Source organism: Ambystoma mexicanum, chromosome 1q, assembly GCF_040938575.1.
Source record: "Ambystoma mexicanum isolate Mex_15411 chromosome 1q, UKY_AmexF1_1, whole genome shotgun sequence".
NCBI classification, from domain to species: Eukaryota; Metazoa; Chordata; class Amphibia; order Caudata; family Ambystomatidae; genus Ambystoma; species Ambystoma mexicanum.
The window spans coordinates 516,334,395-516,622,752 of NC_090922.1; the positions used below are offsets into that span (position 1 = coordinate 516,334,395).

The window sequence follows — 288,358 nt, forward strand, 5'->3', positions numbered from 1 at the left end:
TCGAACTGTCCACAGTAGTAATACATTTTAAAGGAAAAATGACAAATCCAGACACCGTAAGTGTGAGTAAATGCTTTTATTCTGGACCCCGCAGCGGCGCGGCCAGGCCCCAGCACATCAACTGCAAACTGACTCGCCTGGAATTTTGCTCTCCAAGCTAGAACAACATTCCACGCGTGCCAGACTACGACACATCTTCCCCCCTTAACAACCTGAAAGCCACCATAACATAACTTTGTATGCAGTAGTAAACAAGTGAATATGAAGGAATGAAAATGACAAACAACACAAGATAAAAAACCAAAAGTTTCCAACAATGAACATTAGCACACATAGGGTCTCATTACGAGGTAGCCATGGTGCTATTGGCTACCATGGCTACCCCCTTACCGCATTCCGGGTCTGGTTTCTCGAAATAGGGAGTTACCGGGTCATTCCAACCTTGGAGAACCCGGTAAGTGCCCATTCCGAGAACCATTCCCCATTCTCATTCGAGCCCCCATAGGGCTCAATGGGAATGGGGATGGATCTAGTAGCGGGCCCGTTATTAGCTACCTGGTCCCTTAGCGGGACCCGCTAAGGGACCTCGGAATAGGGCGGTAAGGTTTTACCGGCACCGGTCTCCTTACCGGTGCCCTTTAACCCTTACCGCCCACCTCGTAATGAGGCCCATAATCTCTTAACTTGATAGGAGGACCAAACTTCCTTGCAGGGTGACTAGTGCCAGCATGTACCACATCATTAAGCACCTCACTGCTACAACTCTCTACTTCACACGAGTCAGCCGCAACCACATCACTTGACTGAACCACATTCTCCACAGGAGTAGACGATGGACCACTCTGCAACAACGGATGAAAACCAAGCGCAGCACCATCGGGACCACCATCCCGATAATTGTCAGTAAACGCGCCATCTTTGACCCCATTCAGAACCACAATATGCTTTTTACTCCACCTCGAACCATCCTCCAATTGTACATACCCCTCACCACACTTTACAACCCTTAAAGGAGGCAAGATTACACTCCTCCCCTTCGGCACAAACCTAGGATTTCTGACACACACAACATCCCCCACACACACATGCAACCTCCCCTTAATAGTTTGACTCAACCTTACCGCTTCCTAGCGCACCCGCACCTTCTGCTGTACCCTACTTAGATACATGCAACACGGGCCACCACCGCTCAACGCCATAGACCTCAACCTTGAATCCGCCTTCCTGCCTCTCATTAGCTCAAAAGGCGCCCTCCCCAGAGAAACGGACGGAGTACTCCTATATGCGGACAAATATTCAGTGACAACATCCTGCCAATTCAATGCATTGGCTAGTGCAAGTTGAATGGCATTCTTGATTACACCATTTACCCTTTCTACTACTCCATTAGCACTAGGGTTATACAAAGCGGTGACGTGATGCTCAATGCCAAACTGTTCCAAAAACTCCCTCATTTGCTTGGAAACAAATTGAACGCCATTGTCTGTAACTATGCTGGCAGGAACACCCTCCCTGTCGAAAACTTTCCTAAGAAATCCAATGACAGCCTCTGTCGTCACTCTATCAAAAGCCGCAACCTCTACCCACCGGGAGGTATAATCGACCAAAACCAGCAGAAACCTGCACTCATGCTGTGAGCAATCAAAAGGGCCCATAATGTCAAACGCCACCTTCGACCAGACTTCTCTGGGAACCTTCACAGGATAAACTGGCTGTGAATGCACAACTTTACTCTTATCACTAAGCACACAAGCACTGCAGTCCTTCACCATAACTTCAACCTCCCGGTCCATAGCTGGCCGCCAATAATCCTCCCACAACCTCCTCTTAGTTAATGATCATCCTAGATGATCTTCATGCGCCAACGCAACCAATTTATTCCTTATACTCACAGGGGGTATCAATCTCTCACCCCTAGACACGCCCCAGGGCCCAACCGCCAACTCATCCAAAACTTGGGAATAACCTTTCCCTTCTGCCCTACCTTTGACTGCATCCCAACCTTTAAGTAGACCTTCCTTAATCCAACACAGCTCTGCATCCCTGTCACTTTCTGACTCCCACTCACCCCCATCGATGGCAGGAAGGATACTCGCAACCGGAATACCCACCTCACCAAACTCCTGTTCACTATTGGGCAATGCAACAGGCAAACGAGATAAACAATCAGCAACAACATTCTTCCTCCCAGGCAAGTACTCCATTGTGAAATTGTAATCCTGAAATTCCACCACTCATTTGGTTATTTTTGGGGAAACAGACGTGGTACTGCGAGTGGAGAGCACATGCACTAACGGCTTATGGTCTGTCCTGACAGTATACGGGATACCCCATAAAAACTTTCTAAAATGCTTGGAGGCCCATGTCACCGCTAGGGCCTCCCTTTCGATCACAGAATAGCTCGCCTCAGCGTCACGCAGAGCCCTGGAAGCAAATGCAACAGGACCATATTCACCATTGCACCACTGTTCCAAAACCGCTCCAAGCCCCACCTCGCTGGCATCCACCGTGAGGTCTGTCTTACACTTGGGATCAAAGGACCTCAGACATGGAGCACAGTCCACTCAAACTTGACACTTTTCTTGAGCAAAGCTCTCATAGATGCTGTTTTTTCTACATAATTGGGGATGAACTTTACATAATACTCTGTTAACCCAAGAAACAATCTCAACTGGTCCTTGTTTGTAGGAGCAGGTGCCTCCTTCATAACTTTGACCAACTCTGGCTTGGGACTAACACCATCAGCACTAAGGGTATGACACACTGGGCACCCCGACCCGACACTTTGACAATTTCCCGGTGAGCCCCTTCTGGAGTAGCACCTTCATGACCTTGTGCACCCTCTCAGCGTGTTCCATGCGACTACTGCCCCAAACTAGGATATCAGAGGTCATTACGAGTTTGGCAGTAAGGGGTTAACGGCGCCGGTAAAGGTGCCGGAGCCGTCAACCCCTTACCACCTTATTACGAGTTTTGCTTGCGGGACCCGCTAAGGCCGCCTGGTAAAACCAGGCGTCCTTAGCGGGTCCCGCAAGCAGACCAGGGTGCTAACAACGGGCCTGTTGTTAGCAGCCGCCCCATTCCCAATGAGCCCTATGGGGGCTTGAATGGGAATGGGGATGGGTTCCTTGAATGAGGAATTACCGGGCCCTCCAAGGTCGGAATGGCCCGGTAATTCCTCTTTCAAGGAACACGGACCCGGCACCTGGTAAGGGGGTAGCCATGCTGCTAATAACGGCATGGTTACCTCCTACCTCGTAATGACCCCCATCGTCTCGGAAATAACTAACACCAGCCACGCCACTGAATAACTCCTGCATGAGATGCTGACACACCGCCGATGCTGATGCCAAGCCAAATGGCATGCGGCAAAAGTGAAAAGCACCAAAAGGGGATATAAAGGAAGTTAGTGGTCGTGACTCCACTTGTAAGTCAACCTGATGGTAGGCTGCCGATAGATGAAACGTCGAAAACCACTTTGCTCTACCCAGAGTCAAAAGCAACTCATTGATATTCGGTAAGGGATGTCTATCTACCCATATACTGGCATTCAACTCCTGGAGATGAACACACATCCTCAAACCACCGTCACTCTTCTTCACCAAGACCAAAGGAAACAACCACTCGGAGCACTCTATTCCTACAATAATGCCTTCTGCTTTCAGCTTTTCTAATTCACATTTAAATCCCTCTCTGGCTAAGACTGGGACACCCCTAACCTTATGCACTTTGGGTATTGCTCCCTTCTTGAGCACTATGCAGTGAGCAAAACCCTGAAGTTTCCCCAGCTTATTGGCAAATACATCTGGATACTGATCCCTTAAGGATTGGGCTGTCAACCACACACCAGTTCCACTGGACCCCTCCTGAACACTCACCACTGGCACCTCCTTCCCGTGGTGAATTTCAATATTGAGAGCAGCCTGCTAGTCCCAACCTAAAACACTAGCCCCTTTGTGTGCAACATAAAGCTTTCCAACAGTACAACACCCCTTGAATTCAACTCGGGCCCGCTCATAACCTAGAACCTTAATAGGAGCTTGACCATATGCACTGGGATTTATGTCGGGGGACTTAAATTTGACATATCCTTACCAAACTTCTCCTTGTGTACCTCAGGTGATATCATCGTATATGGCGAGCCTGAGTCCACCAACATCTCCAACAGTTGACCGTTAACTGACACACTCTCCCACGGTTCTCTCCGTGCAGCACCCTCCACATGTAAAATGACCCCTTGGTCAGGTTTATCGTATACCCCGGTATCTTGACACACCACACCACCATCAGACACAACCATGCTCACTGCACCCTTGGTCTGAACATCACCATTGACCTTACACATACGTGCATAGTGTCCCTTGCATTTGCACCGCCTGCACTCAATACTGATGGCGGATACTCTTTTGTGCCAGTCACATGACTGAACCAACCACATTTCTTGCAAGTTTCTCTGCCTTTAGGCAACCTCCAACCTGGGTTGTCCCCTTTCTAAGGCCTTTTTTTTATGTCCGTGCTGCTCCTCCTATACTGAGGTACCACCACTTGTACAATGTCCCTTTCGCCTTCCTTCTCCGTGACGATCTGCACACTGGCCCATGATGCATCTATAGTCCTGGCAATCTCCATGAGTTTGTCTAACGGTGGATCACTCTCAATCCAGAGCCTCTCTCTAATTTTAGGATTGCTGGTTCTCATCATAATCTGGTCCCGTATGTATTCATCCAGAATACCAGTAAATTTGCATGCAGCCATTAAGGTTCGCAATGAGGTGACATAAGAATCAATGGACTCCCCGACTCCTTGCGCTCTTGAAAAAAAATTATAGCGTTCCAGGACCACATTAATCCTCCTCTCAAATCGACCTTCTAGCTTCTTTAAGGCAGTCTCATAGGCACTGACTACCCTCTCACCTTCGCCGCCCCCTGGCATATACACATTTTCACCTGGAAGATGCTGAAAAATCCATAGGCCCTTTGTGCCAATGCAATTTAAGAGCACAGCCTCCTTCTCATCATCGCTGAGACTTGCTCCCCCAGCAGCCCTCAAGTATACCCTAAAAGCATCTATCCACTGGTCCCATGGGGATGCCGGTTCACCAGGAGACGGTAAAAAGGCGGGGGGGGGGGGGGGCTGGCACTGGAATGCAGCATGGCAGCAACAAAACGTGAAAGCTGCCAACAAACACTAACAGCCCACAACCTTGAAGCAGAACCAGTGGTCCTTTAGCAGATGCACAAGACCAGCTCGGTTGCCGAAAATGTTCATCCCAGCACCACGTTATAATGTACAACTGTCAGCTGCCTAGGCGTCTGGCGTGCGGCGCGCGGGTGCGCTAAAGACAACAAAACACAGTACCTGCATCATCACATGTAGCTCGCCGCCTGCTTGCCTGGCACACTCCCACGATGGGGCTGGGCCACCCTCTTACGTGCGGCAGGCCACGCGCTGACCCAGAGGCGTTCGCCTTTCCTGACTCCGATGCAGGTGCAGGGTTACTCCTCACCTGCCGTGGCTGCTCAATGTGCCAAGGCAGGCGGAGTCGATTTCAGACAGCTGTTGAGCCTCCACCAATCACGGCTCTCAGGTGTGTACAGCCAAACCTCCTTCCAAGCCGTCCTCCGCTCTGCTCCTGCTCGTCAAGGCACCGCCCCCTTGGACACCAGCCGGCAGGTGCCGACGGGAGTAGCAGCTAGCAGCCACTGGCAGGGGCTGAGGCTCCACTTGACGGTGGCAACTCCCTCTCAATGAGGCCACCCGCACGTGTGGGTAGGCAAGCAGGGTCCAGAAAGTAATCCTCGTCGCCAGTGACAAATCCGGACACCGTAAGTGTGAGTGAATGATTTTATTCTAGACCCCGCAGCGGCGCGACCGGGCCCCAGCACATCAACTGCAAATTGACTCACCTGGAATGTTGCTCTCCAAGCTAGAACAACATTCCACGCGTGCCAGACTACGACAAATAACCAACATATCAAACATTTTGCTTCAGACACTTTTCCAAATTTTGCCTCCTTCTAGTACCTACTGTAGTGAATCGGGATGAGCGTCAGTAAATGAGTGAATGAGGATGTCTATGGGGTACATTTTTTGCATCAAAATATAGACTACAATCTTTCCCCAGACACATGAGGAATCCATGCAAAATTTGGTTGCAGTGGGTTCAACGGTGTGGATTTGTATAGCTGTCAAACATACACACACACATACAAATTTTTTTTGCATATAAGATTTTTACATAGCCTTTCCACAAAACTAATGCATGTTAAAACATCCTTGAATAGCTGGTTGTTTTCTGTTAAGCACATCATACACATCATATGTTTTTCAAACATTGGACACAAAGTTAACAGTCCTTATTTCTTTTACTTATATTTATCTACCATTTGTTCTTAAGTTTAAAGTCATCTTAGTTTCAAGGAGCAAAAACAAACATTTCTGCAAAAGCACATGTTCACCTATTCATCATTCTGTTTCACTATTTGAACGGGGAAGACACTGTTGATACAGATGGTATCTAAATTACTGATTAGTTCGCATCTTGTTTAACTCCAAGGTTTCCTTAGTGCAGGACAAACAATCCACTTTAGCAGCTTCAGCATGCTTATCTACGTTGACACAGTACAAAGTTAATTTTGCTCTGCTGGAGCAGAAAACACAAATTCCAACATGGGACAGAAAGCAGGAGTTAATCAAAATGGTGGATAACTTAAAATGGCGGCGTAGTCAGTCTGTTTTCAGGTTCATTCAAATGCGATTTACAGTGCGATGCAAATGTGCTTAGACCAATCTTTACTGTCAGGCGGTATTCATGCGAAAAATATACTTTTACAAACCCTCCTTTTGGCCTAAGCCAAGAGCATTACTCAAACATTAGCATCATCCGAAGACCATGTATCATCATCTGAAAATCCTGACTCGCTATCCTCAAAAACATTGATCGCCATTAACTCCTTTATAGTGATATTGTGATATCCTGCATTACCAAGGCATTAGTCATCTTTCCGGGCATATGTGTCTTCTAGTTTACCAACCGCTTGTACACAACTTCCCCCTATCATAGAACAAAAGACAGGAAGACACTGTATGCAACAGCAGCAAAACAGTACAATGCCCAGGATCACCATTAAAACTGAAAAGATTTTCCAGCCCGAAGATCCTAACAAGTCTCAGAACCATGTGCCAATATCCCAGTTTCCCTCTGGAACGTGTACTTCAGTACTTAAGGTGTGCAATTTCTTAATTGCCATAAATATGGTGGGGGAGGAATCGGGTACAAAAACACAACACGCAGATCCCACCATTTTGCACACCCCACCACGCTCAGCTAGAATGATGTCTAGCACCATCCTATTTTGAAGAGCCACTAATCTAATAGCCTTTTGCTCTAGTGTCATGTTGTATAGGGTGTCAGTGGTTTCATTGATGGTTTTCTCTAAAACCCTCACCAATTTTCTAATATCTTGTGAGTTGATTATCTGTCCCCAAAATGGCACAAAGGATTTAGCAACATCACCCAGAATCTGTGAGGGAGTGTCGCCATCCTTATCCCGCCTGGGACGAGTTCTAGAAACTTCAGCAGTGCTGGCAACATATACACCTGGTACTAGTATACCTAAATAACAAGTACCCTCCCAATCTCTTGGCAACCAAGGATATGCTCATTACTGCAAACAAAGTAAATGGGATCTGCTACATCTATCTTCACTAGTTAGCACAGCAATGTTTGTACATCCCTCAAATGTACCCATTGGGAACCCTCTCCTTGTATGCAAAATGGAACAGAGTGTGGACTATGGTTAACAGTACAGGAAGGAGGCATAGCATCCATGTTACCTATTGGGAGCCATTATAAAGGTAATCATTGATTGGAAAGGTCTGGACAGTCTATCAGAACGCCTAATAGAAGCAACATTTAGCTTGCTCCTCTTTGCAAACAGAGAACATCCTAGAGGTGCTAAAACTCATTTTTCAAACTCATTGAGATTATCCCATCAAAATTCCCAGTGAGACTATCATTCCATCCGCCAAAGAATAATGCCTTAAGTGAAGCATAACAAGCGGTAGTTAGAGTGAGTGGATGTACATACCAGCCCAATCCCCTTTCCCCATGTTGTGGCAGATGTAAACATATCCAACAATTGGTCTTATTCAGAATGGCCTGGGTTGCGTTCATGATCATCAAGAGGGTGTTGTTGTGATAACCCCTCTATGTTGGAGGTCTCGAGGACGAAGAGTGTACAAATGCACATAAGTTGGAGACACAGTGGAGGCACTAGCAGTTGGCAATAAAACATCAGACCGATGTGTACTTTCCAGATACCAAAACCCGAATGTCAATGCAATTATAATACAAGCTGTTCTTGTGATCAGTATCCATTTGGTCCTTGGGGACCATGACCCTCAATGGGCGGACTCATTATCAGCAAAATTATTAATATCCTTTTTAGTACGAGTGGCCCTTAAAATATGCATAGTTTCTCAGCGTCCGTTAAGAAGCCTCACTGTTAGGCTTTTTTAGTTCATCCGTGGGTGGCACTTGACCACGTGGCCTATCTTGTTTGACGGTAACTTTGCCGGTCCCTTATTGTATGCAACAGAGGAATGACGAGGGACTGGCTCAACAGTGGTTTCTTGCGGGTTTCTTGTGGGCACAGAATCCTAGCTGTACTTTCCTATTCTATTTACATTAATGTAATGTCAGCAAACTCTAAATCTGAATCCTGTTCTGTGATCGCAGATTGTACCTTACAACTCCAGGTACTGAATGATCGGTGAACAATGCGTGGTCATTTCTTGAAGAAGATGAAGAAGCAGAAACAAGATTGATCGACGGTGAAGAAGAAAATGAAGAAACAGCAATCTCCCCAGGCCCCACGGGCACAGGAAGAACTTTTGTGACACCCTTGGTGTCGATCAAGTCAGGTTCGTTGTGAGCATCGGGATCATCAATTCCCTTCTCCTCCCCTTCCTCATAGGGCAGAGGAAAAGGAATCCTCTGCACATGTGTCACGTGGATCGAGTATTTCATTCCGGTCACTCGTACTGCTGTTTGTGTGGCCAAAAGGATCTGCTGTGGTCCTTTCCAACGATGTGCAAGGCAGGTGCCCCTCTTGAAATTCTTCACCAGGACCCACTGACCAGATCAGAGTTTATGACCTCGACCCTCGTATTTTACAGGGAGGGCTGCTCGTACCTGTTGGTGAATCAAACGCAAGTTTTGACTCAACTGATCACAATAGTCAGACAAAAACAGGTACTCAATTTCTTTCAACTGCTTGGGTCTTAGCGCATTCCATACAGTGGCTGGTCTCCCCATGACAATTTCATAGGGGGAGAGCCCTGTCTTTAATTGTGCGGTCGTCCGCATTGATAGTAAGGCTTTTGGCAAAGCATCAGGCCATTTCAGATTGCCGAGTGCACACACCTTGGCAATATTGTTCTTTAGAATTCCGTTATGGCATTCCACAAAGCCGACACTCTGAGCATGTCTGGCAGAGTGGAACCATTTATCAAGCTGTAATCCCGCACATACTTGCAGGATGACAGCAGGGATAAAATGTGGACCATTATCGGACCAAATTACTCTTGGCAAGCCAAACCTAGGAAAATATTCCTTAAGCATGGTCTTTGCCGTTGACATTGCTGTGTCATCTTTCAGTGGGAAAGCCTCAACCCATTTACTACCCCAACCTTACCAAAGTCATATTTATAGTTTCGGCAACGTTCCATCTCAATGAAATCAAAATGTATCACCTCAAAAGGCATGGAGGGGGGATAAAAACTGCCCTTCGGTGTCAGTGTTCCCTTCCCAATGTTATGTTGCAAGCATATCATGCAACTCTGGACCAGATGTTCAGCAGTTTTCTGGATGTTAGTGTTATACCACACAGGATCTAACTGATGGCAAATCTTTTTGGCACCTATGTGTGTTGGGCCATGAGCCATGGTGACCATAGCAGTGACATAGGCATTGGGTAGCATCCATCTTTGCTTTTCATTATCCACCCAACAACCCTCATCATCTAGACCCACTGGACACTGAGCCCACTGTTTGATTTCTTCTGGGGTAGCTTCAGCCTGAATTTCTTTTATACAGCTAATCCCTTCGTCCATCATACAAGTGTCAGTAACCCATCTTGTTGGATCAAGCATGTACATCTTTGTGTGCAAATCAATAGCAGTCTGTTTGGCTATTCTGTCGGAAAAAGCGTTCCCTTCTCCTACATCGTTCGTCACTTTCTGGTGTGCGGCACACTTCATTATTGCTAGTTGCATAGGAAGCGCAAGTGCTGACAGCAACCACATTATCAGAGTGCCATGTTGAATTTTTGTTCCATGTGAGGTCAAGAATCCTCTCTCAGCCCATAGTCGACCAAAATTATGAACCACCCCAAATGCGTACTGACTATCTTTATATATATTTATACTAAGCCCTTCAGAAATTTCACAAGCTCTGGCTAGCACAATAATCACAATTATGCGGAATTTGTTTAGTCTCCACAATAGTGCTTAACGTGGTGATTGCATAATCAGCGGTGGATGTACCATCCGGAAGTTTAAAACAGGAACCATCACAGAATAGCTCCCCTTGAGGATTCTTTAAGGGTGTATCAATTAAATCAATTCTGCCCTTAGTTTCTTGTTCTGTAATAAAGAGGCAATCATGTGACATTTCGTCACTGCAATCCTTCTCTTCTGGAGAAGGCAATAGTTCAGCCGGATTCAATGAACAACATTTCTTAATTTGGATATGCAGTGCAATTAGAATCAGCTCGTATCTTGTTAATCTGGCTGATGTGAGATGTTGCATCTGCGTTCTGTTTAATAGAATGTCTACAGAGTGGGGTACCATCACGGTTAAAGAATGTCCTAAAACCACAACCTTGCTTTGTTTTACGGATGCAGTAGCAGCATCTACAGCTCTCAAACATCTAAGCAAAGTGCATGCAACTGGTTCTAACGTGCAGGAAAAATAGCTGTGCGGCCTATTCTTGCCCCCATGTTCCTGTGTCAAAACAGCCAAAGCACATCCATCACGTTCATTCACATACAAAACAAATCCTTTTTCGTAATTTGGTGTGCCCAGAACTGGTGCTGAGCACAGCGCAGCCTTAAGCAAATCAAAAGCGGTCTGGCAATCCATGTTCCACGGTAAAGGCAAAGAAATGTCCTTCTTGTTAGTGCCAACATAGGTTTTATCAACAAAGAAAAACCTGGGATCCACTGTCTACAATATGAGGCCATGCCATTTAAAGCTCTGTCTTCTTTCTGTGTATTTGGAACAGACATATCAGAGATGCTTTGTATCCATTCAGGTGCCAGTCTTCTTCCCTCCTTCGACAGGAAATAGCCCAAATAAGCAACCTCCTGTCAATACTGAAACTTCTTCAACAAAGCCTTATGCGCATGCTCTGTTAAATGAATATGCAGCAACACAGTGCCTCCTTTGCAAGCAGCTTCAGAATCAGCAGCTAGAAGTAGATCATCAACATATTGCAACAATGTGCAAGTGGAAGGTTACTCAAGCGTATAAAGCTGTTCTTTCAACACTCTACTATAAATGCTTGGACTCTCAGTGTACCCTTGCGGCACACTAGTGAATGTGAACAAGTGTCCCCCTAGGGTGAACGCGAACAAATATCTGCTATCAAAATGCACAGGGATACTAAAAAAAGCATTTTTCAAATCAACTACACTAAAATGTGTAGCCGTGGCTGGAATCATAGTCAGAATTGTGGCAACATCTGGCATAATTGGAAACTGTGGAGCAACAACCTTATTGATTGCGTGCAAATCAATAATAAAACAAAAAGGAATCGCATTATCCCCTTTTTAGTAAACTGGTAAAATCAGACTATTAGACACACTTCCTGCAATTTCCTCAATTACACCTCGGTGTACAAAATCATAAATAATACTCTTGAAAGCCTGTTCACATTCAACCTAAATCTTATACTGTAGAATACGCGGCAATTTAACACCTGGTTTCAACACAATTTTAACGGGTTCAATTTGTAAAATTCCAACGTCATTATCATGAACTGCCCATAAACATGCCAGAACCTTATTCAATTCAATTGGTAAAGGCATAGACAAAAATTGTGTGACGGAAGTTTGTTGGGGCGAAATCGTTAAGTGCACTCCATCTGGAGAACAGTAAATCACAGCATTCAATTTCTTTAATAAATTCAATCCCAGCAAATCTTTTCGCCACAATTTGTCGTCAATAGAAATGGGCAAGAATCAGTGAATGGTCACAGTGAAATTGGTACCGGCCGAGAGACCGGACTTACCACTGGCGTACCAGAGAACCCTACAGAAATGTTGTTCTGCCCCGACAGTGGAATATCTGGAACCTGTGAATGATCAATAGAACACTTCTGTGCTCCTCTATCTATCAAAAAGAGATGCTCCCTATTCCCCACCTTCATTTCAACGTAGGGCCCTTTCTGATCAACAGGAATAGGTATCAGTTCAAGAGCCTGCTTCTAGCTTTTAGCTATTTGCTGCAATAATACTCTCGTTTTCAGATCTCCCTTCTTCATTTCCACCTTCTCCTTCTCTGAATTAACCCTATATTCATAGTACTGAGCCATGTCTAACACTTTAGATTGTGATTTCGCTTGCCATGCACTCTCAGAAGTCATGATCTGCGATTGGATTTCAGGCAATAATCCACGCACAAACTTATCAATGAACAGCCTCTTTCCTGGCTCTGTACTTAAGTCTTGACCACTAAAATCTGAAAATACTTTCTCAAATCTGTTAAAATACTCAGAGGGTAATTCATAGAATTCAGCGCACAAGTGGCGCACGCGGCTGGTGCACAGTGTGCACGTGCGACTTTCTGCGCCAGCCGCGTGCGCTAAAATCAATTTCTGCGTACAGCGTATTCATGGATTTTAGCCTCCAAAAGCAGCCGTGGCGCATAGTGGCGCAGCGACCCTGCAGCAGCGCCAGTTACGCCCCAACCCCTCCCCGTGCGCCATGCACAGCGCCCAAATCCCGTACATGCCGCATAGGCCCCGAACCACGAAAACACCAGTAAAACTCCCCACGCACCCCTCCGAATACATGTACACCCCGGCGTGGGGAGTATCCCACGTGATTGGCCCTGTGCGAGCGGGGTACGTGTGTTACTGGGTGCGTGGGAACTTTCACATGCGATTGGCCCTGAGCGAGTGCGGTACGTGTGTTACTGGGGTGCGCAGGAAGTTTCACACGTGATAGGCCCTGTGCGAGTGGACTACGTGTATTTCGGGGGTTCGCGGGAAGTTTCACATGCGATAGGCCTTGTGCGAGTGGGGTACGTGTATTTCGGGGGTGCGCGGGAAGTTTCACACGTGATAGGCCCTGTGCGAGTGGAGTACGTGTATTTCGGAGTTCGCGGGTAGTTTCAAATGCGATAGGCCCTGTGCGAGTGGAGTACGTGTATTTCGGGGGTGGGCGGGAAGTTTCACACGCGATAGGGCCTGTGCGAGTGGGGTACGTGTATTTCGGGGGTGCGCGGGAAGTTTCACACGTGATTGCAGCAGGGTACTTGTATTTCGGGTGTTCGCAGGAAGTTTCACACGCGATAAGCCCTGTGCGAGTGGGGTACGTGTATTTCAGCACCCCCACGCCCCAGCAGTCAGGGGCACCTGCCAGCAGGCCCCCACACAGGTCCCCCAGCACCCCCACCCCCCATCAGTCAGGGGCACCTGCCAGCAGGCCCCAACTCATGTCCCCCAGCACCCCCACCCCCCAGCAGTCAGGGGCACCTGCCAGCAGGCCCCCACACATGTTCCCCAGCACCCCCCCAGCAGTCAGGGGAACCTGCCAGCAGGCCCCCACACATGTCCCCCAGCACCACCACCCCCAAGCAGTCAGGGGCACCTGCCAGCAGGCCCCCACTCATGTCCCCCAGCACCCCCACCCCCCAGCAGTCAGGGGCACCTGCCAGCAGGCCCCCACACATGTCCCCCTGCCCCATGTCAAGACGATCCTCAATCATGGGCCTTATGGCCAGCCACATCACACCCCACACCACCCCAGCCCAAAGACCCAACCAAGTATTGCATCCACCCACATAGAAATGCCCATTACATGATACAACCCGAATGGCCAGTATGTAAATGAACACATGTCCATCACACACACACAATGGGTGCAAGTGAATGTGAAAACCCACATCATGACATGCATGAAATCAATGAGAGAATACCACACATCGAAGTATGAAACAAAAATGTATTGAACCCAAAATGAATGTAATGAAAAGAAAACACATAATAATGTGACGAAGAAATAAAACGCAGCATGTCCGGAAAATAATCAAAAAATATGAAATCAGAACCCAAAGAAATCCAAATGAAAATGTGTCCAAAGTCTCAGTCCAACAAAGAAAATCCAAGGGAAAAAAATAAGTGAAATCCATTGCTCCATGGTGAAATGAAAAAAAAAGACAAATCCACTGTTCAACTATATACAAATCACCAATCCAGGGTCCATGAGCCCAACAAATGAAATGAAACCTACAAAAAAGACTACCTAATAAAGAACTATATACAAAAACGTGGTGCATTGTCCAAGCGCCCCAAAATAAACAAAAACAGAAAGGAAACCTAACACTATCTAACTATATACAATGGCGGCGGGCAAGTCCTGCGGATCACTCTGTGCTGTCCCGGGCCAGAGCATCATCGAACTCCATGTCGATGTCCCGGAGGCGGGCCTCTGCCCTGGCCCCGAGGTCTCGCAGGGAGGCACTCATGGCCTGTTCCAACTCCCTGAGAGTTGCCTTGAGGCACTCTGCCCGCCTCAACGCCCGACGCATGGAGAACTCCGCCCTGACCATCGTGAGCCTCGCCTCTTCCGCCCCGCCGCCGCTCCGCATCTATCCGCTGGCCCAACCGCTGCCACACGGAAGACACTCCCATTCCTGGGTCCTCCTACCCTCTGGCCGATGCCTGCCCCTCCGATGTTGATGGCCCCGAGCCATCATTGCTCCCACCTACAGCCTGCTCCTGCTGCTGCTGCTGTCCATGTGCCCTGTCCGATGGTGCTTGCACATCCTCCATCAGCTGGTCTCCAGTTGTGGTGTCCACCCCTGCTGGACCGCCGATTCCCGACTGTGGCAGGGATGTGAGTTCCACCAAGCTGGCAGTGTTGATCGGACCAGGTCCACAGGGGCCCTGGTGGAATCTGGGCCGGAAGACAGCAGGGAGAACGACTGGCGCATAGTCTCCACAGAGGAGGAGAGGTCCACCAGAGTGCGCGACACATGTAGGAACCCACCGACCAGGGCCCCTCCCAAAAGTGCCACGTCGCGACGCTGCTGTTCGTGATGGCGTGTGTTCTCCGCCCAGGAAGAACGCACGTCATCACGAATGTCACGCGTGGGCAACGCAACACCAATCAGGACGGAGCCCATACGTTCATTGGACCCCTCGTCCGCAGGTAGTGGAGAGGCAGATGACATGGCACTCTCCCCTACCTGCGGACGGGCCTGGGACGGGGCATCTCTGCTGGTGCATGGTGGTGCAGTCACAGGGTCAAGGACAGGGACATGCAAAGGCCCCTCGGCGGTGACCTGTGCTGCCTCCTGACCCTGGCCCTGGACTGCACCACTTGCACCAGTGGTACTACCCCCACCAGGCCCCATGTGCGGCTCAGTAGCGGGCTCCTCCTCCTCTGTGGAGACCCCCAACCTGGATGTCTCCGTACCGTCTTCTGCCATTGCAAGCCCCTGTGGGGCTCACCCGGCCCTTCTGCCACAGCCGTAGTGGCAGACGTGGCACCAGCCCCCTCTCTCCCGGATGATGGCAAGTCCTGGGAGGGTAGCTGGGCCTTGCGTTGCCTCCCGGTGGAGGCATCCCCGCCGCTTGGCTCCACAGCGCCGTCTCTGCCCTCTTCTTCACTTGACGCTGCGTAGAGGGAGACATAGAACACAAGCATCAGGGTACAGTACAATATTTGCCTAGACAGGAAGCAACAACACATGAGTTGCAGTGTCTAACGTCACTTCCATCCTGTCCCTCCACAACACATGGGTAAATGCACGCAACACACATGCATGAACAGGCACAGCGCCTGCAATCAACATCAGCATCCATGTACAAGTGCCTCTATTAACCAAAATCTTGCCTTCAAACTCACATGCATCATGGCTCACACTGATCCCATGCACACACATCACCGGAGGGTCAAGCATCATGCCTTGCACACCACAGACACAGTGGATAGACACAGTGCATACAACGGTGACCGCACTGCATGAGTGAATGTACACATCATCGCGGACATGTATCATGAATCCATGGCGTATCAAAGTCACAGACACACTTCTCAGACACACACACATGTGCACCATACATGTACATGACAGCAGCACCCATCCATCACACCCCCACCATGTGCAAGAACAGACACTGGCATGCTTTCATGTGTGCATTTGCCATACAGCTTCCCATGTTGCATTGGAACTCACGCACCAACCATGTGGTTCGCACATTACTGGTCTCACATGCATGAACATGATGTTCCTGCACACACACATCCATACATGGCCCATGTCACACATACAGGCAAGTATCAGACTACCAGCACACTGCAATATGCCCTGTCTCACACAACAATGCTTGGCTACTTACCGCTCAACTCCAGACGGGTCTTCCTCCGAAGGATCTGGGTGTGGAGCGCTGGTCATACGTGTTCCAGGACCCTCATCTGGATGTCACTCATGCTGATCCGGCCCCCCTCCGCGAGGCGACGGGCCTTGTGGAGGGTACTGGACCTGAAGTCCTCCCAGCGCTTCTTGACGTGCTTGATATCGCGGGTTGCCACCCCCTTCGCATTGATGGAAACCACTACGTCGTCCCAGATCCTCTCCCGTCCTTCCTTGTTGGCGCGTGATGTTCCGAAGAGGGCATCATACTGCCCCAGGACATGCTCCACCAGGACACCAACTTCCTTCACACTGAAGCTGGTGGTCCTCTGCCTCTCTGGCTGGGGGTCGCCAGTGGTCTCAGATGGTGTTTGCCCCGACATGGCGACCCCCGAGGCAGGCGTGGGTGGGCAACTGGGTCCTGGGGCTGGGCTGTGGAGCGATGGTAACCCAGTCGGGAGTCTTCTGTTCCAGCAGGGGTGGACACAGCAACTGGAACCCTGGCAGATGTGCAGGCACCAAATGCCAGGGCACGTGGGCAGCAGGCAGGCAGGCAGCGGAAGATGGGAGCGTGCTCGGGGTTCTGGAGGGCAGTAACTCGGCCTTATGGGCAGGAGCGTGGTCTTCCGTGTGTTGTTGCATGGCCAGCTTGATACGAAGTGATTTGACATGCGAAAATCTTGCACGTCAGCGTGTAATTCGAGGAAAGGCCCTTCGCGCATTTCATTGGACCTAAGGCCCTTAGCGCGTAAGCACTTCTGTGACGTGACTTGCGCGGGCGTTTCCCTCGTGACTTGGGCATAGTGGTTCACGCGCGTGTGAAAAACTGCACGTCCGCGTGTGAATGCGTGTAATCTGAGGAAAGGGCCTACGCGCGTAAGTGACATGACGTGCGCGGGTGTTTCCATCAACACGGGTGCATGCTCATCATACACATCCAAAAACTGCACGTCCGAGTGTCAGCTCGTGTAATTGGAGGAAAGGGCCTTAGCGCGTACACGCGTAAGTGACGCTGTACGCGTGGGCCACTTTAAAAGGTACGTGTAGGACCCCATTCCCTTGTACGTGCTTTTCGTGGAGAGCGAGTGGGTGAATTTTGTACTTCTTGTCGGTTCACACACGATTACTTCACAGCGTTTCAAGTTCGTACTCCCTGTTACCTCTGACAGCGTTCATTTTTTTTTGTTGGGCCTGTTTCCTCAAACATCGTTCACTTCTTCTTTTGTCCTGTCTCCTCAGACAGCGTACAATTCTTCTTTTGGCGGGGGTGTTGCCAACGCGCACACGCGTGTTTTTTTCAGGTTCTTTTTTCAGGCAGATGGTGAGTCGCGCACGGATTTACCAACAGTGCTTGCCCCGTGTGTCACGTACCCCTTCAGAGGTCATTGTAGGCTGCATATAACATGCGTATGCTTGTTTTTGTGTTTCTGGGTGCCGCAGCGTAGTGCGGGTTCATTTTTCCACGCAAGTGGTCTACGAGGGGTTGCGTGCACGTTACTTTTTGTTTTTGGGGTGCCTGTGCATTGCGTGACCCGTCATCTTCCCCCAGGGGTCACAGACAGCCTTACTAGAGCACTAGGGTACGAATTTCATCTAATACCCTACCCCTTTCACCCCCAATTGCCCAGGACAATTGTTTACTGCAACTCCCATACGCACAACAACATCAGTGCCATGGTTGGGAGGCGACCAAGCGGTAAGGGAGGCAAAGGTGGCCGACCTCCAAAAGGTGGGTGTGGTGGGCGCGGTAGGGGACGTGGCCAGGATTTGCAGGGTGCCCCTAGACCCCCATGTGTGGAGGACCCATCAGGGACACCCATGCCCCCCCCATGGTTGAGGGAAACATGGCTGACACCATCCCAGCTCAGCCCTTTTTGAACCAGCCCATTGTGGCACCTGACCCGGCACAGGATGACTCCCAGGCTGACTTCCAGGTCAGCAAGGCTAAGCCACGTGTGCCGGTGCAATTTGGTGTCACCAGGCCACGTGGATCTGGGGCAGCAATGTCATCTGCTGCCCCAAGTAGGCAGGGTGGGGAGGCTGCAGGGGCAGCTACAGCTCTATCCACCCCAGCTCTGAGTTTCCCAGCCAGGACAGTGTTGGTCCTGGTCCAGCAAACTGACGTTGCCCCTGCCAACATCACACTTCAGGCAACGCCTGCACCAAGAACTATGGTCTTTGTGCATTCGCACACTCCCAGTACACAGTCCACCAGCGCTTCTGCCCCTACAGACCAGATCGGCGCAAGCCACTCAGGCTCTGCTCCACCTATGAAAAAGAGGACGAAGGGTGCTCCGGCACTACAGGCTGAGACCCGAGACACGCCTACACAGTCCGGCACGTCAAGGAAGCCTAGCTTTCATGACCCCAAACTTGATGCACTTGTGACCTATGTGTCGGCACATAGCCGCTTAATGTTGGTGACTGCAGGGTGCAAGACCACACCTGGTCAACGTAGGGCACACTGGCAGACCATCAAGGACTGCATAAGTGCCCTTGGATTTGTGAGGCGCACAGCTGATGATTGCTACAAGCGGTGGAATGACCTGAAACGCAGAGCAAAGAACAAGTTGGCCTCAAATCATGCCGCTACTCTGGTGACTGGTGGTGGGTCTCCACAAGAGGACAAGGAACTCACTGAACATGAGTCTGTTGCTGGGACCTTCGTCACAGAGGAACAGATCCAAGGTGTGGGAGATCTACCTGATTACGACGCATTGTCCGGTGAGTGCCCATGCATGTGTGTGTAATCCATGTGTATGTTGTTTGGGTGAGGGGTTCTGATTGAGTTCCAGGTGACGGTGTGTACTCCTGAGTGTTATGGGTCACCCATTTGCTTCCTCCCATACATTCACGTGCCTTGGTTTTGGGTATGACTGCATCCCTTCTGCCCACAGTTGCTAATTAGGCCACATTAGTGCACTTGAACTGTCATCTTGCAACTATGTTCAGATTTTATAAGTGTTCATTCAGGCTGATTGTTTCCACTCTCCCATTTTTACTACGCATTTTTCTGCCCTATTGCAACATATGTGATATGCTTCGGTCATTGTTTACAGCCCACACTGGGCCACTATTGTTACCTGGTTATGTTAATGATTACACCATTCAGGCCGATGGAGTATTGGGCTGCAGGCATTATTTATTAGGGCCTGTTTGCATGTGGAACATGACAGATGTTTCCTGTAATGTTAAAGTGACCAACCATTGATCAGCCCACAATGACTGTATTATTGGACACTGGATGTGTTTCAGTCTGTGGCACATGCATATTTAGCAACACTATTCAGCATTAATCTTCGCATCATGTCGATGTGACATGGATGTATGACAGTACTGATTCACTGACATGTTGCTGTAGTTTTGTAATTTACCGTGGCTATGCTACATGACATCTGCGTGGTGGCATGTGTCATGTATGTGTATTGGACATGCCAATCACAGCCTGATGTGTGATGCCAGTGCTACCCAACATGCTGCAAATGTGTTGCTTTTCCATCTTGCTCTCCCCAGTGTCTGCCTTTTTGACTCCACTTCCAACTCTTTGACAATGCATGCATGGCAGGGTTATAGTCATGTGGGACATGTGTAAATCATGTACTCGATCTCTGGCTTGTCACAGCCTATGTGTGTGCTATGGTGCTCATGCCTGTTTCCATTTGTTGTCTTTCATATTTTTGCAGGTGATGACGCACTTGATGCTGTTGAGGTTGAGGAGATGGTGCAGACCCAGGAGGAATCTCAGGCACGACCAGGCACCAGTGGGGGACGTGGTGTGGTGGTGGGTGAAAACCCAATGTTACTGCAGACCATACAGTCCAGGGGTGTCTCTGGGTGCACCTCCCCAGACCTCTATTCAGGTGCTGAATTGGATGATGAGACTTATGTGCCGTCGCAGGTAAGTGTTTCTGGCAGGGATTCTGTTCTGTCCAACCCAGCTGCACCAGGGGTAGAACCCTCTATGGGGATGTCAGTGTTGGTAGGTCCGCCTTTGGCGGTTACGGATGCAGGGTCACACTCCACAGAATCTGATCCTGTTCCTAGGCCAGAAGATCAGAGGGGGAATGCAGTCCTGCAGCCTCAGGCAGTGCCTGCACAGCAAGGTGCAGATCGCCTTGCCCCAAACAGGTGTGGTGCCTGTCGACGCGGTGGCCGTGCGCCACCAGGCAATACTGTATGGGAAAACTCCATGTACGGTATGGCAACCCAACAGGCAGCATCAGTAGAAATGATGGCTCAGGCAATGGAGAGGGTGGCCACTTCCATTATCCCCCCTGAAAGGCAGATGGAGCAACAACAGCAGGCAACAGACTCCATTTGCCAATCACACAGGGAAGGCATGTTGGCGTCCAACAGGGACCGACTGGCGGCACTGGAGACTCTGCACAAATCCATATCAATAGAGTCCCAGGGCCACAGGGAAGCCCTGAGGGTAGAACTACATAAACTCAGGCAGACTCTGGTTGAACTTGAGGCTTCCAGTAATTTAAGGACAGAAAAGCAGCTGGAGCAGCTCACACGTTCACTCTCAGCTGAGCTGCATGCAACACGTGAGGAGATCTGGGCATCACGCGAGGCCATGCGTGCAGAAATGCAGGCAACCCATGACGTGCTGCATGGGGATCTCCGCACTTTAATCCTCCAGAATCAGACCTTCCAGACCTGCATGCTTGCTGCCATGGAGGACCATACCAGGGCTTTGCGTGGGCTGCCTCCCATAGTGCCACCACCTCCTGATGCATCAGCAGAGGGTGAGCAAAGTGACAGCAGTTCTCCCACAATGGCATAGCCATGCAGGCCATGAGCCCAAGGAGGTATTTTTTTTTTCGCAACATCCACGCATGTGGGTGTTGGTGTGCACCCTGTCCTCGAACCTCCTGGGTGGCCTCCCCCACACCCCCTGGCCCCCACATGGCCATTTTTGATTTTTGATTTTTTTTTTACAGCGTGTTGCCTTGTGTGGCTTCCGTGGGCATCCACTGTATTCCGGCTGGGCACATGCAGGCTGGTCCTGAGTTTGGGTTAGATGCTTGGGTTCGTGAGACACACACCCCTTCTGCTTCCCGTTTCCATGGGCTTGCAAAGGGTGTGACCAAGTGACAGTGAATTACAACGTGACGTTGGGCTCCCATGAGCTGTGTGGGCAGTCTGTAGTCAATACTGTGTAGACATCCCTAGTGGATATTGTTGGTGTATTGTACACTGCATGGTGTATTGATAAGTTCTTGTGCTTGTCCATGTCTTCCTCCTAATTTGCAGGTTCCTTCCTCATGTCTTCACAAGGCCATCTACTTTGCCGATGCAGTTCATGTTGTATGCAATACACTGAGACATTTACGTGGCAGCAACATTCTACAGTTGGAAGGGGTCGATGTGCTGGCGTATTCAGGTTGTAAGACTACTACTACTTGAACTTAGTACTGTCATGTTTTTGCATTTTTCCATGGTGTGTTGCAGCATTGTGTTGGTGGTAAGTATTTGGTAATGTGTGCTGTTAGTTATACATTACTGGGAGCATATTGTGTGTGGGCAGTTTCCATTAGGGACAGTGTACTTTGTGACACTTGTGTCAGGTCTTGTGCTTTGCTTTGTTTGCGTTCACATTACATGACATGCCATGGAGTGTTTGTTGGTGGAGCTGAGGAGGGGTTGGGTGACATGGCGCTGTTCTCATGTTGTATTTAGCAAGGGGGTAATGAATTTAGCAGATTAGATGTATGTCTTTTGATGACACAGCATTGGTGGTGTTTGGGTAGGTAGGGATGCACACAATGTAACACTTCCAGGTGACCAATCTCAGGCTGGTATGGTTGTGACAGTTGACTGTCCTTTATGTCATCATCATTGATTGTCAGCTGGTATGTTCCAGGGCTGTGTGCACTCCACAGGGGTGTGATTTTATGTGAAGTAATCAGCCACCAGCTGCGTACGGCTGCCTCACCATGTGCACTTTCCCCTCCCATGCGCAGCGGGCGTGCATGTGGTTGGGGATGTGGGGGCACCACCATGTCCACCGGCAGGCCCCGGCGTGTTGCAACGTTGTGCAGGACACATGCTGCCACTATGAGCCTGCACACTACTGGGGGAGCGTATAACAGCTGCCCACCAGAACGGTGAAGGGAGCGAAAGCGTGACTTGAGCACTCCGAATGTGCGCTCTTTTATGCCCCGGGTTGCAATATGGGCTGTGTTGTATCTTACCTCGGGTGGCGTGGTGGGGTTCCGAATTGGCGTCATCATGTGGGTGCTCAGAGGGTAGGCACTGTCCCTTGGGGAGGTGGTGATGGGTATCATTAGTGGGGTTGTGACATTACTCAGTATCTGACATGCATGCATGTGCAGTGGCATTTTTACTCACCAAGCAGCCATGTATCGCCATGCCGCCCAGCTTCTAGGTCCCGGTTTAGGGTTGACATTCTGTAAATTAAACTGTCGTGGGTGGACCCCGGATAGTTGGCATATACTGAGGTGATGATTCCCTTGGCATCACATACTACCTGCACGTTGATGGAATGCCAGTGCTTGCAGGTAGAAATCCTGGATGGCAGCCTGCCTTTCTGTAGGTGTTCTGGGAAGGTATATATGCCTGCGGACTGATGGGCATGCAGTCATGATGGCCAACACCTGATGTAGGCAGCGTGACTGCGTGGCCTGTTACAACCCCCCACTATAGCACTTGTACGCTTAAATGATCCAGTGGCCAAGAAGTGCAGTACATTGAGGACCTTCTCCAGGGGGCTGAGTGCTTGGGAGCACAGGGTGGGTGATGTGAGGTCATCCTCCCTCTCACTCACCAGGTCGAGTATTATGTGAGGTGGAAACCTGTACCTCCCATACACCTGGTCATCAGGCATCCCAAAAAGGCTGGTTCTGGGTGTAAAAATTCTGGGCCTGACTATCCTCCTCCTCCTCCTGCGGTATCCCACGACCACTGCTGCTAGGAACGGTATATTCATCTTGGCGTCTGAGCTTGTTTGTTGTTTGCGTGCACTTTTATGCTGCGCGGGCCCACGTACACCTGCTTCCTGCTGGCGTACGTGTTTCCGGATTAGTGCATCTTTTTTGGCGCACGCATTAGCCCCGTTCGATTCCATGAATACGTGTTGCAGATGTGCGTGTGGGCGTTTTGCGCATTTGCCACCTTTACTTCCCCCGTGATGCCCACATTTTCACACGTTGTTCCCCATTCCGCGTGTTACGCCCGCTGTTCTGCCTACTTTTGTTGTGTGTGCTGCGCTATGTGCACTTTCGCGGTGCGCTTAGCACACGCTGTTTGGAGACGTGTGCGCCAGCGTGCGCCACGCATAATTTTAGCGCACATCCAGGGATTTACACACGCACGGACTTCCATGAATCGCTGTGCGCGGGTTTCACTGCGATTTTCGCACTTGCGCTGCGATTCGCACGCTTTTGACGAAAATTTCAGCGCACATTAATTCCATGAATCGGCCTGTCAGATGCGGCCTCTGACTTCAATTGCATGCAAGCCGTAATCTTATCCCAAATGATTCTTTTTTCAGGAACAAGAGTTTTCAATTTAGTCACTATTCTGTCTGGCAACATTAGTATCACATGTGGCGGTTTCTCACTGGCATTCCTTTTCCCACCCACTTGTACTAAGTCATCGCATGTATCACCCATCCCTGCCTGATCATCTACAGTTCTAATCTGCTTCCAAAAATCAGCAGGAAGGATCACGGGAAACAACAAATCTATATCACCAAGCGTGAAAACTGACGAATGCGAGACAGATTCAATTTCTTTATAAAATCCTGTTGGATTCTTCCTAATAGCTGGAATTGATTGCATGAACTTAAAATGGCGGCATAGTCAGCCTGTTTTCAGGTTAATTCAAATGCGATTTACAGTACGATGCGAATGTGCTTAGGCCAATGTTTACTATCAGGCGGTATTCATGCAAAATATACTTTTACAAGACTACGATCTTGCCCCAGCAAAAAGAGGAATCCATGCAAAAATTGGGAGATGTGGGTTCAACAGTGTGGATTTGTATAGCTGGACAAATATACACCCATACATACATTTAGCTTTATATATAAAGCTGGTTAAACATTTCTACACTGTACACAAGCTTTTAGGCACAAGGGTTTTGTCAAGTTCCTGTCTAGAAAATGGAACATGGACAAACTGTGAGAAATAATGTGCTTCGGTAGTAGTGGCAGGTGTTCCTGCTACAGCATTAGCTGGAATCTCTACTTTGGAACAAATGTCGGAGAAACCTCCCTCATCGGCAATTGTAAAGTAGGCAAATCTGAACGTCTATTAAGCAACAAGCCTAAATGAAGTGACAAAGTAGTCAAAGCAGTATCGGGCGAATATGCTCTTTTATGAATAACCATCAAATCTGTGGGACAACATTCTTTTCTCTTCATAACATAAATTCATCTTGTAGATACTCTACCATCACCTGTAACACTTTCCTTTGTATTGCCGGAGCATACTGACTAAACATGTCATGTACTTTAATAGGAGAATTTGAAACATCTGAAAAAAAGGAGGCACATAAGGAGTTGGTGCACTTGAAACAGTTCTACGTTCATTCAATAATTTATTAAGTAACTCATCTGATGTATGAAAATCCTGAGAGGGACATATCTTTTTCACATCTAGTTGAGAAGCCCTATCCATACTTCTAATGGATTCTGACTGTACCTGCTGATCATGCAACAATGCTTTCTCAGCATTCGTCATGTGTCTACATGCATGCTTTTCTCTACTTCTGAGTTGCTGCATAGCATCCTTCCTCCAATCTCTAACTGCATCAAATGCAGCAGGCCTAGACTTTTCCTCAACAATACAGATTCTAAATGCTCTAGACGGGCAATGTCAAAACTACCGTAGACTGGCCACTGAAGTTCAGAAACATGCCTGGTCTGTCTGTGCCAAATGTCATTAAATACGAGAGTTCCTAGGCCATATTTACAATACATTAAATAAGCCGGCGACCCATTGGGTTGTGCCGGCTGGCCTTGTTTCAAAGATTGTCTCTCTCTCTGCGGAATAATACCCTGAAACAGGATGACAATTTCCCAGGCATATCAAATCACTGTCTTTACCGGTCGTCGTTTGTATTTGCAAAAACAAAACTGCAACCAATATCAGGACTTTTAAGAAACGGGGCATGACTCACCTGATTTCAAATTTCAAAGGGGTCCGATCGGATTAGAATTTGGTGTGGCTGGCGTTTTCGCAAAACAGTCCTCGAGACGGGGACCCTCATCGTGATGTCCTACTAAACGCTGCTCATCATCCAGGGATCGGGAGCGTGCAGTACTGCAGAGGAATCGCATCTCACTTTGCAGTGGCCTCCGTCACTCTCCGATCCCGGTCCGGCAGCCTCGTAATTTTTGTCTAGCGATGTGACATCAATCCTGTGGGTTCCTATTTGGGCACCATCTGAAAGATTAAAAAAATATTGAGGCTTAATACCAGATAGTAGACATACGCCAGTCACGAGTACTAAGGTACAAGTACACTTTATTTAATCAGACAGCTGTCTGGCTCTCAACACCCTGCAATGCTTGCAAGCAGACACCGTGAGTTGAGAGAGTGCTGGACATTTCAAAAACATGTGTATTTATACATTTTTATCACAATCCTGGACACATCGTTCAGCCCCTCTTTGTGTAACACATTTACCTACGGTACATAGCCTTTCCACAAAACTAATACATGTCAAAACATCCTTGAATAGCTGGTTGCTTTCTGTTAAACACTTCATATGTTTTTCAAACATTGGACACAAAGGTAACAGTCCTTGTTTCATTTACTTATCTTTGGATACCATTTGTTCTTAAGTTTAAAGTCAGCTTAGTTTCAAGGAGCGTAAACAAAGATTTCTGCAAAAGCACATGTTCAGCTATTCATCATTCTGTTTTGCTGTTTGAACAGGGATGGTATCTAAATTACTGATTAGTTTGGCTCTTGTTTAACTCCAAGGCTTCCTTAGTGCAGGACAAACAATCCACTTTAGCAGCTTCAGCATGCTTATCTACGTTGACACAGTACAAAGTTCATTTTGCTCTGCTGGAGCCGAAAACACAAATTCTAACATGGGACAGAAAGCAGGAGTTAATCAAAATGGCAGATAACTTAAAATGGCGGCATAGTCAGCCTGTTTTCAGGTTCATTGAAATGCGATTTACAGTACGATGCGAATGTGCTTAGGCCAATGTTTACTATCAGGCGGTATTCATGCAAAATATACTTTTACAAGACTACGATCTTGCCCCAGCAAAAAGAGGAATCCATGCAAAAATTGGGAGATGTGGGTTCAACAGTGTGGATTTGTATAGCTGGACAAACATACACCCATACATACATTTAGCTTTATATATAAAGCTGGTTAAACATTTCTACACTGTACACAAGCTTTTAGGCACAAGGGTTTTGTCAAGTGACCAAGTACACCGAGATGGAATATCTTGTGATGATCGTAACAGAGACAACGGCAGAAGAAAACATGCTATAACTGCAACTTGTGAAAAGCAAAATACATAGTCCGAAATGAATGCTCATTCTAGTCTAAATGCTTTCTTGAAGTTTATGTCTGCATTGTGAATTTGAGGTGTTTAAGAACAGACTAAATCAGTGACTCACCCCCAGAAGCGTGCCTGAAATAAATCTTTAATGAGTCTACCAATTATTGTAATCTCTTGTATTGTTGGAAGAGAACATTCTTTTGGATGCTATCAGAGCAGCAAGAGAAGGGAGCCATTTTCCTGAAGAAGGAGCTTTCTGCTAGTTTACCCTTTAGTTCTAGTGTGAGGCATAGACGTAGGTTGTGACACAGGATGGTGGAGTTTAATTCGACTGACACCTTGCGCCTGCTCTTCTGTCTGCCTCAGCAGACTCGGTAGGGTGGGACAGATTCCCTGTAGCCTGCAAGAGTCAGCCTGACATGTGACTCCAGCTGAAGACAGCTCACTCAGTTCTGGCAGGCTATTCATGTCTGAAACTTCCACGTCCACCACCTCAGACTTGTTTTCTATTGCGGTAGGTAACCCTCAGATCACTGAACCTGCTGCTAACACAGTACTCACCTCAGTGGCCACTGGGTCCTCTCTAGCAGGAGTAGGCGCCTCAGGGCACTTCAGGCTTGGGAGTGAGCTACCCATCCCTTGCTCTCTCTCTGGTTAAGGAAGCCTCAGGGATGGATCCCTCAAGAGCTTCCTCAAGTGCTGCTCCTTCCACTCCAGTAAATGCCATAATAATTATGTGTTTTTTATATAGCGCCTTAGTCCAAAGAGATTTACAGAGCACATATTTACATATAATACCACCCAACCGAAATTGGTACTTATTTATCAACCTCGGAAGGATGAAAGGCTGAGTTGGCCTTGCTGGGAGTCGAACCTGCGACCTGTAGATCACACTCAGATCGCAGCAGCGAGCGCTCAACCCGCTGAGCTATCTTACCGGCTATGTCTGGGTCGGGGAGGTCATTAGCTAACAGACACCCTACTGGAATAGAGGCCATGACTGCAATATGGTGCGTGGAGGCGGCACCCTGCCGACTAAGCCCTACTATTTCCATGGGACAGTAACTCAGACCGTCAAATCCTCTGACCTGTGAGTTTGGTCTGGTGCTATAATGCCCTACCTTCAACACACAAGGTGGTAAACCTTTCCGTGTTTCTAGAGACATAGTCTAGAAACATCTGTGTATTGGCAAGAACTAGGGCCCCCTCAAAGGACTTAGTACCATTTCCACTCAGAGTGAGGGAACTTTCGGCCACTCCCTGGCCTAGTGGGACTTCATCTGCTAAGATGTCCACACTGACTGTGGCCTCCTCCTCGAGGGGACCATCAGTCACAAAGGCCTGCTTGGGTTTTCCAATGCAGGCAGGATTTCCTTTCCTATGTGTAAAAAAAGTCATGCTACATGCTCACTGTAACCAAGAGCAAAGTAATCTTCCTGTATCTAAGAAACTCTCTTGCAACAGCGCCTCAATGCCCATGGGCTGTTAGTGTGCTTTACAAATCCAAATAAATAAAAATAACCTCTGGTTCTTTAGTGCATGGGTACCTAAGTGCTAAAGGGGCCCGCTCTCTGCTTTCCGGTGGGAGTTGATCTGCAATGGGTTTGGGATATCGCTTTGGATTTTTGGGGACCTTTCGTGGAAGTACGGTCAGAAATCTTGTCCTTTCCCTTCATGCATTTTCCATAATGAGTTGCCATTGATTTGGGAGAATGTGCCTTAGTCTTTTTATGGACTTGGGTGTTCATGTACCTGCCTGCAGCCTTCTCAGGCTCCACAGGCTTGGTGTCACTCATGTCCCCCAAACACTGGTGTAACTCCATCTCACACTTTTCAAGGATATTCTCACAAGTGTCCAAATGAGATATGCTCTGAGTTGTGTCAACTTTGTTAACTGCGGCCCATCCACACAGAGTCTAAGGACTGATGTGTAAACGCCTCAAAGGATTTACTCCCAACCTCAGATGATTGGACATGTAATGCCTTGGCTATCTTTAGGCAGCACCACCTGATATACTTTCCTTCCCCATTGGATGTTTTCTGAGTTTCCCACGCAAATGAAATTCCCCAGCACCTAGTAATGCTGTGAGATTTCTCTGCAATTCGGTTTCACTACCCTTACCACCATGTGGGAGATCCATCCTCTTGCAGAGCTTGTGCAGACAACCTGTTTCTATGCCGTGCACTATGTTCATGGAGAACCACATTGTGTTAATTACAGAATACTTGTTACCTGCCCTGACATAGAGATCAAAGAAGAGGTATGGTTACTCAGGTTCCTGTCTTGTCATTTGCCAGGCTCAACTCTTCTGCCCGCAGTACACATCACCTTTGGGCATCTCTGTGTATCCATGTGTTTGGGGTAAAACAACATATCATGTCCTTTATAGGCACCTGAGAAATTCATTCCTGCACTGGAAGAGACATTAAGAGAAGCTGACTGGCTCCAGCCCTTTTAGAGGTATTACCCAAATTGTTCGAACACAATTGTTCGAATTACCGAATTGACCGAAAGTCGAGGGTCCGAATTGACCTTTGCACAATTGACCACACATATATATATTTGGTATTATTTGGTTTGGTTTGGTAATATATATATATATCTATATATATATATATTTATATATATAATGGGGGGTTGCGGGGGGTTTCCCCCCCGCATATATGTAACAATTGACCTTCATAATTCGGTCAATTGTGCAAAGGTCAATTGTAATTCGAACAATTGTAGTTCGAACAATTCGTATACATCCCTTTTAGAACGTGTGTGTACACGTACTTACAACCTATGCAAGAACACCATAGTATACAATGACTAACAACATTTCTTTTTTTCTCATTTTTCCAAGTTTTTAGAAAGACAGAAATAGTCTTTCCAAATCGACCTCAAATAAATGTCTTCTGCGTGCTTGCAGGTCTGCATGCCCACACAGTCACATCGCTCACTGCATACAAATGCGTGCGGGTGTTGACGGTGCGGTCATGCCAAAAGACATAAGACATGGGCATACAAGTGTGTTTGTGTGTCTGCGTGGGGGATGAGGAGGAATGTTTTATGGTTGAATTATATGGGTGAATATTCTATATATTGTTAGCTAATGGCGCACACCTGGAAAATCTCCCACGTTGTCCTCATCTCTAAAAAAGGTGATAGACTTGATCCAATCAATGACAGGCCTATCACTTTGTTAGATGCACACTCAAAACTTTTTTCTGCTCTTATTTTATGAGAGCTAGATAAGTTGGCCATCGAACAAGGCATCCTACAAGGACAGCAAACAGGATTCCAAAAGGGAGTTGGTACAAATATGAATGCCTATGTCATAGACTATATATGACAAGCCTCACCGTGTAAACTTTATTATTCCACCTATATGGAGAGTATTGATCTTAAAATGGCTTTTGAGAAAATCAAGATTTACTGCGGGTCAAATTGCATAATTGAGGTCTCTCTCACCACAATATTATAATTCTTCCTCACACTGAAACCACCTGAAAAATCAGACTAAATGTACATGGGTGTTTTACTAAGGAAATTGAGATGTTTAGAGGGCTCCAGCAGGGTGTGTATTGGCTCTGACTCTTTTTAACTCATAACTAGCAGGTATGGGTGATACTGTTGACAGAGGTTCTTTCATTTCTCCAAAGGTTAATGTCATGAAGATCTCATATGCAGACTACATAATGCTGTTCGACTGCACTCTAGTGGGACTTCAACACCTCTTCAATGCCTTTCACAGGTATTCTAATAAGAATGACCTTCTTAAAAATAAGAAAAAGACGCAAATGATGCAATTTACCCCAGCAAGAAGGATTATTAAATACAGTTTGTGGTTGGAGAACCAAAATATTGTAAGTAGAGGATGATCTTAAATATTTGAGTCTCACCATCAAGGCACACCATAATTAAACCCTCTTTTTTGCTGTTCTCAAAAAGAAATTTCTACAACTTTTGGCACAGTTGGAACACTTCAATAATAAATGTGGCTGTTTTTCTCTTCTACCGGCTATTAAATTGTATGAAAAGAAGGTTATTTCATCTTTGGAACACTTCAATAATAAATGTGGCTGTTTTTCTCTTCTACTGGCTATTAAATTGTATGAAAAGAAGGTTATTTCATCTTTGATATATGGTCTTGAATCTCATTACCAACTAAGAGACTTGGATATGTCCCCATTTGAAGGCCTTATTTGGAGAAAGGTCCTGTCCCTTCCAAAGGGAATACCAATACAACATGTTCAGATGCACACCTTATATCCTTATACAGGAGGAGAATTAGATTGAAATATTATGCTACATGTTTAACACCTAATGTAATGTATGCAATTAAATGTCCATACAGCCTATTATATGTAGGCCAAACCACAAGAAAGGCACAAGAGAGATGGGTTGAGCATACATCTAATAATAAATGAATATGTCAGTCTACAGTAGGTTGTTTAAATTGATGGTTTCACATATAGTGTACTTGGATGTTTTGTAAGAATATTGACATGGTATGACATTGATTATTGTGTTACTTACATTGTTCTACATTGCACAGCAGACACAGCTTGTCTATAAATTTAATCTCTATCATACCTTGATATTTAGTATAGTTGAACTTTACAAATATGAGTTCTACTGCAGCCGCCCCCTTATTTTAGTGGACATGAGATCATAATATAAATTAAATTAAAGTAAAATAAAGTTTAAAATGTATATTACGAATATTTTTGATATAATAATAGCTACCAAGAAATATTACAATTAAGATGTACATAATACATAAGTACATTGTAACTAAATCAACTCACAAAACCTACATATTTATTTGAAGTATATTTCTTTGAAAACAATGTTTTTTGTAAACATGTTACAATTTTTTAAGGGAATATCTTTCCTTGCTTGGAACCTTGAAATATCTTAATGTTGACATCAGATGATGCACAAACTGGAAATATTGTGACATAAAGTTGTCCATGAATTAACAATGGCTCTGGAAGGAATAATCCAACTTTTTCGAAAGTTTGACCTTGTGACTTGTTGATGGTCATTCCAAAGGCAAGTTTGATTTGAAACTGTCTCCTGCTCAAAATGAATGCTAGTTCTTTGTTGGCAGAGGCTAAATCTATTTGTGAGCTAAACACTATCTGGTTTTGAGCTGTTCCAGTGAGGACCTCCACAATTATCAGATTGGGCTTAAGATCTGTAACTAACAATCTGGTTCCATTGCACAGACCTCTTTTTGTGTTGGGATTTCTGAGCAGCATAATAACACTGCCAACTTTAAGTTGCAATTTATGGAGAGGGATTCTTTGTGGAACCAACTTGTTTAGAAATGTTATGGAATCGTTTTGAGCATCTTCATCCGTCTGATCTGTATGATCGCAACAGCTCCCTCTAGCAGTGACATCAGGTGAAGCGGGCAGTCTCTATTGCGAATGACGGCTCCAGACAAACATGCATTTGGCCTTTAATTATGTAGTATGATATGATGTTTGATACTCCATGTCAAGTTTGAAAAGTATTCTTTGAAAGAAAAATAGTCTTTCAAATTCATAGAATTGGAACATATATTCGTTTTTTGTTTGACTATGTTTTCATGTATTACATTGATATCTCTTATAATTGTCATATCTAGAACGGAAGTGGAGCACATATTAATGTTTGACTATGTTTTCATTAGATGATCATTCATTTTTAGTTTCTAACACCTGATCATATTTTGCAACCCTTGCACCTATGTGTTTAGATGCAATTTCACTACATTTACAGACTCTAGGATACTATTCTACATATAACCGTGTCTTTATTCATGGTATCATCATGACATTGCCATGTCTCTGTGTGATGATGGCATTATGGTACTTTATGCAAATCTGGCAGTCATTTTTTTTTATCTTTAATTTTCATCACGTCATTATTATGACGCACTCACATTTTGTCATGGTGCATGCTCCCAAACCCTTGAATCTGGTGAGGGCACCCTTGACACTGGAATCCTTAAGGGCGCCAGGTTCATAGTAGGTGTTGAACTCATGAAACTATATTCTCAGCTTAGTGAGGCTGAGCCTTCCGGTACAGGGTGTGGCTGTGGGACTACTTTACCTGAAGTGGCAGGATACGGTTAAGGGACTATTTGCCAGGAACTACTCGCAAGGCTATTTAAACCGCACCTTGCAAACAGAACACGCTTCGCATTATTCTGCACTCCTGCAGCGTAACGCTCACCGTGTCTGCTCAGCTCTTATTCATCCATGCCCGTCCAGAGTGTTTTATCCATCGGCACCTGTGAATGGAAAAGAGAAGAACAGGAGTTATTAAGCGACAAAGGCCTTACCTGTAATCGAACATTCTGGCCCTGTCTTCCGCTTATTCCCGGACCGCTGCATCTGCAGAGAAGAAGCAGAAAAGAAGGTACCGCACGAGCATCCATCCTCACCTGGGCCAGCATCTTCCAGGAACTTCATCGAGCGGTCCTTCCATCATCTTCCTGGAATTGCACCGCCCCTGCTGAATAGAAAAGACACAGCGGGTTAGTCACGCACAGCAAGAAAGGCTATTCGAACATTTGGCGTGCCTCGCATAGCGCTATACTCACCTGCAAGAAACCTGCTTACCATTCCAAGGAGAGTCAATCCATCATCCGGAAACCGCTCGACAATACGCCTAAAAGAAAAGAACAAACGCTAGTTAAAAAAAACTTGGGCAACAGAGACTTTAAGCATCTATTCCAAGAAGTCATTGGTATAGAGACTTACCTGCTTACTCAGGTTCTTCCAAATCAGCAGCAACACCCATCGGATCAGTGAGGTAACTTGATCTTGGGGAAAGACTGTGCATACAGCGCCCTTGCCAGAGAGTGCAGGACGGAGAGCCCACCTTTTAAAAACCCAAGGCGAGCCAGAAGAAGAGAAGGACATCGGAAAGTGGTGAAGCCAATCCGGCTCCATTCAGTTGGCTAATATCTTGTTTCGACGTTGCAGGCAAACGCCTTCCGAGGTGAGATCGAAGGGAAGGTGCGGGCAAGCACCATCTTAGAAGCAGTGCAACACCAGTGCAGACAGCAGCCTTCAGCCACGAGCATTGCACCTGTGGAGACCAGGTGAGCGTGACACATTTCTAGGTGATGACGTCTATACATCACATCACGCCGGACTATCAAGCATCTTTGCGTAATTATTTTGAATTTTACCTGGCACTCTTCTTGCCCCGCAGCCTGATGGGTACATCACTTGTGGCTCTTAATGCATGGATAATCTACATCCCTCATGGGAAATATTTCAGTTTCATTCTATTAAGGCTAGAGAGAGTCTTTATATCACACAGTGTGTTGTTACTCAGACTATTTCAACTTACATTTAAAGTGGATGGGTTTGAGGTGTGCCGCAATGCCATTAGCATTCAATCTCTGAATTGCACAGTTACTGGATGTTTTACTCGTTTCACTTTCATGTAACATGGACTCACTCCCTTTACTATTGAGCGAGAGTTTATATTAATTAGTTTCCCTTACTCCTTTGTAGGCACCCTTGCTTGTGTCCAAAGTCCATTTACAGAGATTGATATTGTTCATGCCTCTTATTCTGGCTATAAATTAGAATAACTTGTTTGTGCAACTAGAGAAAATGTTAACATAAACCTTATATGCACTGTGTTATTATAACATACATTGTTGTTAATAGCTATTTCCTTTTTTAATTGGAACCTTTGAGATTTTGTGAATATGGCTCTGTGGAACAGCATGTTTTTCTTTATTGAACTGTTTCTGATTAAATTAGTGGCATCTTGTTCTTCTGATTAAATTGCTGATTTTTAAGACTCTTGGTGAAAGGTACTTTGATTCCCGAAATGCACTGCAAATTCTCTTCTTTTAAAATAAACCAACTAAAGAAAAACCTTTCAAGTTTGCTGTCTTATATTCTTTAAAGCATTACAGAAAATATCTGAATTGTTAATTGTTCTAATTTGTACTAAATGATTGATTGGTTATTTTCCAGTGTGAAGGAGTGCAGGGAACAGGGGAATCCAAATCCTTTTGGATACCCTTTATGTGTCCTTCCTAATGGAATTCCAATGTCAATTATCTGTTTTGAATTGGGAATAGCTTCAGGAAATATGAGACTTCTATGGAAACGTTTACTAATCTGCACAATTTTCTAACTCTACGATTAAATTCTCTCTTTGAGAAATTACATTCTAACGGTATTGGCAACAGTAATATCCATATGCAGACCCTTCAGGATATTGCAACGTGAAATTTTGTAGCACAAAATTGTATTTACTGCAGCATTTTTGCAGCACATTTTTCATGGACTGGAGGGTGTTAAGGTTTACATGCTGCAAGAAACGAGCAGTCTACGAGGCTTCAAGTGAGTCAGGTTGGCTTTCCTGTTTGGCTGAATGCGCATGCCTGTTTATTATTTAAATTATGGATCATTATCAGTTATAATGGTGAAAATATTCTCCATTTATGTTTTACAATTCCACAAGCACCCACTCACCAACGTCCCTCACACCCACCAAATCCCCATTACAACTTACAATTCCAAACCTCTCACTCTGTCAGTCATGTGCATACTCACATGATCTGCCACATGGCCAAGTCACAACTCATAGTCCCCAGCCCCTGCCATACTCCCCACCATGGTCCCAACACACACCTTGCATTCTCCAGTTCCTCCTGCAGTCTACAGTCCTTCATTTCTTCTCGCTCCTTCTGCATCATGCCTCTTTTCTCCCATTCTATAGCACTCTTCCCCATCCTTGCTCCCAATTTGCAGCTTGTTGACTTTTTCTGGCCAACCTGCTTTCTGGCCCATCGATCCTGCTCTAGTCCGCCGCTTCCTCTATTGTCTGGCCCACCACTCCACCTCTAGCCCACCGCTCCCTCTCTATTCTCTTGCCCAAAAAAGGATACGCCGTTTTTAGATGCCCCATTTTTAGAAATGCACAAATCACCTGTTTATCAAATGATGCGCTGGCCAGCCATGTTGAATACATTAGTGTCAGCAGTGCTCTGCCCTCACTAATGTTCTACAGTCTCCATGCATCCAAGTAGGTGCTGGTAGAGCATTTCACTATGACATGCCTTTAAAGGCCTTGTCACTAAAATGTTATCACAAAAAAAATGTATATCCCTGTTGGAGGAATAGAAATGAAAGTGAGACAGCAGGGGTCCATACCTAGCTCCAACACTTTAAAAAAATTGCATAACATGGTCCGCAAAGTCCCTGTCATGCAATTTGCACCCCCTGCGCCTATTCCAAACAGCCACATGCGGTTACCTTACTTTTCGGCACATTAAAAAGTGCAACCCTGTTTGTGAGTTCGGGATGCACTTTTAAATGTGCAGAAAACCACCTCATTTGCACAAAAGGGTGAAAAAGGGACATCTGAATGGGAGCATAAAACTTGCAGGAACGAACTTGGGTGAGTGGGCACTGTTTGATTAATAGAAAATGTGTTCCATTACATAATTGTGTCTGCAGTCCTGTTGCCAGAAACCTCACTTGCACTGTGGGGTGAAAAATTATAAGTACTAGATTGGTCCTAGGTTGGGTAACCGAGGCGATTGGAAGTAAACCATGAGTATATAACACGTCAAATGATGTGCTCATTTCAGATATAGAATCAAAAGGCATTTTTTAAAAAAGTTAATCGCTAGGTCTTTTCTTCTTTGTGCAACACCTCCAAATCAATGATGCAAAGTCCATAAAAAGTATTTTATTTCAAAGACACATGCAGTCATTAATGGCCAATGCATTTCAGTCTGTAGACCATCTTCGGGGACCAAGTTCTAAAAACCCAAACAAATAACAATTGTATCTAATTATGATTCAAATACTATTTTTTTATGTTTGATCAAATATTATAGAAGACAGGTTAATTTACCTGCCTGTTGTGGCATCTTCCATACAAATTAAAACATTTTCTTAAATTCTCTGTAAGCCAACATTTTTAGGATGTGTCCCCAGATCGTAAAAATTAGCATTTTTGACTGTTAGCAACAAATGTATTATTTTCTTCTAATTTGAGAAAATACATTTTTGGATAGTTTTTTGAGCATGTTATGTTTAAATTATCGAAAAAGCATACCCCTTTCGTTATTATATAATCCTCTGTGGGTTCTGTTCACTCTGTCCAGAGGAGCTGAAATAGGTAACCATCCAAAAACCTTACTTATAAATGCCCAGTACTGACTAAACTACATTTCCAGTAAGAAAACTGTGTAGCTCGGGGGGGGGGAGGGGACATGGCCAAGCGGCAGAGAAGATGGCCGGGTAGTTCGAGAGCTCTTGAGCTTGAGAGAATTAATGTATTATTGAAGTAACTTCTCCCATATTCTAAATATCTTTTTTCATTAGGGCATTGTACAGTGAGGTCCCAAGGACTAGATTTCTTGAACTTTTAAGTTTTACTTTGCTGATAGTGTTCCTGTCATCAAGCCTGCTCCCATGGTGTCAAACTTCCTCATAGACTTCGGAGCGGCAGGGAAGGTGACAGAATGTCCAACCGCAAGTGAATATCAGCTTATCAGGGGTGAGATCTTCTTTGTTCCCCTTCTGGGGCTGCTTTATTTGTGACTAAAGAGGCTCTGAACAGGTGCCCGCTAGAACTCATATGCGGATGTTGTGGTGGAGCGAGGCCTGCATCCACGGCTTCACATAATGAAACCTCCCTCAGCTGACAGGCTCACACGCATAAAGACAATCCGCTATTCATAGGAAACACGTTATTTCCACAACAAAGCCAAGGAAAATCTATTGATAGTTTCAATGGATTTAAATTGCTAAAAAACTCATGGACTGCTGCACGTTATGCCTGAAACCATTGGTATTTGGAACTGTTGATTCTTTTTGCACTATATTCAAGAAAAATGAATTTTCTCTCATGAAGTAAACTGTATTTGACTTATTATTGGATTAATATTATATTTATGAATATAATGCTCATATACCACATTCCAATAATCTGCTCTTCTCGTGGTGCTTCACTAAACCCTCATACGATTTCATCTTAACAAGAAAGTACTAACACTGAAGCCATCAGAAAACCTATTAATAATTTTATATCTAACTAAGGTACTCATCAACAGTACTTTTAAGAAATACACTTTTTGCTCCTTCTTCCTAAAATATCCACATTGGTACTCAACTCACCCTTTTGAAAAGGCGGACCACACATACACATCAATCTCCTCGACCAATACACCTTTAAATGCATGTATGGAGAAAAGTCTAGAAGAATTGGGCAACATTCGTTCTTCTATCTCTTCATTGCATTCCCGCTCTCTCTCCATTCAGGAAAATATAAAAAATGTCAAATGTGAAATTAAATCTTTCTCTGGTCGGCTCAAGCAGATGGAAGAGAGAATTGGTCATGTTGAAGATAGGGTGGAAGGTTTTGAAAACATGCAAGTTTGATTGGCACAACTAGAATCTGAAGTCATTGAGTTAGAGGACAGAAATAGAAGAGAAATCTCTGTTTTTATGGAATACCAGAAAAAATTGAAGGTAAGGACCTCATCAGCTTTCTTATTAACTGGATCCCATCAACCTTAGGTATTATCTTCTCTCCTCCTCTAGAATTGCAACGTGCCCATAGAATCAAACCCCGATATTCCAACAAGAACTCTACACCTAGACCTTTCATTGTATGCTTTCTTCGGCACCAACAAGCTCGGCAAGTTCTGCTCGCCCCAAGAAAAGATGTCCTATTCTTTTCCAGAATAATAGAATCTACATATCTCCTCACTTCTCCAAATCTACGCAGACCAAAAGGAAAAACCTCCAGACATGAGACCTCTATTGAAATCTCTAAATATCAAGTACGGTCTACTAGAACCAGCCAGAATGTTAATTACTATTCCAGATGGTCCTACTAAAGAGTTTACCGACCCTAATGATCTACAGAACTTTCTTCAAGCCTTACAGGTGACGCCAATGGTTACTACTCCCATGGATCCAACTACTAGCTTGCACAATTCTGATACTTTACCTCAAGCATCACCTTTTAAGTCTCCCAAGACACAACATTCAAAATTCTTATCCAAACGCAGCAGATCAACTTCCGCTCTACCAATGGATTCCTCCTCCACACCATCTCACTTAAGGGACATGTATAGATTCCCTATTAAATTAGCAGATCCCACTCTCACCACTCTGCAAACTGATTCACATGGATTGTAGCCAATTATGCTTCATTACCACTTTCACTAAAATAAGCTTAACTAATTTTGTTACTTTTATTACGAGCCTTCTTATACGCTAAGTATTCACTTTTCTTCCTACTACTTTGGCTTTTCTTGATCTCTCTTATAGCTCATTCTCTTTCGGTCTATGCTTACTCTATCTCTGTTCTCTGGTTCTCCCTTGTTTCTGATACTTCTACTGCTCTCTTTTATAATAATTTCCACTTATAATCTTATTCCTCTCATTTTTAGTCATTATATTCTTCTTTTTTCTTTTTATTATTGTTGTCTCCCCTTCCCTTTGTGTTGTCCTTGGATGTTTAATGTTAATGATTTTGTAGATATGATGTATCTTGCAGTGGTTCTAATACTCTTAATTAACAATGTTTCAAAGTTCCTAGAAATTATATATTGTTACATATTGTATCCTACTTCAACAATCAATCACTCTTCACTTACAAATGTCAATTACATTTTTAACCTGGAATGTTAAAGGTTTGGCCCATCCTATTAAGCGAAGTAAAGTTGTATCCCTACTTAGTAAACAGAAACCTGATATCATTTGCCTTCAGGAATCCCATTTAAGTTCAGATATTGAAAATCTTAAAGTTCGTGCCTCTTGGATTGGTCACTCCATATACTCGAATGCACTTAACAAGAAAGGAGGTGTTTCTATTTTAGTTAATAAACATATACAATTCATATACATTTCACACTAATTAATGAAGATAAAGATCCTGAAGGTTGATCTATGGTAACAATGGTAACAGGCAACAATTTGCCTGATACTGTTGTTAATATATATGTCCCCAATGCACATAAGCCTCTTTTTTGGTCTAACTTTATTACTAAACTCTCTCAGCAAAAACATAGACAAACTTATATTATGTGGAGATATTAATCAGATTCATGGTTTTGCTCTAGAAAGAAAATCCACGTCCAATTTCGTTAATTCTAAATCACGTAAGAGTTTCCTCAATTTGTTAGAAAACCTAAATTTAATCGACTCCTGGCGGTTTTGTCATTCTGATACCACAGATTATACTTTCTACTACCCCCTCACCAATCTTTCTCCAGATTAGATTACATATTTGTTAACTCCTCACTAACCCCCACCATTGTGCACTCTGACATTGGCCCTATTACCATTTCAGATCATGCCCCTGTTACTACCACACTAGAATGGATAAATATTAATAAACTTTCTCTTAGATGGAAATTTAACTCCTTCCTACTTAAAGACAAAACTTTCATTGATGAAACAAACTCCTTTATTAGTGAATTATTTCTCAATAATCATCCTGATCACACTTTCTTCAATAACAATTGGGATGCGTTTAAAACACCCCTTTGTGGCTTTATAATACAATTTGTTGCAACCAGAAAACATTATTACAAATGTACCCATAATAATCTTTTGTCAACTATTAGACAATTAGAACAATCCCATCAAACTAATCCAAATCTGGACACTTTAAATGCTACTATGGCTTAATGTACAGAATTCAATGGAATTTGCACTGATAGGGCTGCCAACTTTCTTTTTAAAATCCACGACTAAATTACATTGTGGTTCCAACAAAGCGGGCAAGATGTTAGCCTCCTACTTAAAAAAGAGAAAAGAAAAGTCCCACATTACCCATATTCTTTCTTTCAATGCTATCAGATTAACTAAATCTAAAGAAATGAATGACGCCTTCCTTGAATTTTATTCCAATCTACATAATTCATTCCTTTCTTGAAACTAATAAGAAAATTAGCCCTTTCAATCCGACTAAATTTCCGTCTCTTGATGCTCCTATTTCTCTTACAGAAATCAAGCAAGCTATAATAGTTCTTAAGCCAAACAAAGCTCCTGGTCCCGATGGTTATCCCATAGAATTTTATAAAAGTTTTATAGACTCAGTTGCCCCAAAACTATTTCATCTATATACACATTTCGCTCAAATAGGTCAGAGTCCAGGTTCTTTTGGAGAGCACTATTCATTATTTTTCCAAAACCAGATAAAGATCCCTCCCTAGTTAAAAATTATAGACCTATCTCCCTCATCAATTCTGATTCGAAAAGTTTTGCTAAGATTCTTGCTAAACGTCTTGAAGTACTTCTTTCCTAAGCTTAAACACCCCGATCAAACTGGTTTCATAAAAAATCGGTACTCCTCTTCTAACACTAGACTTCTTTTTAAAATTCTTTCTCATTCTAAAAAATCTCAAGACCCTTTAGCCCTTCTTGCTCTTGATGCTGAGAAAGCATTTGATCGCGTTTCCTGGTCATTCTTATTCCAGTCCCTAAATTGGCATGGTCTCCCACCCAAATTCATAAATTTAGTCAGAACCCTTTACTCTTCCCCCACTACCTGCATCCTTATCAATAATAGTCTGACTTCTTCTTTTGTAATCGAAAGAAGAACTTGTCAAGGATGCCCTCTTTCCCCTCTTTTATTCAACCTTGCTCTTGAAACTTTACTTCAAAATATTCAAACGAATACAAACATTAAAGGCATTAGCATTAATGGTATAGAAACTAAATTATCTGCCTATGCCGATGATATTGTTCTTTATTTATCTAATCCCGCTTCTTCTATTCCTCATTTATTATCTACTTTACATAACATGTGCAGTTTCTGGGTATAAACTAAACTACGATAAAACTGAAATTATGCCTCTAACTCTTGTAATCATACTAATACTCCTTTATTCAGACCTTCCAGGATTTTGTGGCATGAAATGGTAAATTTTGCGTCATGAAATGGCAAATATTGCAGCACAAACCTTTATTTATTGCAGCATTTTTGCGGGACATTTTGTATTAACTGGAGGGTTTAAGATTGCCACATTGTAGGGAAGAGGCAGAGTGCAAGGCTACAAGAGAGCCAGGGTGTCATTATTATGTATCTTTTGTATTAATTTAATAGGAAGAGTCCCAGATGTCTCTGGCTTGGCAGAACAGTTTTTGTTTTGGCTCCATTTTTGGTTTAATGTGCATGCCTATTTAATAGTATTAACTAATTGATCATTATCGGTTGTAATGCTGCAACTATTCCCCTTCTGTGTTCTCCAATACCCCAAACACCCACACACCTCTCTCACCAACACACATCAGACATCTCATCAACGACCCATTGCAACTTGCATTCCTGAACCTCTCACTCTGTCATACAAATACTTACGTGCTATGTAACACTGTCAAGTCACAATTTGCACTCACCCCTGCCAAACTCCAAATCATACTCCCAACTCACACTCTACAATTCCTCCTGCAATATACAGTCCTTCATTCTTTTGTGCTGCTTCTACATCTTGAATTATTTCTCCCATTCTATCGTACTCTTCACTCATCCGTTTTCCCAATCTGCAGCTCACTGCCTCTTTCCGGCCAACCACTTTTCTCTGCTTTCTGGCTCCATGCTGCCCCTGACCACACGCTCCCTATACTTTCTGTACCTCTGCTCGCTCTCAGATTTCTGGCCCACCGCATCCCTGCTTCCTCTGCTCTCTTGTGCACTGCTTCCTCTCCCTCTGCTTTCTTGCCTATCACGTCACATCTCACCTATCACTCTCCCTCTCTCTCCTTTCCTTCTCATAGTGTGACCATTTAAAAAAATGTATATTTTGATCATGATCTTCAAAAAATGGGGCATTTAAAAATAGAGCCGGGGATATGCTATTTTTAGATAAACCATTTTTTGGAAATGAGCAGGTCACCTTATTCTCAAAGGTGACCTGCGCATTTCCACAGGGCTGAGCTGTAGTGCAAATGGTGCTCTGGCCAGCTGCCTTGAATAGTATTCTGGGTTGTTTGACCGAAGTGTAATTATTTGCGGCGAAATTGACCATAGTCAATTTTGCTGTGAATAGATTTGCACTTCAGCCAAACAACCCAAAATGTACCTTTCATCACCACCCCACCCCCTCCCATACTTAACTGCTTGGTCGCTGCCGCTTCCACTGCAACCCTGCAGTGTCAGATCTGTCCCTCTAACGCAGGTCGGATCTGACGCTGCAGGGTCCCTTTTTTTTTGGTTTTTTTTTTTCGGACCCCCCGCCTCCAATTTTGGGACACCCCTGCAACACCCTAGCCCAAAAATACTGAACAGGGTGAGCGGGTGACACCCTTGCCACCCGAGCTCCACATGTTCGGTATTTATAAAAATCGATTGAATGATACTTGACAATAGGTCAAATTGTACCATTCAATCGATTTTTGGTGGTCAAAATGGGGAGTACCATGAATAGAAGCACTCTCCCGACAGTGTTCTGCAAGCTCCCAGCGCCTTTTACAGTGACAGACCCTTCAGGGGCCTGCCATTGTAAAATGCAAGCCAAAAAACGCATTTCTAACCTGTTTGAGGAACAGAAATGCAAGCGACACAGCAGTGGTTCATACCTTAAATAAAATGCGTGACAGGGTCAAGAAAGACCCTGTCATGCAGTGGAACCGAGACCTCCCGTGCACGTAAGCTTGCCTACAATTTCTGCACATTTAAAAGTGCATCCTGCTTGGAAATTTAGGATGTGCTTTTAAATTGACAGACACTCCCCCCGATTTGCTCAATCAGGTGAAAAAGGCCATCTGAATGGGCGCCCATATAAAATCCACAAGGGACACCAGAATGGGCACATTTTAATAAAATGTGCCCATTCAGGTGTCCCTTGTGGATTGGGCTGCCCTTTTTGTGGGTCCAAGTGATGAGATGCGTTGGTGCATTTCAATTCTTGCATACATTTTTTTTGAGAATCTGGCACCCTGAGTATTTTTTTGAAACAGTAGTTTTTGCAATTGTTTTGCAAAAACGGCCATTTTTGCACAAAACGGCCGTTTCGTGTCATTTTGCGCAAAACTGCCATTTTCGCTGCATTTTGCGGGATTGCAAAATCGCTATAAACTGGAGGGTCTGTTTATTAGGCCTCTCTTGGCAACCTTCTCAAATCACTTATTTAGGTCTCTATATTACTAAGGACATCTTTTCTACTATTCATTTGAATACTAATCTCCTAATTGAAAAAATTACTGAAATGACTACAAAATGGTCCCCTCTTTTCTTGTCATAGTGGGGCCGCCTTGATACAATTAAAATGATGATTAGCCCCATCGTCCTTTATTCTTTATCAATGATCCCTGTTTCTATCCATGCCTCTTTTTATAAAAAATTAAACTCCTTTCTTATCAAATTCTTGTGGAATAGTAAAGTACCACATATTGCTATAAATAAATTGAGGCTCTCCACAAATTCAGGCGGTGTAAATTTTCCTAACTTTTCTATCATACCAAAAAGCCTTTGTTTTAAAACAGCTGAGAATCTTCACGCAATTTGAATCCCTCCCTGTAAATACACCTCCTTGAGTCCGTATTGAGGCCAGTATTATTGCTCCACTTTCTTTATCTCACTTTTTAATAACTTCTTCCTGGCTCAATATCACCTCTTTCCCATCATTACATTTTTCAAAACCATCTGGAGTAAACTCCCACCAAACTCTTTCACAAAAATTAACAATAACGATCTTCTTCTCCGGTTCAACAAACTAAGTCCCACCAAATATAACATCACCATTATTCATAGATGGTACTAAGTTGGTATTAAATTTCTTAAACAATTATACCAAAACTCCGAACCAATTCCCTTCTCACAATTAAGTTCACAATTCCAACTACCTTCTTCAGATCTTCCATTTTACACTTCTCTTAATAATTCTATTACTAAACTGATGTCCAATGTTGTTTTTCAGAAAGTTCCCACCCCATATCTTCGTTTTTTGATTAGCAATCCAGTTACTAATGTCTCCAAATTCTATGCTTTTCTGAGAGATCCTCCTTCTGCTAACCCCCTTAATGCTAATAACATCAGGCGATGGGAAACTGATTGGGGCCTACAACCTACTCCTGACCATTGGAACAAAATTTTGAATTTATGTCACTCAATTTCTATTGCCGCCAATGTTACCCAAACCCGCTTTTTTATCTTTCATCGTGCTTTCCTCACTCCAACCCGCATTGCCAAAGTCGTCGACAATGCAACTGATAATTGCTGGTCTTGTGCGCAACCCAATGCTGATTTCATACATTTAATTTTTCATTGTAAATATGTACATGCCTTTTGGACTTTGATTTGGTCTCAATTACAAACTATTTTTCATTTATCAGAACCCTTAACACTTGCCAACCTAATGATTGGAAGCATTGTTAATCGTGACATCAGTTGCATTGAATCTCCCGCGCTATTTAATTTGTTCATTAGTATTGCTTTTAAGAATATTTCTTTTAACTGGAAAAATACAGCCAATTTATCGTATACTGTTTGGTGGGACTCTGTTTGCTACATCCACCGGATCGAAAAATGCTATGCCTCTTCTTTTGACGTTATGCACAAGTTTAACAAAAAATTGAAATGATTTCATTAATATCTTAATTCTCAAAAATAGTATTCAATTGCACATTGATAATATATCGCTATTTTCTCTCCTTCCCTCTTGCGTCCTGTCATGTCATTTTTGTCTTTGATTTCCCCCTGTATTCATCTCCCTTTTACACAATTCTAATGATTATTGACTTAGATTTAAATAACGCTTATTAACTCTCTGTTTTACTCTGTTTTGACATGTTCTTTGAATATTTAATGTACTTTTCTTAGTTCACCGATTTGTTGTACATCATTATGTTCTTATTTAAAATGAATAAAAATTATGAAACACAAAAGAAAACTATGTAGCTTACCATTTGCTGAATGTAAAACCGTCATCCCTGCTGCCAGCGCGGTTTTAATTTTGTAAACAGCATCCGTGGGCATGAACGCAATGACGGCATTGACGTCATGACGTCATCATGTGCGCCGGGCCCCATATTTTCCCTTTGTTTACTTTTCGGAAGCAAGCTGTGCAGGAAATGGGCTGGAACAAGACGGAGGTGCACTCCGGCAATGATTTCCATCTAGTGTTCATGGCAAAATTCTAGTTGTCTCTTAAATACATGAAGTAATTAATACATTTGACACATTGCACAATCATATTTATACACATTCTTCGCTGCCATAACAATGTTGTCTGATTTAACAATCTGTCGACTTCATGATCCGAGCAATGCGAACATTACAAACAAAAGATTCTTTCATATATCTTTGTATACAATTATAGATAGTGAAAGCAGAACACATTATAGTTAACAACGATTCACAGTTTTGTCACGAGCACTAGTGGGAAATCATCCTGGATGTGAATAGATGTACATTGGTCAGATTAGGAGGCTATGTGATTGGTAATGGCCTCACGGCATGCAGGAAGATTCACTCGCTTCCGAAAAGTAAACAAAGGGAAAATATGGCACCCAGCCCACGTGATGACATCATTGCGTTCACGCCCGCCGGCACCATTTGCAAAGTTTAAACCATGCTGGTACCAGGGATCTGCTTCCGCAGCGATCCTCAGGTACCAGACGGTTTTACATATAGAAAATGGTAAACTACCCAGATTTCTTACTGGAAATGTAGTTTAGTCAGTAGTGGTGTATATATAAGTATGGTTGATTGATGATTACCTATTTCAGCACTTCTGGACAGAGTGGACAGAACCCACAGAGAATTATAGAATAAACAAAGAGGTATGCTTTTTCGATAATTTAAATATAACATGCTCTAATGCTGTAAAAATTGTTCAGAAATGTATTTTCTAAAATTAGAAGAAAATAATGCATTTGTTGTTAACAGGCAAACATTCACATTTTAGGATCTGGAGACACATGCTTAAAACATAAGCCGTTGGTTTATAGAGAATTTAAGAATACGTTTTAACCACACCAGGCAGGTAAATGAACCTATCGTTTATAATATTTGACAAAAAATGAAATAATAGTATTTGAATCATAATTGGTTACACTTGTTATTTTTTTTTTTTTTTAATTGATCGCTGAAGATGCTCTACAGACTGAAATGCATTGGACATTAACGACTGCCTGCGTCTTTGAAATAAAATACTTTTTATTGACTTTGCATCGATTTGCAAGTTTTGTACAAAGAAGAAAAGACTTAACAATGAACTTTTGTGAAAATATCTTTTAATTGTATACCAGAAATGAGTATAGAATGTGTCGTGTTATATAAACGGGGGTCCTTCCAATCTCCTCGGTTACGCAACCTAGGACCAATATATGAGACCATATAAAATGCACTCATTCAGATGTTCTTTGTGGATTGGGGTGCTCCTTTTATTGGCGCAAGTGATGAGATGCATTTGCGCATCTCATCACTTGGGCCCAAAAAAGTTTTGTGAAGCAGGACTTTTCTCTTTTATTAAAAGAAAACAGCAGTTTTTTATATAAAATGGGAGTTTTTGCAGCTGTTTTTTGCCACTCCCTGCTGCATATTACTCGATCACGAAATCGCGATAAGCCGGTGGGTTTGCATATGTCATCAAATGTAGGGACCTTTCCTTGAAGAAGTACTTGAATAATCAGAAGTCCTTCAAAAGAATCATCCGAGAAGCAGACTCGTATGAGACAAGGCAGTCCATAGAGCAATATTTGTATTTATTTATATTTATTAACTTTTATATAGCGCTTTATGCTAAAGGGCTTAAGATAAAACAACAAGAATACATTAGAAACAGAAAATTACATAACATGAATCAAATAAACAGGAACGGTATGCAGAACAATTTGCTGAGGTCAATAGGTAGAAACCGAAGAAGGGGAGAAGCAGGGAGGGGAGAACAGAAGAGCAGTCAGGAGGAAGGTTGAAGAAGGTGGGATTTTAAGGAAGAGCGGAAGGAAGGAAACGAGGAGATGGAATGGATAGGGAGAAGTAAAGAGTTCCAGTGAAATGGGGCGAGGAGCTGAAAGGAACGGAAGGGAGATGGGGCGCAAGGGGAGGGTGGGACAGAGAGAAGGAAGAGGTCAGCGGAACGGAGGGGGCGAGAGGGAGAGTACACAGAGAGGAGGGAGGAAAGATAAGGAGGGGCAAGATTATGAAGAGATTTAAAGACAAGACAGAGGAAGTTGAATTTAAGTTGAGAGTGGAAGGAAAGCCAGTCGAGTGAGGAGAGTGAAGAGCAGATGGAGTCATAGGGAGACAGGGAACAGAGAGTGCGGATTGCAGAGTGGTAGAGTGATTTGAGGGGGGCGAGAGGAGAGGCAGGGAGGCCGAAGAGGAGATCTGAACAGTAGAAGAGACGGGAAAAGATAAGGGAGGAAATTAAGAGTTTGGTTGCGTGGAAGGTGAGGGCAGAGCAGATTTTGCGAACATTATAGAGATGGTAGCGACAGTCACGGGAGGTGAGAGAGATGTGGTGCGTAAAGGAGAGGTTAGAGTCAAAGTGAAGGCTGAGATTACGGGCAGAGGCAGAAATGGGGAGATGAGTGGGGGGAAGAGGATGGAGGGAGGGAGGGGGAAGAACAGTGTTGGCAGGAAGGAATAAGACTTCAGTTTTGTCAGTATTTGGGGTGAGAAAGTTTGAGGTGAATGTTGGGAGTGAAGGAGGAGAAGGAAAGGAAGAGCTGGGTGTCAGCGTAGAAATTGTGAGAGATGCCAAAGGATGAGGTGACTGGGGCAAGAAGTGAGGTGTAGCGTGAGAAGAGGAAGGGGCAAGCACGGAGCATTGGTGAACACCAAAGTCAAGTGAGTGAGTAACGGGAAAAACGGCCGCCCCAAGAGAGCGGTTGGAAAGGTAGGAGGAAAACCAGTTGAGAGCAGAGCCTTTGAGACCAAATGAGGAAAGAGTGTGGAGGTAAGGGGTGATCAACAGTGTCAAATGCAGCAGAGAGGTCAAGGAGAATGAGAATAGAAGAGTGTTTGGAGTAGCGAGCAGTGAGGAGAGAGTTTATAACGGAGTTAAGAGCAGTTTCGGTGGAATGCTTGGGGTGAAAACCAGATTGAGTAGGGGGGAGGAGGTAGGAGACAAAAGCTGAGAGTTGGGAGTAGACTAGATGTTCAAGGAGTTTAGAGAGGAATGGTAAGAGACAGATGGGTCAAAAGTTGGAGGCCAGGAGAGGGTTAGCTGAGGGTTTTTTTAGTATGGGAATGATAGTAGCGTGCTTGAAGACTGAAGGAAAGGTAACAGTGGTGAGACATGGTGAAGAAAGAGGTGAGGTAAGGTATGAGAAGAGGGTAGATTTTGGGAATAAGAGGGGTAGGAAGAGGATCAGAGGGGGCAGCAGTAGGGTGAGTTTTAGACAAGAAGAGGGAAATATCAGCATTAGAGACAGGGGTGAAGTTAGTCATGTAGGAGGAAGGGATGGAGTGAGATGGAGAAAGAGGAGGATAAGAGGGAGAGAGTAGTATGTTTTGGCGTAAGGTGAGTATTTTAGAGGCAAAGAAGTCTGCAAAGTCAGAGGGAGAGAGAGGAGAGGCGGAAGAGTTGTCTGGGGTGGGAAGGGACAGAAGAGGAGTTAGGGTTTTGAAGATTTGTCTGGGATGAGAAGATTCAGAGTGGAGAAGGTTAGAGAAGTAGGAACATTTGGCTGAGCTAAGACAGGAGTCGTAAAGGGAGTGGTAATAGAAGTAGGAGGCTTGATTGGCTGGTGAGCGATTTTTGAGCCAGCGTCTTTTAAGGCATCTGAGAAAACGGCGCATTGACAGAAGGTGAGAAGGAAGCCAGGGTTGGGCGGGCTTGCGGGAGGGGTTTTACACAAATAAAAAGAAAAAATATAAAAAATTAAAAAAGAAGGGAGGGGTTAAGAGAGGAAGTAAATGTGCGTGTGCATGTTTTTGTGTGTGCTTGTCAGTGTGTCTGTGGAGGGGTAGCCGGGGAATGTTTTGGGCGGGAAAGGGAGGCAGCAGCTGAGCAAAGGGGGCTGTGGGGGGAACCCCCTGATTTCTAGGTAATCTCACCATTGCAAGGGAGTTGGGGGTGGGGGTGGTCAGAAGATCGCTTCCAAGGAGGTTCATGATGTGAAACCACCCTCCCCACCTCACCTCACCCCTTCTTCGAAATCGTGATAATCCCTGAATTGAAGGCTGCACCATATCGCCCACCCCTAAAAAATTTTTTGCATACAACCTTCAATATTCAGGATTATCACCTTACTCTGCTTTACATTATAAAAAGATTGTTTTCAATGACCCATTCTGTGTGTATAAGGATACAGTGCTGGAGTGGCAGTTTGGCAGTTCAGTTGTCAGGCGATGAAACAACCAACTGGCTTCCGGGAAGAGATTGAGGGAGAGTCTGCAATTCAGGTTACTCAAGAGTGCTTTGAAATTGAGGGCTTCAGTACATCCGGCGACTGGCTTTGGCAGTCGGACTTCAGAATCCGAAACAGAGAATGTAGCTCGGGGCATCACTGCAGTGCTGCTGAGTCCCTCTGTGCAACCTGGAGTGTCTGACGTGAGTAACAAGAGTCGCTGCAGCCAAAGAACAGTAGATCCTGAATGGTGATCAGGCGTTTTATAAGTTCCCACTGATGAATGTGAGTGCCCGGTGAGAACAGGTGGCGGCTGCAGAGTCCTTTGAGTTCTTTGAGTTCTTTGAGTTGCTCATAACCACCTAACCTCTGTTGTTTGAGAGGTTAGAGAGACACAGATTGACGCTGCTTGACGTTTATTGAACGATTATTCTAGATGAAACAGAACATTGTTTAAAAAAATGTTTTATTGTGGTGTGGTTCATATACTTAAACCTTTCACAATTTAAAAACTTTGATTGATGTACAAAGAGTTCAAAACCAATTAATCTATATAAAAACCAGTTACTAAAAATAATGACTAGCCATCTTTCGCTTTTCATTGTTGAAATGCAAACTCCATAGCCACAATTACCAGCAAGACCCCAGTCACAGCTCATTGTTGTGTCTGGCAGGGGCTGACTAGCAAATCAAGGTGGTCTAATGTCTAACTGTAAGCCACGGCAACGCCAGGAGGTGAGGGCTTAGAAGGGACTTGGTGTGATGGGCAATTGAAGGAGGTGAGTGTCAAGGAATTTGTAGCTGAGCAATGTAGGCAACGGAAGGAGGTGCATTTATTTATTTATTTTTATTTTTACAGCACAAACAAAGGCCTGCAGGCATAGCGGCGCTAGATAAGACAAGAAAACACAGAACAGGTAATCTAAGTTTAGATCAGTGATAGGTTTAGCATGACAAGTTCAGGGAGACAGCCAGTGAACTAAGCGAAGGGGATTACATTAACAGTAAAAGGAGCAAAAGGGGAACAGAGGTCTGAACGTTAATTGTAGGAAACCGGGGGGCATTGAGAATGTGGTGCAAGGGAAGGAGACTGGAGGATGATGGGAAAGGAAAATAGCGTAAATGACATGGGGGTACAAATCTGGAATGGTAGCTGAGCAGGTTGACTGTTGCTGAGATCTATGTCTAACCTGCATTCAACTGCACCCGATTGTGGCCCTGGCTTGACCCCCTTTGTTGTTTCTGACTGAGTGATGGGTACTTGCCTTATGAACATATGCTTTATCATGTGACTAAGTGTTTTGAAGGTACACACAATTGTACAAGATTGTAACCATAATACGTTTTCATTATAAATATAATCTTAGTCAGTTTTTCAGATGTATTTGCCTCAGGATACAGATGGTTAATAGGCTTCCCCCTGTAGATACAATGGTTCTTTAAAAAATATATTTATTGAACATTATGCTCGTTTAGCACTTGAATAACAGCTTTGCAGAAAGCCTTTTTTTGTTTATAATACTGAAGGTGAATAGGAGAAGATGAAGTCTCCCCAGCTTTCTGAATTGGAAACCGTGGAACCAGGAAGACAGAGCTCAAATCCCCACCTTCCACACTTCATACATTAACTGATCCTGAGCAGACCACTTTTCATCACTGCGCCTTATTTTCCTTATCTATCTGTAGAGAAAGCCTCAGTCATATGGGTGTATACTCTATTATGTTACTCTATAAATAATTCTAATTGAACTATTCATGTTAAGCATACTAGTGAGAAGGCAGGATGAGAAGTGAGGGTCTTGTGCTGTGGCGTGGATACACAAGGTGCCGGTATGGGTTTTGTGTTGCGGGCTGGGAAGGCAGGATGCCAGGGATGGGTCCGTTGCCATGCCAGCTCATTTTTGTCTCTGAGAGCAAATCCAGAGCCTTTGGTTTAGGAATGGCTCTGCACTACCGAAGTAGCTAAGAACTGTTAGAACCTTTTGTCGTGTCCTCCCGAGTTGTGGTTGCAAAGCCAAAGTAAACCACTATTGAATATTGTAAACCAGAAATACTTAGGAGTCAGACAGCGCCGACTTTGTTGCTTGGAACATGCATTTATTCAAAGTAATTGCCCTTAATGATGACACATGGTTCGGCTTATCTTGGAAGCCTTTTTCAAATCAGGGCCTTATTGTAATTTCTTCAGATGTCTGTATCTCCTTGCGCGTCGGCTAGCACAATGAGGTCTCATTGTGCTAGCCGACGCGCGTGGAGATACACCTTTCAAGATGAACTATGGGATTGAACCCTGTTATTTGACCAACTAACTAATATACAGCATAATGGGTACAGACATCTGAAGAAATTACAATACGGCACTAATTTGAAAAAGGCTTACAAGATAAGCCGAAACACGTGTCATCATTAAGGGCAATTACTTTGAATAAATGCATGTTCCAAGCAACAAAGTTGGCGCTGTCTGACTCCTGAGTATTTCTGGTTTGTAACACATTGACAACCAGGCGCAATACCCAGCTTTCTCATTATCCTGGTGAAATAATGTTACTGTGTTTGGTAAGTGGGAACATTTTCAGGGCTCGGGGTCTCTAAGAAAACACAAACATAACTGAGAAACATGTTGCATAAAAGGAAAGTAATGTTAATAATGTCTACAATATATTCTTGAGAATGTGTGGTAGCGAGAGATGTTGGTATTGAGCTGACTTGTTTTGGAAGTGGGGGCCACTGCGCTGTGGGATTGGCCATTGAACCAAGGGCCCGAAAAGTAAACTTGCCCCCCAGGATAAATCTTGCGAGTCCTTCCCTGGGAATTATTGACTATACAATTGATAGAAAAGTGAAGTTATCTTGGCAGATTCTCCAGACACTCCTGAACATATTACAAGTTGAGGAGTAACAAGTCACCCTCAGTCTTTCCAAAAGTTATTTTGAAGGCATATTCTAACACAAACATGAATATGAACACAAATAATGAGGGTGCGGGGGGCCCTAATGTTGGAGGCTGCCAACCGGCAACTGAACCGGTGATGAGTATAGATATAAGTGCCATTAAGGGGTTGGCTCTTGAGGGCACCAAGACTATGAAACCTGTCACTTAAATGAATGGCGAATCCTCAAGTCAAAAGTGTCTAACATCTCGTGTGGTAACATTGCTGCTCATTAATAAGATAAGGCATCAGGCAATTTAAAGCAGCATGCGCCACTTCTTGAATATGAAATCAGCGCTACAGGTAGAGCTACTACTGCGAGGCATCAAACTCATAGTAAATTGGAGTTAACTGCAAATAGGACTGTTTCCTCAGAAAAGTGTGACAGAATCCGTGAAGTGGGAGATGGAGCTCTTTTGTGGACGTGTGCGAGCTTGGAGGCGGAAATAGCTGCCTCGAAGGATGCTGAGGCCAAATTTGTAAAAGATCCTGAACGGCAACTTGAGCAGGGTATCCAAAATTAATTAATAAAGTGAGGGCTCTTTCACTTGCCCAGGGTCCATGGCGCATTGCCAAAAAGTTAATGAGAACGTGCAGCCCTCATTTAGCCAACAATCCCACTTAGACTACTCGGTAACAATTTTTCACTTCAGCTCCTGCTCCTACTTCCCTTAGAGCTTTGCATTGGGTCCTTAAATCTCTCACGAAGCTCTATGATAAACAGCAGCAGAAGTTTGCCAATCATTTAGAGCGACATGATTTGATAAGCACGCAATGCAGTACCCTTACCAAAGCTAGAGAAAGAAATGAATTTGCTTCTTTGGGGGATTAGGTTTTAGAGGATTTGTGAAATACTTTGGCATCAATCAGTGTTCATGAAGCAGTCTACAAGTCTTCTGACCTTAATGCATAGTTTGTGGCAGATTCATGGCACAAGCCTTTGGACAAATATACTTTGAGAGAAGATACTATCATTGGTAGAAGTATGGTTGTAAGCATTTCTCTGTTGTATCTCGGTAGCCAGCTCACAGGTGGAGTTAGATGTAACATCTGGAATCTCTATGCCTTGGCATGCTCCTAGTGAGGATATAGTTATCAACAGGGCCTCTACTCGTAAGAAGAAGGGACAGAAGAAAAATGCCCTTGATATAGGCACGCGTCTTCCAAAACTGGAAAAATTACTTTAATCATACATTTAATACAAATAATTTAAATTAATAAGTGGAAGCAGAGGAAATTACTTATATGAGTGCCTCAGTGGCTTCAACAAGAAGCATTGGGGTTTTTCTTTAATGCTGTTATGTACGGCACACTCACAAAACATCTGTCGCATTGTCCTGTATGGAATTGAAGTTTTATATAAGGATACTAATAGTTGGTTAGAGAAGCATGTTGTAAAATATTGGAGACCTGAGTTGGGCCTTCACCTGATCACTAATATAAGCCTTATGTGCCTAGAATTAAGATTGACTTCATTATCCTCCTTAGATAGTATCAGGAACACTCTAATGTTAAAATCATTTCTTAAATCTAATCCAGGTGATTTACTATACCTCCTGAGAATTGAACTAGAAAGGGGACAGAAACACTTTCTTAATCAATTGAGGGAAAGTGTTCATGAATTCATGGAAAATCTGGACTGGTATGTAGACATCGCTAGCATGTATAAAAATTACAAATGGAATTAAATAGGAAGGTAAAAAAGGGACTGCATTAGGAGTATTGAAAACATTACCGACAGCTTGTGTGCGAGAGAATAAATTAAATGTACTCCAGGTTTTGAACTGAAGCAATGTTATGTCCGCTTCTTCCCAGATCGATAACTAAGGAGAGTATTTATGAAATTTCGCCAGAATCGGCCGGACACAGATAGGTCGTTGGGTGTGCAAATGAAAATTCCACGAAGTAAAAGAATATGTAGATTTTGTAAAAACAAGGGGATGATAATGACCATAAACCACACTGTAACTGATTGCCTGCAATTGAAAAATCTTAGAATTTAATATTTTCTTAAATGTGTTCATAATATGAAGTCCTTGGGTACTGATCTCTTTTGGCAGCAATGCAATGTGGGCAAGTGAGTATGAGAATAGTGTTCACTCTCTACTGGCTGCAAACGAAATCTGTCGCAAGGATACAGGAACACAAATAAATTGATTCGGGGCGGTGCAATGTTGTAAACGTTTAATTGCATTTTTGGATTATGTTTTAAGATGTAAGTATAATAGCACATGAAATAGATTGTTTTAATGCTCTTTGTCCTTTTCTTTTATAATGTGTAATGTGGAAGGTTTACCAAATCACAATAAAATAAAAAAAGACATAGGGGAACAGATATTTTATTATATGTAACAGGAACTGAAGGGCTCCTGCTTCTAAACTAGTCTAGAGGAGTAGAGGGCAGTGCTGGTGTTCCTGGACAGCAGCATATAGGAGCCACCTTCCACCTGTACGGAGGAAGTCTGCTCACTAAGGCAGCATATGTGTTTGTGTTCGGAAATATGGGGCTACTTACCAGTTTCCAAACCTTATATGAAAAGCTATTTTAACAAGCTCCCTACATGAACACTGGTAATCAACCCCCCAAAAAAGATGCAAAAATCCCGAGGCCAAAAACACTGAATTTAAGAAATGGAATGAATTGTGGATGTTTGCACTTTTTATTAAACACATAGATGGGGATCGGGTAAGGGTATAGATTAAAGTAGAGGAATGTTGTGGGTGAGGGTAGGGTTGTAAGGGGGCACCCACCGCATTAAAAAAATAATGCAAAAATGACAATTCTTTCGAAATTCGAATTTTTCAAAATCGGTGTTTTGGGCCTCAGGATTTATTTTTTGTTATTTCAACGTGGAACCATGAACACGAATGGAATGGTTGGTCGTTGTAGCAGTGCCATTTCCAGCACCGCTTCACCTCCCTTGTCCACACTGCGGAGTTGGTGCTGTGTGCCCCTCGCAGTGCTGCAGTGTGGTGGAAGCAGGTACGTCAGTGGCCACATCCAGCTGCAGGGAGCATTGCCTGTCACCATGCCTGTCAGCGTGTGTACAGTCTATAGGGCCTGGTGCAGCAGAGCAGCAATTCCAGATCAGGAGAACACATCCCGACCCCCCACTTACAAGGTCCTCTGTCTACATATATCCTCATAGCAATCCAGAAACACCTCGCTACTTGCTAAATCATTCCCTCAGGGTATTTCTCTGGCACCCTTGCATCTGGACTTCTGCTTGAGTACATTGTCATCCGAAGAAGACCTTACCAGTGCGTTCCCCTTTGTGACCTGTTTCAGACTCCCAACTGAAAGGTGTTGGCTGGCTAGTTATGAATTAACCATAACCACTGGCAATTGCTCTGGGCAACCCTCCACCATTACAGAAGGGGGAAAGACCATGTGCAAATCAGGGATGGTCCCACACAAAAAGAGCAGTCCAGGCCACATCCCTTCTGCACGAGACCGCAAGCAACCCCAGAGATGTTTCGACCTCATTGGGAATCATCTGTTAAGTGTAGCTTGGGTCTCTAGTCACAGCAGGCTCTGTTTACCCAGAGCATTGTCGCAGGTTAGGATTATTACAAAACCTTCAATCCATCATCTCTTTAGTGTTGCGGTTGCAGAATCGCTTCAACTCTTTCGATTGCACTTGATGTGCAGCAGCATGCTATCACTTGATGCGCATCAGCACGCGATGCACAGGAGAAGTGGCAACTGAAATGCAGCTCTATGATTTGAGCACATCTCCCAATTAAATCACTACTCTGCTAGGACACATTGGGCCTCATTACAACCCTGGCGGTATGGGGTTAACGGCGCCGTAAAAGGTGCCGGCGCCGTTAACCCCGTACCGCCTCATTACGAGGGCCCCTAGCGGGACACAGTAAGCACGCCTGGGAAAACCAGGCGTGCTTACCGGGTCCCACGAGGGGAAGAGGGAGCAAAGAACGGGCCAACTCGTAATGGCCCGTTGTTTGCTCCCTCTCCCATTCCCATTCAGCCCTATGGGGGCTGAAATGGGAATGGGGAAAATTACCGGGCTTTCTGAACTCGGAATGGCCCGGTAATTCCTCATTCTGTGGACCCGGACGCGATTTCGGCGGCAGCCATGCCGCCAATAGCGGCATGGCTACCGCCGAGCTCGTAATGAGGACACATTGTCTAAACTGGAGATCCTCTTGCTTCAACCTGACGTTATTTCAAGTAAATGTTGATGAATCATTTCAAAATGAGCAAATTCCCTGCATTGACAGATACTTTCTATTCTCATCACTGAAGCCTGGAATTTAACACTGTTGATCAATCACTTTCACAACATAAGACTTAGCCACACCCCGAATAAACTCACAGACTACCGAACAAGCACCCACTACCTTTTTGGTACCAAAGACACAGACCGACACACCTGTCGGCACAGACATGGGCTGCAGATCATCCCTAACAATGGGGACCACGTGTGCAATTTGAGGGGAGGTGCGTTCTGTTTACAGAGCAAGCCTGCTCACAGCCATTTCCCACCTGCACGTTTCCTAGCAAGATGCCTGATTCACAGGTGCATGGCGTGCCCCCTATTGGCATACCAAGAGGTGCTCCCACCCCTATAGGTGGGACACATCCTATCCACCTACCAACTGTTTTTCGAGAAATACAGAAACTGTTGATAATAAAAGACTAGTCAGTGATTCCAGTATCTTGTCAAACAAGCATTGGCAATGCCAACGATTTGGGCTTTTGTGTAGACACGGGAAAGGCACTTGCCAGGTCCTTCTGTAGTCATATTAACGGCCATTGATGGTAGAAGGTACAAAATAGGCCAAATACATGGGCATCTAATAGCAGTGTGTAGAGGAGGTCCCAAGCACGATTTGCACTCCACCCGCCCATTTTGAAGTACCAGGAACGTTCACGCCAAAATATGTGACGTATGATGAGCAAATAAACCAGCAGAGAGCCGCAGTTGGGCTCTGTTCAGTACCTACCAGAAGAACAGCACTTATTGAAGTAACGCCACCTAAGAAAACCTGGACAGTAAGGGACCCATTGAGAAAGCCATATCGACAAATGAAACAGTATGAAGATTGTCAGAATGCTATCCCTGAAGAAGCTAAAAAGATACTGAAGGAAGACGAATGGTGACGTCACACGAACCTGCCTGACCCATATATAAAAGATATAATGACCTGAGAATAATGAAAAGAGACGAAACACCATGGATAATTGACACTATGGGCCTAAAGTGAAATAATCGATGTCAAGGATACCATAAATTATGCCACGTGCGCAATGAAGATACTCAGTTAGTTTAAACGTGTACATATGCAAGGAACTGCAAGAAGCACAGAATTTGTGAAGCTTGCTTAAGCTTAGTAGTAAGATAGATTGCGGCAAGCGCTACCTATACATATCTATCTCAAAAGGAGCACTTTATATAAGTATACTTCCACTATGTACAAGAGCATGACCGAACAAAGGTTACTAAAGGTCTCAAGAGGAGAGCTTCGCAGCAAGCAAATCAAGAATTAAAGACATAGAAAAACTCAGACGAAGGCAAATCGTGCCAAGAAGCCAAGGTCGTATCTGGATACAATTAATCAAGAGAAGAACAGAGTATCCTATTCAGAAAGGTCAAGATGAGCCACAGATGGCAGATGGCTGGCAGAATTAAATCAAATGCACAAATTGCACGAAGAATAAAATGATTTCACAGTGTCGAAATCACGTGACTGAGCAAGCAGGAGGGATGAAACTTTCACACCTATGCATGGACTTGTGCCATGCCCAGACGCCTTAACTTTTCCAGACCAAGAAGCAGTCTCGAGGCCAAAATGCAAAGAAATAATGGACACATCACCACTGAAGTGATGATTGATTGTTGCAATAATTGTAGGGATGCTGGGGGTGCAGATGAACTCCCTGCACCTGGCCGGCTATTCTGCACGCTAGTAAGCTAGTGGAAAAGTATGAGTGGGGTTGTTGCCAACCCAATCATAGTGGACCAAGTAATCAAGGGTCCTATAGTTAGTAGAACCAATGAGACATCATACTTTTAGTGATGTTTACAGTAGCCATTTTGAAGGAAGGGTTTAGATGCCCCACTTGACAGTGTTTATCCAATCCCCTCACTCCGTTACCATATACAGATATAGCACCTATATTAAAGTTACCTTTCTAGAACCAATAGAATTGCATGCCAGATTTTAAGTGTTACACATTAGTGATGACAAGTTTTTAGCATAAATGATGTGTTTTTTATTAAATTAATTGTTGAAGTGAGAAGGAAGATCGAGCGATTGCTAATATTCATGAGCCCCCCGTTTTTTGTACTTGTCATTAAACAGACTCCCTTTGCCAAACCATTGAGTCATTATTGATTTGATGCAAGAGTATTAATCTGCATCCCCATCCATCTCACGGGTGCTGCTACCTCATCTTAAAGTACTATTGGGTAACCCCCAGCTCTATGGGCCGGCTGGGGTCCTTGTGCACACTTGGTAGCATAGAGAGGATGGTTTATCGATTATCGATTAGATGAGACACCCATTGACCGTCGACATAAGTAACTCTAGGTCCTCTGCAATATCACAAGTCCTTTGCCATCCGGCTAAGTAGACCGAGAGGCTCCCCGTAGATAGTGGTTAGTCTAAAGTGTACAACCTGCAGGTTGAGGTCAGAAGGAACCTGTGCTTTCCCACACAAACCCCTTCCCACTTCTAGGAGCAGCTAATCGAGCAAACAGCAAGGAGAGGTGGTAATGAAGGCGGTGATCCCGAGCATTCCGAGAGTAAAACAATGCGAACGGTGAGTGAAAAAAGACTAAATACTCTGCCAAAAAGTTGCATGCCTTAGAACAAGTAAGGGAAGGTAACGGAGGGAGGTGGGACAAAAATAATGTCACAGTAAGAGTATAATGTATATATAAGGGGAAAGAAATATTGACTTGAGGGGGCAGAGCTAGAGAGATACTGGGAAGGATACCCAAGCAGAGAGATACCGGGAAGGATACCCGAGCAGAGGATACGCCCAGATACCTACGCTTTAATATAGCACTAGAAGAAACTTGCATTCAAAGTTCTGAAAAGATAGGGCGCAATAGGAAACCAGAATCAACGAAAGAGGTAATCTGAAAGGGATGGGCTTACATTCCATGTCAGAATAATGATAGGGGCATGAGATTCATGTAGCCGGCCGGAGTCTGTCTAGTGTGTCAAGTCTGTGTTGTGTTTTTCTTTTTCTGACGTCATGAAGTAAGATCATTTTTAGGGGAATTAACATGAAAATTGCACGATTGCATAGCCAGGATGTTGTATGATATGAATTTATGGTTGTTGTTTGAAAAATAAAAAATAAAAAATAAATGTTTGTGAAAAAATGGGATTGGCGCTTGCGACGATTGGTGCTCACTCATATTGTTGGTTTTGTTTGAGAAACGTAAAGCATAACAAAGTGTTATATGAAGAGAAGATAAACAGATTTAAGCATAAAAGACGTTATATCCTTAGTACACTTGTGCAAACAGCTGCCAAAAAGTGGCAAAAAGTTAGACAAATGCCTAGCTAGTTTAGAACTTTGGAAAATGTACCAAGAGGATAAGGAGGAAGAGCCACCATTAGATTGGATACTTAACATATGCACAGAGGGGGTGAAACGCGTTCTGCACCACCCTCCCCATCTGAAAAGAAAATAGAGGCCAGCAAAGACGAGGGATTATACCCGTTGAGGGAGCTTAAAGCAGCCACGGGATATAGCAACCTGGCATATGAGTCACCTACGCAAAGTAGTGACGAAAACCCAGACAAAGACAGAGACAGAGATATCACCTCCAAAGTCCCGAGGGACAAGGAGAGACGCGAGAAAGAAAAAGGAGACCAGGCACAAGCAAGTACATCTCTCGATACAGATAGAGAGGAAAAGAGATGGAAAGGAGATGAGGACAGAACTGATGAGATGGCATTCACACAGAAGAAATGGATGGGAGGTCAGATTCTATTGAAAACTGATGGTAAAGGCATTGAGGAAATGAGACAAAAAGGAGAGCCAGCAATTCAAAAGGAAAAGAGAAGGAAAAGGAAAAAGGATTGAGAGACGAAAGAATTAGGAAACAAGATAGACAAGATGAGAGCAGCTGTATCACGAAGAGCAAGAAAGGAAATGCGATCATAAGCCAAGAGCAGCTAACGATCAGGACAGGCAGGAACAACAAAGAATAGAGGATGAAGAACAAAAGATAGGAGAGAAGAGAATAAAAAGACAAAGGGATGAGGAAATACGAAGGGCAAATGAACGTAGAGATGCGAAGAAACGGGAAGAAGAAAGGGTCAGAGAAGAAGTGAGGAAGCACAGAGAGTTTGATAACAACATAGAACATAAGCGAAGACAGAGAGCACGGTATATTGAATATCTGGAGAGAGAGGTTAAAAACCCAATCTAGTAGTACACTAGGAAGACATAGAATAATTATTTCCTGAGTATGATTCAGTACCAGGGACGTCAAGGGCACATATGGAAGATGACTTTGACATCAGAAGCATCAGAGAAACGATTGATAGAATATAGGAGGAAATGGGGCTTGAACAGGTACCCCAAGGCAGAGGAGAGGACGAGCATCTTGAGAACACTCAGTTGTATGACACTGAGGACGCCTCTCAAAGTAGCAGAAATAGACAGCTGTCCCTGGATAGGTTGACACTAAATAGGAATGAGGAAGATGAGAGGAGTTGCACAAGTTGGGCACAGACAATATCAGACACAGAAAGAGAAGAATATGAGGAAAAGGAAGATGAGAGAAGACGCGAAAAATGCTTCTCTGGAGGAAAGGAATAAGATGGTCAGATTCTAGTGGACCTGCACCTAAGTCAGCCACACAATCAGATCGACACGAAAAAGTATCTTACGATCAGAGGGGGGTGTCTCCACCGCCCTATCTGACCAGACTAAGGACATTGGCAGGTAGATGGCGATGTGGGACTATTACCCCTGCAGTGGATAGCAAAATGATGAGAGAAGAAAAGGAGTGCCATGTTTTACAATTCCCGTTGCTCAAAAAAGGGGGAACGAGGCCACAGTATATTCCCTGGCCACACATGGATCGAGAAAATCAAAAAAATAAGCTTCCAATGTTAACATTGGGAGCCGGAAAATGGATACATGCGCTAGAAAAAATGACAGGAGGGAACACGTTAGCTATTGGGGATATTAAGGATCTTTTAACCACCATACTTGGTGATACAGCTAACGATGTGTGGACATGAGCAGGTTATCCTGGCGTGACTACAGTTAATACTGCGCATGATGGAGCGCCGTTTAACAATTGCAAAGCCGCGGTATGGAAAGCATTGCGATTGATATAACCGGACACTTCTGACATGGGAGCTATAATGACACGAAAAATGAAGGAGTCAGAGGATCCTTTGCTTTATATTCAGAATTTCCAAGACGGATGGGTGCTGGAAACGCGGGAATCTTGGGGGAAATCTATACCCATGTTTTACCATATATTATGCCAAGGACTGCCAGATCAGGCACAGAAGCAGCTCAAGAAATTGGTGGGAATTGAAGCCAAATCATGGTCTGAAATACAGTTGACCATAGCTCACTATTGCGGACTGCTGCAAGAGAAAAATTGCAAAAAAGAGGCTGCACGAAAAGGCGAAGAGGCAAAACTAGTGCAGAAAAAATTGTCAAAGTATGCCATTGAAGGGGCAATGATAACTAGCACAGACGGATTAAACATGCAGCAATAAGGTTGGTGAATCCACCTGGATTTGTGCAGCAAGGTGGAAATGGAGTTGCACAGAATCACACGGTGCAGCAGCAAGCGCCCGGAGCACAGCAAAGCTTGCAAACCCAGAATATGACACATTTTCCACAAGGACAGTCTCAACAGTCACCTATGCCACTGTCACAGATAACAAGTACAGGCCAGGTACTGAATTCTGGAATGAGAAATAACACTGGTGATGGAGTAAATCTATTCACTCAGCATGGGACAATGTTATATAAGGACTAGGACAGCTCACTGGAAAACTGGATGTGTTCTATCCTATCAGTGACACCGAACCATCAAGAGGAACCAAGGGTAGATGTCGTATAGGAGATAAAGAATATTCCTTCTTAGTTGACACAGGTGCAACACGCTCGTGTATACGTAAAGGCAAGTTTGCCTTGTCTGGCGATGCCATAAATACTCAGGGCTTCACAGGAGCAACAAGTTGAGTTCCTTTTACAAAAGAACTTCCAGTTTCCATGGGAGAATGTGACATGAATGTGCCACTGCTGTATTCAAGGCAAACCCCAGTAAATATATTGGGACAAAACCTAATGACGAAGTTAAACATGACAATCTCGTTCACTGAGAAGGGCATAGCATGTTCAATTCCAGGAATGCATTATTTGAACGTATGCAAAATGATTGGAGCGTACGCGGGACAAACAGCTATGATGGCTGTCCCATTGGAGCCAGAAATATTCACGTATGGAGTGCGTATATTAATGGCAGGGCTACTAGGCCTTGCAGGCAAAACCATAAGAACCCCAGATGAGTTTTAATTTAGGCCAAGAATACCTATGCATGAGGAAAAGGGACATGTATTTCCCTTGGCAATACACACAGCCATAGAAAATGGCATTGATCGATGGTTAGTGATGACGGAGGCAGACAATGGTGCACAGTGATTGCCATTGAGGAAGGATACAGATTGACTGACGTCACTGATGACGATCTGTTTGAAGAACAAACAGGTATAGATGAAACAACAGTTGAAGTTAATCTTATTTATTGGGTGAAAATGATCCAAAGAGAGGTGCCCCAGAGAATGATGCTGGCACAAAACCATCCTGAATGTTTTGATGATGACATGGCCCAGGTGCCTGTCTCAGTGTGGACCACAGGCCCTTATGACGTATGCTTGTTGAAAGGAGTAGGAGAAGTAAGGATTACATTGAAACCAGGAGCAATTTTACCAAAAGCACAACAGTATCCCATGTCCAGGGAAGCAGATGACGGGATTTTCAAGACAATTTCTGCCATAATGGAGCAGGGCATCTTAGTGACGTCAGAGTCGTCATGCAATACCGCTGTGTACCCTATCAAAAAATCAAAGGGAGGGTCTTGGCGTTTAATCCAGGACCTAAGGCCAATAAATGATATTGTAGAGGCCGAGTTCCATCTAGTCCCTAACACGTGCACAATCATATGTAATATACCCGTTGAGGCAAAATATTTCAGAGTGATTGACTTGAAAAATTAATTTTTCTCAATCCCATTGCACAAAGACTCACAAGATTTGACGTCATTCAAGTTCAGGCAAATGCGTCTGAAAAGCAGAAGTTTACCTCAGGGGTACTGTGAGTCGCCTTTGATTTTCAACAGAGTCCTGCAGATGGACTTAAGTAATATTGCATTAGAGAGTGTTGTTTTGCAATACGTGGACGACATCCTAATTTGCAGCACGACAGAGGAAACGTGCAGACACAATGTTATTCAGCTATTGACTATATTGGCTGAGAAGGGATATAAAGTCGACAAAGAGAAGTTACAATATTGTCAGCAAGAAGTGCTTTACATAGGCCAGCTAATCTCACATGAGGGGAAAAGGGTTACCCCTGAACGGGCTGAGGCCATATTAAACACCTCCAAGCCACACACGATAAAACAGATGCAGAGTTTTCTAGGATTATGAAATTATGTCAGGGCATGGGTCTTTGACTAGAGCTCATATACCAAGCCCTTGTTATAAGCCCTAAAGAAAGCACAGGTGACGAAAGAAAAAATGGAATGGACCGAAAGCATGGAAGAAGGGTTTGTTGAACTGAAAAAGGCCATTTGCACGGCACCAGTTTTAGTCATTCCCAATTATGCAGAGGAATTCTAGCTGTTTTCACACACGAATGGCAGTGTTATGACGGCAGTACTCATACAGAGAACCACATTGGGGTACAAGCCCATGGCGTACTACAGTGGAAATCTAGACCCGGTGATGAGAGGTCACTTCCCTTGCGAACAAAGTTTAGCTGCCGCAGCGTTTGCCATAGAGAAGGCTAAAACCATTGTCATTGGATGCTCAATGACTTTGTTCATCGAGCACACATTATTTGCCATTCTAGAGGAACCGAAAGGCACATTGATATCTCAGAGAGCTTCTGCCTATGAAGTTATCATATAAAATCCATCGATTTAGATAATTTGATGTAAGATAGTGAACCCAGCTATGTTTATAGCAGAGCCAGTCACTGACGGAGAGCCAATCCATGACTGCGCAAACTATGAAGAATTTTATGATGAGATTCCCAGAGTGAAAGAAAATGCATTAGCAGAAGGAGAAATTGTCTTCATTGACGGTTCTTCGAGAATTGATCAAAGTGATGGGCGAAGATATACAAACACCGCTGTGATGAAGCACATAGCAAATGGAGAATTTGGAGTACTCATTAGTGCACAATTACCATCTCATTATTCAGCACACACTGCAGAATTATTGGCATTGATCCTCGCTATTGAGAATCACGCAGAGCAGGAAGTAACAGTGTACAGTGACTCCGCCTATGTGATGTTGACAGTGCACGCAGGCCTAGCACGTTGGAAAAGGAGGGGCTACCTCCAAGTGGACGGCACACCAGTGCAGCGCGCAGCCTTATTGGACAGGCTCATTAAGGCACTACAGCTCCCAGTGGGCATAGCGGTCATGAAATGCACCACCCACATGAAAGGGACCGACTTTATCTCACGAGGAACTCAAGCAGCAGACACGGACGCCAAGCGTATGGCGTCCAAGGACGAAATAATAATGAATGTGGAAACAACAGATGTGCATGAGAGAATGATTGTTGCACAAAGTGAACCTTAGGGTTATAGTAACATGGGGCAAACCCAGTTAATGGAACTCCAAGGGGAGGCACCACAGGAGGAGAAAAATCTTTGGAAGCGGTGAGGGTGTTCCTTAAACCCCTCTGAGAGCTTGTGGTGACAAGACAGCACTGGTAACCCGGTGATGCCTATAGCCCTATTAAAAATAGCATTGGAGCAGTTGCATTATCCAGCGCACATGACAAAAGAGAATCTTGCAAAAACGATCGCTGAACGCTGGTTTATCCTGAACTTAGCAGAACACGTTGCATTTTTTATGGTGAACTGTATAATCTGCCAACAGTTCATGGCTGGGCACACACTAAGAGTAATTAGAGGAGTCATCCGAAGGCCCAATGGACCTTTTCAGCACTTGCATGTCGATATGATTGAAGTATGTAACGGGTACAGGTATCTAATTGCTGTGGTGTGTTCATTCTCTAGATGGATAGAAGCAGGTCCATGTACACACCCAGACTCTACTTGTGCAGTCTCATTTTTGGTGAGGGAGGTATTTCCCAGATGCGGAGTTTGTGAGTTCATGAGGTCAGATAATGGTCCTCACTTTGTTAATGCAGTATTTGAACAGATTAGCTTGCTGCTTGGTATAAATCACAAGTTTTCTTCGGCGTATCATACTCAAGGTAATGGGATATGTGAGAAGCTCAATGGCGTGTTAAAGGAAAGGATAGCCAAGTTGAAGCTTACCCTAAAGAAGGGATGGCTGCACTGCATGCAATCAGGAACCAGCCTGGTTCTGACCATCATTTTACGCCGCACGTAATGGCAACAGGCAGAAGGATGCACACTCCATTGACACCCCGAGATAGAGCTAGATGTGATGTTCAGCCGACAGGGGAAATTTTAGGATCAGAAATGCAAAATTACTTGAATTGCATGACACCTTGTCTTACTGTAATTTCAGGACAGCTGCAGCAACGACAAAAAGGGTGCGGGGCAGCACAGAAGGAGATACTACAACAGACCCGATTCAAGGTTTACGTCTACCACCAGTTTTCCCTGGGGACACGGTCCTGGTGAGAAACCACACGAGAAAAAAGTGGGACGAGCCAAGGTTCAACGGACCCTTTAGAGTGGAAGACATCACTCCCTCTGCAGTCAAGCTACAAGGAAGAAGAGCTTGGCTATTCCTGGGTGACATCAAGCCAAACAACGGAGAAGGCCCCTTGCCCACAACCCAATCCGTAGAGACTACAGACGATGGGGAAGAACCACAGCACGTGCAGACGAGATCCATGACGAGGAAGAAGGATGCATGACCATCAAAACAAAAACAAAGAACTTTTGTGCAAAGTTGTGGCTTACTTTTGGACATTTCCTCTGAGCAAAACACGGAGATAAGGACATAAAAACGGACACTCTGTGCTTCCTAGTTGCAGGTCAAGAAGAAAATTGCACACATAACCCACAACATAGTCTGTTGACTTTGAACTGAGGCATACTGAAGCCTTGATGAGAAAACGATATGCCAAATTTTGATCAAGGACACACAAACTGGAAGAAAATACAGTATCCTGACTCTTTCAAACAGGAGCTTTATTTGGACTCACTGATGGTGTCCCACAGCAGTGACAACACTAAGGACGTTTTAACATACTTCGAGTTAGTATTGAGATCGTACCCATTGTTAGTGGGAAGGTTCACTAACATCAGTGAAATTCTTCAAGACCCTGAAAACGAAAAGACAATAAGGAGGCTGCTCACCGTGATCGCCGAGCAGTTCCTCCTGCTTCCCGAATACAGAGAGGAAAAAGCAAATGTCCCAAGCAGAAGAAGAAGCGAATAGGCTTGTCAGTGTGCTATTCTTTTGCTTAATTGAAGACTGCCCAGATCTTGTTGGGAGACACACTGATGTCTTGACATTTCTTCGAGATCCAGCAAACACAGAACGTTTGTGTATAATCCTGAATGGAATCATAATTCAGGTTGTACTTCAAGCTCATCGAAATCACAGAAGCTGCTCACAGTAAGTGGCGAGCAGGTCCAGAATTCAGCAAGGACAAGACAAATGTCCCTGTCACCAGAAGACAGTAGACTAGTGAGCAATGTTTTCTTTTGTCTGATTGAGGACTTTCCAGAGCCTGTGGGGAGGCCTGCCGGTGCTGACGTCCTCACTTTCATCAGAGACCCATCAAACTCTACACAGATGAGCATGCTCCTGCATGGTATTGTAATGCAGGTTGAACTTTCTAATCATCATCAGAACTTCCGGAGAAGATTGTAAGCTTTCCGCCGAGGGACAGATCGAGAAGGTGTTGCCAAAGACTTCACTCTTGTTTATGCTGACAAAGACACAACATGTCTTCTGGAGTGAAACAGATAAGAGGCATTGACTGGGAGCTTATTTATTTTGAACACACAAACTAGAGACTTGCTGAACTTATTTCCTTATTTTGACAAATTCATATACGGCAAAGAGAACTCTGCCCAGTGACGAGAAACAATCTATTATTCAGGCAAAGAAGGACAATCGTTCCAGTACCTCCAACCGACGAGCAGAGGCGGCAGAATCCGAAGATAATATTGCCTAGAATGTATTAAAAGTTAGTTTTCTTTATTTAAATGATCAAGATGGGCAACCAAAGCAGTAATGTCATCCCTCAGGAGGAGAGGCGATCTTATTGTTCCAGAACTAAGTGTTATAGGTTACCATATAGAGGAATCATGTACCTATGCATTGTATTTATCATTGTTTTACTGTCACTGACGATTCAAACTGCATTTTTTATTGGTGCACAAAGTGTTCCAATACCAGTGCATCCACCTAATGATGTACGCACGACACCCACAAAGGCACCCAGACCTTTTATAGTAATTCCAGTCCCTAGAAGGTCTGACAAAGGAGTGAGTGAACTTGAAATGGATGTGATTAGCAATGACACACTCACACATATGGTAACAAGCAAGTTGAAAAGCCGGAGACAGGGTTGGCAGAGTAAGAATGAGAAAAGGTTACAGAAAGACACACACATGCAAACGATGAGTGCACATACACCAGGGATAGTGTCAATAACTGCAGACCCACAATCCAATGGATGGGAGAATGTTGGACAACCAACAATGAGAAGTTCTACTACAGGTGAAGTGAAAAGACAAATGGAGAAAGCTGAACTTTTAAAGAGAAGAAAGGAGTTGGAGAATGAACCAAGAGAGACAGCATTGATAAGCAACCCTGATCCAGCACTGAAAGGGGCAAGTGCAAGCCCAGCAAAAATCTCACGAGCAGAGATGATAGCAGAATCAATATGACCGTTCATAACAAAGAGGCAGGAAAAGACAAGAGGACACGGAAAGAATTGTCAGACTTTCTCCTAATCAACTGGTACAAATGAAGATGCCTGAACCATGGATGGAGATACCTGAGAATCCTCCAGCAAGAAGAAGCTATACGGATGTGTTCAAGGATGTGGTTATAACAAACTACAGGAAGGCCTTAAGAATCAGAAGAAGCATACAAGAAGATGATAATGAACTAAACGACTACCTGGACAGCACAGCACACTTGGGAAATAACATCTGGCAGAAACATATGAAAGAAATTGGAAGACGAAATTCAAAGGAGGAATGCCTTGTTTGTGCACTCCTTCTTTACAGCATGGGGAAGTCAAAGTTCTTTGTAGCTGTTGAAACAGATGTGCAGATGGCGAACTGTCTATCACACATAGCAATGTGCAAGACCAGAGGCCGGTTCATGGGATCTGGTGCTTCATTGAAATGAGCAACTGAAGCAACAGATCCAAATGAAGACGATTATGTCTAGGACATAAAGACAAGAAACAATGGAAAAACAAAGCACACTGTGATCAGATATGAGCAGCCTGGAGTTAAAGTAGCAGATATCAGAAGAGAGGCAAATAAAAACTGAACGTTCAAAGAAAAACTCCAGAAGAAGCTCGAAAGTGGAAGAACAGAGGCAACTGTAAATTTGGGGAACAGTGCTTTCACCAGACAGATGGGAGAAAGGGGCAGTGATCTGCAGAGCATGGATGGTTTTTGGTCACCACAAACCCACCTTTAACATAGTACGAGTTGGATGCAAGCCGTTATGGCCAAAACTTGCTAAACTATTGACATGGGTGAAGGACAGAGGAGGACCCTTACAGATAGTGCCATTGGAGAGCCCAAAATTCTGTTTCAGGAATAATGGCACAAGGAAAATGGGGGAGAATCAGAACTGTGGATGAGTTTTTGATGCTCCAGGAATGGTACATGGTACTGCAGTGATCATGGATCATTATTGGGCATGTGGATCCAAAGCATATATCAGTCTGCCAAAGAAATAGGGAGGTATATGCACACTGGTGAATGACCATGTTCCAGCATTGGTGATTCCAAAAAATGATCTGAATATTTACAGTTTCCCGAAAGCAGATGCTCACCTGATGAAGAAGAGATCTGTGGAACTGATGAGCCGAATGAAGAGAGAGAATATTTTTTTTCAAAATCCATAGAAGCTTTTGATGCCATCCCATATGAACATAGACTGTTCAGTCAGACTTCTTCAGTGTTCACCTTAATTTTTATGCCAAGAGTTGGAGCAAATACCAAATGGTTGCAGATAACCAGATGGGAGTTATTGCATACCATCAACATAACCATAAAAGGATTCAATGCAATCAAGGAAGAGTTAAGGGCGATCCGACTAATGACTCACCAGAACAGATACGTCCTTGGCATGATTACAGCTATGGATGGAGGTATTTGTGCAAAAATCGGAGAATTGGGTTGCACATTTATATGAGCTCATGATGACAAAAATGGAACCTTAACAGAGGCCATAGGTATGCTGACAAAACTACAGAATCAAATGATTGATGAAACCGACGAAGTGGATGATGACAGTTGTTTTGGATCACTATTTTCAAGCGTTCCACAATGGATGGCAGATGCATTCAAATTCCTAGGAGCCCTGCTAGTGATGATATTGCTTGGATTCTGTGTTATCAAGATAATAATCTCTCAGTGCCAGAAAACTGCGAAAAAAGCCATAGGGATGATCATCATGATTGATGTCGAACCAGGATGGAAACCCAAGGACCTGACTGATGAAGAAATAAGAGACTTTGTGAAAGCCAGCATGTATGCACCAGAAAGAACAAAGTTTTGATATCCAAGGAAACATAGAAATTATGTAGGAAAATGGATCTATTGTAGTCCAAGTGGACAGTGTCAACTAATGACGTGGAACAAAGATGAGCACGTGAGAACAGCAGGAAGCTTGAAGGTGGTCATAAAGATATGGACCCAAATGATATATTTCTTCAAACCTCCATGTGTGGATCCAGAGGAGGAAGTAAAAGTGGACCCAGAGGATGAAATAAAGGTGGATGCCAAGGAAGAAGTGAAAGTGGTTGATGAATCACCCAGAAGAGGGAGTGTAGAGGAGGTCACAAGCATGATTCGCACTCCATCCGCCCATTTTGAAGTACCATGAACGTTCACACCAAAATATGTGACGTATGATGAGCAAGTAAACCAGCAGAGAGCGCAGTTGGGCTCTGTCCAGTACCTACCAGAATAACAACGTCCATTGAAGTACCGCCACCTAAGAAAACCTGGACAGTAAGGTACCCATTGAGAAAGCCATATCGACAAATAAAACAGAATGAAGATTGTCAGAATGCTACCCCAGAAGAAGCTGAAAAGATACTGAAGGAAGACAAATGGTGATGTCACACGAGCCTGGGCTGACTCACATATAGAAGATATAATGACATGAGAATGATGAAAAGAGACGAAACACCATGGATAAGTGACATCATGAGCCTAAAGTGAAACAATCGATGTCAAGAATATCAGAAATGATGCCACTTGCGCAATGAAGATACTCAGTTAGTTTAAACATGTACATATGCAAGGAACCGCAAGAAGCACAGAATTTGTGAGGCTTGCTTAAGCTTAGTAGTAAGATAGATTGTGGCAAACACCACCTATACATATCTACCTCAAAAGGAACACTTTATATAAGTATACTTCCACTATGCACAAGAGCAGAACCGACCAAAGGTTACTAAAGGTCTTAAGAGTAGAGCTTCACAGCAAGCAAATCAATGAGTGGGGTTGTTGCCAACACAATCATAGTGGACCAAGTAATCAAGGGTCCTATAGTTAGTAGAACCAATGGGACGTCGTACTTTTAGTGACGTTTACAGTAGCCATTTTGAAGGAAGGGCTTAGATGCCCCGCCTCACAGTGTTTATCCAATCCCCTCACTCCATTACCATATAAAGATATAGCACCTATAATAAAGTTACCTTCCTAGAACAATAGAATTGCATGCCAGATTTTAAGCGTTATATATCAGTGTTGACAGGTTTTTAGTATAAATGATTTGTTTTTATGAAATTAATTCGAGTTGAAGCGAGAAGGAAGATTGGGCGATTGCTAATATTCATACACTCCACGTTTTTTGTACTTGTCATTAAACATGCTCCCTTTGCCAAACAATTGAGTTGTCATTATTGATTTGATGCAAGAGTATTAATCTGCATCCCCATACATCACACGGGTGCTGATGCCTCATTTTAAAGTGCTATTGGGTAATCCCCAGCTATATGGGCCGGATGGGATCCTAGTGCACAAGTGCCTGGCAACTGTCTAATACTTACAAATAAGCCAAAATGGTTGGCTTTGACAATGCTGTTTTTTTACAGTGAAGGACACACATAGGGCCTCATTACGAGTCCGGCGTTAACCGAGGCGGTAAAACCGCCTGGTTAACGCCGGACTCGTATTACCATTCCGCCTCCGTGATTCCCGGAATTACCGGGGCATCACAACCCCGGTTTTCCGGGAATCACGGAGGCGGAATGGTGTAAATCCCCATTCCCATTGAGTCCTATGGGACTCAATGGGAATCGGGATCATGGAAACACCGGCAGCATCTTGTAATGCTGCCGGTGTTTCCTCGTCCGCCTGCAGGCGGGCGGTGTTAAACCCGCCAGGTCAGACCTGGCGGGAACATCACCTCCCGCCTGCAGGGATCGGGATCAGGCGGTCCGGAAACAACGGTGGCGGCGGGCTTACCGCCACCGTTATTTCCGGACGGCCACGGTCGTAATGAGGCCCATAGTGTTTTTAAATCGAGTGGCCGAAGGCAGACATGGTTAAGATTGGTTTTGCACCAGTGGCCGGTTTACAGCTCCAATTAAGTCATTAACTGCTTTGAAAAAACACTGGCAGGCACTTGAGGCTTGAATAAAGCCAGCCCAACCAGGTCCCATTAGGAGGTGTTTTGGGAGGGGAGTGACAGGAATTGGGTGCAAATGGCAAAAGGGATTAGCATGGCCATGGACAGTCACTGGGTGGGCAAATAACTAAAGGACACCTGTAATCTGTGTCCCTCCTTGTATGCCATTTCTCCCTAATGCAACAGTTTCGGTTGGTGGAAGCACCGCCGGAAACCAGGAAACATTGGATTGTAACTCGTGTCTCTAAAGGGCCCCGGTGGCAGGGGCATGCCAGTGTGTGTTTCTTTTGTGCTGCCCTGAGCAAAGGTACCCATTGCACACCTATAGCAGCTGGGCACTCCCTCCTCAGGGGGGCCCCTGCGGTGTGTGGCATGCCCGTCCCGCTGCAGGCACTCTGAAGGAGGTTTGTCAGGCATTTATCACTTCAGTGCACAGCACTTGCACGATCCTGTGATAGGTGTGAATACCTCATCCACTCATGTTTAGCACTTTGCATGATGGTAGCTGTACGGTGGTCCTTCACGTGTAATGGAAATTCCAAACCAAGACTAGAACGAGAATCCAGGACTGGTTAACAGCTGACATCCTCGACACCTTTGCAGAATTAACCAGCTGAACTGCCGTACATACCCGCCAAGTCGTGTGCAGAGGCTGCACCCTCTGTGAGGTGGGATGATGGGGTGGGTTAGAGCACCACAAGAGCCCGTGTGGCGTGCCCAACTGTCTGTCTGGAGCAGGGCTGTGGGAAACTCCTGGGCTGGTGTCGGGGACTCATGGGCTCCCCCAGATGGTACGGGCTCTTTAAAAGGCGCTGGTCCCCGCAGGTCCACTGGCGTGGCACGGCAGAGCTTGTGTGGGCACTGCTCACTGCTTCTGGGGCTACTTTATTATGTGGTTGCGTTCCATGCTACAGTGGCAGAAATTGAATCAAGCAAATTCTGTATTGAAAGTATGTTTGGCAGGTCCTTTTAAGCAGCAGGAATTAAGTACAGTTGGACCGATAACTTTTCAGCTTGATGACAGCACTTAGTAGTCCAATAAAGGCTGAGCATGCCATGTAATCAGGCAGGAATAGGGTACCCTTTACATTATGGTACATGTAGTTCATTTTGAATCCAATATTTTAACTGGACGTGACAGAACGCAAAAGAACAACCTAACATGCGGCAGTTAGGAGCTGTGCTGTGGCAACACAAACGTGCATAGATGCCTATGGTTAATAAACACGGACCCACTGTCTACCCAGCTCTGTCCCATACTTACAGGACTTTTCAGAGTGCTGGCTCCCGATTCTGTCCTCGTTCTGAGGGATAAAAGGAGGATGTACGGAGCGACCGCACCGATATCTCTGCGGTTCAACATTGGCGCTAGGCTCCTTTGGTGGCAGAACCCTTCTCAGCCTCCTTAAGCTTCTTCCTCCCACCTCTGCCCCGGATCATGTCCCGGCCGGCAGAGGCTAGAGGAGCCTCGGCTTGCCCGGGAAAGAGAATTCTACACTGGCCTGAGGCGCTGGGCTGACACAGGTTATCGCTTTCAAAGCGCCTCCTCGTTAAGTTAAACAGCCACACACTGGAAGGCGATGTGTAAGGCAGACTCCAATGTGCCAATCATGGCTTCTACAATAGCTGCCAAGAGAATCCATGTCATGAGTGAAACATGAAGCCAGTGCTGGCATTTAGCTGGGTGCACCATTTCAAGTTGTAGGCCACTAGCCACACACAGAAGTCACTCGCCCCCATTTGTGAAAGTAGTGTAGTGGATGATGCGTCACAAGCCTATGGTCGCCAAAACATCAGCAAACGATACACATCAAAGTGATCTGAGATAATAGGCCCTGAAAGTGAAGCGTAATGATCCATAGTTCTTAACATGTACATTGTAGGTTCATGTAAAAAGCAAGCACTACAACTGAGAAGGGCAGTAATTTATGGCAAGTGCTACTCTTACAGAAGAGTGCATGGAGATCTAAATGATTCCTGCGCAAAACAGCAGAATGGCACAAAAATGCAATGCCTCAAAAGTAAGCAAAGACAACCTACGCGGGGGTGGGGGAATCATAGACGCTGATTACCAGAAATGTTCCTATGTGCTGTGCAAGAGGGATATCTATCTACTACAATATTATTAGCCTTGTTTTCAACCAGCTGGAATTCCATCCCATTGTACTTGTTAGACACTCGTATCAGCATACCGCCACCCCCCATGGGTCGCCCAGCCAGAGCCTTTTTTGCCACGATTGCATTCAAGTATAGCCATCAATTACTACTGGGCAGCTTGGCCAGCACTCTTGAATAAGAAAACAGTCATTCTCATACAGCTACTTATGGCCTCTCTTTTTACAAGTGAAGTATCGATGGCCATGCGTATTCCATGAAGTAATACTCAAAGGTCATGGCCTCTGTTGTGGTATTATGGGCAAGCAACCATTTAGCCACCCACACTCATAACCCTCCATACTGTTGCAATCGCACGTCACCAGTCGCCCTACATTTCCAGTTGTTATTTTCAGGCCGCCTCCAGTTCTAATCGGCTCCTCCATTCTACTTAACACAGGTGCAGGTTCACTGAGTGGTTTACCAGTAGAAAGACCACAATGTTTTTGTGTCTTTAGTGGCTCTGTAACTTATTGTACCAGTTCAATGTCATATCCCCTCTTTAACAATCGATGGTGATGGGTTAGCAGCACTAAGTCAACCGTAGCATTCCTAGAGCACCACACTTTGGTAGAGGGAAGTTTAAAATCCTCCTGCAATACAGCATACTCAATGTCTGATGATAAAAGCACTCATAATTTGTGGAATTAGATTGAGAACCTTCAGTACAGTTTGCCTCTTTATACGGAGAAAGACTGCTGATTAGGAAATGTCGACAGTTGCCCTCCATTACATTGTCCAAGGCGTCAGGAACTCTTGAAAAAATAGAAAAACCAGGGCATGGTGAAGACTGTGATGAGGCACAGTTGTCAGGGGACAAGACTTCACCTACTTCTATCAGCTCTCCTTCCTCTGAGCCATCTTGACTGGTCTTGCAACCTTCTTTGTTGTCCTTTTCACTCGGTGCATCCAAAAGCCAGCTAGTGTACCACATTCATTTTCTTGCTCCTTTCTGCTTCTGTTTAGCTCTCTTTCTGGCCTTTTTGTGCTGCTAAACTCATTGTCAGCCTGCTCTGGCTGATGAGCGCTCTCCTGCAAGACACCTTTTTGCCTCAATTGACAGGGGAGTTTTGGGAACCTCCCTCACTTCCTGCCTTTCCAGACACACTGGAGCAAGAGGTGGGTTTCAGTACTGAAGCCCGCCAAAGGCAAAATGAACAAAGGGCTCAAACCTGGCTTGGCGCGCAGAGATAAACCCAAGAAAGCCCTCACAAACAGAAAATGGCAACAAAAAAACAGTGCCATTTTGACAGAATGGTCACCCAGGGGTGCTATGCTGCAGCAGATAATTCAGCCTGCAGTAGAAAAGTATAATCGTAGGAAAATTAAACCACTGCCACCAGCCATTTAAAGTAGTTAGGGTAACATAAAAAATGTTACATGAGTAGGTAGGAAAAGGGGCTACTGAGTAACCCCCCAGCACTCCACATAAGATGGTGTGTGCTGGACCTACAAAGAGAAAAGTTAAGTAAAGTCAATTTCACTTTACTATTCTTGGGAACAGTAGTTCACGCAATAAAAGATATTTAACCCTTATGAGAATTCTAAAGGATTTCTCTGTGACAAGGCACTGAAGGTGCTGTGTGTCACCATGCAAAAAGTAGATGCTTATGGAGTTTGTCAGACTCCAAAAACAAAGGAAATACATAACCCAAATCAGGTCAAAACACACGAGAGAGTGAGAAAAAGGACCCACTCAATCCAAGGTTAAAATTAGAAAGTCCTAAAGGTCTCTAAGGTTGAAGGGAATTAGCACAGAAAGTAGAATTCTCCCTAACAGTGCTGTAACTCCTTTCAGGCACCGTCATTCTTTTCGTTTCATATACACACCTTCACCACTATCGTCGTGCTCACTTTGATTAACATTGCCAAATGAATCTGTGATACTCGCCTTGCCTGCTTCATCATGTATGTGCACAGAAGTTATAATATCATCATCCACCTCCGAACCAACAACAGGGATGTAAGAGTTTTCATGCATACTGTCCCCTTGCGCTTTTTCAATTCTTGTAAGCAGCGCCGTCTTCATGCAAACATCCTCATGTATCTGATTGCAAAGTTTTAACAGAATTTTAACCGTGAACTGCAGCGTTTCTAGAGAATCGTTATTACAGTGTACATGACTGCAAGCGACTGGACTCAAGTCCTCTCCAGAATGTTCACCAAAGAAGAGAGCTGGTGAAGCCGATAAACAGATTTCTTTTGGCGCAAGATCCTCTATTTCAGCCTGCTGTGCATTAGTAGCCTGCCCTGTACCAACTATCGTAGTATTCTGGTCAAAGTTATTTATTTATTTTTGTAAGGAATAACATAGTTACAAAAGGGAATTATTATTGTCTATCATGGTGGACCAGGATTGCTGCGTAACATCAATCACTTCACTTCCCCCTGGGTCCTGCATTGTATTTAGCCCAGGATTGTTTGGTTCAGCATCAAAATAATCTGTAATTACCCCCCGCCCCGTGGATATCCTACACCATGCTTTCTCTCTCCTTTGAACCAATCAATTGCTGAGTTTCAGTCTTAGTTGCGTCCGTTTTAGACTGAGGGGCTGTCACCTCACTTGCTCTCAGGCACATATTGTATTTACTAGATTTGTTCTTTCTGCAAGGGGGCATGGCAAGCAATGCACAGCCAAGCCACGAACGGTATAGAGCACTTTCACACAGATTTTTGGCAGATGAAGACAGATTAAAAACAGCCACAAAATAAAGCACTTACTTTAACATCTTCAGAAATATCAGTTCCAATCATGTTTGATGTGCAGCATATCACAGCTTCAGGCCTCTGTCCCGCCAGACTGCTTTCACACTGGACTTCTCAAATGAGCGCTGCTGGCCTTTTTATGTCAGCAGGCAGGCAAGGTGAGGAATGCAGATTATTACGACCAAAGTAGTCACAAGCAGAAAAAAACACAGAGCTCCTCAGGAACTTGTGTAGCTGCCGGACTCCTTTCACACTTCCAACACACTCAAACGCACGCCCTGTAATGCAAAGCAGGAGCTCGCCCCAGTCCAATTTTCACTTGCCATTTGCGAGTGTCGAGTCAGAATTATGCGCCCTGAGCTAACTGCCCTGTGCCTTCTGGGACATATCGTTTTTTTTAGCAAGTAACCTGTTTTTATTTTGCATTGAGTTCAAACAAGGTTTTTTGCCATACATATGCAGTATGATATGAAGAGTTATTGATGCATTTTAGATTTCAATTTAGCACAATTAATGTAATTACAAAGAGGTAGATATAGAAACATACATGAAATTGTGTACTTTAGCTATTTTAAACAATATATCATTTTATTTGGAAGATGCATTGTATCTTTCCCATTCAAAGATGGCTGCTAGTTTTGCCTTGTTTTCAGGGAGCTTCCTTAGAGACAGTCATCCAAGATGGCAGCCTCCATGGAAGAGCTCACACAAAATCAAAGAGTTCCAAGATGGGAAGGTATGGGTGGGATTAGCCATAGGGATTACATTGGTTAGGGGCATGGAATGGGAGGATTACAACTGTGTATCCCTCCTCAAATATCATCTCTATCGGAAAAGCATTACAGACCCTCATTCAAAGCCCATATTTGAAGGTCTATGTTAATGAAAATAGTTTCGGCTTTTAAGGTAGCACTGTCAGTGCCACCTAATAGCTCAAACTAAATAAGGAGCATGCCCATTCTCAAAGGGCATCTGAATGAGTGCATTAGGATGTCCTTTTCCCCGCTTTGCGCATTTGTGCATAACAAGGGGCATTTCTAGACATTTAAAAGAGCATTCCTGCATTCACAAATGGGATGCACTTTGCACCACGCAAAACATTCCATTAATTAGGCCATAAGCTCTTTGTCATCAAGTTGCTAATGTAGTCGATACACAGTAAAAAGGCAATACATTGATAAGACCTCTGCTGGATGCTGCAAGGCTCAAGCGCGGTGCGTACTGCAAAGCACACATTGAAAGTCCAGAATTAAATGATTACTATGCTTTGTGATTACACTTTCAACATTCGGGCAGCTTCTTGGGGCTGCCCTGAAGCATGAGGTCCATTTCAACTGAAAATAAAAACGTTTAAAGAACATTTGTGAAGCCTTCCTTAACTAGAGTGTACCATGAAAAGGAAATGGTGATTCTTGTGTATATGTTATTATATACATGCCTTTGAAGTGCCAGTGTTCCAGATGTGGCATAAGGTAAGTGTTTTGTTCTCTCGAGAAAACCTTCCTCTTTGCTCTTAGTTCTTCTTTCAAATCTTCCAGTGGGCAGAGGTGTACGATCCTGCCTAGTGTTATTTGGCACATACTAAGACAGCCAATGGCTTTGCTTCACTAGTAGAGATTATAGAAGGACTCAGGACCATTCACATTTCGGTTTTACACTCATGAGACTCATGAGCCAAGCAGAACAGAAGCAAATTGCCTTTTGCTGTGGGATCTGTGTCTCGGCCCACCGAGTTGTCTTTTCAAGAAAATGCCTGCCATCACGTGCTTGAAGAAATATAGCTCAATTTTACAACACTAGCCCGGAGAGATAGTGACGCATTCCTCCCGCAAGTTGGAAGACACCATCTCCAAGGCATTTTTTGACAAGAGGCAATGGGGTCGTTGCTTGTCAGGCCTTTTGTATCCCAGTTTATGAAATTACTTTGAAAGCTGCTCCACTCATTAATAGTAGTTATTTACAAACTATTATGCCTCCCTCCTTTCTGCTTGTTTTCCCTTTTTGGGCTTGCATGTGGCTCAAATGCACTTTTGTTTGGACCGCAGGACCTGTTCGAAGCAGCTCCCAGTTGGATTCAGGCAGCTCCGAGCAAGGGGCCACTTTTGGAGAAAATCTATGAATGTAAAATGTAACCAATAACTGCAAATGCCAAAACTATTGTATTTGTTAATGCTTGTTCTGGACTCCAGAACAAGCATTAGCAAATACAATACGCCTACGAGAAAGCTTATAAACTGTTCATATTAGCTCATAACAGGGTACGGCCATGATCTAATCATGATGAAAAAAAATGCAAATTTATTTTAAGAATGTATGTCTGAAACACTGGGAACATAGACGAAGATCAGATGTTCTTAGGATGAAAATGTTATTATATGTAAGGGGTAATATGCACGATAGATTGTTGACCTTCCCATTTTAAGCTAAACTAAATCATGCATACGTTCATCATTTCTTAACAGAAAAGAATGTCTGCCAAGATTTTAAGGCATGGGCACAGAGGCGTCCTTCCATGAACATCTACTTTTTAGCCTCTGGGTGTTGTTCGGTTATGTGCCCACCTATTGACTGTCCATGGCCATGCTAATCTCCATGGCTATTCCCACCCGGTTCCTGCCCCTCTCCGCCCAAAACTCATCCTCATGGGATCTCTTTAATCTCGCTTTAATCAAGCCTTACCATCAAACTTTGCACTTCAAGTGCCTGCCAGTGTTTTTTCAAAGCAGTCTTCTGAGAGTTAATGGCCTAATTCTGATTCTGGCAGTAACCCTGCCTATGCTGCTGATTCTGGCAGTAACCCTGCCTATGCTGCCGGCGGGTTGCTTCCAGACTAGTAAAGTTTTACCGCCCCCTGACTTCCCGGTGACACCGGGAGATTCCAAGTCTGGCGGCCTGGGAAGTCATGTGCCGGTAAGATGTAAGTCCCCATTCCCATAGAGTCCTACAGGATTCTATGGGAGTGGGGACACGGAAGCACTGACACAGTTGCTAACGGTGCCAGTGCTTCCATGACCGGTCTGCCTACTGTTGCTGCAGCGCCCGGCAAGGTCAGACCTGTCGTGCACAGCGGCTCCGCAGGCAGACTCATAGTTTGCTAGTCCGTAAACAAGGGTGCCAGTGAGCTTACCGGCACCCTTGTTTCCAGACGGGCAAACTTATAATGAGGCCAAATTACTTAATTGATAAACATGCTAATGGTGTAATAAAAAATATCTTAACCAGGTCTGCCTTCAGCCACTCGTTTTATAAGCACTCTGCATGGGTTTCACTGAAATCCTGCCAAAAGCATGCATCGGCAAAGCCTACATTTTTGGCTTTTGTAAGTATTAGGCATTTGCCAGTAACGGCTATTAGATGCCCAAGTACTCGCATAATTTTGCACCTTATACAATCAACGGCCAGTTAATACCTCTACAGCTGTGCCTAGCAAGTGCCTTTCCCATGCCTACACAAAAGCCCAAACTGTTGATATTGCCAAGTCTTGTTTATAATGAAATGGCAGCAAGAAAGAAGACCCAGCAAATTCAATGAATCCAAAATCCCCAAATGACCATCATCCAGGGTTGCTTAACCTTCCGCCAGTCAAAGTGCTCGCATTCTCAGAAGGATTGTGGATCTATCCAGAAAGCCCCCTTTGTTGCTGCTGCTGCTCCGAAAAGGTAAAGCTTTCATCAAGGACCTGAAAAATTCTGACCCCCACCTGCTGAATTCCTCCACCCTTCTTTTTTGGTCAGCGTGATGGCCTGGTGGATTTAGTGTGTATTCCCTGAGTCTGCGTGTTTGTGTTAGTATTTGGGGCTTCTTCTGTTAGTGTTGACATGCCTTTCAAATTTTGCAGGTGGTTGCATGGTATACATTCTCAGGTCTCCAATGGGCCTGGTAATTTAGTGTTTGGTAATTCAGTGTTTAGTGATTACTAATGTAAACCTATTGTGTGTTCTTTGGGAGCTGTATTCGCCCAGGTTTGGACTTTTATAATTTGGAGCCTCTGTGCAGAATTATTAAAATTCAAATGTTCCCAGTGTTATGACAGAAAGTTATAATTGTATTAATGGCATAGAGGCAAGCCTTATGCAGCTGCATGTTTTCTTTACCTGAATTTGTCCTTCGGTTTGTTTCATGCCAGGCCCTGCTGGTGCCAACGGTACAGTGCTCTTTGGCAACCACTCCCTTTCGGTTAGCTAGAACTGTGAGTGAAAGGCCTCCAGTGTTCCAGACATGTTTATATTTCAGATCAGGGCATGATGTTATTTCCCCAGAAACAGCCTGGTAGGATAAGGGAAGGGCAGCGTAGTCTGTTCTGGAAGGTGGGAGGGGCGGCCCACTCCGGGAAATAGTTCTGAGAAGAGGGAAAGGATAAAGATCTGAATCCAGAGGAAGCCCTCTTGCTGTTGGTGAATTGGGGGCACACTTCTCTCTCTCTCTCTCTCTCTCTCTCTCTCTCTCTCTCTCTTCTCTCTCTCTCTGGCTTTCTCAAGTCTAGCTCGGCTCTAGCCTCTGCATAAAGAAGATTCCTGCCGCAAAAGGCAAGGGCCTCGAGGGTCTCTGTCAGCCGAACGAGACAGGTGGAGCCAATATATGATGGTTATACACAATATGAAGCATTGGATAAGATATCTGCATCAGGTTTATGACAGTTCTCAAAGTTAGCTCATGAGAGAAGATAATCAGAATCATTTGGTTAGTAACCGAGGGTACTCGGAAATTGGAGTTAGGCTGTTGTTCCAGGTACTTCAGACAATGAGATCTGATAAACTTCGCGAACCTTGGACATGGTGGGCCCCGTTGGGGAAAGGTGGACCTGTGGGCCAAGGAGGTGGACACGACCACCATGGGCATTAAGAAAACGTGCTGCATTGGTGACTCCTAACAAGAACTAAGCTGGTCCAGCTCCTGGAGACAGAGCCATTTGATAGCAGTGGGTGAGTGCAGCTTGGCTAGAGGAGTGGACGGAAGGCCAGGCGAGGATATCGGCAGACGACAGTCTTAGATGGCCAAAAGGTGAGGAAGAGGCAAGTTGGTTGTTAGTTTGCAAAGGGTACCAGGGATTTCGGGCACGTTCTGATAGGGATGTGAGGAAGTGTGAAAGTGGGGTGTGGACAGAATCTATTGGAGTGGACCCTGTTATGGATATAGTGAACAAAGGCGTGAGGCCAGAGCCCATGCAAATTACCCTAAAGGGGAAACAGGGGACTGTGAGGAAAATGGGGGAAAGGAGTGCAGAATTGGGACTTGGAAAAAGTTTCAATGGCGGGGACTATGGAACAGATGTCTGCAGTAAAAGAAAAGAGGTTTCCCTACATGGTACTAACAAATCCACTGGGGGCCCACTGGAAATAGGATTTTTTTGAGACTCTTAAATTGCAGCCTATTGAGGTTTGTCTCATTGAGGGGTTGAAGAAAAAGAGAAGACATTGACTAAGAGGCTATGGGGCCACTGACTATTGAAAATTGTAAGTCCTCATTTCTGAAAATATGCTTGTGCACGTATGTATAACATTTTATAGCAGTGATAAATATCAGAAAAGTCAGTAAAATAGTAAACTAATGACAACACACAATCTAGATAAAAAAATAAATACAGAATATGGACAATATGAAAATGAACAATTTCATCAACTTTAGATTATAATTATTTGTCCGAAACATTTAGCATGAAGACACATTTAGTCAGATCCCTTAGTTCTGATCCTAAGAGCTTTTCAATTGAAGCATTCCAGTGTCCTTGCCACTGCTGTAAAAGCAGTTTTTGCTGCAGTAGGATTAATCGGAGGAGAATTCATCTAATGTATTTGATCGGATTTTGACCCAAATATATGTGGTATGTGAGTTTAGGTGAATACAAAATGCAGGGGGTTAAGAGGTGGATGGGGGCTGCACGGGGTTGAGGGGGGTCTCCCCTGCATATAAAAAAGAAGACAATTCAATTAATTCTCCATCTATGAATTCTATTTGATAAAATAACATAGAACTGCCACTACTCGGTCCAGTATATTAGGGCAACAAGTTACAATCTAATGCCACGTGACCTCAAAAGTTTCACAGCACTAATCGGTGAATATTCTGGCACAGCAGGAAATAAAGAATTTCTGTTTCTTCCCACGCTGGGCAGAGAGGGCAGGTGGATGTTGCAGCTCTTTCTTGCCACCACAAAGCCAACCATCTGCTGAAGAGAAGAGCGCCAAATCTAAGTATTGGCGGAAAGTGGAGTGAAAGTGGTCCTGTCGTGGTCCCTACACGTTTTTCCTACCTGCAAGGATTTCTTCAGTCTCTACTGGGAGGGGGAGTGTTCGAAGTGTGGTGCCGCAGCCAGAAGCCTTTTAAAACCTTTTGAGCTGTGGAACACAGAGCACGAAGGGGCTAGAGGTGGAGAGTGCTTCCACTTGAGGCCAGGTAAATTGCTGGGAAAGGTAAGGCAGTCTTGACTGTTCAAATCCTGCTTTATTTCTCAGCCGGAGTTTACTGGTGACGTTGGGCAATAACAATGTCTTGCAATTTGCGGTTTAAATTCTGCTAAAGCTGTGTGGACGGATCCATGAAGACCTCCTCAAACAAGCGGATTGCATCCAGCAAGTATATATGCAGCTGAAAGACCAAACATCATGAACTGGAGGGAAAGATAAGGCTGGGTGGGTGCCTAATCACGAGGAAATACAACTATTGATAGTGATCAGTACAAACAATTTTGACTTACCACAAAATGACCCTGTTCCAACACATGCTTCCCCTCCTCTGTCTCCTCTAAGCTATTTAACGCGAAAAGAAAGACAAAAGACAAATTCGACAGCAGCGTCAGGCCGGCACAAATGATAGGGTGATACAAGAATCAAACTCAAATGAACTCTACGATCTTGTCATGTGCCCTGGGAAAAACTAAAGCAAAGAGAGCCCGAAAGAAGGCTTTGAGGAGACAAAAGAGATGTCAACAGTCAGCAGGAGCCCTAACCAGCTGGCTGTTACAGCAAGTGTCAAACAATAAGTGACCCAGTTGGCATTAGCTCACATAGTGAAAACCAAGAATCTAGCGCTCCTCCTGGGGGACTGCTGCGCTGTAACATTCAAGCAGATGTAAAGTCGACCCAAGCTGAAGAAAAAAATACCTACTGCTGGGGGGAGTTGTACACCAGGACCCCCAACCGGCCCATAGAGCGGGGGTTTGCCCAATAGCAGCACCCATGAGATGGATGGGGTGCAGATTAATACTCCAACACCAAATCAATAATAACAACTCAACGGTTTGGCAAAGGGAGTCTGTTTAATGACAAGTACAAAAAATGTGGAGTCTCATGAATATCAGCGGATGCTTGATCTTTTGTCTCGCTTCACAACTCCAACGAACTTCATAAAAACACATAATTTATACTAAAAACTCATCATTACTGATGTTTAACGCTTAAAAGTTGGCATGCAATTCTATTGGTTCTAGAAAGGTAACTTTAATATAGGTACTATAGCTGTATATGGTTACGGAGTAAGGGGATTGGGTAAACACTGTCAAGTGGACATCTAAGCCCTACCTTCAAAATGGCTACTGTAGACATCACTAAAAGTGCGACGTCCCATTGGTTCTACTAACTATAGGACCCTAGATCACTTGGTCCACTACGATTGGGTTGGCATTAACCCCACTCATACTTTTCCACTTTCCCTAGCAGCATGCAGAATGGTCGGCCAGGTGCAGGGTACCCCCCACCTCCCCCGGCCTTCCTCCAACTATTGTTACAATCAATCATCACTTTAGTGACCATGTGTCAATTATTTCACTGTGGTTGGCCTCGAGACTGCATCTCCTGTCTGGAAAAGTTCTGATATCTTCACCTGGCCCACTGCCATGCGTAGGTGTGAAAGTATCACTTCTTCTCACTCGGCTGGTCACAAAATTCAGACACCATGAATTTGTCTCTTCTATATGTAATTCGTGTATTTGATTTTCACTTTACCCACCACCTGCCTTCGGCTTCTTATCTCAACCATTCAGAAGAGGATATTCTGTTCCTTGCTTCATTAATTGTAGCTACTGTTCATCTATTTTAGCTGATAGGACCTTGGTTTTTCTGGCATGATTTGCCTCTGCTGAGTTTCGTTCTTCCTTTTTTTCTCGATTTGTTAAATATGAAGCTTTCCTTGTGTGGCCTTTAGTAACCTTTGGTTAATTCTGCTTCTTGTGCAAAGTGGAAATATACTTATATAACGTGTTTCTCTTGAGGTAGATATGTAGAGGTGGCGCTTGCCGCACTCTATTTTTCTACTTAGCATAGCAAGCCGCACGATTTTCTTAGCTTTCTTGCGGTTCCAAGCATATGTACATGCGTAAAGTGGTTGAACATCTTCGTAATGCTTACAGTTTAGCCTCTTACATTTGACATCGTCCTTTTACTTTAGGTCCACGATGTCCCCTGTCCATGGCGTTTTGTCTCTTTTCATCATTCTCTGGTCGTTATCTCTTCTATATGTGAGTCAGTCCGGGGTTCTAGTGTGGTCACCATTCGTCTTCCATTAAGACCTTTTTGGTTTCTTCAGGGATTGTACTCAGACAATCTTCATTTCGTTTCCTTTGTTGATATGGTTTTCTCAATGGGTACCTTACTGTCCATGGTTTCTTAGGTATAGGTATTTCAATAGGTGCTGCGCTTCTGATAGGTACTAGACAGAGCCCCACTGCGGCTCTCTGCTGGTTTATTTGCTCATCATACGTCACATATTCCGGTCTGAACGTTCCTGGTACTTCAAAATGGACGGTTGGAGTGCAGGCTGTACTTGGTGCCTCCTCTACACTCCCCCCTCTGGGCGATTCATCAACCACTTTCACCTCTTTCTTTGGATTCATCTTCTTTGGTTCCTTTATATTCCCTTTTGCTTCATTGCTTGGGTCCATTATTTCCTCATGTTCTGGGTCTGTACATGATGGTCTGAAAAAATGTCTCTTTGGGATCCATATTTTTATGACTCCTTTTAAACTTCCTGCTGTTCTCACGTGTTCCTCCTTGTTCCACGTCATCAGTTGATATTGTCCATTTGGGCTGCAGTAAATCCATCTTCCCACATAATTTCTATGCTTCCTGGGATATAGAAACTTTGTTCCTTCTGGTGAATGAATGCTGGCCTTCACAAAGTCCCTTATTTCTTCATCAGTTAGGTCCTTGGTCTTCCATCATGGTTCGATATCAATTATGATCTTCATCCCTATGGACTTTTTCTCAGTTTTATGGCACTGAGAGATTATTATCTTGAGAACACAAAATCCTAGCAATACCAGCACTAGCAGGGCTCCTAGGAATTTGAATGCATCTGTCATCCATTGTGGAACCCATGAGAATAGTGATCCAAACCAGCTGTCATCATCAACTTCGTCAGCTTCATCGATCATTTGATTCTGTAGTTTTGCCAGCATACCTATGGCTTCTGTTAAAGTTCCATTTTCTTCGTCATGAGATGGTGTAAATGTGCAACATGATTCTCCAATTTTTGCACAAACACCTACATCCATAGCTGTGATCATGTCAAGGACATATCTGTTCTGCAAAGTCATAAGTCAAATCGCCCTTAACTCTTCCTTTATGTCGTTGAATCCTTTCATGGTTGTGTTGATGGTCTGCAGTAACTCCCATCTGGTTATCTGCAACCATTTAGTATTTGCTCCAACTTGAAATCTTGGCATGAAGATTGTCGTGAACACTGATGAAGTGAGGCTGAACAGCCTCTGTTCATATGAGATTGCATGAAAAGCTTCTTCTGATTTGGCAGAAAAGTAATTTTCTCTCTCTTCATTCGATTAAGCAGTTCCACAGATCTCTTCTTCCTCAGGTGAGCATCTGCTTTTGGGAAACTGTCAATGTTCAGATCACTTTTCAGGATCACCAACGCCGGAACGTGGACATTCACTAATGTGCACACACCTCCGTTTTTTGGCAGTCTGATGTATGCTTTGGATCCGCATGCCCAGTAATGATCCATAATTACTGCAGTTCCATGTACCATTCCTGGAGCATCAAAGACTCGTCCACAGTTCTGGTTTTCTCACATCTTCCTTGTGCCATTATTCCTGAAGCACAATTTTGGGCTTTCCAGTGGCACTATCTGTAAGGGTCCTCCTCTGCCCTCGACCCATGTTAGCAGTTTTGCAAGTTTTGGCCGTAATGGCTTCCATCCATTTTGCACTATGCTGATGGTGGGCTCTTAGTGACCGAAGACCATCCATGCTCTGCAGATCATTACTCTTTCTCCTATCCGTCTGGTGAAAGCACTGTTCCCAAAATTTGCATTTGGCCTCTATTCTTCCATCTCCAAGCTTCTTCTGGAGTTTTTCCTTGGACATTTAGCTTCTGGTTCGCTTCTCTTCTGATTTCTTCTCCTTTAACTCAGGGCTTCTCATATCTGATCACAATGTGTTTCGTCTTTCCATTGTTTCTTGTCATTATTTCCTGGACATAATCATCTTCATTTGGATCAGTTGCTTCAGTTGCCCATTTCAGTGAGGCATCACATCCCATGAACTGTCCTCTGGTCTTGCACATTGCTACGTGTGATAGACAGTGTGCTGTCTGGACATCAATTTCTACGGCTACAAATATCTTTGATTTCCCCATGCTGTAGGGTAGGAGTGCACAAACAAAGAATTCCCCCTCTGAACTACGTCTTCCAACTTTTTTCATGTGCTGGTACCAGATGTTGTTTCCCAAATGTGCTGTGCTGTCCAAGTAATCGTTTAGTTCACTGTCGTCTCCTTGTATGCTTCTCTTGATTCTTAAGATTTTCATGTAGTTTGCTATAACTACATCCCTGAATGCATCCGTATGGCTCCTTCTTGATGGAGGATTCTCAGGTGTCCTGATCCATGATGCTGGTACCTTCATCTGTGCAAGTCGAGTGGAGGAAAATCTGGCAATTCTTTCCTTCTCCTCTTGCATTCTTTTTCTTTTGGTTAAAAATGACTATATCCACTCCTGCCATTGGTCCAGTATATGGCTGTAGTGTAAAACTTGTACTTGTTCCCTTCATTGGATCACGTGTGACTGTCAATGTTATCTCTGTTGGTTTATTCTCCAACTCCTCTTCATGTGACTCTTAAATTCTCTACTCATGGAGCGTCTCATTGTTGGTATTCCAACCTTCCCCTCTTATTTGACCTCTGGTTCTGTAGTTATTGACACTAGGCCTGGCGTGTGTGCATTCAGTGTTTGCATGCGTGTGGTTGTTAGTACCCCTTTTACATTAATACTCTGCCGACCCTGTCTCCGGCTTTTCAATTTACGTGTTTCCATAAGTATGTGTGTATTATTGCTGATCAGATCCATCTTAAGTTCATTCATTCCGCTATTGGACTTCCTAGGGACTGGAATGACTATGTAAGGTCTGGGTGCCTTTGTAGGCTTTATGCATGCATCGTTAGGTGGGTGTACTGGAATTGGAACGCTTTGTACACCAATAAAAATTGCAGTTCAAATCGTCAGTGACAGTAAAACGAGGATAAATATAATGCATAAATACATGATGCCCCTGTAGGTTAATCTGCAGCATTTAGCTCTGGAAAAATATGAACGTCTCTCCTCCTGAGGGAAGACGAGGTTGCTGCTTTGAATCCCCATCTCGATCATCTGTGATGCTAACTTTTAATACACTCTTAAACAATATTATTTCTGGATTCTGTCAGTTCTGTTTGTGAGTTGCAGGTATTGAAACAATTGTCCCTCCTTGCCCGAACAATGGATTGTCTTATTATCTCTGGAGAAAGTTCTCTTGCTAGGCTATGGGAAGTGTTAAAATCAGGCAGTAATTCAGCAAGTCTCTTTACTGTGCATGTTCAAAATATATGAGTTCCCAATCAGTGCATCTTATTTGCTTAATTCCTGAAGACATGTTGTGTCCTTGTCAGTATAACAAAAAGTGAAGTCTCTTGCACTACTCTCTCGATCTGTCCCTGGGCGGAAAGTTTTAAATCTTCTCAGATAGTTCTGCTGATGATTAGAAAGTTTGACTTGCATCATGATACCATGCAAGAGCACGCTCATCTGAGTTAAATTAGCTGGGTCTCTGATGAATGTGAGAATATCAATGCTGGCGGGTCTCCCCACAGGTTCTGGGAAATCTTTGATTAGGCGAAAAAAGACGTTGCTTGCCAGTCTGCTATCTTCTGGTGACAGGGACATTTGTCCTGCCCTTGTTGAAGTTTGGACCTGTTTGGCCCTCACTCACTGTGAACAGTTTCTACAATTTTGGTGTGCATGGAGCGCAACTTGAATAATAATTGCATTCAGAATTGTACTTAAACGTTCTGTGTTTGCTGGATCTCAAAGAAATGTCAATACGTCTGTGGTTATTCCGATGAGATCTGGACAGTCTTCAATTAGGCGAAAGAACAGTACATTAATAAGCCTATTTGCTTCTTCCTCCGCTTGGGACATTTGGTTTTTCCTTGCTGTATTCCGCAAGTAGGAGGAATTTCTTGGCAGTTACAGTGTGCAGCCTCCTTATGGTTTTTTCGTTTTCAGGATCTTGAAGAAAGTCAGTGATACTGCTGAGCCTCCCCACCAATGACGGGTACGATCTCAGTGCTAGTTTGAAATATATTAATACGTCCTTGGCTATGTCGCTACTGTGGAACACCATAAGTGATTCAAAACAAAGTCTCTGGGCCTCATTACGAATGTGGCGAAAGACAACAACGGCGCTGGTAGTGCTACCGGTGCCGTTGTTACCTCTCTGCCACATTTCGAGTTCTGCTTGCGGTGCCGGACTGCACGCCTGGTCAGACCTGGCGTGCAGAGCGGCACCCACGAGCAGAACTCGTGATTGCACCGGCACAGTTGTTAACGGTGCTGGTGCAACCATGCTCCCGACCCCCATTCTGCCCTATGGGGCAGAATGGGGATCGGGAGGCCGGCCATACCTGCACCCGCAAATGGGCAATTACCGGCCCATTCATCTTGTAATGGACCGGTAATGGCCCATTTGCGGGTGCCAGGGCCGGTAGCGAGTTTGGCGGTAGCCGTGCCCTTAATAAGGGCACGGCTACTGCCAAACTTGTAATGAGGCCCTCTGTGTTGAAAGAACCAGGATACTGTATTTTCTTCCAATTTGTGTCTCCTCGATCAAAATTTGGCATATTCTTTTCTAATCAAGGCTTCAGTGTGCCTCAGTCTAAAGTTCAAAGTCGACAGACTATGTTGTGGCTTATAAGTGTACTTTTCTTCTTCACCCTGCAACTAGGATGCACAGAGTGTCCATTTTTATGTCCTTAACCTCCTTTTGCTCAGAGGAATGTCTCAAAGGAAGCCACAACTTTGCACAAAAGTTCTTTGTCTTTGCTTTGCTGCTGGTCATGCGTCCTTCTTCCTCGTCATGGATCGCGTCTGCACATGCTGTGGTTCTTCCCCATCGTCTGTAGTCTCTTTGCTTTGGGGTACAGGCAGGGGGCCTTCTCCGATGTATGGCTTGATGGCACCCAAAAAGATTGAGGCTCGTCTTCCTTGTAGCTTCACTGCAGACGGAGTGCAGTCTTCCACTGTAAAGGGACCATTAAACCTTGGCTCGTCCCACTTCTTTCTTGTCGGTTTATTACCAGGACGGTGTCTCCAGGGAAGATTGATGGAATACATAGGCTCTGAGCTGTGCCTGCAGTAGTATCTCCTGTGTTTCGTGCTGCCCTGCACCCTTTTTGTCGTCGCTGCAGCTGGTCTGAAATTACAGTAAGACAAGATGTCATGCAATTCAAGTAATTTTGCATTTCAGACCCTAAGATTTCTCTTGTCGGCTGGGCATCACACCTAGCTCTGTCTCGGGGTGTCGGGGGAGTGTGCATTTTTCTTCCCGTTGCTATTGCGTGCAGCGTAAGATGGTGGTCAGAACCAGGCTGGTTTCTGAGTGCATACAGTGTCAAAGGAAGGCAGTGTAACCATCCCTTTCTTAGAGTAAGCTTCAACTTGGCTATCCTTTCCTTTAACAAGCCATTGAGCTTCTCACATAGACCGTTACCTTGTGGGTGATACACCGACAAGAACTTGTGCTTTATACGAAGCAACAAGCTAATCTGTTCAAAAACTTCATTGACAAAGTGAGTTTCATTATCTGATCTCATGACTTCACATACTCCCCACCTGGGAAATACCTCTCTCACTAAAAATGTGGCCGCACAGGTAGAGTGTGGGTGTGTACACGGACCTGCTTCTATCCATCTAGAGAATGGACACAACACAACAATTGGATACCTGTACCCGTTACATACTTGAATCATATCAATATAATCGACATGCAAGTGCTGAAAAGGTCCATTGGGCCTTGCGATGACTCCTCTAATTACTTTTTGTGTGTGCCCAGCCGTGAACTGTTGGCAAATTATTCAGTTCACCATAAAAAAATGCAATGTGCTCTGCTAAATTCGGTATGAACCAGTCTTCAGCGAGTGTTGCTGCGAGATTCTCTTTTGTGATGTGCGCTGGATAGTGTAATTGTTCCAATGCTATTTTTAACAGGGCTATAGGCATTACTGGTTTACCAGTGCTGCCTTGTCGCCACAAGCTTTAGGAGGGGTTTAAAGAACACCCTTGCTGCTACCAAAGATTTTTCTCCTCCTGTGGTGCCTCCCCTTGGAGTTCCATTAACTGTGTTTGCCCCATGTTAATTTAGCTTTCAGGTTCACTCCGTACGACAATCATTTTTTCATTTACATTAGTGACTTCCACATCCATGATCATCTTTCTCTTGGATGCCATACGCTTGGCTTCTGTGTCTGCTGCTTGATTTCTACGTGAGATAAAAATCTGTCCCCTTTGTGTGGGTGATGCATTTCACAACTGCTATGCCCACTGGGAGCTGTAGTGCTTTAATCAGATTTTCCAATTGGGCTGTGTGCTGTACTGGTGTGCCGTCCGCTCGAAGGTAGCCCCTCCTTTTCCAGCACACTAAGCCTGCGTGCACTGTTGATGTCACATAGGCGGAGTCATTGTACACCATTACTTCCTGGTCTGTGTGATTCTCAAACACGAGTATCAACGCCAATAATTCTGCAGCCTGTGCTGAATAATGAGATGGTAATCGTACACTAAGAAGCACTCGAAACTCTCCATTTGCTGTGTGCTTCATTACAGCAGCACCTGTATATCTTTGTCCATCGTTTTGATCGATTTTCAAGGAACCATCAACTAAGACAATTTCTCCTTCTGCCAATGCATTTTCTTTTACTCTGGGAATTTCATCATAGAATTCCTCATAATTTGCACAGTTATGTATTGGCTCTCCTTCAGTGACTGGTTCTGCAATGAACATGGCTGGGTTCACTATCTTGAATCGGACTACCATAATAGATCGATTCGATATGATCACTTCATAAGAAGAAGCTCTCTGAGATGTCAATGTGCCGTTCAGTTTCTCTAGAATAGCAAATAGTGAGTGCTCGACGTACAACATCATTGAGCATCCCATCACAAGGGTTGTAGCCTTCTCTATGGCGAACGCTGCGGCAGCTAAACTTTGTTCACAAGGGAAATTACCTCTCATCACTTGGTCCAAATTTCCACTATAATATGCCTGGAGCTTGTACCCCAATGTGGTTCTCTGTGTGAGCTCTGTCGTCATAACGCTGCCATTCGTGTGTGAAAACAGGTAGAATTCCTCTGCATAATTGGGAATCCCTAAAACTGGTGCTGTGCAAATGGCTCTCTTGAGTTCAACAAACCCTTCCTCCATGGTTTCAGACCATTCAATCTTTTCTTTCATCACCTGTGCCTTCATTAGGGCCTGTAGCAAGGGCTTGGTATATGTAGCTGTAGTCGAAGACCCATGCCCTGACATAATTTCAAAGACCTAAAAAGCTCTGCATCTGTTTCATCCTGTGTGGCTTAGCCATGTTCAGTATTGCTTCAGCCCTTTCTGGGGTAACCCTTTTCCCCTCATATGAGATCAGCTGACCTATGTGTAGCACTTCTTGTTGACAATATTGTAACTTTTCTTTGTCAACCTTATATCCTTTTTCAGCCAATATAGTCAATAGCTGAACAGAATCATGTCTGCATCTCTCCTCTGCCGTGCTGCAAATTAAGATGTCATCCACATATTGTAAGACAACACTTTCTAATGCAATATTGCTTAGGTCCATCTGCAGGACTCTGTTAAAAATAGAAGGAGACTCACAGTACCCCTGTGGTAGCCTTGTGCTTTTCAGACGCATTTCTCTGAACATAAATGACGTCAATTGGATTGTGGAAAATGCATTTTTTAAGTCAATCACCATGAAATATTTTGCCTCAGCAGGTATATTACATAGGTTTGTAGCCGGGTTAGAGACTAAAGGGAACTCTGCCTCAACAATATCATTAAACGCCAAGACCTTCCCTTTGATTTTTTAATCGGGTAAACTGCAGTGTTGCATGATGATTCTGACGTCACTAAGATGCCCTGCTCCATCATAGCTGAAATTGTCTTAGAAATTCCTTCATCTGCCTCCCTGGACATGGGATATTGTCATGCTTTTGGAAAAATTGCTCTTGGCTTCAGTTTAATTTTCACTTCTCCGACTCCTTTCAATAAGCCTACGTCATAGGGGCCTGTGGTCCTCACTGAGACAGGCATCTGGGCCATATCGTCCTCAAAATATTCAGGACGGTTCTGTGCCAACATCATTTTCTGAGGCACTTCTCTTTTGATCATTTTCACCCAAAAAGTGAGGTTTACCTCAACTTCTGTTTCTCCCCTATCTGCTTGCTCGTCAAACAGATCGTCATCAGTGACGTCAGTCAATCCCTACCCTTCTTCAATGGTGATTAATGTGCACCATTGTTTGACTTCATCTTCACAACCATCAATGAAAGCCATTTTCCCTTGTATCGCAGCTGTGTGTATCATCAAAGGAAATACTTGTCCCTTTTCCTCGTGCATGGGGATTCTTGGCCTAAATAGAAATTCGTCTGGGGTTCTCATGGTTTTCTCAGCAAGGCCTGGCAGCCCTGCCAATAGCACGCGTACTCCATACGGAAATATTTCTGCCTCTAATGGTTCAGCCCTCATAGCTCTGTGTCCTGCGTATGCTCTAATCATTTTGCATACGTTCAAATAGTGCATTCCTGGAGTTGAACATACTATGCCGTCCTCCGTGAACGAGATTGTCATGTTTAACTTCGTCATTAGATCTCGACCCAAGATGTTTACTGGGGATTGTCGCATATATAATAGCGGTACATTCATATCACATTCTCCTATAGAGACTGGAAGTGCGTCAATAAAAGGAACATGACTTGTAGCTCTTGTGAAACTCTGAGTATTTATAGCATCGCCGGACAAGTAAAACTTGCCTTCACGTATACACGAACGTGTTGCACCCGTGTGAACTAAGAAGGAATATTCTTTATCCCCTATAACGACATCCATCCTTGGTTCCTGGTGAGGGTCTGGTGTCACTGATAGGATAGAACACATCAGGTTTCCCAGTGAGCTGTCTAGTCCATATATAATTTTGTCCCACCTTGTGCAAATGGACTTCCCCCATCGCCAGTTTTACTCTTCATTCCAGGGTTCACAGCCTGACCTGTACTTACTGTCTGTGACAGTTTCATCGGCGACTGTTGAAACTGTCATTGTCGAAAACTCATCGAATTCTGAGGTTGCAAGCTTTGTTGTGCTCCTGGCATTTGTTGTTGCACTGTGTGATTCTGTGCAACTCCATTTCCTCCCTGTTGTAAAAACACAGGTCGATTCACCATACTTGCTCTTGTTCCTTGGCCATGTTGCATCATGCCTTGACTTCTGCATGTGTGTGCTAGATGTCCTGTCAACCCACACAACCAACATATTGGCGGTGGTCTAATTATTTGCCCATTTGACATAGCTTGATTGCCATTTTGCATGTTTTGAAAGCCTCTTTGATTACTCTGAAAACCTCCCTGATTACTCTGCCATCATCTTCCTCTGAATCCTCTTACCCTGGGATAAAACCCAGTATTGCCCTGATTATTCTATTGTGGGTTATTGACTTGCTGTATGCTCGACCCGTCTGTGCTCGTTATCATTGCCCCTTCAATGGCATATTTTGACAATTTCTTCTGCACTAATTTTTCCTCTTCACCCTTTCGTGGAGCCTCTTTTTTACGATTCTTTTCTTGCAGCAGCTTGCAATAGTGTGCTATGGTCAACTGTATTTCAGACCACGGTTTGGCCTCGCTTCCTACCAATTTCTTGAGCTGTTTCTGTACCTGCTCTGGTAGCCCTTGGCATAAAATATGGTAAAACATGGGTATATATTTCCCCCAAGATTCACGAGTGTCGAGTACCCACGCGTCTTGGAAATTCTGTATGTAAAGCAAAGGGTCCTCTGACTCCTTATCTTACGTGTCATTATAGCTCCCATGTCGGAAGTATCCAGATATAGTAATCGTAATGCTTTCCATACCGCAGTTCTGCAATTATTAAATGGAGCTCCATCATATACAGTATTAACTGTGGTCACACCAGGGTAACCTGCCCGTGTCCACACATCGTCTGCTCTATCACCAAGTATGGCGATTAAGAGACCTTTGATATCCGCTATAGCTAACGTGTTCCCTCCCGTCATTTTTTCTAGCTCGTGTATCCATTTTCCGCTCCCGATGTCAACATTGGAAGCTTACTTTTCAGGTTTTCCCGATCCATGTGTGGCCATGGTATATACTGTGGTCTCACTACTCCTTTCTCCTTTCTACGGAAATTGGGAAGCATGGCCCTCTCTCTCTTCCCTCATTGTTCTTCTGTCTATTGCAGGAGTAATATTCCTGCATCGCCGCCTACCTGGAAACATCCTTAGCCGGCTCACATAGGGTGGTGAGGACACCCCCCTAACCGTAAAATACTCCTTCGTGTCCGTCTGACTGTGTGGCTGACTCTGATGCTCTCAGTGTAGACCCACTAGAATCTGACCATCTTATCCCTTTTCCTTCTTAGAGCTGTTTTTCTTGTCTTCCCTCTTCCTCCTTTTCCTCATGCTCCTCTCCTTCGGTGTCTGACATTGTCTGTGCCCAACTCGTGCAACTTCTCGCATCCTCTTTGTTCCTACTGATTTCCAACCTATCTAGGGACAGTTCTCTATTTCTACTACTACGGGAGACGTCCTCAGCATCATACAGCTGAGTGCTCTCCAGGCACTCGTCTTCCCCCTCCCCTTGGGGTACTTGTTCTAGCCCCATTTCATCATATATTCTATCGATCGTCTCTCCGATGCTTCTGGTGTCGAAGTCATCCTCGACATTCGCCCTAGACGTGCGTGGTGCTGAATCATACTCGGGACAGAATTCTTCTATGTCTTCCCAATCTACTACTGGATCGGGTTTTTTAACCTCCCTTTCCAGATATTCAAGATCATGTGCTCTCTGTCTTCGCTTACGTTCTACATAGTCATCGAATGCTCTACATTTCCTTGCTTCTTCTCTGACCTTGTTTTCTTCCTCTTTCTTTGCGTCTCTACATTCATTTGCCCTTCAGGTTTCCTGATCCCTTTGTCTCTTTATTCTTTTCTCCCATATCCTTTGTTCTTCTATCCTTCGCTGCTCCTGTCTGTCCTAATCATTGGCTGCTCTCTGTTTACATTGCGTTGCCTTTCTTGCTCTTCGCGATATAACTGTTCTCGTCTCTGCCTATCTTTTTTCCTTATTCTTTCATCGCTCAATCCTTTTTCTTTTTCCTTCTCTTTTCTCTGTAAATCATATATCTTCTCTTTTTGTTTCACATCATCTATGCTTTTACCATCGAGTTTCAATAAAATCTGCCCTCCCATCCATTCGTTCTGTGTGAATGCTATCTCATCAGTTCTATCCTCACTTCCTTCCCATCTTTTGCCTTCTCTCTCCGTGTCGAGAGATGTGCTTGCTTGTGCCTGGTCTTTTCTCTCATTCTCGCATCTCTCTGTGTCCCTCAGGACTTTGGAGGTGATATCTCTATATTTATCCTTGTCTAGGTTTTCATCACTACTTTGTGTAGGTGACTCATATGCCGGATTGCTATACCCTGTAGCTGCTTTAAGTTCTCTTAGCGGGTATAACCCTTCGTCCTTACTGCCCTCAGATTTTGTTTCAGATGGGGCGGGTGGCGCTGAAGGCGTCTAACCCTCCTCTGTGCATACGTTAAGTATCCAGTCTAATGGCGGCTCCTCCTCCTTATCCAGTTGATACATCTTCCAAAGCTCTAGACTAGCTATGCGTTCGTTTGTCTAACTTTGTACCCGTGTATGTGGCGTGCAAATATGTCGTCATGTGCTGTAGGACCGTTTTAGATAACAATCCACCCTGGGGCCACGGCATAAACATTTTAACCCATTCTGCACTGTACTTTTTCAGCTTAGGTGCATGTTTTGGCAACTGTTTGCACAGATGTACTAATGGAGTCATGTCTCCCATATTTAAATCTGTTTGCTTTCTCTTTATATAACACTTGGTAATGTCTTTCGTTTCTTCAAACAACTTCAACAATATGAGCGAGCACCAATCGTCGCAAGCTCCAATCCTGTTTTTTACACAAAATGTTATATCTTCTATTTTAATCAACAAACATCAGGTTGGATTCTACAATATTTCAAGTATCCAATCGCATAATATTTATGCTAGTTCCTTAAAGGAAAAAATGTCATCCTATGACGTTCCAACAAACACATAAGACAGACGTTAACAGACTAGATAAACTCTAGCTGGTTACACAGACCTCTGCCCCTAATGTTACACTGACATGGGGTGTAAACCCATCCCTTTCACGAGCATATTTAACCGCTGTGGTTTTGTAGTTGTTTCTATTTTTATTCAGGACTATGGATGCAGGTTTCTTCTAGTCGCTATATTAAAGCATAGGAATTTTTGGGCGTATCGTCTCTCTTCTCGGGTGTCCTCCCCGGTATCCTCTCTCTTCTTGGGTTTCCTCCCCGGTATCCTCTTTTGCTACTTAGTCACCCTTTGAGTCACTATTTCCTTCCCCATATATATGGTGTGAATTTGTGAAAGTACTTAACATCAACAATGTAAATCTCAAATTTACGGAACAACACAACCGCGCATCTATTATATTTCTGGATGTGGAAGTGAAAATTGAGGAGCAAAAAATGGAGTCCTGCCTTTACAGAAAAATCACAGGTGCAAACGTCCCACTACACTCGCACAGTGCCCATCCCAAGACTCTTCTATGGAGTATTCCGTATGGAGAATTTATCCGTATCAGACGGAATTGTAGCAAAATTCAGGACTTTGATCTAGCCAGCAGGGTAACGGCTCATAACTTCCTACAGCAACAGTACCCAAAAAAAATTATTGAAAGGGCATATCTAAAGGTCCGAGAAATGAACAGATATACAATGTTAACAACATCAAAGAAGGACCTAGCAAAAGAAGAGGAACAAAACACCACCAGACTAATTTTAACATTTGGAAGCCATGCCAGTATCATCAAGCGGATAGTTAATAAGTACTGGAATGTACTAAAAGCTGATAAAGATATAGGCGGGATGCTACAGAACTATCCTGATATCACCTATCGCAAAAGTGCCTCCATCAAAGACCGGTTGGTGAAAAGCTATATGGCTGTTGAAAGAAGTGATACAAATACCAATTGGCTCTCCTCAACAGGAGCTGGCTTCTTTAAGTGTACTAGATGCAAGATTTGCAAATATGCAAAGAATTGCAAAAGTTATGAACATCCTATATTGAAACATCCGGTTTTCATTAACAACAGAATCACATGTGAATCGGAACTGGTGGTGTACGCTTTGATGTGCCCATGTCTAAAATGGTACGTGGGAAGCACGAAATGCAAGTTGAAAGTACGTATCTTGCAACATGTGAGAGCCATTGTTAACAAGGACTGTTCTTACCCCATGGCCAAAAAATGTTCAGAAATGCATAATGCTGACCCGGTTTATCTTACGTTCTTCGGCATACATAAGGTTATTCCTGGTCCCAGAGGCGGAGACAATGAGAAAATACTCCGTCAAGAAGAGACTAAATATATTTTAGACTTTGAGAGTAAGACGCCTCTGGGCCACAACATTGATGAGGAGCTTTACACCTTCCTGGGGACATAAGCATTACATTGAATAGGATATGAGACCCCAAGTAGCCCACATATATGTGTATAATCTTATATAGTAACTTTATATGTTTGATTTGTTGGTGTGTTTCTATTTTTTCCTTTTTTACTTATCACTTTTAATCTTGTATTTTCCTTGGGGTGACTTGAAATTTGATCTAAATTCTGAACTGGTCGTGGAAAGTTATAAGCGTGGCTTTTATTTTTATGACTCATTGATTGCAGTATAGTATTAGAATGAGGGAACTTCGAAATATCTGTCAGACTATTTATTGTCTTTTGATTATGAACATAGGCTCGATTAGGAATTGTGACATTCCTTATTTAGAGTTTGCATTAGGTATCTTAGAACACCTTCTTTTCTTTAACCTACTGTGCAACATCACTATGTTGAAGACATGGTTAATACACAATTGATAACATATATAGAAATTTACCATAGTAAAGGTACTATTAGAGATAGATAACCAGTATGTGATATTGCTAGATATTTTTGTGTTTAGCGTTATATTATACAAGAGATAAACTTTTTTAACATATTGAAGTATTTTAGAAAATGTCAGAAAATATGCACTGTGCATTTTATAATATGACATTATTTCTCTTTTCACTGTGAAAGTATTTTTATCATAGGAATGCATTTTTTTGCACACAAGCCCTATGCACTTTACACTCTTGTAACAATTACTATGTAACGCGAAACCGTTATCATGTACATACATCCAAATTATGTGGGTGTCAAGTATTTATAAGAACTACCTCGCTTCAGGAATACTCTTTACAAGATTATATAAGAACATGTTATCATTGTCCTGGTACTTTTACAGAGAAGAGAAGATTGTACACTTTTCGCTGCCTTTTTTCACATACTTGCAAATTCGATAACATTACGTTTTGAAAATGTTGATATGGATGTCTAAGAATTATAATTTTCTTTCCCAATCAACTGTGTTACTATACATATCTGCGTATCCCAAAACATAATACTGCAACGCCATGATTTGTATGCATACCACTAGGGTTTTAAAGTCATGATTTATTTGAAAAACATAGCTTTGCATTGTCAGCTACACGAACCAACAGCCCAAACCAAGATGGCTAACTACTGTTAGCTTTGGCTTGGAAGTCACCTTCTTTTTGTCTTTCACTGAGGTGGGTGTGTTTTTTATAAAAATGAACTCCCTGCAGGTGATGAGTGACTGTGAACAAGCCACTAGGGAGTGGTGAAACGTGTCAGGCTGCTGTCAGGCTTGAATACTCTCACTGGGAGAATTTTCCCCTTTTTTTAAACGCTGCAAAATGAAATAAAGGTTGTTTTACATATTACAACCGAAGTCGCAGTGTTTGCTACTGGCTTTCCGTGTATTTTTATATTAATGGAACACTTGTTGTGGAGTGCTGCTCGTTTGGACAGTTTTTTGTGGAGTTTTCTGTGGATGCCGTTCACATTTCAAATACATATATATATATATATATATATATATATATATATATATATATATATATATATATATATATATATATATATGTATACATATATACATATATACACTCTACTCTACTTCTGACTATATTTTGTTTTCCCGCCTCCCTCCATTACCTTTCTCTTGCTTAGCCTAAGACATGTACTTTTTGCCAAAGCATTTAGTCTTTTTCACTCACCATTCGCATGTTTCCTCTCTGGATGCTCAGGATCACCGCCTTCCTCACCGCCTCTCCTGCCGTTTGCCCGCTCGGCTGCCCGTAGGAGTGGGAAGGGGTTACGTGGGGAAACACAGGTCCCTTCAGCCCTCTGCCTGCAGGTTCTGCTCTTTACTCTAACCAGTGTCTACAGGGAGCTTCACGGTCTACTCAGCCGGATGGCAAAGTACTCATTGCCAAGGACCTAGAGTTACTTTATGTCGACGGTCAATGGGTGTCTTATCTAATCGATAATCGATAAACCATCCTCTGCTACCAAGTGTACACCGGGACCCCCAACCGGCCCATAGAGCAGGGGTATGCCCAATAGCACTTTAAGATAAAATATCAGCACCCGTGGATGGGGCTGCAGATTAATACTCCAACACCAAATCAATAATGACAACTTAATGGTTTGTCAAAAGGAGCCCGTTTAATGACAAGTACAACTTCACAAAAAACACATCATTTATACTAAAAACTTGTCATCCCTGATGTTTAACGCTGAAAAGTTGGCATGCAATTCTATTGGTTCTAGAAAGGTAACTTTAATATAGGTACTATATCTGTATATGGTAACAGAGTAAGGGGATTGGGTAAACACTGTCAGGTGGGACATCTAAGCCCTACCTTCAAAATAGCTACTGTTAACGTCACTAAAAGTATGACATCCCATTGGTTCTACTAACTATAGGACCCTAGATTACTTGGTCCACTATGATTGGGTTGGCATCAACCCTACTTCTCCACTTTGCCTAGCAGCAAGCAGAATGGTTGGCCAGGTGCAGGGTGCCCCCCAGTTCCCCAGGCCTTCCTCCAATTATTGTTACAATTAATCATCACTTTAGTGGCCATGTGTCAATTATTTCACTCTGGTTGGCCTCGAGACTGCATCTCCTGTCTGGAAAAGTTCTGATATCTTCGCCTGGCCCACTGCCATGTGTAGGTGTGAAAGTCTCACTTCTTCTCGCTTTGCGGGTCACGTGATTCAGACACTGTGAATTTCCCTCTTCTTCATGTAATTCGTGCATTTGATTTTCACTTTACCCACCACCTGCCTTCGGCTTCTTATCGCAACCTTTCAGAACAGGATATTCTGTTCCTTGCTTCATTAATTGTAGATACTGTTCATCTATTTTAGCTGATATGACCTTGGTTTTTCTGGCATGATTTGCCTCTGCTGAGTTTCGTTCTTCCTTTTAGTCTTGATTTGTTAAATATGAAGCGTTCCCTGAGTGGCCTTTAGTAACCTTTGGTTAATTCTGCTTCTTGTGCAAAGTGGAAGTATACTTATATAACGTGTTTCTCTTCAGGTAAATATGTACAGGTGGCGCTTGCTGCACTCTATTTTTCTACTTAGCATAGCAAGCCGCATGATTTTCTTAGCTTTCTTGCGGTTCCAAGCATATGTACATGCGCAAACTGGTTGAACATCTTCGTCATGCCTACAGCTTAACTTCTTACATTTGACATCGTCCTTTCACTTTAGGTCCACGATGTCCCCTGTCCATGGCGTTTCGTCTCTTTATGTCATTCTCTGGTCGTCATCTCTTCTATATGTGAGTCAGTCCGGGTACTCATGTCATCACCATTCGTCTTCCATTAAGACCTTTTTGGTTTCTTCAGGGATTGTACTCAGACGATCTTTGTTTCATTTCCTTTGTTGATATGGTTTTCTGAATGGGTACCTTACTGTCCATGGTTTCTTAGGTATAGGTATTTCAATAGGTGCTGCTCTTCTGATAGGTACTAGACAGAGCCCCACTGCGGCTCTCTGCTGGTTTATTTGCTCATCATACGTCACATATTTCAGCATGAACGTTCCTGATACTTCAAAATGGACGGTTGGAGTGCGTGTTGTACTTGGGACCTCCTCTACAGAGTAAAGAGACCTACAGTCAACAATTGGACTCTCGTACAGTGTCAATAATTCTAAAAGCATCAAATACTCCCCAATGACCTAATATATATCGGTCTGACCTGATGAAATTGTTCACTAAAATACCATCTCTGCGTGTACAAGAGACTTTAAATGTATCCAGCCATTGGGGATCAAACATGGTTATATCACCAAAATTCATTGTCTTCTCCCAGAAATTGCCACAATGAATTGAGTGCAGAAAGAGTCCATCTCCTATCTTGGAAAAAAGCTTGACAGGACACCTATAATCATTGTACCTGGTTGTTGTACAAGTAAAATCTCCACTGCATCAGCCGTAAAAAGATGCCCTAATGAACGACTTGGAAACAACCAAGAGGTCTACGACAATATTAAGGGCTGGAAATGGCTGAAAGGTATTTTGAGAGAATTAGGGCTATTAAAATTCAATATTTTTATGCTGCAAGAAACTTGGCTATGGGCACCATATTGGCTGGCTGGGTATATAATATACCGACAAGTTGCAGAAAAGGGCCCTAAAGGTGGACCCTAGGGGGGGGGGTTGGATTATTGGAGTAAGTTCAGATCTGTGCTCCGCAGTGGTGTCCCCTAAGGTAGGCTGTAGAAATGTATTGGCAATAGAGATAATGGGGGTGGGGGGAGGCACCATCTCAGTATTGAATGTTCTTGAACATCTATGACCCCACCGGAGGTGACATAAACAGTGGGATCTTTGATTCTCTGGATGAGATCATTGCAGACTGGGGCCCCTGTTGCGAGGAGAGACACCATACTACTGGGAGGAGATCTAAACGCCCGATGTGGTGAGACCCTGATGAGTTGTCTCTATTGGAATGTGGCCCACAATAGCAAAATGGTCTCGAAAAGAGGTAAGAGGCAGGGCCTGCATTGGCGTCGCTTTCCATCTGACTGGGAACTAATGCGCCTAAATGGCAGCACATTGAGCGACCTCACGGGAAAATGTACATGGCAGATGGGAAACAAAACTGCAACTATTGATTATTTCTGTGGGAACCATGCCTTGCTGGAAAGTGCGACTGATTTTGATGCATTGGCTAACCAATCCAGTGACCACGCCCTGCTTAGTCTACGTTTAAACATGTATAAAGCAGAGACTTGGGGATTGGGGAAGCCTGTGCAAATCATTCTGGGAACTGTATTATCTGGTCAACTGCAAATATAAACAAGGCATGCTCAGCCATTGGATCTCCCCGTGCTGCAGATCCCCCATAAAATGTGTTCAAATTTACAGCTGCTGAAATTGAAATCTGACTTTTTAATATGGCACACCAAGTGGGAACGGTTCCCGGCAGCCAAATTGGGTCCTCTGATAAAGCAAGAAACCGCGTCTACGACCTTGAGATGCTGGTGGCTGAGCAAAAGCTTAGGAGGGAAATCCGGCAGATAAATAGCCATACCGGCCATATTAACAACTCAGTAACCGTGGTAAGAAAACTGAAAAACAGCTACAGAAATTGGCTGAAAAGATATAAAGCCAGGAACCGAAATTCGAATTGGCAGCAAAGGATGGCTGTGTTATACAAGAGAAACACACGCACCATCTGGAAGCTCTTGACAACGGCTAGGGGTGACCTGAGCACAAGTGTATTTAATCCAATTGCTGAGCAGGACTGGAAGCGGTTTATTGGTAATAAAATGCATTGTATGGAAGCTGTCCTGTGGGAGAGTGAACCCTAGAGCAAGGAGCAGAAACCATGGCCACTGGTCTTGGATTGGCCATGCCTCTGTGAAAGTATCACAAACCTGAAGAAGTCCAGAGCACCAGGGCCAAATGGGCTGATGGCTGCGGTATTCATTCAAGACCCGAAGAGGTGGTCAACAATGTAATTCCATCTATTTACCCAAGTGGGTAAGGAGCGTAAAGTACCTGACTTGTCGAAGCCCTCATTTCTGGTCCCTGTCTTCAAGGCAGGAGACAGGCTCTGTCCAGGGAACTATATGCTCCTGTCTATGTTAGATGTCATGGGTAAGGTGTTTGCCTCCAAGGTGCTTAATGAACTACAGCCATGGGTGAAGAGTATGATATGATGCATCCGTTCCAGACGCGCCTCCGCCAAGAGCAAGCACAAATCACAATATCCGTATGTCGGACGCCCTTATTCTCAGAGCTAGCACAAAGCAAAATCCATCACTTTACATCACTTACGTAGATTTCCAAGCGGCATTCGACTAGGTAAATCGCACAATTCTTTGGAGGAAGCTTGCTGCAATGGGCCTTCCACCTTGGTTGTTGGCCATTGTAATTGCGCTCCATGGTAATACCTCGGTTCGCATCAGTCTGGGAAATGGAGGCCTGCTCTCTGACTCTATGTTGGTAAATTGGGGAGTGAAACAGGGGCGTATCCTGGCGCCTCTCCTGTTTAATCTCTTCTTGGCACACCTAACAGCATGATTGTAACTTTGTGCAAAATATCCCCCAAGAATTGGATCCACAGTAGTATCTGCAATGCTCTATGCAGATGACTTGATCATGTTTAGCCAGACATTAGCATATATGAGGGCAATGCAAAAATGTGCTAGAAAGTTATGCCCATGACAATAAGTTGGAGATCAATTTGGGGAAAACCAAAGTAATGTTAGTTTCATCTAAGAAGGTCAGTAGACTGGTTAAGTCTACCAATCTAGAAGTAATTGAATATACAGAACAGTATGAGTATCTGGGGTTAGAAATTGCCAGAAGCAGCTTGCATGCCATGATCAAAACTGTGAAAATAAGGAAAGCTGCGCAGTTGACAGCACAGATAAGTAAATTTGCAAATCAGTATGCAGGATACTCCTTAGCTGGAATTCTGGCCCTGTATAAACAATGGTTCTATTCTGTATGGACTAGAAGCTTTAGCGATGCAGGAACTTTCTTGGCTCAAAAAACTAGAGGGGCCTTCTGGCATAGAATTCTGGGACACCCCAATCCACGCCTTTGGAATAGGTGTGCCTCGAGCAAGACCTGGCTTCCTTGACAGGTCATGTATTGAAGAAATGTGGCATTCTGCTTATTAAGTCACAATTGAAGCGAACTGTTCCTACACTCCTCAATCGTCGCTGAACATTTTGTGACATTTCTTCTCCTTGTGGGTTAGTGCAACATCAACTTCCACACCTCTGACTTTCCCTCCCTCATTCCATCTGCATTGCGTCTCCACCTGCTTTGAATTTAGCTGTGCCCAGTTACCACTGTGTTTTACCTGCCGTGGTTTATTTTTTAATTTAGCTGTTCCCAGTGACCACTGTGTTTTACCTGCCGTGTTTTTTTTAAATTTAGCTGTGCCCAGTGACCACTGTGTTTCCATCTGCTGGGGGGTTTTCAAGTCAAATTCTGTCTCGTCTGCTTGCACCCCCCCCTGTTTTCACCCTCTGTGTTGCCAACCCCCCTTCGCTCTCTACTCATTTCCCATCCACCTCCCTATCTCTCCCCCTTACTCTTCACCTATTGTGCTCTCAGTTTCTCCTATCTTCTCCAACTGTTACTCTATCGACTATCCTACCCTTCTCACTAAGTCTGGTAGGAAGAAGTTCAAAAAGGATATCCTGGTTTCCAACCCAGGCCTCCCTATTGCAGGTATCTACACCAGCGCTTCCTGCAGACAGACACTCAGTGACATCCTCTTTGTCTTTCCTTCGCCAGACCTATGGACTCTTCATTCTGTGCTCTCTCCTTACTCCTCCTCTCCCATTAATGGTGGCACCTGGCGGGAGGCCCTCCTTGCTTCCTTTCACTCCTCTAAGGTCATCATTAATTTTTACCTTAATGGTACCGTCTTGGTCCAAAGCCCTCAAGCCAACCTCCTCCTCTTTGACAGACGCTTCCCGCACCTTATCAATTTCCATTCCTCTCCCGCTGTCCCTTCTCTCCCTTCTACGGCTTCCTTGCCCCCACCCTCTGCCACATCTCCGGCATCCTCTACCTCCTCAGCTCCATTGCCCTCTCCTCCTACCTCCTCTGCCCTCCCTCGGGCTCCTTGTAAACCTCTGCAGGTGCAGGAGTACCTCTGATTTGTACCCATCGCCAGAAGTATTTCAAGGATGGCAGTCTTCACCACCCTGCTACTCTTATCTCTTGCTCTGCTGTCAAACACTACTCTGACATCTGCCGTCTCCTGGAAGAACACAACCTTGATGTCCTCGGTCTCACGAGACATGTTTCACGGCCAGCTCTGTCACAAGCTTTGACACTCTCCTTCCTGTTGGCTACAAGATCCTCTTTGCACCCAGGTCCAACCGCTCTGGTGGGGGTGTAGCCTTGATCTTCCCAGAGTGGATTCCTGCCTCTCATTCCTATGCTGGCCTACTCTTCCTTTAAATGCATGGTCTGTCAGCTTTCTCTCACTCCTAGCCACTCTCTCACAGTGGCTACTATCTACTGCCCACCTGGTCAGATCACCTCCTTCTTCTCTGAGTGGGCAGACCTCTCCTCCTCTCTCCTGCCCTCGACCACTCAGCTCTTCCTCCTTGGTGACTTCAATATCCACCTGGATGCTTCCTGTCACACCACAGGGCTCTTTGGCGACCTTTACAACTCACGCTCTCTCTCCATATTCTTCCCTATGCCCCGATTCAATATGCAGGGCACACTCTTGATGTTCTGATCTTCTCAGACCTCTGTAACCCTCTCACCACTCCTCTCTCCTGGAGTGACCACTTCCTCCTTTCCTCTCTTCTCTCTCTCTCTCTATGTAACGCTCACCTGATTCCCGCAGAGGCGCCGGTCTTGACTGGGTGAATGCCGTATCTTCAAAGGTGATGTGTAACACACGGTTGGCTCTTTGGGCTGGACCTCTGTGCACTGTATGTCTGACTCGAAGAGTAAGATGTCTGCAGATAGAAAATATGGGATTAATGAACTGGGGTTATTGGGTGCCTCTCTCCTCTTCCCTTTCTCTTCTCCTGTAGAACCCCAAAGGTTAACACCCTCACCTTAGGTAAGTGAACGCCGAGCTCTCCATCTGCCTCGGGGCAGGGTGCCGTAACCAGTTTCTTCACTGGATAAGGGTGCAGGCCTCTTGACCTCAGAGGACTGCTGTCCGTCGTTAACTGCAAGAACGGTAAGTTCTGGGCACTTCAAATGTCTTAAAAGTCTTTTGTAATGATATCTCTTGTTTTGCAGGGTTCCGGCGATGGCGGATGGTGGGCTTATGAGAGTTGAGGATCGAACCCGCGTGAGGAATAGAAGCGCCTGGAAGCACGTAAGTAAGCGCTTGTAGCCGGCTTCACGATGCGCACTAACTGTCCCTTTTATCTTGCAGGTACAAGTTCGGAGCTTTAGAGAAGCTGAAGGGTGCTGGAATACCCACTGGATTCGGCGTGGGAAGGAGTAATGGCACGTGAGTAATAAAGTTGCCCAATGTCTTTAAACGCACCTTCTTTTGTCTTTCAGATGCGGGATGCAGCGCCGAAGGCCTCCGGAGCGTGCGAAGAGCTGGTAAGCTTTTGTCTTTCAGATGCCGGAATGCAGTGCGAAGACCTCCGGAGCATGCGAAGAGTAGGTAAGCCTTTGTCTTTCAGATGCTGGAATGCAGCGCGAGGCGTTGGTGACAGCCGATGGACCAGGTAAGAGATGCGCTGCCACTGAAGACCGTAGTGCTAACCTGTTCTTTCTTTGTCTTTACAGGTGCTGCTGAAGACTGGATTCCAGGATGGTAAGCCTTTGTTCCCTTAGGCCCAGGATCAGAAGCAGAAGACACGATGAGCGTTCTGCTGCAGAGAATGCAGAATAACGCAAAGCAAGATTCATCCATCGGGTGTGGTTTAAATAGCCTCCTGTAGTGCTTAGGTGTCTCCTTCCACAGCCACGCCTAGGTAAGAAAAGAGTTCCTGCTTTCCAGAAGAGTTCCAGTGTTCTGAACCTAGGGAGTGGCTCCTGCCCCACCCAACAGGAAAAGTAGTCCCAAACAGAAGAGGATCAGGGGTTCAACTGGCAGGTAAGTAAGCAGCATGGTCTGCTGCAGGTAAGTCCACCCAAGCATTATGAGCCCGGCGCTTCCAGCGCTGGGACTGGGCATCTTTATGAGCCTGGTGCCACTGGCGCCAGGATAGGGTCCAAAAGGTCCCAATTGGGACTGGCTGGCACTCGGAACCGGGGTTATGGGTCTGCTTCCAAGGGAGTCGGGCAAGTCCTGATCTTTTGGAAGCAGAGATCATGACAGCACCCCCCCTCAAGGCCCCTCCCAAACCGGGCTTCTCCGGGGGTTTGGGCTTGTTAGGAAATGTTCGATGAAATCTTTTGATTAGACGAGGCGCGTGGACATATTCTGCAGGTTCCCAGGATCTTTCTTGGGGACCGTAGCCTTTCCAGTCAATCAGGTAAAATAGTTTAGATTTGGAGATTCTGGAATCCAGGATGCTTTTGACTTCAAACTCGAGTTCTCCATCAACTAGAATAGGTTTTGGAGATGTAGTTAGTTGGGTTTGAGGTTGCACGGGTTTTAATAGAGAGACGTGGAAGACCGGATGTATCTTCATGTGAGGGGGCAAGTCCAACTTGACTGCTACTGGATTTACTATGGTAGTGATGGAATAGGGACCAAGGTATCTTGGGTTGAATGTGCGTGGTCCTTTTAGAGGTAGATATTTGGTGGATAACCAGACTTGATCTCCTACTTGATATTGGGGGGCGTCCTTCCGATGTTGGTCTGCTCCTTTCTTGTATTGTTCTTTAGCCCTTTGAAGGTGAGAAACGGCTTCCTTAAAGGCTTGGGTGATTGTAGAATGCAGGTGGTCTACTGCTGGTGTTCCAAGATCTTGGAGTGGATCCAACTCCGAGGTTCGAGGGTGACTACCATATAAAAGAAGAAAACGGGGTCTTCCCAGTTCCCGAGTGGACAGAGTTATTGTAGGCATATTCGGCTATCCAAAGGATATCTTTCCAAGTTTTTTCAGTTTGTTGTAGCATGCAGCGCAAATACTGTTCCAGAGTTTGATTGGTCCTCTCGGTTTGTCCGTCGGTTTGAGGGTGGTGGCTGGTTGAAAGTCTCACATCAATTTGAGCCGACCGACAGCAAAATCGCCAAAAATGAGAAATAAATTGACTACCTCGATCCGAAATTAGAACTGAAGGAAAACCGTGCAGTCGGACGATGTTTTCGAGAAATTCTCGGGCCAGAGTTGCTGCTGTTGGTAAGCCTTTGAGTGGAATGAAATGCACCATCTTGGAGAATAGGTCCACGATTACTAGGATCGTATTGTATCCGGAGCATGGAGGTAGATCGGTGATGAAGTCCATAGAAAGCGTATGCCAAGGGCGAGGCGGGATGTCAATAGGGCGTAAGAGGCCGGCTGGTTTTTCCTTTTGACTCTTGTTTTGGGCGCATACTCCACAGGACATTATAAAGTCTCTGATATCTTTTTTCCAAGACGGCCACCAGAAGTAGCGCTTGATCTTTTCCGAGGTCTTGGTCATACCGGGATGTCCTTCCATTAAAGAATCGTGATAACAAGAGATTACCTTTTTCTGTAAATCTGTGCTGGGCAGGTATAACCGTTCTTGGAAATATAATAGGTTGTCCTTCACCAGAAAGTCCTTTCCCTGCAGATGCCAATTCTGTATGTCTGCTGGAGTTAGCAGTAGCCTGGCTTTATCCTTAACTTCCTCTATGGATTGTGTGGCGATTACACCTAGAATTCTTTGTTCGGGAATGATAGGTACAGGTTTAGGATTGATCAAATGTTCTTCCACTCCCATCCGAGAAAGGGCATCAGCTTTACCGTTTTTTGTACCAGGTCGATAGGTAATTATGAAGTCAAACTCGGCAAAGAATAGTGCCCAACGGAGTTGCCTAGAGGATTGAGCTTTTGCGGTTTTCAAATATTGCAGGTTTCGGTGATCTGTAATCACAGTAACGGTGTGTCGGGCCCCCCAGAAGATAATGCCGCCAAGCCTTAAAGGCGGACTTGATAGCTAGAAGTTCCTTATCAGTAATAGTGTAATTGATTTCAGGAGGCGAGAATTTGCGGGACCAAAATGCCACGGGATGCAACTGATTGGTTACTGGGTCCTTTTGTGATAGAACTGCCCCCATGGCAAGGCTCGAAGCATCAGTTTCAACGATGTAGGGGAGTTCTGGGTGAGGATGTTTTAAGATCGGTGCAGAGATAAATCTAGTCTTCAAATTCTGGAAAGCTTGTTCCGCCTCGGTAGACCATTCAAAACATTTGTTTTTCTTTAACAAGGCGGTGATGGGCTGGACTATTCGAGAGAATTCGGGGATAAACCTGCGGTAAAAGTTAGCGAAGCCTAACATGCTTTGAACACCTTTTACGGAGGATGGCGATGGCCATTTGAGAATTGCATCGACCTTCTTTGAATCCATACGCACTCCGCTAGGTGATAATATGAATCCCAAGAATTCAACTTCAGTCACGTTGAAAACACATTTTTCCAACTTAGCGAAAAGTTTGTGTTGACGCAATCTCTCGAGGACCATTTTCACGTGTTTCCGATGTTCAGTTTCCGATGAAGAATAAACGAGGATGTCGTCAATGTAAACAACAACACACACATCTATGAGCTCTCTGAGGACATCGTTCATAAAATATTGAAAGGCGGCCGGGGCATTGCAAAGTCCGAAGGGCATGACCTGATATTCAAATAGCCCATACTTGGTGCGGAAGGCCGTCTTCCATTCATTGCCCTCTTTTACTCGTACCAAGTGGTAGGCTCCTCTAAGATCCAGCTTTGTATATATGCATGCTTTTCTGACTTGGTCCAGGAGTTCAGGGATCAAAGGTAACGGATATCTATTCTTAACGGTGATCTGGTTCAGGGCGCGATAATCTATACAAGTTCTAAGGTCCCCTTCTTTTTTTGGAACGAAGAACAAAGCTGAGGAAGCATGGGACTTGGAAGGACGAATAAACCCATTCGCTAGGTATTGATCCAGGTATTGTCGGAGGTGAAGATTCTCAGGCTCGGTGAGGGCATAAATTCTACTACAAGGAGGAGTAGATCCAGGTATCAGGTCTATCTGGCAGTCATAAGACCTATGAGGAGGTAGAGAGTTAGCCTGATCCTTCCGGAAAACATCTTGGAATTCTAGGTATTCAGGAGGTAACTGAGGAGCCTCCGAGGAAATTGCTGCCAGTGCAACACCAGGTCGAGGGTGACAAGTAGAGACACATTCTGGAAACTGAACCGTTCTTGCTCGCCAATCGATCTGAGGATTGTGCTTCTCTAACCAAGGAATTCCTAGAATAATCTGGAACTGAGGGGCCTTGATCACATCGAACACGATCTTCTCATGGTGTCCATCTTGACTTACTAGCGTCACTTCTTGGGTGGTATGCGTTACTGGTCCAGAGGCTATCTCCGTACCATCCACCGTAGTAATGACGTCCTTTACAGCCTTTGGACAAAGAGTCAGATTCATCCTCAAAACCATTTCATGATCCACATAATTGCCGATGGCACCGCTGTCGACGTAAGCTTCAATCGCATGTAATCGATCCGGATGTTCAGGGCTAATGAGGACCATAGGTATCACGAAATGCGAGGTCACGGAACTGGTTTTAACGCTCGGCAAGAGGACCTCTATTCTTGTTGGGCGAGGTCGTTTCCCTGCTCAGAATGTGTGACCTTGGTAACTGCAGCTCCTACTGCCTTCTTGGCTGGTTTCACCGGACAGTCTCGAAGAAAGTGCCCCGAGTTTCCGCAATAGAGGCATAATTGCAGCTGTTTTCTCCTTTCCCGCTCCTTTTGTGTTAGTGGTCCTTTCAGGCCCCCTATTTGCATGGGTTCCCCGGAGTCTACTCCTTTGGTAGGAGTTGGTGGTTTGGAAAATACTCGAGCATCAAACTTGGAACGATCGGCCTTCCTGTTCTGCAGTCTGTGGTCAATTTGAACGACTAAGTCAATATAGTCCGAACAGTCTTGCGGGGGATTCACTACTTGGGCTAACACATCTTTGAGCTCTCCACGTAGACCTCTATAAAACAGCGTAATCCTTTTGTCCTCAGGCCATCGAGTTTCCACTATCAGTCTGTTGAAAGACGCAATATAAGCCAAAAGGTCTTGATTACCCTGTCGCAATGAAAGAAGCTCATTGTCCAAGGCCTGCCCCTGTGAATGTCTTGCAAACAGTTTTTCCATACTGAGCTGAAAAGCTTGAAAATCATGGAGAACCGGATCATCTTGATTAACTAGAGGGATCGACCAGTCTGCCGCATTGCCACTAAGGTACGAAAGCACGAAAGCTACCTTAGCTTGATCAGTTGGAAAGGCTGCTGGCCGGCATAAGAAGTGCAACCGGCACTGATTAATAAATACTGCAAACCTCTTTGGGTCACCAGAAAATCGTTCGGGCGGAGCCAGAGGTACATTCCCAGGTAGGTTGATCTGCACTGGGTTCGTAGAGGATGTTGAAGGAAGATTTGCCCCTGATGCGGGTAACGGAGTTTGTCCGGCTTGTGACTGTAGCAATTGTCTAGCGAGATCGTCTGTTCGCTCCTTGGAAATAATCAGTTCCCTTCTTAGAGCATTTGTTTCCTGACGGGCTGCATGCACTTCTGCTCTTAGTTCCCCAAGTAACTGGGCTAGCTGGTCGGTATCCGAGGTTTCCATAGCGCCTGGGTGGGAGTTTTGCGATAGGCTTTGCGTTCTGTAACGCTCACCTGATTCCCGCAGAGGCGCCGGTCTTGACTGGGTGAATGCCGTATCTTCAAAGGTGATGTGTAACACACGGTTGGCTCTTTGGGCTGGACCTCTGTGCACTGTATGTCTGACTCGAAGAGTAAGATGTCTGCAGATAGAAAATATGGGATTAATGAACTGGGGTTATTGGGTGCCTCTCTCCTCTTCCCTTTCTCTTATCCTGTAGAACCCCAAAGGTTAACACCCTCACCTTAGGTAAGTGAACGCCAAGCTCTCCATCTGCCTCGGGGCAGGGTGCCGTAACCAGTTTCTTCACTGGATAAGGGTGCAGGCCTCTTGACCTCAGAGGACTGCTGTCCGTCGTTAACTGCACGAACGGTAAGTTCTGGGCACTTCAAATGTCTTAAAAGTCTTTTGTAATGATATCTCTTGTTTTGCAGGGTTCCGGCGATGGCGGATGGCGGGCTGATGAGAGTTGAGGATCGAACCCGCGTGAGGAATAGAAGCGCCTGGAAGCACGTAAGTAAGCGCTTGTAGCCTGCTTCACGATGCGCACTAACTGTCCCTTTTATCTTGCAGGTACACGTTTGGAGCTTTAGAGAAGCTGAAGGGTGCTGGAATACCCACTGGATTCGGCGTGGGAAGGAGTAATGGCACGTGAGTAATAAAGTTGCCCAATGTCTTTAAACGCACCTTCTTTTGTCTTTCAGATGCGGGATGCAGCGCCGAAGGCCTCCGGAGCTTGCGAAGAGCTGGTAAGCTTTTGTCTTTCAGATGCCGGAATGCAGTGCGAAGACCTCCGGAGCATGCGAAGAGTAGGTAAGCCTTTGTCTTTCAGATGCCGGAATGCAGCGCGAGGCGTTGGTGACAGCCGATGGACCAGGTAAGAGATGCGCTGCCACTGAAGACCGTAGTGCTAACCTGTTCTTTCTTTGTCTTTACAGGTGCTGCTGAAGACTGGATTCCAGGATGGTAAGCCTTTGTTCCCTTAGGCCCAGGATCAGAAGCAGAAGACACGATGAGCGTTCTGCTGCAGAGAATGCAGAATAACGCAAAGCAAGATTCATCCATCGGGTGTGGTTTAAATAGCCTCCTGTAGTGCTTAGGTGTCTCCTTCCACAGCCACGCCTAGGTAAGAAAAGAGTTCCTGCTTTCCAGAAGAGTTCCAGTGTTCTGAACCTAGGGAGTGGCTCCTGCCCCACCCAACAGGAAAAGTAGTCCCAAACAGAAGAGGATCAGGGGTTCAACTGGCAGGTAAGTAAGCAGCATGGTCTGCTGCAGGTAAGTCCACCCAAGCATTATGAGCCCGGCGCTTCCAGCGCTGGGACTGGGCATCTTTATGAGCCTGGTGCCACTGGCGCCAGGACAGGGTCCAAAAGGTCCCAATTGGGACTGGCTGGCACTCGGAACCGGGGTTATGGGTCTGCTTCCAAGGGAGTCGGGCAAGTCCTGATCTTTTGGAAGCAGAGATCATGACACTCTACCCCTCAGTCCATGCCTACCCCCACACTGCCACACACCTTCTCTGTCATTCGACCCATGAAGCATGTGTCAGTTGAGGCTTTCGCTACATCTTTCTCTCCCCCACTGCACCTCTGGCTGACTCACATCCTGACACAGCCCTTTCCATGCTCCACTTGGCCATCTCGGACACTTTCGATGTACTTTCCCCTGTCATGAGGATCCGCATGAAGCCTAAAACCAAATACAACTGCTGGTACGACTCAGACCTCGTCACCCTTAAGCGCAAGTGTAGGGTGGTTGAGAGGAAATGGTTGGCATCTTGTACATCCACTGACAAACTGGCCTGCCGCCTGCTCCAAAGGCAATATCGACTCTCTGTCCTCACTAAGAAAAGAGCTCACATCCAAGCCCACGTTTCTCGGCATCTAACATTTCATCTCTGAAACTCAGGACATCCTGTCCTCTCTCTCGTGTCTCCTGCCTCTCCCCCCCACTCTCTCCTCTTCCTACGGGCCCCCTGCAGCCACCCCCCGTCCTTTCTCTGCCTTTCCTCTCTTCTCCCCTGACGAGGTTTCACGACAAGTTCGATCTATGAAAACCTCTTCTCAACAGGTTCTTCCCTGTTCCTCCAAAACCATCAAGGACCACATTGACACCCTCGCCCCAGCCCTGGCTAACTTCTGCAACCACTCTTCCGCCTCCAGGACCTTTGCCTCCCCCTGAAGCACTCTCTTGTGCACCCTTTTCTCAAGAAACCCTCAGCCGACCCCTCCCTTCCGGCTTACTATCACCTGATCTCTATTACAACCTTCCTGGGCAAAAATCTGTAAAAACTGTCCATCTCCCAGTTTAATCTCCACACCAAATCTGTTGGTTGTCTCCGTGACCATCAGTCTGGCTTCAGAGCAGCCAGAAGCACAGAAACTGCTCTCCTGAACATCCGCGAAGACCTACTCTCTAACCTTGGTACTAATCTTCCCTCTGTCCTCCTCCTACTCAATCTCTCTTCTGCTTTTGATACAGTCAACCATGCCATCCTGCTCAACTGGCTCTGTGAAAACCTGGGTATCACTAATCAGGCTCTGGCCTGTCTTCTTTCCTCTCTGACTGACCCTGTACATGTACAACTTTGGTCCTTCCTCTCCTCTATCTCTCTCTCTACCTGTGGTGTTCCCCAGGGGTCTAACCTTTCTTCCTGGTTGTTTAACCAATACCTGGCACCTCTCACCCACTGCACTGCTGCTCTCTGCTCCAATTTCCAGTGTTATGTGGATGACACCCAGCTCGCCTTCGGGCTCCCCTCTGCCACCTCTTCTCCCTCTCTCATCCCTGATTGTCTGACTGCAATCCAGGAGTGGTGCGCCACCAATGATCTCTGCCTGAATGCAAGCAAGACTGAGATCCTCCTCATTGGCACACCCGTACCCCTATTTCCTGCTACTCTCTGGATGGCCTCCCTTGGCCCTCCTCCTACTCCTACCTCTCAGGCTAAGAACCTTGGGGATATTTTGACTCCTCTCTCTCCTTCTCTCCTCATATTTCTGATGTCTCTAAGAAGTTGAACTACCAACTTCACCTCCTCAGAGGTATTCTTCCTTCTCTCTCCTTCCCCCAGAAGCTCACTGTATCTAGAGCCCTTTTTCTCTCTAGGCTTGACTACTGTAACAGCCTGCTTTTAAACGTGCCTGTCTCTACTCTCCATCCTCTGTAACTCATCCAGAACAGAACTGCGACACTTGGCCTTGCCCTCAAGCCCAGGGATGGTATCTCTCCAGCACTGAAATCTCTCCATTGGCTCCCAGTGGCTGCAAGGATCAATTGCAAGACCCTTTGCATTGTCCACAAGGCCTACTGGGGCCTGGGACCAAAATATCTCCAACTTTCAAGTATCTTCCCATTCGTGTACTTCGCTCCTTCACCTCCAACTCCTTGCAGGTCGGTCGCTGTTCAAAGCAATGAGTTGGTGGCAGATTTCTCTCTTCGGCTGCCGCCTCCCTCTGGAACAGCCTCCATGCCTTTCTGAAACTTGAGCAGAACCATCTCCGGTTCCGGAAGCAGCTCAAGACTTTCCTCTTTGCTTCTTCCTTCTCTCTTCGGCTACCCTGCTGATCTCCTGTCTTATACTGCACTGGTTACCTGGCTACCCTATGCACCACGGGCCCAGGTTCCTGCCCTCCCAGTTGCACACCTGCACTGACCACTTGCAAGCCCGCGCTTGGGGTTGTATCTGAAACCCTACAATCCCCCATACTGGCCCTTTCTATCACTTGTTTTCTGCACTTAATGGCCACACTTCTTGTTTTTCAATGTTTGATCCTATGTCTTGCACTTGCTCCTCTTCCCCTTCCCCTGGCACTTCTCCCCTCCCTTTCCCATGCACTTGCACGATCTCAATGTCACTGGGCCTAGTAAATGTGTTGTCTTGTTCCCCTCCCTTGCCTCGTTGCACCTTGAAACACTTGTGTATAGGCGCGCTATAAATCAAATATATCATATCAATTAAAACCTACGTGCCCATTATTGGCAGTGATTGGTGGTGGCCTTGGCCTAGAAACCCATGGTAATAAGCCTAAATTCCTAAAGCTGAATAATGAACTACTCTGTATGCTAGATTGGTTCCCAGATTTTACACAGGGCCACAAATTCGAAGCTGTGAGGAATGCCTTTCTTAGAAGGTTAACAAGGTGGGACTGGACCAACAATTACTCGCACTTGGAGACATTGAGTAATTATCCACCTGTTGGCACAGTGTCTCTCCTTTTCCTGAAACCTCAGCGATACCTCGTTCAATGTCCCCGTTTCTGGATGCGTAAGTTGCGCCTTTTGATGAGGATAAACCAATTACTGTAGGGTATGCAAATGCCATGGGAATATGGAATCAGGGAGATGTGTCTTTTCGGAGTGCCCCAGATTGGGGCCTCTTTATTTGACGACCAAACCCTAGGCAACTTGGTCCATAGTTATGAGACAAGACGACTTAATTCTGGAACTACTGTCTAAATACTGGCTTTGTAGCAACTCACCTGGCTTTGCTCCACATATGGCAAAGAATGGAAAAATACTTTGGGGAGTAATGATGCTGACAATTGCCCTGTAACGAGCCCTATGCACCAGTGACCATGTTGTACCGCCTTAAGCTCATTGTTTCCATTTATCTTTTCCCTCCTCTTCTTTCTTTTTACTCTTTTAAATGGATGTGTGTGTATTTTAATTTAGGAGAGTACATTGTATGAAGTGTATTTACAGTGATTGATTTGTTTAGTTTCTTACTCTTATGGACATTGTGTTTTCTTCCCTTGAATATGTTTGTGTAAAGTTTAAATGAACTAAAGCACAAATAAATAAATAAAATCTAAGTCAGGTAAGCCAGGGCCACTCAGTAGTTTCCATCACTCACAATTTAAAATCCTGTGCTTGTGCGTAGCAAGTAATAGCAGAGTGCCCACGATGTCTTTCTTGTGTAATTCAACCTCCCCCCTGGGATCCCAACGTGTTTCCTTTAAGAGTGCGCAGACCTTTTTTTATGATTGCCTTCCATAGACTCAGGTTGGAGGAAACGCGAGGTGTGCGGGACCATCGATAGGGCACGATAAACTATCTAAGCCCGGGTATCTTGGCCGAGTATTCTCTCGAACAAAGGTCCCCCAGTGTGCGCCTTGATAATGTCCCATCTGGGTTCCCCCACAGAGACAGCGTTTACTGTGGGCGCTTTCCAGACAGGTCGTTTGCCCTTTTTAGGCATTTGGACATTATTCACAAAGCACTGGTACATTTCTGGTGCTTGGCACACGTGGTATGGAGAGTTCTGGGCCAGGATAGGGCGAGAGGAGTCGTACATGGATACGTTATTGCACTGGATGGCGCCTACGAGATCTGCAAACGATGCTCACAAGGCGAGGGGACTCCAGCCCCCGTAACTGGTCCATTCTGGGAAGGGGTGGGATGGAGTCAATATGGGAAACAGCCATGGTTCTGATGGGCCTATAATTAATGTGAAGCAGACACAATTGTGAATTCAGGCATGAGTGCAACTAAGGTGGGGCTCCCACATGTTCCCTGGTGTTCCGTTGCAATCGGGAGGTTTGGGCAGGACTTGGGGACAGGTCAAGAGGAACTCCGGGTACTCGCAGTGATGTTGATGGCAAAGGTGCCTATACTACTCATGGTGGAGGAGTTAGCAGATGCCAGGAGTTTTACCCAGGTAGGCAGGGGCCACAGCTGTTAGGGGATGGATTTCAGCAAAACAAAAAGGTGATGGGTGGACGGTTTTGAATTAATCATAACCACAGGCACATCTCTGGACAACCTTCCAGACCAGTTCTTCAGCGTGCCAAGCCATTACAGAAGGGGGAAGACCTTATGCAAATCAGGCTCGGTCCCACCCCAAATGGGGCAGTCCAGCCCAAACGTCTAGATCACATCCCTTCTGCATGAGACCACACGCATGTCCAGACAGGGGATGGATTTCAGCAGGGTTCCACCTGGGCTACTAAAGTCCACAAATGCTTGTTTGCTGTGTAATCTGAGTTGATCTAAGGAAAGGCTCGAAGTGGCGAGAGTGAAGCTGTAGAAAGAAGCATGTGTAAGCCACATGGTGGCTGCTTTTGCGGATGAGCCTTTGGAAGACGACAATCTGCCACCATGCGGGCGGGGCAACGAAGGACCAAGGGGAGTGTAGGTTGATTCACAAATTGTCTTGGCTGCAGGGGACAGGAGAGCCCTGGTGGATTTTAGTCTGGTGTATGCCAGTGTAGATCACGCGGTTTCTATGGTACACAGCTGCAGTCAGGGAGCATGCATGAATCGGATTTACTATCCATTTAGAAGATTTCTGTGGTGGCTAGGGATAAAGATTTGGGCATGCTTTGCGCAGCCAGGGCTTTGCTGATGTGGTGGTTCGTGTCCCGCTCGCGGTTTTAATTTTGCAGTACACATTTGGATTGGGGGCTGTGCTAGAGGACAGGCAAGGACACAGTTCTGTACTATTGGGATTGCTTCTCATTTGTATGAAGTAGGGAGTCCTGGCAGTTATTGGATGGCTTTGTGCAGTTGTGGGGAATTAGATTTTTTCATGCAAGGTGGTAGTGGTGTGGCAGACATTTTTACGGGAATATTTTTAAGGCCTTGTCAGGAAAGTAAGGTTTAGAGGTAATTCAGTGAGAATGTTTTGTGAGATAAGGACATGATGAACCAGACGACTAGAGGCTGTAGGGATGGTAACAGGGTCACAGAAGGGTCAGAGCTGGACAGTTATTGTGGCACTGCAGTAGGGACTTGAGTGGCTGGGGTTGGAGAGAAATGAGTTCAAGACACATTCCTTCCAGTTGGTTGTGTGAGTGACAGCCTTCCACATGGTTATGCGAAAGACACAGAGACAATGTGGTAATGTTTTAACAACTTTTAGTTTGAGATTGTAAGAGGGGTAGGAGTTGGATGAACGTCTACAAGAACTGTGTGAGGTTCTAGCAATAAGGGCGTTCCTAATGAAAACAGTGTCAGGGATGGCACAACGCCAAGTGGGGCCTTTCTCAGGTGCCCAACAACTCCAGTGGCGTTTCTCCAAATCATACAAATCTTAAACCTAGTCTTAAGACTCCTTGTCGCTCCACGGAGACACTAGTTTACAAAACAATGTTTACAGATGTGTCCAACAGAAAGTTTCGCACTGCAGTCTTTAAGTGTCCAACCCTATACTAAACAACAAAACAGCCAAGTTCCCCGGGGCGGCTGTACCAGGGCGGCTCCCCTTCTGGGCCCTCTGCCAGTGTAACGCTCACCTGATTCCCACGGAGGCGCTGGTCTTGGCAGGGTGGTAACTGTATCTTGAAAAGTGAAGTGCAGGACTCGATTGGCTTCCGGGGCTGGGCCTCTTCGCACGGTGTGTCTAACTCGAAGAGTAAGATGTCTGCAGGTGAAAGAATATGGGGTTAATGACCTGGGATTGTCGGGTGTCTCTCTCTCTCCCCCTCTCACTTTTCCGTGGAGCCCCAAGGTCAACGTGCTCACCTTAGATAGGTGAATGCTGGACTCTCCATCTGCGTCTGGTGCAGGGTGCCGTTACCAGTTCCTTCACTGGGTTGAAACGTAGGCCTCTTGACTTCAGAGGATTGCTAACCGTCGTTAACTGCACGAACGGTGAGTTTCCGGGCACCTTGAATGTCCTTACAGTCTTTAGGTGCGTGGGCACGTTAGTATGGAATAGGGCTCTGTATAATGTTCTTTTCAAATGGTGCCTTTGTCTTGCAGGGCTCTTGAGGCGGAAGATGGTGGTTTGAAGAGAGCTGGAGTTCGAGCCAGCGCATAGGAATGAAGTGCTTGGGAGTGCGTAAGTAAGTGCCTGTTGCCTGCTTTCGAAATGCACTCCAACTGTCTCTTTTCTTTTGCAGGTATGAGTTCGGATGCTGAAGAGACTCTGGAAAACGCCGGGGTATTTGCAGGCGCCTAATTGTGGAGGGCGCGATGGCGCGTGAGTAAATAGCCTGCCTAATGTCTCTCCTTTTCTCTTTCAGGTGCAGGAATGCAGCGTTGAAGAAAACCGGAATTCGAAGGGTGCCGGTAAGTAAATTCCCCACAGGAATAATTATGCTTTTGTCTTCACAGGCTTTTATAATGGCGGAGGAGCAGCGCAAAGAGTTGGTAACTGCCGATGGATCAGGTGAGGAAAGCGCTGCGAGTGAGGGTTGCTGTGCTAACCTGTTGTTTCTTTGTCTTTGCAGGTGCTTCTGAAGGCTGGATACAAGAAAGGTAAGCTTTTGTTCTCACAGGTTCAGGATCGGAAGAATGAAGACTGGAACCGACACGGTGAGCGTTCTGCTGCAGATGCAGAATAACGCGAAGCACGTTGCATCAATCGGGTGTGGTTTAAATAGCCTTGGAGTGATGAGGCGTCTTCCTCCACTGCCTCGCCCAGGAAAGAAAAGAGTTCCTGTTCTAGAAGAGTTCCAGTGTTGTATCCAGGGAGTGGAGCCTGCCCCACCCAGGTAAGAAACTAGTCCCGGCTCGTAGAGGATTCCCATATGGCTGGTAAGTAAGCAGCATGGTCTGCTGCAGGTAAGTCCACCCAAGCATCTTTATACATGTTATGAGTTCGGCGCTTCCAGTGCCGGGACCAGTGATTTTGATGAACCTGGTGCCACCGGCACCAGGACAGGGTCTAAAAGGTCCCAATGGGGACCGGCTGGTGCCTAGGATGAAGGTTAGAGGCCTGCTTCCAAGGACGTTGGGCTGGTCCTAGCCCCTTGGAAGCAGTGATCATGACAGCCAGTCTTCTTGCTTTCAAAACATCTTGCAAGACCTCTCTCAGGTTGTTAACTTCTCCCTTTTCAGGCTGCATCTCAGCCTAGGAGGGTTCACGATATGTCTCTCTGAAACAACAAGGTTTCTCAGGATACAGTCCAGGTCTCTCCCAGATCTCAGGTTTTAAAACCTTCAATTTAGGCAGCTTCCAGAACTCGGGTTTATCTTGATTCAATTCAGGTCTCTTAGAGTCCTTGGGTTTCTTAAGCTTCAATTTAGGTCTTTTACAGACAATGGGTTTCTTCAGCTTCAATTCAGGTCTCTTACAGAGCTTGGGTTTTTTAAGCTTCAATTCAGGTCTTTTACAGACCTTAGGTTTGTTTGTTTATTTATTTATAACGCGCACCAGACCCAAGGGTATTAGGCTTAAGCTTCAATTCAGGTCTTTTACAGACCCTGGGTTTCTTCAGCTTCAATTCAGGCCTCTTACAGACCTTTAGTTTCTTAAGCTTCAGTTCAGGACTTTTACAGACCTTAGGTTTCTTAAGCTTACATTCAGGTCTCTTAGTTTAGTTTCTTAAGCTTCAGTTCAGGTCTTTTACAGACCTTGGGTTTCTCAAGCTTCAAGCTAGGTTGCTCATAGACCTGTGGTAGGCCTCTCTGTGTACACAGTTCAGGTCTCTCATATACCTCTGCCAGACGTCTCAGTGTTGACTTAAGTTTGAATGGGTATTTCTCGTACCTCTCTTTACAGAGCATCTTCAAGCAGACAATATTATGTCACACTCCTGCCACAGGTCTGATTCCTCGGTTTCACCATCCCAGGGGTTACTGGTGGAGCACCTCAGGCACCGGCTCTACTTTTACCACGGGAACTTGGGAAGTGCTCAACTTCTCTTCTGGGTATTAGCATCCCCTAGTCCCATCTCACAAGCCTTCCAAGCTTGCACTTCCTTCATCCATGCAGCAGTTTTCATTCAATCAGCAATCTCCCCTTATGTCCAGGGACTGGTGAAAAGCATGTCTATCTCCTCCACGTCTGTGACAAACCCTGGGAGGTCCTGCTGTCTTTTCATCCATGAGTAGAGGTTAGCTGTTTGTACAATGGCCAGTCTCCATTCTCCAATTGACTGACAGGTAAGCAGGAGCAAACGTTTTGTTAGGCCGGCCATCTTGGATTTCCGGTTAGTACCTGGAATGGATTCTTTCAGATGGCTTGCTTTTCTCCCCACCTGGATTCCTGGGAATTTAAGGATGTTTATAAGGGTTTGCTAGGGTCCCTGACCTGTCTCCTCAAATGATTTAGTTTTAGAAACTGTAGTTGTTTGAAAGTCTATCCACCTCCTGAAAACTTTAGCTGTGGGCAAGTGTAGAAAATGATTTTTCATGGAGAAGGATAGAGAGGGGCCCTCCTTGTTTCGCTCTGAGCAGGAGCCTGGAGACTTCCTTGCTGGGTTGTCTAGGAGTTGTGTGATTGGCTGCACACACGCTGGGAACGGTCCTGTGCCTGCTGCCTGCAGTTTGCACTCTCCTATATTGTGGTCTGGTTTAGGATGTTCTAAAGTCTCTTGGAGAACTCTAAGACGGTGTTTGTTAAGGTTCCTCTCAGATCCTCGTGGTCCTGAACAATTTCCTCCACCCGGCTGTTTATTTTTAATACTAACTCTGCAAATCCAGTTTGGATTTCTTTCTAGGCACATGATACATTTTGAGAATGACATGTGCCACAGGTTTGGTAGTGAGTGGGAGCTAGGGTGTGCACCTGTGTTTTTGGGAAAACCTGAAACCTATGTGAATTCCAGTCCAGTTTTTTTATTGTGAGACTGTTGCATTGTAGGATCTGTAGTGTGAACCGAAATATGGGTTTTGTGAAATGATGTGGCTAACTAATGTATACTTCGCTGGTTCGGAGTGGGGAAAGTGTAATCTGGTTCTCTTCTGGCCTCATAGGGTTGCTTAAGATTTTCCATGTTCGAACCCAGTGTGAGTGATTTAGTAGCCACTTTGGGTTTTGTGACTGATAATGTGATGCAATATGGGAGATGTGGTCTTTAACTCTCCGTCCCTATCTAGATGTTGCTATTGATTGGAAGAGGTTTGAACTGACAACTCAGGACATGCGGGGAATAGAAGGGATTATGGGAAATCCCCCCCTACCACCTCCTGGGCGCACTTTGCTATCTAGAGTTATATGAGGGATACATTCACGGCAACATAGGGTGCTATTGCTGGCTTCAGCGCTACAGAAGAAATACGAGAAGGAGAAATGGAAATGAAGGTGTTACCTTTGTAAATCACCTGTTTTCATATACATATTTATGTATTTTTTTGTTTTTTTACCTGGGATATGCCCCACTTTTTTTTACACACTCATAAACTGGCTCACCACCTGTTCTCATTTTTAAAGTATTCCATAAAATAAAATAAGAATTTCTCTGTGTTCGTAACGATGTTGTCTTATATATTTGATGAGTAGCATCTACTGAGTTGAGAGCTTGTCCTATTGCTCAAGAGTAATTAGTCTGTGATCTAATTACTGTGTTCTATCTTTCAATAACATTGCGCTACCCATTTTAGGGCGTAGCATACTCGGCATGCTGCGATTAATCTAGCGTGCCGCAATTGTTCTCAAGAACGTTATTGAAAGATAGAACACAGCAACCACTGGCTAATTGCACTTGAGCAACAGGAAAAGCTCTCAACACAATAGATGCTACTCATCAAATATATAAGACACCATTGTTGCAAACACAGAACAATCCTTAATTTATTTATGGAATACTTGTGAGATAGTCTTGATAAAGACTGATGGGTCGAAACACATGTTGACTATATCTTACAAAGGGCAGAAGAGCAGACTTTGTATAGAATGACTTCTAGAGCTCCATGATGCTCTCTAAAATGTGTGAATAAATATTTAAGACTACAACAAGGTGTTCTTATTACTGTCAATAATCACATTTAGATCAAGCGCAATCAATTCTTTTAAGGATTTATAGTTTCTTGTTTTCATATTAGGTGTGGGGCATCACCTATCTTAACTAGATTGCTGCCGATCGCTTACACTATTGACCAGGGGATACAGAGTGCCCAAGCACGCTGATATTATTCCCCAACTGTGATAATTGTTCTCATCGTTATGCTATTTTACAAGCACACTTTATGGGAAGGCCTCTCTCAACTGTTAATGTGATGTTGTAAGTCATTCCTGATCGAAATTTACATCCCTGTTTTTCAAATAAATACAAATACAAAGGTGCCCCAAGTGATATGTGCACACAAAGGGTAAGGATGGGGAGAACTAAGATTTCCGTCAGACATTAATCTCTTCCCTTCTGCCCACTCTTATTTGTTGACACGGATTCCAAAGAGAGCAAGTAAGGGCAGCTCTAAGAAATTTGGATCTTGGTCAATGGGTTGGCCAGCACGTAGTAAGACTATCTTTCGGTCGGCAACTGTGGTTGGGTGTACAAAGATGGCATGGTGCAGTGATCTGATAGAATGTTGTGGCACCAAATGAAGGCGGTCTCGATGCTGATGCAAAGCAGGGGTCATTGCCAAGCGTAGTGTTGACAATGTTTGTTCCAGATAGGGTTTGGAGAGGGGCAAGGAACAGGATGGCCATGGAGAGAACAAAGAAAAAGATTACTAACTAAATAGGGAAGTTATGTTAGCCTGGTGCGCGGGGGACGGGAGGTCTAGCCCATCAAGGCGTCAAGGGGGAGGTATTTGCAATGGTCTGACAGGCTGGGGTAAACTTACTGTATACAGGCAACACACACTATGTAGTAGCCTTAGAAGAAATGTTTTTGACAAAGTTCAGGAAGTGAAGGACAGGATGAGTTAGCTAGCAGGTAGGTTAGTGGAGAGGCTTAGCTAACACAACAAAAAGCGTACGGAATGGATCTCTAGTCTGGTGCTGCAGGTACGTTCAGCCAATGAGCGATGGTCCTCGGATTTGCACACAGGATGCAGCCCCACCTTTGCAAAGGATTCAACCTCACCTCTGCATGGGGCCCAGACCTACCCCTTCATAGAACATGGCCTCCCCTCTGCATGGAACACAGCAGGATGTCCGTATAGGACATGGCCTCTCCCGTACACTGGAGAGGGCCTTTCCTCTGCACCCGATGCCATTGACACCCAATTGTACAGAAGATGGCCGCCCACTGCACATGGCAATGCCGGTACTCTTTAAAAGAAAGGCCCTTACCTCTGCACCTGATCTGGCCTTATTTCTGCACTGAACATGTTCTTACCTCTGTTAAGAACATGGCCAAACCAGAGTGTAGAGGATGGCCGCCGGTCTGCAAAAGACATGGATATCCCTCTTTACAGGACATGGACATCCCTCTTCACCTGATCTGGCCTCACCATGTGAGGAGAATGACCCTGCTTCTGGGCGATGACAGGAAATGACCTTGCTTCTGCACAGGAAATGGCCCACCGCAGATTTGCATCTACTCACATCTGTGCAGCACGAGCTGTGCCCTTATCTCTGCAAAGAATGTTTCCTCATCGCCTGGGCATCAGCCAAGGGGCATTCACTGAGTATATGCGAAAAGTACACTTAGCAATTGAAAGTTGGTTTGCAATTGTACCTTATTTAAAACAGATATCACTTTTTAAAACAGTTGCAGTGATGGAAGTGCATTGTGAGAGAAAGTATAAAAAAGCCCAATCTGTTACAAAGAACTTTTGCGTTTTAATTTGCAATATAGAAGCACATTTTTCTAAAGGCATAGAAAGGATATTAGCATAAAAAAGCAAGAAACTGCAACTCTTTCCCAACAGTAAAGGATCCAATGGCAAGACACAATATTTCCGGGGAAAGTGTTGTGCTGTCCTGGTTTTGACCACAGACTAGTGCATCCCCCAGTGGCCCTCTGTATCCCCCAGTTGTAGACCATGTGTTGAATGGTTGGCAGCTGACACCCTGCGCAGAGTTCCATGCTCAGAGGACGCTGTTATCATTGATTGAATCTTGGCACTTGTAGATGTTCCCGTTTTGGTTGATAAGCCAGAGGAATCCAGAATCAAAGCTCACGTGCTGAATTTTGGAGCAGAAGTCAAGGGCCGTCCACTTGGTCCCCATGGGGTTGATGGCGGTGATGCCGTCCCTGAAACACAAAAGTCCAAGGTGCTATCAGAAAAAGTTGCTGATCATTACTTCTCAAATTTAAATCAACTGACTTGTGAATGGTGTCTATGCAACAATACCTAGTGTGTGGATCTTATCAGTTATCAATTGACGGATGGGGAAGTGATCAGTCTTTGAGGTTTAAGACGGCCAGCGATTAAAGATTCCCTAGGTCAGATAAACGCTCATAAACAGAGGTGACAGCAAAATAATTGGATAGCATTTCATGTACCTACTCAGCCCACCAGCTCAATTCTGCTCAGCTCTGTGGTGTGATTAATCATGCCCCAAAAGGAGCAGTCTTGACCTTCTGCTTGAGAGAACTCACAGCCCCAAAATGCGCTTGGGGTAGCGTGGTGTCTTGCGCAATGGGGTCATGTCCCAGTAGTTCAGGTGAGACTGATGCTTTTGAGGTGTGATTGGCCGGATCTGTGTAAAGTTGGTCCCTTTCTGCAAAGGCACAGACACGCTAAAGCAATTATAAAAATGGTGCGCTGCTTTTGCCAGTAGTTTCAGATTGTTAGCAGGTCCGTTGCATCCTATTTTTCCATAAGCACAAGGTGCGGGGGGATAGTGAGCTGAGAAGGACACATTGAGGAATTTGTTGTCATGGAAGCTTATGTCACAGAACAATCATATATTGCGGGACGTTTTAATCATGGAGATCACAATGAGATATCTTCAGCACTGGCAGATGACCAGTCCAATACAAATGTTATGTTATGTTGATTTATACCACACACCGCTACCACCCAGGGGCAGTATCCAGGCACTCATAGGAAGTCACCTGTAGCACGTGTCTTAAGCCTGGATAGAACTCGCACTGCCCCGCTGCACCCGAATAATATTCTGGATCCTTGTCCCTGCTTCTGGCATGATCCTGGCCTCTTGGAAGAGTTTAACAGCATATTAAACCTTGGAGATTCTCCGTGCTGGATAATCTGTGATTCTCTCCCTGGCACCCATATTTGATGTTTTATAGGTAGATGCTTAAAGTACTTTAAGAGAATGTAATTAATGATAGTTTGAACCAATTCGTTGATTATGCAGGATTGTCACAGGATCTCACAGGTGAGCAGCTTTGTCAGTCTTCCTGCACCCCACGTTTGCCCACATTTGCCTGAAAGTAGGTCACTTTCAGCCTCCTATCCTGGCTGTCCCCTACCTCCCAAGCCACAATACAACTCCAGCAAACCGTACCATTACTCGTGGCACACCTGGCCTAGTTTCTCGACTGAAAAGGAACAGGGCCAAGAAACCTGTTCTATGTTTTGGTTGCCACTCAGGACGGCCTAAAGCCATATTTTAGCAAGAAGAAAGACAAGACGGACAACAATGACCGAGCAAACTACCGACCAAGCTCCAATACACCCGTACCTGCAAAGATCCTTGAAGTGTATATACCAACAGATTCAGAAACACATGGAAAGCAACTTCTTTCATAAGTCACAACACTGATCCTGATCAACGAGGGAACATGATCTGTATTCCCCTTGATACGGGGTGCACTTAAAAAGCAATGCTGATACTAACTCAAGAAGTGGACTCATCCTACTGGACATTGCAGCCACATTCAACACAGTCAGCCACGAACCTCTGCTGAAAAGAATGGAGGGTATCAATTAATAGGAGCATCACTTTTCTCGGTCACACCCTTGCTCACTGACAGGGCAGTAACCTCTGCAACATGTACATAAGCCCCTCTTAGAGCTTGTTTTTTTACTAACACCGTAAATGGTTCAACTGCACAGGCAATTCCCAAACCATCTACAAGCTCACAGACAACTCCACATCAAGCAAACAAGATCTTAGCACACACGCCTTACACAGGGTAACACATGCATGACAAAAACAGAGTGAAACTCAAACCTGCCAAACAGAACTGATCATTTGTTGCATGGCAATCCTGAAACCTCTGCAATTACTTGGCCTGAAGAAACTGGAACCTGCACACAGCTAAACGACACCGGTCAAAACCTCTGACTTCTCATGGCCAGTAGACTCACACTGGAGCCAGAGCTTAAAGTCATTGTAAGAAGCTGCATCTTCCAATTCCAAGCGATCCATCGCAAAATGACTTATTTGACCTCCACACATGGAACCATGATCATTATTGTTCTAGCACTCCTAAGAGTAGATCACGCCAGTACCGCATGTTGAAGACAATACAAAGAGTCTGAACCAAGGCTGCCAGATGCCTTCTGAGACTTCAAAGACACAAATACATCACCCTGCATGCCCAAAAACGCTCGACTGGCTCCTGATCAACTGGAGGACTGAATGTTAATCCCTATGCTTTGCCCATCACACCTCACACGAGGGGAGACCAGAAGCCGCCAACAGGAAATTCAACTACTAAAAGCAAATCCAAACTACGGTCCAGTAACAAACCCGGCTTTAGTAACTGCCATTTGGGAACTCAACAGAGGATTGGCTTGTTCCTTTCTCCATACAAACCTCTTCAACTCTTCCCCCAGATGACTTCTCTAAGAGGAAAATGATCTGTCCATGAGACATCTCTGAAAACCTGGCTCTCCAAATGGCACACGAGCACGTCATTCCTAAAAGACCCAACCAAACCCAAAGACCACAGACCAACAACGACAAACAGACCTCTGATTCCTAGAGGCATCTTCCAAGTGGAACCTTCGGTCCATACTCTCACCAACATACTATGTGCCTGCACACAAGGCTTCAGTCAAGACGTGTGGGGGGTTGGACTCTTTAAACGGAATCAGAACAGTCAGTACTCTCCATCCAGAGACAAATAGTCTAATTGTTCTGAGCAACTTGAACAATAATTTGGAACCAAGGGACACATTTTTGCTGATCCAATCCCTCTCCTTTCCCCAACTAACCCTCTCACACTTCCATCTCTGACCGCCTTGCAACCCTCACGCAATCCGCCCTCGCACATGGCAGTGAGCTGCCTGCAAACATACCACGCTAACGGAGCAACACCACTTTTCACTTCTCTAGTCCTAGAACACACACTCCTCCACCTAAGTGGCTAAACCGGTCTCACCACGCTAATGGAGCAACACCACTGCTCACTTCTCTATTCCTAGCACACACTCCTCCACCTAAGTGGCTAAGCCGGTCTCACCACGCTAATGGAGCAATGGCACTGCTCACTTCTCTAGTCCTAGCACACACTCCTCCACCTAAGTGGCTAAGCTGGTCTCGCAATGCTGACTATCAAAGTGAGTGATCTTGACCTTTACCTTGTGGATGAAACACACTCCAAAGTGTCCCGATCACTAACCACCCAGCTTTATACCAACACTCAGAACACTGGTACCTTTGGCTGGCATGCATGAACACTTAAGTCTTCACACCCACCTTTCCTTCTATTCCGTTAACAACCGACCTCTGCAGTGCCCCGTGTTTTTTTTGCTGTGCTACACGCAAGGACACCTAAAGGGCAAAAGTGTGCTATAGAAGACCGCTTTACATTACATCACTTCAGGGCAGAAACAGCATGATGGCTGATTTTTCTGATGGGTGCTTGTATATTTAGAGTCTTTTCTTTGGGGGGTTTGTTTGGCTCTCACTACCACCGGCGGGTCGCTTGAGTATTGGAGCTGAAGAAAGGAAGAACCAATAAGAGCATGACACGTGATGTCCGTATGCAGCAAAGAACAGATCAGCCTGCTGGGCTTTTCTTAACTTCGTGTGGTCCTGTTCAAGATGGCGACATGTTGGTGAGGAAAGTTTCAAAGGGGCGAGGTGGGTTGAGAAAAAGAGCCGACCAGACGTTGGCTAGTAGGGGACAAGCACGTTATGGGAAGCCCACGAAAGACGCTTGGATGGCGTATGTGAGCGGACCACCCACCAGACCCGTCAGCTATTAAATGACAGTTTCAGCTATACCGGGTCAGTGAGATGACTCCAAGTGGCATCACCTGTCTGACAGATGAGTGTGACAGCTTGCCTTTGTCAGGTGACGGGGGATTTCTGTCTGAGGCGTGACTGCTGCGCCTATGCCTTGCGAAGAGACAGCTGAGGGGCTTCTCCTGGCTCAGAGATGACCGTTATAGCCAAGTTCTGTGTGTGAGGAGTTGCCTTTCTGGCAGGCGACTGGTGCAACGATGATCATTCTTGGGCGTGGCTGATGACGTGTCAGCAAAGCAGACTGCTCTATGTAGCAACAGTGTGTCCTATCTGTCAGGGGGCTGCCGCAGCAGTTCCCAGCCTAGGAGCTGGCTTCTGGGAGAAGGCCACTGCCCGGGACGTGACTGCTGTAGCAAAGGAATGCGCTGTGTAGGGACTCTCAGGGGGATAACTAGTGAAGAAGGGAGGCCACACAGATTACCGTGAGTGTGTTTATTCACACGGAGCTCGTCCGTCGCCCTCCTCATTCGAGCCGCTCCCCCTCACGCTCCAACTGCCGTCCTCGCTGCGGTCGCGCGGCTCTCATTAGAAACATAAACACGAGAGCACGCGCGACCGCCGCGAGAGACCATATGTTCTCTACACATCTTCCCCCTCAAACAGGGCAAATATATTTTTTAATAATGCTTATAACTGTAATGTAAAATTTAGCAACAATTAAAATTAATCAGCAAGTTTGTCTGAACCAAAATACAATGAAAAATTAACAGTAGCACATAGCTTGCGCGCGACCTGAGTACTCTCAGTATCCATCTACATCATGTATTCCTTAATCATGACGTGAGCACTACAGTGTCAAGTCTCGTAATCCCTCATCCACACCGGCTTAGACCTAGCCCTACGTGAAGAGTCTTCTTCGACCTTTGACCTCTGAATGTCATCTTCTCTGACCTTCCCACCTGTCTCTCCCATGTTCTCATCCGGCACCCTTCCTTTCACCTTCTCATTCAATCTCGTATTCTCCTCCTCCACCTTCCTCGCCTGCTTTTCACCTTCACTCCTTTCCTCATCACCCACCTTCGCCAGCCTTCCTTTCGACCACACTTCTCCACCTTCCAGAATTACCACATTACCTTTTATTGCACATATCTTCTTAGGACCCAGAAATCTACTTTACACACACTTGTTCACTAGTCTAGGGTTTTTGACATACACTTTTTCCCCAACCTTCCATTCACGTTCTTTCACCCTCATCCTGTCATCAAACAGTTCCTTATTTTTTTCCTGACTCAATGCAATAAGTTTCATAATCGGATTCCTGTCAACATTAACCACTTTGGCCATTCCTAGCCATCCTGGACAAAGCCTTGTCCCAGGCTCCCTTCCCTTCATCGAAACAAATGGAGACACTCCCGTCACAGAATGTGGCGTAGTGACATAATTCCATGTCATCATCCTCAATACTTCCCTCCATGGTTGCCTCGACTTCATGGCCAACTGCAGTCCCCCTTTTATGTATCTGTTAACTCTTTCAACTAGTCCATTGGCTTTAGGATTATACAGAGCAGTCCTTGTGTGTTTTATACTGTATCCTGTGAGAAACTTCTTCATTGCTCCTGACACAAATTGTACCCCATTATCCGACACAATTTCAACCGGCACCCCCTCCTTAAGAAATACCTTTTCTAAGAATCCAATCAATTCCCTTGCCGTGACCTCCTTTACAGCTTCCCACTCAAACCATTTGGAATGAAAATCTACTACGACAAATACAAACTTTAACCCATCTCCCAGACCCGCCACCGGACCCATTATGTCCACTGCTAACTTGCTCCACGGCTGGTCCGGTACCACATTTGGTATCATCGGAGCCTCTCTCACCACTCTGCATTTGTCACTTGTTTGGCAAATTATACAATCCTTGACGCACCTTTCTGCACACCTGTCAATTCCCGGCCACCAAAAATTCTGCCTCAATTTCCTTTTCATAGCCGCTTCTCCAGGATGCCCCTGATGAGCCAGCTCAACTAGCACCGACCTAAGGGAATGAGGAGGAACAATGCACCTCCCCCTCCTTAACCTATCCTCACATAGGTTTAACTCATTTTTTACTTCCCACCAAGTATTGAACTTACTATCCAGATTTTTTCTTTCTGGCCACCCCCTCACTGTCCAACTTTTGACTAACTTGAGATCATAATCAGAATTCTCTTCTTTCACCCATTCCTCCTTACTGACCGCACTTTTTACCTCTGCTACCACTAACTCCTCCTCTGTCTCTCTGTCCCTCATAGGTTCACCCTTAAGAGGCAGTCTGGAAAGGCAATCAGCCACAACATTCCGCTTCCCTGGTAAATAGCTCACTTCAAAGTTAAAATTTTGGAGTCCTAGACCCCACCTGCTTATTCTTGGAGAACCCATGGCCCACCTGCCACTCTCAAACATCTGAACCATGGGTTTGTGATCCGATCTGACCACAAATCCTCTTCCCCACAAGAAAAACTTAAAATGATTTACTGCCCAAAACATGGCCAACGTTTCTCTTTCAATGACTGAATATTTGCTCTCTGCCCCTCTCAGCGTCCTAGACGCAAATGCTATTACTCTCTCAGTATTATCCTTGTTGTACTGCACTAACGTCGCACCCAGTCCCAACATGCTCGCATCTACTACCAAAACCGTTTTGTCCTTAGGGTCAAACCTACCTATGGATGGTGCTTCACCCACTGCTTGCTTAATGCACTCAAAGGCCACGTCACACTCCGCCGACCATTCAAACCTTACTCCTTTTTTGAGTAACATTCTGAGGGGCACTGATACTTTAGCAAAATCCTTTACAAACCTATGATAATATTCGGCCAAACCAAGAAATGATTTCACCTGCTCTTTATCTTTTGGTACAGGTGCGCATCTCACTGCTTCTACCAAGTTCTTTTTAGGCCTCACCCCTTGCTCATCTATCTCATGTCCCAGATATTCCACACTATGTACCGCAATCTTACACTTGCTCCTCTTCACCGTCAACCCTGCCTCACTCAACCTGCTTAACCCTTGTCTCAACACTTCATCATGTTCTTCAGTAGAACTAGCATATATCAACACATCGTCCTGGAACACAATAATGTTCTTTACTCCACTCAACACCGTCTCCATGACTCTTTGGAATACGGCTGCCGCGGACGCAAGCCCAAATGGCATCCTGCAGTATTTAAATGAACCAAACACCGTGATGAATGCTGTTAGGTGTTGACAATCCTCCTTCAACGGAATCTGATGATATGCTTGTGAGAGGTCAATAACCGAAAATACTTTGGCATTGTTCAGTACTGATAGCTGGTCACCTATTAATGGTAGTGGATGCCTATCCACTAATATGTTTCTATTCAGATCCCTCAGATCCACACATAACCTAATGTCTCCATTGGCCTTAGCTGCTACTACAACCGGCGATAGCCATTCCGAGCTTTCACTCTTCTCTATTATTCCCCTTTGGAGTAACGACTCCACTTCATCCTTGAGTTTCTCATTCAATCCATGAGGTACTGGTCTCACCCTGTGCACTTTCGGATTGGCCCCTGCCTTTAATTGAATTTCATGTTCAAAACCCTTCAATACTCCTAGTTCTTCCTGAAACACCATGGGATACTCCTTTTCCCATTTATCCTTCAGTTCAGCTACATCAACTGGTCTCTCCGCATTCGCCAAATCCTCGTCGCCACTTGAAGAAGGGAGGCCACACAGATTACCGTGAAAGTGTGTTTATTCACACGGAGCTCATCCGTCGCCCTCCTCACTCGAGCCGCTCCCCCTCACGCTCCAACTGCCGTCCTCGCTGCGGTCGCGCGGCTCTCATTAGAAACATAAACACGAGAGCACGCGCGACCGCCGCGAGAGACCATATGTTCTCTACAACTAGCCTCTTAAGTGACTGCTGTGGTTATGCCTTGTCCGCGAGGAGCCCGCGAGGCGTGTGCTGGGGAGTGCTGGCCTTTCTAAAGCCCGCGTGTTCGTCTTCCAATACTCCTGAGCCAATATTTACTCCTGACTTTCCATTCCGGGCTGACACGTTTTAACATTCGGGAGTCTATCAGTTTTAGAACATATTATATTTGCCCCCCTGTTGTGTTTTAATTTGTATTTACTTAAAGGTTCAGTTCCATTGCAATAAAATATGATTTTATATGGAATCAAGTGCGGATTGATGCTGGCTTTAATCTGTAACATCATTCTAAACTGTTTTGAAATCACTCGTTACTGTGCTGCACACGGAGACAGAAACAAACACGACCTCGGTGAGACACACCTGGCGAGCCCTTACCTCTGATAGGCGACCCCCTCGGAGTCCACACCGTACACTCTGCCATCTGTGCTGGCCTCCACCATGACAAGACTGCCGGCGACATAGGTCCAGCCGCTCCCTGCGCAGGCAGCGGCGCTGGTGCCGGAGCGGTAGTAGATCGCGTTCAAGGCGTTGGCACCCCAGCAACCCAGCGAGCCACAGCTGTAGTACTTCAAGCTGCCCGCGATATTCACCCAGGCCGGCGGGGGTGGGCGTGCGAGGACGGCTGGCTGGCTCAGGCAGTAGATGCCACCCCATGAGTTGGCTCCAGATACAAACTTGTTTCCACCGGCATCAACCTGCTTCAGGGAACCTGGTGACAGAGCACAATAGAGACAGGTCAGTCACCCGCTGATAGGATGTGAGAGTGGAGTTTTTACATGCAGGGTGAGTAGCCCAGTGAGTTTAGCACTTGCCTCCGACATGTGGCAAGCCGGCAATTCAGAAGTTCAAATCTTGCCGACTCAGCCCTTCATTTTTCAGAGTTTTACAGACTGAGTGCCATTGCATTGGGCAATAATAAGAGCTATGATTACAGTGCTTAAACGCAGGAGGAATAATGCATGAAGTACATTCTTAGGGGTCTCACCTGTAGGAGCCCCCAAGTACCAATGTGGCCACCTCCTGCTCCCCGCCCAAGTGTCATCTCGAGAAGCAAAGAGTCACACTGTGCCAGCCCCAGGTCTGCCAGCGCCCTGTGCAAGATTTTTTGGTGCGAACCCCCCCCCATTTCACCCCCTTCCACCCCACCCTCCCCAACATTCTGACAGCACCAGACACCAAAACAGCATTCCTTAAAGGAACCGTGCCGGCCACAAGAATGCAGGTAATGTCAATCGCCCCCATAATATGTGTGGCTTAGGTACAATAAACAATGGAAGATGTTTCTGGAGAAGCACGCTGCAGAAACACGCTGACTCGCTAAGCTCTCTGAGGTGATCTTTCCGAGGCTAAGGGGGTCATTATGACCCAGGCGGTAACCATGGCGCAAGTAGCGCCATGGTTGCCGCCGGTATTTTACCGATTCCGTCATGGTGAATGGCGGAATTACCGCCCCATTCCAAGGTTGGCGGGGCAGTAATTCCCCATTCACCATTGGCCCTTCCCCATTCCCATTTTTGCCCCCATAGGGCTCAATGGAAATGGGGAAGGCGGTAGATACGGTACCGCAAATTGCGGTACCGTAACTTCCTCCACGGTCCCTTTGAGGGTCCAATCCTTAACGGCTGGTAAAAACCAGCCGTTAAGGTAGGGACCCGCAAAGGGACCTCTTAATTAGGCGGTAAGGGGTTAACGGCGCCGCCACCTTTTACGGCGCCGTTAACCCCTTACCGCCTGGGTCGTAATGAGGCCCTAAGTCAGAGAAGAATGTTAAATGTTAAAGGTATTTGTACCGTGCACTGTCACCAACAGAGTTGGTCCCCAAACGCTCAGGCAGATCTGCAAACAAAAAGGTGGGTTAGGGGGTGGGAGCGTTAGTAGGGTGGAGAGGGATTGGGAAAGTGAGAGAGTGGTGTCCTGTTGGCAGCTTCAGTTCATTTTCACTGTGGGCCGAGCTTGGGTGCAGATATCGGATCGATGTGAGACCTCCTGTGCTGTTGGTGTGACCTACGTGATATGATATAATGGTTTATTTATATAGCGCATATACACAATGGGCCTCATTACAAGCATGGAGGCAGCCATGGCTACTTCCATACCGGGTACCAGGTCCAGGTTCCCTGAATGGGGAAATACCGGGCCATTCCGACCTTGGAGGGCTTGGTATTTCCCCATTCAGGGAACCCGGACCCGGTACATCTCCATTCCCATTTGAGCCCCCATAGGGCTCAATGGGAATGGGGAACATGCTAACAATGGGCCCGTTAATGATGGGCCCGTTGTTAGCATGCGGGGCCGCTCGTGGGACCCGCGAAGGATGTCTGGTAAAACCAGGCATCCTTAGCGGGTCCCGCGAGTGGACCTCGTAATGAGGCGGTAGGGGGTTAACGGCACCGGCAGCTCTACCGGCGCCGTTAACCCCTTACCGCCTACCATGTAATGAGGCCCAATGTGTTTCAAAGCGCTTCAGGCAAGGGATGGAACAAGGGAAAATACAGTGGCCCTCATTACGACCCTGGCGGATTTTTTCCGCCATCGGCGGACTTTTCCGCCATGGCGTAAAGTCCGTTTACGCCATGGCGGATGGCGGACTTACCGCCCCATTCCGAGGTCGGCGGGGCGGTAAGTCCCCATTGACCCATTTACCCTTCCCCATTCCCATTTCGGCCCCATAGGGCTCAATGGGAGTGGGGAAGGCGTTAATTACGCCACCGTACATTACGGTGGCGTAATTAACACCAAGGTCCCATAGCGCCATGGATTTTTACGCCCGCAAAAAGCGGGCGGAAAAGTGACCATGGCGCTATGGGAACTCGTAGTTGGCGGTAAGGGGTCGGCGCAGCTAACGCTGGCGCAAACCCCTTACCGCCAGGGTCGTAATGAGGGCCAGTGTCATTCTTATAAGGCCATGAACAACAGGAATGTGAAATTAACTATCATACTATCATACTCGGCCTGGTGACATTTCAGATAGTGCAAGTGCTAAATACAGATAAGGAAGGGAGGGTGTGGGCAGAAAAATGGAAACAGACAGGTGACTACCGTACTAGGCCTGACAACATTTCAGATAGTGCGGGGGGAGGAGGCAGAGGAAACATGTAAAGGAAGAGGAGGAGACAGATAAACTGATGCTATCATACTAGGTCAAGAGACAATTCTGATAGATTAAGTGCATAGAAAAAAGTAAAGGAGGGAGGGGGGAGGGAGGAGAGGAGGAGAAGGGAGCGGAGGAGGGAACAGAGAATAAAACAGTGAAAGGAGCGAAGAAGCAGAGGGGAAGTGAATACAGTTGCAGAGGTCAGTAAAACACAGAAGTTGCAGAGAGCAGAGAATGTAAGCAAGGATTCAAACTGACAGTGGGCACAAATGATACAGGACCACCATGCGTACGAGTTGAGAAAGGTGAAGCAACAAGAGTCAAAGGGTCTCATTACGAGTATGGAGGTAGCCATTTGGCTGCCTCCATACCGGGTTCCAGTACCGGGTTCCTCCAATGAGGACTTACCGGGCTATCCCAACCATGGAGGACCCGGTAAGTCCGCATTGGAAAAACCCATCCCCATTTAAGCCCCTATAGGGCTCAATTGGAATGGGGAGGGAGCTAATAACGGGCCTGTTAATAACGGGCCCGTTATTAGCTCCCTGGTCCCCTCGCGGAACCCGCTTTGGACGCCTGGTTTTACCAGGCGTCCTTACGGGTCCCGCAAGGGAACCTCGTAATAGGGCGTCCCGTAATGAAGGGTGCCGGTCCCGTACCGGCACCCTTCATTACGGGAGAACCATGGCCGTAATGAGGCCCAAAGTGTCCATAAGACAAATGATAAAGGGCCACCTTGAGTACGAGTTGAGAAGGTGAAGCTCCAAGTGTCCATAAGTCAAATCCAGGCATTGGCAACAGGTCGGTGATGGTGAAACCAAGGTAAATCAAGACAACTACTGCAGTAATTAGGTGGAAAAAAAGGGGGGGGAGGGAAGGGGTTGATTGTTGCAATGTGGTGAAGTGCGTGCGGTTTGCTGTGCGAGAGAGTGGTTCATGGGTTTTGAGGTGAGATAAGTATGCAGAAGTTTGAGCTATTGGGTTAGTGGGTTATTTAAAATAATTGTTTACACTAGGGCGGAGGCAGACTGTAATGTGCACAGAGCGAGCTTGCATTACTGCCCATTAGTGGAGGGGGAAATGCAGACTACCTTTCCAAGCAGATCATTGGTGTAAAAGGCAGGCTTTAAGAGTGCATGTCGAGCCTCACACACGCACCCATCGCTTAAGGGAGGCGCCTGTGGATTGGCAATTAGAACTACGAGGGGACATTTACAAATGCGGAAGAGCAGGGGGCTCAGTTCCGTTGTTCGGCACAACAGAACTGAGCCCCCTCGTTTTCTTGTAAAGTGTGTTTAAGGGCCGCTCCTGGCGCGTCATGAGTCTTTAATAGGCGCTGGTCCAGACTTATACTTAAGTTTACATGACACTGAGCTGGAGGGAAGGCGCCCTTTATTTTCTGCACCGAGGGTTAGGGGGGGCCTTGTGCGGGCGCACCCCCTGAGCGCAACATGAGCCTGCACTGGTGTCACACAGGATTCTTGGACCTTGAGAAGTAATGATACTATACACAGGTGCGTGTCTGAGCTTGGGAAGGCTCGGGGCATTTGGCGGGTTCAGTGTAGGAACTATCCACAACGGGCATGCCCATGGCAATGGCGCAGTTGGCAACAATCTGGTATTTAACAAGATGCTCTTTCTGTTCAATGTATCCTTCTGTATTTTCTCGTGTAAAAGGACACAAAGATGGCATAAGTATGCAGTGGTGAGCCCCTTGGTGCACTCTGACTTAATGCCACACATGTCAGTGGTCTCAGGTTAGCCAAGTCCTGCGGCACACTCTGCATTCTTGTTTTTCTCCTGCACGCTTGTAACAGTGTTGGCGTGGGCCAATGCAAAGCACCGGCAGGGGTGGACTGGGAAGCAAAGTGGGCCCTGGAAAGAATTTTCAAAATGGCCCCGTATTACACATTTTCAACAAGCCCAAACTTTTCCCTATGAGAACATTTGGAAATAAGATAGGTTACCACACAAAAGAGGCCCAGGGTGCAGAGGCCTACCGGCAGATATCCATAGTTCGCTATAGGTCAGTCCACCCCAGAGCCCCCGGGCTGCACACGAGGACGTGCCGGCCTTGGGTTGTCAGTATTGCATTGGCCTTGACCATACATTTCCCGTACTCGGTGGACGGGGCAGTGCAGGAGCAAGTATTGCCCGGGAGAGATTTGGGGCATTCTAGGCGATTTTATATCATGCCTCCATGGCCCACAAGTCTCTGGAAATACTGGGGGGTGTGAAATCACCCCCGCAATCCTGGGCAGGCAGAGAGGGGGTACAGCCCATCCATGCAGGACTCTCACCAGCCCAGGCCGCCCTACGGGATACAAGCGTTTATCCCTACCCCCAGTGGGCAGACCAGGAAGGGGCATGGGAGGGATGCCCTAACCTATATGAAGTGAGCACATGGTGTTATGCTTCCTCTTCCCAGGACATTCAGTGTGAAAGCCATTATTAAGTGTGTATGAGCGCTTAGCTTCACCATGCGTGCACTGAGACAACCCCGCATAAAGGTGGGCATCTTGGTGGGGAGGGCCTGTAGAAAGGGAAGACAGAACAGCCATGAAAGGTGCTCTCTACACCCGGGTCTGTGAGTCAGTTAAGCTGGGGGGAGCTTCCCTAAGGTGATCTTGATGCTCATTGGTTGGCTACAGGGCCGGTATTAGTTTTGGCAGCGCTCGGGGCGAGTCAGCAAAATGTGGTGCCCACACCCCCTCTCCGGTAGCAACCACTCAAGTCCCTGAAAGACGTGGAGGGGAAATGTTGTTGAATCGCCCCAGGCGCTGCCAAAGCTAAATAGAGTGCAGCTGCAAAACCGCTATTTATTTAAGTGCTTAACTCCCGTCTCCCATGCAGCAGCGAGGAGTTCATCAATTCAATCCAGTGCGGCTGCCAAAACAGCATGGGGCAGACTCAATGGCTTCCCCATGTTGGTTTGACAGCAGCTCTCTATTGTGGGCAATGCTGCAGGGCCGCCCAAGGCGAGGCAGGGTAACTGATGTTACCATTCAGCAGGCCAGGAGAGGGGCAGCTCCCGCCCCCACGCCTGCTTCTCTCCCTCACAAGCTACAGAGACACGCAGTCTCTGTCACGCAATGCAGAGGAAGGGTGAGGTGTGAACAATCGCCTCACCCTTCCTCCAAGCAACAAGGTGATAAGCACCTAAGGAAAACCAACAGTCAGGCAGGGCCCAGGTTCAAAGACCTGCCCCCTCCTCAGGGGGCCAGACATGTTGGCTATCCGGCCAGGGGCTGGCGCACAGCCCCTACTGCTATACACATCAAAGATCATAAATAAGAGCAGAATGCTCTAAGAAAGCACAATCTGTTTGTGGACCCTGAACGGGGACCCAAACTAACAGGAGGTTCGCTGTTCACTCAGCGTCTTCCACACTTTGCTTCTTTACCACAAAACCCTCCCACTCTACAAATAAGGGAGAAGAACAAAGGAAAAGAAGTACAGGGCACTGTACGGTGTCCACAACAAGTCGTGGGACATGAGAAGGCGGCACGGGCCAAAGGGGTAACCTTAGGAACCGGTGCCCAAAAGTATGATATTATTATCGATATGTGATTATTGTTATCTCGATAACCATATCTGTACAATAAAATCCTACAGCCTTTTATTGCCAACACTAGACAAAATGTTATGAGACAAATAATTTCGGGTGAGGGTTTGGGGCCGGGCAATAATGATGCATGCATATGGGTTCATCAGTTATAATAAAATGCACAGTGCTCTCCTGCTGGCTTGCAGGGGACATTTCATTACAATAAGGCACCTGCCGTGCCTTCACCCACCACGCCAGCTCAGGGGAGCCCTCCAAAGACTCCCCGAGCTGGCGTGGTAGGCGGACTAATGTGGCACTCTGGTGGCACGCGCCTAAAGCCAGTCCCGGTTTGCTGTCCATTCCTTTGATTCGTTGAGACCACCTGGGAGGAGGAAGGAGGATGAAAATCCAGAGGGAATGAGAGAGAGCTAAAGAGGCCTTCACAGGGGAAGGACCTTGCTGTTTTAACTCTTCCACAAGACCTGTGAAGATGCTGAAGAGAGGTCAGCACAAGAAGAGTAGAGGGAGACTGTGCCCTCTCCAGGAGGAGTACTCAGTTTGCTTATTCTCCCCTCAGGAGGAAGGCTGCTCTCCTAAAGTATCTGCGCCACGAGATAACCGGCCACAGGGGTTTCTGGACCAGGCATCAGCTAACAGCTGCCAATTAGAGGCAGTAGGTCTCTTGCTTTTGGGAAAATATCATCCTACTGAGAGGAAGGGACTCTTTGACCCAGGAGGTCCAAGTGACAAGGACTGTTTATTTATAGGTGCTTGCCCACCCCAGTACATAATACCCACAGAGACAAAGGCCCTTATTCCGAGTATGGAGGTAGTCATGTCGCTATTTGCGCCATGACTACCTCCCATACCGGTACCGACTCCAACCTGGTTCAATGGGGACTTACCGGTGTAGTCCGACCTTTGCGGGACTGATAAGTCCCCATTGAAAAAACCATCCATTCCCCATTTGAGCCCCCATAGGGCTCAATGGGAAGGGGGAAGCAGCTAATAACGGTACCGCAATTTGCGGTACCGTTATTGGCTCTGATTTCCCTTAACGGGTCCCGTCCATAACACCTGGTAAAACCAGGCGCTAAAGGAGGGACCCGCTAAGGCAACTCATAGTAGGGCGGTAAGGGATTACCGGCACCGGTCTCCTTACCGGTACCCGGTATCCCTTACCACCCCACTCGGAATGAGGCCCAAAGACTTTGCTGGGCCTTCTGGGAATTCTAGTGACCGAGGGGCAGATTCTCAAAACCTTTTTTTGGAACATGTGATGCACTTACTCCCCCCCCACCAAAGTTGTGCCCTATTCTCAAAAAGTATCTGAATGTATGTATCTGGCCCAAAGCATTTGCCCAAATGAGGGGGCATTTCAATGTGCACCCCCAATTCACAAACAGTATACTCTTTGATATGTATATTTGGTTATTTACAGCGCGCTTAATACGGAAGAGGTTTCTAAGCATGGACCCGGGATTAGAACTTGTGTTGCTCTGCGTCACCTTGTTTCCGAGATGAGCGCGTTACCACTGAGCTATACTACCCGTGCAAAAAGGAGACACATTCCCCTGCGTCTGTTGGAACTAGGCGCAGGGGGATCTATGTGATATATGCGGGGGGAGACCCCCGCAGCCCTCCCCATATTAATACTATATTCTATACCGCCCACATATATATGTGATGTAAGGGGGGGCAGCATTTTCCACCGTCGTAATTGTTAGGGCAGCATTTTGGTACGATTCCGGCGCAGGGGAGATGTGCAAAGTGTAGCAAGATCATTTCTGACCTGTCATGCATGTTGCATTAAGTCCCGCTGCTGCTCATTTGCATTTCTTTTGCCCAAAATGAAAATGCTTTGATTATTTTTGATTACATTTCACAATCACTATGAAATGCACTGCCAAACCCCACGTTGGTGCTGGGAACCTGTCACACATTAGTGTAGGGAGCATGCTCACAATATCAAGGAATGCAAGGTGGCTGGCCAGCGCATCTTTTTCGATATACCACAGCTCCATTGTGAATAAGGTGACCGGCGCATTTCTTAAAACGGCTCAAGTAAAAAAAGTGCATCCTCTGCACGGTCGTTTACTTGCACCACTTTTTGAGAATATGCTGCTCATCTATTCCAGAGCCTGGTATTTGTGGGCCATATTCTGCCAGCGCCCTTTTTCAGCAGCTGACCTGCATGACCATCCTGTGTCAGAGCCTACATTATCTCAGCAGCGGGGTACCATCTCGTTAAGAGCCACAGATCACTGCACCTGTGTTATAATTGTAAGTGTTGACTGCTTCCCTGCACTGTTTCCACTCTGCTCACGGGCCTTATCATTTCTGCATTATGGGTCTCTGCACCTGATCGAGTAACACCTGGAAGCCTACATCCACGGCTTTAAGTGTGCCTCCGAAATCTCGTTTTGAGGCGGGGCCCTACCGGGGCCCACTAGTCTCCCCTGGCAGCCCCGGATACTACACGAAAAGGCATTTTTTCTATAGCCTGAAGCTCTCGCTCGTGTGCAAGAACTTCAGGCTTCAGTAAAAAATGACTTTCAGCCATAATGGTGGCGTCTCAACTGCGAGGCATCCCTTTAAGCAAAGATGCCCGTGGGCCAGCGCAACCATTATGGAGAAAACGTGAGGCCGCTGGAAGCAGAGGCCTTGTTTCCTAAATCCTGAAGCTCCCGCGCATTCGCAGGAGTTTCAGTCTTCATGAAAACGGCCTCCGCTTCCAGTGGCCTCACCCTTTCGGCCTTAATGGTGACGCTGCCCCTCCCCAGCTGGCGAGGGGCAGAGCTACCACAAAGGCTGAATAGGCGAGGCGCTATCCCCCGTCAGGCAAGCCAATAGAAAATAAATGCAGAGATCTGCCCCGTTAGGCCATGCCCCCTTGATGAGTCCCGGCTCATTGTGTAGTGCCACTTAAAGCACTGCCTACATCTGCTCGACCTTTTAACTCTCCATTCTTCAAAAGCGACTCCCCATTTCCTTTAATTTATGCCTCAAGAGGAACCTCAACATTTGATGTGCAAAAACAGACCTAACCGAGGGAACCGAGCATGCAGTCCTGGGAGTGGAAGTTAGGGTTCAGGTCCGACCAGCAGGCTAGAACCACTTCTTTTCTCCAATGCTCAGAGCTTTTGAAGGAGCCCTTACTGGACTGCGCAACCAACATTTTGCACATAACCAATGAGAAATGTTGACTGTGTGATTCTGGAAGGAAGTTAGCGGGAGGAGAAGTGGTAAGGACTGGGTCCGGGAGAGGAGGAAACTAGATGTGGGTTGTAGCGGGGGATGGAGCAGATGATAGGGGGATCCAGGACTGTCCCCAGATAATGATGAAGGAGAAGTAGAAGTGGGTAGGGGTGTCCCCTAGAGATAGTGGAGTCGGGACGGGGGCAGCAGGTGGACACAGTGGGAGAGAGCTCCATTTTGGAACTCATGTTGCGTGAGTAACAGCACACAATGGGAGTTTCAAAATCGATACAATTCAAAAAGGGTGCATGCAACCGTATTGACACCTGGGCTGCATGTCTATTTTTGATGTCTTTCTCTTTTGACACATTTATACATTTTGATACCTTCTCATCACAGTGCTTTGTCTGTTTGTGAAACAGTGGTTTGTTTGTCTGTGAGGTACCAGGTAAAGCTGTGCATGTTCACAGGTGTTCAGCCCTGAGATCTGCTCCATTCTCTAAAGCCCCAGTGACCAATATTGTCTCTACAGAACACGTGATGCGCATTAAACTAAAAGACGTACACCACTGGCACGGGGGGGGGGTTCCTCACCATACAACTCAGGGCCATTTACCATTCTTCTGCTAAACTCACTAGTTGGGTGTACTGTGCACCACACACCTGTACAAATAATTACAACTGAAAAGCATTTTCAGTCACATTTTCAAACAGGCGTGTGAGCTTTAGACCAAAAACAGACGCCAGGCCGGCCCATGGCTCAGTGGCATCATGATTCTGATACAATGATTTTAGTTATTTATTTAATGTATTCATTATGCATTTGTAAGGTGCTTATACATCAAGTAAATTGTGTTTCAAAGCGCCCACTGGGCAACAGGGAGGGAACATGGGAATGAAAATCAAACATAACAATGAAAGATAGAGGCGGACCTACTAGGCCTTGTGAGCAATCAGAAATTGCAAGTGCAGAGAAAGGATAAGGATGAGGGAGTACTGGGGGGGGGGGGGGTAAATGCTATGTGTACCAAGAGGGAAGTGCCAGGGAGTGAGCAACTGTGTCTAGGTGAGGGTGGTCACCTTCCAATAAATTACTGCAGGTGGCATAGGATAGTGAGTGCCAAGACAAGTGCTAGGAGCGGGCAGAGGCTGAAGGCGATTGGGTGTGGGAGTCCGGGGTCCAAGAGGACAAATAAGGTCCCTGGTCACCAATCACAGCAACTGTGGAATTTAGCATGGGAGGGAAGATGGTAAGGAAGAGGTGAAAAGGAAAGGCTTGAGGCGCTTCTGGAATTTGAGGAGATCCGGCTCAAGACAAAGAGTAAAGGGGAGGTTGTTCCATAGGAGGGAACCTGCCGAGGAAAAAGATCAGCCACCAGACCGCAGGGTCACAGGTTTCCATCCCAGGCAGTCTACTCAGCCCTTCATCCTTCTTAGGCTGCCAGAACAATTGTGTTGGGTAACAATAAACATGTATTACCTCTCTGTAGCTCCAAGGCCCCATTCCGGGGATACAAGTGTGCTCTGCAAATGCATATGTTAGGATGGATGTATAATGTCTAGGAAAACTGAACAGTGGTGAAAGGAAGGTTTTGAATCAATCATAACCTCTGGCATTGGCTTGGGTTAACCCAAGTGTCAGTCTAGCCCGAATACCTAGGTCACATCGGGACAGGAATGTCCAGATGTGGGTTCTGAGCTTGCTGTGAAAAACAATGGTTTGGGGTTTGCCCAGAACAGTGTCAGTGATGATTCGATGATTTCTTGGTGAATGAAAGGTGCACTCCAGTTCCCGACTGAGAGTACCCTGCAACTCTCTGATGTTCTTCAAATGCTTTCGAGGCTCATGCTCTATGCAGGACGGCATTTTCATGTGTTGTGATCAGTACCACTTGTAAGGGTAGCCTAACTTACAGGGGTACCCCTTAGTTATACCGGTACCTCTATTCACGCTCACACCAGAGTAAAAAACACCCCTCTAGGGAAGTAAGCCAAGAGTCTATCTTGCAAGGATAACAAATGTAATCTTTACAGAAATGACGATGGGGCAAACAACTCTGCTCTCTGAACGGCTTTTTGTCCCTCTTCCGTTCCTTGCTCCTCCAGACAGGAGCTTATACACTCGTAACTTGCTGTAGTGGCATCTCTGGATATGGGCATGGCTTTATCCCAACTTGTCCTGCTGGTCAGATTTCTGTTCAGGACATGCTACTTAACATATTGCTATCCTGCACAAGAATACACTGTAGCTAAGGGTTTTCATCACTTTGCTACATTATGAACATGTAAATATTTAAAAAAATCCCGTCATTCTCTCCATATTTCATCCATTCAACTGATATTTTTATCTGGTCTTCTAATCTCTTCAAAACCTTGTTTTCCATAATTCTGCATTGTGTACATGTGCCTTAGCCTTCCTGGGCCCTTTGACAGACAGCAAACAGCAGCTGAGTTACGTGCTGCTCTGCCAGAGCTAGCGAACACCACGGCAATGCCTGTAGTCCATTTTTAGCACAGGTCACATTCCTGCGTCTACCGTGCTTTGATAAAAACTAAATAGGATTTAACATTTACCAATTTATTCAGCTAATAGTTATTTGCACCTTATATTTAAATAACTGCTTTCTTTTAGGGGCCACCCATGCCTATGTCTGTGATTATATTTGCATGAAAGAAATGTTCTCTCAGTGCTCCTCCTCCCCGCTGGTCTTTTGCAGTGCCTAGATACAGTCAACAGATGATTTGCCTAAATTCTAAAGTGCTTGGGAATGAAGGGAGGCGCTAGCTCCTTCCCAACACACTTGCATGTGTGCCTGGAATTCTGGTCCTTGTAGTTGCAGCATTAGCTTGTTGGGATCCAGCACTCTTCTGTTACTTCTAGTAGATTGACCCCAGGAAAGAAGGGGAAGACATTTCCAGAATTGCAGCAGCATTCTTCTGTGTGGTGGACTAGCAGGGGTTTTCCCCCTTAAGTGTCTGATTCTCCAGAGAAAAAATGTTGCTTGGTGAGTGAGGGCCACACTCCAATTCCCAAATGAGTATACACTGCAACTCTGTGATGTTCTCCTATCACTTCAAAGCCTTGCAGTCTTTTTAGGAAGGCAGTTTCAGGTGTTGTGGTCTGTATCCCTTCCATGAATGCTTAGAATTCTGGTACTTGTAGTTGCAGTATTAGGTTGTTCGGAAACCAACACTGCCCAGTTGCTTCTCTTTGTTGGACCTCAGTGGGGAATGGGAATTACTCTGTAAGGTGGTGTAGCCATGGTGCTGTCCCCAGAACGTTCATAGAGAAATCTTTGGGCTTGAAAGCACTAGAAGATGAACATCACAGATTTGCTGGGTGCATATATTTAGTTGGGATCTGATATGGCCCCCTCATTCACCAAGCATGATTTAATTATTAATTCAAAACATTCAATCCATCACTCTTCGCTTTTAGCATAACATGCCCTAATTAGCAGGTATACATATGGAAGACATAGGGCCATGCCATTTGGGCTGGACTCCCCCTTTTGAGGGTGAGTCCAAGGCTGTTTTGCATTTGGGATTTCACAGACTGCAATGACAGAGCACGTTGTAGATGGGTATCTATTGAAAATGTTGCCCAATGCTTGTGTGTGAGTGTTGTATGACTCTGCTTATCTGTATGGACGTGAATGGGTGTGTATTTTCTTCGGTGCATGCATCCATGTGTATGTTTGTGCATGTGTTTACAGGGCGGCAGACCTTTGCAGCATGAAAATCTTGGCATATATTGGGCACTGGCTGTAAGATGATGAGTTAACAGGGCAATTTCGTCAAACATTAGACACTGGCAGCAGGAAACGGCATCCAGTGAAAATGTTGCCAACAAAACTGTAGAAAAACTGTAGACATTAAACAAATCACAGTAAAAATACATCTACAGTGAAAACGTCACCAAGCAAAATGTAGTTAAGAAGGCAACTGAAAAGTAGTTAAAAAAAGGCAGTGCTGTTCGGGTAATTGCTAGGACCAGGGAGGGTGTGGAGAGTCGGGGTTAGTGTTAAGAAGAGTTTAGTGGGTTTGTAATTGCCTGGCTAAGGGTAGGGATATGGGCCAGGGTAAGGCTAGGGGTTAGGGTTAGAGTACAGATTTTGATTAGGATTAGGGTAAAGGTTAGAGTCAGGATGGTTGTGGAGAGCTGGTAATGGTGGGATATCGTTGGGGGTTTGGGAGATCAAGAGTCAGGGTAATTATTAGGGTAGGAGGTATGGTACGGCTAGGACTAGCAGAGTAAGGGTTTAGTTAAGCACCAATGTAACAATGGGGAGGTTATGGAGAGCTGGTGATGGTGCAGGATAGGGGTTAGAGTAAGCGTTAGGATGAGTTCGAGTTTTGGTTAGGGGAAGGCTAATGTTAGGATTATAGCATGAGGTTCGTTTAGGGCAAGCAGTATGGAATTTCTGGACTGGCGGTGGGTTGGAGAAAGGGTCAATGTTCAATGTCTATTAATTTAGTGTTTTCTATCAGTCAGGTGCAAATAAAGCACACTGAGGGGGTAGTGTTAGGGAAGGCCTATGGGTTCAGAGTAGAATAAGGGTTGCAGTTTGAGTTGGCGTAAGAGTTGGGAAAAGAGTCATAGTGATTGTCGAGGGCTGGTGTTTTCCTGAATTTATTAGGCGTTTGGGTCATTGTTAGGTTTACAGTCTTGTACTTTTTCTGTATTTTAAAGTATCTTTTTTGGCGGTGTTAACACTGGCAACATGTTCAGACTTGGCACTGTTTGCACTGAATGACTACATTTTGAAAACGACATTTTGCTGACTACTTGTTCACATGACTACATTTTCCTGGTCACATTTTCGCATATAACTCATGCAACATGTTTATAAGGCAATGCAAGCGTATATTGGGCACAGCTTGCAAAACTAGTTGTGTATAGGGTAATCCTGACACATATTAGCCATTGGCTGCATGACAAAGCTTTTATAGGGCAATCTTAGCATATATTGGACAGTTGCTACTTGGTAATCTGTTTACAGGGAAATACTACCACCTATTGGGAAAAGCCAGCATTAAAACATTCTACAATGTCAATACTGGCATACATTGGTCAAAACCAGCATGACAAGTTTTTACAATAGCAATACTGGCATATGTTGGGAAAAGCCAACACAGAAATGTACTTTTAAAATGGAATGCTGCTGACATATTTCCTGGTACAACCAGCATAAAAATGTCTTTACAGGGCAAGGAAGGCATACATTGGGTTGTGGTTGCATCGAAATATGTTTAGAAATCGGTCGATGCATATGTTGTGACATATATGACTTACTGGCCACAAGGAAATGTGATTACAGGGACATTCTGGCATATATTGGCCACTGAAAGCATGACACTGTGTTTTACTGGAAAATGGTGGCATATATTAGATACGCAGTATTAAAAAAAATGGTGACAAAACTGGCATATATTTGGCACATCCTATTTTCATAGTGGTATGCTAGAATGTATTATCCACAGACCGAATGAAGATGTGTATTTAAAGTTGCATTCTGGCATATAGTGGGCATATCAGCATATACAATGATTTACTGCCACGATCCCGGTATGTACTGTGTACATCCAATATCAAAACTATGAAAATGTGTTTTTACAGTGGCAATCCAGGTATGTGCTGGGCACTGATTAAATGCCAATGTGTTTACAGAGCAGTTCTTTTTTTATATTGGGCATTTGCTGCATGTATATGGGTTTTCAGGGCAATCCTGGGTTGTTTGCGGCAATAGATGCATGGCAGTGTGTTCTATAGGGCACCATTGGCAAAATGTGGGCACAACTAGCATGGCAATGTGTTTAAAGTGTTAATACAAGCATATGTATTTATTGTTGATTTGTGCCACACCTCCTGCACAATAAAGTTGTTTGTGGTGCCCCAAGAAGGAGGGCGAGGGAGGGGGTCGAACACGACAAAGGGATGTTACAATTAACGGATCATTTGCAGGTTCTGTTACATTCAAGTTAGTGTAAGTGCAAACGGAGGAGGACAGGGATTGTGCTAATTTGTTGAAGCAAGTAAAATAGGTAAGTGCTAAGCATATAGAGCAAAGGCGCAGCACAGTGAACTAAACAGAAGAGCCTAATACATGTGACGTCATCTGGGATTGCCGACATTTGGTAGGCAGGGCCCAAAGCTGCATGAAAAGTCAACGTCGAGCTTGAATGGCGCTGATAGAACCTAAGGGTTCGGAGCGCATTATCAAATAAATAAACAATGGGGTTCGAATGTATTCAGGTTGGAAAACCTGTGTAATAAAGTGAGTTTACGTTTTATTCTGAATTTTGTGAGGCTTTATTCGTGTTGAAAAACGGGGGGAGGAGGTGCCAGAGGACGATGTCCCCCAAACGAATTCAACATTGGCCCAGGAGCTTCTTCTTGAAAAAGTGTGTTGATCGTTTTTTGTCCATAAAGGCTCTTAGGGTTTGTTGTGGAGGGTCGTTTGGACAAGGGAAGACAGGCACGCAGGTGCTTTGCAGTCAAGTGATATGGGGTTGATGCACAAGGTATTAAATGCAATTCCTTTTGCTGCAGAAGCCAGTGCAGTGGTTTCAGGGCAGGAGTGATGTGGTCACTAGATTTTAGATTAAGAACTAATCCAGTTGCTACGTTTTGGCACATACAGCATGAAAATGCATTGTTACAGTAGCGTGCAAGCATGAATTGGGCACAGTCAGCACAAAGGTATTTTTCAGTGGCATGACATGCATTGTACACAGCAAGCACGACCATTTGTTGAAGTGGTAGGCCTGCATACTTCGGGCACAGTCAGCATACATATGAGGTTTTACAGAGCCAATACTGACATATTTTGGGCACTGTGCACAATATATAATATCCACTTGGACAACCCTCAATGCAAAGAGACCTCTAGGTTGGTAATTTGCACAATATAAAGGCCTTTTAAATTACATCCAGAACGAAAATGTGTTGGGACACCTCTATGCTTGTAACAGGCACAATACAAATGACTTTTGCACCACACCCAGCATTTAAATGTGTTGTTTTTACAATTCCACTGTACTTCATTAATTTCTGTTTATTCAGTTATATTGGGGTATCACAGCATTAATTCATGTTTGTGCCTAGTTTCGGCTTGGCATTATTGCAAAATGTTTTTGCAATGTGGGAGCAATGGTGCAAACGGGTCTTGCGCTCTTTTCACTGCTTACTTAATTAGGTACCGACCAAATCCATTTAGCTACTCTTTTGACATTTGAAGATGTGACTGAGCTTAGAGTGACATCAATTTGCTCCATTCCTAATTGCGCAAGAAACAACAATTAGTGAAATATCATCTTCCTCCAATGTTGCTGCAGTGCAAAATCTTTGTGGAATTGGCAAAGCCTCTTTGCTCCATTCTGTGTGCCTGATTACGAATTGGGCAGTATCCCAGCTGGGATACCGCCCAAGTTTATTAGCGTTAGCGCCCACCCGTCCGTCGGTGTTACCGCTGGATCACGGGTTGGGCGCTGTTAGGCCCCATTCCCCATCAATGGGAAATTTTGGGCGCAATCACAGTGTGGTAATACCGCACTCTGTAATTGCGCTGAAAATTGGCATTTTTTGCAGCGTGTTAACACGCCAGACTTGAGATTGAGCGGACCCTTAAATGCAGTGGTAACACTGTTACTGCCATATTTAAGGGCTATCGCCCATCTCGTAATCTATCCCTGTATCATACAGGTAGTAAACACGTTGCAAAATGCACCTGCTCTGTGCAAACCTTTCCTTAAATCATTTACACTCGACCTTTCCCCAATCTCCAACCCTACGCCGCCCTTGTGCTAATGAGCGGGAAACCCACAGTGTGTTATGCCCAGTGCTCTGGTATGGACCGTGGCTGCCAGAAAAACCTAATGTTTTTATGATGTCTTTTGTACATGTCACTCAGCAATGAGCCTGAACTTCAACCGCCTCCTAAAACCAATATTTGCGCAAAAGGTTTCTGCACCACAAAAATAGAAGTTGCAGTTCAGTGTAAACACTGAGTGTGAGCAGGAAAAACACTCTAGAGTTTCTCAGTGACAGGTCTGATACACCATTAGTCAAAGGATCCTGGCTTCCTTCCAGGACGTAACTCCCCTTAGACTGCCATTACGTGCATTCTTGCTATGCATGAACCCTTGCCATGCTGCTGGCATTCTCAGAACTTCTCCCACACATCCCCTTGGTCTCTAAGAAAATGGACACCGGGAGGGACAAAGCTGATGCGCGACTAGAGGGCGCATGGCACGGGCATATTTGAGAATAAGCCCTATTTTCATTATATGCTTCCTGGCTTTAGTTAGGGGTGTGAGGTCTTTGGAGACGAGGAATTTATCTATCAGCTTTTTATTGCATGCTTCAAACTCCTGGGCGATGTATACATAAAACTGCTGACGTTTTTAACTCAATCGAAGCATCGTTTTTAGTTCCACGTGAATATATCGCCTGGAAAATGTAGTCATGTTAAAAAGTAGCCAGCAAAAAGTTGTTTTAAAAATGTAGTCATTCAATACAAGCAGTGTAGAAATGTTGCCGGTATTTAGGTCGCTAAAAAAGCTATGTTTAAGTACACAAAAGTACAAGGCTATAACCTTACAATGACCCAAACCCCTAATAAAGGCAGGAAATCACAACAGCTCCATAATCACCCGAGCTCCATTCCTAACCATTACCCTAACTCTAACTACAACCCTTATCCTACCTGGAACCCATAGGCTTTTTCTAAAATTAACCCTTCAGTCCACTAAAGCCTTTTATTTGCATGTGACTTGAGAAAACAACAAATAAATAGAAAAAGAACACTGGCCCTATCTCCAAGCCACCACCAGCTGCCTACACATTCCATGTCGCTTTGCTGAAATCCTAACATTAGCTTTCCCCTAACCAAAGCTCTACCTCATCTTAATGCTTACTCTACTCTAAGCCCTATCCTGCACCAATATCACCAGCTCTCCACAGCATCCCCATTGTTACTTTACCACTTACCCAACCCCTTACTCTATTAGCACTACCTTACCATAACTCCTACCCTAATACATACCCTCACTCTCAATCTCCCCAACCCCTAACCAAAATCCCAACATCACCATACCTCCACAACCACCCCAACCCTAGGCCTTACCCTAATCCTAACCAAACTTTGTACTCTAACCCTAACTCCTATCCTAACCCTAAACCAGGAAATCACATGCCCAAGAACTCCTCCTTAAGCCTAAACCTACCCCTTCAAACCCTTCTTAACCCTAACACTTACCCGAACAGTACTGCTTTTCTGGCTACTTTTCAGCTGCATTTTTGACAACTTTTTGATTGTTGACATTTTAACGGACTATATTTTTGTTGGCAACATTTTCACTAGATGTCGTTTCCTGTAGCCAGTGTCCAATGTATGACGACATTGCCCTGTGAACTCGGTATGCAGTGTTTTGAACGCTGAAAACAAACATCTTTAGGCTGCCACTATCCAGCACCTTCCCACTCGTATTGTAGAACTGGAGTTTGCTTATATAATTGTACCAGTCCTAAAATATATTGGAAATGATATTTAGTGGGTGAAATAAATATTGTTTACCCAACGATGTTTGTTTTCAGCGATGAAAACACATAGAACCGTTAACTCATTATCATATAGCCAGTGTCCAATATATGCCAAGATTTCCATCCTGCCAAAGTCTTTCCCCTGTACATACATGCACATTTATATGCATGGATTCATTACATCCACAAACATACACACCCATTCACACTCACACAGATACACACATTCATACAATACACGCACACACAACCATTTTGGGTTGTTTAGCACTCACCATTTTCCATCCTGTCGCTCAGCTGCACTCCTTTGTATCCTCACCTGTGCACACAGGCAGCAAGGAAGGAATTGGTCCATGATTGACAATTTCCCTCTCTCGAGCCACGCCATCATTTGGCCCATAGCAGGCCATGAGAGCATATACAATCTGACACTCTTGTGGCTTCCTTGAGCCAGTGATCCCCAGCACCACCCAGTTACTGCCGGAACACGTGTCCTTCAGGACCACTGTGGGATCCCAAACCACATGAGAACATGAAGGGCACCTGTCCAGGCAGGCAGTAGGGGATTAGGAGATGATTGTTCTCTGTCATGAAGAGCGCTACGGAAGAGGAGCTCAGAGCGCGACGAGCGCAACAGAGAATATCCATGCCAGTCTATGCATAATATGAAGTGCTGCCTCCCCGGGCCCATTATGCTCCAGCCGCTACTGTGTGACGCAGTACATGAGCCATTGTTTGAATGGTACCTGCTCCTGTTGTAACCTCACTTTAATTGTATAAATAAATACTACGGCTGGCCACTATGAAACACTTGTGTATAGGCGCGTTACAAATACCATATCATATCATATCATGTGGTTCCAGAGTTGGAGTAGACCCCTTTTATTTTGACACACAGGAAAGGGGTAGGATAAACACCCATGGGATCTCAGGGTTTAGCTGTAAGATAACAAGAATACCCTTCTTGGGTTTCTAAAGCACTACACAATGTCAGAGATAAAGAGTCCTGCCATGGATGTAGCTCATAGTCTCATTGATATAGCACCCAACCACTTCTTTGTCCGGCTCACAGTGTCAGGGTTGTAGGGCAGTGCTACAGAAACTTTGCACCGATTCAAGTGCAATTAGCATTAGGGCCCTAGTACAAAAACATAACCTTTCAATACATGTTTGTGCTGCGGCAAGTAAGTGAGACTATAGCAAACACTGCCCTGGCACATAAATGCATTACAACATATATGTTTTGCCCTTGGGGAAGTTTCGCCTGTGGATAGATTTGAAGACAAGGAGTAGAAACCTAAAGAAGGAGCTATTTTGCATTGAGAGCCATCCAGCACATTGAAGGTGGGTTGAAGTGAGGGAGGGTCTGGAATGGTTTTTGAGGGTGTGTGTGGCAAAGCTGCCAATTCTTTTGAGGGGAAGCAAGGCGCAGAGGGGAACAGCAAGCAGCAGACTCCCACAGTCGCCCAGTTTGCAGAGCACCAGGGTAGATATTGTTGTTATTGTAGGGTGGTTCACTTGCTCACATACTCTCCCCTGTAGGTTATAGTGCCATACTCACACAGAAGATATATAATATATGGTGCCAGTCACACCGAAGGCAAGGCCAGGGCCAAATTCCTGATGTCTCGCCTCTGGTTCATTCACAACTGTGAGCCTACCTGTCCCTGAACACGTGGCTCCTTTGAAGCATTAAACCTTTCTCCACTCCTCCTGGACGGTTCTTCTCCCCCAGCTGCAATACTGGCTCCTCCAATCTACTCTTAGCTTCCTTGCCACAAAAGATTCTCTTGGTCCCAACTTTGCCGCCCTGCTCCGAGCTGACACTTACTTTTATTGGTAATTCCCTCTTCCTTGGTCTTTTTCTCTTGTAGTGATGTCTGATCTGATGTGGTAAACCTTTATACGAAGCATTTGTGTTAGTTGGCCCGGGTAATGGTTACCTCTCCAGCCCTCGCAAGTTGGTCTGTGGTAATACAATGTCTGGGTGCCATTTTGACTCAAGGCAGAACGGCCACCTTTTTCATGACTCTGTGCTGGTCCCTCAATGACTGCGCTCCTGCTTCTTCAAGCCTCGCTTGAGTCCTCATCATCTTCCAGGTGCCCACACTTTCTTATATGTCTTTTCACACTGGCCTCCACTTCATAGGTAAGCTCATGGGTAAGGTGCACTCTACTTCAGGTTCAGAGGTGGGAGACCATTCTGTGCCACAGTCCCTTACCAGTGCTCCTTCCTTGGTACGACTCCAGACAAGGCTGAATGGAAGAAGTGCTGGCATGCTAGTCCCCGGAGCGTTGTTGTCTGACCTTGGCTTTTCTTTCAAAGGTTCTCGTCCCCTCTAAAGGATTAACATTCCCACTATGATTCTAATAACTGGGGGTTTAGGCCCCATTACTTCTACTCATAGCTGTACACCATTGCATTGACCAAAGTCTGTAGATATGATATTATGATTCACTCCTTCTCGAACTTGCATATAGGCATTAACATGGCGTCCTGATAATAAAGGGACAATGGGGCCTCTAGGGATGGACAAGCCATTCCTCAAGTTAGGGCATGGATCTAGAGTTTGTGGAGATCTCTGTAACATCTCCTGAGCTATCACAGTCTGCATAGAACCCTGTAGATCTAGTGACGAATGTGGTGGTCAGACATCATCACAAGACCCCTTTACTAATGTGACCCTCCAAGATGTGCATCCATTCCAATGAAGAACAGACATTCAGCCTAAACAGGACTTATGTTCTCTCTCTGGGACAGTGTCTATTTAGAATGTGTATTAAATGTGTTATAATTGATTGGATTTTTGGAAATACTGGATTTTTGAAGTACTAAACTAGCTTAGTAAAAATGTACATCAAAAAGCCTTGCATTGCTCACTTTATTCCCAAATTGTCTGCAGGAAACAGCACCCACCTTTGCCCAAAGGTCCAGGAGGTACATGTCATGAATCCTGAAGGCAAGGTCCAGAAGGGACCTCCCATAACTCCCGAAACACAAGATACAGAAGAGTGACCAGTTGGGAACATGAAACCAATGTCCAGGAGAGGGCATCTATAAACCGTGAGAAAACCAAGAGACAACCATGAATGGTTGCATCATCATAGGGATAGACTTTAGGAAAGTAGGTTTGTAAACTGTTTGCTTTGGCCAATTCTTTGAACTTTTATGTTATTTGCAAACGGTAGCTAGGAGGGTACAAAATCAGTAAGATTATGATTGCCACTTGCTGGTTATATTGTTTGGATGTTTCTTTGTAGTCTAGGGCATCCCCAGAGGGTCAACTACTTATTAGAATAAGTTTTGAACATTTATGCTTTATCAGAGGGGAAGCATCTGTAGCACAAAGGGGGCACCATTTACTTTAAGCCATCCTGACACAGTCCTTTTCAGAAGTCATTCTTTAGTTCAAGAGTTTCCCTGAGTATCATTGGGCATTTGTCAAACCCGAACACTCACCCCTCTGTATTCTGACCTAAATAAAGATATAGATAGAACTAACATTTTTGTTTACATTGTATCGTTGAGTTAATGTTATAAGAGGGATTTGAGGACCCGATTCCTTCAACCCACTGGGTAGACATGGCTCCCAATATGAGTCGACCAACCCAAGACTTCAACAGACATGTCCCAGTTCCACCTAAGGGTAGACATGAGAAATAGGGGGAAGAAAGAATGGCCCCCAACAGCAGGCCTGATTTCTTTCCTCTCTTCTGATGTGCATATGCCCTTCCATAGATCTCCTTGGAGGAATTGTCATGAGAACTACAGTGCCCATAACTATCTGATACCAGGGAGAGACAAAGGCCTGATAGAAACAGTAATACAACTGATAGAAACAGGACTGCATCTGGAATAACCCTCCAGATGCTGGGCCTGTCTCACAACTACAACTTGAGGGGACGTTTTTAGTAGTTTTGAGGTTAAAACACTTCTTTTGCCCTGCCATCCGCAAAGCAACTTGCCCATTCTTCTTCCTAAATATTTTGCCAAGCCCTCAAAGGATTCAGAAGGGAGTGGTAGTAGAACAGCTACAGCTGGAGAATGCCCAGCACAAGATTGCAGGAACTTTGAGCATGAGATCCATGAGCATGCCAGAGATGCGGGCAAACATTAAGAAAGAGGAAGACTATGACCCGGCCAGCCAGACCCCAGGTGGAGAGTTGCAACATCTCCGCCCATGAGTAGAAGGTAACTCCACCGAGATGAAGGCTGAAAGACTAAGCACTGGAGCTGTACACAGCAGAACGTCAGCTAGCAGACAGTCCTGCAGTCCTCCAAAGACCATTCTTTTCAGAGTATCCTTGAGAAGACAATGCCATTTACTGTGGATAATCCCTCAAGGCTGGAATTTCAATGTTAAATCCTCCAACGCCCCTGGCCCAAATGGGCTAGCAAATTCAGTATTGAAAAGTGACCCGGACAAGTGGGCACATATCCTTTTGACAGTCTTCTTGCGCATTTGCAGGTCTCCCGTGATCCCGTCCTCATGGAGAAGGTCTGTAATTATACCAGTAGACAAAAAGGGAGACCCCTGTTACGCTGGTAATTACTGACTTCTCGCCATGTTAGACGTCACCAGCAAAATAGTTATGACACTTGTCCTCAGGGAACTCGAAACCGGGGTCGTAACAAACAAAATTCTGAATTACGCACAGGCGGGTTTTAGACCTGGTTCTGGGACAGCCCATAACATCAGGGTCCTGGACCTATTGATTAATAACACCTTGAGTAATGAAAATGCTACTCTATACATAATTTTTTGTGAACTTTTGTAGTGCGTTCGATCAAGTCAAAAGGGAGACCCTATGGGACAAGTTAAGAGAGCTAAAATGCCCGGGCTGGATAGTACACGTATTGATGAGCCTACATAGTAACAACAGTGCCAGGGTCAGGCTTAATAACGAGGGAGAGGCTACTGATCCCATTCCTATTAATATGGGAGTTAAACAGGGCTGTGTGGGGGCACCTATGTGCTATAATTTATACATAGCTGATTTGTTACCCCGGATGGCTGCCAAGGCTAATTGCCCGCCAAGGTTGGGGGATACCCCCATTGTAGGCATGCTCTATGCTGACAATTACTATTGTTTGATCGTACGTTGTCGGGAGCAAAGAGCATGCTAGAGGAGTTATTCTTGTATTCGACAAAATTGGGGTTTACCATCAATTTGAGGAAAACAAAAATCCTGGCTATAATCAAAAGTGGCCCCTGTCGTTCAGGGGTCGAAACTAGCCTGGGCAGAATAAGCATTGAACAATCTTACCCATATCTGGGGCCAGAATTTGATACTCGACCTAATTATGACTTGATTATTCTTCAGAAGAAGAGGCGGGCTAAACTTCTTACCTTGCAGGCCTGTAAATTTGCCAAAGGTACAGCAGGGTATAGTATTATTATTAAACTTTATCAGCAGTGCTTCGCTCCAGCAATCCTGTATGGCTTGGAGGCATTAGCCATACAGGATTTGAACTGGCTCAATGTATTAGAGGGCCAGTATTGGCGCACAGTACTGGGTATGGGCCCAGCCTGTTCTGTCCAGTACTTGAAACTGGAGCTAGGCTTAACCTCTTTGAAAGGTATGGCCTTGAGAGCCCGAGGTGTGTTCTACTTGAAAACTGTTTCTACTTCTTCATGTAGATTGCTTAGCTTGGCCAGTACTAATTTCGATAATGAAAAGTCGCCCCAGGGTAACAGTTATAAGCAGCTAAATGAGTCTTTTTTTACCGAAATAGACTGGTCTTATGACAAGAAGTGCCAAACGACATTCATACATTTAAAAAAATCCTTTATACATAAAATCAAGAGATGGGATTGGACCCAGAATTATATCCATCTGTCCACCCTGAAGGGGTATGAAGCGGTAACGCATGTAATCCATAGATATAGAAAGCCCCAACAATACCTGTTATTATGCCCTGACCCGGAGGTACGGCAATTCATGCTAAGGTTAAGGACAAATCAACTCCAGGTACTAGCGGTTATGGGGCCTCGGCTGGGTATTTCATTAAAGGACAGGTATTGTCGTATCTGTATGAAGGATGAACATCTTGAAACCACCAGGCACGTTTTAACAACGTGCCCTCAATTAGGTCCATTGTATATGTGCCTGTTGGGAAAGTTGGTAAGCAACTATGACACCATCAAGGGAGAGTCCTTCTGGGATTACTGTTTAAATTCGGACTCCATTGGGACCCAGTTGGCATTATTGAGGGTCTGGGTCAGAGTTAAAAGTCTATTACCAAATCAACTGGCCATAGTGGACACTAGAGTGGTCTCCTAGGGCCTGGTTTACATGCCTGTCGCTTGATGTTTGTTCTTTTGGTCTTTAGGCCTGATGCTTGATGTCTATTCTTTTGGCCTTTTGGCCTGATGCATGATGCTGGTGTGGTGCCTAGTGCCTAGTGTCCCTTGTGATTATCCTGCCACAGGTATTACTATGTATACATGGGTTGCATGTGATGTATAACAAGTGAGACCTGTATCACTCATTCAGGCAGTCATGTATTGTATTGCATTTGGATTTATATGTTCAAATGTTATGCTCATTTAAAGTGCAATGTGTAGATTGAATGAAGGTATTAACTTATTAGATGTATTTTGTATTGATTGTTTGTGAAAAGTTCAATTTGAACTAATTCACAATAAATGTATTATTATTAATGTTGAAAGAGAGAATGGTGAAATCCGATGATGTCCATGGCCAGAGACACACACTGCTGAAGACTGCAACCAGGATCCAGAGTGAGGCATTTGGAGAAGGTTTTATTAGCCCAGTGCTCCTAACACTTGTCTCAGATACTGCCTCGCAGGCCTTCCATATAATGGGCCAATGAATAGGAAGAATGAGGATGGCAATGAGGAGTGAAAGAGTCTAATTCCTCAATTGCCATCTAATGTATTTATTTAACACATTTTACACTAGACCTCCATTAAATATGATGACATTGGGCCGCATTACGAGTATGGAGGTAGCCACGCCGTTCTTACCGGCATGGATACCGGGTACCGGGTCCCAGAAATAGGGAATTACCGGGCCTTGTCGACTTTAGCGGGCCTGGTAATTCCCATTCCCGAGACCAGGAACCGGTACATCCCCATTCCCATAGGGCTCAATGGGAATGGGGAGGATGCTAACAACGGGCCCGTTAATGACAGGCCCGTTGTTAGCATCCTTGTCTGCTCGTGGGTGGCGGTAAGCACGTCTGATCTAGACCAGATGTCCTTACCTCCACCCGCGAGCAGACCCATAATGTGGCGGCCCATAATGAATGGTGCCAGTCCCTTACTGACACTGTTCATTACGGGACCGCCCTCGTCGTAATGAGGCCCATTACCTTACATATCAGAAAATGAAACATCCTTTAATTTAAATTAAGCATCTAGGCTATTGTTCATCCATGTGAATAATTCCCCCCAAACCCCCCCGCCCATAAGCTAGCTTATGAACTGGCACTAATTTCCATGTCCCCTGGAGACATATAATATGCATCCCAGAGAAATATTCCTGCCAATCGAGGTAATTCACCTTTCAACCTAAATCCTTAATGCTTAATGTTCCATGAAAGAATATTTGCTGACTATTTCATTATTGTTCCATCTTGGGGTGATTGAATTTCACCTAGGGGTCTGGAGGGATCATAAAGGTGGAAGCCTATAAGTCTAGAATGATCAAGGGTTTCTCTGTCCTATTGCTATTAACAGCTATGTATGTATCATAATGGCCTTTATCTATTGCCCATGACCTCACTTGTATATTAGAACCTGACGGGGGAGATTAAGAAAATCAATGGCCAGCCATTCAACAGATGCACCACGCAATCTTAATAACACCCTTCTGGGAGTTCAGTTTTCAGGCAGTCGTACTATGTGAACGATATCTGATCAAATAATAGGTGAGGATCCCTACTTATGCTTCAACCAGTGAATGCATGTATTAACCAGTGAGCCTGCATGTTCTCTAGAGTTTGGGGGCAACTTTGGGACCCCTGTCATATAAATCACTCCTGGATGCCTCCAGTTACCTGCCATGTTAGCATTCTCTATTTGTTTTGGAATACCTCCTTGTTTCATGTTTTGAGCAGTTTGGGTGGTACTCTCAGCACAGGGCTGTGTGCACCTGACGCATGATTTCTTCTGACATCAACATTTGAGTCTAGCTCATGTGTTGTACAAGACATTGGGCCTCATTACGACTGTGCCGGTCCGGTAACAATGGTGCTGGTAAGCCTACCAGCACCGTCGATACCGGAATGGTACACTATGAATATGCGGGCGGGTGCCGTCCCGCCCGCCAGGGTTAGACCTGGCGGGCAGAACGGCACCCACCCACAGACATTCACGGAAGCACCCACACCGTTATTTACAGTGCTGGTGCTTCCGTCATCCCGATTCCCATTAGGACTCAATGGGAATGGGAATTAAGCATTTTGTGTCCACATTGCATCATTGCCTCGAGTTCCCCAAAGAGGCTCATTATGGCCTCACAAATGGTTATTGCAGGAGACAGTACCAGGTGCAGATGGCAAAGATAATCACAGGGCACACGGCACGTTCATGATGATCCTGCTTCCAGCAGAATCATCATAACTGCCCATTCATGCATATCCTTCTGCACTGTTCCACGTTGTCACAAAGAGCCATCAATTCATGCTGGCACACCTCAGTCAGGTGCCACTGACACCACAGAGAATATAAGGAGACAGGGGAAATATATGAAACTAGCTGTTCCCGGCATATCATATGCCATTCTAGCATATCTTAAAGGTTAATATTGGTCGGTAATTCATAGGGTCACTTCCAGGAAGGGGGCGTAGGTCCCTGTGACTTATTAATGGTCATTGAAACGGCAAAACATATAAGATGGAATGAGAGGCATGCACGGTATAAGAACAGTATCTAAGTTCCATTGATTACACAGGCCTCTGTGATGTGTCTTTTTAGATGTGTAATTGTCCAGCTTGTTCCATTGCAGAATCCCTGTGATGGCATAAGAATGCGTAATAGCATAATTACAGCACCTACTTTCAGTTTTAGATTATGAGGAGGCATTCGTCCTACAGCTTTTTGCTCTTTAGAGACTGAACTGTTGAGCCGGTAATTAACTGTTCTTTGACACTGGACCCGCAGTGCCCTGGGTGAAGAGAAGTGGGGTGGAAAGAAGTAACTTCTGAATGTTTGCAATAGTGGGAGGTGAAGGTCAAGGTGACTGCGTAGAACTGTGCTCATTCTGTTTGTTGAAATGGTAGCTGTTGTTGAAGTGGGTGCACTTTGCCATTTGGACATCAGAGGGCAACCTAACACTGATAAATTGCATCTGTATGTTGACATGATAGCTGTTGTTGAAGTGGGTGCACTTTGCCATTTGGACAGCAGAGGGCAACCTAACAGTGAAAAATTGTATCAGCTGAGTATGGAAACATACCCAAGCATTTTATATATATAGATACACATGTACACATTTTCCCCACATTTATTTATTGTATTTATATGGCGCTTATACAACAAGACAGTGGGCCTCATTCTGAGTATGGAGGTAGTCATGGTGCTATTTGCGCCATGACTACCTCCCATACCTGGTCTGGGTTCCACCTGGTTCAATGGGGACTTACTGGTCCATTCCGGCCCTGGATGGACCGGTAAGTCCGCATTAAAAAATCCATTCCCCATTCCGATTTGAGCCCCCATAGGGCTCAATGGGAATGGGGAAGTAGCTAATAACGGTACCGCAATTTGCGGTACCGTTATTAGCTCTGAAGTCCCTTAATGGGTCACGTCCATAACGCCTGGTCAGACCAGGCGTTAAGGGAGCGATCTGCTAAGGGACCTCGGAATAGGGCGCAAAGGGATTACCGGCACCGCAGTCCTTAAAAGTGCCCGGTATCCCTTTGCGCCCTACTCGGAATGAGGCCCAGTGTTTCAAAGCGCCATGAGGCACAAGGGAGGGGAACAAGGGAGCAAACAAACAAATCAATTGACAATGAATAAATAGAAAACTGAAGCAGTCCTTCTAGGCCTTGTGACATTCAGAGCGTACAAGTGCAGTGAAGGAAAAAGGAAAAAAGGAGGAGGTGAGGTGGGGGTAAGTGCTAATAGGGTCCCTTTGGGGAAGATGTGCCAGATATGCCATTGGGGTAGCAGCAGGTAACTGCATGGCGAAAGGTAAAGAGGGAGGTCTACCACCCAACGAATAAGTACGGAGCAGAGGCAAACTACCCAAGAGGCGGGTGTGGGCCCAGAGAGCAGTGCAGGGGCGGTGTTGGGGGTGACTGGGCAGAAGGCCATGGCCCTATTGGACTCTTGAGGGACCAGGCCACCAATCTCAGCAACAGAGGGGATGGTTAGCACGGGAAGGGGAGAACGAAGGAAGAGGAAACGAGAAAGGTCTTGAGTTGTTTGTGGAACTTGAGGTGGTCCGGTTCAAGACGGAGAGAGAGAGGGAGTCTGTTCCGTAGGAGGGAGCTAGATGAGGAGAGAGATCTGCCCCCAGCATTTGATCAGAAGAGTGTTAGAGCCAGAAGATCATCGGGATCAGGAAGGAGAGTATTTGGTGATCGAGAATCGCAGGTAGTGTGGTTCCAGGCCCCAGACAGCCTTGTCGATGATGCAAAGAGTTTTGAATTTGATCCTTGCAGCAACCGGGAACCAGTGGAGAGATTTTAGAGCTGGAGAGATATGGTCCCAGGGCTTGAGGCCAAGGAGAAGTCTTGCATCTCTATGCTGGATTAGTTGAAGAGGGCGGAGTGAAGAGAGAGGAAGATTGAGGAAGAGGCAGTTACAGTAGTCTAGCCTGGAGAGCACCACAGCTCTAGAGACACTGAGCTTCTGGGGAAAGGTGAGGAAAGGGAGAATGCCCCTAAGGGGTGAAGTTGAAAGTGGACATTCTTGGCAGTATCCAGTGATGTTACTGAAAAAGAGGTAACAAATGAAATGTTACCAAAATAAATACTGAACTATAAATACATAGGGGGTGGGGGTAAGGGGTTAAAAGGTGTGGCGGTTGGTCTGTGGGGGTTATAAGTGTAGGTAAACAGGGACCTTGAGGGGGGGCCCAATTTAAAAAAAGAATTATTTTTCTGTAAAATTTAATTTGGTAGCATTTGGTTTGGTAAAATCAAATGGAACCCTCTTGGCAAGGTCTAAGATGTGAGGAGTAAAGGAAAGGGAGGAGTCAAAGATGACGTCAAGGTTTCTGGCCTCAGTGGAAGGAGAGGGAGGTGAGCCCATAGAGGACAGCCAGAAAGCGATAGGGAAACAGGGAGCAGGTGTCCCAATAGGAAGAATCTCTGCATTAAGACAGAGATCATTGGAGGTGCACCAAGATTGAATATCAGACAAGAAGTCAGGGATGATAGCGGGGTAAGAGGAGGAGGAAGAGGGGAACTTGAAGAAGAGTTGTGTGTCATCTGCATAACACTGGAAATGAGGAGAGAAGGCAGAGATCAGGTGAGAAGAGGTGCAAGGTAGATGTTGAAAAGCCAAGGCGAGAGAATAGAGCCCTGGGGAACACCACATCTAGAGACAGTGGTGGAGGAGGAGAAGGAGCCCAGAAACACCTGCGAAGGGTGATCAGTGAGGAAGGAGGTCAACCAATCCAGTGCCCGGTCTGAGATACCAAGAATATCTTGGAACCTCTTTATGAGGATAAAATGGTTGATTGTGTCAAAGGCGGAAGAGAAGTCAAGGAGAACGAGAACAACAGGAGAGTTAGAGTCAAGATTTGCGAGCATTTCTTCACAAGTGTTCAGGCGAGTAGGTTCCGTGCCTCTGGATGCTTGGAGTCCAGATTGATGGTCATGTAACCAACCTTTGGAGCTCAGTGTTGGGTCAGTTGGGGGATGAACAACCTCTCCAGGAGCTTCCCAAGGAAGGGTGTGGTAGAGATAGGGCGGTAGTTGGCCAGACATGAGGGGTCACATGAAGGCTTTTTTAGGAGGGGGTGCACAAGGGAGTGCTTGAGAGAAGAAGGGAAAGAGCCACCTGCTGGGGAGTGGTTGCAGAAGTCAGCAAGAGCCGGAGCGAGGGAGGAGATGTTGTCCTTAATAGTTCTAGAAGAACAGGGAGACACCTGTTTGGATGAGACCTTCATAGAGTGGACTACTCTAGAGAGCTCATATGTTGTGATAGTTGAGGAGGAGGAGAGAGTGGGAAGGGGTGGAAGAGAGGCCAGGGGACAGGGAGAGGAATGGAGGGGGGGATGAAGAGAGAGAGGTCAGAATGTCCAGAGTTTTTTTTAGGTGAAATGGGTGGCCAGTGCAGTACTGAGGGCCTGAGAAGGAAGAGATGAGTTGGAGACTGCAGATGGATTGGCTAGTTGATTTTGAAGAGTTCAGCTCTGTTGTTAGAGGCTCCAGAGATATGAGCTTTCAAGTGGGCCCTCTTCTTGGAATGGATAGAGAGACGGTATTGCCTTTGGAGGGAATTACACCATTACCGCGGCCCATCACTGCGACCTCTCGAAATGCCAACTTTGTTTCATTTTGACCCCCTTTACACCGCATATATATGTGGGGGGGTAATGGTATATAATGCAAGTAGGGAGGGCTGCATGGGGTCTGCCCCTGCATATATATGTGGTGCAAAGGGGGTTGAAATAAAAAACAAAGTCAGCAATTTTGGGGTCCCAGTACTGGGGGTTGCAATAATCATATAGATCCCCTTTTTAGTAGACAGCAGGCCAGTTTGTGAGTGGTTGAGCCCGAGGTCTGCCAATTCCGTTCAGCAACTCTGCACTTATGTTTCCGAGTGACTATGGCAAGAATGTCAAGAGTGTTAGTGATAGCAAGATGAAGATTGGCAAGGGCAGAGTTGGTGGGAGAATCAAGTGGAGAGGAGGAGGAGGGATGAATGCAGAGGCAAACGCAGCAGCTGACACTTGTTTCATCGGACAGAGGACCGCGAAGGAGACTGGCAGCACTGGTGGTTGCTCGTTCAGGGGGCCGAGAGGTCCCAGATCAGAGGAGAGGAGGGAGTGATCAGACCAGGAGAGCGGGGTAGTGAGAGGGTTGGAGAGCAGAAGATCAGTGGACTGAAGGCATCAGGAGTGTGCTCTGCAAAGTGAGCAGGGCCGGAGGGGAAATTAGTGAGGGAGAGAGAGGTGCAAAGATCACCGAAGAGAGAAGAGCCAGAAACTGTGGCGTCAAGGTGGATGTTGAAGTCTCCAAGGAGGAGGTGTTTAGAGGTAGAGAAAAGAGAAGAGGCGATGTCAGCCCATTCTGAGAGAAAGACAGACACAGGGCCAGGGGGCTTGTAGATAGTGGCAAGGGTGAGCGAGAGGGTCAGAGAGACACCAAGCTTGCAGACAAGACTTTCAAAGGAGGAGTAGGGCTGGGTGTGTATGAGAGAAGTAGTGGCCCACTTAAGTAAGATCAGGGCTACTCCACCACCAAAACGGTTGGGCCGAGGTTTGGAGAGGATCTTGTAGCTGTCAGGGAGAAGGGAGTCAAAAGCAGTGACTGAGCTGGCATTGAACCACGTGTCGTGAGAGCAAGTACATCAGGATCAAAGTCTTCAAGGAGGAGGCAGATGTCAGAAGAATGATTGACAGCAAAACGAGCATTCAGAGTGGCTAAGTGAAGCCGGTCACCAACTTTGAAGGTTTTCCGAGGATGGGTACAGGGAGGTGGTGTACCAGGAGGAGGAGGAGAAGGATGTGCAGAGAGAGAGGAAGGAGGGAGTAGCAGGAGTAGTTTGGAAGCTGATGAGGGCTGGCAGGCACTGGTCGAAGAGAAGGAGATTGGGTTGCGTACCCTGGGCCTTGACAGTGCCATTGTGATAGACATTAATTATGCACTTAGAGGATGAGAAGTATGCCGAGAGTACTTCCCATCTAGTGCCACCATTAATGGGTGAAGAGAAAACAGGGGAGAAGGAGTAGATCAGATGTGAGGTCCATAGTTCTGTAGAGGGGACAAAGAAGAGGATATCAGTGATAGTTTGTCTGGAAGTAGCACTGACGTAGGTGTCAGCAACAGGTAGACCAGGATTACACATCCACATATGTTAAAATGAATGGCATAATGGTCTTGTTTTTCTGACCAGTAGCCACTTCTGCGAATGCTATATTCTGTCTTCTAGGTGTCACTGCTGCTAACTGTAAACTAAGGTCACCTATTCTGATTGTTGAGCCATTCATTGCCTGTTCCTTTGCTGCCAGACTCATGGAGGTTGATGCGCGAATCTGCTGTGCACAGCCGCCAGGAGCTTTAAACACTTATAACGGTATCATTTTAAAATAAATTCATGGAAGACCACCTTACCTGCTACATTTGCCCAGTTACTGTCCTGAAGCTTGTAGATTTGGAATGCCTTGTTGATGGACCACACCCCAGCAGGTCCGACAGAGACATGGATGGCCTCACCAGGAACTGTGACCCAGTTTCCCGAGGACCAGCGCCAGATAGTTCCGTTGGTGGCAGCCCCGTACACAGCACCATCACCGGCATCTATTTGTTTCAGGTTTCCAGGAACAACGGAGCAGTCCAGGGCTAGAGAGAAGGACACAACACATATAGAAATGTTTTAGGAATGTAACTAGCAAGAACAGTTAGTTTTTTAAAATTAGGTTACACGCCTCTTCAAGGCTCTACAGTGGGAAATTCATCTGAAAGCATATCCCAGTAATAGAAGTGATCAACAGTCCCTTTTTAGAAGTGTCCTTTTAGTGCACATAGGTAGCCAGTGATTTAAAAGGGTGATTGAGGGAGATGTTGCCTAGCGGTTAAGCTATTGAACTCTAATCCAGTTGTTGAGCACTTGACTAAATCTTGGGATCCTGGGAAAATCGCATTATCTTCCAATGTCTTAGTCAGAGGTCAAAGTTAGTGGGAACCAATAGGGACTGAGATCCTCTGCTTTTGTTTTTTGTGGTTTACAGTCCTACATTGTTTTACAACCATTGTCACAGTTCAGAAACTGTTCTTTCAGCAGTTAAAGCATGCAACTTATTTTTACTTGATTGACGCTTCAAAGCTAATCAATTCACTTGAGTTCCTGTTTAGCGCGCATGGTGCTGAGCGATCTGTATGATCCTGTTCATTGTTGCTTTCTAGTACCTACCTGGCTGTGGAGAAGGCTGCAGTGGGAACATGCTCTGACTTGAAGAGGCACATTTAGAGAAGTAATGTGTATAAGTACAGAGGCACACTATGCATCTGTTTTGTTCTTCTTAATGCTTGGCTGAACCTTGATGGAGTTCTTGGATTTGTGTATGTGTTTGGTATTAATGTATGGTATCTAGTCAATTCATCTAAACCCATTCCGTCTAATACCATTCCATCGAAATGTTTCCATCTAAAAAGTGTCCATCTAATGCATGTTTTCGAGGGGTAAAGTGTTAATTTTTGTTCAGGTGCATTTTAAAGGGTAAAAAAGAAGGGGTTTGGGGCAACCCCCCCCCAAAAAGAAAAAAATAAGAAAAAAATGCATTAGATGGACATTTTTAGATGGAAACATTTCGATGGAATGGCATTAGATGCGATGGTTTTAGATTAAATGACCATACACCCTTTAGGGTCATTTTCTGCATCTCCAACAGCACCCCCTAGAGCCTGTGGAACAGTGAAGTTGGGGTAGATTTAACAAGATTTTTAAATCAGGACTTTTACTCCTTGCCTTGAATTTAGCTTTCTATAAAACATAGAGGTCACTGTACCACTAGTTTTCATTAAACCTGAACTATTTTAAAACAGAAGAGTCTAATTGGTGTTCAAGACTATAAAATATATCAGTTCTGATGACAAAAAAAATCTAGGCGGCCACCAATCCCACCCCCCCCTCACACTTGTACTAGAATTTCCAGAGCGTACAGTATGACACTTTCTAAATGTCTCTTAACACTAACATCTAAATTAGGGTTCTATGTTCTTAGATCATCGCATTTTTTTCTGCTGACTTTTTAGTTAAATATTTTTGGCCGAAAAAACACTGTAACATTTCCCTACACCTCCCTACCCATTATATCCCCTTCCTCCCCACGCGCCCCATATTTTTCGATGAGTTTTTTCAGCTGAAAATGTTCGTCAAAAAACTTGGCGAAAAAAAGCCTGCCAATGTAACGTCATCTCACAGACATGGAAACGTGCCATAATTGTGCCTATTTTTAAAAAGGGCAATAGGATGGAGCCAAAGAACTACAGACCCATCGCACTGCTTGATGTAATAGGGAAAATCTTCACTACCCAATTACTGAACAAATTAACAGCTTGGATCAAGCAGGCGGTTGTGGCAGATTAGAGGCAAACAGGTTTTGTGAAAGGGGTGGGCTGTAGTTTGAACCTGTTTATTTTGAGCATCTTAAAAATGGAAGCTATTAGGATGAAGAGGACCATTTATGTTGCATTTTTTGACCTAGCCCACGCTTTCGATGGTGTCGATAGAGAGCGCCTGTGGGAGAAAATGATACACAATGGATGCTCAACAAGTTAATCAAAGCCATAAAAGCTCTCTACTCAGAGACATCTATACAAATTTGCTTAGATAAAATGGGACATTTAACTTCGCCCATAAATACAACACGCGGGGTGAAACAAGGTTGTCCTTTAGGGGCTACACTCTTCAACTTCTTCATCTCAGACATCAGCGATATAATAGATGATGTTCCTTCTTATCCACGTAAGATCAACGAGAATTCCATTAATATGATCATATATGCAGATGGCATTGCTCTTTTAGATCTGACACCCATCGGACTGCAGCATAAGATCACAGCACTGAATGAGTATATTAAAGAGAATGGCCTCGAAATCAATGTAACAAAATCTGAAATCCTAATTCTTAAAAATTTACAAGGTGCTAATAGGAAGAAATACTCCAAAGCCTTCAAATGGAGGACATGCAATGAGATCCTAAATGAGGTGAAAGAGGCGAAATATCTTGGAATAATAATGAATTCAAGTATAAATGATGATCCTATGGTGAAGAAAATCGCTTCTAAATGCAAGCAGCTAGCGCCCCCGGCAGACAAGCTACAAAAAAAATATGGAAAATTCTCGTTTGTCCCCGTTGTTCGCTTCGACAGAAATAAAATTGTTCCTTCCTTAACATACGGAGCAGATAACTTGTTTGGCTGTGACCATGATATCTGGTCAAGATGCGAACATGTCATCTGGAAGAGGATCCTGCATTTGCCTAAAGGTTTTCCAACGGTGTGCATGATATACGAGATGAGTACGTCGTCCATAAATGCCACAGTGAAATGGAATACTTTGACGTTATTTAGAAAGATACTGGGAGGTGATAACATTCCCCAATTCAGTATTCTAAGAAAGCCTGCTGAATCGATAGAAGGCAGCTTGTTCAATAAATGAAAAATTCCTGTGAACACATCTTAAAGCAGTTGAACACTGATAACAAAACTTTGCTGTGCAAACCAAATGCAGTAAAACAAAAAAAAACTATACAAACAAGATTGGATTGAAACCTATGATAACACAAGGCAATATATGAGAATGAGAAAAGCCCCTGCTGAAGCCAAAAAATGTAATGTTCTCCCTGCGTATATGGTGAAATTTCCCTGAAAAAAGATAAAATCGGCCTTTATAAAGTTCAGATTAAATACATATGAAACAAGAGATCCTTCATATAAATCTAAAGATCCTGAAGAAAGGAATTTAGCATGTAGACTGTGTAATTATCATGAGGAATCCCTGAAACACTTGGTAATGTTCTGCCCAATGGTGAGAAGAGAAAGAACGGGGTATTTGGGCAGGGTACTGAGTGAACATGTCGACCATGAATGGTGGTCAATATTGGTCAATATTGCATGATGGAACTAATAACAAACTGACTTTTGCACTGTCTTTCTTTTTAAATAATCTGCAAGAGAGACTCAAAGGGTGTATTGGAACTGTTTGATAAAAACTTCAAAGGATATTTGTTTATCTGCGCACTCTGGATGAATAATAATTAAGAAATGTTTTAAGAGGAAATGTAATAAGATGTATGTTCTGTTTTAAAAGTTTGTAATAAACTAAAAAAAACAAAAAATAAAAACGTTGTACCCTAAATTAAAATTGGCAGAAGAAAGCAAAATAAAAACAATATGGGGAGAAGCCACTTGGCACTTGGACACTTGGCAATCTACTGTACCCACCACCCACCTATTTCCACTACATTTTTGTTATAGTTCTACTTCTGATCTCGGTTCCCTTGCCTGCCAACATTGGGATACTTTAGAAAGAGGGTGCATACAAGTATTAAGTGCTATACAAAAATCCTGTTATGTACAGTTCCAGCCGCTTTGTGGGAAAAATAATGTACATCTAATCAATCATTGAGCACATATTACCTCAGGGATACAGAGGGGCATTGTCGGCAAAGGCTCAAGGTTATTTCATATGAGTCTGCTTTCCTTCTTGCCTTTATTTGCAGTGTCTCCCGGTGCTGTCAGCCTCTGGACAAAAGCTCGTTGAAATCGGGTCCTGGAGTAGCTCGGCAAGCGGCGCTCTTTCAGTGATGATAAGGACGTTTCCGCAGAGAACCCGTGGGTTGGGACTCCACAAGAATGAAGACGCAGACAAGCAGGCCAACACAGGCTGTGGGACAATTTGGGGACATCTAAATAATGCCCCATTCCTGAAAGGGGCTCCGCATATGCCCTTACGCCCCAGCTTGCTTCTTGAAGTATCACCCGATGCCCAACGAATTGGGAGATCTAGCTGCTTCCCTTAAATATCTCCACCGCTCACACTGGAGAGTCTCTTCCAACCGTGTTCCAGGAATGGACCTTGGCTGTCACTCCAGCTCTTCCTCCCTCAAATTGTTGATTTAGGTCTATGCTTGGCAGGTAGATGTTTTGACTGCAGGGGGAAAGCAATGGAGCAGGAAAGGCTCTTTATCGAAATTTTGTGTGGGAAGGGGGGGAAAAAAAGCACACTGAAATAATCCTTGCCTGCTGTTTGTGACATATTTGTTCTTGAAAAACGCCAAAGAAGGGCTGGACACAAAGTAAGACCTAAGTAATAAAAGAAAGCTATTTGGGGTGCTGGATCCTCACGGTCTCTTTCTGTGGGATCCAATAGGCATCCTACCCTCCGCTGGTCTCCAAATCCTACTCTTGACATCTTTCCAGCCAGTTCTGGATTTGCTCCTCACCAGGATACACTTGGCAATTATATACATACATGCATTCACTGTGAAACATGGAATGGATTTTTCAACTTGTACAAGTGCTGCTCCTCTTATACAGTTTAGAATGGTAAGGGCCCAAAATGGCACCCTTATCATTTCGACGGCCGAAATGTCCGACTTTTGTAAAAAAAATGTAACACCCCTTTTACACCACATATTTATGTTGGGGGTATGGGATATTATAGTAATATGGGGGTCTGTGGGGGTGTCCCCCCGCATATCTATGTGGTGTAAAGGGGGTTTAATTAAAAAATAAAACAAAATAAAAGTCGGCATTTTCGGCAGTGGGAATTATGGGGGGTATCAGTGATCACGTAGATCCTTTCTTATGAAAGAATTGAGAGAGAAAGATTCATCGAATAACATCCCCTTTTCTTCTTTTTTAACATTTCTGCACCTGCTTGACAGAGAAAATCCATTAAAGTTTTAGTTTTCTTTCATCTAGAAAGCAGCAGACATATGACCCACTTCGTATGTGGTCCAACATGTGTTTTTTAGCACGACACAGTGCATTCACATATGCTTGAAAGCCAAACTAAAGACAAGTTGCTCTTTTGAAATTTCTCCTTTAACAAAGAAACTGTGTGTTTCTCAAGTGTGACTATCAAACTGGGCAACCCACAGTAGACAAACCCAAAACGGTCCTTGTTGTTATATATACGATCCTTTCTAACTGACATTTTGTTAAGACGAAGAGGGTTTATATCCGCTTGATTTTCATGAATATTTCATAGTGATTCTTCAGTTAAGCAACTGCCTGTTCCTTATACGTTATCTGTGTTACTTTCATGGTCTTTACACTTTAGCTTGAAGCGTTTCAACTAGCCTTAAACCTTAGGTATTGGTGCTTTTCATATACTTTGTAAAGACTATTTCATTAGCTCTTAGAGGCCTGGACAGTTATGCATTCTATGGCTTTTGCCGAGGATACATTCAGTGACTTATAGAGCATGATACATTTCATAGATGTGGTAATGAATATCTTCACTGACTCTTAGAATTCGACAATTGTGTACTTTGTAAACTTCACACTGGATATATTCAATGTCTCTTATCCCTAGACACTTCAACACTTCATAGATTGTATGAGCAATGTTTTCCATCACTCTTATGCTTAGACAATGGGTCACTTCATTCTTGTCCTTCACGTTGATTTACGCTCTAGGTTTTTCTTATGTAGTACACGCTGACTTGACCTGGTCATTACCAGCTTTCACCATATTTCATGTCTTCTCTTAAGGAGGCATTGATCCCTAGGAGGTTCTGACTTGCATCAAACTTTATTTCACTCACATTGGTTTTGCGCCTTGGCCTGGCTTTGGCCAGCCTGTTGATGATTCAAGTTTTCCCTTATGATACGTTGAGTCAAAGGTCGCAACATGCATTTGTTTTCCTCTTTCGTAGAATGAATATGAGGCTTGATTTGGATTATATGAGCATGTAAATATTCAAGTCTCCCTTGACTAGAGGCAGGTCTCATTATGAATTGGCTTTTCTCTACACCACATAGTTTTTTTGACTTGGTTGGATTACCTATTTTTGTATTCATATCTCTTTTATTGGAATCTTACCATGTAGATCCTAACATGCATTTGTTTTCTTCTCAAGCATACAGATGTTTGACTTGGCCCAGATTACATCAGCATTTTATTATTCAAGTCTCTTTCACAAAACCTTGGACTGCAGGTCCCAAAATGCATTTGTTTTTCTTGTCACTCACACTGATACTTCGACTTGCTCATGAATATGAAGGTTCAAGTCTCTTTTAGCATGCTACAAGACCGCAGGTCTTAACATATCAGTTTGCTTCTTTCACGCTCTGTGGCCTACTCACATCTCTCCTGGCATTCCAGGTTACCCTGACTCTGCAGTGTCAGAGAGGATATCTCTAGATTCTGGAAGGTAGATAGAAACCTTGTGACTGTCAGATCCTGGATCACTGACAGGACCACAAGGAGGGGAAATCATGTCCTTCTCGCCAGTGCAAGGCTACCAGTAAGACCTCTGCATGTTCCATCACAGCCTTTATGAAGGCTTTACTGCACGGAGAGAATGCGGGAATGCATAAAAAGGTCTCCCGGGTGTTAGGAGGCTAAGGGCAAGAACACAATGTATGGTTCAAAGAAACAGGTGTGGGCGATAGAGGAAGATTTGGAATACGTGAAAGTGGAGAAGGCTGAAGTAATGTTATTAGCAATACAGATCTCCCCTCCAAGATGGCTGCCACTTTTGACTAGAGTTAAGCGAAGATCTAGTCTAGGTCCCTCCAAGGTCACCCTGAAGTATTTCCTTTTAAGGCTGAGGAGGTTGGAATTATTTGCCTGGTAATGCTTATGATTTGTCTGCAGCCAATCCCAGCCGTTTGATTCTCATAGTATTTCCAGAGCTTTTTATGTTGCCTTTGTGGGCTATGATTCATGGCCTGCTGTGCTTCCCTGCTTCGTCCCTTGTCCAACAGTGAGTAGCCACTCTAATTTCCCTTCCATCCACTCTCATCCCCTGGTCTCCTGACTCCACACCTTGTGTTCACAGGCTTTCTCCTCCTCTGTAAACTGCCAGTTATCCCCCATTCCTGCGCATCCTACTTGGCTACCGCGGCACCTAGTCATTCGTCATTGGAGGTTTCTGTGGTCCTGTTGAGTCTCAGCCATTGCTTTAGTCTAGTCCAATGTCCATCCCTTCCAGTCATGTTTGAACCTTTGTTGGTCTTTGCACCACAGAAGGCCTTCCTCGCCCCCCTTCCACTAAGGTCTTCATGACTGCTGAATTTGCTCTGCACCCGTTTCCTCTTCTGAGAACCCTCTGATGCATTCCACACGGCGAGTCTTTCCTGGGTCAGTAGCCCTTTTCCTATAGTTACTGTGGAACTTTTTCTCTTAATCTGTGCGCCTACCTGGCTTTTCCCCAAGAATACTATTTACATGTTCCGCTCTCCCTTGCGTAGAGGGGTTCTGTACAGCTCTGGGGCCACTTCACTCCCTTCCAGGAGGCTATCAAGATGAAGAGCCCAAAACTCCTAACATAGGAATGTGATACAGGGGTTGGTCTTTGCACCCCTTCTAATAACTTCTAATAACTATGTGTTTGTGTTTTTCAGGGCACCGGGTAGGCAGTATCACCCTTGTTTCCCCCCCTTTCCCTCCACTCATTGATTCCTTACGTGGAAGTAGTCATTTCCTGATGATAGATACTGAAGGGACTGGGTGGTCTGCCATCAGTGGGCATCATCCATCAACTCTTGTTAAGAATGGTCCCAGAGCGTGAGAGTGGACCCATTTGATGTTGAGAGCCTCTTATCTGTTGACCTAAGTGTCCCGGATGTGCAAAATGTGGGACCACCACAATCTCCACAATTGGAATACCACACTTGTGCTAATTAGTCAGAACACATTGTATGACAGACTGAGGTTCGGTGATGCGAATTTCCTACTCGAAGAACCCGTTACTCTGCTCAGTGAACCCTCGATGTACACCACAGTCAGAGACAGGAGATTCAGTTCTGCCCTCTGGGCTATCTCTTCCGCAGCCAGAGATAAGACTATTATCTTTGTGCTCATCCAGATGGTTTACATAAGCTTTGGCAAATGTGTTGTCTGTTAGCGCTGGAACCACCTCCCCTCGTATCAATAAGGAGAAAGAATCCAGTGGCCCTCATTACAACCCAGGCGTTAAGGGGTTAACAGCGCCGTAAAAGGTGGCGGCGCCGTTAAAACCTTAACGCCTGATTACGAGGTCCCTTTGCGGGTGGCACTTTAACACCTGCTTTTAGCAGGCGTTAAAAAACCAACCCGCAAAGGGACCTTGGTGCTAAGTACGGTGCCGCAATTTGCGGCACCGTACTTAGCACCTTCCCCATTCCCATTGAGCCCTATGGGGCAAAAATGGGAATGGGGAAGGGCCATGGCGGCATGGGGAATTACCGCCCCCCCAACCTCAGAATGGGGCGGTATTCCCCATTCCGACATGGCGGAGTCGGTAAGTTACCGTCATGGACCATGGTGCTATTAGCACCATGGTCCAACGCCTGGGTCGTAATGTGGGCCTGATTCTATGCCAAGACCGGAGGCTTCGTATTATGCATTTACTTCGTTGACTACCCGTCCAACAGCCAAGAAAAAAATACACTTTAAAGAATGATTAACCTATAACGTTCACAGATTTGACATGTAACCTGTAAAGGAGCCAGGGTCATGATCCCCAGAACAACCAATCAATACAGGTCCTAGCACATAAAGGTCCTTGTCATGAGTCCTTCTTTCTCTTCTTTGCTGCTCGTCAGAGCAGATAAGTACACACAATTTTCGCTCCTCATTGCTGGGTATTCGTTGTTTACTTTGGGCTATTAGGTGTTGCTTCCGACACTTATAAATCCCAAACCATTGTATTTGAGCCTTGGTTCAAGTACAGATTGGGAGGAATGGCATATGACGAGGGACACAGTGGAATGACATCTGAGGAGGGACACACAGTGTATAGGTGTTGTTTGGTTATGAGCCCGCCCATTGCCTGCCCATAGCCATGTTAATCTCTATGGCCATTCTCACCCATTCCTGCCTCTCCCTGCTCAAAACTCTTCCTCATGGGAACCTTTTGAGCTTGCAAGCTCACTTTAATGAAGGCTTTCGGTCTGTGCTATGTGCTGACGTAATAATTTAAGGTGCAGGCTAGCTGTTTTTTTGTGGGTTGGAGGAGGAAGGAGCCAGGCCTTATGGAAGAAAGCAGCTGCAGCATTGCGTTGCTTGATCAGGTCGAGTTAAATTTTCCAAGATTTTGAGAGTTCTTCTGTTTTTTTTCTTTCATGACGAGCATAAAGAATCACAAGTGGGGAAATGGCCCCGCAAGGCGAGAGAAGCTGGGCCACAAAACGCAGCAGCTTTTGAAGAGGCTGCCTCTGGCGAGGTTGAGTTCTTCAATGTACTCGAGTACTAGAATCCTAATGTATTAAAATGGAACAGGATCCTCGAGTCTTCAAAATAGTCGTCGCAATATTGAAAACATTTCTCCTCTGCCTCTATCACGAGCCGCATGTGCCACAGAGGGTGACCACATTTTCTAAACCAAAAAATCTGATGGAAACACACTGAAGAGGCTTTTTTCAGTCTCCTTTGATTTATAAGCACTATGCGTGTCCTTCAATGAAGTCAAAACAAGCACTGGAAAATCCAACAGTTTTGGCTTGAGTACAAGTATTAGGCATTTGCCAGGCACTGCTATTAGATGCCCAGGTATTCGCACCATTTGCCCCAGCTACTATCAATGGGCAGTTAATACTACTACGGCTGTGGCTGGCAAGTGACTTTGCCACGCCTACACAAAAGCCCAAACTGTTGGCATTGCCAATGCTTGTCACTTAACACACTTTAAGTAATGATCTATACAGTTGTTGCTTTGCTGGAGTGCACAGTTATTTTGCTGTCTGACGCAGCCCAGAGGGCTCCAGTGGCATGTTCCATGCTTAAAAAGCGGGTACCCGCGTCTCGACATGAACGTTTATTTAACAATAAATTAACAAACAAACGGTTATTCGCTAGCATAATTAATGAGCCTGGTCCTCCTTGTGTTTTACAGCAAGGCGGCTGCTCTAATCAACGCGATGATAGCGTTTCTTCTCTGGAGAACAAAACCCTCCATTTTGTTGAGCCGAAGATATACACGGCTGCCGGGCTGCGCATACAAGTCTGCTGCTCCATTCAACTTGCTCTCCGCGTTTTTCTTGGGCTCGTCAGAAATACTTTATGGTTCGGACCTGAGATACAAACGGCCAGTGCTCTTGCGCTGTAATGACGTCAGACATTTCACCTCCGTAGTTCTGATAAGTGACCTGCCTACAGACCAACAACCATGCAGATTGCGCAGAATGATATACTTGTTCTCATATCTTAAATGTAATCTTATGGTGTATTTTCTCTCAGTAGTTCGCCCTCCACCTGCTCGGCAAATGGATTGAATACATTGAAGAAACAGTACCATGTTTACATTTCTGGCATGGCGATACAGTCAAGGTGCAGTTATCTTTTATCACGTTCCCTCTCTGCCTGCCTGCCAGCTAGACTTTTCCTTTATAGGAGGAAGGTAAGAGATACTGGTTTGTATCGCTCTCTGCCTGCTCGGCAGTTGAGTTCCTATCCCAGCAAGGGATACGGTTCTAGGGGCTATTATTGCCCCATGTCTTCTACCAGCTTAGTAGGTAAATAGAATCCCAGTAAAGGGACAATTCTAGGTGTTCACCATAATTCCCTACACGTACTGCTGGCACACGCCGCTCAACGCATGCTTTCCCGCAAGCTTTTGACAGTGGTATCCCACCAGGGAGTTGGTTCACTCACCACCAATCCCAGGGGAGTATCCAGCATTGCAATAGTGGGGCGGTGGGGGCGAGCCACGAAAAAAGTACTGCTACCCCCCGCCCCCCCGCCCCTCCCCAAATGCAGTGCGTGCAATTCCATATGGACTCATCCCCCAATCAACTTTTTTGGTAACGTTAGTGGCAGATGGCATTTTAACACAACAAAAAAAGAAAACTGCAGAATCATGAAAGATTCAGGGTACTCGTCTATTAGAGCTCTGTCCAGCCGTCCCTGGGGCAAAATACATACAAACCTCCTAGTTTGCATATGGATTTCTCCAATACAAATTACTTCACAGCAAAGGACATTGCAAGGAGCATCTTAAGTCTTTGGTACTTGGAGGCACCATGGAAGTGACTTTAGAATACGTTGCCATAAGTAAGCCAAGTGGCAAATACATTTGTGGTGCAAAAAAACTAAATTGCACTATTGTTGTTATATATGAGCCAATTCTATAGTCAGGCTTTCTTTTAAAATAGCATGATATATGAACATAAACTCTGAAGTGAATCACTTACAGAGCTGCAGATAAGATACATTGTGATTAAATGATCTGCACAGGAACACACACTTTGGTTAAACAGTGAAATCGGTATGTGACAATTTAAGCAACTGAGCACATCTGCACAGGTTTAGTTGATATAAATATTTATTAAGGCTTCCCTTTGCATTTCATGTGCTTAAATAATACGTTATCTATAGCAATGCCTTGCAAGCAAAGCACATTACATAAGAAACTACCCTTTCATAATTGACGTTACACTATATACATCATACAAATATGTTAGGCAATAAGAGTATGGCTTTAGTTTTATTCTCCCCATCCTGCATGTAAAGTCACAATAGCATCATGCAGATTAATGTGAGCCTAACAAATCCCCCATTGGGCTTTAAAGCCATAGTAATTATTTCATAAAGCCCACAGCGTTCTGCACCCTTCTTATTGCTGATCACTCCCTCCCAGGCACATTTCTAAAGGGACAAAAGTCCCTGCTAATAGTCCCCCGTCCCTCCCACAATGCCTAATGGCTCACATTCTAATGCTCTGTTCATGCATTATTCACCATATCCTCTTTAATGCTAACCAAAACCATGCAAGGGACTTTGCTGCTCTTATGCGCAAGCCTGCCTTCCCATCACCTATTGACATTCATTATTTTCCAAACAGTCCTTGCCGCTCCAGCAGCCGCAATCCCGCCAATCCTCAAAAGACTAAAGACTAGCGTAATATACTAAGCCAAATTGGCTAATCCACACCACACACTGTTGCCCCTTCATTCCCATTCAAAATCTATGTAAATAACATGTCATTTTCCACAACCAGGAGTGTAACGAAACCTACATTTTGGTGGGGGGAGGACTAACTGGTGATAGGCGGGCCACTTCAAAAACCAGGCATGGCTAACTTAGAGGATCCACCCCCTCAGTTCTACCACAAGGGTTGTCTGGCGGTGAACCCTTACATCCCCCTTTCCGAACCCATCCCTCTCCTACCAACCACCACACCACCCACCTCCCACCCTCTACCAGCTAACATCAGCTCCTCTGTCCAGAATTACACATAAGCGCACACATATAAACATACACACACACACAAATACACATTCACTCAATCATTTAAACATCCCATTAACCATACACTTGCTCATTTACATGTGCACCCAGCCCCCCATACATCATATACTCATTCACACACACTCATTCACACATTCAATAAATACACACTCCTTGCACACATGCATACATACATAATGAGCTAACATGCAGCACCCTTTAACCTTGGTACTTGGCCACTTCACGGTTCATACATCTACCTCTTTTCTGACAACCCAGCATTATTAACAGTACCCGCGGCATAACCTTTAAAGTAATAACAAATGTCCATGGCCGGCTAATTCCTTGTGGCTTACAAGGCCACAGGTTTATTACAAGTATACACCCATCAACATCTATTCAGTTCAATTACATGATAGTCAATACTGAAAAACACAAAATGGACCTTAGATGTGAGGTTGGCAAGGCACTACCAACACAGCTTTTTTGTACAAAAAACAATTTTATTAAAAAAATACCATCATCACTCAAATGTATTAATTCATTAAAAAATATACTTTCGAAATTTCAACATGCCATAATTTATTCCACCATACATCTACATTCTCTCCATATCACATCATAATCAATGATATAATCAAATGGGTCATCAATGCCATAAAACCTTTTCAATAAACAAATAAGTCTATTAATACTAAACATCCCGTTTGTATCCTGGCGTGTTGTTGAAGACATCCTCTACTGGATTGTGTGCATGGGCGAGGCGATATTGATGCCCCACCGTTTGTCCTGAAGAAGGCAGGGTGAACGTAGGGCAACATCAGAAGCCCACTACCGGCCGAAACACGTGTAGACAGTGTTTGACAAGCTATTTCTGTGCTGTTTAATAGTTGGACACACTTGTATCTTGGAAAGGGTGTTTAGTATTAATAGCCGTATTTGTCTGTTGAAAGGGGTTTATGGCATTGATAACCCATTTGATTATATAATTGATTATGATGTGATATGGAGAGAATGTGGATGTATGGTGGAATGAATTATGGGATGGTGAAATTTAGAAAGAACATTTTATTTATGAATTCGTAAATTTGAGTGATGACAATATTTTTGTAACAAAATTGATTTTTGTACAAAGACAAACTGTGCTAGTAGTGTCTTGCCAACCTCACAGCTAAGGTCCATTTTGTGTTTTTTTCTTTTGACCCTTACCTGGAGGCCCTTTAGCTATAAAGGTACCGTTGTATTTTGAATAATGATTGCCAATACTTCAAATCACATTTCCGTTACATTATTACTCCTTGGTTCAAGACTTTATATTTGCAATAAAAACAATTACTCATTAAGCGGCAACCAGCCGACTGAATCAAAATTCCTCTTGCTTTCCCCTCAAATCAATCTTTTCCATATTTTATTAGGCCAAAACTCACCAGCCAAAAGTCTCCTCGGTCTGCCTGCCCTTGCAGGAGATACTAGACTGGAGGAACGCTGTTTCCGGCGGGGGAAGCTGAGCTTTATTCCTTTATTAAAATCAAAATGTTCGCACTTCCCCCTTGCATCAATCATCTCCATCTTTTATCAGGTCAAAGCTCCCCAACCAAAAGTCTTCTTGGTCTGCCTGCCCTTGCAGGAGATCTTGGGCTGGAGGAGTGCTGTTCCTGACGGGGGAAGCTGAGCTATATTCCTTTATTAAACCCCCTCACAGCTGGGCCTTAGAGGGAGGCTCACCACTGGAGAGGCGAAAACCCCTCCTGATTATTACCCAGCTCACTTTGTAGTCGTTTAAGTCGAACTGGCCCCTTGCATAACTCCCCTGCGAATGCAGCAGTTGCATCAACCTGACAGTGGTCACTGCCATTGTCCATAAAATCCTTTGTCAGGTGGGTGGGAGGAAAATGCTGCCCTTGCGGCTTCTCTGTGGCCCCAAATGGGTCACATTTATATACCTGGAGAGGGGCAAGCCCCCTACTGGCCGCCTTCCCCTCTTCCAACTGCAGACCCCATCCCCCTTCCATATTTCCAGGTCTTAGCTCGTTCTTCGCGGGCTACTGCCCTTTCTTTATTAACCTCCCAGGCTGCGGCCCAGGTTAATCTTATGCCTCCCATGTCGTCATCACTATAACACAGCTAGTTTCAGAAAAGGTTTCTGTTGTATCTATCAGAGCATTCAATGGCATCTGCTTTCCTTCCCAATGCTATTGTGTGCTGGCTTTCTTTTTCACTCACTGTGCACGGAACAGTGTTCCAACATTCTACTATGGAACGCCATCGCGTCCCATGCGGATGACCATTGTGACGGTAAACAGTGCTGTCATTAAAGGCAACTCACACCACATAGGTGGAACTTGTGTTTGGGGTCTTCGTATTACAAATAAATGTATATGGTGATGAAACCTTCTTGCCTGAGTATTGCCTCTATATCATCACAGCTTCCTTCGCCTTTCTGCCTAACAAAAAACAAGTGCACACATCAGCCCCTGCCCCTCGGATGTGAAATAACAGATAACGTTGTTATGAGTTCGCTTGCATCCGTGGGAAAGGGGGCTGATGTGTGCATTTGATTTCTATTAGGCAGGGAGGTGAGGGAAACCTTTGTTGAAATGAGCAGCTTTAAAGTTTTGCTACGTTTGTACAAATGAATGTTTCTGCATTCATATTTACTTAAATAATCCCCTCCCCTGCCAGCACTCCCTATCCCTCGACCCTCCCCGGACGTGTTTCCGCATCCCTTTGACCCACCTCCCACCTGCAATCCCGCCCCCCTGCCCTGATTGGGTACTGCGTTGGTGCTTGCCTGGGCCTTGTCCTCCGGCTCCCTCGCCGGCACGCCACTTCTTTGGAGCCTAGGAAGGTGAGGGGAAAGGCCGCTGGGACGTATTTGGGCCGGTTGATAGTTACTTAAATAATCTCCCCACCCGCCAGCACTCCCTGTCCCTCGACCCTCTCCGGACCCATTTTGGCATCGCCTTGACCCACCTCCCGCCTTCCATCCCGTCCCCCTCCCCTGATTGGGTAATTCCAGCATTTAACAATCCCTGCCCAGGGCAGCCCTCTGCCTGTGTGGCCCCTGCAGCTAGGGGCCCCAGCAGGCGAAGCCAGCCGTAAACCAGCAGCGACTACCAAAGTAGGGTGTGGCCAGGATGGGGAGTAGAGCAATCACTCTACCCCGAAGCCCCTGCCACATAGCAAACCAGGCTATTGATTCTAACTTGCCTCACAACTAGTGTGGCCTATGATAACTTCCCAAGTCACATTAAGATAGTACTGTGAATGTTAGCCTGCGCCGCACCCTTTTGGAATTGTTAGTGTTGCCTTTTGTCACATCTAGACACTGCCACTTTAAGATAGTACTGTGAATGTTAGCCTGTGTCGCACCCTTAGGGAATTGTTGGTGTTGCCTTTTGTCACATCTAGACACTGCCGATCTGAGATGGTGCAGTGAGTGTTGACCTGCTTTGCACCCCAGGAATTGTTGGTGTTGCCTTCTGTCACATCTAGACACTGCCACTTTGGGATGGTGCTGTGAATGCTGGCCTGCGTCGCACCCTCAGGGAATTGTTAGTGTTGCCTTTTGTCACATCTAGACACTGCCACTTTAAGATGATACTGTGAATGTTGGCCTGCGTTGCACCCTTAGGGAACTGTTAGTGTTGCCCTTTGTCACATCTAGACACTTACCTCCACAAAGGTAATCTCCCAAAAAGTTTTTGTCACGGGGGATCAATTTCTCAAAACGGGAGAACAGGAATAGACTAGCTATACAAAAGTGAGAAAACAGATTACCCCGCTCTACGTCAGTACGGATCAAGGCTTGGTGATAAATTGTACTATAACAGGCATTAGTATATATATATAATTTAGGTAGAAAAACACACTTATTTACCTGGTACTACCTCAGGAAACTAGCACCACATTTCTATATCTTATAGAACCACATATTTATTAAACACTCAGAGATTCATGAATCAATCCATAAATTTTTATTCAATATAAGAACATTTTAGAAAATGTTTAAAAAGAGAAGGATTTTTTATACATGTATACAATAAAAACCAATACATAGGGCCTCATTACACGGAAGGCGGTGAGCCATGGCGCTATTAGCGCCATGGCTCATGCCGGTAAGATACCGGCACCGCCTTGGCGGAAAGGGGATTTACCACCCCATTCCAAGGTTGGTGGGGCGGTATATCCCCCTTCCGCCATTGCCCTTCCCCATTTCTGCCCCATAGGGCTCTATGGGAATGGGGAAGGCGCTAATTACGGCACCGCAATTTTGCGGTGCCGTAATTAGCTCCGAGGTCCCTTAGCGGGTTGGTTTTTAACGCCTGCAAAAAGCAGGCGTTAAAGCACCAACCCGCTAAGGGACCTCGTAGTAAGGCGGTAGGGATTTACCGGTACCGGTATTTTGCCGGTACCGGTAAATCCCTACCGCCATCCGTGTAATGAGGCCCATAGTCTTCTCAACCCATACCTAAAAAACAGTATCATCTGTAAAAGGGTTAGTTAAATCAATGAAACACAAACTACATCCAATTTGTAGGTGTTTAGTTTAAGACTTCAATAGTTCATAGGTCTTTTGTCAGTTGTCGACATGTTTCGGCCCTACTGGAATTTTAAACACTATCTCTAGTGTCCATTCAACGGTTAATTTCTGCGACCTTCTTCAGGACAGACAATTTCTTCAGTGTAGTAATTAAACTTTCATATACCCCATAAAAGGTTTGACAATATATCCAGTGTGGACATGAGCACAATAGCGGCTCAATTGTAGCCGATCAAACTTCTAATTTCCAGAAACCCAATATTGAATGTATCACCCACGGTTCATTGGTGTCCCAAGATTCATTTGGAACATCTTACTTATGTCCAAGCTGACATTCATTCATCTAGACGATAATCTAGTTACAGGTCCTTCCCATGAGATGATGTAGTCCCTCATAACGGGGCGACCCTCTTACACGCCAAACAAATGCGTCTGAATTTGGAAACAATTTCGTGCCTTCCTCTTCAGAGCATTCGCAAAAGGAAAAACGGCAGACGAATCACGTAGCGTAGTGATCTGTTTTCTCACTTTTGTATAGCTACATCTAGACACTGACACTTTAAGATAGTACTGTAGATATTAGCCTGTGCCGTGTTAGAACAGTGTTCGCAATCTTGGCTTGCATCGTACTCTTGGGGAATTGTTAATAGTGCCTTAAGTCACATATATAGAGTGGCTGGCACTCCAAGATAGCACTGTGAATATTAGCGTGTGTCGCACGCCCTGAGAATTGTTAACATTGCATTTAATTCACACTTGTGTATTTCTCTTGTACCCAAATTACATTGTGAAACCTAGGCCTCTCTCCCACTATACAGGAGCTTGAAATCTAGGTGTGTTTTCTTTTTATTATACTCAAACTGCATTGTGAAACCTAGGCCTCTCTCCCACTATACAGGATTCTCAGACCTAGGTGTTTCTATTTTCTTGTACTCAAACTCCACTCTGAAGCCTAGGCCTCTCTCCCACTATACAGGACTCTCGGATCTAGGTGTGCTCTCTTCTCTTGTACTGCATTGAGAGGCCTAAGCCTCTCTCCCACTGCATGGGACCCTGATATCTAGGTGGGTTATTTCCCTGTATTCTAACTACATTGTGAAACCTAGGCCTTTCTGCAATTTCTAGGTGTCCCAAATCTAGGTGTTTCTACTAATGCCTGCAATCTTGTGAAGCGTAGGCCTCTCCCATTTTCTAGGTGGCTCGAATCCTAGGGTTGCGGCGGCTGCTTGCCGTTCGGTAAAAGGCAGACCTTTCTCCCATTTCTAAGTGTCCCATACCTAGGTGTTTAAATACTAGGTGCCACCCCTCTGAAGCCTAAGCCAGTCTCCTTTCATCGAGGTATCAGGAATTGAGGTGTTTAACTATTACTTTGCACTCACTGTATCCTAGATCCTTCCTCACCCTCTGATATCCCAAATCTAAGAGTACTATCTCTTTGTAAGCCACTGGGGAAACCTAGGTTCCCCACTATCCTGTTATCCCAAACCTCTAGGTATTCCATCAGCACCGACCATAACTGATTCCTAGGCCCGCACTCCCAATATCACCCAGCAGCCACTAATAGCTAGTAATTACAACCATAGTCACCACCCTAGTTAATCAGCACCCATAACCCCCTTACCAACCAGCCAGATGACCAACGCATAGTACTCCCATAACTCCCTAGACAGCTCATCCGATAGAAAGAGGAACACCCCACCGATTGACAGACAACCACCATCTGAGAGCATCCATGAATCGCAACACAAGAGGAGAAACTCAACATTCTCCTACAAGTCAGAGCAGATGGGTAACTGCCCCGTAATCTCAATACCCAAACCAACTCCTACCACCAAAGACCCAAAAATGCCCCTATGCAAAATCGGACACCGACAAAGACTGCAGGAACATGGAACAACTAATACAGACACACAAACTCATCCGCCGCAAATTGGTGCCGCCTTGAACACAGAACAAACCCCACCAAATAATAAGACCAACAGAACAAACCACATTAGTGAAAAATGCTTATACCTTACACCATACCTCGCAACAACTGCAGAAGCTCGATATCTCAATGACATAGACACCCTCAGACAAGCAAAGAACTCCCCCGTACAACTGAAAAAAGACGAGAGGACCCAAGATGATACCAAAGCATGCACTCCATACATCACTAGACCTGAAGGGCACTATCGACTTCCCCATCAAACCCTAGGAGATGATGAAGCAGTAGAAGTCAACAATCCAATCATCAATTTAAAAGACCGACTCAAAGAAGAAGCAGCCTGCAAGGAACCTCAATCAACCGACATTAACACAGAAATACCCCAAAGGTACACCCACAAATCAAAACAGGTAAAAACAATGAAACCAAACCGTACTGAAAGGATCCATTGCAATCTAATTAACGCAAGGGCAATGTCCAAACATGCCACCAAAATGTACAACCTCCTATCTGACGGAGGTATCGATATCCTATCCATAACTGAAACATGGCTAAATGACAATTACAAGATCACTCTCAATAACTGCCTGCCTGATAACTTCAAATGCATCCAAGCAAACAGGAAAACCAAAAGAGGCGGCGGTCTAGCAATAATCCACAAGGAACACATAGAAATTAAACTGGAAGACTCACTAAACATTGTAACTGTGAATCTCTAATCCTTCGCCTATCAACAAACCAAGAACAAACCTTGAATTCATACTGATCTATAGACCACCAACTTGCGATGCGATGTTCGTAGATGCCTTCATGGAAGCAATAACCAACTTGGCCATCGAGCACAATCACCTGATTATCCTCGGGGACTTTAACATTTGGTTCGATGAAAAAGCCATTAACACGCAAAAATCTCTAGCCAGCCAACTAGCAACAATGAGATTACATCAACTAGTCAAAGGAACCACCCACACGGCACGACATACAATAGATGCAATCTTAGCTAACAAAAAACTCATTACCACAGCGCCACTAATTCAGATCCTCTGGAGCGACCACCTCATCATTCCCTTCGTAATCACAGTGGCCACACCAATAATCAAACAGGACACACCAAAGATCATCATGAAAAGAAACTGCAGAACTAACAAAAATTGCAACCTAAATGACCAACAGGAAATTAGCAAACCGCACGCAACAATTATAGAAGAGGCTGAACTGGACAAAAAAACTGAATTATTTCACAACTGGATCACAACAACAATAGACGAGATCGCCAAAGAAAAACCATTCAGCTCTTCGCTCAAAAGAGCAACAGCAAAATGGTTTACCCCATTACTCAGCGCCATGAAAAGGAAAAATCTTAAACTTGACCTAGAATGGTGGATCAAATACGACTGCAGAAAGAAATTCAAACTCCAACAACATATCTGCTCATACAAAAAGGAAATACAAAAAGCAAAAAGGAAATACTACTACAACAGAATCTTCAAAGCACCAAATACCCAAAAAGAACTCTTTAAAATAAACAAAATAAAAAATCGCACCTGGCAGCAAAAATACTCCAATACCATCGGAGAAACTATGCAACAATCTCGTAGAGCATTTCAAAAACAAAATCAAGACCATCCACCAGACCATCCAAAGCAGACCATGTGATGATAATATGCAACCCACCCAGCTCTACGAGGAATGCTCCATGAACTCCTAAACTTTCCCCAAATACCAGTCGAGACACTCGTCAGACTGGCAAACAATAGCAACAAACTTCGAAGCTTACCCCAAACATCAGTGGAGACATTCGTCAAACTGGGAGACACAAGCAACAAAATGGGTTCCCCCACAGATCACTGCCCCCCCCCGGACGTATACAAATTAATCCTCTCACAAGGAACACCCATGGAATACTACATAAACACCTTCAACCAATAAATCTCAATAGGGAAAGTACCACAATTCTTCAAATCAGCATACATCAAACCGCTCCTCATGGACACAGCGGGAAGCGTGGAGGACCTCTCCAAATACAGACCTATCTCCAACATACCCTACCATGCTAAACTGCTGGAAACATACATATATAAAACTACCCAATATTTCATCGAAGAGCACCGCCTACTGGACCAGGCACAAGTAGGCTTTAGACCGATGAGAGGAACGGAAACAGCACTTCTCTCACTTTAGGATGATCTAAAGACAAACGCAGACTCCAACAAGAGTACAGCGCTAATACTTTTGGACCTTTCTGCAGCATTCGACACAGTTAATCACGACATCCTCATCATCAGACTGGAAGGAATTTTAATCACTGATCGCACCTTACTATGGATCAAATCGTTCCTAAAAAACAGAACAGAAGCCATATGGATCATAGCCTTCAAATCCAGCCCAAGAGAGTCTTCATGCAGAGTACCACAAGGATCTTCCTTCTCCCCACTATTATTCAACATCTACCTGTCCCAACTAATCAGGATCATTACAAACACAGCCTCACCTGTTACAACTATGCCGACGACACACCAATAGTTTACAAAATACAAAACACACAAGAAGAAAACACAATATTGGAGAACTGCCTCTGTGAAATATAAAACTGGATGAACTTGAACTGCCTCAAACTCAATCGAGGCAAAACAGAAATGATGGTCTTCACAAAAAACAGAGAAGACAACCACTACATCCCCTGACTGACAGAACTTGGCCCAACCCCAGATCCATCTTTGATTGTAAGAAACCTTGGAGTCTAGATTGACAACAAACTCACCCTAGAGCCAAAAGTAAACACCCTAATCAAGAAATGCTTTTCTCCTGTGAGCAGTAAAAAGGATCCTACCATTTCTATTATTCGCTAACAAAAAACGTCATCGTTCTCGTCATGTCTAGAGTAGACAACGCCAACAGCCTGTATCTGGGCATGCCAGAACAACTCCTAGAAAAACTCCAATGCATACGAAATGCGCCAGCTACACTGCTCCTCAAATTACCTCAAAGAGAACACATCACACCAGCACTGAAAATGCTACACTGGCTACGATAAAACAGTGAATCAAGTTCAAATCAATGTGTATAACGCACAGAGGGTCCATGTGTTAATATCCCTGCAAGAATATTGCGATACAAAAATATCGCCATATTTTTGCGGCGATATTGAGCCATGGACCCTGATGGGGACACCCCCGCAATCCCTGCATTATTTTTAAATGTGCGGGGGACACCCCCGCAACCCTCACTCTGACAAATTATCCCCCCCAAAAATGTCACCTATGGCAAGACAAATGTCTATATGTACGGCGATATTTTTGGTGGGTATAATATGTAGGGATACCTGCACAGAGCAATCCACGGCCAAGGCAAGGAGTTCCTAAGAGAAAAATGAAACGTACACCGCCCAATAAGACCACTTAGATCCAGCAGCAACATCCGTTTGGAACCAAAACCTTACAACAAAAGAAAATTCAGAGGATCCTCCTTTTCCCACCTCGCCCCAAAAACATGGAACGATCTACCAAAGAACATACGTAACACAAGAGATCGGCTCCTATTCATAAAATTTCTCAAATCTTGGCAAATCTTACCCCGTTATTAGGAAGAACGCCTATGGGGCACCCACACAGCTAAACAAAGCTGAGAGAAGATACCGTTCGAAACCATCTCCCTAAACTACCGCCCATCTACCCAAGGGAAGACCAATATACGGCATATCCTAGCAATTGAAAGATAGAAAGCTAGAATCATACCAAAGAACTAACTGGGAGATGACAGGATGGAAGGGGAAGGATGATATGTCAATAATATTGTGGCCTGCAAAGTAAACATAGGCAGCGATGGATCATCAACAAGAAATAAACAGGCAGGAAACTGGGGATTGTAAATAACCCACTAACCCAATAGCTATAATCTGTGCATATTTAGCTCACATAAAAACAATGATCTCATAGTCGGAGAAAGTAAACACAGGCAACTGAAAGATAGAAAGCTACAATCAAACGACTGAATCGAGCAGGAACGAAGGTGTGCAACGATGTGTCAGTGATATCTTGACCTGCATGGTAGACATGAGCATTAATGGATCACAGACAACAAATAGATGGGAAGGGAACCTAGGTTTGTAAATAACCCACTAAAACAAAAGCTCAAACTTCTGCATAATTATCAAACCCAAAATCCACACAACCATCCTCTTGCACAGCAAACTGCACACACTTCACAACATCACAACAACAAACAATCATCACATAAGCCACACCAAAGGCACACAAGGTCTCACATCGAGCCGATATTCGCATATAAGCTCAGCGCACAGTGAAAACCGAACTGAAGTTCCCAACAGGACATCACTCTCCCACTTTCCTACTCCCTCTCCACCGACTAACCAACGCCCCCCTGTTTGCAGGTCCGCCTGAGTGCCTTTGGACCAATTCCATTGGTGACGGTGCACGGTCCAAAAACCTTTAACGTTAACATTAACACAGTAACACTTGAAAGCTGCCGGTTTTAAGAAAGGCTTCTCTCCCCTCTCTGACTAACAAAAAGCCCTGTCCCTCAGCTCAAATTTCAAGGGCAGTGGGGTGCGGAGGTTGAAGCCTGGGCTGCTCAATGGCTTTGCACGTCTGTCCACAACCAATTTTACAGCACTGGCTCACTGACCAACGTTACACACATGTCCATTACATCCAATCCATTTGGTGCTCGAACCAGTACCCCCTTCTCACTGGTAGGGTATCCCCTCTGCACTACTTCACCACAGCACATCTCTTCTCCGTTCCCTGCACATGCTCTTCATTCTGTCCAACTGCACTTGTCTCCCTTCTATTCGTGTGGAGACTCCGGATTTCCTTTTCCACCTCTCCTCCATGTCAATGGTGTCAGCACGGCAATTTAAAAAGCACGCCGTCATGACTGGTTCCCTTCTGTTAACCCATCCAATGTCATTTGGAGCTTTTCCCGTCACCATGCTCTTACTCTATTCTACGACTTCTCCAACATTCGCTCCTTGTACGTCGACTTCATCCTTTTCTATGGGCACCCATTGAAGACGGAGCTTCAGGCTTCCAGCGGCTCCCTTCTCACTGTGGCAAATCCTCACCTGCCACCTCAACTCCCCCAGCACTCCTGCTCACTCCATGCTCACCCCTTGGGTCACATTCACCGTTAGCACCCTGCTAATTTCGCCACTGTGGGCACATTTTTGTTTGCCTTTGCCCACCCATGCCACCCATCCTCTGTCACATCCTGAGCTGTGTCACACTCCCTGGGTGCAATCCAAACAACGCTTAGCACCCTTTGCTTTTCCCCCGGGTGATGGGACTTTATAGTTAGGGGCAGCGGGTGCCTCCTTCTGCACCCCCCCGCAGCAGCTTACTTGATGTCTTTTCTTGCTAGGTCCAGTTACAGCAGTTCCATGTTCTTGCCATCTGACCCCTTCGTGAAGAACAACTCGTCGCCATTGTTATAAAGTAAGATCCGCAGCCACTCCAGGCAAGATACAAGTAAGATCCTTTATTCCTGTTGCTCTTAAATCCCTAAGTTACATTATAGGAACCCACTGGCTCCCACCACCCAGGCTTACATCTTCCAACTCCCTGGGTTGGAACACCAGCAAACTAGCATTCCCTCGTTCACACATCAACACTCTCGCCTTCCAGCATTCTCTCTGTACTCACGCCTTCCAGCCAAGCTTGCATGCATCCACCCAGCGAAGCACTTCACAACAGCCCCTTTCGGAACATACACAGCCTTCACAACCCACATCACAACATGAATATTGATCATTGTCAGACGAGAATGTGGAAATATGAATATTAATTGCATGCATTCACAATGTTGTTTGCTTTTTGTCTGTACTTGTATTCGTTAATGTTTGTATTTAGTAGGACACCCTCTCGAGGGAGACTACATAGTATATCTCTATACAAAATAGAGCTTTTGCCAATAATATTTCTGGGATCTCCCCAATGGAACAGCAGGGATATTTAAGGCCACTTTAGGATGCTTTGCTAAATGTGTGTATTGGTTCCAGTACGAGATTAATGGTGGCACTGCATGTCAAGACTGATGTGCATTGGCACAGCGCTATGTGGTCTGTGTGCTTCAGGATACCGAATTGGAGTCTGCACACTGGGCCCGGATTGTTGTCAACCTTGTTTGATCCCAATGTGTAATCTAAGTGGGGCTGCAGATTATGGTTGAGATGCGTAGACTGAGCTTTTGCTTGTCTGTCAATTCTGGGATAGTGGTGGGTGCTCTAGGAAAGGCTGGAGGTGCATAGGCACAGTTGTATGTTTGTTCCCAGTACCAGTGGCATAACACAAAATTTGGGCGCCCCCTGCGAGCCATGATGAGGGCCGCCACCAACTTGGCAACAAATCACGGTTTGCGCCACTCTCTTATCACGTTTGCGCAATACGCACAAACGTGCTGCTGCAGGGGTACGCCATACACCGCACTAGGAGAAAGATATACATATGTGTTTTAATGCATTATACAGCACGCTTTCTGAGTAAAATTGGCTAAAAGGTCAGAGCGTTTGCAATTGTTTTGTAGTGTAACACCAAAAATACAATACAAGTCACCAACAGTGCACAGGAACATTAATGATTTCATTAATATAATGCTTTGCTATTAAAAATGCCATGCCAAAATGAATACATGTCCAACTGGCTGCACAATGTAGACCAGTTTAGACATGTAATAACATATTACAGTAAAGCATGCCAGGCCATATTTAGACATACCTGGACTGGTTTCACCAAAATGCCATTCGAAGCAATAACACTTAACATGGTTACTTTATCACAGATGCCCAGAAAAATATACAATGCTGCAGTAAAAAACGGCTAGACTGACAGCACCCAAATGCCAATCTAGCCAGGTGATTACACTTGGCAGGACCGCTTTATCAGAGATGCCCAGTAAAAAGAAAAGTCAAGTCAAACGAAAAAAGGACTAGACTGGCTGTACCAAAATGCTCCCGTAGCCACTATTACCACATATCATGCCTGCTTAGCCTGGACATGGATAACCATTATGAATTATTGCACAATCCCCGTACCACCCCACCCCCCACAGATCCCTTCTCCCTCCAACCCCTTGTCCCAACCCACAAAATTAGCTTCTTTGCCCAGAATTACCTCCATATCCATTTTCCTTGTCTCTGTGCTTACGTATGAAGCTCCTTGCCTCATAGGTAAGTACTGGGATGAGGAAGAGTGGGGCTAAGAGTAATGAAGATTACAGGTAACTAAGTCAGGCATTACCTCCATGTCCCTCTATCTCATCCAAGTACTTGTGTATGAGTCAAAGTGCCTCATACACTAGTACAGAGACGAGGAAGAATAGGTCTATGAGTAATGAAGATCACCAATAAGTACCCATGGGATTTAACACAAGTAGTGGCGCAACACCATTGAGCTGGCTGGGCTTCAGCCCCCCATGCCACCCTCCAAAACCCCCTGACATTTTGGACTATGTTGACTCGACCTGACTGACCTTCAGAGCAGTTGCCGGACAGAACAGGACACAGATGTTAAACGGCTCCTGGGTTTTCGCCATACACTCAGGCAGCCACCTATACATTCAAATGTGCACCCTTTTCCCATACACTCACACAGGCAGCCACCTATACATTTAAGTGTGCACCCTTTCACCATACACACACAGAACGCCACCTATACATTTAAGTGTGCACCCTTTCAACATACACTTGACACAAATACCCAGCCACCCATACATTTAATTGTGCACGCTTTCACCATACACTAAAACAGGCAGCCACCTATATATTTAAGTGTGCACCCCTTCACCATACACTCACACAGGAAGACACCTATACATTTAAGTGTGCACCCTTTCATAATACACTCACACACGCACACACCATGGGGTTGAGGGGAGCCCTATTACTTCACAAAGAAATGGTTTCTTTTTGAAAGTACTCCGACTTCATAAAGAAATTATTTCCGTTAAGGACCGAACCATAATGGAAATAATTTCTTTATGAAGACAGAGTGACTTCAAAAATAAATGATTTATAAGTAATAGAGCTCCCCCACCCCATGACATGGAGGCCTTCAGCCTAGAGGCTTCCATGTCATGGGATGGGGGGAGCCCTCGGGCTTTAAAACAAAATAGTTTCTTTTTGTAGTCACTCTGCCTTCATAAAGAAATTATTTCTGTTACAGAAATAATTTCTTTATGAAGGCGATGACTAAAAAAATGTTTTTTTGAGTCCAAGGAGGCCCCTCTCCCAGGACATGTGTTGGCGAGGCCCTCCACACTGCTTGGGCCCCCGCTCCGCCAGGGCCCCGCACTGCAATAACAAGGGGCTGCAGGTCGCAATAGTGGTGCATCCCCAGAGCTTTCTGTATTTCCCAGTATTGATTGCAGCTTGTGTTGCAGTGGTCAGGATTTAGGTTCACAGGTAAAGCTGTGTTTGGACCCCAGTTATGGGATTACAGATGGTGCTAAATGTAAGGACAGAGGTGTATTTGCAGTGCTGCGCTTGCATGGAATGACAAGCCGGCTGCGGCCCGGGTAATAAATGAAGACAAAAACACCATCGTCATGGTGAAGGTGTTTCAGCATGGCACGCCCCAATTTGAAATCCCAGAGGTGGGCTAGGACTGGTGGACTCTGTGGATTTTTACCTAATTTTTCACAAAAAGTGCTGTTAAAAAACGCCATTTTAACCCATTATTTTAAACATTTTCTCTGGGGCCGAACCCCACCGAGCCGCTCTTGTTTGGTTTGGGCTCTCTTGCTGGGCTCGGTCACTCACGCATGATAGGCCCATGCATTAACACCCCTCCAGTTCAAACATTCACCAGCATAGCTCTCAACCCTTTGTGTTACAAAGGCGGGTGAAATCACTCGATTTTTGTTTTTGGCGGGTGAGACGCCCATTGGAATGAATGGGCATACAGGAGGCTTGGCGGGTGAGTCAGCCCTTTGCAAGGCTGGTGACACCCACCAAAAGCGTGTGAGTTGAGAGCTATGCACCAGCCGCCACTGATATTAATGGTTCCATACCTGCGTTGGCCCCTGCCAGGAGGATAGTCAGGAGCAGAATGGGCTGCATGGTGTCTGGACGGCCGCCGTGAGTGATGGCTCAAGGCAAAGGCCACTTTTATATGCACTGTGTTGCGTGCCTTTTCCCACCCTCCTCACACAGGACCCAGGCATTGATAGCTGGGCGCAACAGATCCCCTCCCACTTGAGCAAACACGCTTTTCAAGAGAGCTGTGTGTGTTCATTGCAGGTTAGAGGTGCAATGCCTGGGAAGGGCGGGGGTCCTGTGGTCTGGAACTGGTTATTCACCATTTTCTTGGCTCTGCCACCGAGCTGCCATACTTGTTATACTTGTTACGCTGGAGCACAGTATAGTGAAGTAAGACATTTGAAATGTGGCTACTGTGTGCTTTAAGGAACCTCAGGACAAGACATCTGTAACAGGGCAACGAGGGAAATTTGGGGAGCCAGCCAATCGCTTATTGCCTTGCACTAGCTGTCACAACGCACAATAAAACAACCCATTTAAAATAGCCTTGAAACACTCCATTTGAAATGGGTTCCAATGAACATGTTGTATAGTCTGAAATCTCATTTTATTGTACGTGTGTTCTCTACAGCGCTTTAGAGTAAAGCGTTATATAACTAACAAATAAATACACATACAAAACTACTTATCAAATTATCACATTATCTCTCTCACCCACGCAGCATATACAATAACAATACTTAAGATTTAGCCAAAAAAAAAAATAATATTTGGAATGATAGAACTGTGATCAGTGAAAACCGGTGAGCCTTTGCCTCCCCTGACACATGAGAGAGAACCATCATTTTATGCATGGGATGATTGGCTTCCCAGGATGTATCCTCAATACTCCCAGCCAGTAAAAAGACAGAAGTGGGAGGATGGGGAGGATCCCCCAGGCCAGGTCCAATAGACTTTCAGAGATGCAGATCAGGGTCAAGCGAGATATTGCTGAGATTAAAGCTGAAGCTGTTTATCTCAGATGAAAAGCAAGGGGAGGAATCTCGCTGTAAGAGGGTGCGGGGGGACGGTTTCATGTAGGATGGACGAGGCCACGGCATGGCTGACCAACGTCGAGGCTTACAAACACAAACGTGCCAAACTCTTCCCCATGCTTTCCGAACAAGAACATTTCTCTTGGAGAAGCAATATCTGTGTTTCCGGCTTTACTGAAAACGTGGGAATAGGCAATCCTATGGATTTTATACAGAGGGCTCTGAAGGAAATGCAGATGGAAATAGAAAGGGCCCGTAAGAGTTTGGGTTCTGAGCCAGCATCAGGCCAGAAACCAGGTGACTTTGTTGTAACATTGCTGCGATTCCAGAATCAAAGCCTGGGAACAGAATTTTGTTATTTGGATTTGTCTTGTGCACTTCTGCTATTTTTAGGATAAGGATAAACTCTCAAGGATTGGCTGGATAGGGTATGTTGGATAAGGGTCTGTACTTAGTTGGATTGTTGGTTTTTTCCACCCTGGCAGACACTGGTAGAACCCGGGACTGCGAGCCTGGCAGACACCCACTGTGCCAATTTGTCTTGAAAAAGTTTACAGACTAATTACTCAACTCAAGATTCTCAGTGAAAGCTCATCATCTCAAGGGTCCAAGGAGGAAACACCTATAGAAGGCATTAGCATGTATTTTTAAAGGAAATGTCGGAAAAGAAATTATCTTTTAGTTATTGTATATGCTGTGTGGGTGAGAGAGACAATGTGATAATTTGATAAGTAGTTTTGTATGTGTATTTATTTGTTAGTTATATAACGCTTTACTCTAAAGCGCTGTAGAGAACACACGTACAATAAAATGAGATTGCAGACTATACAACTTGTTCTTTAGAAGAGAACTTTAGGCAGTTTTGAAAGTTTTTGGTACGATCCCTGTTTCCGGTGATAAATTAATCAATGTTTGGAAATAGAGGTCTGGGATTTCTTTGGCGAGTAGGTTTTTGTATATGTCAGGTCGGCAAGGGTCATTGGGTGATCCATCCTTATTTCTCTCCTTTATTAGCTTGTTGAAGATGTCTTCTGAGACTGGTCTGAAGTGATTTAGTTCTGTTGGGGGGTATCTGGTTTCGTATATCTGGAAGGTTGTTGGTTGTGTTTGTGGTTATTTCGTTGATGATCTGTTGGAAATTCTTTGTTTTTCTTCTGGTATGGACCCCAATATTGTTGCATAGATTTTGGGATGGTATGGTTGTATTACTGCATGAAGTAGGATTTTTTATTTCATTGATGATTTTGTTAATTTCTTTCCCTGTATTTGTAGGATTCTTTCAACGTATTGGGATTTCTTGGCTTTCTGTAAAGCTGCTTTATAAAGACAAATCTTTTGTTGGTACTTTATTTTGTCTGGTTGGGTATAATGTTTTCTCCTGTCTTTCTCAAACGTTCAGTTGTTGTTCTTGAGTGTCCTTTTTTCTCGGATGTGCTGAAATGTTTTTTTGGACGTCAGTTTGTCTAGTGCCTTTTTTATCCAGCTATTAAGGTTTTTTTTATTTTTTTATTCTGGCATCAGTAGATTCAGCTGATGGCTGCCTGGTTTGGTGTTTTCCAAATAATTGTGTTAGGTTATGTGCTAGGGTGTTTATCTGCTAGGTTGTTCATGTTAAGTTTTTTGCATTTTGTTTTGGTTATGGTCGCTAGTTTTGAGATTGTGACTGTTATGCGTGTTGGGATGTTGATAGTAAACAAACACGTGGTGGTTGGTCCATATGACTGGTACCAGTGGTGAGGAAGCGGTAAGTCCATCCCTGCAGAAGTTCTCAACGAGTGTGTGTTCAGTTTGGTGTATGGCTCCATTGAGCATTTGTTTCAGGAGGCGGCGTGCTAGGAGAGCGCAGAGGGAGTGACGAAGTTTCATTTTCTTGTCGTTGCACTGTTAGTTTGGCTATGGTGTCTGAGTTTCACTGTGAAGTTACGGAACTAAGGGGGTGGTCTCTATACGAGTAGGAAAGGTATGTCTATTTGGTCAATGAGTTTGAAGTTGATTAGAAGTGATTCGCAGTCTTCAATGTCTGTTGATGGTAGGGATTTGGCAGTGATGTAATTTTGTAGGCCACGTCTATGCTCCTCCTCGCTTGTTTTCTCTGTTTGCTTGTAGAAGTTCAAAGTTGTTTGGGATAGTTTCATGGGCTACTACCTTGTAATCACTGATAGTCATGTTTCTGTGAGAAAAAGGGTGCCTGTGACACCTTCACTTAGAGGATTGTAAATATTGATGCTGTGTTTTGCCGTTGAACGTATGTTGATTAGTCTGTAGTGTATTGTGTTATTATTCAATGGCTTATTCTTGTTCAGCCTTGATGTTAATATGGGCTTTGGCGAGTTTTCATATAGTAGACTCAGGGTTTGAGTGTTAGTGAATGTTCCAATGTTCGTGGTGATTTCATCTGTTTCCCTGCTGAGGTGTTCTAACAGGCTGCGTCTGAGATCAGTCTCTTCAGTATGGTTGTCTGTGAGGTTTGTGGTGTGGTCTTGCCAGTCTTTTGTTATGAAAGGAGTGCGAAGTGTGTGGTGTCCGTTTGTTATTTTATTTCTTGGAGACTGGTTTTAAAGAGTGCTTTCCATTATTCGATGTCCCGGTGAAGGAGGTGTTCTTTGCAGTAGGCAGGTTCTATTTATGGTTCCGCTGAGGTTATCTGCTAGGGTCTCTTTTCTTATTGTCCCTTATGTCAGTGATCCCGTAGGTTTGTAGGTGGATAAGTATCACACTTTGTAGGATGTCTTGGGCCCGTTTTCGCAATAGGGCGTTGATGGGGTTTCTGCAGTGTTGTGAGACTAGGCCAGAAAGTTGTTTTGGTTTAGCAATGATTTTCTGTAGAATTCCTTTCTTTCTTGTGTGTTGAATCGCAGGGTATTGTCAATGCTCCCATGGGGCCAGTGAGGATAGCTTAGGGAGAACACTGAATTCACCCCCTCCATTACTGCCCCCACTGTCCTTTCACCCCACTCAGTCCCCTTTGGCCCCCCATGCCTCTATGTATTTCAGTAGAGTAGAGGACGTAATTAGTGGTACTGGGACGAGGAAGAGTGACACTCACCCAGGTAGAATACAAATCATCACTGACACAAAGAGGTACCCGAAAGAAAGAAGCCGAGACGCTGTCGAGGAGGGACGAGTCTCTCCAGGAGGTTCATGCAACAGGGACCAGTACAGTGGGAAGGGAAACCCGACCAGTGAATAAAAAGCAAGAAGGACTAGGCGCAAAGCCGAGAACGCGAGACAGAACCTAACGCTGCGGAGCTGCCAAAGACAGGACACTGAGCGCTGTAGCAACACAGAAGCCCTACTCGGCTCCCAGAACAGACTGGAGACTATGACAACATTTCCCAAAGGTAGGGAAAGGATCGAGCCAGCTACTGGGGCACGAAGAGAGCTAAATAGATTAAAAAGGCATATACCAACATCCCAAGAGGCAAAAAGGGATAACGGAAAAGTTATACAGTTTGAAACACACTTTGAGAAATATCCTATGTGGAACAGTCCCTGGCAGGAAAGTACACCAGGTCTGTTCAATTGAACCTTGAGTGAAGCGGGAGCAGAGGCCCCACAGAAACAGGATACCAGAGTCTGCGACCCATATGAAGATAGGGAAGCCCCGCCAGTACAATTCAGGTTCAGGGACCCATATGGAAGTGGGAAAAGCCATCAAAAGAAGCATGCAGGTGTCAAGGACCCACAGAAGAAGTATATAATCAATGGGCTGGGGCCCAAAGTCAGGGAGACCCCGCAAGAGTATCGAGGGGTCTGGGACCCACAGAATACAGAAACAAGTGACAGAACAAATCAGGGAGATCCCAAAACAGCCCGGAGGGATCTGGGGCCCTAACAAAAAAAGAAAAAGAGGTGAAAAAACCAGAGCAAGGGTTCGGGACCCTTTGCCCATAAGAGAGACACTTTTTGGAACTCTAAAATGTACAATCAAGTCTGGGAGGATAGAGTACCAGGCTTGATACCACGTTGGTGATCTAGGGAGATTGGGAAATTGTATTTTGTGAACAGCAGGTCCACAATCAAGCCTGAGAGGACAGTACACCAGACTACATTGGTGACCTGGAGATATTTGGCAATGTGTTTTGTGAACAGAAAGTCTACAGTCAGGTCTGGGAGGATAGTGAACAAGGCCTGATAATACGTTTATCAGCTGAAGAAAGGACAGGGGAAGAGGCTCACGCCTTGATGTTTGGAATCTGTTTTTTGTATGCATTTGGAAGAACATTTAAGATCAAGAACCTTTAAGTTAAAGAATCATTCATAAGATTTTCTTATCAAGAATCAAACATTTTAGTTTATATCCAGAACGAGAGGGACCTCCTTCTGGATCAAGAAGACACACAGTTTTCCCTTAGTTGGTCTAAAGTGTAAGGGACGGAAATAGTTTTGGACACAGGACGGTGAACATTTTACTACACTGGACATCCTGAAGGAGTCCTTAGTATTTTTGTTGAGGTAGGGCAACCCCTCATAGAAATAGGGCAAGATAGTTGTTTCCTTTTATAAATAAAAGTGTTTGTCAACAAACATGCAACCACTGTGTCAGACTCGTACTGCACCCTTACACTTGGTTTTATCTCCCTGTCCATTTGTATTTCATGTACTGTGGCATTGTTGTTTTTTTATGTAATCAGCGTGTTTGTGTTGTTTTCCAGTTGTGTCACTTTGGTTGTTGCATGTTTGTAGAGAGGCGGTGTTGTTGCAATGGAGAATTTTCAGTATGTTCTGTTTCCCAGAATTTGTTCTTGTTTTGTGAGTCGGCCCTTTATTTGCTTGGATATCTTATGATGCAGTAATTCGGCTATGTGCTATGTATGTTTAGAGATCATGGTAGTATGGTGAGCCTATGTGTTAGGTATGAATGCCTTTAAAAAGGTGTGCCTATTTGTGCGCTAGGTATGCGAGCGAGTGTGGTAGGTAGGCCAGCTATGTGATATGTGTGTACATGGAATTATAAAATAGCCTTGCTATGTGGCAGTTAAAAGGTCAGGTATCTTAAATAGCTTAGCTAGGTTGGAAAATAAATTATAATGGTATTGTCTAGCTATGTGTTTCTGTGTGCCTCTGTGTGTTCCCTTCACATGCCAATATGATAGCTAGTTCAGATATGTGCTAGTTCAGTTGATAGTTTGTAATGGCATTGCCCAACTGTGTAGGCAGACAGATTGTAATGAGAAATCCCTATTATGTGCTAGGTACGCACGCTATTCATAATGGAATAGTCCAGTCACCTGTGGGGTGTGCGGACAGAGCTGAAGAAAATGCCCAGTTATGTGCTACTTATGCGGACAGTTGTTGTGGAAAGCCACAGACAGAATGTAATGGAACAGTCCAGCCATGTGCTAGGTGTGCAATGAGATTAAAATGAGAGAGTCTAGTTATGTGCTGGTGTGCAGAGAGATTTGTGATAGAACCAGTCAGCTGTGTGGTAGGCACGCAGGCAGATTATAGTAGGGTGGCCTAACAAGGTTGCTGTAAATGGCAGCCTGTTTATGTGCAAGGTATGTACACAGTTTACAATGAAGATTAACCTTGGTATGTAGACAAATTATAATAGTCTAGCAATGTGCTAGGTGTGTAGAGAGGTAATAGTAGAAACAGGCCATCTATGAGATGGGTGAGTATGCAGGATATAATATAATAACTTTTCTATGTGCTTGGTGTGCGGAGAGGTAATGAAATAACAGGCTAACTAAGCACTGGGTGTGCAGCCTGGTTATAGTATGATAGTCTAGCTATGCCCTAGGTGTGCAGAGAAGAGTTATAAAAGAAATGGCCAGCTATGAGCTGGGTATGCAGACGGGTTATAGTATAATATGCTTGCTATGTATTAGATGTGCTGGGATGTAATAATATAACAGGCCAGCCATGAATGGGGTATGAAGATCGTTTGTAAAAATATTATATAAAAATGTCTCAGCTAGGTGTGCAGACAGCTTACAGTGTAGCCTGCCCAGCTATGAGGCAGAATATCAGTCTGGCAAGATATCACAGTGGCAAACTATTACAATAGCAGGATACTACAATGGCAGAACATCACAATGGCAGAACATCATAATGGTATAATGTCACTGAATCAATGAATTCAAACCACATGTCCCCATGGCATTACCTTGCCCCCACCAGGATACCATCAACATTAAGAATACAGCTAATGCTACATGTTCCAAAATGTCTGTTGAGACCACCGAGATAAGCAGCCTCGACATGCCGAAAAAGAAGCAAAATGATTGGGACACTGCTGGGCAAATAGGAAGGCCCACACCAAGCTGGATGGTGATGCCGGCTGGTTTTCAAGGCCCGTTCATAAGGCCTGCATACCTCTCTTCAGCACAACATGAACGCACACACCCTACTCCATTGAGTCACCCAGCCGGAAGACCAAGGTAAGCGTGCATATGGCACACTCTAAATGTCAGACAATGCCCCACTAATATGGAGGAAACTGCGATCTGCTCACTCTAAAACTCTCCACCTCCCACACTAGCTCCATTCTCCTCAACTTAATCTACAGGCCTCCCGGACCACTGGGCCCGTTCGAGGATGGCCTACACATCCTCAACTCGAACCTCAAGCCACATCCAATATCATCCTCCTAGGGCCCTAAATGACCCCCCAGATGGCAACGCCACATCACTAGCTAACGCAATGAAAGCCCTAGTCTTCACCCACTGGGTAATCTCCCTCACCCATTTTAAGGGTTGCACCCTCGACTGGGTTGAAGACCTTAACTGCAAAGTAGACATTCAGGCTATCTCCCCATGCCAACTTTGTAGTGACTTTTACCAACCTGCAGCCCCAAACCAAACTACACGTCAACACCCCCATGCCTCCTACCTGAACCAGGAGTTCCTGTAAAATCACACAAGCCAGTATCACACCTCTCCTCTCTGATCTCCAACCTGCCCACATATCCTGCATCTCTAACAACACAGCGGTACTAGCAGCATTGTATCGCAAGACTATGGCATCTGCTGTGGACACAGTTGCTCCCCCAGCCCCTCACAAGGCCAAAGCTCTCTCCTATGCCAATCCATGGTTCACACAGGATCTTATAGACCTAAGAGCCAAGAAGCACCAGACTGAAGCTGCCTGGGACAAATCCCAAACAGGTGACCACAGAATTCTGTTCAAAGCCGCTGCTAAGTCTTACAAACTAGCCATAATCCAAGCTAAAGCAGTCTCTTACAACAACGGAATCACTAACGCCAACTCCAATACAAAGGAGTGTTGTGTCCTGCAGAGAACACAGTTAACGGAGCAGTGCCTCTCCGTCATGAAGCATGTCTGCCAATAGGGATGTGCCATGCTCATGCATAAGCAGGAGAAAGCCCGCACTGCAGGCAGTTCACCAATGCCAGGAATAAAGACAGGTTGAACTTCTCTTTGCCTCCTATCGTGATTGTCAGACCATGGATTTGCATGCAAATGTGTCCTCACTGCACACCTGCCTGGTAGCAAGCAAATCTTAAAATATCCACGTAGTAGACAGGCCAAGGAGCTATTCACAATCCTCAAGGAACTGGAATCCCCAACCATGCCCCCTCCAGGGATCATCAAGGATGAATCCTGGTGTGTGAATATTCAAAAGGCCCTGCTCTTGAAAATAGCTACCCTACAAGAAAATATTATCTCCAAAAAAGCACTAATAAAGACATGTTTGCGCCAATCTGAATTTCAACCAGGACATGGAACTGAATGCGCCTTGTTGGACCTAAAAAAACAACTTGACCGATTCAGAGATGCATGCAAGCCTGCCCTCCACCTCCTATTAGACCTCATGGCTGATTTCGACTTGGTCGACCACTAAATCCTCTGCCAACATCTCACCTCCGCAGCCAACTTCACACCCGAGGCTACAGCCTGGGTAGTCTCATTCCTATTTGACAGATCTATGAAAGTGTTCTCCGAGGATGCCTCTGGCCTACCTCAACCATCACTTGTGGACTGCCGCAAGGCTCCTGTGTTTCCCTGACCCTATGCAATATCTACACTAAGCCCCTCTGCGATCTCCTGGACGCCATTGGCATCTCCTACACCAACTATGCCGATGATATGCAAAGTCTGCTACCCCTTACTGGCACCCACACAGAAGACTTTCTCGCCCTAAACAGAATCTACATAGTGCCTAAATGATAAAAAGACTGAGATCCTGCTGATTGTGCCCCCTGCAGTGCTCAAGAACCTTGGCCCCCAATATTCTCATTTCAGCATAGATGGGCTCCCCAAGACCCTTGGTGTTTATTGTGACTCCTCTCTCCCCCTGACACGCCAGGTTAACACTTCTGCCGCCTACACTACAAAACTCCGCAATGCGGTCCGACCATTCCTAGCCCCAGTCAACTGCCTCATCATTGCTAAGGCCACCATCGGAGCCATTTTTGACTATTGCAATGCCCTCTTCACAGGCACTCCTCCCACAACATCCACAAACTTCAAGTGATACAAAACAATGCCATCACAATGGCTCTTAACATCCCTAAAAGAGAGTACATCTCAGAGGCAAGAAGAAACGCACACTGGCTCCCAGTCAAGGAGAGAATCATCTTTAAAACGTTATCAATCATGCATTGCTGCCTATCTAACTCTCCCCCACTACCTAACACAAAGCTTCATAAAAACCCAATGCGACAGGCCTGTCAGAACAGCGTACACTCAAAGACTCATTGTTACCAAGTCAAAGCAAGCAAAATGTGGAGGGGCAAGCTTCCCCTCAGTGGCTGCCTCTCAATAGAACATGCTCCCCCCACAGCTAAGAGCCAAATAATCCTACTGGTTCTTTAGAAAGGCACTGAAAACCTTGCTCTTTACCTAGAGTCCCCTGATGACTGAGAATGATTGGTACCTCATCTGGCCCCCAACACCCAACCCCCTTCCCTCAAGCTAAATGTACCTGGTTGAAACAGCGCCTTGATGCCCCAGGGATTTGTGTGCATAACAAATGTAAAGAGAAATAAATAATGACAAGCTAGGGAGAAAGCAAGATCATGACATTCGAGGACCTGCGCAGAGACATGGTTTAGGGATCCTTTTAAAGTGACAAGTGCTTCTCCAGTGCCTTGCATACTCCTCTCTTCCTGCCTTACCTCACGTGCATTGAAGTATGACCCTAGGAGTTGGGCGGAGAGGAGATAGTCAGGACACCATACATCTCCCTTTCTAATGGCAATGAGAGTGGGAAGAGAAACAAGGGGCGGAAGAAGAAATAGGGAAAAGGAATTAATAAAGCTCACAGAATGCTGGGCATTTTTCTTTCTGTGTTCTGCACAGCTCTCTTACAGGTTCTTCATCAGGGGAGACTGGTGAATTCATGACAACTAAATCTGCTATGTTCTCATTGGCATGATCAAGTCAATTCTTGTTAGAGATTTCTTTCATTCAATATTTCTCTGTACTGTGTTCTTCCAGCACTTCCTCAGCCATATCTGCGTTTTCATCAGTAAGTTTTACTTCTGGTACAATATTGCTTTGTTCCTTTGCCCTTACATGAAGTACTACCCTGGTCATATTCCATGCTACCTTCTTCAAGAACTACGTAATTATTCCCTGTATTGTTGACAGAATCTTGAAAGCAAAGTTTTGACCTTGCTTGGCAATTTGTTTTATAATGTCGCCTGCAATTATAGCTGGTTCTCTGACTGCATGTGTGTGGTCATATCTTCTTTGCCTGACGGCTTGTCTTTGTTTTTTATCTCAAATGTCTTTTCCATATATCAATGGCCTCAGGTGTCATTATTGAGGGTGGAAACAGATCCGATCCGCATCTTCTCTCTCTCATTAATTCGAATGGGGTAATGCCTGTGACCATATTGGGAGTCATGCGATGCGCTGCAACAGCTTTTACAAATGTTTCTTTTTGTTCAAGTCCTTCACTGATGACCTGTTTGGACCTGTTCAGACCAGGAGGACCTAGTGCCCGACACCCTGCTGATACAGCAGGTAAGCATGCACCAACATGTGTTTACTCCCTCTGTCCCCACAGGCCATCGCCACCCCCTCTGCTCCCTCCCTGATGTTCTATTGTGCCCCCACCCTTCTCACACACAGGTGTTGACTGTTTTGCTTGATTCTTCTACCCTGCTCCGCCTGCCCCCCCTCGGCTGTACCTGTGCTGATCTTGAGAATAAATCAAGACTTGAAGACTATTTGTTGTTTATGATATTATTCAAACTATTTATGGACTTAATAGAGTTGTGCTAATCGAACTGATAGGGGTCACAGCGCTCTTCCAGCAACATATGTTTCCATTTACTGTATTACTGTAGGGAGTTTGGGGGGACCTTCCCATGTTGCTCCGGTGCTGAGTGACTTTATTTCAAATTAAGGGGGACAAGTGCATCCGTGTTATACTATACCGCACCCGTGTTGAACTTATTTCAGAATGGGCTAAGGTCTTTGAGGCCTATGCTATCATTTGTTCTTCTGCTGGTTCAGTCTGGGTTGGAGTTTCTCCTATGCTATATGCGCTGGTATCCACCATGAGGAATGCGTACATATCTGTGTTGAATGGCTAAACACATAGTGCTATCATTATGGAAATCTTGATATCATCGAATGTACTTTGCATCTCATCATTCCATACAAACTTTTGGCCTTTTTCATAAGTCTTCTCAAAGGCTCGGTCTTTGTAGAAAGGTGTGTGATGAATATTGCATAAGACTTAGTTAAGTTTAAGGTGGTCTTTGTTATTGGGTGCAAGTGCTTCCTTTATGGCGGACACCAAGAGGTGCTAGGTTCAAATCCTCTCCCTGATGTCATGTAACCTAAAAAATTGTCTTTGTCCTTCTCTTTGTGGAACGCATGCGTGTCAGCACTTCATCCAATGCTTGGTTGTGTGGTGTGGTGTATACCCATGCACAAGGACATCATCTTGGAAATGTATCCCATTTTTCATGTTGCTAAACTAGTGACGCATCATCTGTTGGAGCCAGGATGCAGCCAATGAAAGTCCGGAGGGCATCCCGGTAAATTGAAATGTCCCCGTTGGGGTTATGGGTGCTGTGCGGGGTTTGGATTCTGCGGCATGCCTCACTTGATTATACACATTGCACATATATCATTTGGTGAAGTGGTTCGCCCTTCTCAGCATCCACCCTGTGGTGATTACTTTGCTGAAGCTCCCACTGGGTGAAGCCACTCAGCTCGGCCGGTGTGAAAGTGCTTGTAGTTTGTTTGTTGCAGTGATGGCAACTGGTCTTACTGCATGTTTTACTGAAGCAGCATTTCGCTTGAGTTTTAAGTGAGAGCATCCATTGACGCGACTTATCTTTCAGCTGAACACCGTCTCGTGCCTCGTGATTATTTCTGAGCAGCCTTCAGAGTGGAGTGAGTATACTTGCTCATATCAACAGGGCTTTAGTTTTATTGTCGGTGCGCTTTTTTCATATCATCCCAATACTGGAGTGTACACCCTTCTGTGTGCTGACCGATTTTGGAACCTGAGTGTTTCGTATATCCCAGTAAATGTATTTTCACGACTCCGGCACTGCGGGATTCACGTCTGCTCCTAGGACTTTGAGTTTATCCTCCCTAAGACATTGTTTAAGCATGTGTACTGACAGTAAGGTTATTTCAAAGTACGTTTGGACCCTTTTGGACCTTCGGATCGGTGAATGGCTAATACTCCAGTCCTTATCTAGTGCTAAATCCTCACCATGTGTGGACGCTTCGACTGGTCTTATTGTCTTATATTGTTTCGACTGACACAGTTTGGGGCAATGATTTTCACTTTTGCATTTGAAACAAGTTCTTTCTTTAGAAGGACCGGACTGTCCGTTGGTCAGATGCAGAGGGGCTCTGCACCTGAAGCATTTGGATTTGTCCTTGCTGAACATGTGTCATGAACCCTCTTGGTTGGCGATGGATGCCGCTGTTACGGCTTCGCCGCCATTAACACGGCCACCACGTTCCTTTCACGTTTCTCTGTCTACGGTCTAGTGTTTTCTCCTCTGTTCCTCATCCAGCCTATTTTACTTCCTGCTTCCCATGATTCCTTGCGTTGCAACCGTCTCCTTTCGTTTTCACGGTGAGACGCTTCCAGTGCTTTTCCCTCGCTTGCTCCTGTTTCCCCTGCTGGGGAGTTCTCTCCCTTCATTTCTCCTCCTTCCCCCGTCTCCCTGGCGGTTCCTCCTCTCCACCTATTTCCCCTCTGCTTCTGCGTTCTTACGCTTACCGGCTACTTGCCAGCGTACCTTCCTCCCTGGTCATTTCCTCTCCTGAAGAACCTTCGTGTTGTTTACCCAGGGATTCCGAGGCTATAGAATTCCGCTTTCCATCCAGCGACGACTACAACTCCCATCGCAACCCAAGACTACAACTCAGGGGTTTTTTCCGCCTTTGGGCTTTTTCCCCTTACCCGCCTGCATACGGGAGTGGAGCCTAGGTGGTAACCTATACAGAGTTCCACCACGGCTTCCTTCCGTGTCAGAGCACTCACAACGAAGAGTAAAAAGGATTACCTTGCCCACAGACACGGCGTCGGAGCCCCAGACCCTGAAGACTCAGGTGAGGAGAGTGGTGTCTCGGGTGGGAAAGCGAAGCATTTGGACAATACCCCTACGGTGACTGCAAGTCATTCTCCAAACCGTGACAGTTTGCAACGCCCAAAAATACTCATGGCTACTCCAGAACAGTTGCAGGATCAAATCCAAGAACTATGGAAAGCCGTACAGTCCCTTTCTCAAGAGCTTCAGACTGTTAAGGCGGAAAATGAGGTATTAAAACAGTTGGTTCTGGGCAAAGAACCTTCCCCTCCCCCTGAATTGCCACCTATGGCCCTATCTTCGGGGAAGTTCGACGGTTCACCCAAGAAACTTAAAGAGTTCCTGGAAGCTGCCACCATATACTTCACTTTCCGCCCTCGTACGTTTTCTTCGGATCAGACTAAGGTGGGCTTCCTCATTTCGAACATGGTGGGCAATGCCCTAGCGTGGGCTACACCTCTTGTGACCGGAGAGAATCCGGTTCTACAGAACTACGGGAGTTTTAAGATTCTTATCAGGGAATCCTTCGAAAGACATGAACTCACCTACACTGCTTGTGAGGATCTCCTGGATGTCAAACAGGGAGCCTCAGACCTCCTTACTTACATAACTAGATTTAAGACACTGGCGGCAGAGGCCGGTTGGCCTGAACAGGCACAATTTGCCATTTTTCGCAGAGGTCTCAAAGAGGAGATAAAGGACGAACTGGCCAGGTCTCCCCGGCCTGCCTCTTTCTCGGACCTTTTATCCTCAGTCCTACAGATTGAACATCGTCTCCAGGAGAGACGCAATGAAAGAAGACGCTACAGAGAAAATCCCTTTACCACAGGGACATCATCCAACCCTCTTCCTCCATCTTCTAAACAGAGTGAAGAACCTATGCAGATTGGAACCACCCGAGCACCACTCACCATGGAAGAAAGAAGAAGACGAAGAGAAAGAGGGCTTTGCGCCTACTGTGGGTCTGACAAACATCTACTCAAAGACTGTTCCGAACTACCTTCACGGCGTTCGGGAAACGAATCACCCCGGTTTTAACAGGGACAGAAAACCGGTGGTTATCCAAAACTTCCAGTCCCTACGTTTCTTTGGCCGTATCCACTAAGAAGACACCGGAAGATTCCAGGCTTATGGTTATCAATATCAGTGTGATGATCCAAGACCAGTTCGTAGAGACTTTGGCACTCTTGGACTGTGGAGCAGCTGGTAACTTCGTTGATACCTTGTGGGTTGACAAGGTAGGCCTCAAAAGGCTAGCCAGGCTCGAAGACCAGAAGGTGGAAGGTGTCGATGGAACCCCCTTGTCTTCGGGACCCATAACACAGACGACTGAGGAGCTAGAAGTTCGAATTTTCCAGCATGTGGAGAAACTTCAATTTGACATCATTAGAGCTGCCCATTTTCCAGTTATTTTGGGAATCACTTGGCTCCGGAGACATAACCCACAAATCGATTGGGTATCTAATTTGCTACGTTTCGAGTCTGAGTTTTGCAAGAAGCATTGTATTCCCCAACAATCTTATCTTCAACTACAGGTCACCCCTGTCTCTAGTCAGGAATCCCCAACTATCCATAATATGGCACATCTTGGTGAGGCTTTCAGAGAGGTTTTCACAGAAGTCAAGCCAGCACCTTTACCACCCCATCGTCCTGAGGACTGCTCTATAGATCTTGAGCCCAATGCACTGGTTCCGTTCGGTCGTATGTTTTCCTTGTCCAGATCCGAGAAGGAGGTCTTGCGAACTTACCTGGATGTGAACCTGCACAATGGCCTCATTCAACCATCAAAATCTCCGGCCGGTGCTCCTTTTTTCTTCATCTCCAAGAGGGATTCCAAAGAATTACGACCGTGCATTGATTACAGAGGTCTCAACAAGGTCACTGTCAGAGACCGCTACCCTATGCCACTTATCACGGACATTCTTGAGGCAGTTCAAGGTGCACACATTTTCACTAAGCTGGATCTTCGCAATGCATACCATTTATTGCGCATTGCCAAGGGGGATGAATGGAAGACGGCTTTTCGAACACCCTTCGGATTGTTTGAATACAGAGTCATGCCCTTTGGACTAGTTAACGCCCCCGCAGTTTTCCAAAGATTTATGGACCGCTTGTTTTCAGATCTCTTATTTGTTTCAGTGATCATCTACCTGGATGATATTCTTGTATTTTCCGTCAACAAGGAAGAACACGAAGAGCATGTTCGGACAGTGCTTTCTCGTCTTAAGGAGAACCGTTTGCTAGCCAAACCGGAGAAATGTCAGTTCGGGGTCTCGAGCATTCCCTATTTGGGGTTTGTTTTGTCTGACCGGGGTATCTCCATGGACCCTCGCAAGGTGTCTGCCATTATAGAATGGTCTTCTCCCACCTCAGTCAAAGAGGTTCAGAGATTCTTGGGTTTAACCAACTTTTACAGAAGATTCATTCCCCGGTTCTCCGAAATGGTGCTACCCATAACCGCACTTCTCAAGAAATCATCTGGAACCTTTGTGTGGTCATCGACGGCAGAGTCTAGTTTCAGACATCTAAAAACTTTGTTTTGCTCAGCACCCATATTGCTCCAGGCCGATCAAACTAAACAGTTTATCGTGGAAACCGATGCCTCTTCCGCGGCCGTGGGTGCTGCCTTACTCCAGGAGTCCGAAGGTATAGAACATCCAGTCGCCTACCTCTCTCGCACTCTGACCATCAGTCAACTTCACTATACTGTCCTAGAAAAGGAGTTACTAGCTATGAAATTGGCCTGTGAAGAATGGCGACATCTGTTATTGGGGGCCAGTATTCCCTTCATCATTCGCACGGATCATAAGAATCTCAAGGTCCTGCAGTCCCTCGAGTGTGCAAATTCTCGCCAGGCACGATGGGCTTATTATTTTTCCCAATACGATTTCACCATTACCTATTTACCAGGCTCGCAGAACGTCCTAGCCGACGCCTTGTCGCGCAAGGAGTCGGTTACTGGTTCGGCCCACCACTCAATCGAACCCATGTTTCCGTCTACTCGCATAGTGGCACCTCTTCACACCTTTCTACAGGAGCTCAAAGAGGCTTCGGACGCTGAACCCTATTGTAAAGACAAAGACTTGGCGTCTCAGTTCCATACCAAGGATGGTCTCTGGTTTTACAAGAACCGACTCTACATACCTTCAGGACATCTCCGCAAGAGGATTCTCTACTGGTGCCATGACAGCCGAGTTGCAGGACATCGAGGCCAGGCAAACACCATTGACCTCGTACAACGCTCGTTTTTCTGGCCCAATCTTCGACGAGAAGTCCAGTCATACATCAAAGCATGCCCAGTCTGCGCTATGGCAAAGAATCCAACAGGCAAACCGTTAGGTCTCCTTACTCAGCCTGACATACCACAAAGGCCATGGGGGAACTTGTCTACGGACTTCATTGTGGATTTACCCTTATCAGAGTCCTGTTCTTGCATCATGGTAACCATAGATTCATTCACCAAGATGGCCCATTTCTCTCCACTAGAGGGCTTACCTACGGCCAATCACATGGCCGAGGTTTTTGCCAGAGATATATTCCGCCTTCACGGCTTGCCCGATAAGATTACTTCGGACCGGGGCAGCCAATATATATCCAAATTCTGGAAGGCCTTATGTTTCCGGTTAGGTATAGACCGTGCTCTTTCATCTGGCTATCATCCCCAGACCAATGGTCAGACAGAAAGACTCAATTCCACTCTGGAACAATATCTCAGATGCTACATAAACAAACTCCAAGATAATTGGGTACAACTCCTCCCCACTGCAGAATTCACCTATAACAACTCTAAACACTCTGCCACAGGTATCTCTCCTTTTTACTGCAACTACGGTCTTCATCCCAAGTCCATCTGGCCCATTGTTTCTCACGCCAGTAACTCTCCTGCTGCCGAAGCGGCTTTGTCGGAAATTTCTGAGGCTCACCGGACGGCCAGAGACAGTCTAGCGAGGAGCCTTAGGACCTACAAAACCCTTGCTGATCGACATCGCCAAACGGACCCCTCTTGGACTAAAGGGACGAAGGTTTGGCTTTCGACCAGATATCTACCAAGGTGGATCCGGTCCTCCAAGTTGTCACCTCGGTTCCTGGGTCCGTTTCCCATCCTAGAAAGAATCAACCCGGTGGCTTACAAGGTTCAACTACCCTCCTACCTTCGCCGGGTGCACCCGGTGTTTCATACTTCCCTTCTCAAAGAGTCACATACTGAACCACGTTTCAGGTCTACACCCTTGCAAGACATTTCACCCAGAGACTCCCAGGAGGAGTATGAAGTTTCAAAGATCCGTGACTCCCGCTACTACCGGGGACGTTTACAATATCTCATTTCCTGGAGAGGTTATCCCAGGTCTGAAGATTCTTGGGAACCCGTGCATTTTGTCAAAGCGCCCCGCCTAGTAGCTAGGTTTCATCGGTGCCATCCTGGTAAGCCGGGCGGGGTGGGCAGTAAGAGGGGGCATACTGTCATGAACCCTCTTGGTTGGCGATGGATGCCGCTGTTACGGCTTCGCCGCCATTAACACGGCCACCACGTTCCTTTCACGTTTCTCTGTCTACGGTCTAGTGTTTTCTCCTCTGTTCCTCATCCAGCCTATTTTACTTCCTGCTTCCCATGATTCCTTGCGTTGCAACCGTCTCCTTTCGTTTTCACGGTGAGACGCTTCCAGTGCTTTTCCCTCGCTTGCTCCTGTTTCCCCTGCTGGGGAGTTCTCTCCCTTCATTTCTCCTCCTTCCCCCGTCTCCCTGGCGGTTCCTCCTCTCCACCTATTTCCCCTCTGCTTCTGCGTTCTTACGCTTACCGGCTACTTGCCAGCGTACCTTCCTCCCTGGTCATTTCCTCTCCTGAAGAACCTTCGTGTTGTTTACCCAGGGATTCCGAGGCTATAGAATTCCGCTTTCCATCCAGCGACGACTACAACTCCCATCGCAACCCAAGACTACAACTCAGGGGTTTTTTCCGCCTTTGGGCTTTTTCCCCTTACCCGCCTGCATACGGGAGTGGAGCCTAGGTGGTAACCTATACAGAGTTCCACCACGGCTTCCTTCCGTGTCAGAGCACTCACAACGAAGAGTAAAAAGGATTACCTTGCCCACAGACACGGCGTCGGAGCCCCAGACCCTGAAGACTCAGGTGAGGAGAGTGGTGTCTCGGGTGGGAAAGCGAAGCATTTGGACAATACCCCTACGGTGACTGCAAGTCATTCTCCAAACCGTGACAACATGCCTCGTTCCTAATTAACTTTTTTAGGCATGTATTCTTTGCTGTTAGTAGTCATGGCGTGTATTTCGGCGGCCTGTGATTTTCTTTCTCTGGCTACCCGATTCACTGATCCTGCCTCTTCTGTATGTGTAATCATTAATGCTTCATCCAGTGCCAAGTTTTTAGCATCCATACACAAGAGAAACTGGTTCCCGTCGGAACTACAATTCAATAAATAATGTTCTCTTATTCACAATCACATTTAAATGTGTAAGCCAAGGCAATGTGGCGAGTCAGAAGAACGACACCGACTATTATGTGACATGATTCAGGATGGTTTATTAAAATAAGACTTATAAGGCCTAACTTTCCCTATGAATATGAGTGGTCCCGACCTATCTTACCTCTAAGATGCTCATCAGTCAGTCATGGAAGTCCAAATAATGAAGTCTATTTATTTATTTATTCATTCATTCATTGAAATTTGTAGAGTGCACAGCAGCCCGAAGGCTTTGTGGCGCTTGTTACAGTGCATGATCAGAGCTTAGTTACATATAACAACAGACAGGCATACATACTGTACTATTTGTATAGAACAGTTTGTACAGAAAATTATAGGGTGGAAGCTGAGAAGTGGAGGGAAAGTGGAGAGTGGTTAGTTAAAGAGAACAGTTTTGAGGTTTTTATGAAAGGCAGGTAGAGAAGTTTCTGCTCTAAGGGCAGTGGGGAGTGCATTCCAGAGCTTTGGGGCTAGATATGGGAAGCCTATCCCTCCAGCTTTGGCCCTGTTGATGCATGATATGGTAAGTTGGTTAGTGTAGCATGTTCTGGTAGGCCTAGTTGAGGTGGATCTTGATAGTGTGTCTGAAAGGTAGGACGGTGCTGTAAGGTTGATGCATTTGTGTGTGGTCGTAAGAATTTTGAATGTGATACGGTCTTTGACTGGGAGCCAGTGAACAGTCTTTCTTGCTTGTGAGAAATGGTCTCTCTTTGAAATACTTAAGGCTGTTCTTAGTGAGTTATTTTGGGTGATTTGGAGTCTGTTTATGTTTTTTATGGAGGTGCTGGCTAGTAGTGCATTGCAATAATCAAGCTTGGCCCCTATGGTGGCTTTTGCTATTGAGAGACAGTTGTCCTTTGTTAAGAAGGTTTTTTTTAGCATTGATAAGTTTGGTACTTAGGGCGGAGTCAGAGACTTGCTTGCTCATGGACAGTGTATCATCAATATGGACCCCTAGCGTCTTAACAGAGGATAGGACTGGGATGATGCAGTTGTCTATGTTGAAGTTGGAATAGAGACAGTCTACTTTAGCTAGAGTGGATTTTTGGCCAAGAATGAGAATCTCAGTCTTGTCCCCGTTGAGGCATAGGCCATTTGTGGCCATCCAGGCTTGTATAGTGGAGTAGATTTGCCGTAGGGTTGTGGCGTCTTGGTGATATGAGCCGGTTAGAGGAAGGAGCACTTGGGTGTCGTCAGCATAGTTTGTGTATGCGATCCCAAGTGCACACAGTTTATCAAAAAGGGGCTTTGTGAAGAGGTTGTATAGCATTGGGGCAGTGCAATGTCCATCGTGGGAGGCAACAGTGAATGATGGTAGGAGCTGCATTTGCTGTGTTTGAGAAGACTTTCATTGCTCTACCTTCTAAGACGGAGGTGATACAGGAAGCTGCTTGGCGAAGAAGTGAGCATCCTGCATGAGGTGTGCAGTGAGGGTTTTGTGATCCACAAGATCGAACGCCGCTGAGAGGTCTAGGAGGAGGAGGAGGGCAGGCTTGCTGTTGTCCAGGACTTGCGTGATTTGATTTTTTAGGTCTAACAGGGAGGTTTCGGTTCCGTACCCTTTGCGAAATCCGGACTGTCTTTTTCCTAGGATGGAGTTTGGCTGGGATGGGTCTATTGTAGGCTTTTTTAAAAGGGGATGCACCCACGCCTCCTTGACGCTGTCAGGGACAATGCCTTATTTAAATGAAACCTAGGCCTTTTTTCCCCCTTTTCAGGACTCTCAAACTTGGGTGTGCTTTCTCCTGTTTTAAAATTGCATTGTGAAACTATTTAAAATTGCATTGTGAAACCTGGGCCTTTTTCCCCCTTTTCAGGACTCTCAAACTTGGGTGTGCTTTCTCCTGTTTTAAAATTGCATTGTGATAGTAGTGCCGTTATGTGGCTTTGCCTCCTAGCAAAGCACTCATCTAGCAAACCTTTCTACCACTATCTAAGCGCCTGTCGTCTTGTCCAATTGTCGCCTTGTCTCGTCTCTCTCTGTATCGTCTGCTTGCGCTCCTCCCTGTGTCCTTCCCTAGTGTTCTCCCCGGCCCCTCTCCCTTCCCACTCCCTTCCTCTTCTCTCCTCTCCCTACCTACTCTGTAGTGCTTGCTGTCTCTTCTATCTTGTCTAACTGCTTCTCTATCGACTATCCTGCTCTCCTCACTAAATCTGGTAGGAAGAAGTTTAAAAAGGACATCCTAGTCTCCAACCCAGGCCTCCCTATCGCTGACACCTATACCAATGCCTCTTCCAGGCAAACTTTCACAGACATTCTCTTTGTGGTTCCCTTGCCAAATCTATCGACCCTACATATGGTCTCCGTGCTCTCGTCCTTCTCTTTCTCTTCCATTAATGGTGGCATCCGGTGGGAGGCCCTCTTGGACTCCTTCCACTCCTCTAAGGTCATCATCAATGTTTACTTGAATGTACCGTCTTGGTCCAAGGCCCTCAAGCCAACCTTCTCCTCTTTGATAGATGCTTCTCGTGTCTCATCAATTTCCTTTCTTCTCCTGCTGTCCCCTCTCTCTCCTCCACAGCTTCATCTCTTACCCCTGCTGTCTTCTCCTTGGCTACCTTGCCCTCTCCTCCTTCCTCTTCTGCCCCCCACTCGGGCTGCTTCTACTCCTCCACAGGGTGTACCTCCGATTGGTACCCCTCCCCGGAAGTCTTTCAAGGATGGCAACCTTCTCCATATTGCCACTTTAAACTCTAGCTCGGCTGTCAAACACTCCTCTGACATCTGCCGCCTCCTGGAGGAACTTGACCTCAATGTCCTCGGTCTCACCGATACATGGTTCACGGCCAGCTCTGTCACAGGCTTTGACAGTCTCCTCCCAGATGGCTACAAGATCCTCTCCACGCCCAGATCCAACCGTTCAGGAGGAGGTGTAGCCCTGATGTTCCCTGAGTGGATTCCTGCCTCTGTCATTCCTACGCAGGTCTACTCCTCTTTTGAAGCCTTGTCTTCAGGCTCTCTCTCTTCTGGGCATTCCCTAACTGTGGCTACCATCTATCGGCCACCTGGTCAGATCTCCTCCTTCCTCTCTGAGTGGGCGGACCTCTCCTCTTCCCTCCTCGTCTCAACCACTCAACTCCTCCTTCTTGGATACTTCAACATCCACCTGGATGCTTCCTGTCCTACCACTGGACTCTTTCATGAGCTCTGCAACTCTCTCTCACTCTCTATTCTCCCCTCTGGCCCGACTCACTCTTCAGGGCACACTCTGGATGTTCTTATCATCTCTTCAGACCTTACTGTTTCGATCCCTCTCACCATTCCTTTCTCCTGGAGTGATCACTTTCGCCTTTCCTCCCAACTCACCCTCTCTACCCATCACGTCAAGCCAACTCCAGCACTGCTGCCTACCTTCTCGGTTATCTGACCCATCAAAAGTGTGTCAGTTGAGGCTTTCACGCCACTTTCTCGGACCCCCCCGCCCTTGGTTGACTCACACCCTGACACAGCCCTTTACATGCTTCACTCTACTATATCTAATACTCTCGATGTTCTTGCCCCTGTCATGAGGATCCCTTAAAGCCCAAAGCCAAGTACAACTCATGGTATGACTCAGACCTCGTCACCCTTAAATGCAAGTGCAGCATGGCTGAGAGGAAATGGCGTGCTTCCGGTACGTCCTCTACAAACTGGCCTGCCGCCTGCTCCAAAGGCAATACTAGCTCTCAGTCCGCACCAAGAAGAGAGCCACATCCAAGCCTGTGTCTCCACGGCATCTAACAACTCAGACAAACTTGTTAAAATCTGCAAGGAGCTGGCCAATCCTGCTGCAGTCTTTACCTCTCCTGTCCCCTCCCAGGCCCTTTGCACGGCCCTGGCTTCTCATTTCATCTCTAAAACCAGAACATCCTGCCCTCTCTCTCTTCCTTGCTCCCTCCTCCCTCTACTCCCTGCTCGTCCTCTGGCCCTTCTTCCGCCACCTCTGCTCCCTCCTTCTCTGCCTTCCCCCTGTTCTCCTCAGACAAAGTTTCTAGACAAGTCTGATCTATGAAAGTCTCGTCAAAACAGGTTCACCCCTGTTCCTCCAAAACCATCAAGGACCACATTGACACCCTGGCTCCTGCTCTGGCTGATTCCTGCAACCACTCCTTCACCACTGGAGTCTTCCCCTTCCCTCTGAAGCACTCCCTTGTGCACCCTCTTCTTAAGAAACCCTCTGCCGACCCTTCCTGCCTGGCTAACTATCGTCCAATCTCCATCACTCCTTTCCTAGGCAAAGTCCTGGGAAAGCTGGTCATCTCCCAGCTTAATCTTCACTCTGAATCTGTTGGTTGTCTCCATGATCATCAGTCCGGCGTTAGAGCTTCCAGAAGCATGGAAACTGCTCTCCTGAGCAAACCTGCTCTAACCTTCATTCAAACACCTCCTGTGTCCTCATCGTACTTGATCTCTCTTCTTCCGTTGACACGGTCAACCATGCCATCCTGCTCAACTGTCTCTGTGATAACCTGGGTATCACTGATCAGGCCCTGGCTTGGCTGACTTTTTTCCTCTCCGATCGACCCTCCCAGGTCCAACTTGGGTCCTTCCACTCCTCTGTCTCTATCTCTACTTGTGGTGTTCCCCAGGGGTCTAACCTCTCTCCCTGGCTGTTCAACCAATACCTGGCACTTCTTGCCCACCACATTGCCGCTCTCTGCCCCAACTTTCAGTGCTATGCAGATGACACTCAGCATGTTTTCAGGCTTCTCTCTACCACCTCCTCCCTTTCTCTCATCTCTGACTCTCTGTCTCCTATCCAGAGTGGTGTGCCGCCAATGATCTCTGCTTTAATGCCAGTAAGACCGAGATTCTCGCCACCGGCACACCTGCTCCCTCCTTTCCTGTCACTATCTGGCCGACCTCTCTTGGCCCTCTTCCTGCTTCCACCTGTGAGGCCAAAAACCTTGGGGTCATCTTCGACTCCACACTCTCCTTCTCTCCTCACATCTCTGATGTCTCTAAGAAGTCACACTACCAGCTGCACCTCCTCAGAGGCATTCTTCCTTTCCTCTCCTTCCTCCTTGAAGCTCACTGTCTCCAGAGCTCTGGTTCTCTCTAGGCTGGACTACTGCAACAGCCTCTTTCTAAATCTGCCTGCCTCTACGCTCCGCCCTCTGAAACTCATCCAAAACAGGACTTGGCCTCAAGCAAAGGGATCATATCTCTCCAGGACTGAAATCTCTGCACTGGCTCCCAGTGGCAATGAGGATTAAGTTCAAAACCCTCTGCATTGTCCACAAGGCCTTCTGAGGCCTGGGACCTCAATACCTTCAACTCTCTCTTCCTAAATATCTACCTTCTCAAGCTCTTTGCTCATCCGTCTCCAACTTCCTCACGGTTAGTCATTTCTCCATGCAGCGAGTTGGTGGTAGATCTCTTTCTTCTGCTGGGGCCTCCCTCTGGAACACCTCCCTGCCTCTCTGAAACTTGAGAAGAACCACCTCCGGTTCCGGAAGCACCTCAAGACCTTCCTCTTTGCTTCTGCTTTCTCTCCTCCTCTCCCCTGCTGATCTCCTGGCTGAATCAGAAACTGCACTGGTTACCTGGCTACCCTCTGATCTCGGACCCAGGTCCCCTCCCCTCCAGGTGCACCCCTGCACTGCCCCCCTGGCAACCCTTGCACTCTCGGACTGTTTCTGTATCCGTACAGCCTCTACTAGCACTTGACACCTGATGTCTGCACTTACCCTTGCACTTGCCAACAGGCTGGCCACACTTATATTATTTATTGTCTTATTTATTTTACTGTTATCCTATGTACTGCCCCCTCCGCTTTCCCCCCTGCACTTTTCCCCTTCCCTCCTGCCCCCTCCCTTGCGATCTTAGTGTCACCTGGACTAGTAGGATCATTGTCTCTGTCCTCCCTCTGTTTCCCCTCCTTCGCCTCATTGCGCCTTGAAACACCTGTGTATAGGCGTGTTATAAATGCCATATCATATCATATATCATATCATACCATGAATTAAACTAACTTTGGTTTAGAGACTATCTCCCTTCTTGTTTGGATACTTCTAGTATCAGTCTATAAATCAATACAGGATCCTTAAAGGTCTGCTTGTTACTTCTTTATTTAGTCTCTGTAATTCTTCAATTAATCTTGTGAATATCCTTCCTTTAAAACGTTCTCTTGTGGTTTCATACACCATTGAGCCTCTTGTGTGGGTTTCTCAGTGCATTGTAGGATTCCCTTATGATATGGGTTGTCAACCCCTCTTTGAGTATTAGTGTTCAACAGACTTAGGTCTAGCAACCTTGTTTCTCTTGTACTATTCGTGCCCTTTTCCTGTGTGTTCTTATTACTGGTTTCCCAGTCATATTGTTTAGCTGTACAGTAGATTGCTTGTTCCTGTTTGTAGACTTTCTGACTAAATTAAATTGTTTTCTGTTCTACCAGGGAATTGTGATCACTGGACTTTCTCTTCCTCTGTTCAGGTTCCCAATAGCTTGTTCTTTCGTGTTATCATACCTTATCTCACTTTGTTTAAAGATTAGTACTGAGAGGAGGTGGTTGTGCGATAAACTGAATCCCCTCTTGAGGCTACCCGTGACTCCTGTACTTCCCGTTACCTTCTTTTCCAACAGGATACGTACTTTAGAGTCGGGTTTCTCAAAATCCTTCTAGCTTAGCTTTGGTGCCTGTGCCTTTCTTTTACTCTGATCGACTTTCTTGCTGCATTGCCTGTCTGCCTGGTTTCTTGTCTCTTCTCTGCTCCCTGGAACTCGGTTAGGAGAACAGGTCTCCTGGGGCTTCACATACCCCATGGTATTGGCAAACTTTGTCGGACCAGCGGTACACCATGGGTCCTCAACCGTGGTCTCGTCACAACCTATTCCTGGGCTGTTGCCTGTCTGGTTTCTCAGGGTGCAACTATGCCGTCGCTCTGGCCTTCTGTTCACCGCACTTGAGCGAGTTCAAAACTTGCAGGTTCTCTGATCCCAGCTTCCTGCATGGATGGCTCAGGAGCTCCCCAGGACAACGTCTCTGTTCCGTGCATCTCTCTCTCTCTGTCTGTCTCTCTCTCTCTCTCTCTCTCTCACACACACACACTTTCTCTCTCTCTCTCTCTCTCTCTCTCTCCTCTCTCACTGTGGGTTTTCATAGCTACATTAATCAACATACTTCTCCAAGTGCATTGGTTAACTTTATTTAAAGGGACATATTTATTTTCAATAACATGGTGGCATCGCTAAGCCATCATTTGTACAGGTTTAGACAGTTCCTTGCCCCCTAAGGGGGAGTCTCTCCCAGTAAGGACCCACTCACTTCTAGCCCTAGGGAGGGTATTGCGGAGCGGGCTCACCACCCTAGCCTCACGGGACGGGGGTGTCCCCACTGGGGAGAAGGGATGAATTCCCTCGATTCGTCACAGAAATTAATATCAAATATAATTCTTATGTCTCTATTGACATTTCACAATGAATTCAATAGCAAGTCATGTAACTGAAGAACCAATACCAACAGACAAACATAACTGATAAAAAACATATCAGCAAGATAACATGACATTTAAATAAGAATACAAAACAATATGTACTGTGTATACAATGTAACAGCTTATAAACATAGGGGCTCATTATGAGGGGGCGGTGATGATGGCAGTAATTCTGCTGAATGGATTTACCATTAACACCATGGAGTACAGCTGAAATAGCGCTGCATCACAAGGTGACGGGAGCACGCACACACACCATCAGTCTTAACAGTAATTACGTCCAGTGGTATTACTGTTAACGTTGCACAACTTGGTGCTATTTCCACCGTACGAATTTCTGCCAGGCGGAAATAGCATCATCACAGGAACGAGAAGCCCAGCAGTGGCCATCTTTAAAAATTCAATCCACCCTGAATCTCTCATTTCCTCTTCCCATCCAAAGACATCCGTTGTGTCAAACCTGCCATGGTAAAAGGGGAAAAGCAAGGTGATGGGGATGAGGCTGTGAAAGCAGAAATGTAATGAGAGGGAACTCTAGGACCTCGTGAATGAGGTGGCAGCTCATGCAGATGAGATCTATGGCTCAAGGCAGCGGAGGACCTCTGTCCCAATGAAGGCATTCATCGAGGCCAGCTGTTGGGATAAGGTTGTGGCAATGGGCATTGTCCCACAGGACAGCAACGATTGCTGCGAAAGATTGTGCAACCTCAAGGCCAAGGTTTGCTGCCTCATTTCTAACCACAAGTATTAGATTTCCACCTCAGGCGGCAGCACCGTCGAACCACTCGTCCTGACGCCAGGGGAGGAAAAGGCCAGCAGCATCCTCCACATGGAAGGGATAGAGGGTGTTGGCAGTGCCACAATGGGAGCAAGCAGTCAGGAGATGCTGGTGAGTCTTTAAGTTCCCTCTCCCATGAGAATGCACTGTGAAAAATCATGTGTCCCCCAGTATAGATGGGCCCAGTGGTCAGGAGAATGGGCGACTACATGTTGATCTGTACAAAGGCACAGTGACTACATGCATGTGCAAGGGAAGGTGGGATACTGTTGAAATACACATGCACCATAAGGGAAATGTGCATATTAAGCCACTGAGCCATGAGAAGCACCCGTGCTGTGAAAGTATAAAATGATCAACAGGCAAAGAAACCCTGCATGTGGTAAGTACACCTTCAGCAGACACTTCTCCCACCTTGCATGAGCTGTACTCATCGACCTGCAAACGACCCTGCCCATCAGACAAAATGTGTGTAGGATGACCATTCATCATGTTGCATGAGCGTCTTATTAGCCCACATACTAGTATGCGTGATAACAGACAGCATGTCATTATTCACCCGGCAGGTTCCCAGTCAAGTCAGGACTCTACTTCACAGACCTCCAATGGTGGCACCGCACCAACCTCCAGCCCTACACAGGCCAGCCATGGAAAGAGCAGGAGGAAGGGCAGGAGTGAGGCACCAGAGCCACAGCACACCCGCATGTCAGCCGTGCCATGTGACAAGACTGCCACAGTCCCCACAAGAGTGCCTAGTGGCCCCTCCACCAGCATTCCACATGCAGCTGCAGGTGCAGCACCTTCAGTAGCTGTGACCACCACACCTCAGCCGGCCCCTCTGGTGAACCCTGAGGTCAATGTCAGACATGGCACAACTCCCGCACCAACTTATCATCCCCCTTACTCCCACCCATCACCTGAAGTAGGCAGTTTTTCCCATCGCCAGGCTGAGCTGGACACTGGGAGTGATGACAGCGGAAAAACCTGATGGCAAAGACAAAGGCTTCCGGCCCCTCTGCTTCAGCCCTGGTTCTCTCCATAGTCCACAGTCTCCAAGCAACAAGTTGGTGGTAGATCTCTTTCTTCTGTTGGGACCTCCCTCTGGAACAGCCTCCCTGCCTCCATGAAACTAGAGGAGCACCATCTCTGGTTCCGGAAGCACCTCAAGACCTGCCTCTTTGCTTGTGATTTATCTCCTCTTCTCCCCTGCTGATCTTCTGGCTGAAACTGCACTGGTTACCTGGCTACCCTCTGATCTCCGTCCAAGGTCCCCTCCCCGCAAGTTGCACACCTGCACTGCCCCCCTGGCAACCCTTGCACATTCGGACTGTTTCTGTATCCCTACAGCCCCCTAGCAGCACTTGACACCTGATGTCTGCCCTTACCCTTGCACTTGCCACAAGCTGGCCGCACTTTTATTTATTGTCTATTTATTTTACTGTTATCCTATGTACTGCACTGCCCCTACCCCCTCCCCCTGCACTTCTCCCTTCTCCCCCTCCCCTGCACTTGCACAATCTCAATGTCACCTGGCCTAGTAAGATTGCTGTCTGTCTTCCGTCTGTTTTCCCTCATCGCGCCTTGAAACACTTGTGCATAGGCGCGTTATAAATGCCATATAATATCATATCATGGGCAGTGCAGCAGCATTCACTGGATGCCATCTGGGTGAGCCTGGAATCCATGGAGCGCCGCCAGGTCACCATCGAAAACATGACAGAGATTCAGGTGCAGCATCTGCAAGCAATATGGGACAGTGTTCAGGGCTCCTCATGGAGAACAGCAAGGTCACTGGACCGCCAGTGCTGGCAGTTATCTATGGTGACTGCTGCAATAAAAACTGTGGGGCAGAGGATGAAGGAGCACACAGAGGGCATGTTGGCTTTGCTGAATCGATGCACGCTAGTTCATGCTCCTCATCCTGCAACACATCCGTCAGCCCTGTCAGCACATCTGTCAGCCCCACAGAGGATTAATTGCCTGTGAGACCACTGTGAAGCTCCCTTCGCAATGTGGCCCGTACACTGCTCGAGCAGGCTTGCAACGGCAAGAAGCCAGGTAAATTACTTGAAAATTTTTGACAATTTTTCACTGGGCACAAGATGAGGTGGGGGAAGGGCTGTTGGGTATTGGGGAGGTGGGTGGGAAGGGCTATTGAGGATTGGAAAGAGCTGTTGGGGATGGGTGCTCACCACAGTTGTTAATTTAAAATTAGTTTACTAGAAGAAATGCAAAGACAATATTTTTCACGTGAAGGTGATATTTTCAAAATGTGCGTATATACAAAAGTGTGATGAATGTGAAAAGTTATGTATCTAGTGTGAAGGCATCATGAAGAAGGACACAGACAACAGATTTCAATTTCAAAACAAACACTTTCATTAACTTAAATGTCAGGATGGAAAAAGGCCTCACTTGCCCTATACTAAGGCAGAATTTCCCTACCTAAAGAAAACTAAGGAACGTCTGAGTCAAGGAGTTCAACTGAAGAATCTGTGTCCAAAACCTATACTTGACCTCACCACTACTTCTATACAATGTGTGGGGATATCATCAACCAAAAGAAAGCAGTGTTTAACCCAAAGTCCTGATCCTTTTCCTGCTCGCAGCTTCTTTTCAACCCCCTTCCCCAAACGTGAAATATCATAAAAAAGTCTCACAATTATCCTCCATAGAGCAAAAGGAAAATAGTTTGAATCAGTACCATGGGTTACCTTCCCCAAGTTTAAGGCAGTTCACAGCAGAAGCACTGCTTTTCTTTAGTTCTTCAATTATATTTTAACTTGGTTTTATTCCATTCAGTGTTCAATGAATTTGTACTCCACTCTTGTTTAGTTTTAATTTCAGTTTTAGTGGGTTTAAAGATTCACAGTTTCTGGTTTTTACCATCTGTTGGTTGATTTGCAATCAATCCTGTATTTAGAAAAAAATCATCTGCTTTATTTTGATTCAGCTTGATGTTTAAATAGGATTATATATTTTTTAAGGTTTAGCGATAAAGATGTCTTCTTGTTTACACCATTGAATTGTCTATACCGCAGATTGGAACCTTTCAGAACTGCTCCTACTCTTTTCTCAAGGTGCAAAGTGCCTTTAACACTTTATGTGATTGTTAATTTAATAAACAGTTAAGACGGAGATTTTCGAGAATGTGTTCTGCTCCTTTCAGACCCATGTGACCATTCCACTACAATGTATGCATTCAAAATCACAGGTTCCTTCACAGCACTCGTGGTCAGTTTCACATTGTGTTTCATGGTCTCTGAAACTCGCTGGCTTCCTCTGCAGGCTCCCTGGGAATTGCACTGAACTCACTTCAACTTGATTGGTTCCAGGGTTCCCTCCTGTGCCCCTGAGACAGTCCTGCTCTCTCTCAGTGCCACGGAAGAACAAACACTCTGCCTCTTCATTAGAAGGCCGGCCCTTCAGCATGCCCCATCCTCTTGCCTTGCAGTTGCGCTAGACACCCCCTGTTCTCACACCATCCCAGTTCGGACTGCCAGCTTCTTTCTTTTTGTTTTTTAAACTTTATTTATGAAGTGCTCGACAAGATGGCAAGGACAATCATGTCAATACAATTGTACAAGGCATTGTGAATAACCGTTAATCCTATACAGATTATATTGTAGCACAGTGTCACTGTGTGGTGTTAAATCAGAGAATGGCGATTCTGTGACTAGGACATGCAGTAGACGAGGTTGAAGGATGGTTGGGGGGGGGGGAGATCAGGGGAAACTGAGTCTCTGTGCCCATCCACGCTGACTGCTTGCAGGTAAGTTCGAAAGGGGAGCCAAATGTCTGGTGGTGGGCAGCTGGTTGGTTGTAGTGAGATCCAGCGTTCCTCAACCTCCAATGCTCAGGTGACATCGCAGAGCTAAAGTCCGACAGTAGGAGCAGCAGGTCTAAGCCACATTAACAATATATATTGCACAGCTAGGCTCATACAGAGGCTGGCATGTTTATGGCTGGTTCCCTTTAGTGTAGAAAACTCGTGAAATAGGCATTTCATAGGATCTGGAGCAATTGCGCAGTCTAACATAGCCAATGCAGCAGAGCAAACTCCCGACCAATACCCTGAGATACTGGGGCAATCCCATATCATGTGAAGATAGCCTGCGCCATCCATGCAGCATCTAGGGCAGCGGGGTGAGTGTTTGTAAGACATGGAGTGTAGCCTAGCCGGGTATAGTGAAATCTATGAAGCACCTTGAATTGAATTAGTCAAAACCTGGCGTTGAGGGAAACCTCCCAGGTTCGCACGCACATAATCTCCCCTCCATCATGATATTGATTCCCAGTTCCCTGCCCCATGTCTCCTGTAGCTTAGTAAGTGGTTTATCATTCTTGTCATGGAGGAGCTTGTACAACCTAGATACCACTCCAGTAGGCACCACAATGCCTATTACTAATTCTAAGAGTCGTTTGTCCGGAGGTAGCAAGGGGAACTCTCTCCATGTCTTCCTGACTGCGCCGCGGAGCCCTGCACAATGCAGCCACCGGGAATACTGTGCATTCGGGCGTTTAGGTAGATTAGCCCACACCACAAATGAACCCATGTCATACATATTGCCGCCCAGAGTGGAGTAGCCATCTGGAGTAGCCATCTGCCGTCCACACGCCAGCAGCTGCTCTGCTTACTCTAGGGAATCCCAGGCTAAAGTTCCATTGCGGGAGATCCCTGAGAAATGGGTGAGGATTGCCAGTCAGTCTGCTTATTTTGTCCCCCGCCAACGCTGTAATAGTCGCAGGGCTAGGCACGCCAGGGTCTTTCCACAATGGAGGGAGCACCAGAGAACAAAGATCCCGGGCCCCAGCGGAATATCTCTCTATTTTAACATGTGAATGTAGGGGGCCATCGACATACCAGTATGCTGCGTATTGAGCCTGGGCCGCCAGCTAGTATTTCCCAAAATCAGGGGCAGCCATGTCGCCTTGATTGTACTTTCTCGTAAGTGTTAGGCAGAATCCTGTGCAGTGCCCTTAGGGACCACTACACACAATTAAGACTACAGGTGGTGATACAAGTTTTACCTTTGGTACAAGCCTGTACTACTATGTCATAGTGGTAGCAGTGGCAGAGCAGCCAGGCTTATCTCAAGTGTATATGAGCAGTAGCGGAGATTACACAAAGGGACCACAATTACTGTGACTCTAGCAAACACTGACTGAAGGTTTCAGGTAGAAAAATATAGGTACATTTATTTTTAAACCATTCGTTATAAACACAACACTTCTATTAAACTTCAATAAAAACCACACGTTAAATATACTACAACTAACCAATTCACTTTGTACAGTAAGTCTCAAGGTAACTACCCTGTGTTGGAAGGAACCGGTGTTAGGCACAAAAACACGTTACCGCGGATGCGATTGCGATCACTTTTTGACAGTTCGGTCTACTAAACAAATGCGTATCCGTGACATGTAATGCTACCGGGGCAAAAACACACTTAGCACCTGAGATACCCAGAGGGAGTTGGAGGTAAAAATCACAGGCAATATTTTGGTTAGGCAGGTAGAATCAAGAAACACTCAGAGACTGGAGTTCAAAAGTCAAAGGGCCGGAGCCAGGGTCGAAAGACACCAGGGCCAGTTGCCAAAGATCACACGGTCTAACAGTTCACGATTCAACGGAGCCAAAAGTACTTCGATATTGTCAATGTTCGGAAGCAAAAGTTATAAGAAGGAGGGAAGCGATTTCGACCACGGAAGAGGATCCTCTGGCTGTAGAAGATGAGCTGGATATCCCCACCAAGCTCAAGGGAAGAAGACTCCGGACTGGATCTTCTCTGAGTCGTTGAAGGGCAGATAGCTCAGGACTGCAGCAGGGCTTCACTAGGACGGGGTAGTTGCAGCAGCCATCGTTCTCTCCGCTTCTCTTCGGTTCCTTTTAGTTCCAGTGGCGACTCTCTGACTTCTAGCCCAAGAGACCTGCCTTTTATGCGAAAAATTCCCATTCACGCAGCCTGGCTGTCAATCACCCAGCAGGGGGGTTGTCCAGCCCGGACAACTACCCTGGCCAATCACGACAAAGTGCGACTTGGGTTTCCTAGGATACCCTGTGCAGGGGGTGACTACACCCCTCCCTCACATTCAGCCCACCTAGACACCTAGGCGCCTTGGGGAGGGCTTCTGGGCAGAAGCCCGCCAAAAGACAGTGAACAAAGAAGGCGAACCAAGTTAGAAATGGCGAATAAACCCAACCGGAGCCAAAAGAAAGACGATTTGGTCAGGCGGGTTTATGTTCGTGGCTAATATAATAGCCAAAAAGAGTACCACGTTTATCTAATATAATCGCGGTAGAAAAGTTAGGGTAGATACCACTGCCACCAGCCAAGTCTAAATGTTAAAAGAGCGAAACAATGCTCTAGGAGGTACAGATAAAAAGGGATACAAGCTAACCCTTTCCAGTACTCCATGGAAGATGGGGTGTACTGGATCTGTGGTAGATTGACTAAGTAAAGTTAATGGTAACTTTACCCTTTTCTGGGGGACAGTAGTCGCCTCAGAAATGGAGTCGAGGGAAGTCTCAAAGACAACCCATGTGCCACGGCACTGAAGGTGCTGTGTGACACACACAAAGAAGGGGGCTACTGAAGTGGTGTACCTCAGAGTCCACAATCACAAAAACAAATGGAAACACATAGCAAAACACAGGTAAGAGTGGGGGAAAAGCTCTTACTCTTACCAGGTGGAAAAAAATAAACTCCAGAAGTCCAGCAAAGCTGCTCGGGGACTCACTAGGTGAGGGAAATTAGCCATAAATGAGAATTCTCCCCAACAGTAAGCATGGGCCATTTTAGCCATACTGCTCCAGCATGCTACAGGAATCCATTCACCTCAGTTCTCAGCTCGTCAAACAGTGCAGTTCCAGGCCATATCGGGGCATTCGAAAAACAGTACAGTAATTGCGGGAGTATTATCATTTTAAGGAGGTACACTCTACCCATTAGGGTGATGGGCAGCTTAGCGTAGTTTTGAGGAATTATAGTACTCTGTTGCCTTAAGATTATGATCCCAAGATACTTGACCTCAGAGGGAGACCAAGTGAACCCCATGAGGTCAGCAGGGACTGCAGAAGAGTCAGCAGGAATAGTTCAGACTTAGCGCAGTTGACCCTCACTCCGGACAGAAGTTCGAAGTGGTGGACATGTCGCATGATGGGTGCAAGATTCTGCTCAGGATCCCTAATGTAGAGTAATGAGTCATCTGCGTACAGAGAAATGATCCCAGGGGAGCTCGTGCACATGCTTCAGTTGCAGCAAATCAACCAAAGGCTCTATTAGTATAGCGAATAAGAGTGGGGAAAGTGGGCAGCGCTGACTAGTCCCCCTGCAGATGTCGAGTGAAGCAGAAAGCAGGCCATTAGTGCAAACTCTGGTTATAGGCATCGTATAGACTAGTCGTATCCATGAGATGACACGGGGGCCGAAGTTGCACTTATCAAGGACTGTTCAGAGAAATTACCAGGATACTGAGTCGAAAGCCTTTTGGACATCTAGTATAGCATCAACTGCCCCGGCATCGGGATCGATTCGGGCCAGGATGTTGAATAGGTGCCTCAGGTTGAGAGTAGTGAAGCGGCCTGGAACAAACCCAGACTGGTCAGCATGCACGGGATGTGTCATATAGGGGGCAAGCCTAAGGGCTAGCACTTCAGTAAATATTTGAACAATACTATTGATGAGTGACAGGGGGCGATATGAGCCACATTGCGTTGCGGGTTTACCGGGGTTGAGGAGCACTGTAATGACAGCTTCTTTGAGCGTGGGGGGTAGCTCTCCCTTTGCACAGACTTTGGCCCATAGGGCAGACAGTTTGGGTATGAGGAGGGACTTGTAACATTTGTAAAAGTACATGGTGAGGCCGTCTGGACTGGGGGCCTTGCCAGAAGGCAAGGCATTGATGACGCGTTCCATCTCCGCAGCGTCAATAGGCCTGTCGAAGGCCTCTCTGGTCTCATCGGAGAGCAATGACAATGGGAGTCCATCTAAGAACTCGGCTATGTCCGAGCTGGGCGCTTCAAAATTATTGGCAAAAAGCGCTGCATAGAAAGAGCAGAATACCTTGTTAACCCCCTGTTTGGTGTGGACTAAGACCCCATCCGCGTCCTCAATAAGTGAGATATGTCGCGCCCCCTCATCATGTTGCACCAATCTAGCCAGTAGCTTACCTGGGCGTTCCCCCTCTCCATATTGTCTAGCTATACCTGGGTTGTCGAGAGACCTGAGCTCCCTGTCGTCGTGACCCTTGAAGCTGTCCAACGCATCTTTGATGTCACCCAATGTAGCGGAGACAGGGTTAACCGCAGATTGCTCTTGAAGTTGCTTAAGGGACGCCTCACTTTCCCGTATGTTTCAGAGGATTGCCCTAAGGACCCCGACTCCTTGGCTAGGGCCATACCACGGATATATGCTTTGAATGCATCCCAAAGGGTAGCAATGGAGTCCACTGTGCCGTATGTATTTTGAAATAATCGTCAATGCACTCCCCTAGCTCAGCTCTAAAAATAGTGTCTGTGAGTGCTTGAGATTTAAGCCTCCATGAGCATCTGGGGGATTGCCTATCCCCCCAGGTCATCGTCAGGGTGATCGGGGAGTGCTCAGAGTACGTCCTAGGGAGTATGTCTGCTTCTAGAGTGAGGCCCATAAGTGTTCCAGATACAAGGCACCTGTCAATTCTAGAGTCGGAGTCATGGACCGTGGAGTAAAATGTGTATCCCCGAGTCTAGGGGTGTAGCAGTCTTCAAACGTCCTCAGCTCTGAGTCCGACCTGTCTATTAAGTATAGTTCGGGTTGATCTGGTCAGCCGTCTGGCCCAATCCAGATCCTGTCCAGATTAAGGTCTACAATGGTGTTGAAATCAGCAAGTCTGCCATCTGGGTATAGAAGTCAGGGGCATCTATATTAGCCTCGTAGATGTTAAGCATAACCACCTCTAATCCAGATAGTACAGCATGTGTTAACACATACCTCCCCATGGGGTCAACATGCATAGCCTTCGGTACATATAGCAATGATTTGTGGATTAAATTCATAACACCACAGCTCTGTGTGGAGTATTGTGTGTAAAAACGCTGTGCTCCCCAGCTTTTGGCAAACCTGACGCGCCTGCTGCCCGTGCGTGTGTTTCCTGTAGGAAGAGAATGCGACTCTTATGGTGTTCAGCGGATTATAGTGATAATGTAGAAAGACAAAATGTAGAAAGTCAAAATGTAGAAAAATAAATGTAGAAAAAAAAATGTCAAATTTTATTTTATGATGTTTTTTATTCGAAATGGGGGGGTTCCCCCCCCCAACCCCCCTTTTTTTGTTTTACCTATTTTTTTATTCCCGGACCCCAAAATAAATATATAATTAAAAAAAGGGAATTCGAATTTTTTTTTTCTACATTTATTTTTCGACATTATTGTCATTCTACATTTTATTTTCGACATTTTGACTGACCACCGTGTTCAGCGTACAGCTGCAGATTTCGCATTTTAACATGGTTGGCCAGACCCCCAATATTCCAGCTCATGCACTTCAGTGTGTTATCCGCCATCCGGCCATTGCAAGTGGTAAGTGGTGCACCCCACGCAGACAACTGGTGAACAGCTTATGAGAAATACTTTAGTGGGTGATTCCCCTGAAGTAGCTCTATCCTTCTTGTCGAGCGTTTCATTTCAACCCCTCCACCCACTCCCCTCCCACACACCTCTCCTAATCAAGGGGGTGAATTCCCCAGAACGAATGAACCAACAGCATTCGCAGCTTAGCCTGGGGGAGGCTGTTTGCTTCTTACAGCCCGATCCACAGTACAACAGGGCAGAGAGTAGCAAGTCTTGAGTGCACATTCGTTTGCGGGTAGAACCCTTGCAGGGGGAAAATGAAAACTTACACCGGAACCCAGATGCAGAAATACATATGACAAGTCCTGCTGTGATATGTAGCAATGGCCAACGAGGTCAGTGACCAGCATAAAGAAAGGCGCAGCGGGCTAATCCATGGAAATGTTGGTCAAGGAATTTCATTGCCTCATCCGGAATTGTGAAGAAGTAGACTTTCTCAGAGTGCTCTATTCTCAATTTAGCAGGGAACAGCATGGCATATCGGACCCCCAGATCATGCAATCTCTTTAGAACTGCTATGAAGGATTTCTGTTCCTGCTGTACTGCGATGGAAAAGTCTGGATACAAGTGGATTCTGCTAGAACCCGGCATGAGCTTATCCTTGGTCCTGGCACCCCGCAGCAGTGCATCCTTGTCACGATAATTCAGTACTGTGGCAATAATTGGACGAGGGGGTGCTCCCGGCTTGGGTTTCACAGTCAGCGCACGATGAGCCCTTTCTATGGCGAACTGAGGCGGGAGTTTAGGGTTCTCAAGTATGGAAAGAAGGGTGCGCTCCACATAGTCATTCATAGTGCCAGCGATGTTGTCCTCCGGAACCCCAATATTTGTATGCTGTTCCGGCATGAGCGGGACTCCAAATCTAGTTTTTCTTACTGACACTCTGGACCTGCTTGATGAGTGCTGTCAGTTCTGATTTAAGCGTGTTTATGTCGTCTTCTGCTAATCCGACTCTGAACTCAACCTCAGAGACACATGTATTGGTTTTCTCCATACAAGCCTTAATGGCACTAATCGCGCAACTCATGTCGTCCAGTTTGGTGTTAAGAGTTGTAAAGCCCTTGCGCATAATGTCCATCAGCTGCTTCATCTCCGTGGGTTCCCCACCAGCGGCCAGGGAGGGGCTCGCCCCATCCTCGTTGGTTTCCCCCAGTGTTTTGGTGGCTGCTTTGGCGAACATGTTTGCAGAGATTTGTTTCTTGCCCCCTCCTTTGGCCATGGCTGTACTTCTTATTAGGGTATTGGATGGGTGGGCTGAGTGGGCCAATGACTACAAATAAGGTTCCATGTGTTAATATCCCCACAAAAATATGGCGATACAAAAATATCACCATATTTTTGTGGCGATATTGAGCCATGGACCCTGCAGGGGACACCCCTGCAACCCCTGCATTATTTTTAAATGTGCGGGGGACGCCCCTGCTCCCACAAATTATCCACCCCAAAAATATTGCCAATGGCGAGACAGACAACCATATGTACGGTGATATTTTTGGTGGGGATAATATGTAGGGATACCACAAATAATAGGTATGGAGTAATCGCTGACACAGCGGGTGCAACGCCCGGAACGTAAATCCCAACCCAGAGTACCAAGTGAGCAGACAGCGGTAATGGTGATTGGTAGGCCGTCCGCAGCCCATCCCGACACTAGAGGACACCCAGGAGCTAGCCTAAAGGAATCAGCAAAGGGTTGCAGGGGCCACGGTCTAGTTCCACTCCAGATGGGGCAGCCTTAGTATCTGGAGAAGGATCACATAGAGGACATTTACCTTGCAGCATCTGACTCTTAGTTTGCTGAACAGCAGCCTTATTACAAGCACACTATGCAGTTCACTTAGCAATTGGGAGCAAGGAGAGCCAAGTGGGCCAGTTAAGTCGGAATTGAAGCCATATCCAGGTGGTGTAGGGACATGTAGAGTATCTAAGGAATGGAGCAGGCCTCCATGCAACAAGGTGCAAATAGCAGAAGTCTATGGGAGTCCCTGAATCTCCAGTGGCACAGGGCAGCAGGGCAGTTCACCCGAGGTCCAAGAGTAGCTGTGCACCTGGGTGGAACCACTGGGATGTGCCGCCACTCGCGTAGCTGTTATCAGCGGGGTGGATCACGCAGTCGGGTAGGAGGTTGCCAGCAGGGTGGCCCAGTGTTGTTAAATATGCGCCATCTAGCGGGCTGCACCAGCATCCTGTCAAGCTCCTGCAATGCACATCCAAAGTATCCCCCGGATCCAGTGCAGATGGGAGGTGCGGCTAGGGGAATCAGCAGATGCCACCGGAGCAAGGAGAAGGCTGAACTGGATGATCTCCAAACAGCCCTTTAAGATGTGTAGCAGACCCCTCGAAATAGATGGGGATGCAGATTCATACTCGTACATCAATTAATCAAGACAACTCAATAGTTTGGCAAAGTGAGTCAGTTTAATGACAAGTTCATAAAACAGGGAGCACAACGAGCATCAGCAATCGCGCGATCTTCTTGCTCTCTTTACTTTCAGAAAAAACACAATATCTATAGCAAAAACTTGTCATTGCTGACGTACAACCTGAGCACGTACTAACGTCATTCTACGTGGCAACCTTAAAAACTTAACATGCAACGTGATTGGTTATAGGAAGGTAACTTAATATAGGTACTATATCTGTATATGGTAACGGGGAGAGGGGATTGGATAATCAATGTCATGTGGGGCAACTAAGCCCTCCCTTCAAAATGGCCACTATGAACGTCAGTAAAAGTATGACGTCCCATTGGCTCTACTCACTATAGGACCCTAGATTACATGGTCAACTTTGATTGGGTTGGCATCAACCCCACTCATACTTTTCAACCTACGTCTACCAGCACTCAGAAAGAACATCCAGGTGCAGAGAAGCTCGTCTGCACTCCAGCTTCCCACCAATTATGCTACAATCAATCAACACCTCAGTAGTCATGTGTCAATTACTTCTTTGTAGTTTGGCCTTGAGTCTGCTTTGTGCTCTGAGAACTTTTAAGGAGTATGGGCATGGCGGGGATCCATGCGTAGGTGTTAAAGTCTCACTCTTCCACCCTGTCTTTGTCACGTGACTGGACACTGTGAAATCAGCTTTTCTCCGTGTCTTTTCATATATTTGATTTAATTCTACCAGTCTCTGACGTCTGTGGCTTAACTTGACCTTTCTGAACAGGATCCTTTGTTCCCCTTTTTCCTTAATTGTATCGAATGTCAGCCCATTCCAGCCAGATAAGACCTTGGCTTCTTGGCATGGTCATCCTTAGCTGAGTTTTGCTCTGTCTCGATTCTCGATTTTCTTGCTGCGACACACTCCATTGAGGCCTTTTGTAACCTTTGTTCAATTCTGCTCATATGCGTAGTGGACTTTCATTCATACATGAAGTGTTTCTTGAGGTATATACTTGTAAACGTTCGTGCTTGCCGCAATTTATTGACTATTAAGCATAAACTAGCTTCACGATTTCTTTGACCCTTGCAGTTACTTGCATCTGTACACATTTAAACTATCTAAATATATTCATCATGTATGTGTTACACGTTTCTTCATCTTGAACCCAAGCTGTCACTTATCCTTGGTATCTCCTTTATATTTTGTCTCTTTTTAGTATTCTTTGGTCATTATATATTCTATATGGGCGTTAGTCACCATTCATCTTCCTTCATTATCTTCTTTGCTTCTTCAGGTATTTCATTCAAACAACCATCATATTGTCTTGGATGTACATATGGCTTTCTCAATGGACACCTTACTGTCCAGGTTTTCTTAAGTATTGGTATATTAATAGGTGCTGTTACACTGATAGGTACTGGGCAGAGCCCATGTGCTGCTCTCTGCTGATTTAACTGTTCTTCATACTTCACATACTTTGGTGTGAACTTGATAGGCAATGGGAGGGGAGCAACTGGAGTGGGGGTGATACTCAACACTTCCTCTTCAAGGCGACAGCCCAGCACAATGCGACTCTGGTGGTAGGGGAGGGAGGCCGGAGCGTTGCGCCGCTACAGGCCAGAACATGCCTCGTCAGCACCTCTGCAAGCACTGGGTGTGCGGGCAGCTCAAGGTCGCCAAGCAGGCGGGCGTTGCAGGAATCAGGTGGGCATAGTGGACGCAGGCTGCAGACTCTGCCCTGCGCCTCTGTTTCATCAAGACAGTCCTCAATGTGGATCAGGTCCCTCAATACAGGGCCGCCGGAAAGACCTGCACTGCCGCGGTATCCTCGACAGCAGGCTGAGGCTTGGCTGGCGCCAGCCACGGTCCAGGTGCAGCAAATGGCCTGACAGTCGGCTGGATTGGAGATGTACACCCTGGGATGATCACCTATTATTTTCGTGGTGTTCGGTTCACCAGATTCCCTGGATCAGACGGCTATCATGTTCACGCGCAACAGTGCCCCCCATTGGTCTGACAGCTTCTGCATTCCCTGATACCCCGATCTTTGTCACACGGAAGATCTATATCCAATGGCTCCCAGCAGTCTCTCACCTTCCTCTCCCTCTCTGTGCTCTTTTGGCTTCCCACCTTTTATACACATGCGGTTTGTGAATGAACTGTAGGTGTGAGTCCTCTCTTTCAATTACCTGACTATAGTTAGGCTTATTAGTGAGACATGCTTGGTCTTTGTAGTGGTATATCTCTGAGGATCTCTTTCTCATCTCAGTACCAGAGTGGTGTAGTTGCATGTTGGTGTGTATGACTCCTAGTCGTCTCTTCCTTGTCCCAGTATTAGAATGGCATGACTGAGACAAAATAAGGGGAGCTGGTTTACAATAACCCAAAAAGGTTTGAGAAGAATGGGGTGGGTTGTCATTAGGAAAAGGGGGATATCATGTCTCGACCAAGGGCCCCCCATTCCCAGTCCCCAAGGACCCTCCACCCAGGTGATCCTCCCTCGCCTTTCCACCCCAAGGGTCAGGATCCAAAAGTGATGGCCTTTCCCTGGCCACCTGCACAGAGTATCGAAGGGGAATAGGAGTGAGAATACCCGCAGGTTTCTCACACTAGAAAACATTATTAATTAGTTCTTGCTCCACCAAACGTCCGTCCCTGGTTTCCTCATGTTCAATGCGCAGCAGCACTGCATCTGCACACAGTGCTTCATTGTCTTCTGGGGGAGCCATGTCCAGATCAGGGGGCAGGGGCACATTTTGCCTGAGGCAGATGTTGTGCAGCTTGTCACACAACAAATACCTAGCCAACCTCCTCTGGCCTATACATCAGGGTCCCTATGGTGTGGTCCAGGTACCAGAAACGTGCTTTCAGCAGACCAAAGGACCGCTCAATGCAGAGTCGGGCTCTGACGTGTGCATCATTGTAGGCCACTGTTAGGATCTGGGATTAGGATCTGCCTTCCCTTGTTAGGACCTGTTTTTCCCTCCTACTTCCTAATGTGTCCCGGTCCGCCATGATGTCTGTATGTGTGAGGTCATCAGTGGAGTGCTGGAATGTTTGGGTATGCTTGAGATCCTGAGTGTTCCACCTGAGGCAGTTACCATGATGTAGCCTGGGTGGTGGGAGCCAGTTGGCTGCATTCCCTCAGCTCTCTTCATATCTCCTATAATTGATGTACCTGATGACACCTGACTTGAAGACTATGAATAAAGGAGCTTACATAACCTACCTGCTGCCTCAAGTGTACTTTCAATCTTAACAGCCACCTTCTGTGGCATACATGGATTGCACACAGGTGTCGTCATCCATGGGAGCGAGGGGTAACCAGAGTTACCTGCAAGAGCATAGGACAGTGATATCAGTCACAGTGCATTGTGTATGCATATCATGTTGCATGCAGTGGTCGAAGTGTATGAAAAGAAGTAGTGGAACTAAGTTCCCTGCTGGCCTGCACCCGCTACCCACAACCCCCATCACCACACCCCCTCACACAGAATACGAACCTCCAAACACATGCACCTGCTGTTTAAGGGAACGTTCAGTGCCTTGCATTGAAATTGCAAGTTTCAACTTCTTTCTACACTTTTATTTGAAAACAAAAGCATTCCGGAACGGTTTCTTTTTAAAATAAAAGTATAGGAACAGTAAAACTTAATTTAAAAAAGTAGAGGAGCACCGCTCCCAACCGCTCCCGCTCACTTCAACCACTGGTTGCATGTGTTCTTGATAGACACTTTCTTGATGCAGTCATATTGCATTTGTACTACATGGTTTTAATTCCCAGGAATTCAATAAAGTGTGAAATACTACGAGGGTACATGTGTATTGTCACTTGGAGATACACTGTGCACACAACTCACAAGCAAGTTGTGGCAGACATACCTGTGACAGGATTTCATATGTGCATGTTGATTGTTGGGCCTGTGCTGTGCTGTCAAGTATTGCTCTGCTTGGCGATAGGTTGTTCTCGTGAAATTTTGAGGTTTCTGCGTTCCTGTAGAAATGGATTCACATTCACATTCACATGAATCTTTTGCCATCACTGTCTGCAAGTGTTGCTTTGCCATTGTGCAGCGTTATACTTTTGCATTGGTGTTTAAGTAAGTGTGCCCTGTCCATTGTGGTTCCTGTACTCCTCTGTTTGTGTATCAGTTAATTGTTAGGGCAGCATGCATTGCTGACGTACTGCTGCATGCTCTTGCTGTGGGTTTGTGGATGTCAGGTGCGTTGTGTGGGGCCTTGACAGAGCATACAGTGATAGGTAGTAGTAATGCCCCCATTCATATTGTATTGAACGTGTGCTGCGACATTGTATTGTTTGATGGCACTTGTGCTCACCCAGCATCCATGTTAATTGTCGTTTGTGGCTCTCCATGTACGCATGCATGGTGCTGTCGCACATGACTCTGGCATCGTGGGTGAGCGCAGAAAAGCGGGTGCAGCTGTGTGTTATTGTCAGGTTAGCATCGGATGTAACCAGCACATTCATGGAGTGGAAATGCTTCCTGTTACGGTATGCCTCATCGGATGCTTGGGGGAAACCAATTCACATGGGTGCAGTGCAGTCCAGCACAGTAATTACATTTGGCATGTGGGCAGGTGCATAGAAGCGTGCCTTTGTGGCATGGCAGAGAAATGCCTCCATCACCTTTCCAAGCACAGTTGAAAAAGTGGTGCTGGGACATGCCATGCAACATGCCCACAGTGTGCTGGAAGGTGGCACCGACTAGAAAATGTAGCACCGACACAAGTACCGCAGGGGATGCCGGTCAGTCCTGATATTGATCCTGCGCTGGATGTTGCCGTGGATTGTGGACAGTACATATGCTATCGTCTCCCTGTTCATTCAGTACAGGGTAATGAACTGTGCTTCAGTCAATGCCCAGGGTTCAGGACCTGACCCGGGGAATGGGCACATGCCTTGCATGGTGTCTCCTCCTCTCTATGCTATGTATCCTGTGCTGGGGGTCCTGCCTTTGCAGCTCAAAGTGGAGTTTGAGGAGCTGTATGTCCCAGTTTGTGAGTGCTAGTGCCAGCATGGTGTTGGACAGTGTGTTTGGCCAGGCATGGGCCTTATGTATTCTTACTGAGTGGATTGGGTGCACCTGTGATTTGATTACCATCACCTGTATGTATTTCCCTGTATGCATAGCTTAGTAAATATTAAGTCAAAGTTTGAATGTACTTTTATTTCAAATAAGGGTGTGCCAGCTTCAGGAGTGTGACTGCACTGGTTGGCTCTCGCTCCTACAGTACAGTGCATTTTCCTCTTTTCCTGTATCGTGCCACACTTGATGACACATATAGAGGAAAAACAGGTTACCACAATCCCCCGTTGCTCTTTGAGTAGTTTCTGATTTGTTAAATTCATAGCAGCATAGGAATTGGGCCAGAACAAGACTGAGCTGACCTCTGTCTAAGTGTGTCCTGGCGAAGACCTGCCGAGGACCAGGGGCTAGCCCAGGAACCTCCCAGATCTGTTCCCAAGCATTCTGACGCACGTGCAGCCCCACGTCAGAAGACCCACCACACGAGACTGAATGCAGAAACAGCCAAAGGCTCTGTTCAAAAGTTGTACAAATTTTTATACATGACTTGCAGTTTACAGATGTTTTATTTGTTATGTTAGAGTGAGTATTGTGACCAACGAAAAGAGCGGAGTTCATCTTCCATTACTCATAAAAAGGGTTTCTAGCTGAATCAGTAACACATACATGTTTTAATTTTTAAATTGTTGTCATTCTTATGTTCCCAAAATGCTCTTTGCTTATATGCAAATCGTTAGGCTTGGGCTCCACAAAGAGATACTGGTATCCTGGCAATATTACTGCCAGGATACAGGAATCGGTAACATCGTTACTGCCACTTGGTCTGTAACAGTAGATTACAAGTGGCGGAAGCAGCGGGAAATCCCCATATTTGAACACAGGATACCTGCCCCGAGATCCTGATTTATCCAGCCGCAACAGATCACCCCTAAAAAATAGGATTGCCCTGAGAAAAGCCTAGACTCTTTGCATCCAGCTGAAACATGTCTGATGGCTGGTTCTAAAGGCGATGGACACATTCTTTTTATGTCTGTATGCATATTGATAATCGTGTGTGATTTATGAATATTTTGGACATTTTGGTTGTGACGTGTCTTTCCATAGGTAAGACTTTGAGAAAGATCAATGAGTTCTTTTGATTGAATCATGAATGGAAATATTAACAAAATCTAGTGTTGAGAACTGAGGAAAATGTGTTGTTAGCAACACATGCTGTAAAGGACAGCAGAGACTTTGGGTTTGTTTGTTTGATAAGTCTTAGCAGATGCTGTGGATACCTAATCGCTATAGTATATCGGAATACTCCTATTGGTTGCAAAGTAGAGTGGGCACTTTTAAGGGTATTATCAAAATAAATCATTAGGCCGGCTACAAAGGGACAAGATCATTTTTGGAATGGACTTAAATTCAGTCATGGACAGGCAGCTAGATAGATGGTGTGACACAAGGTTCTTTGGGGATGGGGCTTATACGGATTTCAAATGACTGATGGACTTGCAGGACATGATTGATATTTGGAGGGCTCCCCACCCCTCAGACAGAGAGTACTCTTTGCATTCCCCTATACATAACTCATTACCTAAAATTGACTGCTGCTTGTTTGTTACTTATAGAATGGCCACTAATGTCAGCAGAGAGGATTTAAGAAATTGGCACCTCTGACCATGCCAATATAGTAATGGACATGCCAATATAGTAATGGACATAGATTAGGGCAAATGTGAGAAGTGTTTGTGCAAGTGGACCATGAACATCAGAGTACTCAAGAGTTCGTATTTTGTACTAGTGGTCAATGTGGTGGGTGTGGGCTGCTGCCAGGGTGTCTCCACTGATTTCAACAGCTCTGACTCTGCTACCAAACCTGAGCAACCAAAAGAAAAAGAGAACCAATCAGTTACTCACCAGTTACTGTCCAACCTGGATAGGCTGTGGGGGAGTGCTGGGGGATGACTAGTTTATAAGGAGTGGGTTTAGTATACCCTCTGGAGTCTAGTGATCGACCCGAAGGCCATCTTCAACACTCAATGGGTCTTGGTGAAGGAGGTGAAAAGTAGGGGCGGCCGATTCATTGCTGTGGCTAGTTTGTCAGATACACAGACAACCAACAATCAGCTGCCAATACAGACCTAACTAACAGAATAAGTAGGTGGTCTGGCTCTCAGCTTCGCCAGGGAACTAGATGGTTGTGGCCTTGTGACAAAATCCAATCAGTGCACATATATTCTATAAACGGTGCACACCGGGTAAACAAAAAATATGCATGGCCAGTGTACCATTGAAAATGGTATTCAGCTGGCAGACGAGATGGAAAAAAAGAGAAGTAGAGGCGAAAGCTGCCCTAGAGGAACCTGACTAGCATAGTCAGCCTGACCTTTGACAATGGATGAAATGGTCCCGGCAGTGCTAGAAAACAGAACAGAGTCTGGAAAAGAAGTCGGGCACTCTAAGTACTGATGACAGTTTGGTGAGGGTGGACCTGTGGATATTTTCTGAAAGAGTTACAGGATCTGAAGAAAAAAATGGAGCTGGTGCAAGAGAACCTTGCATTGGAATGTGGAGCAGAAGATGTGCAGGGCATATCCCAAAGGTACAATATCTGCATAGACTGGCTGCCAAAGGGGGAGGAGGAACCTAGTGCAGAACTATTTTTCGATAAATAAATTATCAAACAACTTCAACCAGGGTGTTTGTCCACATTTTCCTAACTGCCCACTTTCATTGAAAAAATGTTCACGACAGGATGCCTTTCCCGAACACGGCCTGTCGGGATGAGCGTTCTGCTAAAGTGGGCAGAACGTGCAGTGGTAAAAGCGGTGGTAGACTGAGGAGGTAAGGAGTGGGAGAGACCAGGGGTGAGATAGGGGATGAATGTTAGGCTGGGTAAAGATGGTGGGGGGGGCCAAAGGTAGTGGGGGAGAGAGGGAACGGCAGTGAATGGAGTTTTTTGAGGACTATGCGTTGCATGGTTGTCCCTCCATTCGAGGAGGGAGTTGGGTGAGGGGAGGCAGCAGCGAGACAGGGAGGTCTGTAGGGGTTTCCCCCACATGAGACAAGGGCTACAGGGAGAATGGGCACAGATAGGTGTTTTACCCACAGCGCCGAAACCAGACCTGGTGGGCAGAGTTTCAGCAAAAGTACACATGGATCCCACATTTTTGATCGTAAAAATGGCACACAGATTGCTGGCTAGTGCCGCCTCCAGGGATTGCAGGGATGTAATTCTGAAAGAGACCACTTCCGCACAGCAATACCCATCTCTTTCTGGTCTTAGACTACACAAAATAAATCTATTAAGATCTAGATAGCAAGTTAATGCTTCTGCACGCGACAAAACTAAACCTTCTACACAATGATAACCCATGATTCTGTGCTGATCCTCATCAAAAGTAGGACTGAGAGCAGGAAGGGAAACCCACAAAAACCTTGCTGGTAAATGGACGCAGGAAACTCAGCGGAAGACTTTGTCAACTCCAAGCGTGAAGAAGCATTAGATCAGGACACTCGTGAAAGTGACAATTTGTTGCGCCTCCCTGGTGTATCAATCACTTAATCAATATATAGTTAAGTCAGATTGAAATGTCATCATCAAACAACAGACCATAAAGCAGCACGAAGTTAACATAAAATAAAATAACTGATCAATTCAAATAAATAGTTCCATAATATAATCGTAAATCATGCATCATAGATGAAATAACCAAATTTGCTTATATCTACATCGTATCTAATTTCTCTAGATAATGCTGTCAAATCCACAAAGGGCGTTTGTCACTAGCCACTAACAAGGCAAAACATGTAGGCCGTCAAGGCCTTAAGTTCCTGTTGCTACGCAGGCGAAGGATTCCCGTCTTCCTTATCCCACTGTCCGCTGGACTCTGTACAAGGCTGTCTCAAGTTCACCAGGAAGGAATGGACAGCAACAGTCTGGCCTCTCTTCCCACCACAGTTTCACTGCATAATACAAACGTTCCTTCTGTTTGGTACCAATTCAAATACGATTGTATCCCCATTGGATCAGTTATGCCAGCTTGAGGATGATTGTTAGGTTTAGCCAGTCCTAGTTTCTCTCTTGTGTCCTGCGCTTCGGACAAAACAAGGTACTTAAGCTAATGTTTACAGCTAGGCAAAATTGTGTTCAGAGAGGTAAACTTTTTAAAATTATTACCACATTTCTAACCTTACCCAACCATGGGACTTGCAAGGCCAGATCACTAGTGACAATTTCACCCATTAGTGCCTTTGATAAAGTGGCTTGCATGATCGTTCGTCCACATCGGGAGCGCCAGAGTTTTGCTCCTCCCATACTTGTTCTCCCCCCATCCCCTTTCCAGCACTATCTGAAATGTTGTCCGGCATAGTATGATATTCACTCGTTTTGTTCCTCTCCCTCCTTCTCATCCCTTCTCCCTCTCCTCTTGTAAAATTCCGGCTCTTCCAGAAATGTCGTCAGGCCTAGTACAGTAGTCGCCTGTCTGTTTCCCATTCCTTCCTATCTGTGTCTTTGCACTTGCTCTATCTGAAATGTCGCCAGGCTGAGTACATTTCACATTCTTGTTGTTCATGGCCTGTAAGAATGTCATTGTATTTTTCCCTTGTTCCCTCCCTTGCCGTGAAGCACTTAGAAACACATTCTGTATGGGCGCTATATAAATAAACTATCACATCATATCATGGTGTATGTAGGGGCAGATAAAGCTAGGGACGGTAGTTTCTTTCAAAATTATTTTTAAGTTTACGCATTTTCATTGTCCCAGGTTGGTGCGCCATAAAGGGACAGTGAATGAACTTCCTCCCAGTAAACCTGTACGATAACCTCTGCTGGTTGACACTGTAAGAGGTTCATCAGCCTGGACAAACCTCATCACCCTGTCTCACCCTTATTAATTGTTTCTTCACATACCCCTGCCCTAATGAGTTAGCAGAAAACCAGATTCCAAAATAATGAAACTGCTACACTGCCAACATATAGGGTCTCATTACAAGTGTGCCGGTCAGTGTTAGAAGTGTACCAAATAGGTAGTGGAACTGTGACTCTGGCAGGGACACAGCAGGAAGGAAAGGATCAACATGCAACACATTTTTCAAGAGTTGCAGTAATGTTGGTTGACAGACAATTGAGTTAAAATAGATTTCAGTCCTTCTGTAACTGATATCCGGGGGTAAAGTGGAGAAGTGTGCTTTGACTTCATAAATAACAGTTCCGAAATGGTAAAAATGGTTGGAAAAAGTAGTGGAGCTGTTAACAGAAAAAAATTAAAGTAGTGGAACTCCGCTCCAGAACATTCCCACTCACTTCGACCACTGGTGCCGGTCTGGAACATTTTTGGGTAAAAATGCTGGTAATTCCGGCTACAGCATTTTTTCCAGACCGGCACACTTCAAGTGTCCCGGTGGGGGCCACGGATTTCCCCGTAGGCCTGACCTGCTGGTGGATTTCTTCTGGCAAAGAAATGCCTGAATAACCAGCAGTAATACCGGTGACAGTTATTCAGGCAATCCCATCCCATAGAGTCATAGGACTCCTTTGGAATGGGAAGTTACTGGCTCTCCTCCGGCAGTAATATCCTGGTAATACCGGGATATCTGGCGGCGGAGACAGTAAGGGCAGTATGCCAGTATCCCACCGTTATTACCAGTGGGATACCGGAAAACTATGAATGAGGGCCATAGAGACCAGCTCTACAACTGACAGCATACCACACATCACCTATCACAAAACCACAACTACCTGGACAAATATACTCACTATTGAAGACCTCACTGCCACAGTAGCATCCCTCAAAACCACATTTTATGCAGACAACATCCTCCCTGTTTCCGTACTCAAGACCCTTCTAACTGAAGCACTCCTCCCTTACCTGACAGTCATCAACAGCTCCCTAACTCAAGGCTCCTTGCTCTTGGACCTCAAGACCAGACAAATCCTCTGGCTCCTCAAGAAATCAACACTGAACACTGACTACTTCAGCAACTATCGTACTATCACCCATCTTCTCTTACTAGGTGAGATCCTTGAGAAAGCAGTAGCCACGCTACTCCTCCAACACATCGAAGCCAACAACCTCCATCAGTCCAATCAATTTAGCTTCCGTCCTAGAAGCAGCACAGAAAAGGGTATCATCAAGGTGATTGACGATGCCCTTAAAATCCTCGATGATGGCCATCCTTGCATCCTGGCTCTCCTAAACCACTCAGCAGCATTCAAAACAGTAGACCACCAAACACTCACTGATCAATGAGATTTCCCTCAGCTGGTTCAAATCATACCTAGCTAATTGTCACCAGTTTGTACAAATTAATTTCTCCAGATAACAAACTCTGCCACTCAATCATCTCCCCGAGATCTTCAAGCTTTACATGGAACCACTTGCAACCCTCCTCATTACACACAATACACAGATGACATGCAGCTCTACCAGAAGATATCCTCTATCAAAGAAATTCACAGACTCAAGACCTGCCTCTCATTGATCTAGTCATGCATGTCCATTGCTTACCTGAAGTTCAACCCCTCCAAAACTGAATTCCTACTCCTGACCAACAACATCCAACACCCGGACATCGAGACCTGGCTCTCTGCTATGCACTTTCAGGACTTCACCCCCATCTGGCTAACTGTGTCAACCCTGACAGACACCTCTCCTTCAAACAGCACATAGCAAGGAAGACACAGAGGTCTTTACTGGCTTTCTCCCCAGCAGAATAAAATGAAACCCTTTATCCCAGAAAACAACTTCTGATCTGCTGTCCAAGCTGTCCTCTTTCACCTGGATAGTGGCAATGCCCTTTAGTATGTCCTTCCGATGACCACCCTTGCACCCTTGAGATGTGTTCTGCATGCTGCAGCATGACTCATGAAAGGACTCCGCAAATACGACCACATCACCCCGACTCTCAAGGAACTGCACTAGCATACACAGCTAGCCCATATCATCTTAAAATCCTGCTGCATCACCTGCAAGGATGTCACCCTGAAGCCCCCAACCAACCGTACTAAGAAACTCAACATCGCCGGAGGCATATGGTCCACCAAAAGTAAGGCCATTTGCATACTTGAACTCTGCAGGTGCAGGTAGGAAAGATCCAGGAGACAGGCCTTTTCTGTATACTCCACAAGACTCAGGAACCTCCTTCCTGCAAAATCAGACTCACCCCAACACTTCTACAGTTCGGGAAGGAACTGAAGTTGCTCCTCTACAATGAATGGCTCCTACCTAACACAGAGGTCCACACACCTTCCACTCCCCACCCTACCTGAGACTGGGTGATCTGATCCCCACGGTTTCTGGTTGCATGTAGATCGACTGCAGACAAATTACCTGCCCTCCTTTATTGGTAGCTCACCACTGCCTTTTTTCTCCACTTCCCTAACCATGTTCATGTTCCTATAACTGTAAGGTGCTTTGTTGCTTCTCAAAGCGAGGTCCGTTCTCAATAGGTACTCTAATAATAATGATAATTGTTACAAGGCAGATACTTATTCCTCCCGAAGATTTATGTGATTCAGACAGAAAGGAGAAAAGGGAAGTTTGACAACTTATCTGAAAAGATAATACAGCTAGAATTACATTGACAAAACTTCATAGCATGGTCTGAGAAAGGGGATTAGAAATACCCCATGTCAAATGGTACTTCGGTGCCTCGCAGTTGACAATCTTGCGTGGCTGGCTCCATGTGCCTATCGAACACTGCCCCCCAGGTACCTATCTCGAAATCTTAAAAAAACGCAATTGGCAAGACCCACCCACTCCTCCCAAACTCACTGACTTATCACCCCAAGATTCAGACTAAAGAGATCCAGGGGGATGCCTTCCCGGTCATTGCCTCCAAGAACTGGAATGCTCTACCCCTTGCACTAAGAGTGGGACAAACGTATTGGACCTTCCAAAAACATCTTAAAACATTGCTTTTCACCCAGGATTTGACCCTTGTTGGATCTGCATGCTGTTTAGATCCTGTAACCAGCACCTTGATGCCTCTAGGCTTAAAGCACTTTATAAATGCAGAAATATATAAATACATAAATAAATATACCAGCAACATAGCCAGCTCTATGCATTGACAGGGATAATTAAGCAGGCTCCCAACTTTAATAACAAAACAAAATTCCCTACAGTGTCAATATTTGTAAAAAAAAAAATGCATCAATGTAATTATGTTAATCCACAACAAATGAATTAATATGATCAATTTATTTTCAAGGGCAAGATAAAGATGCACAGAAAAACATAAATATAGTGAATACTTAATGAGAAAAAAAATCACTATAATTCTTACTGAAGCACATTCATGCAGTACAGCTTTTACAGGCAACGAGAAATAATACAGCTTATATATGGGATAGCTCAAGCAAACATTTGTTCATAACCTACATCGAACTAAATATTCCATGTAAAACTGCGTAGAATATTGCTACAAACAGGAATAAAATGAAATTGCACAAACTTAACAGGAAATGCAAACTCATTTGTAATCACTACTTATAAAATTTAGTGCAGCAACAAAAGCAGTTTTGTGGGCAAAGAAGAATGGTCGACTCAAATCTCAGCTACATGCTGGAGTCAAGTCTTCTTCCAGAGCAGATGGCTTAAACTACCTTGAACATGTCAGTGTGACTCCTCATGGTCTGTCATGAAGTAGAGTGGAAGGTACAAACAGGCTGGGGACCAGAGGTCAGAGGTAAAATCAAAAAGGCACTCAAAAAGGCCTACAAAGTCTGATAAATGCTTTTTCTAATTTCACAAAAGTTCATAGTCTGAAAGTCAATCCATTTAAGATAAAAGTTATTCATCGTACAATGCGGAAATATGACCCCAGGTTTAACTGGAGTTTGGACATGGAGCCGATTGAGTTGGTCGATCATTTTACTTATTTGGGCTTTCCTATTCAGAATAAAAAAACACAAATACATCTCATTAGAGAACAGCTTAAAATATGCATGATTGTCTTGTTAAATCAGTTACGCCAAATTGATTTTAAATAGGGAAATATTCATTGCACCCCGTAGTGAAATTCTTCGAAGGCAAGGTGGTTCCTAAAATTCTTTATGGGATCGAATTGACAGATTTTTGGATTCTGAATTACTTATCCGTCCTTGGGGGAATAATGTGGAAGAAGATTCTTCAGGTTCCTAACAGTGGGCCCATTTCGGCCATTAGGTCCAAGCTTGGAACTTCCTCCCTAAAAGTTAGGGCATGTTGGATTTATTTAAGCGTGTACATAAAAATTGTCTGCCCTACCAAGAATTCCCTGTTTCTCGATTTGAAAACTGTTTTGGAATTATTGGGGACAGGTCTATTAATGCCTTTTCATTGTTTTGCCTGTCACAATTTACGATGGTTGGGTGAACAGTTGTGGACCTGGTTACCAATCCATGTAAAGTAAAGAGGTTGTTGTATTTACATGACTGGTGTAACACTGTGGACTCTATGGGCCTCATTACGACCCTGGCGGAAAATATCCGCCATGGCCGTGACATTACCACCATGGCGTAAAGTCCGTTTACGCCATGGTGGTTGGCGGACTTACCGCCCCATCCCGAGGTTGGCGGGGCGGTAAGTCCCCATTGACCCATTTACCCTTCCCCATTCCCATTCTTGCCCCATAGGGCATAATGGGAGTGGGGAAGGCGTTAATTACGCCACCGTACATTACGGTGGCGTAATTAACAACAAGGTCCCTTACCGCCATGGATTTTACCGCCTGCAAAAAGCAGGCGTAAAAATCACCATGGCGGTAAGGGACCTCGTAGTAAGGCGGAAGGGGTCGGCGTTTTTAACGCCGGCGTAAACCCCTTTCCGCCAGGGTCCTAATGAGGCCCTATGCATTCTTGTTGATCTCTAAATCATCTGATCTGGAATCACAGAAAGTTGGGGATTTTAGCACCATATCTCTCGATCTATTCGGATAGGGAAGTAAGAAGAGGTTTATTGTTTTTCCACTGGAATCTAACTTTAACCAAAGAAGTATTGATTTGATATGGGCTATTGGGCCCGGATCAAGGAGATTCTCGACTTTGTATGGGGGAACAGCACAAGGAAACATGAAGACACCTTGTAACAACATATGCTGCAATCCATGGGAAAAGGTGGAACTGTTTTAAAGAACATGGTGATTTGTTTTTTGTAGGCGATGCATTATGTGGCAATATTGTCTGTCAGGGAGAACTACTGCAATAGTACTGGCTGTGACTGTTTTTTTGGATTCTTTGAAATTGGAAGAGGCCTACCTACATCATAATGCACTTTAATCTGGTTCTTGGATAAGGTTGACCATCGTGTCATGTGAATTACTGTAACATTGTTAGGCACTAGTCAAATTCAGTGTAGTCAGTTGGTCGATTTACTAGAAAAGAATTATTGTCAGATGAGATGTGACCACTGACTTAAGCTTCTTTAAAGAACTACTTTGGGATATGCAGAATGTTAAGCAGGTCAATTATATTTTTCGTTTTTTGCACATTAGCTGATACTGAGTATGAAAGGATGAAATGTCTACTGATGTTTTAATATGAGTGGATTTTAATTATATAAATGTGTTGTAAATGAACTAATGCGATTTAATATTTTTTAAATGATTGTTAAAAGTTTCATATGTTTTAATTATGAGGACGAAATTAATGTGATTACTTGTGTTTAAATTTGTTGAAAATGTGTTAAAGGTTATTGTTTTAACTAAATAACAATAAAACATATATATATATATATATTTTAATTGATTCGGCTGAAGTTTTCAACCTTTCAACAGAACTTACATAATAAAATTCATTTTACAATAAAACTTATTTCTACATTACTATTAATATTAGAATAAAAAACAATAAAAAATTAAATTGAGAAGAAAACAGAAACATGAACCACATATTTAAACTATTCCCATCCAGGCCATTAATTACATTAAATGCGAGCAAATTTATATCAATAAGATCATCAGTGTCTAGATTCAATACAGATAAAAAATGTGCTGTTGCATATCCAATGGATTTTGAATGAATGTGATAAACATGCTGCCATAAATCCTTAGCATTCATACACATTGAGGAATGAAACAGACTTTTAAAATACTTGATGCGTAGGGAAAGTAAGTTAACGCATTCACTAATGATATGTTCTAATGTTTCTATTGCTTTCCCACAAAATCGACACATATTTTTAATTTGTTCTTGTGGGTACCATCTTGTTGTGATTTCCCTGGTTTTCCATAAGTTGAATCTGAGGCGCAGAAAATCTAAGCGATGCCGCGGATTGGGGGACTTCAGAAGGTATTGTTCTGTTAATCCATAGGTTTTTATCATGAATGGATTCGCTATGAATGTTTTGTATGGACCACATGATTCTCTAGTGGAGATCCAATCATTTTGCCATAATTTAATTTTAGCACGATCAGGATTCTGTACGAGCAATTCCTCCGTTATATCAGCAGCACTTAAAAATTTCTGCGCCTTAGATCTCCAACTTTCCATGAACGTGTCAGTCGATGAATGCATATAATCAGACAATATTCTCAATAATCCACTAGCATTTTTTCCTGATAAACATTTTCTGTATAAGGCACAAACTTTCCATTCATACCTGGCATTTAACGAGATGAAACCAAGTTTGTGTCTAATTAATGGCATTGGCACAGAAGATGGCAGCTTCAACAGAGTTCTCCAATACCTAGCTTCCAGCATGTTCCAAAATGTCGGTGGTCTCACTTTTTTTGTCTCGGCACCATACAGTAAAATGGGTGAGACTTTCTGTTTGTAAAAGACCAGTAATGGCTGGATAGTAAATTTACAGAATCTTCCATTTATAATTTGAGCTTGAGAAATTAGTGTGTTTACTTTCCTTTGTAAGCTCATTTCATAGGGGAGATCTCGATTATCGTTGTTAATATTTACACCAAGATAGATGTAACTTTTTACTACCTCAACTCCATTATTGTCTATACACCAAGCTATGGTACATCTACAATGATTCCTTTTGCCAAATTGTATTATTTGGGTCTTCTTAACATTCATTGTAATTTGATTGTCATGGGCATACCTTTCCAAGGCTTGGAGCATGTTATTCAGGCCCATGGGTGATTTGGACATTAAAAGGAGGTCATCCGCATAAAGCAGCCATCTTATGACCCGATTGCCCAATTTAGGTGAATCGGTTATACAATTCAAAAACCCCATTCCTAAATCCGATATGAAAAAGTTAAAGAGGGCTGAAGCAAGTATACATCCCTGCTTCAGCCCTCGTGATGTCATAATTGGACCCGACAATTCCATGTATTCCATGTAAAAATGCATAGAATACTGCTAGAAACAGGAATAAGATGACATTGCCCAACCTTTACAGAAAATACAAACTCATTTGTAATCACTTTCCAATTTAGTGCAGGAACAAAAACAGTTTAGTGGGCAAAGAAGAATGGTCGACTCAGATCTCGGCTCTATGGTGACCGCCGACAGCTGGGGTCATGCCTTCTTCAAGACCAGATTGCTTAAACTACATCATGCCTTGAACATGTCAGTATGGTCTGTCATGAGGTAGAGTGGAAAGTACGAAAAGGCTGGATACCAGAGGTAAAATCACAAAATTGCTTAATTTTTTCTCACACAAAAAAAATGTAAAATGCCCGGTAAAGTAATCGCAGCCTGTAGTAGTACAGTTTCATGTCCAGCTTTGTTGCAGGTGTTTCAGAGGTTCCCAAACCCTTTGTCTTTCCGTCTTGCTTCTGGATTTGTAAGACTCCTGCACCCTTCTTCTTCACTGAGGTGCATTACGGGTTTGGGGGAAATTCTAAACTCCTCATGGCACCCCTGCCCGGGACCTCTTGGATACGCCTCTGCGTCTCTTTCACAAGCCTATGATAGAATAACTGATTTTCTTCAGCAGACAGCTGGATGCAGGCCCTTTCCCCTTTTTCCTTCCGAGTAAGGGTTCACTGAAGGCATGGTTAAATTCCCTCGATGGGTTTCTTGGTGTTTCCCCTCTCCAGCCCTCTCTGTACCTCCTCTAATTACCCTCATTGCTGCTCATCACACGTATGTTCTTCCTCCCATCTCAAAGTGCCTGTCTTGTGTCCACTTGGCCTCCTTATTTCTTCCTGGTCTGACTAACTACCATGTCTCAGGATACTTTCTCTACTATGCAATATCTGCTCTTTCCCTGACGTTCCTCCGCGCCTGATCTTCTCCATTGACTTTCTGATTTTTCTCACCAACCTCTTGTTCTGCTCTGCCCACCTCTTCCTCTGCGTGTTCCACTTCCTCCTCCTGAATGTGTTCAGCCACCTCTTTCACTTTACCAACCCCCATCTCAAGATGCTCAACCTCGTCAATTTCTTTCACATTCTTCTCAACTTCTTCAACTTCTTCCTTCTTTTCTGTTTGACTGTACCTTCTCTTCCAGTATTCCCTCTTCAATACTAGTAACGCTTTCTCACATGGCCCCATCACCAAACTCTTACACCTTTGTACTGAACCAGGGCTTTTTCCCCTACTGACTTGTCCCCATAGCTCATGTTGTCTGTAAAGGTCTGCCTTTTTGGGAATAAATAACTATAGCCTTCTGATTGGTTTAAGTTAATTAGGTCACCTAAGCTGGTTGGACACGATGGGGGTGTATCTAAAGTACCATATACTTGTTTTACCATTTTGAATTCAAAATGGTTCCTTATTCTCCCCCCGGTGCTTCCTAGAGGGGTTCCTGATGGTGTATTTCCCTGAGCCCCTAGTTGATGAGCCGAACACGGGTCGACACCAGGCAACAAATGGGACACCATTTGTTAAACCAGTGTCATTATTTGGGCTGCCTGTGGAAACCCCATCCCACGGGGAAGTGAGTGTGGAGTCCCGCAGCATGCCTGTCAACGGAGCGTTCGTGGACTCCTATCTTGGGTCACGGTCCGCAGACTAAGCTGTAGGAAGGAAGATCTCCCACCAATGAGTCTCAGTCTGTGATGCAGCATAGACATTGTGAGGGAATGCCCTAAGTGTCCATTTTTTTAGTCTATTGAGGGTCCTTTGATGACAGTAACAGCAGAGTTTTTAAAAAGAGTTTGAATACAAAGCTGAATCTCTAAGCTTTGCTTTCCCCGTACCTCCAACCATTGTACTGTGGACCAGCAGATTTTGATTCACCTGATAGGACCCCCTTTTTGTTGTTTGTTTTGCCCCGTAGGCCTCTGGGTCACTCGGGTGCATGGTAGAAATTAGTAAATTAAAGTGAAGTATTTGTCTTTCTCCTCAGAGATTTGGGGTCTGCCTAATGGTAGCTTCCGGCCTTTCCACAATGGGAGATCTCTTTAGCTGTTCCAAGTGACTGCCCCCTGCCACGTGGCAAGGACCAAGTAGGGTGACTAGGGAGTCCTCCACATGCCACTTCCGGGTCCTTCAGATGCCGATGCTAGCTTGGGGTGGGTGCTCAGCCCCCCTGGAAGCCCCACAGTGTCCCCAGGGCCAAGCAGAGGACTACCTCGCAGGTTAAACGAATAAAAAAAAAAAGAAAAAAGATTTTTTTTTCTCAAAAAAGAAAGGTTTTGTTTTGAATTCACTCTGCATTAATAAAGAAATTATTTCTGTAACAGAAATAATTTCTTTATGAATGCAGAGTGACTACAAAAAGAAACTTTCTTTATGAATGCTGAGAGATCCCCCCAACCCATTACATGGAAGACCCTAGGCTCGAGGGCTCCATGTCATGCAGTGGTGGGGCCGGGGGGCCCTATGACATCAAAAATAAATAGTTTATTTTTGAAGTCACTTTGCCTTCATAAAGAAATTATTTCCGTTATGGTTCGGTCCTTAACTGAATAATTTCTTAATGAAGTTAGAGTGACTTCAAAAAGAAACAATGGAGCTCATTCTGAACATACCGGCCCGGAAACAACAGTGCTGGTAATCTTACCAGCACCTTTGTTTGCGGACCGGCATATTATAGATCTACCTGCCGAGGCCGCTGTGGCCGACAGGTCTGACCATGACGGGCACAGCGGCCATGGTAGGCAGACCTGGCACTGTTTACAACGGTGCTGGTGCTTCCGTGTACCCAATCCCATGGAGTCCTATCGACTCCACAGGAATGGGGATTACTGAAATTACCAGCGCCAGACTTCCCAGCCACCGGACTTGGAAGAGCCCGGTGGCACCGGGAAGTCAGGCGGCGGTAATTTTTTGCAGGTCTGACGGCAACCCACCGGTAGCACCGGCACAGTTACCACTGGACCAGTAATGTGCCACAATTTATTTTTGAAGTAATAGGGCTCCCCTCAACCCCATTACGTGTGTGTGTGTGTGTATGGTGAAAGGGTGCACACTTAAATGTATAGGTGGCTGCCTCTGTGAGTGTATGGTGAAAGGGTGCACACAAATGTATGGGTCGCTGGGTGTGTGTTTGTGCGTGTACATTGAAAGGGTTCACACTTAAATGTACGGGTGGCTGCCTCAGTGTGCCAGTATGGTGAAAGGGTGCACACTTAAATGTATAGAGGGGTGGGTGTGTATATGGTGAATGGTGTGTGTGATTGTGTACAGGGGCACAACAAAACCTAACTTTCGGGGGCTAACCCTTCAAATGTTGGGAGAGGCACCAACTTCACGGGTGGTGGGGTGGGGCAAACTTCTTTGTGTGGGGGCATCTAACTTCTTATGCGTTTTAATGAGACTATTCGAGTGCAGCTTCAATGTTACAAGCAGTTAACTCTCTCCTTTAAGTCTCATATTCCCTCTCTACCCTTCCAATCACTCCCCTAGCATGCAAGTACTAGATCAACATCACAATTTCAATTGCCTAAACAATGTGGCATTTGATTGCAGGTACTAACAGTGAAATGCTTTACATTGGTAATTGCTGGGCCCTTATAAACAGCAAAACAGCCGTTTAACATCTGTGTCCTGTTCTGTCCGGCAACTGCTCTGAAGGTCAGCCAGATCAAGTCAACATAGCCCAAAATGTCAGGGGGAGGAGTGCTGAAGCCCAGTCAACTCAATGGTGTTGCCCCAATACTTGTGTTTAATGCCTTGATTAATCCTAGCCATAGTCTTCTTCATCCCAGTACTTATGTATGAGGAAATACTTGTGTACTCTGCCTCATGCGCAAGTACTGGGATGAGGTAGAAGTACATGGAGGTAATGTCTGACTTAGCTACCTGTAATTTTCATTACTCCTAGTCCCACTCTTCCTCATCCCAGTACTTACCTATGAGGCAAAGAGCCTTATACAAAAGCTCTGGGACAAGGAAGGGGGACGTGGAGGTAATTCTTGGCCAAGGAGCTGATTTTGGAGGTTGGGGTAGGAGGTGGGAGGGAGAGGGGATGTGTGGGGGGCGGGATTGAGCGATAAATCATAATGGTTGTCCATGTCCAGGTTAAGCAGGCATGGTATGTGGTATTAGTGGCTAGAGAGGCACTTTGGGGCAGCCAGTCTATTAATTCCTCAGTTTGGTATGACTTTCGTTTTAACTGGGAATTTCTGATAAAGCAGTCCAGCTAAGTGTAATTACCTGGCTAGATTGGCATTTGGGTGCTGCCAGTCTATCCATTTCTTACTGCGGCATGGTACATTTTTCTGGGCATCTGTGATAAAATGATCTGATAAAAGTCATTTATACAAGTACACAAGTGTTTCTGTATGCGACAAGACAAGGGAGGGAAGATAGATGGAGGACAAGACAAACAATCTCACTAGGCCTTGTGTCATTGTGAGAATGAGAGGTGCAAGAGGAAAGGGAGGGGGGAAGTGCAAGGGAGAGGGGAGGGAAAAACAGGGCTCCAATGCTCTGAGTAAGTGCAGCCAGGGCAGCGCAGCTATGGGTAGTGCAAGAAGAACAAGGGGCTGAAGGGTTACAGTTACAGCCCCTAAGTGCATGGTAGGCATGGAGACAGTGCAAAGATGACCCATCAAGAAAGAGCCTGGACTCGGAGACACTCTCAGGGTATCCAAGTAACCGGTCGGTGCAGCAGACAGGTAAGTCATCAGGTGAGGGAGAGAGAGAAAGCAAAGGAGAAAGGTAAAGTTTTGAGCTGCATCCGAAACATCAGATGGTCTGGCTCAAGTTTGAAGGGGCAGGGAGGCCATTCCAGAGGGAGGCACCAGCAGAGGAGAGAGATCTACTCCCCACTCTCTGCCTGGAGAAGCGTCTAACCCTTAGAGAGTTGGAGGAAGCTGAGCGAAGGGCTCGAGAAGGAAGGTATTTTGGAAGAAAGCGTTGGATGTTGTGCGGGCCCCGGCCCCAGAAAGCCTTGTGGACAATGCAAAGGGTCTTGAACTTGATCCGTGCAGCCACCGGGAGCCAGTGGAGACATTTCAGGGCTGGAGAGATAAGATCCCTGGGCTTGAGGCCAAGGATAAGTCTTGCAGACCTTTTCTGGATTAGTTGCAGATGACAGAGAGTAGAGGAAGGCAGAATGAGAAAGAGGCTGTTGCAGTAGTCCAGCCTAGAGAGAACCAGGGCTCTGGAGACAGTGAGCTTCTGGTGGAAAGTGAGAAAGGGAAGAGTCCCTTTGAGGAGGAGCAGCTGGTAGTGGAACTTCTTGGTGACATCTGAGATATGAGGAGAGAAAGAGAGAGTGGCATAGAAGATGACACCAATGTTTTTTGCCTCACAGGAAGGTGAAGGAAGAGGGCCCAAGACGGATGGCCAGAGTGTGAGAGGGAAAGCTGGTGCGAGGGTCCCAATGAGAAGGATCTCCATCTTACTGGCATTGAGGCAGAGATGGTTGGAGGAGCACCAATCCTGAATTGTGGAAAGACAGTCAGGAATGAGCGAGAGAGGAGAGGAGGCTGAGGGGAGCCTGAAGGAAAGCTGAGTCATCCACATAACACTAAAAGTTAGAGGAGAAGGTAGAGATTGAAAAACCAGTGTGAGAGTACAGAGCCCTGGGGAACGCCACAGGTAGAGAGAGGTGGCAGAGAGATTTGGACCAGGTTGGACCTGGGAGAGGGGGGCGGTCCAAGAGGAAGGCGGTCAGTCACTCCAGGGCCTGATCCGTGATGCCCAGGATCTCACAGGGTCGATTGATCAGGTTAGCATTGTTGACCGTGTCGAAAGCAGAGGAAAGAAGGAGGGTGAGCACAGAAGGAATGCTGCAATCAAGGTTAGAGAGAAGATCTTCATGGTTGTTCAGGAGAGCAGTTTCCATGCCTCTGGCAGCTCTGAAGCCAGACTGATGGTCATGGAGACAATCAACATATTCAGTGTGGAGAGTAAGCTGGGAAATGGCAAGCTTTTCCAAGAGTTTTCCCAAGAAAGGGGTGATGGAGATTGGGCAATAGTTTGCCGGGCACGTAGGATCAGCAGACGGCTTCATGAGGAGTGGGTGCACAAGGGAGTGCTTAAGGGAAGAGGGGAACGTTCCAGTGGCTAAAGAGTGATTACAGAAATCGGCCAAGGCTGGAGCAAGGGTGTCAATATGGTCCTTGATTGTTCTGGAGGAGCAGGGGAGCACCTGTTTGGACGACGCTTTCATAGATCGGACTTGTCTAGAAACCTCGTCAGGTGTTGTCAGAGAGAAACAGGATAAAGGAGGGAGAAAGGTAGAGATGGCAAAGGGGGCCGAGAGAGGAAGAGAGAGAGGAAGAGGAGATAGAGGACAGGATGTCCTGAGATTTATTGGAGAAGTGAGAGGTCAGAGCCATTCAGAGGGCCTTGGAGGGAACAGGAGAGGTAGAGACTGCAACAGGATTGACCAGTTCCTTGCAGATTTTAAAGAGTTTTGCCGTGTTGGTAGAGGCCGCGGAGATGCAGGCTTTAATGTGTGCTCACTTCTTGATGAGTGTTATTGCTTTTACTGGCATTTTGGTGCAACCAGTCTAGGTATGTCTAAATGTGGCCTGGCATGCTTTACTGTAATGTTATTATGTGTCTACACTGGTCTACATTGTGCAGCCAGTTGGACATGTTTTCATTGTGGCATGGCATTTTTAATAATAAAGCATTAATGTTCCTGTGCACTGTTGGTGACTTTCATGTATTGGATTGGTGTTGCCCTACAAAACAATTGCAAGCACTGTGGCTTTATAGCATATTTTTCTCAGAAAGAGTGCTGCATATTGCATTAAAATACATATTTATATCTTTCTCCTAGTGCAGTGTGCAGCATACCCCTTCAGCAGCACGTTTGTGTATATTGCGCAAGTGTAACAATCTAGGCCGGTTCAGAGTGTGGCGCGACCCTTGATTTGTTGCCGAGTTGGGGGGGGGGCCCTCAGCATGGCTCGCAGGGTGGCCCCCACAATTTGTGTTACGCCACTGTTTGAGACGTACACACTTTTATATTTTCATAGATTGTAAAGACCAAAACATTGTTTATCGTACCTGATGAGATAGAAATAAGTGGTATAAAGGAGCGGGGGCGACCAAGAGGCAGTTTCCCATCTGCACCGTGTAGAGTGCATGTGCTCAAAGGAGCAGCAAAGGGGGCCATTGGAAAAAACAATACAAACAATAAAAGGTGGGATTTGGAGAGCAAGGGAGGAAGGGCTGAGATATTAGGCCAGGGAGGCAGGAGCAGGCTGTGGCAAGCAGAAGAAAGGAGGTGCTGCAGCAGACAGATAACCCATGCAAAACAAACCCACCACGAAAATGAAGCCTGAAGCACCCCCTGCGTGCCGCCTCCTCCAATCTGTTTAGCGAACCAATGTAATCTGGATAAAATGAGGAGGGTATGGCTTAATTTTCTCCTCTTAAAATAAATTGTGCTGCAGATTGGAATTCAGAACGTAATGCACGTTTGGAGACCCCCACCACGATGGCAAAGAAAGCGAATGTCTGCACTGCCGAATAAAAGCACAAAAAAAGAAAGGCAAGTATGGTCCTTGTGCCTTCCAAGACAACTTGCTGCTGAAGAGACCCCCCAGTAATTGTGCAACAGGTGCTGGGGTAGGGGAGAAACCACCCTGAGCGATAATCAATAGCAGTCATTGGACCTTACAGTCAGCCTCTCAGAATAGAAGAAACTGTGTATTGGATTGAATTTTAGGCTCGCAGCCAAAATCCAGAACACAGTGACAAATAAGTACCTACCAAGGAAATCAATGTCTTCCTTTGAAATAGTTGCCAACCGCATACCGATAAATGGACCGAGCCACTACATTTCGCAAGGCCGAATAAAACATTGAATCATATTAATGATTAAAAAAAAGGCTACTCCATTATTGTTAGAACCTGCGAGCTGAGATCTGTCACCTTGCAAGCAAGCGGGTAGGTCAGGCCAAGTCGATGCAATCACAGACGTGGAAGTCCACATAGAGGTGAAGGGCTCCTGGCCCTCCGGCTTTGGGATCCTAAACTATGCTCTGCTGGCCCGGCATTGCTTCACAATGGCACGTGAAGGACACACCACATCACCTAAGGGGAATTTCAACATGTCCACCCACGTATGTGCTTTCTGAAGCTGAAAGGACTGTAGCCCTTTCTTCGATCGTTATTTCAAGGTCACCCCTAAACCTTTGACTCTCTCAGTATGTGCAGTAGTTCCGTTCAGTTGTAAGAATTTACTTTGTGCGTAAAAATGAAGAAAAAAAAAACATGGGCAAAGGTCCATTCCCACATTCTCATATGACAAGGCATGCAAAAAATACCAAAAATGCGGTTGGTACAACTGCGGGAAATATCTGGGTGGTGCAGCCAAACCTTTGTGATTGGATTATGTATGTGGATATTCCAAGTGGAAAAACAAATTTCAAAATCCGAATGCATGCATTCGACTAGAAAATACTCCTGAAAGTAGCAGCACCTCAAACCAGGTGCTAAACACAGGTGGGGCCTATAAGCAGAACAACAACGAAAGTGTGATATTTCCGCCTACTAAAGGCAGAACAAAAAAATACGGATTGCTTTCCGACAATTTTGTGCAGCCTTCAACTATTACATATTTTCGAGCGGGGGTTGTTCACCCTTCCAAACCCCCTCCGAGGAAACCGATCCCTCCACCCTCACCCTCTAAGCCCTTGAGGGATATTGGACTTCCTTGAGCCCTCCTTTCATTTCCCGTCGCCTCCCTTCCTTGCCCAAAACATTCCCTGTATTCTCCCGCCACAGACACACAAACACGCAAATGCACACGCATTTACTCGACCCGCCCCTATTTTCCCCACCATAGACATCACCACACCTCCATCACACAGACACACATACATACATACATACATACAGACACACCACTTACCTCAGGCACGCGCGCGCATCTTCCTTCTTCCATTCTGCCACGCTTGTCAGCCACTGAGCACACTCGTGTGCGTTCAGGGCCATGACAGTTCAATTTAGAAAGCCCGCTCTGAGTCGGTGTGATGATATACAGTGAATAAGAACAGTACTGAATATTAACAGATGTGGGCATGAGGTTCCCAGTAGCACTTCGCCAAAAAAGTGCCAAAGTTGAGTTCCAAATGGTCTTTATTTTGAAGGTAACAACAGCTTGACACGTGTTTCGAGCTTTCCTAGCTCTTCTTCTGAGGCTTATGTCCAATAGAAATAGAGCCAATTAAATATGGCAGGAGATGGCCTGTTCTGCAAGAAACTCTGATGCTTTGCAGTTGCGGCAAATTCTGGTATCGAAGGTAGTTGCTTCAAGCGCGCTCCTGTTATTCATTGAAGCAACTACTTTGGATATTCGCTGCAACTGCAAAGCTAGGAAAGCTCGAAACATGTGTCAGGCTGCTGTTACCTTCAAAATAAAGACCATTTGGAACTCAACTTTGGCACTTTTTTGGCGCAGTGCTACTGGGAACCTCATGTCTTAATTGTTAACTGTCTGTGGTAGTATATGGCAGTATACCCACAGCTCCAGGAACCTGCTGCCTCTAGGGCACGTTATAACTCGGTACAAGCGCTGTGGATAACTTAGACTTATCCTGCCACCTGCCTTTCTCCTAATAGCAGATGTGGTTGATGAATTTACCCTGGTAGCTGTAATAAGGGTAGACCTAATTCTAAATTAAGCTATTGTTGAAAGTTCTTGAGGTAGTCCTGAAGGAAGGGACCCCCAGGTGCTACAAACCATTGCGTTACTTTGCACATTGTTTTTGACTTGTCCTATATAAACATGTTGTGTAGATTTGTATAGGTAGGGTGTTTTAGGGCGTTTTAGGTATCGTTTATATTGTTTGTACTGTGATTTTAGAAATGTGGAATAAGTTTTACACATTTGTTTACACCTTGATGTCTTTTATATGTTATGAGGGATTATGGTTGTAATTTTCTAATACAATTGATTTATGTGTTGTATGAACTCGGTACCTATTTGGTCTTCAAACCGAGTCGCTTAGGATCAGGAGCGAGTACACAGGAGAGGGACACATGGATTCCTTGGTCAGGTGCTGTCTAGAATTTGTGTGTTGGAGCAGAATCCATGTGTTGTTAAACAGCTCCACCAGTCTCTGGTTGTCGTGAACAGTCTTTGTAAATTCATTATTTTCCTTTGAAAAAAATAAATCGTGTTTTTTACTCCACAGCGTAAGAACATGACATGAGGTGAGATGATGAGGGTGAGCGAGAGGCTGGAGTAAGTGGCTGGAGAACCAGGAACTCTAGGGAGAAGGGGCGGTAAAAGGGCTAGGGCGTAACCTGACATGACCATATGCCAGCCCCTCCACTATCACTGCAGCTCCAGAGCTTGGTTCAAGGCTAACCCAACCTCAACAGCACCTATACAGCCCACCAACACTCTTCAGTCCAGAGCCGACACCAGGGTGGAGGTTCCTACTCGTGGAAGACAGAAGAAAGGAGCAAAAACTCCTTAAACTCAAGACTTAGAACCTGGCAGAAGACAGGTGCAAGAACTGAAACTCCCTGAACCACAGACTGAGGACCAAGGAGAGAGAGAGACCCTTGAGAGGACCATAGAAGAAAGATGGCGTAAACTTAAACCCGAGACTAAGAGGCAAGCAGAGACAGGCCCATAGAAGACCATAAAAGAAGGGTGCAGTAACCTCTTAAACTAGGACTGAGAAGTAAGGACCAGAGAAGAAGCGGGTGGGAACTGTGAAAAATCTGGGCAATTCGCCCCTTCTTCCCAGGGAGGAGCCACGCCCTTTGAGGCTAGGTAGCTAAGTAGCCAGGCTGCTAAGCAGGACCCTCACTACTGAAGGCAATGGTGGAACCCTTGTGAAGTAACAGTTGATGGAGATCAACACGCCTCGTGGAAATACGGTGGCGAGAAAAAAGAGATGAGGAAGCTGGAATTGAGGAAGAAGAATCCTACCCAGAGTCGTGCATCTGATGTGCAAGCGTCCTGAAGGGGCGGAGCCGCGCTACACTGAGGTGCAAGCAGAAGCATGGAGAGAAAGCAGAACAAGTGAGAAAAGCCGGAAGGCGGCGTTGTGAAGGGTGACAATGGCAAAATGGAGACAGAGACAGGAACAATAGAGAGACCGTCTTGCCTGGTGGACCAAAACATCTGTGGTGGGCCTGGGGCCCTTTAAACAATGCTGAGACCAGGCCAAAATGGAGAAACCAAATCTCTGATCTTCGTACGAGAAGAGTAACAACGTCCGAGCCTGACAGGCAAAGGGAAGCAAACGATCCAGAGAAGGTAAAGCCGAGGATAGGGACAGACATTTAGGTCCCTGAGTTAAGCAAATCCCAAAGCAAAAGGGGAGCGCGAGACAAAAGGGTTATGGGAGCCAGAGAAACTTTATTGCTGGACATGGGCAGACGCCCAAGAGAAACCTGCTGAGTTAAGTAAATCAGAGGGTCAGAAGGCTTTGGGGAGCCCTAGAATAATAAGCAGCCTTTTGTCAACACTTGGAAAGCAGGGGACCTGCAGGGTTCAATTACCCAATTCTAAATCAAGAACAATTTGAAAGACAATAGGCCTCATTCCAAGTTTGGTGGTCCGGAAATAAGGATGCCGGTCGCACCGTGCCGGCACCCTTTTCGGACCGCCCCATTCCAACTCTGGCTTCCTGGGCCGTTGCACCCAGCAGGTCTGACCTAATTTGTCACGGAAGCACTGGCACTGTTAGCAACGGTGCCTGTGCTTCCATGTCCCTTGGGACTTACACTTTCTGCCACCTTATTTGCTGGGCCGCCGGGACTTGTAATGCCCCTGTGGCACCGGGATATCAGGCGGCAGAACCAGTGTTATGAGTTCAGCGGCAACCCGCCAGTAGCACCGGCGGGTTACCGCCGAACTTGAAATTAGGCCCAATGTCGAAATTAGTGGAATTGCACTAAAATAATCATTTCACCTTTTAGGTAACTGGAACCATTGGAGTTGTGTAAATAAATAAAACTAGTTGTAAGGAACCTCAAGAGAGGACTGAAAACCTTAGTTTGATAAACTATTGAAATCCCATGTTAGAATGATGGACAGTACTTGGGAGCAACCCAAGTAGCTTTGGCCAGTAGAAGCCCGAGTGGAAAGGCTACTGCTCTGGCTAACTTTTTTGTTGAGTTTTTCTAAAAGTGGTAAGGCCAGGTAGTGGCTAGGTTTCGGACTGAGGACTATTTTTGATTTGGACAATTGATGAGCACCATTAGTTTAGTTTTTAGGTAGGGAAAATCCCCCAAAACAATAGGGACAAGCAAGCATTTTCTCCTTATTTAAAATAAACACCCTTGAAATGTTAAGTTCTAGTCAGATTATTTCTTCTGGTTCACTACAGAACCCATCCAACTCCAGATTATAAGCATAAAGTTCTTGCATTAACCTGCCAGGAGAGATCCCGGGGGGTCATTACGAGTGCAGCGAAAGGGGTTAGCGGCGCCGGTAAGGATGCCGGTGCTGTTAACCCCTTACCGCTGCAATACGAGGTCCCTTAGCGGGTCCCGCTAAGGACAGCTGGTTTTACCAGCCGCCCTTAGCGGGAGCCGATAAGGGACCAGAGAGCTAATAACGGGCCAGTAATTAACGGCCCGTTATTAGCTCCCTACCCATTCCCATTGAGCCCTCTGGGGGCTCGAATGGGAATGGGGATGGGTATTTTGAATGGGGACTTACTGGGTCATCCAAGGTTGGATTACCATCCCGGTAAATCCCCATTCAAGGAACCCGGACACGGGTTTGGAGGCAGCCATGGCGCTACCATGGCTACCTCCAAACTCGTAATTACCCCCCGTGGCGTGGAAGTACAGAGAACTGGGAGAATGTTGTATTTGGACAATGTTTCAGTTCACTGAGAGACCGTTTCTTTTTAAGTTGTCCTAAAGTACTGCCCAGACACAGGAGAATCACCATCACAACACGTCAGAATTTAGACTCAGTGTCCAAGTAGGCAATGGCTTCTTAGCATGTGTATCTTTCAGTTCTGACTGGGAAGTTAGACTTAGTATCCTACTAAACATGTTGTTTCTTTCAAAAAAGATTATTTGCAGTTCTGATTCCCCCCTGAGGTGCAACACCTTTCTTTTTCTCCTGATCAGCACTTTTGACTTTTCACACCTCTGTTTTCATCATCATCAATAACTTATGGTGACATTTTCAGGCATAAAAGTTACAAACATTCTCAATACAATATTAACACCAACATCCAAAACCACCAATAGTGTTAGAAAAGCTTTCCCAAGAAAAAATATAAAAAATACAAACTATGCATTTGAAGAACAGAGATGTCCATTTCGAGCATAAATGAATTACAATAATGCATTTACATATGACGGAGGCATTCCCATGAAGGGCGCCTGTACAATATCATGAAGATGAGAACAAGTAGTGAGCCAGTTTGATGGTGTAAAAAATTGTGGCATGTAGAAGGAACAAAATGTAACAAACAGTAATATATATATATATACATATATATATATATATTTGTGTGAAAACAGGTGAATTACAAAGGTAACATTAATATAAGGAGGCAAGTGCATCAAACTAAAGAGGAGCACTATTTAAATATACACAATTACATTATTAAGCACCACTGGAGGCGGTGGTGAGGTTCAGGTAGGGAGGATGGGCAAGTGAAGATTAAGCCAAGCTTTGAAGAGATCTGCAGTTGGGCTGGATTTGAGTCTTAAGGCCATATTATACATGTCATACATATGACAAAAATACAAAAAATCACTACATTTGAATAATATCAAGAAGATTCCTGAGCAAACCTCTAGGGGTTAGTCTAAATAAAAGCAATCATTGATAGTATATCATCAGTTTTTGTGCACAAAACTCCTAATAGGAACAGTCAATTATCTCATATATTTACTTTTTTTCTTTCCAAACCGCAACCACAGATGAATAACTTTCTCACTAAGATGATTTACACGTATATAAAGCACCTCGTGTATATTTGACACCATAAGCTTTAAACAAAGAAATAGGCCAAACACCTCTAAATTCTTTGGCAGATGGGAAAAACAACATAACCAGGAATGTGTCCTGTTAGGTAAGATTTTCATAAATCTAAATAATCAAGTGTCCATTTCTTTAGTGTTCAGATCAAGAATCCAAGGTCTGGGTCCTGTGCTGCTGCTTCAGGAAGACGACCGTCTCCAAGCTCTTCTTCTTAGCTGAGGTACTGTGTTGGCTCGGGTAATGCTTACTTCAAGTCTTGTGCCGATCCTCTGTGGCTGAGTGTGTCATTTGTGTGTTTGGGAGATTGCCCACACCGTTAGCCCAGACCTAACGCTGGAACAGCTATAGCAAGCCTTCTGTGAAGTCCCTGAACACTTGCAATTAACTCTGAAGTGAATACTTACTTGTCCTACGAGATATCATATGGAACTCTTGACTTTCCTGCAACTGAAGCCTATCCTGACCTGCCTAAAGATAGGTCCAAGACCACTAGGGACCCTCTTCTGCCTCTGAGAAAACTCATGCCCTACAATAGGCAAGGACTGTAAAAGATAAGGCTTCTGTCTTGAAATTATAACACGTGTGAAAAGTACTTACTTGCTAAAGAAGTTAGTGTGGTAACTGTTTCTCTGTATTAGAATATGTTACAAAGTGTCCTTATGTTTATATTTACTTTTAAGCTGCTGGTTGCTCCTTTAAAAAGTATATAAATTGTGTTAATTACTTTGAAAGTGTTTCACTTTTCTTAAAAGTAATAGGGCCTCATTCCGAGTATGGCGGTAAGGGATACCGGTCACCGTTAACGAGACCGGTGCCGGTAATCCCTTACCGCCACATTCTGAGTTCCCTTTGCGCCCTCGTCCTTAACGCCTGCATTTAGCAGGCGTTAGGAACGAGGGCGCAAAGGGGCTTTTAAGCCAATAACGGTGACCGTAAAGTACGGTCACCGTTATTTGCAATTTCCCCATTCCAATTGAGCCCTATGGGGGCTCATTTGAGAATGGGGAAGAGCCCTGGGGAATGGGAAATTACCACCCTGGTCAACTAGGAATAGGGCGGTAATTTCCCGTTCGACCAGGGCGGTGCCGGTACGGGTCCGGCGCCGACCAAGGCGCTAATAGCGCCATTGGTTAGCGCCAGACTCGGAATGAGGCCCATAGTGTTGGTAATGTTTTATTCCTCTTAACTGAATGAGTGTAAAAGCTCACCAATAGCCGAGTGTTCTTCTTAAAAGTGTACTTTTGGGTTTTGCTTCCCCTGATTTGCTGAGTGCATTTCTAAAATAGTCTTAAAGTTCTTACTTGTCTTGAGAGTTGCATACAGTCCTTGTAAAACGTATACAGGTCCTTACAAACGTTGAACTGCTGATAGCCTTTCTTAAAAGTCTGCTGAAGTGTTTACTTATTCTAGAATTGTATCCTACACTTCTGAAAAATATACTTGGTTAAACTATCTATTCCTGCATTAGCAATAGTGTTAAAGATATATACCAATAGGTTATATGGACCTTGAATAGCTGTTGCTCTTCTAAAACTATAACATTGGGTTATACTTTCCCTGAACTGCTTTAGTGCACTTCCAAAATAGTTTACTGTGTTCATACTTACCCCTGAAACCTTTAAGGTCCCTCTACAAAGTATATGAGTTACTTTACTCACTCTGAACTGTGTTCCTAAAAGTAATCATGGTGGTGTAACTTTATCCATTCATAATAGAAGATATTTACACATGTTGCAAGAGATACTTGTAACAGTGTTGGTCTAATCAAGTGATTCTGTCACTGAAAAACACTGAGTTAGGACGAATAGGGTCTGCTGCCCTTGAATTACTTATTGCAATCTCAAAGTAACTAACCTGGTCTTATTCCCCAAGAATAGCAGACTGCCATTCTGAATGTATAACTTTAGGCTTGATACACATTAACATGCTTAATGCTCCTCTAAATAAGGTTATACTTTGGTTTGTATACCATAAGTATTCAGTTGGTTTTTAATGATTGTGTTTTATATAATATATAATAGTACTTACCTTTCCCAAGATTTATCTTGGTCTACGTGTATTTATAATAAATCATTATTTTTACAATACATAGTGTTTCAGTGTTTCTTTGGACCATATGTGTGCTACAATTTCTTTGTACCTTCCTACAGCCCTCTCTCCCTCCTAAGTGAAGCCTGGCTGCTCAGTCTACACTACCAAATGTCTTCAGGTGGTGCTGAACTGGGTTCTTCCAGCTCTTTAAGATGAGTAGCAATACCCTGGAGATGGATGAGGAATCAGATTTTTATTCATACATCAAAAATCAAAAGGGGCGTCCGTTTTAATGACAAGTATGTAAAGCAGGGAGTACAACGAACATCAGCAGTTGTTCGATCCTCTTACTCAATGCATCTTAGTAGAAACTGAGGTTATATTGCATAAAATCATTATCATTGATGTTGACCTGTGTCACTACCTACGTGGCAAATTACAAAATCCTATCGGAGAGAGTGATTGGTTCTAAGCAAAGGTCTAAGCATACGTTCCATATCAGTATAGAACTATGAAGAAACGATATATGGGGCCTCATTACACGGTAGGCGGTGGACCAAGGTGCTATTAGCACCTTGGTCCATGCTGGTAAAATACCGGCACCGCCTTGGAGGAAAGGGGAATTACCGCCCTATTCCAAGGTTGGCGGGGCGGTAATTTCCCCTTCCCCATTGCCCTTCCCCATTCCCATGTTTGCCCCATAGGGCATAATGGGAATGGGGAAGGTGCTAATTATGGTACCGCAAATTGCGGTACCGTAATGAGCACCCTGGTCCCTTTGCGGGTTGGTTTTTAACACCTGCTAAAAAGCAGGCGTTAAAGTACCAACCCGCAAAGGGACCTCGTAATCAGGCGGTAAGGGTTAACGGTCACCGGTACCATTACCAGTGACCGTTAACCCTTACCGCCTTCCGTGTAATGAGGCCCATGGTGTTTTACATCAGGTGGGGCAACTAAGCCCTCCCAAAAACATGGCCACTATGAACGTCACTATATACACACAACGCTCCATTGGCTACACAAACTATAGGACTCTTGATTGCACAGTCCTCTATAATTGGTTGGCTTCTAACCCATATCGGTACTTTTCCACCTACGTTCAGCAGCACGCAGACAAAACATCCATGTGTTAGTGGGCTCATCTAGAAACAAACTTCCCACCAATTATTATATCAATCCGTCATGACCTCAATGGTCCAGTGTCAATTAGTGCTTTGAAGTTTGGCCTCGTGTTTGTACTGCGCTCTTCAGAATTTTAAGGAGTGTAGGCACAGCCGGCCCACGTGCATAGGTGTGACAACCTTGTCCTTCCAATTTCTTCCTTCCACGTGACTGGACACCATGAAATCGAGCTTTTTGTGTATTTAATATTATTTTTAATAGTCCTCTGATGTATTCTGTTTTGCTCAAGCTTCCTGAACAGGAGCCCCTTGTTCCTTCACACAATGTGTATCCAATGTCAGCCAAGTCCTGATTGATAAGACTTTTTGCTTCCTGGCTCACCCTATCTCCATCTGCTGAGATTCATGTTTGCAATTAAAACTTGCTTGTAACTCTAACACACTGCAGTGAGGCCTTCTTATTCATGTTCAGTACTGCTTTATAATGTACAATGGAAACATCCATCTTTTATTTGTCCATATGCATCTATAGAGGTATATATATTTTTGCACTTGCATCATTTTGCTGCTTGCTTTTCAATTGCATCTGTACACATGTAAACTGACTTGATATCTTCATCTGTTTCCGCGGCATAAGCTTTTTCACCCTGAGCCCAAGATGTCACTTATCCTTGTTGCTTTCTTGATGCCTTATAGAATATCTGCATTCTCTGATCTCTGCATCGCTTCTGTGTGCGTCATCTCTTTCTGTGTGATGTCACCATTAATTCTTGCCTTTCATCTGCTCTGCTTCTTCAGGAATCTCATTCAAATGATCATCATATTGTCTTGCATGCAGGTACGGTTTTCTCAATGGGTACCTTGCCTCCAGATTCTCTTGGGTACTGGGACTCTTATGGGGACTGCACAGAGTCCACGCTCTGCTCTTTGCTGATTCAATTGATCCGCATACGCCACATACTTTCGTTCCCATTCTATAGGTAATATGGGCGGGGCAGTTGGAGGGGGAGTACTTGGCTCCTCCTCTAGAGTGCAGCCTTATACTAAGCGTGGAGTTTCTGTATTGCCTCAAAAATGGTTTTAGGAAGCCCTTAGTTGGACATTAGAAAAAGTGTCCTAACACATCCTCTTTGGGATGGTTACAAATCGGGCACTTCTTGGAGCTGGTGGAATGCCATGTAAAGGAAAAGTGAAAGATAAGACACCAAATCTAAATTTTAAATAACAATCTAATGACAAAGGGGCCTTTTACCGATATAGTTCATAGCCCAAAGTCAATTTATGATCTAAATAGTTAATTACAAACAGCTTATCTTTAGCTTTTGAGGCATAGATGTCTTACGGTCCCATCTTCAAAGTCTGCTTTTACACTGGTTAACGCTGAATCTATTTCTTCCAGGTGATAAGAGAACTGGCTCTTATTAATTTTGGTTAAGGTCTTTCGAACATGAGCAAACCATGGCCACAGTTGCAGGTGGTCATATTTCAGGACATCTTTCATGATGAGATTGTGTTAAGAAGATGGGCAATTCACCATAATATTAACCAAAGCAATACCAGTTTTAAGGACACTTCATACTCAATCCCCGTACATCTAGCTCCAGTTTAAGTGAGCTATAATGTGTTTCAGTTCGGCGCTGAAATAATTTCTTAAGAAATACGTGTTCAGCTGAGGTGAGACAGGAACTGACTTAATGTCCCCAGAATTGGGCTCCATGAAGAATTGTGGGTTCAGATTGAGCTCCTTAAACCTCAAGAGATTCTGCTTGTTTCTCCCCCCATAGCATTTTACAAAGTCAAGAAGGAGGGCTCCTATATTTTGCTTAAAAGCAGCTTCACTCTTTAGGTGTTGTGAGTGCCAATTACATTTACTATTGAAATGGATTCCTAAAAAATCAGTGTTCAATTTATTTTATTTTATTTATTTGGATTAATATAATTATAGCAATTAAGCTATGTATATACACATAAAACAGGGATATATGTTAAAAACATAATACATATCTAAAGAACAACATACAATACGATATAAAGTAACATTTAATCCATTCTACATAATCCAATACTTATACAATCTCTAATATCTCTTTACATTTCCAGTACAATTTCAGGATAAAATACATAAGATTAGTATTATTTCCCTCCATAAATAGTGACCATTTTAGATCCAGATCAGTGCAGTCAATTTGATTGTTAAAAGATTTCATATACTTTGATCTCAACCTCTCAAGACTTTCAAACACTAACAAGATATGTCCTAGGAATTCAAGTACATTTTCTCCACATAATCTACATTTACAATCACCACATGGTATTCCAAGTTGACTTCCTTTACTCTCCAATACATCGCAAATATTACATTTTAAGAGAAGGTACTGGCGCATCACCCCACTATTTGGATATGCCGCAAGGTGAGATGGTCGAGAATCACGATCTTGTTTATAAGCGATATAAATTCCGCTATTTGATTTCGTAGCTAGCTGGACCATTTGGTTTTCATGACTGAAAGACCATAGCATAGATTTCAAAGCACGTTTAATTTTTTGGATGGATGCAGATCCTAAGGTGCAATTTAGTCCAGTCGCCCATTTATTGGAAAGGTAAATTATCCTTCCCACAGTTCCCAACTTGGTAACCTTCTCCAGGCAACAGAAAGCTTGCAAATATTTTACCATCATTCAAAGTGCTCAATGCTTTCAATTTCCGCTCCATAAAGGTTTAAAGAGGTATGAATATATCTTTTCGGAAAAGAACAAGAATGGCTTTACTTTTCTCTGTGTTAATCCCTAATTTCCTGTTCTCGCATAAGGGGCCAAAATCATTGCGAGCGTGCCTTAGTTCTATTGGCGAAGTTGTTAAGGGCAGCGCATCTTCCGTGAATAGTAGTATGCTCAACTTCTTGCTGATTAGTGAGGGAGTGGAGGTAACAAACACAAGGCAATATCGCTGCTAAATATTACAATAAACAAGGTGGCCAGCACACAGTCCTGGTAAAAATGTGTGTTGACCATGCATGGGGAGGTGCTTTCTCCTCCCTCACCTCACAGTTTTCTGAATGCATGGATGTTATGCCTTCTAAAAGTTCATGTTGAATTCCAAAGGTTGCCAAAGTATCCCAGGAAAACCTTCTTTTGACATTGTCAAAGGCTGCTTTTAAATCACCAAATAGTAAATACAATGAAATGTTTCACTTTTGAGGACTATTTATGCATTAGAAGGGATAATCCAAAACCTTGCACATGGTTTCAAATACCTGTCTCAGTTACCCAGTTATTCAAGCATTCCCTCAAAACTTTAACATATACCTTTCACAGGTCATCAACTAGGGAGATGTGGTGATAATTCATAGGGTTATTATGATCTACTTTTTTGAATATTGACACTATTGCCACCAACCTCCATGACTTGGAGGGATTACTATTTTAGTTGGTATTATTAAATAACTTTGTCACAACAGGTCCAACCTTAAATGCATTGATTGTGAGATTATCTGGTCTAGTGGCCTTCGCTTTCCTCAGCCTGTTTAGTTCAAGAGCTACCTCAGCGATTATAAAAACAAGTTTGTTGTGAATTCTAAAAGACGAGTTCTTAGAGCCTATCACCAAGGGAGGCTCATGATAACAGGGATCACGTCATAAACCTTTAAAATGTGAAAAGTATACTTTCTCTGGCACAGACATAATTGGGACTAAAGAGACGTTGGAGCTGCACAATTTACAATGTTACTTAATGCCGGCTGATTGCACTTCTTAATTGCTCACTGGAGCTGTTTTCATCTCTGAGCAATAAGCTCCCGATTTGTATTCATAATGAACATCTTGTACTCTAGTCTGATTCTCTGGACACATTGGGTATTATCACAGGATTGGCTCTGCAGAGCCAGTAAGGGCCGTTTTTTCACGATCCTCATTCACCTTCATACCCAGGGGAATTCGGTGTTGGCTGCCGGGCGACTTCTCTGTGTGGTCGTGTGACGAAAGGCTTAAATATTGAGGTCAAACTATCATGAAATAATAGGCCACCCATCACAAGACATTCTACTTCAACCAGGAACCGACACAGCAAGGAAATTCCATGTAATGTATTCCATGTAATGTAACGTACCTGCGTTGACCTGGCAGCCTCGCGCTGCATCACCGGTCTTCTACGCAATGTAACCTGCCCGGTGTTAAGCACCATGCAGTTCCTGTAACTAGCGCCTGGATGCCTGAGGACTTTGTGCGCGGAACTAAATGCAAAATAAATAGTAGTACATGCACATAAATAGCCTGGATAACATTTTTCTTTTCTAGCTATGCATATATTAGCCTAAACAAATTATTTGATTCATCAATATTAATCGAACAAGATAAAGGGTTTGTTTGCCAGATAGCAGCCCCATTGATAGCACTACTGGGCCATGATCACTTTTGGTGCAAGGATAAACCATGAGTTCTTTTGTTTTTGGACAATGATTTAAATTGATTATGATGTGATCTAGATACCTCACGGAATTTACTAACTTGAAACTTGGCTGTGCCTTTTTGTCGCTCAGTAGATGCACATTGCACACTCTCATTCCTGTATTTGGCCACAACCTGACCAAAAGTAGAGCATTTTTACGTTTATTCTTATCCCTTAATGACTGGAGAATTGGTATCCCCCGAATGTCATCTTGGCTATCTTGAATACCAGCAGAATTTGAAGAGGCTCAAACAGTGCATTAAGATCTACAATAAGCCTTATGTTATTGGTTTCATGATTGTCATCATAATCTCGATTATGCAGCTATCATTCTAGTTGAGCATGTATAACGTTTGTAGGGGGTCGTCATGTCAGACCTGGTCAACCATTGGATAGCAGATTTTCTTGCAGGTGAGCTGTGGAATTCCGTCTTCCATGAATATCTCAGAGACAATCCCCTAAATTGAAGCATGAAACTCCTCGGGCCTCCTATTAACTTGATCAGTGACTCCAGCACCCATGTTTATAAAATTCTTGAGGGCCTCCATTCACATTAATAACCTTGCTTTATTAGTGACTCGTGCCTGTTCAAGTTGCCTAAATTAGTTTCACGTTATTTATATAGCTCCTTATTTTGAGACCATTCACTACTTATTTGCAATTTGCTTTTCTGAGTACCCTTGTTAGGCAGAATTGCTTTAAGCAGCATTTCCTGTCACTGACTCAACTTGTCAACCCTTGAACATAGCCCCTCTACACTACACTCCTAGTATAGCCTCTGTCCCTTTCCTGGTCCTTTGAATATAACCGATCCTCTGTTTTTAGTTGAACCACTGAGCATACACTTAACCAGCCTATAATCTTAACTGTAGCAAATGTTTTGAATCCAGTTGCATTTTAGGTACAGCAAATGTTTTGCATCTAGTTGCATTTTAGGTACAGCAAATGTTTTGATTTGTGTTGCATTTCAGCCTTTAATTACAGCACTGCACCTACTTACACCACTCCCACACATTCCTCTCTGAAGTCATCCCCTGGCTCTGTCCCTGCTTTCACTCACCTTTAACTCCTGCCACCCTTTCACCAGGTGGACTGAGTAGACGGAAAAGGCCACTCGCCCGTAGGCATGCCCCCTTCCCTCATGAAGACTGACAGCAACCTCCCACCATGACTAGCAGCTCTAAGCTCAAAGGGTCACTATGATGTTCTAGAAACCAGAATACTGCCCTCCCTGCCCCCACCTCTGCTCCCTCTCACTCTGCCCCATCACAGCCAGCTTCTGGCGGGGATGAAAACGGTTTGGCTCTGGCACAATTGTTTGAGGCTGAATTGACAGTGGTCAATTCGGCCACAAAGCCAATTTTGCCACGGCCAAATCTGCCAAAACAAAACCCCCAAACCACTCTCATATGCTCCCCCACCATCTCCCTACTTACCTTTTCGCCATCTGCTCATCTTCTAACCCTGCAGTGTCAGACCCGATCCCTCTTATGCAGGTCAGATCTGATGAGTCAGGGTCCACTTTTTGTTTCTTCCTGTCCCCCGCCCTCAAACCTCTGGAAGTGGGGGACACCCCTGCTACCCCCAAAAGCAATCAATAACCACGCTCCCCATATTTGGTAGTGATTACCCATACTGATCGTTTACAAATGATCAAATGCTACTGGCCAAATTCGGCCAGATTTACCATACGATTGTTTGTAAACTAACAATTTGGGTGATACCTCTGGCGGCACACCAACTACTCCCCTTCCAACTCCTCAGCCTCGGCGCACGCACATCCCTCAATCCCATCTCTCCTGACCTTCCCAGCGCATCCCCATGCTCCCTCATACATCATACATCCTCTACCCCCTCAACTCCCCCACACACTCTACCCATCCCTAAACACAGCTTGGGCAACAGATACTCCATTAGCAGCACCACCAATACTCACACATACACCTTTGGGGTCCGCAGACACCCTTCAAAACACAGAAGCCACAACCACCATCAGCTAACATTAATCCTCACCTCTTCTCCCACCCATATCCCAATCTGCACCTCACTCCTATACAATCTGGCCCACCAAATCCAGTCCATCCACTCTTCTCCTCCTCGGCCAACTCGCCCAGCTCTGCCCCACCTCAACCCACACTAATCCCTGCTGAACCTCAAATCCCTTCCCTTTCCACCTCCCTCTTCCTTCCCTCATCTTCCACTCTTCCCGTCTACCGCCCCCTCCTCACCAGCTACTCCTTCTCTCCAACACCTTCCAAAATCTACTCTGGCTTGCTCCTCTGCCCCCTCAAATAGAAATTGGTGAGAGGCAGATGAACACGTCATCCCTAGTTTCTGCCCCCCCCCCAGTTCCATATGGCTCAGGCGAGAAACGTTACTCACTAAGACAACCATAACACCCTTATACCAGCAAGGTATAGCAGGAGACACAATCTAAGATGAAGATGGTATGAGTAAAACCAAACCAACGCTGCAACACCACATGTGCCTGCATTGGACATGAAGCAAATGTGCACTCAAAATGAAGAACGCGAACACTAGGTAACACATGCATTTAGACATGAAAAATATTAACATAGCACCCATACAACATGAAGAATATTAACATAAGCAACATATAAGATGATTTCAACATGAACGACATGCAAATATAGCTCACTAACATAGAAACGCAACAAAAATGGGCAGCTATCTTTTCCAAAATGGAAACCATGACACGCTTCTAAGGAAACGAAAGGCCTCAAGGCTTCATGAGAACTGAAAATGCTGAAACAACAAATACAGATCTGTGCATAGCTCAGAAAGTAGCTAGCAAACCAAGCCAAGGTTACCATGAATAAGGGAGGATAGGAGCGACAGAGAGAAAGCATGAGATAACAATTCCCAAGACGCAAGCCCTATCATTTTAGATTAATTAAGAGTGCAACAAGACTTTGTAAGCCAGGTGCAGGACAATTATAAGCTAAAAGCCTCCATGAAGAATAACTCAAGCATGTCCCCAGTGGTAAAAGAAACCATAACATTCACACTAATATTAACTAAAAGCCTAATAAATGCAGGGTGAAATAATTGAAAACATGGTCCCATAACAGGTCACCCATAATTGAAGAACACCGTCTATTCATTAGCACCAAACTCAGATAAGACACCTGCCTTAGTCCTTACGATTATACCCAGACACTAGACGGTGCACAAGGCCAAATACAAAGAGATCACCCTGGCAGATGGCCAAGAAATGAGGGATGGTATCTATTTTAATTGAAAGGAAAGCAGTCCATGGACCTCTCTCCACTCTCTCCACTCCACTTACTCCTGTCTGGCTCAGATCTTGACGACCTGTCAGCTGTCCAAGGTTGGTCAGTAGAAAGCCAACCAATCAAAATCCCTGATGTTATGCCACCCATTACGTATTATAATGCTCATTGTAGAGATCATGGGCCTCATTACACGGACGGTGGTAAGGGTTTACCAGTACCGGTAAGGGTACCAGTGCGGTAAACCCTTACCGCCTTACTACGAGGTTCCTTTGTGGGACCCTACCTTAATGGCTGGTTTTACCAGCCGTTAAGGACGGGACCCGCAAAGGGATCTAGGAGGTAATTACGGTATCGCAATTTGCAGTACCGTAATTACTGCCTTCCCCATTCCCATTGAGCCCTATGGGGGCAAAAATGGGAATAGGGAAGGGCCATGGTGAATGGGGAATTACCGCCCCCACACACCTTGTAATAGGGTGGTAATTCCTCCATTCACCATGGTGGACTCGGTAAAATACCGGTGGCAACCATGGCGCTAATAGCGCCATGGTTACCGCCGTCCGTGTAATGAGGCCCTATGTCTTTTTACTGTTGTCAATTTGGATGTGGTCTCAAGAGGAGCCATCAGACGATCATTATCCAATCACAAATGTTACCCCTATAGAATGTATATGTAGTCACCACAATTAACCTATCCCCATACCTCATAGGTTTTGGTAACTAAGATTACAGTATGATGTCAGTTATGACAAATATTGAATATATAAACTGCTGTTTTTGACTTTTATGCTGTCCCTGCTTTATTTGGATGATACTAAAACTGGACTTTACCTTTCACTCTGTCTATTTCCGTTATTGTGTCTGGTTTGATCTGGCTTCAGAACCTCTGTGTAATTTGAGATTTCCCAAGCCATCTTAACACCTTCCCCACTCCCACTCCACCCCAGACTCCCTCCTAAGAACCCTTCCTTAACGAACGCTCTTCCCTCTCAATCTTAGACCACTCGCAGCATCCCCTCCAACATCCCTACTAAGAAACACTGCCCTTCCCTCTCACTTTCCTCTACCCTCGACCACCCCATTCACCTCAACCTTACACACCTCTTTTCACTCTATCACCACCTCTAGGATCCCACATACAAGATCACCTCCCCGGCACACACTCTCTCCCTCCACTAGTCCCCCTTCTCCCCACTCTCCAAGACCCACCCACCCCAGCCCACCTGACCCACTCGCCTGCATCCTTACCAACACCAGATCAATTGTAAAAAAAAAAACACAACTTACTCGACTTTATCTCCTCTGAAAGCCCAGACATCCTGTTTATCACTGAAACCTGGTGCTCTGATGACTTACAACCGTCCTGCACAAGGCTTTCCCCACTGGCGACTTCCCAATCGTATACAACAGACCAAGCAAAGCAGGGGGTTTAGCCATCTTCCACAAACTACACCTCACAGTCTCACACTCTGAGAAACAACTCTGCAACACTGGCTGCAAATCTTTGCTAGTGAAATTCAAAATCACTTGCCCCCTCGCCCACAGCTTCACACACCTTTACAGACCTCTGGGCTACAATAGAAACTTTGCAGATGCCATTAGTGACTCCCTAGTGGCCATGTTGATCGCTCACTCTTCCCTCACCATGCTAGGAGACTTCAACATCTGGTTTGATGCCCCCACAATCCCCATGGCCCGTCCACTCATCGACAACATGGAAGCCCTCAACATAACCCAACTGATATCAAGCCCAACTGACATAGCAGGGAACATCCTTGATGCAATATTCAGCTCTACCAATTTGATTTCCACACTCCCTCCAATCCACTAATATGGACTGATCATGCTGACATCATCTTCTCCCTTATGATCGCCACCCCATCCCTCCAGCCTCACCAGTTCCAACACACCCTCCTGTGTACCTCTTTGGAACAAGGTCATGGTAAACCCTGAACTGACTGACTCCCTGTGCGCCCCCCTTCCCAACCTCCCTCTCCACAGACTTCCCTCTATCAACCACTTTAACTGATGGCTCGCTAATGCCTTCATCCCTCTCTCTCACCCAGACTAGATCCGCTTTCCACAGACTAGGCCCTACTCGCAAGTGGTTCACACCCTCCCTCAAATCCCCCAAAACTCTTGCCCACCGCATGGAGAGCCACTGGCAGGCCAAACCATCCCCTCAGAACTTGTGCCAGGCACATCAGGGCATACAGGGCAGAAATTAGGAAAGCCAAAAGATCCTTCTATGGAAACCGTATTGCCAATGCCCATAACTACAGCAGCAAACTCTACACTTTGCGCAAAAATGGATGGGATGCATGTGGTGGGTGTAAGTTCACTTCCTGCAGTGATTATTGCAAGAGTCAAATGTTTACTGATACTTTGCATATGCTGATGATCTAATCTTCCTATTCCAAACTGATTTCTACTTTTAATACAAATGCAAAAACATCTGATGCTAAACTTTGACTTAATGGAAATGTAGCAACATCTCAACCCTATGACAGTCAAGCTCCCTTATTTTTTTTGCGGACGTAAGCAATAATCGCTCATTCACTTTATGCTAGCATGAATGCTGGCCTTCGTGACCGTCATTGCAATTGCAATTGTGAGGGGATTTTGAGATCTGCCCATTTCCTTTCATGATTGTTGTACGAGTGCCGTCCCTGCTACAAAGATGGTCAATGGTTTGTGGGATGAGGCAGCTTTTCTGAGAGTGGGTGCCTGTATCAGTCCTTACTGCGGGGCCCTGAGCCCCAGAGACCAGAAAGCACCCTTTAGGAAAAAGGTTGCAAAGTAAAGAGGGATACCAGCTACCTGTGTGCAGACCCGGCCTCTTAGCATAGGAAGGAAACTGAGTTACTTTAAGAGCAAGAGCAGAACGCTTTCCTCCAACCACAACAATTGGGGTTGCTAGACTGTATTCAACAACAGTGCTGCATGCAGCAAACCTGGAGTGTCTCGTTGTGCTACTGCACCCCTAAGTAGTCCATTAAAGTTGTCAGCTTTGACGGCTTGGCAGTTGTCCCTTGCGGAAAGGGATTCCTTATAGTTTCCTTGCTCATAGATTGTACATTGGCTCCTCTACTGTTTCAGCATTGTCTTTGGGGCTAGCGGCAACGATGTGAGTGTCAAATGTCTCAGCAGAAGGGGTGCTTTAAGTGGGCCGGGGCCTGCCGGGGCTGGGCCCCGGCAGCCTCTGAAATTTCGTTTTGAGGCGGGGCCCACTAATCTCCTCTGGCAGCCCCGGCTACTACACGAAAAGGCATTTTTTTCTACAGCCTGAAGCTCTCGCTCATGAGCGAGAGCTTCAGGCTTCAGAAAAAAATGCCTTTTAGCCATAATGGTGGCGCCCCACCTGCGAGGCATCCCTTTAATCAAGTGATGCACGTGGGCCGGCGCCACCATTATGGAGAAAACGTGAGGCCGCTGGAAGCAGAGGCCTTGCTTTCTAAATACTGAAGCTCCCGCGGATTCGCGAGAGTTTCAGTCTTTAGGAAAAAGGCCTCTGCTTCCAGTGGCCTCACCCTTTCAGCCTTAATGGTGACGCTGCCCCTCCCCAGCTGGCGAGGGGCAGCATCACCATTAAGGCTGAATAGGCGAGGTGCTGTCCCCTGCCAGGCAAGCCTATACAAAATAAATGCAGAGATCAGCACCCTCTCCCCCACTGGGGAGAGGGTGCTAATCTCTACAAAAGGCTGCCTGGCAGGGGTGCCAGTAGCCCATTGAGCTGGGGCTCGTCAAGGGGTCGTGGCCTAATTGGCCATGAAGACCCCCATTGTTACGCCACGCCCCCCCCCCCCCCCATGAGCCCCGGCTCGATTTGTAGTGCCACTTAAGGCACTGATGCACCGGACACGGCAGGCAATGGTGTGGGTAACAGAGAAGATGGTGCTCACTTTATATGTGAAGTGTGGATACAGATGAGGAGGTGTCTATTTAGCTCACATCACGTACTTTTCTCACAATAGGAAACCCAGCCGAAGCACTCGGTATTAGCATCAACAAGAATATTTACACAGACACTTACACAGAGATAATCGAAGCTTTTATACACTCATAGCTAAACATTTAAATGGAAGTACAAACACAATACCAGGAATGAGCATATGTTAATTAATAAAGTAGTTAGCCCAGACCATGAAGAAATCACGCCTGCATAGAATGCCTTCATACAATACAGCGCATTTCAATTTTTCTTTTTTTGCGAAATCTCATAGAAAATGGAATACTTTAAGACAATGTAAATATGTAATACTGATAATGCTACACAATATAGGAAGTCTATCAGTCAGCAAGACATAGTGATTCTATTAGCTTGCACTTTTAAAGATGGCCACCGCTGTAGTAGCGTGTAGACCATCTTGCAGACGTCTCTCAAGTCATGATTACCATGACAACGAAATAGCATTTGTTAGTGAAAGTACAACGGCACTGTTTCCAGTGCTGCGATGATCGCGTAACAAGAAGACTGACAGGGTAATTCATAGAAAATCGCACAAAAGTGGCGCACGCGACTGTCGCACAGCATGCCCGTGCGAATGTCTGCGCCAGCCGCATGCGCTAAAATCGATTTCCGCGCACAGCGTATTCATGGATTTTCGCATCCAAAACCAGCCGTGGCGCATCGACCCTGCAGCAGCGACAGTTACGCCCCCAAGAACGCCCTCGCGCAAGGAAAAGCCTTCAAAATCCCCAAATAATCGCAAAGGGCTGCGCTAACCCTGGACTAGTTCACAGAGCTGGCAAACAGCAAACGCCAAGCGGGGAACGTGTATTACAGGGGTCCGTGGGAAGTATCACACGCGATTCCAGCAGGGTACGTGTATTCCAGGGGTGCGCGGGAAGTTCCACACGCGATTGGCCCCGTGCGAGCAGGGTACGTGTATTCCAGGGGTGCGCGGGAAGTTCCACACGCGATTTCAGCAGGGTACGTGTATTTCAGGGGTGCGCGGGAAGTTCCACACGCGATTTCAGCAGGGTACGTGTATTTCAGGTGTTCTGGGGAGTACTACACGTGAATTGGCCGTGTGGGTCCTCCCAGGTGTTCGCTCTACAACCTCCACGGCCCCTGCAGGCAGCCCACACCACGGGGGACTACCTTGCACCCCTGCTCATGTCCTGCACGCAGCCCATCCACCATGGGCATGCCCCGCAGCCAACCCACATGTCACCTTGCACTACTGATCAACAATGCATGTCTCCCACCACCCCCACCCCCCAGCAGTGCAGGGGCAGCCTCCACCAGGCCCCCACTCATGTCTCCCACCACCCCTCCCCCCAGCAGTCAGGGGCAGATTCCACCAGGCCCCCACTCATGTCTACCACCACCCCCACCCCCCAGCAGTGCAGGGGCACCCTCCATCAGGCCCCCACTCATGTCTCCCACCACCCCACCCCCCAGCAGTCAGGGGCAGCCTCCACCAGGCCCTCACTCATGTCCCCTATTACCCCCACCCCCCAGCAGTGCAGGGGCAGCCTCCAACAGGCCCCCACTCATGTCTACCACCCCCCCACCCCCCAGCAGTGCAGGGGCAGCCTCCACCAGGCCCCCACCCATGTCTACCACCACCCCCACCCCCCAGCCACCAGGGGCAGCCTCCACCAGGCCCCCACTCATGTCTACCACCACCCCCACCCCCCAGCAGTCAGGGGCAGCCTCCACCAGGCCCCCACTCATGTCCCCTATTACCCCAACCCCCCCGCAGTGCAAGGGCACCCTCCACCAGGCCCCCACTCATGTCTCCCACCACCCCCACCCCCCAGCCACCAGGGGCAGATTCCACCAGGCCCACACTCATGTCTCCCACCACCCCCCACCCCCCAGCCACCAGGGGCACCCTCCACCAGGCCCCCACTCATGCCTCCCACCACCCCCACCCCCCAGCCACCAGGGGCAGATTCCACCAGGCCCCCACTCATGTCTACCACCACCCCCACCCCCCAGCCACCAGGGGCAGATTCCACCAGGCCCCCACTCATGTCTACCACCACCCCCACCCCCCAGCAGTGCAGGGGCACCCTCCACCAGGCCCCCACTCATGTCTCCCACCACCCCCCACCCCCCAGCCACCAGGGGCACCCTCCACCAGGCCCCCACTCATGTCTCCCACCACCCCACCCCCCAGCAGTCAGGGGCAGCCTCCACCAGGCCCCCACTCATGTCTACCACCACCCCCACCCCCCAGCAGTGCAGGGGCAGCCTCCACCAGGCCCACACCCATGTCTACCACCACCCCCACCCCCCAGCCACCAGGGGCAGATTCCACCAGGCCCCCACTCATGTCTACCATCACCCCCACCCCCCAGCCACCAGGGGCAGATTCCACCAGGCCCCCACTCATGTCTACCATCACCCCCACCCCCCAGCAGTCAGGGGCAGCCTCCACCAGGCCCCCACTCATGTCCCCTATTACCCCCACCCCCCAGCAGTGCAGGGGCAGCCTCCAACAGGCCCCCACTCATGTCTACCACCACCCCCACCCCCCAGCAGTGCAGGGGCACCCTCCACCAGGCCCCCACTCATGTCTCCCACCACCCCCACCCCCCAGTAGTCAGGGGCAGCCTCCACCAGGCCCCCACTCATGTCCCCTATTACCCCCACCCCCCAGCAGTGCAGGGGCAGCCTCCAACAGGCCCCCACTCATGACTACCACCACCCCCACCCCCAGCAGTGCAGGGGCAGCCTCCACCAGGCCCCCACCCATGTCTACCACCACCCCCACCCCCCAGCCACCAGGGGCAGATTCCACCAGGCCCCCACTCATGTCTACCATCACCCCCACCCCCCAGCCACCAGGGACAGATTCCACCAGGCCCCCACTCATGTCTACCACCACCCCCACCCCCCAGCAGTGCCGGCGCACCCTTCCCCAGGCCCCCACTCATGTCTCCCACCACCCCCACCCCCCAGCAGTCAGGGGCAGCCTCCACCAGGCCCCCACTCATGTCCTCTATTACCCCCACCCCCCAGCAGTGCAGGGGCAGCCTCCAACAGGCCCCCACTCATGTCTACCACCACCCCCACCCCCCAGCAGTGCAGGGGCAGCCTCCACCAGGCCCCCACCCATGTCTACCACCACCCCCACCCCCCAGCCACCAGGGGCAGCCTCCACCAGGCCCCCACCCATGTCTACCACCACCCCCACCCCCCACCCCCCAGGGGCAGCCTCCACCAGGCCCCCACTCATGTCCCCTATTACCCCCACCCCCCCCCGCTGTGCAGGGGCACCCTCCACCAGGCCCCCACTCATGTCTACCACCACCCCCACCCCCCAGCAGTCACGGGCAGCCTCCACCAGGCCCCCACTCATGTCCCCTATAACCCCCACCCCCCGCAGTGCAGGGACACCCTCCACCAGGCCCCCACTCATGTCTCCCACCACCCCCACCCCCCCGCAGTGCAGGGGCACCCTCCACCAGGCCCCCACTCATGTCTCCCACCACCCCCCACCCCCCAGCAGTCAGGGGCAGCCTCCACCAGGCCCCCACTCATGTCCCCTATTACCCCCACCCCCCAGCACCGTGGGGCACCTGCCAGCAGGCCCCCACTCATGTCCAACTCATGTTCCCCTGCACCCCCACCCCCCAGCACCGTGGGGCACCAGCCAGCAGGCCCCCACTCATGTCCAACTCATGTTCCCCTGCACCCCCACCCCCCAGCACCGTGGGGCACCTGCCAGCAGGCCCCCACTCATGCCCAACTCATGTTCTCCTGCACCCCCACCCCCCAGCACCGTGGGGCACCTGCCAGCAGGCCCCCACTCATGTCCAACTCATGTTCCCCTGTACCCCCCCCCCCCCAGCACCGTGGGGCACCTGCCAGCAGGCCCCCACTCATGTCCAACTCATGTTCCCCTGCCAACATGTCATCACAATCTAGATCCCCGGTCCCCATGGTCAGCCTCCAAATGCAAAACACCCACCCGAGTATTGCATCCACCCACTCAGAAATGGAAACAACATGATAGAACTGCAATTGCAAGTTGGGAAACAAACACATGTCCCTCACATACACCCAATGGGTGTCAGTGAATCTCCAAACCTATATCATGATATGCATGAAACCAATGAGATGATAATACACATTGAAGTTTGATCTAAAAATATGTATTAAAGAAAACAAGAATTGAATCAAAAATAAACTAACAGAAATGGGAATGTAAAAAAAGTAAAAAGAAGCATGTCCATGAAAAAATGCAAAACCAAAAATCAGAATCCAAAGGAATGGTGTCCAAAGTCACAGTCCAGAAAAGAAAATCCAATGTGAAATCATAATAGAAAGCCATTGCTCCATGGGTAAATGTTAAAAAGAAACGAAAATCCAACAGTGAACTATGTACAGGTGAACAAGCCAGGGTCCATGATCCCAACAAAAGAAATGAAACCTATCTAACAACACTACCTAATAAAAAATAACTATATACAAAAATGTGGCCCATTGTCCAAAAGGTCCAAAGAAAAAGCAAAAACAAAGGAAACCTAACACTAACTACATAACTATTTACATGGGCAGCGGGCTAGTCCAACGGCTCACTGGATGTTGTCATGGGCCAGGGCATCATCGAACTCCTGTTCTATGGCTTGGAGGCGGGCATGTTCCCTGGCCCCGAGGTCTCGCAGGGATAAAGCAGTGTCCAGCTCCAACTCCCTGCGAAGACCCTCGAGGCACTCAGCCCGCCTCAGCGCCCTCCGCATGGAGTTCTCCGCCCTGATCATTGTGAGCCGTTCCTCCTCTGCCCGCTGCCGCTCCGCACCTATCCGCTGGCCCAACCGCTCCCACACGGAAGCCACTCCCATTCCATTGATGTTGATGGCCCCGAGCCATGATGCCTCCCACGTCGAGCCTGCCGCTGCCTCCGACGCAACTGCCTGTGCCAGCACGACGGCATCCAGGCTGATGGTATCCACCGACGCCGTCGTGCACGTGCCCTGCCCGATGATGCCGTCACATCCTCCATCTGCTGGGGTCCAGTTGCTGGTGTGTCCACCCCTGCTGGACCTCCGACTCCCGACTGTGGCAGGGATGGGATCCCCACTGAGCCGGCTGCATTGGTCGGGGCAGGTCCACAGGGGGCCCTGGTGGCATCTGGGCCGGAAGACGGCATG

At 45.5% G+C, this 288,358-nt stretch overlaps 1 protein-coding gene and 1 long non-coding RNA gene across 3 annotated transcripts; one reads left to right on the forward strand and one right to left on the reverse strand.

The window, feature by feature from the left end:
* The first annotated feature begins 46,708 nt into the window (after nt 1-46,708).
* LOC138530465 (uncharacterized) lies at nt 46,709-160,048 on the forward strand. Of its 2 annotated transcripts, none has more exons than XR_011284849.1 (3): nt 46,709-46,916; nt 47,023-47,119; nt 158,372-160,048. It is a non-coding gene; the product is annotated as an uncharacterized lncRNA (long non-coding RNA). The 2 variants fall into 2 exon arrangements; XR_011284850.1 differs by having other exon boundaries at nt 47,042-47,119.
* On the reverse strand, nt 127,852-198,146 carry LOC138530449 (fish-egg lectin-like). The gene is made up of 4 exons (XM_069640910.1): nt 197,994-198,146; nt 169,729-169,956; nt 136,461-136,794; nt 127,852-128,288 (listed from the first exon to the last, which is right to left on the reverse strand). Exons 1-4 carry the CDS (start codon nt 198,040-198,042, stop codon nt 128,123-128,125), a joined length of 777 nt encoding a protein of 258 aa, XP_069497011.1. The 5' UTR covers nt 198,043-198,146; the 3' UTR covers nt 127,852-128,122.
* Nucleotides 198,147-288,358: the final 90,212 nt, after the last annotated feature.

What these genes read in the sequence shown, in the direction of transcription:
- LOC138530449 (XM_069640910.1), bottom strand. Translation starts at nt 198,042, where the DNA reads ATGCAGCCCATTCTGCTCCTGACTATCCTCCTGGCAGGGGCCAACGCA. An exon ending in CCTGGCAGGGGCCAACGCAG is followed by an intron (nt 169,957 to 197,993) that starts GTATGGAACCAT and finishes CCTTCTCTCTAG; the next exon opens with CCCTGGACTGCTCCGTTGTT. An exon ending in TAACTGGGCAAATGTAGCAG is followed by an intron (nt 136,795 to 169,728) that starts GTAAGGTGGTCT and finishes CTCTGTCACCAG; the next exon opens with GTTCCCTGAAGCAGGTTGAT.